This window comes from Chiloscyllium plagiosum, unplaced genomic scaffold (assembly GCF_037043375.1).
Source record: "Chiloscyllium plagiosum isolate Xiang-an unplaced genomic scaffold, Cpla_swu_hap1 HiC_scaffold_53X, whole genome shotgun sequence".
NCBI lineage: Eukaryota > Metazoa > Chordata > Chondrichthyes > Orectolobiformes > Hemiscylliidae > Chiloscyllium > Chiloscyllium plagiosum.
In genome coordinates, this window is record NW_028270191.1 from 12,267,210 (window position 1) to 12,491,429 (window position 224,220).

Consider the following 224,220-nt stretch of genomic DNA (forward strand, 5'->3'; position numbering starts at 1 on the left):
CAGTCTAACTCATTTGTCCACATTTGGGTCTCAGCTTTCTAATGATAGGTCAGGAGACAAGTGGTCCGAGTAGAACCCAGATCGAACGTTGGCAATCTGATTGTTCCTAATCAGTGCCGCCTGATAGTACTGTCAACAACTCCTTCCATAATTTTGCTAAAGAATGAGAGCAGACTTCTAGGCCAGGTTGGATTTGCCTTACATTTTGTGGGTAGGATGTACTGAGGCCATTTTCGGTATTGTTGGGTGCATGCCAGCGAAAAGGTTTGTAGGCTAAATGGTTTCCTTTTGGGCTGTATTGACTGTATGATTATAAAATGTACTTTGAAATTTGACATTTAGCTCTGCCCATGTAAATGTTTACTGTGAGAGATCTGGAAAAAATACGTTAGCAGTTCCACATCACTGCCCAGAATACGTACACTGTTTTCCAGCGTTTTTTTTTAAGTCTCAGCTTAGTTCCAGAAAGACTGCTTTTACGTAAGCACTATTCAATTTTATGGAACATCTTGAAATGTTTCACAACCACCTTTTAAATGTAATCACTGATTCTTTTTTGGGAAACGTGGCAGCCAACCTCATAATAAAGTGGATTTCTTCTCATTCAAATAGTGCTCTTTTATGACCCCTCTAAACAGTCCGACAAGATACTGGGTTCAATGCTTCGTCTGCAAGACAGCATCACTATCAACCTCAATAACCCTCTTTTCCAGCTGTGGTGAATTCCATACTTTGCCAGTCATGTTAAAATGCCTACACAACTATGCTGCAATTTGAAAATTTCTTGCAGACTCCGTATTGATTTTACTGCTAAAAAGAAAGCTACTCAAAATATCGTTTAGTCGGTGCTTCACTGTTTACATCGAGATCAAGTACATTTTTGAACAGAATGTTCCATCAGTCACTAGGGATATTTTTCAACTTCATCTGTCAGCAGTGTGGGTCTTCCTCCATGAGGAGAGTATGTCCTCCCTGATGTTGGGTCGGAAAAAGCAGCAGTTGTGGCGATGTCGTGGTTGTTTAGCCACTGAACACTGACTGAATTGACAGGTGAAACAGTGTAATTAGCGAGGAAAGCATCTTGGGGACAAAAATGGCGCAGACAAGAATCTGAGAGTCTCTTGGGGTTTTTTTTACGTAGTGTGGGTACTCCTCATCATTGAGCCAAATTGTGGAATTTGTAGAAAAAAACAAAATCCTTTTCTTGCTCGTCACGTTACTCAGTTAGGAAGGAGCAAATCCATCCCTCCGGCGGCTTGTGATAGGAAGATTCATTATGACGTCAAGGAGAGCAAACACGCCTGATTCAGATTGGCAGATGCCATTTGATTGACTCGTGCAGCAGCCAATCAGAGTGACGTGCGTCCCGACCGGCTCCCAGCGGCGCCATCTTTGATGGGTCGGACATGGCGCGAGGCGATTGAGTAGAGTGAGTGCGTTCTTCTTTCTGGGTTCGGAAGTTTCGGATTCCCGGGCTTTCACTCAGCCTCTTCCGCACACTGGGGGAAAAAGGGCCGCTGTTCTGAGCGGTTTTACTTCCTCCGGAGCGCAACTTGTTTCCGACTCGCATTACTGGCCTTGATTTGTGTGTCGCCATGGCCTGGGCGCTGAAGATGCCGATGCCGGATGAGGTGATTGAATCTGGGTTGGTGCAAGATTTCGATGCCAGTTTGTCCGGAATCGGTCAAGAATTGGGCGCAGGAGCCTATAGCATGAGGTATATGTTTTATATGTGCATGTAGTTAGTAAGCGGTGTTTAATACAAATGTAGAACCTACTCTCTGGGTATTGTGAGCTGAATTCCATTGATGCAAACCTCGATTTCCACAGGTAGAAGGGTATGCTCGTGTTTACAAGCTCGAAACCCATTGAAGCTTCAAACCCACATTACCAACATACAAGGTATGTCTACTTCAGACGGACCGTACATGTTGGTAATGAACTTTACTTTTAAACATTGACTCCTGTATTGCCTCAGGGTTCAGCTTCCATTTCCTCCCCACCCCCAGCCCCGCATCTATTGTGAAATGATTTGTGCTATTCAGCGTTGAAGTACGACACGATTACCAGCCACCTGGCATCCGATCTCATGTGGGAATGGGTCATACAACCAGGTTCTATAAAAGCAAAATACTGCAGATGCTGGAAATCTAAAACAAATACAAAGTGGTGGAGAAACTCAGATCTGTGCAGAGGGAAGCATACTTAACGTGTCGAGACCAATGTGAGAACTCAACTCTGTCTCTCTACAGATGCTGTTAGATCTGCTGAGTTTCTCCAGTACTTTGCTTTTATTTTAAACCAAGTTAAGTTCCTGGTCTATAACAAGGACAGAACCCCTGGTCCTCGCCTTCCACTCCACCAGCCTCTGCATAAATTGTATCATCCGATGACATTTCTGCCACCTACGAATGGACCCCACCACCAGAGATATATTTTCCTCCCACCCCATCCACTTTCTGCAAAGACCATTCCCCCATGACCACCTGGTCAGGTCCATGCCCCCACCCTCCCAACAAGCCACCCTCCCCTCCTGGCACCTTCCCCTGCCACTGCAGGAATTGTAAAACCTGCGCCTATACCTCTCCCACCTCCATCCAAGGCCTCAAAGGAGCCTTCCACGTCCATCAAAGTTTCACCTGCACTTCCACCAATGTCATTTATTGTATCTGTTGCTCTCGATGCAGCCTCCTGTACATTGGGGACACTGGAGACCTTCTCGCAGAGTGCTTTAGAGAACATCTCTGGGACACCTGCATCAACCAACCATACCACCCTGTGACTGAATGTTTCAACTCCCCCTCCCACTCTGCCGAGGACATGCAGGTCCCCTGGACCGCCTCCATCGCCACTCCCTTGCCACCCGATGCCTGGAGGAAGAGCACCTTATCTTCTGCCTCTGAACCCTTCAACCCCAGGGCATCAATATGGACTTCACCAGTTTCCTCATTTCCCCTCTCCCCCACCTTACCCCATTTCCAACCTTCCAGCTCAGCACTACCCTCATGACCTGTCCTGTCTGTCAATCTTCCTTCCCGGAGAAAGTGAGGTCTGCAGATGCTGGAGATCAAAGTTGAAACTCATTCCTGAAGAAGGGCCTGTGCCCGAAACGTCGAATCTCCTGTTCCCTGGATGCTGCCTGACCTGCTGTGCTGTTCCAGCAATAAAGTTTCAACAACAATCTTCCTTCCCACCTATCTGCTCCACCCTCCTCTCTGACTTATCACCTTTACCCCCACCTCCAACTACCTTCTCCCCAGCCCCACCCCCTCCCATTTATCACTCCACCCCCGAGGCTCCCTGATGAAGGGTTCCTGCCCGAAACGTCGATTTTCCTGCTCCACGGATGCTGCCCGACTTGCTGTGCTTTTCCAGCAACGCACTCTCAACACTGAATTTGTTGATCTTGGCGAGAGTTACGCTAGAGTGTAGTATTCTAATTGGTTTCAGCATACCCTGGGCTTGGGAGGGGTATGATACTCCAGGTCATTATCCATTGACTTTTGCTAAAGAAAACAGATGTTTATGGATTAATTGGTTGCAATTGCAATCTGAAAACATGTGCCTAAAATCATGCTAGCTGTTCCCTCCATTAAGAATTGTTACATGAGGAGATTGTTGGAAATTTAATTTGGTTTGTACTACGCAAACTGTATTTCCTAGTTACTAGGTCCATTCCTCTCCTTGGCAACTTATCTGAAACTAAACCAGTCTATTTGCAACCTTGGTGTTATACTTGACAGATTACAACCACGTAGTCAAGCTGTCACTCGATGCTTACTTTGACCTCTATACTATAAGAATGCACCCCTGCATCAACTCATCTGCTGAAACCATCATCCATGCCTTCATTACCTCCAGATTTGACTATTTCAGTGCACTTCTGGCTGGTCTCACACATTGCCCTTTGTAACTTTTATTGCCACCCAAACCTCTGCTCGTGTCTTAATTTGCAGTGAGTTGTGTTGCATTAACACTCCTGGCAGTCATAGACCCACATTATGTTTCTGGGAAGCAATGTCTTAAGAGTCATAGAGACCCTTCAGTCCAACTCGTCCATGCCAACCAGATATCCCAACCCAATCTAGTCCAACCTGCCAGCACCTGGCCCATATCCCTCCAAACCCTTCCTATTCATATACCCATCCAAATGCCTTTTAAATGTTGCAATTGTACCAGCCTCCACCACTTCCTCTGGCAGTTCATTCCATACACGTACCACCCTCTGAGTGAAAAGGTTGCCCCTTAGGTCCCTTTTAGATCTTTCCCCTCTCACCCTAAATCTATGCCTTCAAGTTCTGGACTCCCCACTCCAGAGAAAAGACTTTTGTCTGTTTACCCTATCCATGCCCCTCATGATTTTGTAAACCTCTATAAGGTCACCCCTCAGCCTCTGACACTCCAGGGAAAACAGCCCCAAACCTGTTCAGCCTCTCCCAATAGCTCAAATCCTCCAACCCTGGCAACATCCTTGTAAATCATTTCTGAACCCTTTCAAGCTTCACAACATCTTTCCGATAGGAAGGAGACCAGAATTGCGCACACTATTCCAACAGTGGCCTAACCAATGTCCTGTACAACCGCAATGTGACCTCCCAACTCCTGTACTCAATACTCTGACCAATAAAGGAAAGCATACCAAACACCGCCTTCACTATCCTATCTACCTGCAACTCCACTTTCAAGGAGCTATGAACCTGCACTTCAAGGTCTCTTTGTTCAGCAACTCTCCCTAGGACCAAATTCTCTTTGATTTCAAAGCATGACCTTGTTCCTATCTCTGTGATTGCCTCCAGCCCCACACCTTTGTTAGATATCTGCCCTCTATCAAATCTGGCATCTGGAGTACCTTTGATTTTCATTGACCATGATTTCAGTTCCCTAATCTCCAATTTCTAGAATTCTTCCCAAAAGCTTCAACTACGTGCTCCTTTTAAAAGCTATTTTTTCTGCCCTAATATCTCGTTTGTGGCTTGATGTCAAATTTTGTTTGACCCTCCAGTTGTGTGAATGTTGCAGAATTTTACTTGCAACTGATTATGTTGCACAGCCAGTAGAATGAATTTGTCTCCTGGATTTAAGTTAACTGCTTCTCCAATGACAATAGTCTTGATATTTTTTTTAAAAACCTGTTTGGATGAGTTGTGACACACCTCTGGAGCAAGTGAGACTTGAACCTTGGCTCTCTGGTTCGGAGATAGGGACACAATTACTGGCTGCAAGAGCCTTGATATGTAGTTATTTTAATAAACATGTTGGACATGTTATGACACTCCCCTGGAGCAGGCAGATCTTGAATCTAGATTGTCTCGTTCACAGGTAGGAACACTTGCAACTGTGCTGCAAGAGCCCATATGACAATATTCTTAGCATATGAATTCATCCAGTCACTTCATTTACTTCCTCATTTCCATTTTTCGAAGTCTGACCTGTCGGCTTACTTTGAATCTAATGCATTCGTTTACACAGCGCTGGTCTCTGAAGTGTGTTACTTGAATATTAGAGACATTATTCTTAGATCTAGTGAAGTACCACTGAGTCTTTACAAGTACATCAACTAACTTTTACTGTTGGTTGCTGCATGATTTATCTTAGATGTAATTAAATAGAATTCTGGGTGTAATCTTCTATTCACCATCTTTAAACTGAGGCATTGTTAATGGCCTTTCTTACCTTAATTTCTTTTCATCACTACAAATGCTTTCTGTAGTTTTTCCCTTGTTTTCTTTTACTGTTCTGTGTTGCAGGTCCTTGAAACATGCTCATTATGTTAAAATTTAATTTGTGTGGAGATTAATTCATGTACTGCAGTTTTAAAATGCCTTATAGTTTGTGTCTGGAGAGCTAATAAGGACAGTGGGTCAAGTGGCCTCCTGTGCTGTAGCAGTTCTATCATTGGTTTATGTACACTCAAATGTCTATTAAATTGAGTTATCTGAATGGGCCTCTGTCTCATTTTCTTATCCTTTTGATGTCACATTGTGTATTTTGGTATGTAAGCAACAGTTGCTTAAGTCTGAGTGGTACTGATGCCGATAATGAATAAATCCATTTTATTTTGAGTTGGCATCTTTTGCATATGTTCCATTACTGTTCCAGTAGTACCTTCCCAACAGGAGTGATTGGGATATTTTGATGGTTGTATTGCTGGAGGGGGTATAATATCATATCCAAGATTAGTTCTTTGCAACAGTGCATGTTTTTTGATTATTGAGAGAACAAGACTAATGTAAAAACCCATTGCAACACTTTTAAGGTATTTAAGTGAGTTGTATAGGATAATTTCTGTTTGAATGGCAAATAGGATGGAGCAAATGCATCTGTTCCGAAATGCACGAACACCCGATTTATTTCATATTGTCAGCAATTCCACAACAAAGAAGGAGCAACTTGCTTTTTCATGATGATATAAAGACCCATTTCAGTAGTTTACATCATTTTAAAATCATTTCACCTATGTGCTTCTATCTGTAATTAGTTTTGTTAATTCCTTTCCCTGTCCAAGATTTACTGCTAAGATCGAATAAATCACATTGATTTATTCATTGCAATCTATATTCATTGCAATCTATGTGGGCGGCACGGTGCTGCCTTTCAGCGCCAGAGACACGGGTTCAATTTCCACCTCGGGCAACTGTCTGTGCGGAGTTTGCACATTCTCTCCGTGTCTGTGTGGGTTTCCTCCAGGTGCTCCGGTTTCCTCCCACAGTCCAAAAATGTGCAGGTTAGGTGAATTGGCCATGCTAAATTGCCCATAGTGTTAGGTGAAGGGGTAAATGTAAGGGGATGGGTCTGGATGGGTTGCTCTTCGAGGGTCGGTGTGGACCTTTTGGGCCAAAGGGCCTGTTTCTACACTGCAAGTAATCTAATATACTGTAGAATACATGCTTCCTGTCTGCAAGCTTTAGTGTCAAAGTTTTGAATTGCTTGTTTGCATATGAATTCACAAGAATAAATGGTGACAATCATGGCTGAACACCTTCCCACCATAAAAGCAAATTACTGCGGATGCTGGAATCTGAAGCCAAAAGAGAGAATGCTGGAAAATCTCAGCAGGTCTGGCAACATCTGTAGGGAGAGAAAAGAGCTGACATTTTGAGTCTAACTGACCCTTTATCAAAGCTGGACTCGAAACGTCAGCTCTTCTCTCTTCTTACAGATGCTGCCAGACCTGCTGAGATTTTCCAGCATTTTCTCTTTTGGTTTCACCTTCCCACCATAGCTAGATCATATGAAATAGGAACAGGAGTAGGCCGTTTCGACCTTTCGAATGGCAAAGCATATTCATAGGGTAGTGGGTGATCCAACATTACTCATGCCTACTTTATTGTCCCCCATAACCTTGACTTTCTGACTGATCAAGAATGTATTTATCTTGCCCTTAAAAAAACACAAGGACTCTGCCCTCACAGCTCTCTGGCAAGGAGTGTCAAAGACTGACAATCTTCTGAGAGAAGAAATTCCTCCTCATCTCAGTCTTAAATTGGTGCCCCTTTATTCTGAGGCTATGCCTTCTGATCCTAGACTCTACCATGAGGGGGCAATCCTCTCAGCATTTACCCTGTCAAGCCACATAAGATTTCTGTATGCTTCAATGAGATCACCTCTCATTTTACTAAACTCCAGTGAGTAGAGTCGCAACCAGTTGCCTTTGCACATTAGACAATTCCTCCATACCAGGGATCATCGTAATAAACCTTCTCTGAACTGTCTCCAATGAAATGATAACTCCCCTTAAATAAAGGGACCAAAACTGCTCAGTGTTCTAGATGTGGTTTCACCAGCACCTTGTACAGTTGCAGTAAAACTTCCGTACTCTTCTACTCCAAACCCCTTGAAATAAGGGCTGACATTCCATTAGCACTGTGAATTATCTACAGCCTTTGTGTGCTAGCTTTGTTTTTTATGTACAAGTCCTTTTCAGCTTTCTACAGTATTTCTCCATTTAAATCATGTTCTGTTCTTTTGTTCTCCCTTCCAAAATAAACTTTGCATTTCATGTATTATACTCTATTTGCTAACTTTTGTCCACTTAGCTTGTCATTGGGTCTCTAAAACTATTTGTGATCCAGTCACAACCTGCCTTTCCACACACAGTTTTGTGTCATCTGCAAATTTAGCTGCTGACTTCCTCCTAGTTTGTTGCTAAACTAATTTAATCATTCCAAATACATTTTGAAAGAAATGCATGCCTACCGTCTACACTTTAATATTCAAAATGAAATCGGAGATTCAAAGTTCCACAATTAATTATCTTTGCATTAACTTTTAAATTAAAAAAAGCCTTCAAGGTCCGAGAGGATCTTGGAAGCTTTTGCTTCCATTGTGTAATATTTTCCCCTCTTATTGAGAGGAAATGGCTAACTGGATCTGCCGAAATTCATCAAAGCTCCTTAGCCAGTCCTCTCCAAAAAATGTGACCACTGTCATCTAAAAGGACACAGTCAGAAGGTACATGGGAACACCACCACAACTTCCCCTCCAAGTCACACTCCATCCTGATTTGGAAATTTATTGCTGTTCCTTCAGTGTTCCAAAGTGAAAATCTGGGACCTCTCTTGCTTTATCGCTCTCTGGCTCTGTGGTCCATTTGTTGTACAGACAGGTTTTTTGCAGCAGTTCTAGAAGGCAGCTCAGTTCAGAGCCAGTCTACAATCTGGTCAGTTGTATGATTTAAAGTCAAAAGGTGCATATCCCTCACTCCATAAGCTTTTGGTTATTCTGCAAGAGTTTGAAAGATTTTTTTAAAAATAAAAACCTCTACCACTTTGAAGCTTCAGGGTATTTTAATAGGTACTTATGAAAAGCTAAAAAATACACAAGTTAACATTCGCGCTAACTCTTTTCCTGGATTATGTTTTATTAAAAACTAAGTTGCTACGGTTGTACAATACAAAATGATTTTCATCAACTAATTTTTTAAGAACCTTGTGTGTCTTAAGATGGAAACCATTTGACAATTTAGAGGGATAAAGTAGGGCTGATTAGTACCTTGGGGCACAGAAGAAGTTATGGGAGGAATCTGACAAACGAAACCGGGTGTGTGTATTTGAAAGCAGTCAAAGACTGACTGTTTTGGGTTCTCCTCTCCTGCTGGGTCCTAGTTGCGCCAAACATTGCTAGCTTCTGTCCTTCCTTGCTTTAGGACACTTTGGTCCCTGTGGGAATGGAAAGCAAATAAATGGTCATGGTTGCTGAACTCATTTTCATTTGCAAATGGATCGAGTCATTGAATGCAGTTCTGAAAACGCACAAATTCTCTTAACTTCTTGAAGTAAAAATAGTCAACTACTGAATAATAGCAGCTCTGCAAATGATGTCTTGGTATATGCAGTGCTACTTAGAGTTGTACCAACTATCTTTGATTCACTACTCCTGGTTGAATATATGCTAATAATGTTTCTGTTTATGTTGCGGCTTTACAGGACATTGGTTAGGCTAGTGTTGGAATATTGTGTGCTATTCTGGTCTCCTTTCTATCAGAAAAATACAAAACTTGAAGGGGTTCAGAAAATATTTACAAGGGTGTTGCCAGGGTTGGAGGATTTGAGCTACAGGGAGAGGCTGAACAGGCTGGGGCTGTTTTCCCTGGAGCGTTGGAGGCTGAGAGGTGGCCTCTCAAGTTGGACCGAAGGGTCTCTTTCCGTGCTGTACATCTCTGACTCTAAGTGTAGCTATGAATGCAACACACATGAAGACTTCCTCATATTGAATTACCTGGTGAATAAAAAATGAGTCATTTGATAATAGTCTCAAACTATCTAAAAATATTTGACCTTGCACACATTATCATTTCCCTAAGTTGCACTTACGTGAAGAATTACGTCTAACCAATGCAGTTGAAATCTTGCAAATTTATCCAAGGAGCAGTTGTATGCCATTCATTCCTTTTGAGCCTGCTTTGCCATTCTAGATCATGGCTGTTCATCTACCTCCATGCCATATTGCCTTATCTCCTCCCATTTGACCTGGGCTGGAGCTACCTCCCTAATCGCATTGTGGGTCTACCTACTGCATGCCTACAGTTCAATAAGGCAGCTCACCCACCACCACCACCTTGCGTAACTATAGACAGCCAGTAAATGTTGACCCACCTAGGGCCACCCAAATCACATGAGTGAATTGAATAAAAATTACATCCCTTTGGCTTTGTGCATGGGAAATCATGCCTCACAAACTTGATTGAGTTTTTTGAGGAAGTAACAAAGAGGATTGATGAGGGCAGAGCGGTAGACGTGATCTATATGGACTTCAGTAAGGCGTTCAACAAGGTTCCCTATGGGAGACTGGTTAGCAAGGTTAGGTTTCATGGAATACAGGGAGAAGTAGCCATTTGGATACAGAACTGGCTCAAAGGTAGAACACAGGGTGGTGGTGAGGGTTGTTTTTCAGACTGGAAGCCTGTGACCAGTGGAGTGCCACAAGGATCAGTGCTGGGTCCTCTACTTTTTCTCATTTACATAAATGATTTGGCTGCGAGCATAAGAGGTACAGTTGGTAAGTTTGCAGATGACACCAAAATTAGAGGTGTAGTTGACAACGAAGAGGGTTACCTCAGATTACAACAGTAGATAGGATAGTGAAGGCGGCTTTCCTTTATTGGTCAGAGTATTGAGTATTGGAGTTGGGAGGTCATGTTGCAGCTGTACAGGACATTGGTTAGGCCACTGTTGGAATATTGCGTGCAATTCTGGTTTCCTTCCTATCAGAAAGATGTTGTGAAACTTTAAAGGGTTCAGAAAAGATTTACAAGGATGTTGCCAGGGTTGGAGGATTTGAGCTAGAGAGAGAGGCTGAACAGGTTTTGGGCTGTTTTCCCTGGAGCGTCAGAGGCTGAGGGGTGACGTTAGAGGTTTACAAAATTGAGGGGCATGGATAGGGTAAATAGACAAAGTCTTTTCCCTGGGGTCGGGGTGTCCAGAACTAGAGGGCATAGGTTTAGGGTGAGAGGGGAAAGATATAAAAGAGACCTACGGAGCAACTTTTTCACACAGAAGGTGGTACATGTATGGAATGAGCTGCCAGAGGCTGTGGTGGAGGCTGGTACAATTGCAACATTTAAGAGACATTTGGATGGGTATATGAATAGGAAGGGTTTGGAGGGGTATGGGCCAGGTGCTGGCAGATGGGACTAGATTGGGTTGGGATATCTGGTCGGCATGGGCAGGTTGGACCAAAGGGTCTGTTTCCATGCTATACATCTCTATGACTCTATGCCGTTACCAGCTAGAAATCTATAAAGCTCTCTCTTGAACTTCCTTAATAACAGAGCTTCCATAGGCCTGTAAGGTAGAGGATTCCAAAGATTTTCCATCCTCTGAGTTCCTCCTCATCTCAGACCTCAAAGTGCTCAGCCTTTTATTCTGAGTGTGTTTCCCCTGGGTGTAGACCCCAGAACCAGGGGGAGCGTCCTTTCTGCATCTACTCTGTCAATTCCATTTAAGAATTTGGTGCATTTCTATGATACCATCCTCATTCTTCTAAACTCCAGAGAATACAGGACCACTTTTCTCAATTGCATCTTATAGAATAGTCCCACCGTTGTCGGAATCAGTCTGGTGAGTCTTCTCTACACTCCCTCCTATGTACTTCAGTTTTGTTTATAAACCTTGTGTGTGGGACCTTTGTCAAAAGCCTTTTGAAAACCCAAAAATGCTGCAACCACTGGTTCCCTCTTATTGAATCTGCCAATAATATCAAACATGATTTCCTCTTCACAAATCCATGTTGACTGCCCAATCAGACAGTGTGGTGAAGAGTGCATTTGGCACGCTTGCCTTCAATAGTCAGAACATTGAGTTCAGGAGTTGAGATGTCATATTGTGGCTGTACAGGACATCAGTTAGGCCATTTCTAGAATACTGCATACAATTCTGGTTGTTATTAAACTTGAAAGGCTGCAGAAAAGATTCACAAGGACCTTGCCGGAATTGGACGGTTTGAGTTATAGGGAGAAGTTTAGTAGGCTGGGGTATTTTTTCTCTGGAGTGTCGGAGGCTGAGGGGTGACCTTAGAGTTTTATAAAATCATGATAGGCATGGATAAGGTGAATAGCTAAGGTCCGTTGCCCAGGGTGGGGGAGTCCAAAACTAGAGGGCGTTGGCTTAAGCTGAGAGGAAAGAGATTTTTATAAAGGACCTGAGGGGTAACTTTTTCACATAGAGGGTGGTGCGTGTATGGAATGAGCTGCCAGAGGAAGTGGTGGAAGCTGGTACCATTACAGCATTTAAAAGGCATCTGGATGGGTTTATGAATGGGAAGGGTTTAGAGGGATATGAGCCAAATGCTGGCAAATGGGACGAGGTCAGTTTGGGATGTCTGGTCAGCATGGTCAAGTTGGAAGAGTTTGTTTCTGTGCTGTGTGAGTCTATGACTCTAATTGGTTTCTAGATGTCTAGTGATCTCATCCTTTTATTATAGATTCTACTATTTCCTACTTCTGACATCAGGATTACAGGGCTGAAGTTTCCAATTTTTTTTCTCTCCAATCTTTCTTATGTGGAGTTTACATTCGCAACCTTCCAGTCTGGAACAATATTTTACAGAATAACTAGAATTTTGAAAGATGATCAGCAATGAATCTACTGTCTTCGTTAGCCATCTCTGAGTGCTCCAGAGTGAAGGTCATCGGGTCTTGGGGATTTGTCAACTTTCAGTCCCATTAATTTCTCCAATACAACATTTTTTTACTCATACTAATTTAGTTTACTTCCACCTTTTTAGGCCGTTGGATTTTTAATTTTGGTGTTACATACTTGCTTTCTCTGCCATTTCTCTCTCCTTTTTATTATGGATTTTCCTGTCCCTGTGATTTAATTTTTTTTAAACTTTAAGATCACCTTTGCCCTCCTTTACTGAATTATGAAATGCTCCCAATCCTCAGGGTCCTAATTTTCTTTTTGGCAACTTTATAAGCCATCTCCTTTGAACGTATAGGAATTTGATGTTCTTTCTTACCCATGTTGGATAATTTTGCAAGGAATATGTTTTCAAAATCAGTTATTAATTCTTTAAATACTAGCTATTGTCCACCCACTTTCAAACTTTTTAACATGTTTTTCCAATCCACCAGACCCAGCTTCCTCTTTATACTTTTGTAATTGCCTTTACCTTTTGGACTTAATGAAGCATCGTATTATAGAACATAGAACAATACAGCACAGAACAGGCCCTTCGGCCCACGATGTTGTGCCGAACATTTGTCCTAGCTTAAGCACCCATCCATGTACCTATCCAATTGCCGCTTAAAGGTCACCAAAGATTCTGACTCTACCACTCCCACAGGCAGCGCATTCCATGCCCCCACCACTCTCTGGGTAAAGAACCCACCCCTGACATCTCCCCTATACCTTCCACCCTTCACCTTAAATTTATGTCCCCTTGTAACACTGTTGTACCCGGGGAAAAAGTTTCTGACTGTCTACTCTATCTATTCCTCTGATCATCTTATAAACCTCTATCAAGTCACCCCTCATCCTTCGCCGTTCCAACGAGAAAAGGCCTAGCACTCTCAACCTATCCTCGTATGACCTATTCTCCATTCCAGGCAACATCCTGGTAAATCTCCTCTGCACCCTCTCCAAAGCTTCCACATCTTTCCTAAAGTGAGGCGACCAGAACTGCACACAGCACTCCAAATGTGGCCTAACCAAAGTCCTGTACAGTTGCAACATCACTTCACGACTCTTGAATTCAATCCCTCTGCTAATGAATGCTAATACACCATAGGCCTTCTTACAAGCTCTATCCACCTGAGTGGCAACTTTCAAAGATCTATGAACATAGACCCCAAGATCCCTCTGCTCCTCCACCTTACTAAGAACCCTACCGTTAACCCTGTATTCCGCATTCTTATTTGTCTTTCCAAAATGGACAACCTCACACTTGACAGGGTTGAACTCCATCTGCCACTGCTCAGCCCAGCTCTGCATCATATCTAAGTCCCTTTGCAGCCGACAACAGCCCTCCTCACTATACACAACTCCACCAATCTTCGTATCGTCTGCAAATTTACTGACCCACCCTTCGACTCCCTTATCCAAGTCATTAATAAAAATTACAAACAGCAGAGGACCCAGAACTGATCCCTGCAGAACTTCACTTGTAACTGGGCTCCAGGCTGAATATTTACCATCTACCACCACTCTCTGACTTCGACAGGTTAGCCAGTTTTCTATCCAATTGGCCAAATTTCCCTCTATCCCATGCCTCCTGACTTTCCTCATAAGCCTACCATGGGGAATCTTATCGAATGCCTTACTAAAATCCATGTCTACTACATCCACTGCTCTACCCTCATCCACATGGTTGGTCACCTCCTCAAAGAATTCAATAAGACTTGTAAGGCAAGACCTACCCTCCACAAATCCGTGCTGGCTGTCCCTAATCAAGCAGTGTCTTTCCAGATACTCATAAATCCTATCCCTTAGTACCCTTTCCATTACTTTGCCTACCACCGAAGTAAGACTAACTGGCCTGTGATTCCCAGGGTTATCCCTATTCCCCTTTTTGAACAGGGGCACAATATTCGCCACTCTCCAGTCCCATGGTACCACCCCCGTTGACAGTGAAGACGAAAAGATCATTGCCAACGGTACTGCAATTTCCTCTCTTGCTTCCCACATAATCCTAGGATATACCCCGTCAGGCCCGGGGGACTTGTCTATCCTCAAGTTGTTCAAAATGTCCAACACATCTTCCTTCCTAACAAGTATCTCCTCTAGCTTACCAGTCCGTTTCACACTCTCCTCTTCAACAATACGGTCCCTCTCGTTCGTAAATACTGAAGAAAAGTACTCATTCAAGACCTCTCCTATCTCTTCTGACTCAATACACAGTCTCCCACTACTGTCCTTGATCGGACCTACCCTCGTTCTCGTCATTCTCATGTTTCTCACATACGCATAAAATGCCTTTGGGTTATCCTTGATCCTATCCGCCAAAGATTTTTCATGCCCTCTCTTAGCTCTCCTAATCCCTTACTTCAGGTCCCTTCTGGCTATCCTGTATCCCTCCACTGCTCTGTCTGAACCCTGTTTCCTCAACCTTATGTAAGCCTCCTCCTTCCTCTTTACAAGACATTCAACCTCCCTTGTCAACCATGATTCCCTCACACGACCATTTCTTTCCTGCCTGACAGGTACATACATATCAAGGACACGTCGTATCTGTTCCTTGAAAAAGTTCCACATTTCCACGACATCCTTCCCTGACACCTGTGCTCCCAATTTATGCTCCTCAGATCCTGTCTTACAGCATCGTAATTACCCTTCCCCCAATTGTAAAACCTATCCTGTTGCATGCACCTATCTCTCTCCATAACCAAGGTGAAAGTCACAGAATTGTGGTCACCATCACCAAAATGTTCACCCACTAACAAGCCCATCACTTGTCCCGGTTCATTAGAGTACAAATCCAATATGGCCTCCCCTCTGGTCGGACAATCTACATACTGAGTTAGAAAAGCTTCCTGGACACACTGCGCAAACACCGCCCCATCCAATCTACTTGATCTAAAGAGCTTCCAGTCAATATTTGGGAAGTTGAAATCGCCCATGACTACTACCCTGTGGCTTCTGCACCTTTCCAAAATCTGTTTCCCAATCTGTTTCTCCACATCTCTGCTGCTATTGGGGGGCCTATAGTAAACACCCAACAAGGTGACTGTACCTTTCCTATTTCTGACTTCAGCCCATACTACCTCCAAAGGCAGATCCCCCTCGAACTGCCTTTCTGCAGCCATTATACCATTTCTAATTAGCAACGCCACCCCCCTCCTTTTTTACCACCCTCCCTAATCTTACTGAAACATCTGTAACCAGGAACCTCCAACAACCATTCCTGTCCCTCTTCTATCCACGTTTCCGTGATGGCCACAACATCGTAGTCCCAGGTACCGATCCACGCCTTAAGTTCACCCACCTTATTTCTGATACTCCTTGCGTTTAAGTATACGCACTTGAACCCATCTCTGTGGGTATTATACTAACATCATTTTTCCCAGGACATTCGTTTACACCAAGATGATTAATGAGCCCTTTTTCATTTCATAATATTTAAAATATCTTCAATAGTCTATGCTTGAGTTGGATCCTCAAGAATTTACTCCAGAATGATGGTAATATTTCTGATGGTAATATTAGACAATTCAGATTCCGGAGTGAAATCTCGCTTAATAGACTGTAAGTTTTATTTTTGAAATGTTTTTGCTGAGGTGGTGGCTCACTAAACCTAGTCACAAGAGGCTGCCAATACACTCTTCGCAAAAGAACATAAGATTATTACACAAAAGAAAAGAGGGAAAACAAAACAAACTGTATAAAAACATCCTGGAAAGATCTTAATAAAATATTCTACCCTTTTATCCAGTAAATCACAATTTACAGACTCTTGACCTCCAAAATATAATTCCTATCCCTATTACATATGGTTAAGATGGCAGTAGAGTAGGACTCTTCACCCAGAGCTTGTCTACTCTGTCTATTTCTTTCTTGTTTTTCTCGTTTTTTTTTTTTCCTCTCCTTTTTCTTGGCAACGTCCAGAACTCCCAGTGTCAGTGCGGACTGGCATTGCTGTCCTTCGGCCTAATCCCTAATGCTGGACTTTTTATTTCATTATTTTTCAATTTTCTTTAAGATCCTGTATTGAAGAATGTGTACTTGGGTACCTCGTACCTAAGATGGTGCTGTAAGTGGTGACTTGTAAGCCTTTCACTGTACTCATTTGGGTACATGCAACAATAAAGCAAATTCAATTCAATTACTCTCCCAGAGACACATGCAGGCTAATTCATTAAACTCTCTTTTTATAAAGAAAAATACTTTTGTTCAGTTATTCTGGCAACTTTTAGGCTGCTAAATAACATATTTGCTGATATGGATTTTTTTTCTGACCTGAATCTACTTCTGGCCTCTCCGTCTGTTTTCCTCTGGATTGTAAAAACTCAAATTAGTAAACACCTCAGTAATTATCTCACCAGGTAGCTTGTCTACTCATTTAGTTGAAGTCTTGGAAATTCTGTTTTGACTTTTTTTTAAGAGATTCAAAACAAAATCAAGCCTGCTTCATGGAAGTAAAAACAAATTGCCCCACATTAGAACCCAAGTTCCCAAATAATAAATTATAAATTTTCATACTATCTTGAATGTATTCTAGGAATTCTTCCTCTGCAACACTAGTTTTCATTAGATTTACGATTCTATATGTAGATTGAACTTACCCAGAAGTCTTGCATTTCCCTTGCGACATACAGTTTTTTTATGATTGAAACTGTGCCCTACATTGCCAGTACTGTTTAGTCTATAAACCATTCCTACCAATGTTTGCTGGTCCTTGCTGTTTCTTATCCAAACAGATTCTACATTCTGTTCTTTCGATATGAGATCTTTTCTCAATAACACGCGGATCCTGTCCCTCCTCAGAGCACTACCCCACCTCCTTTTCCTTCGTCAACCTGCAGAAACATCTCTGTGATGGCAATAAAAGCGTACCTTTTCCTTCTACTGCCCTATCAGTTCAGTTATTTTGTTGAGTGCTGTCCATTCAGTACTTTTAACTCTGCCCCTTTTTAACACCATTGTTTAATTAAATCTTAGTCGAGTTTAGGATTTTTTTCTGCTGCCTTTCACTTCCATTTACAGCTTTTGTACTCCTCCACCTTTTGTTTTTATTCTACCTGAAGTTCCCGTTCCTCTGACAACTGAGTTTAAACATTCCCTACCAGCATTAGTAAATCTCCCTGCAAAGATATTAGTCCTGGACCTGCAAAATTGTAACTTGTCCTCCTTGATCCAAAATATAAATGGGGGCATGCAAATGCTGTGCCTAAATTGTCATCTAACAAGATATTGTACATCTTTGCATTATAAGAGAGCCTCCATAATGAACATGTTATTTACATGACTTAGAGGTGCCAGTGTGGACTGGGATGAACCAATTTAAAAATCATACAACACCAGGTTATAGTCCATCAGGTTTATTTGGAAACACTAGCTTTCGGAGTGCTGCTTCTTCCTCAGCTGCTTGTGGAGAATAAGATCATAAGATACAGAATTTATAGCCAAATGTGCAGTGTCATTGCAGTGTGATGATTAGGATCTAAAAGTGTTTATCACGTCTTTCATCTTTTAGAATGGGATGTGTTGGCTTCTGTTCTTTGATATGTAAATCCCAGAACTACTTTTAAATTACATTCTCAGGGTATCTAGCTTTTCTAACAATGTCTGAGCTGAGATAGCACCTAATGCATTAAGGTGTGAGGTCTGTCTGTGTCCCGATTTGGAGATGCTGGTGTTGGACTGGGGTGTACAAAGTTAAAAATCACACAACACCAGGTTATAGTCCAACAGGTTTAATTGGAAGCACTAGCTTTCGGAGTGCCGCTCCTTCATCAGGTGGTTGTGAAGGACACAATTGTAAGGCAGAATTTAAGACACTGTAAACTTTTGCTATAAATTGTGTCTTACAATTGTGTCCTCTGCAATCACCTGATGAAGGAGGCGCTCCGAAAGCTAGTGCTTCCAATTAGACCTTTTGGACTACAAACTGGTGTTGTGATTTTTAACTTTGTGTCCCGATGTTGAGTTAGGCTGGTTCTATTTCTACAGTGGGGTTTACAGAGTTTTACGTAGATTCATGCAGTTTTTGAGCAAAATAAAATTTAATTCTGCAAAAATAAATTTGCCACAAACTTGTGTGCGCGCATGTAGGAGAGACTGTGTGAGTGCATGTGTAGGCTTGATTGTGTGATGCGGTATATGCCTGTAAAAGGGTGCGTGCGGGGTGTGTGTGTGTTGCAGTGGGGTCACCTGTAGTGTGACGTGACCCCAAGGTCCCAGTTGAGACCATTCCCATGGGTACTGAACGTGGCTATCAGCTTCTGCTCGGCCACTCTACATTGTTGCTTGTTCCGAAGTCTGCCTTGAAGGACATAACCCGATGGTCCGGGCCATTCGACCTCGGAGTGCTGAAGTGTTCCCCTTACCTGGTGATTGTTGCGCAGTGTCCATTCATCCATTGTCGTATCATCTGCGTGGATTTGCCAATGTACCATACCTCAGGGCTTTCTTGCCTGCAGCATCTGAGATAGACAACGTAGGCCCAGTCACATGGGCGCTCGCAGTGTACCTGGAGGAAGGTGTCCCCACATGTAATGGTGGTATCTGTGTCGTCACACTGACACGTCTTGCAGTGGCTGCTGTGACAGGGTTTTAGTGTTGTTGTTCTGAAGGCTGGGCAGTTTTCTGCGAACAGCTATCTGTTTAAGGTTTGGTGGTTGTGTGGAGAAGGTCTTGGCGAGGTGCTTATCCTCATTGATAGTGTATTGCAGGCTGCCAAGAATGTGGCGTAGTCAGTCGGCTCCTGGGAAGTACTGGACAGCAAAGCGTACCCTGTCTGTTGCAGTTCGTGTCTGTCTCCTGAAGAGTCATTATGGATATTTTGCGGCGGCACAACGGAACTGGCGATCAATGAATTGGGCATCATACTGTTATTATGAGGGCATCTTATGAGCACTTCAAGTGTCATATCAAGTTGTCCTCATCCGAATCAATTCTGTGTATGCGTAGGGGATGGCTGTTTTTAATGTGTTTCGGGTGGAAGCTAGAGCAGTGTAGCATTGTGAGGTTATCTGTGGGTTTGTGGTAGGGTGAGGTGCTGAGGTCTCCATTCTTGATGGAGATGAGTTTGTCCAAGAATGTGAGAGATTCTCAAGTGGTCCATGGTAAGTCTGACAGTGGGATGAAACTCGATTGATATTGTTATTTATAGATAGCAACTGTTACTCTGAAAGTGTTCTGTTCTCTCCACTATAATGGCGAGTCCAGTTGACAGGATTTGGATGGGTTTGGTTGATAACTAAACTTGTGTGAAAGTGTGCTCTCAACATGAATAACCTGTCTAAAACTGGAAAAAGTGAGGACTGCAGATGCTGGAGATCAGAGCTGAAAATGTGTTGCTGGAAAAGCGCAGCAGGTCAGGCAGGAAGTCTAAACTGGAAGTATGGAATGTCTTATCTATGCAAGTTAGCTGTTGCTGAATAAGCACTCTGTTATAAACTGGTTTTTTGCACTACTTGTTGAATTAACTCTGAAAGAAGCTGTAATATTTTAACAAAAATGACACGAGGCATATGGTTTTGACTGCTCTTGGTTTACTGTGGAAGGGATAGTGGATGTTTGGAGTGTGGAAAAGTACTTCTGTCAGATAATGTTGATTGAGGAAATTGTAGGACAGTTGTGAATTCCAAAATATTAGTGTAAAACTTGCAAGACAGTTGATTAAAGCCTGATGTTTTGACGTCATTTGCAAGCTTAAGCCTGATGATATTGCTTAGTCAGATTTGGGTTGAGTGGATTAGTTGCCTTAGCCTTAGCTATTTTCCAACCTACTGATCAAGTTACAAATTCTCTAACTGCTTACCATTGGAAGTTTCTTTTTGCTCATTGTGGGGCAAATGAATACAAATTGAGATTGCTATCATTCCGATCTGTCAATCCAGATCCTTGCTGAAAATCCAAGCACAGAAAAGGATATCCAAGCCGTCGCTGTCTAGCAAATATTGTTAAAAACCCAGTCCGACACTGGCATCTCCAAATCGTAGTAAATATTGGTTAGATACATTCAAATTTGTGCACATTTTGCTTTGGCTAGCTCTCTTGGCAGCCTTGTTGACCAACACATCTCCCACTGTGGAGAATGATCCTTTTATACTGAAGATGCCAAATTTAAAACCATTTTTATATGCTGAGTTTTGATTTCACATGATGTAGTTAGTAAAGGTGCCTTACAGTTGGTCTCCATACTCCTGAACAGGAAATAAACAGCCAGAGTTTGTTCTAACTGTACTGAAACTTCTGTATGTGAATGACTTGAGCACATCTCTAATGTCCTGTGTGGTTGCTTAGCTTGCTGGCCTCAGCTGGTTAGGTTCGTGCATGAATTCCAACTTGATTGGGTACCGTTTTTTCTGATGCCTCAAAACTGTTCAGTGCTGCAGTGTGTCTTGAGAATGAAGGAATTAGAAACCTGTCTCATTGTCTATGTATAGTGGATTCATTTGTCCTCTATTTTAGAGTGTAAACATGGTTAGATTTTCTTAACCTGCTTTTGTCTTCCACTAACAAAGTTTTACAGGCAAATGCCAATATTTTATGACCTTGTAGTAATTTATCTTAATTCATTGTTTTGACTGGGGAAGCAAATAGAGGTCTTAGTTTGACGAACTGATTAGAGAACAGGAAAGCATAGTTAAGGGAAGATGGGTAAAAAGCCAGACATATGAACACGCTTTATTTTTGTCAGTTTCCTCCGTGCTCGGAGGATCTGTTTGCAGTGTTGCAAAGATTTGGGAAAAGTCACATGGCAGTGTTAAATGGCTGGAAGTTACTTGGAGTCATGATGTACAGCGTGAAAACAGACACTTAGGTCAGCATGGATGAGTTGGACCAAAGGGGCAACCTTTTCACGCAGAGGGTGGTACGTGTATGGAATGAGCTGCCAGAGGCTGTGGTGGAGGCTGGTACAATTGCAACATTTAAGAGGCATTTGATGGGTATATGAATAGGAAGGGTTTGGAGGGATATGGGCTGGGTGCTGGCAGGTGGGACTAGATTGGGTTGGGATATCTGGTCGGCATGGACGGGTTGGACCGAAGGGTCTGTTTCCATGCTGTACATCCCTATGACTGTATAATAATTGAGGTTTGTTAAATATATCATTTTACTTGTATGACACTAATCTTTTGCTATAGATTCTGTGTCTTATGGTCCTAGTCTTCAACCACCTGAAGAAGGAGCAGTTCCCAAAGCTAGTGCTTCCAAATAAACCTGTTGGAATATAACCTGCTGTTGTGATTTTTAATTAGTTGTGGTCCTGCCTTTCAACCTTGACCTTGCCTGAGGCATGGCGACCCTCCGGTTAAACCACCACCATTCATATCTATCTATCTAGCCTTACGGTCCTCCTGGGATTATGGTGACTTTACCTACGTTGTGACCGCTGGAAGGGGACGTGGTGTCTACCATCTGTCTCCAGTAAAACTACCTAAAATCTAAAGACAGCCAGCTGTTTTCTCCTACTTGTTGCTGTAATCTCGTTGGCATTCAATAAGCAACTAAGAGCCTTTACAGTTCGTGTACAAATTGCCTGTGCCTCCTGTGAGGAAGTAAAAAGGACCGAGAGATATCCTGGTAACATCGCAGTAACTGCTGGGGACTAGTCTATTGTGCTGTAGTTCCAGGTATGTGTTTTTTTACAAATGGTGGAGCAAAGAAAAGTAATGGCTTTCTTTGTCTGAATGTGTGAGAGATGGGTTTTAGAGGTTTAGAGTTTCATCTAGAAGAGTTACATGTCAGTTGACGGTTTAGTTGTGTACTTATGGTTAGAATCGTTTAGTTACTGTTAAGTAAAGAAACCTGGTCTTTTTTTTTTGTTAACCTGGCCTATCCAATAGATAAATTGGGATCCTTGAGGATTTTGAGTACTCTTTGATAAAATGTATTGCTTTTATATTGTCTCTGGGAATACCATGCTTTGATTTCCCTTGTGATGCCTCATGGAACACCATCCTGTGTTAGAAATCCTTTTGGTAGAATGAAACAGCAATGGAGGGGATTTCTGAGAGATGACTCAAATTGTGGGGCTGGAGCTCCCAAGGGAGGTTTCACGATTCTACAGCCAATGTGAAATTCAGTTCGACTGGTTGTAGAATACATATTTGAGCTGCCTTCACATTGCAAGCACCACAGTTTGAAACTTTGTCCATCAACGGACGCATGATGGTGAGTTCTAGTGACATCACCCAGCATGCCCTGGGTCTGGTCACTCCAGTGGCCAAGCTGTACCTGCATCTAACATTTTGTGATTCATGTACAAGAACACCCAGATTCCTCTGTAGTAGAGCATTTTGCAGTCCATGTCCATTTCAAGAATCTCTTTTTCTGTTCTTCCTGTCAAAGTGGGCAACCTTACATTTTACTCCATCTGCTAAATTTTGCCTGCTCCTTTTAACTTTTCTATGACCCTTTGCAGACTCTTTATATCAAGGTCATAAGATGTGGGGGGAGAAGTAGGCCACTCAGCCCATCAAATCTGCTGCACCAGTCAATGAGATCATAGCTAATCTGATAATTTTCAACTCTACATCCCTGTCTTTACCCCATAAACCTTAATTGCCTTCATGATCTATAAAGGTCTATCTCAGCCTTGAATATACTTAATGACCCAGCCTCAACAGTAAAGAATTCCACGGATTAGCTGCTATGTGAGAGAAGGAATTCCTCTTCATCTCTGAATTAAATGGCTGACCCCTTATTCTGAGATTATAACCTTCTGGTCCTAGACACTCCAGAGGGAATCAGCTCTATATCTGCCAGGTCAAGTTTCCTAAGAATCTTGTATGTTTCAATAAGGTTGCCTCTTACTCTCCGAAAATCCAATCCGTACAGGCCCAACCTGCTGAACCTGTCCTCCTAAGCCAGTACCTCAATACCTAGTATCAGCCTGGTAAACATTCACCAGTGCCAGTGCATCCTTCTCTTCGATAAGGGGCCAAAAGTGTTTTCTGTATTCCAGCTGTGGTGTTGACTAGTGACTTGTATAGTTTTAGCAAGACCTTCCTATTTTTATATTTCATTCCTTTGAAATAAAAGACATTTCATTTGTTTTCTCTATTACCTCCTGAACTTGGGTGCTAGCTTTTTGTGGTTTAGGAATAAGGACTCGCACATTGCATTGTGCTTTCTGCACCCTTTCTCTATTTAAATAATATTTACTCTTCTTCCTGCCAAAATGCATAACTTCACATTTTCCCACATTACATTCTGTCTGCCAAGTTCTTTTGCCCACTTACTTAGCTGATCTATAACCCTCTACAGACTCCTTGTCATTCTCATCACTTGCCTTTCAACCTATGTTTGTATCATCTGCAAATTTGGCTACAGTGAATTTACCTCCCTCATACAAATGATTTATATGTTGTAAATAATTATGGCACTCATTACTCTCCCTTATTTCTATCCCTCCTTTCACCCCCCTGTTCATGTGTCTATCAGGATGCTCCTTAAACATTGCTAACGTGTCTGCTTCCACTGGCAGTGTGATCCAGGCACTCACAATCCTCTGAAATATTTTCCCTGCACTTCTCCCCTAAATTTCCCCCCCTCACTTTGAACCTGTGCCCTCTTGTAGTTGACCTTTCCACCCTGGGGAAAAAGCTTCTGACTATCCACCTTATCTGTTCCCCATATAATTGTATACAGGGTAGACCTCTTATTAGGTTGGTTCTCAGCCTTCGTCTTTCCAGTGAAAACAATCAGTTTATCTGACCTCTCATAACTAAAACCCTCAAGACCAGGCAATATCCTGGTAAACCTTCTCTGCACCCTCTCCCAAGCATCCACGTTCTTCTGGTAGTGTGGCTATCAGAACTGCACGCGATATTCCAAATGTGTTTGAGCTAAAGTTTTATTCAGCTGTAACATAACTTGCCGACATTTATATTTGATGCCCCAGCAAATGCAAGGTGATCCATTTTGGAAGATCAAATTCAACAGCGAATTATAGAATGAATGGCAGAACCCTTTGGGGCACTGACAGAGATCTGAGTGTACAGGTCCACAGATCCCTGGAAGTGGGGACACAGGTAGATAAGCTATTCAAAAAGGCACACAGCACGCCTGCCTTCATTGGCTGGGGCATCAAATATAAATGTCGGCAAGTTATGTTACAGCTGAATAAAACTTTAGCTCAAACACATTTGGAATATCGTGTGCAGTTCTGATAGCCATTTTGGGATGAAACTTTGATCACCTGGCTGAGCTCATTTCTCAATACCAGGTCTAGTATGGCCCCCACCCTTGTGCACTATTCACATACTGTTTTTTTTAAAAAAAAAAACCCTCTTGGAAGCACCTAACAAATTCTTTCCCATCCAAACCCCTAGCACTAAGGGAGTCCCAGTCAATATGGAAAAGTTAAAATCACCCACTACATTATTCTCATATTTCCAGAGTCTGACTACAGAGGAACCTCTATTATCCGAAGGACACAGGCAGGGAGTATTTTGTTTGAATAATCAAATGTTGGATAACGCAGTTTAGCCAAGCATTGGGACCTTGCGATCTTGTTCGGATAATCTGAAATTTGGATAATCAAGGTTCCTCTGTACATATCTCCTCTTCTATCTCCCGCTGGCAGCTGGGAGATAGTACGATGCTAGATTGTGATTGCACCCTTCCTATTCCTAAGCTGTACCCATACCCTTTGCTGCAAGATCCCTCCAGGGTGTCCTCCCTCAACACAGCTGTGATCTGCTCCCTAACCTGTAATTCAACTTCCCCACCTTTTACTTCCTCCTCCTCGGTCTTGTCTAAAACATCGCTATCCCAGAACATTAAGCTGCCAATGCTGTCACTCTTTCAACCATGGCTCTATGATAGCAGCAACAATATAATTGCATGCTTTAATCCAGGCTCTGGGTTCATACACCTTGCTTTGAAGCAAATACAGTCCAGGCTTCCAGTTGTGCTCTTCCCCTGTGATGTCAGCAGGATGCTTCCCTGGAATGGGTCACAGTCATCAGTGTTGATGTCAACCATCTTCAAACTCACTTGCAGGTGGGAGAAAGTGAGGACTGCAGATGCTGGAGATCAAAGTCGAGAGTGTGGTGCTGGAAAAGCACAGCAGGTCAGGAATCCTGATGAAGGGCTTGTGCCTGAAACGTCGATTCTCCTGCTGCTTGGATGCTGCCTGGCCTGTGCATTTTCAATACAACACTCACTTGCAGGTGTCCTTGTATTGGAGGTATGAAAGCCAGGAGGCTGTGACCCAATGGTCATTTCACTGTACAGAAGGTTGTTGAGAATACAGCTGTTCTTTAATATATGTGACAAAGCTAGTGCAGATGTTATTGCCTCAGCAAGAGTGAATGTTAATGGAATTAGAATGCTGTATGACCTCTGAGTTGATGATCATCTTCTGCGAAGAGATGCTGAGGACACATCTAAGACAAAGATGAAAGCTGTTCAGCCTTTCCTGCTGTCTAGCATATGTGGTCCAGATCTCACCACTGTAGAAAATGCACTGCAGACCTGAAAGTGTCTTTGAGTTATCCAAACTCTGTTCTGATTGACTTGGTGTTAAAACACATTCGTACTCGTGTTGAATAGTGAGTCATAAGGTGCCCTGTGTGCACTTTCTCACTTTCTCTGGAAGCTGGATGATTGTTCATCTGACTTGCATGTTGAAATTATCCTATGAAGTATTGGTTACTTTACATGTTCGTATGAAACTTCATATCAAACTTCGTATGAGCTGTTTTTTAAAGTAATACAGGGGAATCTCGATTATCCGAACGAGATGGGTGGGTAATATTTCGTTTGGATAATTGATTATTCGTTTAATTGATTCAGTGCCTTTCCTCTGGGGCTCAGAGTTTTCTATTAAGTCATGCTCCCCGTTCAGGAGACTAGCAGCAGCACAGTGCACGCGAGTCCTTGCCTGCCCCAGCCCCCACCCCCTCTCCCCAGGTCAGCCGGACTGGACACCAACAACAAGGCTGCTGCTGCTGCCTTTTGACGGGGTGAGTCTCCAAATAAGTGTGTGTGTATGCATTAAGTTTTTACTGTAACTTTTTGACAGGTTCCACCTCTGCCCTGTACAGGGCAATGTTAGAGAGATTATCTGGAGGAGGGGGATTTAGGGTACACGCCTGAGTAGAACTCCAGGGAAAGTGTGGGAAGAGAGAGCGGGTGGGAGGTCAGTCATTTGGAGACTGTACCTGCACACCCCTCAGTCCAGGACTGTTCTCAGCAACACTTTTAATCACTGTATACAAAAAATGCAATCAGTGTTGAAGACACATTTTTGATGTAATAATTCTGTCGGGACCTTGAGATCGCCTTCGGATAATCCGATTTTTGGATAATTGGTATTCAGATAATCGAGGTTCCCATGTAAATGGGGGAGTTTTAACATTTTGTACTTTGATAAATGTAGGCAGGAAAAGGGCATCAGGCTCCAATCTTCACCCTATCTTTTGAATAATTGTTCATCCCATACACTGACCATCCCATTCTGTCTTATCATTTTAAAACCAAAAGCAAAAAAACCACTAGAGAACTGCAGCTGTTTCAGAAGGTTTCACTCTGGCAAAACAAAATTTGTTGTGATGGCTTATCGATGCTGCAAAGGTCCTGTTTGATGACTTAGTTACAAATAATTTACTTCCATCATTTGTACGCAATGATTACCTAATTTTTCAGGAATTCACTTGGTGTCTTTCTGAAAACATGTTTCCAGGCAAGCCTCCGAATCCTGTTACGCAGGTTTTTCCACTATCCAGAGTCACTCCTCCAGCTTACTAATTTTTACTGGTGACTCTTTCTTCTGCTTGATTCCATCAGCTTCAGTTTTGTGGTGTTTGGGCTTTGTGATTTTGAAATAAAAACTCCATTGTTGAGTTCTTATGGGGGAAGCTGTGGGGTCCTAGATTTGCACCTTCCCATGATGAGCTCCGCTCCAGGTAGTGGTGACATTAAATACTATTCAAGATTAGGGGAGTAATTGTTGTCATTCACTCATTGGCAGTCCCTTGCAGACAAAGATGACTTGCTTCCATTCTCTGGGGGAGTCCATGGATGGTTGTACAGACTGATGTGGCTTCTGCAGGTGCTGTTGCACCTGGGGCAGAAGTGGGAAGGAGTAGGTGGGGTGTTGGTGTGGCAGCAGGCTGTTCTTGCCTGACTTCTGTTTTTTCCTGATGGCAAGTGCTCAGCGCCTTGCCAGGTACTCCTCCTTTACTTTGGGCAGTCTTGGACCAGTGATCCCCAAATGTCTCTGGGAATTTTGCACTTCATCAGTGCAGCCTCGAGGGTATCACTGAAGTGTTTCCTCTGTCCACCTGGGGCATATCTACTGTTTCAAAGGTGGCAATAGAGCACCTACTTGGAGTCTTGTGTCAGTTGTGCAGATGACGTGCCAAGCCTATCATAACCGATCAATGGTGGTCAGTGCCTCTGATGGTGTTGGTCAAGAATGCTGGTGTTGGTGCATCTTTGTTCCCAGCCGAATCTTATGCAGGCAGCATTGGTGGTACTGCTCCAGACATTTGAGGTGTCGGCTGCAGACAGTCCATGTCTCAGCCATATAGGAGGGTGGGAACCATGAGCTACATACCATGAACTTTGTGTCAATTCCGATGATATTCCCAAACACCTTTTCCCTCAAGTACCTGAAGGCTTCACTAGCACAATAGAGGCAGTGCTGGATCTCTTCATCAATAATTGCTTTGGCTGACGGGACATTGCTGAGGTATTGGAGGTGGCCAGTATTCATCAAGGCCTCTCGTGGACTTTGATTATCAGGGGGTTCGCTCTGCAATGCCGTTGGTGGAGAGCCTTCAGGGTGAGACCCATGTTCTCATGTCTTTGTAAAGATGCTGACTATGTTCTGGAGTTTGTTCTCAGATTGCACGTACACAAACATCACCTGCATACTGCCGCTTGATAACACTGGTTGGGGCGACTTTGGTTTTGGCTTGAATGTGGCAGATGTTGAATAATTTCGCACAGATTCTGTAGGTTAGCTCTACTCCAGTGGGGAGCTTGTTAACATTAAGGTGAAGCATTGTAGTAAGGTAGATAGAGAAGAGTGTTGGGGCGATGACATAGCCTAGCTTGACACCAGTCCAAATGGGGAATGGGTCAGTGGTGGAGCCATTTGTCATTTCCACAACTTCCATTTTGTCATGGAACAGGTGAAGGATGGGGACAAACTTTCTGGTGTAGCCAAAACTGAGAAGGGCGCTCCATAATACTTCGTGATCAACAGTGTCAAAGGCCTTTGTGAGGTTGAAGGCAGCCATGTATAGAGGTAGGTTCTTTTCTCTGCATTTCTCCTGCACCTGTCACGTGGTGAAAAGCATGTTGTGCCCCTCCATGGCCAAAAACCACACTGCGATTCCAGAAGGGGTTCTTCAGCTATAGGGAGGAGACTGTTGAGGAGTACCTTGGCGATGACTTTTCCAACGGTTGACAGCAGGGAGATTCCCCTGGAGTTACCACAGGTGGACTTGTTCCCTTTTTTTGAAAATATTCGTGACAGTGGCATCTTGGAGCTCTCCTGGGATGCTCTCCTCCTTTCAGATAAGGCAGACAAAGGCATGTAGCTGCACTGGGAGCTCAGTGCCTCCACACTTCGATGCCTCAGCAGGGACACTGTCTGCTCCAGCAGCCTTGTTGTTCTTGAACTGGCGGACGGCCTTCTCTACTACTTGTGGGGCTGGGGCATTGCTGAGCTCGTGGTGTGTAGTGTGTAGTATGCTGTGGGATACGGTCAAGGACACTCTGATCAACAATACATCCTGGTTATTGAAGTGCCCCCGCACATATCTTGTTTGTGGGCCATTCGTTGGACCTCCAGTGCTTTCTCCACCCATCACTTGTTCTTGCTCGTTTCTGGACCTCTGCCTTCGGCCGCCTGTAGGTCTGCCTTTACTCTTCCGCGTGTACTTGTTGTTTTACACTCTGAAATGCCATGGAGGTTTAACTGTTCATGGATCCCCCGATTTATTCTCATCAAACAGTCTTAATGTTTCCTTGTTGAATGACTGACTGGGTTTTTGCAGGTGTTGATGATGGCAGTCTGAAGAGTGGACCAGAGTCTGTTGAAATCCAGAGTCTGTGTCACCGAGGGTCACTAGGTTTGTGGAGAAGAGTTAGTTGTATGAGGCTATTTATCCTGACTCTTTACCTCTGCGGAGCTTTTTGCAGCGCTGCTTCCGTTTTCTCTGCTGTGGCGAGACTATATTTATGTTTATCCTGGACCTGATCAGGCAGTGGTCTGTCCACCTGTCGTCAGGTCCTGTCATGGCTCTGACGATGTAACCAAGGAGATGCCAGTGTTTTGGAGTTGTCTTGTATTTGTCTCTTTGGTGGAAGTCTGTTGGTGATGAGGTTGTGTTCAAGGTATTTGGTCAGAAGAAGGGTGCTGTTGGAGTTTTGCTTCCTTACTCCCTCTTTCCTGATTTACATTGCCTCAAAGGTCTGCACTTTTGCCAACTATGGCTTTGAAATCACTGAGGAGGCTTAGTTTGTTCACTGCAGGGACCTGAGAGAGATTGGTCAAGGCTGGAGTAGATTTTCTCCTTGTCCTCCACTGCTGCATTGAGCATTAGTGCATATGCACGGAATACAGTGACATACTGGTTCTGAACAAGACCCCAATTTCCCCTCAGACGTGGTTGACGATGCTCTCCACCGCATCTCCTCCACTTCCCGCTCCTCTGCCCTTGAACCCCGCCCCTCCAATCGCCACCAGGACAGAACCCCACTGGTCCTACAGGGGGAGTCTTTGAGTTGGTTGGTTTGTTTTTGATGGCAAAGCAGAGTTCATGAATGTGGCACTTTTCTTTGGCCTTGCCTTTCCAGAGAAAGGTATAGACACCTTGCTCTTTGCACTGTCCTTTCCCTTACCTGCTGGCTTGTACTCAGTTCGGTGATGTCCGTATAGTATTAACTGTTGTACAAGTCATGCGTAAACCATTTTGTTTTATAATAGGCTAAATATGACATGCACCTTGAATAAGAGTTTGTTATTTTTTCCTTTTTAAATGAGGGGTGAATATTCCTTTAGAAGAGTTTACTTTCATATAGGATGTTTTAATTTAGAAAATGTCTCGGGGGTTTTTTTTTCGTTACAAAATAGAATACGAGTAGTTCAATTTTGAGTTAAAAGTGACAAAATGTTTTTAAGTCTTCAAAAGTGGAAAAGCATGGTGGTTTTGGCAGCAAATATCAGAGACTCGGGGCCCATTCTTGTTTTTTTTTAATCCCATGTTTGCCTTAATTGGTTTTGCACAGGGTCAAGCAGAAAAGACAAAGCAAATTGAACTTGCAGTTAAAAACCGAAATATAGATGTAAAATATTGCTATTCCAGTACTCTCACTCAGCCTCTTAAAATGAGTCTCTCATCCTGGAGCATATTAATTTTGCTTACAAAGTAATTCTGAAACTATAAAATATAACCTCGCCAAAACAAAAAGCTTATTAAAACTACAGCATAATTGCAGGTAAGTAGAACTATTCTCCAAAGAATGTACTGCTTTATTGAGATTTCTGTAAACTCCACATTAAAAGCAGCCAGTTGGAAAATATTTGTGTACAGTCCATTGAGTTGCTAAATTATTAAGCCTATTAAAATTACCTGAGTGATTCTTGTTGGCTGCAGCCTGCTGTAGCAGGGTGCTGAGTGTTTGAAATCAAAACATCAGAGACATTTCTTCACTGCAACAGGTTATTCTATGCAATTGTAAGTGACCAACATGGGTGCTATTTACAATCAGTTGAATTTTTAGATCTGAACAATGCTATAGCCTAGAGAAACATTTGATGGTAGTCATTGGAATTTAGAAGGAAGCTATTTTGTCATTATGCCCGTGGCTGCTGCTTGTTTGAAGCTGCCCATTCTTGTTTGTAATCAATTGGATATTCGGAGCAATGTGCAAATTCTCAATTTTGCCACTGAGTACTGTATACTGTACTACATAACTGATGACTAGAAGACCATAAGACATAGGAACAGAGATTAGGCCATTCAGCTCATCGTCTGCTCTGCCATTCAATCATGGCTGATAAGTTTCTCAACTCCATCAATCAAGATAATCAAGAACCTATCTATCTCCATCTTAAATATACTCAATGACCTGTCCTCCACAGCCTTCTGTGGCAATGAATTCACCACTCTGGCTAAAGACATGTCTCCTTCTCTCTGTTCTAAAATGTCTGTAGTGATGTAGACTCAATCCATCAGAATGTTTATGAAATTGGGCATGTTGTTTGGAATTTGAGGTGCCTTGGGTGGGAATGTCATCGAATGACTAAATTGTTATGCCATGTGGTTGAAGGGTTCTCTCTCTCCCTTCTCTTCTCTCTTTCCCCCCCCCCCCCATTCCAGATGCAGCTCTCCATCTCAGTACTGTCCTCATGACCTGTCCTACCTGTTCATCTTCCTCCCCACCTATCTGCTCCACCCTCCCCACTGACCTATCACAATTATCCTTGACCTGCATCTACTTATCACCTTCCCAGCTACCTGCCGCGTCCCCACCCCATATTTATCTTAACCCCCTTTTCCCACCACCTTCCTGATGAAGGGCTTATGCCCGAAACATTGACACTCCTCCTTGATCCTTGAATACCTGTGTTTTTCCAGTGTCACACTTTTGACTCTGACTCTCCAGCATCTGCAGTCCTCACTTTCTCCTGGGTGGGAGGTGTGCTGATAGAAGGATGCTTCAGTGTGATTTGGACAAGTTGAGTAAATGGGCAAATGTATGGCAGATGCAGTATAATGTGGATCAATGAGGTTATCTACTTTAGTAGGTAGGTGGGTGGGGGGGGGGGGGGATGCGGGTGGAATCTTGTAGAAATGTTTAAAATCTTGACAGGACTGGACAGGGTAAACACAGGAAGGATGTTCCTAGTGACCACTGAGTCCAACACCAAGGATCACCGTCTTAAGGATATGGGGTCATTTAAACTGAGATGAGGAGAAATGTCTTTACCCAGAGTTTGGTCAGCTTGTGGAATTCTCTGCTACAGAAAGCAGTTGAAGCTAAAATACTGAATATTTTCAAGAAGGATTTAGATAGAGTCCTTAGGGCTAAAGGGATCAAAGGATATGTGTGAGAAAGTGGGAACGGGGTTCTTATTTTAATGATCACGTGTAATCATTTGAATGGTGGAACAAGCTAGAAGAGCCAAATGGTCAACTCTTATTTTCCGCATTTCTATGGAGAATAATGAGTTCTTATTTACAATGAGAGAATTTTTAGCAAACAATTGTGCATTAGACTCCAGTTCACATGGTCAGGGGCATTTTTTTCCTTTTGATAAGGGAAGATTTTTTGGTTTCAGTTTGAGCAGTTCTACGGTTTTTTTGGCTGAAGCAGAATATGTTGAGAGAGAGATGACAGTTTAAACCTTTTTAAAAATAGATTATTTCAATGTAAGGAGTTTGGTGAAAGTTCCAGAGCAGAAGGGTTTGGTTAAAACCTGAAAGGGTTACTTGAAGCTGAGAAAACTTAATGTCAAGTTTATGAAGGCACTAGAAAGGAACTGAGATTCTCAACACTGGGAGTTGAAGCCATAATTAAATTAAGCTGTATAGGAATAATAGAAAAGGGATTTTTGTCCCAGTAAGCATATTGTCAAGAGTGCTTTTGGGATTAATGGGATTGCATTTTTGCTGTCGTTTTGAAGTCTTTAAAAACTGTTATATGTAAATACTTTGAGTTGTTCTATTTTAATTTTAATTTCTTTTACGTGGACGTCTGTTTTATTATTAAAATTAAATCTGCAACTTTGTGAGAGACCAAATCATCAAGAGCAAATCCACAATATGATCTGTCAAGCCAAGTTTCAGTCTGGGATCTGATTTGTCCAATAATCACATTTGCTGGATCATAACAGCAGAGACTATAATTGAATTTGATTGGATGTATTTATAGAGGAGAAGAAAGAATTGAGGAATGTGGTCAGTAGGTAGCATTGATCTCTCTTCCCATTAATAAAATCTGTTAGCTCTTTTTGACATTTTTTCTTTATGAAATGTGGCATTGCTAGTTAAGTTAGCAATTATTGTCCATTCAGAATTGCTGTGATGAATGTGGTGGTGTGCTGCCGCTTTCAGCCCCTGCAGTCGCAGGTGTTGGTACACATTGCTGCAGAGGCCTGTGAAGGTCAAGTCATTGAGTCTCTTCAAGATTAGTAAGGGGATCAAGGGTTATGGAGGGAAGGCAGAGGAATGGAGTTGAGAAAGATGTCAGCCAGACTCGAAGGGTTGAACAACCTAATTCTGCTCCGATATTTTAGGGTCTCGGGGAACATCCACAGTAACGTTTGGGATTTCCAGAACTTTGACCCAGAGATACTGAGGGAGCTACAATCTATTTTCAAATCAGGATGTTATATGGCTTGTAGGGAGATTTGCAACTGCTTTCTTGCATTTTTATCCCTTGTCCTTCAAGTTTATAGAGGTCACTGGTTTGGAAGGTGGCGGATTGGAAAGTTCCTCTGGTGCATTTTTGTAGATGATACACACTTCTCCAATCTTTCATCGGGCATTTGGGTGTCCCTCAAGCAAGCTGTTTTGTCTTGGATTGTGTTAAGTTTCCCAAGTGGTGTTGGAGCCACACTCAGTTAGTCACAAAGAGAATACGCATTCATGACTTGTGCCTTGTAGATGTTGGATAGGCCTTGGTGGGGGGCACAGATGAATTATTTACCATAGAATGTTATTGTAGCCACAGTATTTATGCAAGTTAATGTAAATGGGCAATGGTTGGCTATTCTCTTATTGGAGATAATCATTGCTCGGCACTTGTGTGGTGCAACCACACTTGTGCCATGCATCAGTCAGAGACTGGATGCTATCTATGTGGTGTTGCATTTTGGATGCAGGTCTGATCTGCTGGAAGAACTTAGCTTACAGCTGACTTCCAGTGCTTTAGAGCTGGATAAGGGAGCAATCTGCCAGTAATTCTGACTTGCTAAGTATATGATGCTTACTAGAAGTAGATATGGAAGGACGAGGTTAGCCTTCGTTCCTGAATTCCCAAGTGGAATAGCTTGCTGGTGTTCACTTATGAAGAATGGCGACTTGTGCTGGAGTCATCTGTGTAATTATAATCTAGAAAATGTTGAAGACCTTCCTTTCGTGAAAGGCAAAGAAATGGGGAGTTGGGGGGAGAAAAAAGACCAGGATGCCATAACCCCCTCAAATTGCATTAAATACTGTAGGAATGATTTTAACAAATGAGATGGGTCGGGGGAAAACAACTCTAGTGGAAGTTGGGATCGCATTTTTAGCCCTTGTGTGAATGCTTTATCTTTGTGCATGAAATTGATAGAATCGTAGAATCCCCAGATTGTCTGAAGAGGCCATTCGGCTCATCAGGTTAACATTGAGCCGACAAAGGGCATCTCTTCCAAGACCCAGCCCCCAACCTATCCCCACTTAACCTGTATATTCCTGCACATTATGGGCAATACAGCATAGCCCCATCCACCTATCCTGCATATCTTTGGACTGTGGGATGAAACCGGAGCACCTGGAGGAAACCCGCGCAGACATGGGGAGAATGTGGAGTTTGTATGCAGAAAGTCACCCGAGGCTGGAATCGAACCCAGCTCACCTAGAGCTGTGAGGCATCAGTGCTAACCATTCTGCCACCTGCAAAATAATAGTTTAATTGAGTTTCAATGAGCACTCCTGGGTCAGGTCGGTGCAAGAGTTCCTACTGTTTTATCTTGCCATATGCCTTATTCCCATCCTCCCAAAAAGCATTCACTACCTGCACCAGTGTAACATTTTGTACACTCGCTATCCTATACACTGAGTAAATCTGCTAATTCAATACTTTGGAAAACGTTTGTCCTGCTATTCCTGGATTCATCCCCAGAATGAAAGACGATAAGTGCACAAAATTCCCCAATTTCTGATTTTCAGACCCAGGTTGGTTGATAGTACGGACTAGGTTTCTGTGTTTAGTTGGAGTTGCTATTTGTTATAAGTAATTAGTCTCTAGCTGCAGGTCAACAGGTATTAAATATTGTCATAACTCTATTTAAAACACACACTTATGCACACGCACTCTTGAGTGGTGCCCGCTGATCGAAATGTTTCTTTGACTCCCCTTTTCTGAATGCTTTCACTGATTTGCAAGAGGTGTCGGGTGGCTAGCTCACTTGTAAAAAGTCTCTGATTTATTATTAAAGATCAGTGTATAGTAACTGCTGAAGGTCAGATTAACTAAATTCTTTCAGGTTTAAAGTGAGTTTCCTTGCAGAGAAGGAGAAGCTGCCTGCGTTGGTGGAACTCAACCCTTCTCTGTGACTTGTTCCCTGCTCCAAACTGTCCAGTCACAGGGGAAACAGTCGTCTCTCAATTGTTGGCAAGCAAAAGACCCTTGTCATCAGTAGCTGTCACCAGACCATAGACCAATCAGCAACTTGATGCCAGCCAGTGCTTTATCTGAATGCAGAAACCCTTAGCACCTGTTTGTCTGTAACCACTTCGATTGTTGTTTATTCAAACTGCTAGTTATGCTTACCATGGGTGTCTAGTAACTTGCTTTCAAACCATGCAGCCATCCTTCTAAAACTAAGGTTTTAAAACAATCATTCATGGATTCATGGTCATCAGTAGACTCTTAATTCCAGATCTTTGTTGAATTCAAATTCCAACATCTGCCGTGGCAGGATTTGCACCCACGTCCCCAGAACATTACCTGGGTCTCTGGATTAACAGTCCAGCGATAATACCACCAGGCCATCTCCTCCCCTAAAATGTTACACCAAATCATTCAGTTGGGTTCCAGTGTACACTGGAATTGTACACTGTGCATTGAATTTAGCACAATATTTATAAATATGTTTCTAACATTAATTTTTTAAAAATGCTAATCTAGCTTGCTGCATTTATCGAGTCAGGTTAATACTCAACTAATGTACATCATTGCATAAACATCTCATTTCATTTTGAGAAGGGTGTCATGGGGAGAGGTTCAGGAGTGGGGAAGGGAATATAAACCTTTCATCAATCTATATTAAAATATGCCAGCAAGAAGGTGTCCACACCAGGCCAGTGTCATGTCCCAATATATGAAGTAATGAAAAGGGAGGCCAGCAATTGTTGTTAAGAGCGAGCCTGGGCATCCATAAGAGAACCTGGCTTCACTTTTCTCTCCACAGATGCTGCCGGATCTGCTGAGCTTTTCTAGAAATTTTTGTTTTTGACTTCACTTGTTTGTTGGCAGACACAATGTACAAGATGGGTGTAAGAAAGTTCCCCATTAAATTGAAACCACCAACTGTAGTTAATGAGAAACTAAGGCGGGGTTTTCTTTAGAGAAGAAAATGTTGGAGAGGAAATTATTTTTAGAGGTCAAGGTAAAATAGATACTTTTTGAAACCAGAACTAGGACACCTTGAAAAGTGCAAAAGACAGAAAAGTTTACTGAGGAGCCACAACCTTTAATTACACTTGACGGTATGCACACAAACACAAAAAGTGGACAACTGTTAATGTTATGTGCTTTGCAATTTGCGTAAGCTGATGGATATAGGTGGGATTTCTATTAAAATCCTGAGGGGATTTGACCAGGTGAATGCTGAAAGATGTTTCTCCTTCTGGGAGAGACTAGAACAGAAGGATATGGTTCAAAATCTGAATTCAATTTTAATACCCAGATCAGGGATTGTATTGTCATACATTTGGAATTCTCTCCCCAGTGTCTGATGGAGGCAGGCTCATTGAATATTTTTAAGGCAGAGGTAGACTGGCTCTCCGGTCAGCCAATTTTGGGGGTAGGCCAGGATATAGAATTGAGGTAAAGGTCAAATCAACCATGATCTTATTGAACAGTGGAGCAGGTTTGAGCATCTAAATGACCTATTCCTGCTGCTTATTTGGACGATGTGGAGGTGCTGGTGTTGGACTGGTGTGGACAAGTTTAAAAATTTCACAACACCAGGTTATAGTCCAACGGGTATATTTGGAAACACTAGCTTTGAGCGCTGCTTCTTCATCAGGTAACTGTGGAGCCGGATCATAAGACACAGAATTTATAGCGAAAGATCACTGTGTCATGCAACTGATATGATATATCGAACAAACCATTTCTGTTGCATGACACAGATTTTTTGCTATAAATTGTCTTGTGATCTGGCTCCACAGCTACCTGACAGTGGAGTAGCACTCCAAAAGCTAGTGCTTCCAAATAAACCAGTTGGACTATAACCTGGTGTTGTGTGATTGTTAACTTATTTGTATTCAAAGCTTGTGAGATTTGTAGCTCGGGTGCTCGTTGTTGTGGTTCTTGTCATCTGAGTGTGTGGCTACTAAGGATAGCTGGTCATGTCGTTTCGTGGCTAGTTGGTGTTCATGGATGCGGACCGTTGGCTGTCTTCCTGTTTGTCCTATGTAGTGTTTTGTGCAGTCCTTGCATAGGATTTTGTACACTACATTGGTTTTGCTCATGCTGGGTATCGGGTCCTTCGTCCTGGTGAGTTGTTGTCGGAGAGTGGCTGTTGGTTTGAGTGCTGTTATGAGTCTAGTGGTCGCTGTAGTCTGGCTGTCAGTTCAGAAATGTTTTTGATATATGGTAGTGTGGCATGTCCTCATTCCGTTGTCTTTCCCTTAGGCATCTGTTGATGAAATTTGGGGGGTGTCCGTTTTTGGCGAATACATTGTATAGGTGTTCTTCTTCCTCCTTTTTGCAGTTCTGGTGTACTGCAGTGTGTTGTGGCCCTTTTGAACAGTGTCTTGATGCAACTTTTGTGTGTGTTGGGGTGGTTACTTTCGTAGTTTAGGACTTGGTCTTTGTGTGTGGCTTTCCTGTATACCTTTGTGACGAAATCTCCGTTCGGTGTTTTCTCTCTACCATCACGCCTAGGAATGGGAGTTGGTTGTCCTTTTCTTCCTCAGTAGCCACACACTCATGACAAGCAACATGAGTTTGACTGGGACAACACTACTATTATAGGGCAAGCCAAACAGAGAACAGCCAGGGAATTCCTAGAGGCATGGCACTCATCCACAGATTCAATCAATAAGCACATCGACCTGGACCCAATATACCGACCACTGCAACGGACAGCTGGAACTGACAACCAGAAGCGGCAGGTACAAATCACTATAAATGCTGGAGGAAACATCACAGAAGCGCTTCACAGGAGGCTCCCAAGCACTGAGGATGTCACCTAGACAGGGGACGAAACGTCTGCAACACAAATTCCCAGCTTGGCGAACAGAACCACAACAACACTTATTTGTATGTTCTCCTTCTCCTCCCGCCCCAATAAAAAGACTTCTTTTTACAGCACACATTCTAATGATCTTTAAACGAAGCAATTGTTTAATTGGACATTTTGGAAACACTTCAAAAGATTTTAATTTTTTTTAATAACTAGAACTTATCCTGTATTTTAAAAAACCCGAAAGAACTGCGGGTGCTGTAAATTATAAACGAACAAATTGCTGGACGAGCTCAGCAGGTCTTGCAGCATCTGTGGAGAGAAATCAGTTAACGTTTTGGATTGAGTGACCCTTCCCCAGAAGGGTTCTGTATGCTTTGTGAAAGCCATTTAAGGTGATTTAAACTGGGTTACTGCTGGATTAGGAACCCTGTCTTTTTTTTTAAAAATGATAAACCCATTTCAAATATGCTCCACATAGTTGCCAATATCAAGGACATAGAGATGTGTACAGCATGGGAACAGACACTTCAGTCCAACTTGTCCATGCCGACCAGACATTCTACATTAACCTAATCTAGTCTCCACAGTAAACACTGGTGCTATCAAAATATTTAAAAATACATTTTTAAGATGCTGGTTTTTTAGATTAGATTACATTACAGTGTGGAAACAGGCCCTTCGGCCCAACAAGTCCACACCGACCTGCCGAAGCGCAACCCACCCATACCCCTACATTTACCCCTTACCTAACACTACGGGCAATTTAGCATGGTCAATTCACCTGGCCTGCACATCTTTGGACTGTGGGAGGAAACCGGAGCACCTGGAGGAAACCCACGCAGGCACGGGGAGAACGTGCAAACTCCACACAGTCAGTCGCCTGAGGCGGGAATTGAACCTGGATCTCTGGCGCTGAGGCAGCAGTGCTAACCACCGTGCCGCCCACTATTGGTTGTGCTAGCTTTCAGAAGATTTGTGTTTAGCAACATGACAATAAACGAGCAGCAACTTCAATCAAATCACTTAAACCGAATGTTTTTCACCCTGAATTTCAAAATCTTGGCTCCATCCATTGTATATGTACTGCTTATTGATCAAATATTGTGTCAAGATTCTGTTGAGGGAAGTAATCAAAATTTGTATATTTAATTTCCTAAATTCTGTTCTAAATTTAGTGATGTCCTTGCGCTGCCAATCTTCAAACAGGAAGAGTCCAACTTGCCACCAGAGAATGAGAATAAACTGCTACCCTTTCAGTATGTCCTGTGTGCTGCTACCTCTCCAGCTGTGAAGCTCCATGATGAAACACTAACATATCTTAACCAAGGTAAGGACGAGGGCTGCACTCTGGCTAAACTTTTATAAGTAATTCCAGTGTTGTTACTTAAACAGCTTGTAAATTAGCTGGTCTGATGCATTCTGGTGAGGGTGTCTGATGGCCTGCAATATATAAATGCAGTTCATTTCAGATTCTTGATTTGGATTCTTGCCCTCTTCTTAAAATTCCATTTTAAACAATTTTTTTGATGTATTGTAAAGATAATTTGGGTTAAGTATTCTGGTTTGTTCTGTTTTTCAGGGCAGTCGTATGAAATTCGGATGCTTGACAATCGGAAAATTGGGGAGTTGCCTGAAATCAATGGCAAATATGTGAAGGTGGGAAAAGTAGAACATTTGTTGCCTGTTTTGCTTGACTATGCCATTTTTATCATATTAGAATAAGTTAGCAATTTGTAATGCATTGTGTTGCCATGTTTCCTAATGGGAGGTGGACTGATTAATGTAGATTTGAAAGCCAATCTGTTAATAAATGTGTAACTGGACATGTATAACTTGTTAGGTGCGAGGAAAGGAAATTAAATCCATATTAATGAGCAATGGGTATTAATGGTTTTTTAAATATAAGTACAAGCTCATTAATTGTAATCCTTTGAATCTTTGAATGTCAGTCGGTTGAATGAGAGGATCAGGTTGCCTGTTGAATTAAAAATTGTACTTGTTAAAAGTGTATTTGTTACGTTAAAGTCCAAGCATCCGCCCACTGAACCAAGTCAAGAGCTTCTGTAAATCCAGCATTGATCAAGTTTTTTATTGTATGACCATGTTTGAATTGCTTCTGATTTTCCATGCCCTTGAACACAGTTTCATTAGGAGGTATAACAACTGAACAACACACAATACATTGCGGGTGATGGGAATTATTAATTGTCAGTGAAATGTGTTTGATTGTTATGTGGGTGTTAGGTTTTAACTGGGACTTCACACTTGCCCTTGAAAACAGACATGGTGCGAGGTTGAGGTCTGGGTTGAAATTTGTATTTCCAGGTCAGGATGGTGAGTGGCTTGAAGGGGAACTTTATGGGGTGGTGTTCCCAAGTTTGTGTTGTCCTCGTCCTTGATGGAGATGGTCATAGATTTGGAAGGATTTTTCCAATTTCTGCAGTGCATCTAGTCAATGAGGCACGCTACTACTGAATGTCAGTAGTGGAAGGAATAGATGTTTTATGGATGTGGTGTCAGTGAAGTGGGCTACTTTGTCCTGGGTGCTGTTGGTGCTGCACTCATTCAGGCAAATTGGGAGCATATTCCATCACATTCCTGACTTGGTGGGCAGGCTTTTCGAAGTCAGGAGGTGAGTTACACACTAGCCTCTGACCAGCTTTTGTCATCACTTTTTATGTGGCGATTCCTGGTGAATAATAGACCCCCAAAATGTTAATAGTGGGGGATTCAGTGGTAATGCTATTGTCATGGGATATTGGTTAGATTGTGTTTCTTATTGGAGATGGTCAGTGCCTGGAATTTGTGTGGTGCGAGTGTCACTTGCCACTTTTCAGCTCAAGCCTGGCTATCGTTCAGGTCATCTTGCATTTGAGCATGGACTGCTTCAGCATCTGAAGAATTGCGAATGGCGCTGAACATTGCGCAGACATCAGTGAACATCCTTACTTCTGACCTTGCAGAGGTCATTGATGATGCAGCTGAAGATGGTTGGGCCTAGGACCAAGTAACTACATTCTCCTGTAACAGAGCCAATTCCTGGAGACTGAAAAAGTTAGGGAAACCAAATGCAACAGAGTACTCCTTTCTCTTTAACTCCAACAAAGCTGTCAGGATCGGAGGGATTGTGCTATAGGGAGAGGCTGACTAGACTGGGAGTTATTTTCCCTGGAGCTTCGGAGGTTGAAGGGTGACCTTATAGAGGTTTATGAAATCATGAGGATTGTGGCTAGAGTAAATAGATAAGGTCTTTTCCCTGGGCTAGGGGAGCTCCAGACTCGAGGGCACAGGTTTAAGGTGAAAGGGCAAGGATTTTAAAGGGACAATGTTTTCATGCAGAGGGTGTGCGTGTAAGGAATGAGCTGCCAGAGGTGGTGGCGTAGGTTGGTACAAATACAACATTTAAAAGGCATCTGGATGGATATATGAATAGCAAGGGTTTAGAGGGATATGGGCTTAGTGCTGGCAAATGGGACTAGGTCAGTTTAGGATATGGTTGGTATGGATGAGTTGGACCAAAGGGTCTCTTTCCATGCTGTATATTTCAGTGACTGTATAGTGTCTGAATCCCTTTCTCTGTCAGGGTCCCATTGTCTAGGTGATAGTTAATGGTTTGTCTCCACCCAATTAAACACCCAAGTGAAAGCCTAGATCCTGCTAATCAGATAAGGGATGCTGTTGAAGTCACTGTCTTTGGTGGGTTTTACATACTAGAGGATTCTGTCTTATTGTTATTGGAATGTAGGAGTTAGTGATGCAAATTGTTTAGCCATCTTTGACTGAGAATTCAAGTCACTGAATTTAATATTGATTCCTTGCAGCTATTGATGTGTCCTCGAGTATGACGACATTGCTGTGAAGTAAACCTTGCACAAATGAAACTTGACACAAAGAATGATAAAGCTTATTTTTGGGAAGAGTACAGAAAAGGTTTACCAGGACATTGCCTGGTATGGGCACGATTGTTAGTTGGCGGTTGGCTAGACTGGGTTTGCGTTCACTGGAATGCAGGAGGTTGAGGGGTGACCTGCTAGAAGTTTATAAGATTGTGAATGGCATGGATAGAGTGGAAAGTATGAGGCTTTTTTCCAGGGTGGAGGGGTCAGTTACTCGAGGACACAGGTGCAAGGTGTGTGTGTGTGTGTGGGGGGGGGGGGGGGGGGGGGAGAGGAGGAGGGGGAGAGAGTTTAAAAGAGCCGTGTGAGGCAAACTTTTCACACAAGGTGGTGAGTGCCTGGAACATGTTGCCAGAGGAGGTGGTTGAAACAGACACAATAGCAGTATTCAAGAAGCATCTGGACCAATACATGAATAGGAAGGGAATAGAGGGATATAATATGGATCCTGTAACTGAAGACAGTTTTAGTATGGAAGAACAAAATGTAGTAGTGGAGACTTGGAGGGCCTGTTCCTGTGCTGTATTGTTCTTTGTTCTTGCACTTTACCCAGTCAGCACATTATTGTAACTTTTTAACAAAGCCTCATGTTTCTCATTGGAATGTTAGGGTGATGAGGGTAATAGGTAATTGACTTAAAATTGCGTGCACAATACTCTCGCCCTACTTATTGAAGGTTAAAACGCTGCTGAGTGATGCAGGCTTGGTTATACAAAGCTAATGGAGATTAGTGGGTAAAGATGTCACCATATTCTATTTAACCAAAAAACTATAAGCATTAGGAGCAGGAGTAGGCCAATCAGCCCCTTGAGCTTGTTCCACCATTCAATAGGATCATGGCTAATTTGACATGTCCTCTTGCCTATCATTTTCCCATACCCCTTGATATCCTGACTGATTGCGAACCTTATCTGTCTCAGCCTTAAATATGCACAAAGACTCTGTCCCTACAGCTCTCTGTGTGGCAAGGAGTTCTAAAAATACTCACCCCTCTGAGAGAAGAAATTCCTCCTCATCTTAGTCTTTAATTACCGCTTTATTCTGAGACTGTACGCCCTCTGGTCCTAGACCCTCCCATGAGGGGAAGCATCCTCTCAGCACTTACCCTGTCAGAGATTATTTCACGTTCTTATAAACTTTCCCAGTGTGGGTATTTATCAGTGAGACTTGCTGAAATAGATTGCGTTCACCCAAAAATAGATTGCACAATGTTGCTTGTCCTCATCCAAGGAAAGTTTTCAGCCACCTTGTTGCAGGTTAATGATTTATTGCAGCAATGTGAAGTTTAAGAAATGTTATTAATAAGATTAGAGTTTAAAATTGGGAGTCAAGCTACTGGGGTCTTTGGTTTAGATATTAAGCAAAGAAGGCCTGGAATAGCACTAAATCAACAACCCTATTGCGACTTCCATTCCAGTTAGTTATGTTAGATCATCCCAAAATCTCTATACGTATTGATGGGAGAGCAGTTGTGCAGCTTGATATCAACGGACAATAATAAGGTGGTTATGCTGGAACTGTGCAAAATGCTAGTTCGGCCACAGTTGGAGCACTGCATGCAGTTCTGGCCACTACACTGTAGGAGCGATGTGATTTGCACCAGAGAGGTGATTTGCCAACCAGAATGCAGCCTGGGCTGGAAGGTCTGAGCTGTGGGGAAAGATCAGTTAGGCTGGGAAAGGTTTTCTTGGAGCAGCAAAGGCCGAGAACTGACCTGATAAAAGGTTGAGGGGCATAGATGAGGAAGGCATCTTTTTCTATTAGTAGAGGGATCAATAATTATACAGTGTAGATTTAAGATAATAGGTAGAAGCAAAGAGGAACATTAAGAATTCTTTTCACTCTGAGGATGGTGGGAGTCTGGAACTCTCTGCCTGAAAAGGTAGTTAAATTAGAAGCAGTTTTTAGATGTATGCTTGTGTTGCATTTAGTCCCTCCAGGCTTTGGACCAAGAGCTGGAAAATGGGATTAGTGTAGTCAGATCTTTGACTGACATGGACAAAATAGTCTGAATGGTTGCCTCCTGTGCTGTGAACATCTGTATCTATAGTTGATTCAGCTGGTTGGCTATTCTGCTTCGACCTAATGCTAGTTTTGATGTGTTGGAGTTAATACTACTATAAAACAGCCTAAAATCATGAGGCAAATAAAACATTCATTTGAAAAATCTGGAAAAATGTACATTAAATTTCCATGTTTAGATGATCTGAAGAACATAGTGATATATTTTTAGTGATGCTTCACATGCTAATCTTACTGATAGATGTTCAAGTGCAGTGGTTTTGTAATATGTCTCATGGGGAAAAATGGGGCCCCTGCCTTTAGCTTAAGAAGCTAAAGAAATAACAGGTGTTAAAAGTATTTTAGCTGCTGAAACAACGGCTCCTGTCAAAGCAATTTCTTACATACTTTGACAAACAGAATCTAAGAATTTTTACAAGATATCCAATGAAGGATGTTTTACCTAATGAAGGTTATGTAGCTAGTCTTTCATTTTGGGATGATGCATACTCAAAAGTGCAAGTGAAAAAGTGATTAACCCTTCTCACTTAAAACAATGCTGGAGACAAAAGGAAGGAGAATTGGTGACTGTAAGTATTCAACTGAATTTTTGCTTTACAAAAGCTCTTTTGGGGGGGGGGGGGGGGGAAGAGAATAAGTATGTTAAAGGTCTGGTAAAATTGGCATGGTCTTGCAGTGTGGTTCTTTGTACAGAATATGAAGGTTTCTGCTAACTTTTTTTGAAATTTGAGTGCTTGTGTGTTTTTTCCTAGAAGTGTTGAGATCTCCGCAGATCCTGTAAGATTAGTGAGGACTGCTGGGATAGTGTTCTACAGAATATGCTGAAGTGCAATAAGCATTTGTGTGTTTTAAGTGTAGGATGAGCGTGGGAAAGGTTTTACTATGTCTTAAAATGTTCTGTTTTAAAACCAGGGTAGTTATTAAAGCAAGTGGATGTGAGGAGTGACTAACCCTGTGAATAGTACCATGGCTGGCAATTTTGGGGAAAAAATTTATCCCCTCATTATTCTCATCTATCTTATCACTTGTGATTCATTGTAATCTTGCTGTTGACTCAACCTACTTATTCATTTTAATTTTGATGTGCAATTATATTGGCATAAGTGTAAGGTAAGCTTGAGCAATTGGGGTAATTCATGAAAACATTGCTTTCCTTTTGTCTCCCCACTAGAGTATTATCCGAGTGGTGTTTCACGACCGGCGTCTACAGTACACTGAGCACCAGCAGTTGGAAGGATGGAGGTGGAACCGGCCAGGAGACAGGATCCTAGATTTAGGTAAATTGGTGCAGTGCAGACTTTCAGGCATGCATGTAAACATTGTTTTTACTGCACTCAAAACAATGACTGCAGATGCTGGAAACCAGATTCTGGATTAGTGGTGCTGGAAGAGCACAGCAGTTCAGGTAGTATCCAAGGAGCTTCGAAATCGACGTTTCGGGCAAAAGCCCTTCATCAGGAATCTTTTTGCCTGAAACATTGTTTTGAGTGCTTCAGGCCAAGGGCATGTTTAATCTAACATTTGACTTGATGTGCAAAAGTTGTTGTATTATGCAAAATCCTGAATGAGCGGATTCCCATCTTGACAAACTGCAGCATGCTCTTGATGCTGAATTAATTTTCTCTTAACCTACGTCAGTGCAGCATTACAAGCTGTCCATATCTGTAGTCTTTCCACATTAGTGGAATATATGTTGAGCAGGTGCTTGCCCCTCCTTGGCAGGGAATGATTTGAAGTTTTATCATCCCAGGCCATGCTCACATGAAGATATGTGAGAAATATTGGAGACTAGGTAATTGCGTACCTCTAGGTTTCTAAATGGCACTTGGCAAGGAATGATAATTCCCTCAGAAGCCAGATGGTGACCTAAGAAGCCAGATACCAGCCTTTCCTTAATAATGGATTTATTCACCAGAATGCAGCATTATGCTACTACCATGTTACAAAAGCCCAATTAATGCATTTTAGCTGTGTATCCATAACCTTGATAACAGTTAACAAAACAGTATTTCAAAATACAGAAAATAAAAAATTTTCCTATCCTGTATAATGCATCATATGCAAGACCCTGTTCTAGAATCTCCACTAAGCATTTTGAGAGAGCATTTGCTTTTGTAAAAGAATCTTAACAATTACCTTGTGTTGACCAAGTTTACATTGGAGATGTATTTTCTATCCAATATTTCTTTGACATTAACAAGATCAATCCTTAACCTTTCTGGAGTTGTACTTTTTTGTCGAATGTACTTTCTCCCTCAGGGAGCAATAAGCTATATGATATTCAATGGGTAAACTCAAATTTTCAGACTCCCCTACCCCAGATACACCCAGTATAAATTTTTCCTAAAATATGCTACAAGGAAAACGCCATATCTATTGCTTTTGAGGGCCAGTGTTCTTGCAGCTGCACTTTTTGCTTCTATTCTCTTAGCTTCCCAGGCCAAAGGAAAATATGTTTTGTTTTCATCCACCAAGGATGCTATAATGCTCACTTGTACTCTAGCACTGATGTTTGGCATGACAATCATCACTGAGAAGGACTAATTTCATAGCTTACCTTTTGGGTTCCTCAAGGCTTGAGTATGCATTGTCCTGTATTTAATTTTTTAAAATGTTTTATGTGACTGTCGATCATCCACAACTGTAGGATGTTTTATCATGCCACTATAACGGTTCAGTTCCTGCAATAACCAAGTGCTGTTTATCTGCACACAAGTAGTATTTTTTCCAGATTGTTGAAGCAAAGTTAAGTCGACCTCTACAGAGGAACCTCAATTATTCGAATTTCGGATTATTTTCCAAGATCGTAAGGTCCAGATGCTTGGCTAAACTGTTATCTGGCATTCGATTATCCAGAATTCGATTAATTGAACGAAATACTTCCCACGTGTGTCCTTCAGATAATCGAGGGTCCTCTGTATATTTAAATGTACCTAAATCCTGACACCCAATTTTAAACTCACTACTATTATTGCTTACAAACAAATTGCTCAAATTACATAGAACCTATCCACAGAGAATCATCATGCATCATAAAAATGTCTGAGACTTTTAGATTGTGGTATGATTAGAACATTGTTAGATCTGGTTTCAGTTGAATATAACCTTTTAGCAAGATAGGCTTAACTAAGGAATATCCATATCCCTAATGATACCATAATCATTCAGTTCATAAATGCATTTGTTTATTCTCAAGTCTTTCATCACTAGCCTCTTTAGAAGGTTTCAAGTACAATCAGTTAGAAATAAGACCATAAGACATAGGAGCAGAAACTAGACTGTTAAGCTTATTGAGTCTGCTCTGCCATTCAATCAGGGCTGATATGTTTCTCAACCCCATTCTCCCGCTTTTCTCCCCGTAACCCTTTTCCTGGTGATTATCCTGCGTTCATTTGAATATGTTGCCAATGAGGAAAATTTCAGGATTACTTTCCGTGCTATGGGGGAGTCCACTCCTAATATCTTGATTTCCGATTTAAAGAAAACACAGAAAATACTGGACAAACTCAGTCGGTCTGGCAGCATCTGTTGAGAGAAACCGTTAACATTTCAAATCCGACATGATTCTTCAGTTGAGTTGCAAGAAAGATTCATAATAGACTCAAAACATCAACACTGAGAGAAAGAGTGTTGATGTTTTGAGTCTATTATGAATCTTTCTTGCAACTCACAACTGAAGAATCATCATGTCGGATTTGAACTGTTAACTGGTTCTCTCACAGATGCTGCCAGACTGGCTAAGGTTCTTGTGCATTTTGAGTTATTTCAGGTTTCCGACGTCTGCCGTACTTTGCTTTTATTTTAATTTCCAAGACTCTTCAAAATGCCAAGCCACTTGTTTCGCTTTCACTTTATATGACCCATCTGGGAGGACGTTTTTCCACAAATATCCATCTAAATGATAAGACTTGCTGGTTCCTACCTGGCACCTCGGTGTAGACACCAAATTCTTTCCAACTATCCAATTTTCTTTTGTCTCCTCTTCATTTATCTTCAGTTTTGTTGGCAACCAGCAGAACCTCTTGGTTATAAGGGCTTTTACTTCAAATGGTGTGCGAGGTTATTCTGTCGTCCTGATTGTTTTGCATATTCTAGTCAAGGTACAGCTTCTACTTGGATTTCTGTGTCTTACTAGACTGCTGCAGGATCTCTCCTTATTATGATCAGAAGTTCTGACACAAGTATGTGATTATTTCCTAGCTCAAGCCACTATCAAATCATGTATGAGAACTAACGCTGCATTTCCTTGTTTTTGCATTTAGAATCATTTTGTCAATCCATTAACCTTGCCTCTTGTCCATCATCTTGAACTTTGAGCTCGTGTTTGAATTTGCCAGTGGCTTTCCCTGCTCTCTCTCAATATTCATATACCTTCACTGGACTTTTCTGCTTTGTACACTATTTGAGTACTCACTCTAGGCATATAGGTATCATTCTGCCTGTCACCAATGTCTTATCTACTGTGTTCTGTTCCTCATAACTGTCAAAACATAAGTGAGAGAGGTATAGGGTGTCTCATCATCTTCAGTTAACTGCTCAGAAGTAATCATCAACTCACCAATTAGCCAAGATAAGTGTACCCTTATTGTTTGACTACCCAATTGGAGAACCACTTTCTATCACGCCCTATCATCTTTGGATTTTTCTTTCACTTTTTCTGACTCTCTCTCTTCTCATCTTCAATGCTTTAGAGTTTTCTCTGAGACTTCTGTCTTGATGAATGTTTTTCTTGGGTGTAAAACATTCAATTGTGCACAAAAAAAACTAATTACAGCCCCATCTAAGGTTAGAGAATTATCATACAGCACAGAAGGTGTTTTGGGATTTCTTCCATTGACCAATTGATCAGAAGTATAGCCCTCTGTCATCTGAAGCAAATTCTTTGGAAACACTCTTGACAGAGCTAACAAAGTGACCTCTCCCACCACTTTGGGAGTAGACTGAGGGTTTTACAGCTGTACTGGAAATGCTTGGCTTGAAGGTGGCTGTCTGGAGCATAGGTCTTCAGTTCTGGTGGTGGAAAGTTGTCGTGGCCCATACCCTTGTTAGTATCCAGTTTTTTTTTAAGCTATTTCTTGACTCCACATGGCTGCAGACTGGCATCTGTGATGCTGGGAATCTCGTGCATAGGCTGAGATAGGTCATCCAGTTGGCACTTCTGGCAGAGGTTGCTGCAAATGCCTTTTAAACGGATGTGCTGTGCTTTCCATCATTAAGGAATATTTTGGAGCTGCCTCCTCCAGGGAGTTTAATTATTCAATGCCATTCATGAGTGACTGGCAGGACTTCAATTGATTTATTGTTTGTGGCACTGCTTGGCTCTGTCTGTCACTTGCTAATTGTGCTGTTTGGCGTGCAAGCTTCACTAGGAAAGCACCTCATTTTTATATCGGCCTAGTGCTGCTCCTGATGTGACCACCCGCACTCTTCATTGAACTAGGGTTGATCCCTTGATTTAATGGTCACGGTGGAGTTGGGGGATATGCCAGGCTATGAGGTTACAGATTGTTGTTGACTACAATTTTGCTGGTGGCTCACCACCATATGAACCATGCCTTTTTATTTTTTGTCTTTAAAAAAGCAGGGCTACAATGAGAGAGAACTATTTTTAAACTGGGGAGTTATTAGGATGGCTCCATAATTTCACAACAAGGAATCTGATACCTATTGTGATTTTTTTTGTGTGACTGTGGGTTCCTGTAATGTGCAGGTGATCAAATATGAGAGTTGTTTATAGGTGAAGCTGGTTGATTCTTGGCTAACTGAGCTGGTTGGAATTGAAAGCAAGTTAAAGATACAGACGCAAAAGCATGTGTTGTTTTCCCCAGACGACACTACCTGTTTTCTGCAGTAAAATAACTTCAGTTTTAAACCTCAAGAAAACCAGTCACAATTCCTACAGTTGCTGTGAGCTGTGACTTTTGAATTAATAAATCAGAGACATTTTATCAAGTGTATCAGTCACTCTGCACTTCCTACAAGCCAGTGGAACTTCTCAAGAAAGTCAACTGAATACCAAGGATCTGGCTGGATTATCTCAACATCCAAATCCGGAAGCAAAAACCACCAAACTGACTTTCCAGTTTTTCTCTTCCTCTGCCAATCGTCTTTCTCCTTCAGGAGAAGGATATAGACCATCTGTTCAGTTGATCTAATCAGTGGCAAATGAAACTCCGTCCGGATAAATGTTAGGTGATGCTGTTGTGTGGGACAAACAAGACAAGGGAATACATGATTGGTCACAGCTGGAGTATTGTGTGCAATTCTGAACCTGCATTATAGAAAGAATGTGACATCACTGGAGAGGGGACAGAGGAGTCTGGATGCTGCCTGGGCTGGAAGATTTCAGTTACGGAGAGAGATTGGGCAGACTGGGGTTGTTTTCCTTTAGAGCAAAGGAGATTGAGAGGGGACACGATTAAGGTATAAAATTGAGGAGCATAGAGTAGACAGGAAAAAAGGTTTCCCCTTGATGAAATAGGTCAATGACATGATTGATGGAAAAAATATTTTCACCCAGAGGAAAGTGAGAATTTGGAATACTGTACCAAAAGGACGATAAAGGCAGGCATTCTCAACGTTGAAGAAGTATTGAGATGTGCACTTTCATTCAGGGCATACAAGGCTATGGACCAAATGCTGGAAATGGAACTAAAATGGTTGGGAGATTTTTGACTGTTGTGGACCCAATCGGCTGAGAGGCCTTTTTCTGTGCTGTAGATCTTTGACTCTGCTTGTCTGTGTGCAATTATAGGGGAATTAGTTTTAGTTAATGTTGTATGTCAATGATTTGTATTTGTTTACTTGTAGCTCTAGTCTAGTTACTTATTAGTAATTTTTGTAATTTGTTAATTTGTATTTTTAAAAATTTTTATTATAAAAATTTTTGTTGTGTACAGAAACTTGGGCTGTGCTTTCCATCAATCGTGGCCTGAATGTCAGGTAAATTGGGGTACTGTTTAGTTTTTCAAAAAAACTTTTATGTTGGTATATGCCATGATTAACTGGGCTTAATATACAGTGCACTATCCCAATGATCCTAACGCTGCATCTCCTGCTTGTCCAGTTTTTAGTTGTTAGATTTATTAAAAATCTGTCCTATTCAGCAAGGTGGCAGTACCGTATGACACAATGTAGGATATCCACGTGGACAGATGCATCAGCAAGTAGATTGGTGAGGATACTGTCGAGTAGAATTCTCCCTCTTGGTACACTCGTCATCTGCTGCACAGAGTCCAGCAACAATGTCCTTTGTGATGCAACATTTGCTTGTTTTTTGACTACATAATATGACCAAATGCAATATTAAAATACTTGGAAGAATAACTCATTGACTAGTTGTTCAATTTGAATTTGTGTTTCTGCAATAATTCCTACCCCTCTCTCTCTTTCAGATATCCCTCTATCAGTAGGAATTGTCGACCCCAGAGCAAATCCAACACAACTAAACACAGTGGAGTTTCTTTGGGACCCTTCAAAGAGAACCTCTGTATTTATCCAGGTATAATGTCTCTTCAGTATTCAGGGTTTTTGCTCATCCTGGTTATTTAGTGGTGAGCATATATTTTTCTCATCCATTTCTATGTACATAGCAATTTTGAGTAGAAATTAAAACATTTTGGGGTGTGATTAAATTTATTTTTATTCCTCTACTTAAAGTCATAGGGATGTACAGCACAGAAACGGACCCTTCGGTCCAACCCATCCATGCTGATCAGGTATCCCAACCCAATCTAGTCCCACCTGCCAGCACCCGCCCCATATCCCTCCAAACCCTTCCTATTCATATACCCATCCAAATGCCTCTTAAATGTTGCAATTGTACCAGCCTCCGCCACTTCCTCTGACAGCTCATTCCATACACGTACCACCCTCTGTGTGAAAAAGCTGCCCTTCGGTCTCTTTTATATCTTTCCCCTCTCACCCTAAACCTATGCCTTCTAGTTCTGAGCTCCCCCACTCCAGGGAAAAGACTTTTTGTCTATTCATTCTATCCATGCCCCTCTTGATTTTGTAAACTTCTATAAGGTCACCCCTCAGCCCCCGACGCTCCAGGGAAAGCAGCCCCAGCCTTAACAGCCTCTCACTATAGCTGAAATCCTCCAACCTTGGCAACATCCTTGTAAATCTTTTCTGAACCATTTTTCAAGTTTCACAACATCTTTCCAATAGGAAGGAGACCAGAATTGCGTGCAGTATTGCAGCCTAGTGGCCTAACCAGTGTCCTGTACAGCCGCAACATGACCTCCCAACTCCTGTACTCCGTACTCTGACCGATAAAGGAAAGCATACCAAATGCCTTTTGTTTTTGTCTTAACATTATGAAATTTTAACCAGTTAATGTCATGTTTCCCATTTTAACCATGCCTTAATCCTCAATTGTTGGGTTATGAGAAACCCAGTTCACACTAGGCATATGAAAAATCAGCCAGGGTTTCTGCTCTTGCATGGATGTGATTGCTCCTGGGAAATGCCGATCTGGAAATCGGGTGAGGACTGAATTTGACTTAGCTGTGGTGTCCTGAAGTCAATTGGCCTGTTGCCAAACGCTATCACTTGTTTGAAGGGTGCCAACTTACAGAAGATTAATGAACTGGATTCCAGCATGAACTTGTGCATAAAGATATGAGTGAAAAATTAACATTTGTAAGATACTTCTGCAAACATTGATGCTTGAAATTTGAGTTTGCAATTCTAGAGTTCAGTACGTGTGTGGCCCAAACAATTGTCTTTTTTTTTTGGAGATAATTCTAATCCTCTCCAATTTCCAGCAAAACAGTACACTGTTTCCTTTCTTGCTGCATTTCAACCTCAAATTAATTGAAGATCACTTCCCAAAATAAGACCAAATCAAAATAGAAGCAATTTATTTTTATCCTTACAAAATGGGGAGGATAAAGAAAATGAGTGCAAATTTAAGTCTAAGTTCTGTTGTCTGAATTTGAATTTTACGAATGGGTTCTCCAGATTTCACATTCATTTCCAAATGTGCATCTATTCATGTAATGGATGGGGGAAGGATTAGCTGATTCGTACTACAACAGAGCCACCTTCCACAGCAACAATGAGTTACTGCATTATTACTGATTTACAATGTTATGCTTATGTGAAACAAAGTAGTACCAATAAAAGTACTCCTTGAGAGTTTGAAAATCCAATCACATTTCTGTGTCACTTTCACAGAAATGAGGCCTCCCTGATTTTTCTCAAATATATCTGAATATGGTTTTAGTTCATGGAATGAGAGTGTTGGTGTCAAGGCCAACATTTGTGGGCGGCACGGTGGCACAGTGGTTAGCACTGCTGCCTCACAGCACCAGAGACCCGGGTTCAATCCCCGCCTCAGGCGACTGACTGTGTGGAGTTTGTACGTCGTGCCTGCGTGGGTTTCCTCCGGGTGCTTCGGTTTCCTCCCACAGTCCAAAGATGTGCACGTCAGGTGAATTGGCCATGCTAAATTGCCTGTAGTGTTAGGTAAGGGGTAAATATAGGGGTATGGGTGGGTTGCGCTTCGGCGGGGCGGTGTGGACTTGTTGGGCCGAAGGGCCTGTTTCCACACTGTAAGTAATCTAATTTGTTGACAGCTCTATTACCCTTTAAGGTAATGGTGACCTGCCATCTCAAATTACTGTAGTCCATGTGATGTCATGATGTGGAGCTGTGTTTGGAAGAGTGTTCCAGAATTTTGACTCTGCCTAAGTGATGACTATATAGTTCCAAGTCATGATGGTATTTGATAGGAGGGGAGCTTATAGATGATGCTGTTTCTATGCATCTGCTTTAATTCACAAAGGGGTCCCTTTGTGGATACATTTCTCCCAAACCAAATTAATTTGTTTTGAGAGGAGCCAATTTAACCATGCTTTCTTAAGCTAACAAAATAGTTTCTTAATTACTGAACACAAGAAGGAATAATGCCGTACACACACATTAGAGATAAGTGAGTCCAAACGAGGATAAAAGTTTTTTTAAAAAATCTACAAATGAGTCTTGATGGGTCACTTAGGAAGAATGAAGTCTAACGTCACAGCCACGACATTGCATCTTACTGGTAACACTGGCGTTGGTATTTAATTTTGAGATTCTTGACATTGCAGGTCAATTGAAATTCCTTTGACCTAATTTCATTTGATGTGGAGGTGCTGGTGCTGGACTGGGTCAAAAATCACATGACAGTAGGTTATAGTTGAACAGGTTTATTTGAGAAAAAAAAACAAGCTTTCGGAATCTCACTCCTCCTCCAGATGCTAGTGTGAAGAGACATCTGGCACAGAATTTTATAAGTGAAAGATCAGCGTGTCATATAGTTGAGATGAATGTATTGGACAAATCTAAGATGGATGTTAAATCTTTAATTGGTTAGAATGAAGATACAGGTTTCGATTTGATTAATATGCTCCAGCAACTCTGGAAGCTTGACATTCAGGACAAAGCAGCCCTTTTGACTGGCACCACATGCACAAACATCCACTCCCTCCATCGCTAACGCACAGTAGTAGCAGTATGTCCCATCTACAAGATGCTTTGGAGAAGTTTACCAAGACTACTTAGGACCTTCCAAACACCAACTGCTTCCATTTAGAAGGGCAAGGGCAGCCGATACAGAGGAATACTTCCACATCCCCAGCCTCCCAACCCCACCACCGAGTCACTCATCCTGGCTTGGAAATGTATCATCAACCCTTCAGTTGTCCTGGGTCAAAATTCTGGTTCTCACTCCCTAACGAAATTGAGAGTCAACTCAAAACACATAGTCTGCAGCGGTTCAAGACAGCAGCTCACCAGCACCTTTTCTAGGGCAGGTAGAGATGGGCAATAAATGCTGGCCAGTCAGTGACAGCCATATCAAAATACTCATTGTACTGATTAATTTACTTGCATGAATCATAAAAAGAAACTCACTTGCACAGAATTTAAATGAGGTGCTCAGACTTCATTAAAAGCTAATTATTACGTTTGAATTTAAGGATAGGTAGCATTGATATATTATTGCCGAACTGGCTAACTTGAGGCCCTATGAATAGGGTTCAACTCTCCCAGAGGATGGGGAATTTAAACTAAACTAATAAATGTGGACTAGATACCTAGTTTTAGTGATAGTGACCATGGGGTGAGGTGTTTGTTTGTGTGTGTTTGTTGAATCCTCCTTCATGAACGTGGTTCAGAGGAGGATGTCTGTTCTTTCTTGGTTTGCCTGATATGAGACACCAGTCCCACAGCAATGTGGCTGGCTCTGTTTTAATTATCCTTTGCGTCAATACGTTTATACTAGAGAGATTCCTAATGAAGGGCTTTTGCCTGAAACTTTGACTCTCCTCCTCTGCTGTCTGACCTGCTGTGCTTTTCCAGCACCACACTCTCAACTCTAATCTCCAGTCCTCACTTTCACCTAATCAATCCGTTATAGACAATTATTAGGTCCATTAATAAAACCGGATAGAAAACTGGCATTGATCTGGGCACAGAAATGACAAAAACCACCCCTGCCTCGTCACCTCTGCAAGGTTGTCCTCCTCCTAACCCCTCTGAGTAACTTTGAAATGATAAGAGTGTATGCTAAATATAAGTCGCTTGAAAATTACCCAAAAGTATGAAACCTGTAGTTAGAGACAACTGAGCAACCCAAATGTTCCTCAACTGCAAAGTGAATTCATCTCTGCATTAGAGGGTACCTCAAACAATGAAATGTTTATCCCGTGTCATGTGGGAATTTGAGTCATAGAGTAATGGAAGCCTACAGTTTGAAAATAGGCCCTTTAGCCCAACTTGGCGATGCTGCCTAGTTTTTGCAATTTAAACTAGTCCCATTTGCCTGCATTTGGTCCATATCCCAGCATAACAGTTCTATCTGTACCTATCTTAAATGTTTTTTAAATAGAGTCGTACAGTACAGAAATTGACCCTTCAGTCCAAATCGTCCATGCCAACCAAATATCCTAAATTAACCTAGTCCCATTTGCCAGCAACCTGCCCCATATTCCTCCAAACCCTTCCTATTCATATACCCATCCAGATGCCTCTTAAATGTTGCAATTGTACCAGCCGTCTCCACTTCCACTGGCAGCTCATTCCATATGTGCACCACCCTCTGCGTGTTAAAGTTGCCTCATAAATCCCTTTTAAATCTCCCCTTGCCCCCCCCCCCCCACCCCTCCTCACCTTAAGCCAATGCCCTCTAGTTTTAGACTCTCTCCCACCCCAGGAGAAAAAACCTTGTCTGTTTACCCTATCCATTTCCCTTATGATTTTCTAAACCTCTATAAGGTCACCCCTCAGCCTCCAACACTCCAGGGAAAATAGCCATAGTCTATTCAGCCTCTGCCTGTAGCACCAGCCGTGGCAACATCCTTGTAAATCTTTTCTGAACCCTTTCAAGTTTCACAACATTGTTCCTATTGCAGGGTGACCAGAATTGCGCACAATATTCCAACAGTGGCCTAACCAATGTCCTGTACAGCCACAACATCACCTCCCAACGCAATGCACTGAAAAATAGCAGCAAGCATATCAAATGCCACCTTTACTATCCTATCTACCTGTGACTCCACTTTCAAGGAGCTATGAACCTGCACTCCAAGGTCTTTGTTTAGCAACACTCCCCAGGACCTTACCATTTAGTGTGTAAGTACTGCCCTGATTTGCTTTTCCAAAGTACAGCACCTGACATTTATCTAAATTAAACTCCATCTGCCACTCAGCTCATCTGATCAAGATCCTGTTGTAATCTGAGGTAACCTTCTTTGCTGTCCACTACACTTCAGATTTTGGTGTCATCTGCAAACTTAATATCTGCCTCCTTTGTTCACATCCAAATCATTTATATAAATGGCAAAATGTAGTGGACCCAGCACAGATCCTTGTGGTCCTCCGCCACCACCCTCTCTCTTCTACCATTGAGCCAGTTCTGTATCCAGTTCTGGAGCCAGTTCTCCCTGTATGTCACGTGATCTAACGTTGCTAAGCAGTGTACCATGGGGAACCTTGTCAAACGCTTTACTAAAGTCCATACAGACCACGTCCACTGCTCTACCATGATCAATCCTCTTTGTTTCTTCAAAAAAAAAACTCTTATCAAATTCATGAGACATGACAAAATTGTACTCCCTGTTGCGACCCCCCCCCCCCCCAAGTCTGTTTCAGAAACTCACCACTGTGTGGTAAAAATTGCCCCTCTGGACCCTTTTGTAATATCTCCCCTCTCACTTTAAATCTATGCCCCCTAGTTTTACATTCCCCTACCATGGGGAAAAGCTGTCAACCATCTACCTTATCCATGCCTTTCGTGATTTTATAGGCTTCTATAAGGTCACCACTCAGTTTCCTCTGCTCTGGTTCACTTATCTGTAGTTCTCAGACGCTTCCCTGCAGCCTTTCTTAACTAAGAAAGCCTTCCTGTGTCCGGACAACAAATGCAGAAAGTGTCCTCAGCTAGGTTAACTGGAGATCTGTGGTTTGGAGTTTGATCCATCAGCCGTTGTCATAATGAAGGGTGATGTTTTGAATGGTGCATTTAAGGAGCTGGTCACCCCATGGTTGTGTATGCAGACATAAGATAGGTGACTGTCAGGCAGATAAAGAACAACCAGTAGGTAGTTCAGACTAGCCCTGAGACGATCTTGCATTCTAACCAGTGTTTAGTTCTGAATATGAATGAGGCTGGGGAACTTCTGGAAAGGGCAGCCAGATCCAAAACTGTAGCTCTCAGGGTGTCTCAGCTGAAAAGGGAGGGAGGAGAAAGTTGAAGAGCACGATGGTTATAGGGGATTCCATAGTTGGGGGGAAGATGTAATAGTAGGATTTTTTATCCCACACTGGGATATCACTGACTACACAACACTCTGAAGAGCCTCTGGTCATGGACAAGGTCTGTACCAAGGGCTTGCATATAAGACCGATTATAATCCTTCAGGTGGGTTTAAAAGATTTAGCAACATAGTTAAGAAGCGCAACCTTGAAGGAAATAAAGGATTACTCCTGGTGCCACCTGGACATCAGTACAAAAACAGGATCGTGCCCATTACTAGAAAGTCGGTACATGAGGGAGAACTTTAGATTTTTGGGGAATCTGCTACCCTGGGGAAGGATGGGAGTGGTTGCTAAACAGGCCTGGTGGTTTGCATCTCAGTAGGACTTGTTGGAGCTTTGCGAGTGCTGTTGGCATTGCATACATCAGCTGTCCCTGGATTCAAAGATGCCATGTGCTTCGTGTTGAGAGTATTTGCCGTGACTCTTTATTTGACTAAACAGACCAATTTTCAACCCTCTTCTTCAGACATGGGGGCATGATGTAGTGGAATTGTAAGTTTTGCTTCCTTTGATTTCCCTGTACTCTGTTATCACTAAAATATGACTTTAAACATGATGCAGCTTGGTTAAACAAGTCGGCGTCATTCTGAAAAATTTATAGCAGTCTTTCTTCTAGTCATTCATGTTGATGCTCCTGCATTTCAAGGTGAGTTTGACTGTCTCTGAAGCATTTTCTTTGTTTTTCCCTGGAACATTAGTCATTTGATGCCCAAGAAAACAGCATCTGTCCAGGGAGACACCCTTTGGCCATCAGAAAAGTGTCCAGTCCATCTTGGTTGGTTTTGCAGGAGGTTTCCCTGAATGCTTGTGCAACTGGCTTCAGGAAGGTCACCTAGCATTTGTTTGATGGACCTCTGACATTGCTGGTAGAATTTTTCAAATGCTTTTGTGTTGATGGTACAAAATCCAAGTCTAAGTTCAATACACAAGTGGGGTGATAACATCTGTTCTGAACTGCAGAGGTCTCTTTCCTCCAATTTTTGCTGCCATGGTTTGTAAAAGGCTGAGTTGCCACAGCTGATCTCGTGTTCGATCTCCTAATTAATAGTGGCTGCCCAGGTATGGGAAGTCCTCAGCATATACCAGCTGTTTTCCTTCAGACGTATTTAGCAGGTGGAATATTTAGCTGACCATGTGTGGGTTGATATGAGTTTTGTTTTGGCAGCATTCAAGGACAGGCCGAATTTCTTGTATGCAGAATTGAAGAGATTGAGAGTGGCTTGCCAATATGCAGAGTGGGCAACGACACTGCAGTCATCCTCCAACTGTAGACCAGGTGTATCTATGGTGGTCAGGTTAGTTTTGGAAGGTTGTTGTACACTAGAAGATAAATGTTTTTGAACTGAGTTCAAATCTGCACTAATAGAGCTTTATTTTAGTTAACTACATTACATGAACCTCTTTTGCCACTTATTACTAGTTTTATACATTTATACAAACCATTCTCACTCAATTAACTCTCAGTAAATATATTAATTAAGAGGGTGTAGGTATTATTGGCTGGGCCAGCATTTATTGCCTATCCCTAATTACCCAGAGATCAGTTGAAGGAGTCAACCACATTGGCTATGGGTCTGGAGTCACATGTAGGCCAGACCAGGAAAGGATGGCAGTTTCTTTCCTTAACAGATATTAGTGAACCAGATGGAGTTTTCTGACCATTTATAAACTGGAATTAAATGTCTAGTGGTATCATTGAATTCAAATTCAAATTCAACCATCTGTCATGGCGAGATTCAAACTCTGGTCTACAGATTAATAGTCTATGGTTATACACCTAGGACATCACCATCTATCACCTGTTCCTTTAATCCATTGGGTCTCTGGCATCCCTTCAGGATTGATAAACGTGACTGATGTTCAAACGTTTTCCATCCAGCCAGTGGTTAATACTGACATTGGAAGGCAATTCATCTTTGAGCTGAATAGCTACTGTCAGGTAGATTGTAATTCTTATAGGGGCTTTCACCTAGCATTTCTTGACCCTCGTTTGGATTTGAAGTCTGTTTTGGGCCTTACTCAAGGCGTTATAGTCATGTCAAATCATGAAGCAGCTGTAGGATTGTAATAGCTTTTTTAGATATCCAAATCTTTTCAAGCATGATCTACTGAGTCAAGTATTTTGATCAGGTTGATGAATGCAGTGAAGAGCTCCGCATGTTGTTTTCAATATTTTCTGTCAACAAAGACCACGTTGAAGGTTGCTCTGGAAAGTGTAAAACAGCACATTCTCTAGGAGATTTATCTGAGCCAAAGGAAGTAGGTGATTTCAGGAGAATGTGTCAGGGGTTTTCCTGCTGTGGACAAGAAAAAAATAATTTCACTGTTTGTTGAAGATAGATTTGAATATCATATTGCTGCATTTGGCATTGGACTGGTGGTGGGTGGAGATCTTTTTGTCTCCTAATCCATGGAATGAGTGCATGGAGGCTTCTGTGATAGAAGCTCATCCCATGGGAACATCATTGGGGCCAAGGTTTTGTCAAGTTTCATGATTACGTGTCACAGCTGTCCCATTTAATGATGCTTTGCCCATAGATTCTACCACAAAATACTGGGGCAGAGCCTGAAGCACATTAGCTGTCACAGTGGCTTCATGGTTGAGGGGTCAATGAAAATGTTCTTTCCAGCATTGACAGATGGCACAGTTATCTTAAGAAAAAAAGCATCATCCTATGAGTGAATGGGCATGTGACCATTTGACCTTGGTCGAAAGATGGCCCTTTAGCTTCAAGGAGATCTCGTGTTTCAGGCGTATTTTGATCAAACCAGTACTGATCACGACGATGCTCAAATCCAGTGATCCGAACACAGCTGTCTTCTGTGTTCTGGAATGGAGTTGAAATGTAGAATCATATAATCCCTACAGTGCAGAATTCAGCCCATTGAGTCTTCACCAACCCTCTGAAAACCATCCCACCCAGATCTAGCCCTGACCCGTTCCCTGTAGTTCTGCATTTCCTATGGCTCACCTATCTAGCCTGCACATCCCTGAAAGCTGGGGCAGTTTAACATGGGGAGAAAGTGAGGGCTGCAGATGCTGGAGATCAGAGCTGAAAATGTGTTGCTGGAAAAGCGCAGCAGGTCAGGCAGCATCCAAGGAACAGGAGAATCGACGTTTCGGGCATAAGCCCTTCTTCAGGAACGTCGATTCTCCTCTTCCTTGGATGCTGCCTGACCTGCTGCACTTTTTCAGCAACACATTTTCAGCAGCAATTTAACATGGCCAATCCACCCTTACCTGTGCATCTTTAGACCATAGGAGGAAATCCGAGCCCCCAGAGGAAGCCCACATGGTCATGGAAAATGTGCAGAGTGTCATAGAGATGTACAGCACGGAAACAGACCCTTCAGTTCAACTAGTCCATGCTGACCAGATATCCCAAACCCAATCTAGTCCCACCTGCCAGCACCTGGCCCATATCCCTCCAAACTCTGCTTATTCATATACCCATCCTGACGCCTTTTTTACATGTTACAATTGTACTAGCTTCCACCACTTCCTCTGGCAGCTCATTCCATACACATACCACCCTTTGCGTGAAAACGTTGCCCATTAGGCCTCTTTTATATCTTTCTCCTCTCACCCTAAACCTATGCCTTCTAGTTCTGGACTTCATGACCCCAGGGAAAAGGCTTTGTCTAACCTATCCATGCCCCTCGTGATTTTATAAACCTCTGTAAGGTCACCCCTCAGCCTCCGATTCTCCAGAGAAAACAACCCTAGCCTATTCAACCTCTCCCTATAGCTCAAATCCTCCAACCCTCGCAACATCCTTGTAAATCTCTTCCGAAGCCTTTCAAGTTTCACAACATCTTTCTGATAGGAAGGAGATTGCAGAATTGCACGCAATGTTCCAAAAGTGGGCTAACCAATGTCCTGTACAGCTGCAACATGACCTCCCAACTCCAATACTCAATACTCGGACCAATAAAGGAAAACATACCAAATGCCTCCTTCACTATCCTATTTATCTGCGACTCCACTTTCAAGGAGCTATAAACCTGCACTCCAAGGTCTCTTTGTTCAGCAACACTCCCTAGGACCTTACCATTAAGTATATAAGTCTTGCTAAGATTTGCTTTCCCAAAATGCAACACCTCACGTTTATTTTTCTCAGCCCATTGACCCATCTGATCAAGATTCTGTTATAATCTGAGGTAACCTTGTTCACTGTCCACTACACCTTCAGTTTTGGTGTCATCTGTAAACGTACTAACTATACCTCTTATGCTCACATCCGAGTCATTTATACAAATGATAAAAAGTAGTGGACTCTGTATCGATCCTTGTGGCACTTCATATGGTCACAGACCTCCAGTCTGAAAAACAACCCTCCACTACCACCATCTGTCTTCTACCTTTGAGCCAGTACTGTATCCAAATGGCTAGTTCTCCCTGTATTCCATGAGATCTAACCTTGCTAACCAGTCCCCCATAGGGAATCTTGTCGAACGCCTTACTGAAGTCCATATAGATCACATCTACTGCCCTGCCCTCATCAATCCTCTTTGTTACTACTTCAAAAAACTCAAGTTTGTGAGACATGATTTCCCACGCACAAAGCCATGTTGACTATCCCTAATCAGTCCTTGCCTTTCCAAATACATGTACATCCTGTCCCTCAGGATTTGTTCCAACAACTTGCCCACCACCAATGTCAGGCTCACTGGTCTGTAGTTCCCTGGCTTGTCCTTACCATCTTTCTTAAATACTGGCACCACGTTAGCCAACCTCCAGTCTTCCAGTACCTCACCTGTGACTATCGATGATACAAATATCTCAGCACAAGGCCCAGCAATCACTTCCCTAGCTTCCCACAGAGGTCTAGGGTACACCTGATCAGGTCCTGGGGATTTATCCACCTTTAACCATTACAGAGCACTTCCTCCTCTGTAATAAGGACATTTTTCAAGATGTCACCATCTATTTCCCTACATTCTATATCTTCCATGTCCTTTTCCATAGTAAATACTGATACAAAATATTCATTTAGTATCCCCCCCCCCCCCATCTCCTGCGGCTCCATACAAAGGCCACCTTGCTGATCTTTGAGGCGTCCTACTCTCTCTCTCCCTAGCTACCCTTTTGTCCTTAATGTATTTGTAAAAGCCCTTTGGATTCTCCTTAACTCTATTTGCCAAAGCTATTTCATGTCCCCTTTTTGCCCTCCTGATTTCCCTCTTAAGTATTCCCTACTGCCTTTATACTCTTCTAAGGATTCACTCGATCTATCCTGTCTATACTTGACATATGCTGCCACCTTTTTCTTAACCAAAACCTCAATTTCTTTAGTCATCCAGCATTCCCTATACCTACCAGCCTTTCCTTTCACCCGAGCAGGCATATATTTTCTCTGGACTCTCGTTATCTCATTTCTGAAAGCTTCCCATTTTCCAGCCGTTCCCTTTACCTGCGAACATCTGCGCCCAATCAGCTTTTGAAAGTTGTTGCCTAATACTGTCAAAATTGGCCTTTCTCACTAGCAATGTTTAAAAGTGGCTGGGCTTTAGAGGGTTAAGCAATCCTAATGCCTGAAACGTCGATTCTCCTCCTTGGATGCTGCCTGACCAGCTGCGCTTTTCCAGCAACACATTTTCAGCTCTGATTTCCAGCATCTGCAGTCCTCACTTCCCCCTTTAGGGGGTTAAGATAAACTAGAGAAAATCTCCACTTTTACTGAACCAGAAATGGTATGAAAGTATACATGCTGTATCCTTTACCAGCATTTCTTATTTTTGAGATGGTGAAAACTGAGTACACCAACCTGCTATCTGTTTGGAGTCATCTATAATCAACAAACAATAAGCAAAGTGAACCGAAAGGTGAGAGATCAGAATGTTAAAACAACAGCAAATGATGCCTCCAAATTAAATATGGAGTGATAATTAAGGTCACAGCCCCAACCCGGCAGGAATACAAACCTATACAATCAACCTTTTCAAAGTAGTTCACGAACCAGGTGACTCAATAACGTTCATGACAAAGTTTGTGCCCACCCTTCCAGAACAAGCTCACATTGGAAGGTAGAGGCCCTGGGGTAATTTACAATTTTGTTTTTAACTATTATTCACACGTGGTACTTGGGCATCACCCACTGGGCCCAGCATTTATTGATCAACTCGTCCATAGTTAAGGCTGGAATCGAACCTGGGTCTCTGATACTGTGAGGCAGCAGTGCTAATTAGAGAGCCACTGTGCTGCCCAAATGTGTGAAGATTTTCTAGTTTAGTCTTGAACTACACTTGGAATTCCTGTCTTCACTTGGGCTGCTTTAAGGCTGAGACATTGATCATCATCCTCTTGGCTGTTTGAGTTTCAGAAATCTTAGTGCTATGAATCATCTATTGAATAGTCAAAGATCTATCGAGGCACTCCACATGAACCAAGGGGTGACACACTCTGTGGAGTTTGCATGTTCTCCCTGTGTCTGTGTGGGTTTCCTCTAGATGCTTTGGTTCCCTTCAACAGTCCAAAGATGTGCAGGTTAGGTGGTTTGGCCATGGGAAACGCAAGGTTACAAGGATAGGGTAGGGGGAATGGGTCTGGGTGGGATGTGCTTTGGAGGGTCAGTGGGACTTGATGGGCTGAAAGGCCTGCTTCCACACTAGGGATTTTATGATTCTAAGGTAATATAAACATAATTTAATCTTTGATTTGAAGAATGACCTAATCCAAAGAGTTAAAAAGGTAAAAACAATGACTGCAGATGCTGGAAACCAGATTCTGGATTAGTGGTGCTGGAAGAGCACAGCAGTTCAGGCAGCATCCGAGGAGCAGCGAAATCGACGTTTCGGGCAAAGTCTCTAATCCAAAGAGTGCCAGTATTTTGAACTAGGGTGCCTCCATGTGGTTTTGTTTGCTGTTCTGTCAGAAGAGGCTTTTATTACAATGATGCCATGGTACACACTTAGTTCCCCAGAGTGGTGATCTTTGCCTCTTTTGGGGAAGATAATAAGGGCTATATTAAGGTCAGAATAAAACCTTCTATAATATCTTTATCGGAAAAAAGGATCGAGCATAAGTGATTTACAGAGGAACCTCAATTATCCGAAGGACACGAGCGGGCAGTATTTCATTCGATTAATCAAATTCCGGATGATCGAATGCCGGATAACATGGTTTAGTCGAGTATCGGGACCTTGCGATCTTGCTGGATAATCCGATATTTGGATAATTGAGGTTCTTCTGTGTACTCTATTCGAGCCTCTTCCCATCATTGTCATCCAAAGTTTCCTTCTCCCCACTGTGGTTATGATGTGGCGGTGCTGGGGTGGACAGTCAGAAGTCACACAACACAAGCTTATAGTCCAACAGGTTTACTTGAAATCAGAAGCTTTCAGACCTCTGCTGCTTCATTAGGTGAAGGGAAGGGAAGCACACACGCACAGAATTTATAGGCAGAGAGATCAAAAGATCATACAAATGGTGTGAGTGGAGTGTCGATGACAGGTTGAATAACAAGTCTGTGTGGGTGCTAAGTGTCAGACGGTGTGAACAAAATGGCGACAGCTGAATAGCGAATGAATAGATGACCTGTGATCCGATTAATTGAGGCAGACATAATTACAAAAAAAAAATTAGAGGTAAGATGGTGCTGGATGCAAACCAAATGGTTGGAATAGCATGATAGGTAATTTTTTCCATTCTCCATCTTGGATTACCCAGAATTGACCACATGTGGCTTTATAAAGAAAGGTTTGAATTTGCTAGGTCGTGTGATAAGAAGCTGAGCATAGATTCAGAAGGGAGAAAAGCAGGAAGGTGAAAACTAGTGAGTGTGTTGGAAAAGCAGAGCAAACTAGCATAGGAAAATAGGCAATAGAGGAGTCTTGTGCTAGATGATAGGTACCTTAAATTTTAAGGTTCTTGAGGCGCAGTGATAGTGCCCCTTCCTGTGGGCTAGAAGGCCTAGCTTCAAGTCTCATCTGATCTAGAGGTGTGTCATAACCCATCTGAACAGATTGATCAGGAAATTACCATCCCCGAATGCAGAGTTCAGTGAATAAAGCAGATGAGCTGGAAAGAGGAGGAATGGCAGTCTAATAATCCCGATTACAGGTTTTTCCAGACAGGATAGGGGAGTGAGGGTTATTGTCAGCAACAGTTTAAGGAAAATCTTTATAACCACTGAATCTGAGGGGAAGTCAGTGATTTTGCAGTAAATTTCTAGAAAATGCAAAAGCAAGGTGAGAGAGTAGGGTTTTCATGACCTTAACTGGAATACGTTTGATGCAAAATGTACAGAAGGCACAGAAGAACTAAATTGTCTTCAGAAGAACTTTGTAGCAAGCCATGCAAAGAGATGGTGGAGGGGAAAGAGGAAGTGTAATTGTTCTGGCTCCATTTTTCAGGCAATCATATTGAGCCATTGAAAGAACTATATCGGCGAGGGCACAAGTGGTGATTATAATTCAGTTTGATCTATCATAGTTCTTTCTAATCAAGGATAAAAAAAGTGGAGGTAGCACAGAATAAAGAGATACTGAGAAATAAAGCTACTGAAGGAGCTTTTGGAGTATGGCCACTGATTCCTAATGCAACATGAAAAGTTGATGAGCGCATACGAAGTACGCCATTCAGCCCATTGAGTCTCCTCCATCATTTAGTGAGATTGTGGCTGATCAGATAATCAACTCCACCTTGCCTTTTCCCCATAACCCTTAATTCTCTTTACTAATTTTAAAAGTCTGCCTATCTCAGCCTGAAATATACCCGACAGTCCTCTGCGGTTTAAAAAAAATCGGCAGATTCGTAACTTCTCGCAGAGAAAAAAATTCCTCCTCGTCTGTTTTAAATGTGCAAACCCTTAAACTTAGATCATGCCCTCTGGTCCTAGACTCTCCCACAAGATCTCTGCATCTACCCTGTCAAGTTCCTTTAGAGTCTTAAAATGTGTTGCTGGACGTTTTCAGCTCTGATCTCCAGCACCTGCAGTCCTCACTTTCTCCTTTAGAGTCTTGTAAGTTTTATTAAGGTTGCCTCTCATTCTTCTAAACTCCAGTGAGTACAGCCTAATATATTCAACCTCTCCTCATTTGGGAAAAAAAAATCCCCCCTCCCCCTCCCAATCCCTGGTATCAGCCTTCTCGAGACAATACCAGATTATTTATCCTTCAATAAGGGGCCTAAACTGATAAGGTGGTTAAGAGGACATATGGCATGTTTTCCTTTAACCAAAGTATAGAATCTGAAAGCAGGAAGGTAATGCTGAAACTAAATACAAAACTAGATCACGCCTACAGTATTGTTTATACTGGTCTAGGCATTCCATGAAACGTGATTGCACTGGAGACAGGCTAGGATTATTTTCCTTGGAATAGAAGAAGCTGAGGATGATCTTGATCATGCTCATAATAATTTAATACTCTATTTAATAAATAGTTATGACTAGTTTATCTAATGTGAGCAAATATTTTGTAGAAGGGAAATGAGGAAATGTTTTTTCACCTGCAGGAAATCATTGCCAGAAAGAGTGGTAGAGGTAGGAAAGTAGCACCACATTTGAACTTTTACTTGGATTTCTACTGAAAGAATTGTGACCTGCAGATCTTTTGACTTGGCACAGGAGGAGAAGATTAATAGCCATGCCTTCATGTTAACGATATCCTCCATAGTGTTGTGGGGCACCATCACTATGCTAAATGGGATGGATTCAGAACTGAATTACCAAATCCAAATCTGGGCATCCATGATGCTGTAGACCATCAGCACCAGAGTTGTGTTCAACCCCAATCTGTAACTTTTTTGGCATATCCCTCACCCTACCACTGCTATCAAGCCAGGGGATCAACTGCCAGAAGCAATGCTAGGCACTTAAACAACGAGTTGTTGGTTGGTTTGCTGAGCCAGTTGACTTTTTTGCAAATGATTTGTACCCCTACTGGGTGACATCTTCAGTGCTGTGTAGCCTCCGGATGAAGCATCATTTGCTAATAATGGGTACCTTAACAGCTTCATCTGCCAATGCCTAGCATACAAACAACAAGACGACACTGTGTGCCCCAACACACTGACCATCCTACCTGATATTAGTAATTTCTCAGAACTGACAACAAGACTGCTTTGTCCTCTGAGAATAATGACAGCACACAAATGAACAGCCACAGTTCACTCTCTGCTATCCAAAACAAAAAACTCTAAACCTACAACATGCAAAACATATACAAAATACAGCAACTGCAAGAAACATCACATGGCAAACAGGCAGGACACTCACCACTAGAATACATGAGCATCAGCTTGCAATAAAATGACATGACCAGCTCTCCCTCATGTCAATACGCACTGATAAAGAAGGAGACCAATTCAACTGGGACAATTATTACTGGGACAGGCAAAACAAAGACAAGCTTGGGAATTCCTGGAGGCCTAGTATTCATTCAACGGTGCCACAAACAACCATGTTTGAAATAGAGCCCATCGACGGACCACTATAGTACGAAACTGAAAATAGAACTGCCCACCATGACTGACTGACAGAACCAGCCTATTCAGCCCCTCCCTATAGCTTCCACCCATCAAACCTGGCAATATCTTTGTAAATATTTTCCGACCTCTTTCTGTTTTCACAATATCCTTCCTATAGCAGAAAGACCAAAATTGCACGCAGTGTTCCACAAGTGGCCTAACCAATGTCCTGTGCAGCTGCAACATGACTTCCCAACTTAATGCACTGGCCAATAAAGGAAATCATACCAAACACCACCTTCACTATCCTATCTACCTGCGATTCCACTTTCAAGGAACTATGAACCTGCACTCCAAGGTCTCTTTGTTCAGCAACACTCCCCAGGACTTTACCATTCAGTGTATTAGTCCTGCCCTGATTTGCCTTTCTAAAATGCAGGACCTCACATTTATCTAAATTAAACTCCATCTGTCACTTGGCCCATTGACCCATGTGATCAAGATCCTGTTGTACTCTGAGGCAACCTTCTTTGCTGTCCACAACACCTCCAATTTTGGTGTCATCTGCAAACTTACTGACTTATACCTCGTATGTTCCCATCCAAATTATTTCTTTAAATGACAAAAATTAGTGAATCCAGCACCGATCCTTGTGGCACACTGCTGGTCACAGGCCTCCAGCCTGAAAAGCAACCCTCCACCACCACTACCCTCTGTCTTCTCCCTTTGAGCCAGTTCTGTTGTATCCAAATGGCTAGTTCTCCCTAAATTCAGTGTGATTTAACCTTGCTAACCGGTACAGTGAGGAGCCTTGTCGAGCACCTAAACTGAAGTCCACATAGACCACATCCACTGCTCTGCCCTCACCAAATCTCGTGGTTACTACTTCAAAAAAATGCAATTAAGTTAGTGAGACACTATTGCCCACGCACAAAACTATTTTGACTATCCTTGATCAGTCCTTGCTTTTCCATGTACGTGCAAATCCCGTCTCAGGGTTCCCTCCAACTTGCGCACCACCGATGTCAGTTCCCTGGCTTTTCCTCACCACCTTTTTATAATAGTGTCACTGCATTAGCCAGCCTCAAGTCTTCTGGCACCTCACCTGCAGCTATCGATGATACAAATATCTCAGCAAGGGGTCCAGCAATCACTTCCCTAACTTTCCACAGGGTTCTCGGGTACACCTGATCAGGTCCTGGGGATTTATCCACCTTTATGCATTTTCACACTTTCAGCACCTCCTCTGTAATTTGGACGTTTTTCAAGATGTTGCTATTTATTTCCCCATGTTCCATATTGTTTGGGTACTTTATTTAAGGGTGGAAGTTCAAGCCTGGAGAGAGTGCAATGGAGATTTACTAAAATGATAATGGAATGAGGGACTTTAGATCCAAGGAAAAATAAGAGAGCTAGGTCTTGTTCTCCTTGGAGCAGTGAAGATTAAGAAGTGACCTTATTGAGGTGTTCAGAATTATGTATAATTTTGACTGGATAAAGAAAGATATTCTGTTTCTACTTATTGGTATGTCAGTAAGTAGGGGTCACAATTTCAAAACTCAGAGCTAGGAGCGAGATGAGAAACCTTTTTACTCTGTTAGGACTTGGAATGTGCTCCCTGGGACAGTGATGGAGACAGATTCTGTATGAGATTTCAAAAGACAGCTGGATATATATTTGGAAGGGATAAAGTTAGAGGGCTGTGGAGATAGAATGGTGCTAACTGGGTAGTTCTTTTAGGAGTTGGTATATGTGTGAATGGCTACTTTCTGAACTGGAAAATTCTATAATTTTATGATTACTCACAGGACAAATTCAATTTGGCTAATTGCCACTCCATCAAAGTGATAGACTGGGTCTTCAACACTAGTATCAAAATAAAACACGACTTAAATAACCTGTTCAGTGCTCAGTTTGGGTTCCACCAGGGTCACTCAGCTCCTCACCTCATTAGAGCTTTGATCCAAACATGGGCAGAACAGCTAAACTCTCCAGGTGAGAGTGACTGCCCTTGACATCAGGGTTGCATTTGACCAAATGTGGCATCAAGGAGATTTAACAAAATGAAAGCTAATGGGAATCATGGGGGAAAATGCTCCACTAGTTATATCTAGCAGAAAAGTTAATGGTTGTGGTAGTTGGAGGGAATCGCCTCAGCCCCAGGATGGCACTGCAGGAGCTCTAGGGTAGGGTCCTAGGCCCAACCAAATTTAGTTGCTGCTTCAATGATCTGAACCACTAACCATCCTGACTGGGAAATATATTACCATTCCCTCACTCTCACTGGGTCAAAATCCTGGAATTCCCTCCCTAATAGCATTTTGGGTCACCGTACAGCACATGGACTACAGTGGTCCAAGGGGCAGCTCACCAAACACCTTTTGTAGGGTGAAAACATAAAACCGATTTTAGATTTATTGTAACTGACTACATCCGTTTTTTTTGCAATAGATATTTGGTAATAATTTGATTGTTCCAATATCTCAGTCAGGCAATAAGTTGATTTGGTTTTCAGAGGAAGTTCCTTTGAAAAAGCTGCGATTGTTTACTGCCTGTTGTCTTTATTTTACTTGTTTATACGCCTGTTTCTTTCCTTAGGTGCACTGCATCAGTACTGAATTCACAACACGGAAACATGGGGGAGAAAAGGGTGTGCCTTTCCGAATTCAAATAGATACATTCAAGGAGAATGAAAATGGTGAATATACAGAGCATCTTCATTCAGCTAGCTGCCAAATCAAAGTGTTCAAGGTATGGAGAAAAAAGGCGGGTTTGCTCTGGTGAATGACCATGACTTCAAATCTTGCTGTTAGAAATGTGATTCTGTTGGTTCCTAGATATTGTCAAAAAGTGTGGTGCTGGAAAAGCACAGCCGGTCAGGCAGCATCCGAGGAGCAGGAGAGTCGATGTTTCAAGCATAAGCTCTTCGTCTGGAATGAGCTCGTATGCTGCCTGACCGTCTGTGCTTTTCCAGCACATTACTTTTTGACTCTGATCTCCAGCATCTGCAGTCCTCACTTCCTCCTCCTCCTGATTCCTAGATATTCTAACGCTAACTCCTGCAAGATTTATACCTCAGTCTTTAATGATTATATTTTGTTCATTTATTATGTAATATAAATTAGCAGCTTAAACACTCATCTGAATGATGCAGGAGTGTAATTGTTTTGAAGTCTCGCCACGCACTTAATTAACAGATGGGTCCTCCAGTTGATCCTGAAGACAATCTCTGGAATTGTGACTGGATTGTAACCATCCATCTTTCCTCTAAGTAAGATTTGCTTGCAAATGGAATCCAGAAAAACTGACCTATTGCTGGAGAACAGATTTCTGTCCTCTTGGCTTCAAATTACTGTGCAGATCAATACCCTAATGACCAGCGGCTGCAGCAGTTTGGCAACTGGCACCTAATACCAAAAACAACAACCCACAGTAACATGTGCTAACCACTTCATATGCAGAATCATGACAGAAACTGCCTCACTCAGATTGGTCTCTTCAGCCATCAGAGAAATTGGAAAGCTACTCCCTTCGCTACAAATTTGAATTGCTGTGTCCATTATTTTCCACATGTGGTCAGAGTATGACATGAATGCTAATAGATGAAGCCTATTTAAAGCAAATTAACCCCCTTTCTGTGCAATATTTCTACTGCTTTTACTCTCACTTCTTTTCAGCTATTTTCAATAAAACTAAAACTAGTGTCGAAAGTCCACGATAGTGAACTTGCTGCAGAAGTATATGGTATCTTTGTATAAAACCAATTTCTTATGTGCCATTCCAAAATGGCAATTCCTGACTCAAAATCTGTATGTTTTAATTGTTGTGTCATGTAACGAGTATGGTGCTAATTGTAGAAGTGCACCCTTTTAAATGATTGCGTCTGTGAAGACAAATCAGAGTTAATTCTTTGGGTCCAAAACATTAGAAATGTGATCCTGTTGGTTGATTCCTAGATATTGTCAAGAACTGATGATAGCTAGGAAAATGTCAGTTTATATGCAGAAGATAGGGTGGGGGGAAGGGGGTAAGGAGTAAATGATGGGTGGGGATAGACCCCAAAGAGAGAGAAGAACAGTTGCACAGACAAAAGAATAGATAGCGATTTGGCTAGAAGGATTGATTAGTAAGTTTACAGATGACCCTAAACTAGACTGTATCGTGGATGGTGAGGTAAGTTATTAGAAATTGCAGTAGGATCTTGACCAGCTGGGGAAGTGGGCTGAGAAATGGCAAATGGCGTTTAATATATGTAAGTGTGAGGTCTTGCATTTTGGAAAATCAAATCAAGGGAGGAGTTTCATGATGAATGGTAAGGCCTTAGAGTGTAGTGGAACAGAGGGACCTTGTAGTTCAGGTGCACACTTCTCTGAAAGTGGAGTCACAGGTAGACAGAACAGTGAAGAAGGCTTTCGGCACACTGGCCTCCAGTCAGGGTATTGGGTATAGAAATTGGAAACTTGCGTTGCAGTTGTACAGGATGTTGTTGAGGCCGCACTTGGGAGTATTATGTTCACTTTTGGTCACCTTGCGTTAGGAAGGATATTATTAAACTGGAAAGTGTGCAGAAGAAATTTACAAGGATGTTGCTGAGACTCAATGGCCTGAGTTATAGGGAGAGGTTTGACAAGCTAGAACATTTATCTTTAGAGCGTAGGAGACTGAGGGTGGACCTTATAGAAGTGTATAAGATCATGAGAGGCATGGATAGGGTGGAAGCACTCAGTCTTTTTCCCAGGGGTGGGGAATCGAGGACTAGAGGGCATCGGTTTAAGGTAAGAGGAGAAAGAATAAAAGGGAACCTGAGGAGTAACTTTTTTTTAAACACAGAGGGTGATATGCATATGGATTGAGCTGCCAGAGGAAGTGGTTGAGGCAGGTATATTAACAACATTTAAAAGGCATTTGGGCAAATACATAGGAAAAGTTTAGAAGGATATGGTTGAGAGTGTATTACTGGAAGAGCACAGCAGGTCAGGCAGCAGCCGAGGAGCAGGAAAATTGACATTTCGGGCCAGAGCCCTACATCCGGAATGGCCCGAAATGTCGACTTTTCTGCTCCACAGACGCTGACTGACCTGCTGTGCTTTTCCAGCAACACATTCTTCAACTCTGATCTCCAGCAAATGCAGACCTTACTGTCTCCTTAGAAAGGTATGGGCCAAACACAGGGAAATAGGTTTGGACATTTTGATCGACTTGAACCAGTTTGGGCTGAAGGGCTTGTCTGCGTGCTGTCGGACTCTGACTCTTAAGTGGTTTCTCTTCATGAAACATACACAATGCAGACTTATTTTTAGCAATAAATATCTTTCTTTAGCAGAAGTAACAAGGATAAATAGGAAAAATCAAACTATCCACTTACAACACCAGTTCAATGATTTTTTTCTTTAAAAATGCGCACAGCAAAAGTATGATCCCATTAATCCCAAAACATTCATTTATAAAAAGTAAGAAAATTTAACTTTATGGTCCACAAAACACGTTCCTGCAAAAGTACTCACACTAGAGTCCCTGTCTCAAGCATCTCAACCGGCTTCAGTCACTTGTGACTTAATTAATTATCTGCAGGTGGCTTCTTCCTAGGCCTACTATGCACCTGACCTTAAATGTACTTAGCTTTAAGTAACTTTCAGGATTTCATGTAAACACTTCTGGTTTGGGGCCATTGCTAACTCTTTAAGGCAATCCAGTTTCACCATTATCATTTCTTCTCAGGAGCACTGCTCTATACAAGCATCTTCATCAAAGGATTTCAGAGGACTACTCAAAAATCAGTCAAACTTTTTAAAACAAAAGTTCTCCAGGTTGTGTGTGTGTTCCTTAACCTTGTAAAAAGATGAATGTTCTAAAGTACATCTTGTTTAACTTGCTTAGCTGTAAAGCCCCACCATATACACAAAACACGTTAATTCTAAAGCCAGATCCCAAAAGCTGTTTTAAAGGATATCCCCATGGGCTACAGAAATACTTAGTTAATAAATTAATTTCACACATGCAATCCACATGTTACTAACTTAGCCAAATTTACAATAAATGTTTTAAATATATATATATATGTATCAATCTGCATCACATCTTCCCTCAAAGAAGGATGAGAATGTATTTTAGAGGGGTGGCCCTATTCTGTCATACTAGTGGTAATGTCATATTAACATTAAATATACAGTGAGCTACACAACAATCTTTGGTCAATACTGTTCTCCCTTTCACCTCACACTTTTTATTCTTTTCATGGGATGTGGGGTCACTGGTATTTGTTGCTAATTCTCTTTGAACTGAGTGACTTCGTTAATCATTTCAGAGGACAATTGGAGTTGATACCTCACTGTGGTTCAGGAGTCATATGTAGGCCAGACCAATTAAGGACAGCGAGGTTCCTTCCCAAAACACATTAGTGTACCAGGTGGCTTTCTACAACCATCAATAACAATTTCATGGTCACACTAATGACACTAGCTTTATTTTAACTGAATTCAAAATCCACCAACTGAAGTGCTGGGCTTTGAACCGGTGTTCAGAGCATTGGCCTGGACCATTAGATTACTAATGCAATGAAGCTGTCATGATGTTGTCATCTTCCCCCTTTGAACCTGATTCAGCACCATCTCTTGTTTGACTTCTCCTGTCTCCTGGACTATGCCAGCTAGATCGATGCACCTGGTTTCTTGCTGCATGCTGATGACAGCTCTGAACACTTTGCAGTCCTCAGGACTGATGGAATAAAATTGAAGTGAGAGATGTGCAACCAAAGAGAGGGAAAATGTAGCTGTCCTGGTCTTCAGTGTTTCTTATTGTACTTCAACCTTGTTGAACTAACAATTGTTATGCATTGGATTTATGTCAGGTATTGAATGCAGAGATAACCACTGAATTATTAATAATTCTTTACAGCACTCTTGTATTTAAGGTTTAAGGCAGGCTGTTGGTAGATTGGTTTTACAGCTTGCAGCCTTATTTGCACTCTATTGAGGTTTAAAATTAGATTAAATGTTTCCCTGATGGAGTAACTGTTTAATCTTGTCAAGACTTTGAAGCTGGTGCTCTGCTCCAAGTGTTCAAAGTATTTTGAGATGTATCCTGTGATATTGCTCACAGCGTAGGAAATGGCATACCACTTGCACCTCATTATTTGCAGATTTGCTACTCATGAGGTTGGGGGTGGTAGATGGGGTCTAACTCTGTGTTTGTTGGTTGGAACCCCAGTTCCGGTTGGAATGCCATGCTTCTAGGAATTCTCGCACGTGTCTCTGTTTGGCTTGTCCGAGGATGGATGTGTTGTCCACGTCAAAGTGGTGTCCTTCCTCGTCTGTATGTGAGGATACAAGTGAGAGAGGGTCATGTCGTTTTGTGGCGAGTTGATGTTCATGTATCCTGGTAGTGAGTTTTCTGCCTGTTTGTCCAATGTAGTGTTTGTTACAGTCCTTGCATGGTATTTTGTAAATGACGTTAGTTTTGCTCATTGTATACAATAATAAACACATTGAGTTTGACCCCATCTACCACCCCCTGAGAAAAGGAGCAGGAAGTGACTTCACCACAGGAAATGACATCACCAACCCAAAGAAACCCAAACATAGAAAGCAGGAGTTTTCAGCATTGCTTCGCATGAGGCCCATGAAGATGTTACCTAGTAAGGTAACGCAACGTTTGGAAATGAACCTTTCAACTCAGCGAGCAAATCTACATCTTTTCTATAACTATTTTAAAATTAATAGAATTATGATTACCTGGCCCCAAAGTGCTCCCCCACTGACATCTCAGTCACCTGCCCTGCCTTACTTCACAAGAGTAGGTCAAGTTTTGCACCTTCTCTAGTAGTACATCCACATCCTGAATCAGAACATTTGTTTGTACACACTTAACAAATTCCTCCCCATCCAAGCTCTTAACACTATGGCAGCCTCAGTCTATGTTTGGAAAGTTAAAATCCCCTACCATTGCAACTGTTATTCCTACATATTGGAGATCTCTTTACAAATTTGCTTCTCATTTTCCCACTGACTATTCGGGGCCTTTAGTATAATCCCAACAAGGTGATCGTCCTTTCCTCTTTCAGTTCCACCCAAATAACATCACTGGGCATACTCCTAGGAGTATCCTCCTAAAGTACAGCCATAATGTTATCCCTAACAAAAAAAAGCCACTCCGCCTCCTCTCTTGTCCCCCTTTCTATCTTTCCTATAGCATCTATACCCAGGAGCATTCATTTCTTTAACGGCCAACATGTCAAATCTAAACAAGGACAATTTATAAGTGGGTATGGGTTCTAAATTAAAGTGAGCATTAAGAATTTAAACTCTGGATATTAAACATCTATATCTTTTCTAAAATAAAGAAAAATGGTAAGCATGAAGCTGTCAGATTGTCGTAAAACCCCAGGATCTGGCGTAATGTCCTTTCAGGGTAGGAGACCTGGCCTTTACTGGAGTTCCACACATTTCAGTGTCCTCTGAAGTAACCTGACATTAAATTCAGGACCCCAAATGATGAGCAATAAATGCTGATCCTATCCGGTACACCCACGTCCTCTGAGAATTAATAGCTTTTAATTACTTTACACAGATTCTGTATACCAGCAAATAATTGTTGTCTGCCTCCCATTTGAGAGAGGCTGAAGATAATAGGACACAAGACATCTTTATTATGTGTCACCATTTTAAATCTGTTATGCTACAAACCTCTCTAACAACAAGCTTTAGTTAGGTTGAATAAGTACAATATTTTTTTCAAAGCAATTTGTGCTGCTTCACTTAAGTTTTTAATTTGGTTTTCATAAAGTAATTGTGTCCTGTTGAGTCATTTGATTTCTTTAACCCAATAGCAAGATAGAAATGCATGGATTTATGAATTTCCTTTATTTCTTACTGTCTGTAATTGAAGCACTGATTTCATGAATGAAGTGTTTGTACCAGATCTTTGCTTACAATATTGACAGAGGGTGAGAGCTGATCCTTATTCAAGAAATTTGGGTCACTCATTAATGATTCCAATTTGTGAAGTAGTTTTTCTTGGTCTGTCTTGAACATTTCTTAACTTTTGAATCTATTTGGTTGGCCTTGTATTCCCAGTGTGGCTGTAATTTATTTTGCACTGCTCTCCATTAGAGAACTGGACATAACAAATGTGTGGTGGTGATGATGGGTTAACTATTGTTTTGTTGGGCAATAAGGGCTGCAGTACTTCCTAGCTCCTAATTTTAAAATAGGAGAATGTATTTTTCTTGATCCCTCAATGTATGATTGATTCATCATACTCTTGGCTGACAGCATTGGGTATGCTATAGTGTGAGGCATTTTCATTTTGTCGCATGTGATTTGTTTGCAGCCAAAGGGTGCTGATAGAAAACAGAAAACAGATAGGGAAAAGATGGAAAAACGAACTCCTCAGGAGAAGGAAAAATATCAGCCTTCTTATGACACAACTATTCTCACAGAGGTAAGACTGCACTAGTTTGTTTGAGATCTGGCACTTGTTTTCTGAAGTCAACTAGATGTGTTTTTTGGTGTGTCATATTTTGATTTAAAACTGTAAAATTGAAGTGTTGAGGAAGAGGGAAGAAGCCCAATTGGCTTATTGTCAATGTTATTTTGATTTCTGTTTTGGTTCATTCTTGGGACAGGGCTCATTTTTTAAAAAAAATTAAATTACTTGAAGTAATTCAGTGTTCATTAACAGTTATGAATCTGCTAAAAGACTAATTAAAAATGTCTAAACATCAATGTACAGTAGACTGTAGGAAAGTTGTGTAGTAACTATAAGGAACCTACCTGTTATTGAAATGAATCTAACAATAGTTGTGCATAATTTTGGGGTAGTTGTCCATCACATTTTGATTTATAAGTGCCTAACTGACATTTTTCCCCCCTCATCCAGTGTTCTCCCTGGCCAGACATTTCCTACGTTAACAATACGGCATCTCCTGGCTTTAGCAGTTCGCAGGGCAGTTATACCATTGCTGAAGGGTGGGTCTCATCATTGCTATTTTATCATTCTCATAATTTGCAGCATTTGAAAAATTTTTTTCATAGAAGCAATTGATCTAATTTCAGAAATGGATCCCCTCATCATCAGCCTGACCCGGTTCCTGCAAGCACTGATGTAAGTGTTCTTGTTTTCCAGCATTATTCATAAATCTATCCTGCTCAATGCAATAACATGAGAATATTGTGTCTGAAAGAATCATAGAAACTTGCATCAAAGGAGGAAGCTCGCTGTGGATTTTCAGCAGATCAGTTATGCTTGTTGACTTATGTTTGTTTTTATCTGAAACCCTCTTAGTTCCTCAGTTCAACTACCTGGGCCATCTCCGTTCTAAAGTAATTTCTGAAATCAGCTTTAAATATCTTTTTCACACAAAGTGCTCCAGATCCTGATGACTCTGGTGGGAGGAATGTAATTCTCATTTCCCTCCAGCTCTTTTTTCCAGTGATTTTGAATCTGTGATCTCCAGTTATTGACTCATTTGCCAGAGCGAATGTAATTTCCTTACTTACTCGATCAAAACAGTTTTTCATCTTAACCTCTCTTAGGTCGCTTCTTGTCCTCCTCTATTCCAAGAAAAAGACTCCTTCCCTTTCTTCCCCCAGCCAGCGTCCTTTGTGCCTGTGGACATCCTGCCAAACCAACTCTGTATTCTTTATGAATGCCTTTACAAAGAAAGGCAGGACTGGTACTAAATATTCCTGGATGGAAGTTGTTCAGGAAGAAAAAGAAACCTAGCAATAATAATTTAAGGAGAATGTTACAGTGATAGAGAGAGGATGCCCTGAAGGGCCATGGCTGAAATCTATTTGGTTAGAGTGAAGAAACAATAGAGGTGCCATTACATTACTCAGTGTATTCTTATAAGTCAACAAGTTATAAAGAGAAATTGCTGGAGAAACTCACCATCTCTGGCAGCATCTGTGGAGAAAAGCAACATTAACATTTCTGGTCTGGTGACATTCCTTCAGAAGTAAATTTTGTAATCCCTATAAATCTCTCTCTGGCAGTGAAGTGTAAATTTCTTGTGCTTTGCCCATGCAGAGTAAGTTGAGAGGTAATGTTCAGTTTTCCTTTGGCTGACTTAGTTATCTGGCTATTTTCTCCAAATGACATAAAAGAATGCCTTCCTATATTATACCGTCCAAAGGATGTGGTCCTCCTTGTATTTCTACTAAATCTAAATGTTCCTGCTGGTATTTCAGCTCTCTCTGCCTTCCTAGATTTAGCAAAGGGTTTCACCACCAGCTTAGTTGTCAATTCAATTAAATTTTGGGAATGTTGACTTGTGGAAATTCATTAAGACGGACCAGGACAATTCTGCTTCCTCATTGTACAGTACAGAAGAGGCTCTTTGGCCCATGGAGTCTGTGCTGATAGAAATTACTCCAAATCTACACTATTTCCACTTCCCAGCATTTGCCCACAGCATTGAACATTGTGACATTTCAAGTGCTCATTTAAGTACTGCTAAAATGAAGCCTCAACTACCCTCCCAGGCAGTACATTGCAGATTTCTACCATTTTCTGGTTGAAAAAGATTTCCTCAAATCCCCTTAAAAACTTCCTGCCTTTCATGTGAAGATTATGCTCCTTTGTTATTAACCCTTCAACAAAGTGGAACTGCTGCTTTCTATCTCTCTACATGTCTTGCATAATTGAATACATCTCAATCAGGCCCCCCTCAGCCTTTTCTGCTCTTTTTTAAAAAAAAAAACAACCTGCGCCTATCCAGTCCCTCTTCATAGCTGAAGTGCTCCATCCCAGGTGACATCCTGGTGAATCCCCTCTGCACCCGCTCCAGTGCTAGCACATCCCTTTTACAGAGCAATGACCAAAAAATACATACAGTACTCCAGATGTGGCCTCACCACAGTTTTGTGCTGCTTTGTACTCCTGTAAGGAAATTGTAAAAGATTCCTGTCACTTCTTATTTGTAGTACAGATTTGGGGTTTTCTTTTATCTTTATCTCCAAGTATTGCCAAACCCAAATTCATGTTGTCACTGTTCCACATTAATGTTAGCCAAGAGCCCCCGGTCTCTTGTTAAGTCTGACTTCTGAAAGTGCGCTGATGTTTCAATCTCCGTTATTCCTGGTGTCTTCACAAAAGTTGAAAATGTAATTAAAGCACGTAAAGTCCCCAATTTATTTATCTGATAGACTAACAAAGCTAATGGGAAACACTGACCAGGTTTTCGTTTATAACGAGAATCGCTATTTATTACAATTCTGTAAATTTTCAATACAGATAAACAAACTCAAGCTATCAACATATGACTTTAGTAGTTGAAACTGTAACTCTTTTTAAAATCTTTTGTGCGTGTGTACACCAACAAAAAGTATTGGCATTATGAGTAGAGGAAAATTACTGGGGAGAAATAAAATCACAGAATCCCTACAGTGTGGGAACAGGCCATTCGGCCCAACAAGTCCACATCGACCCTCTGAAGAATAACCCACCCAGACCCATTCCCCTACCTTATTACTCTACATTTACTCCTGACGAATGCACCTAGCCTACACAATCCTGAACACTGTGGGCAATTTAGCATGGATGATTCACCTAACCTATATATCTTTCGGATTGTGGGCAGAAACCGGAGCACCCAGAGGAAACCCACACAGACTCAGGGAGAATGTGCAAATTCCACACAGATGGGCACCTGAGGCTGCAATCGAACCTGGGTCCCTGGTGCTGTGAGGCAGCAGTGCTAACCACTGAGCTACCTCCAAGCCATGTGCCATCCTGGCTTGGAAATATGTTGCTAGGTCAAAATCCTAGAACTCCTCCCTTACAGCATTGTACATTGGATTGCAGCAGCTAAATAAGAGAGCTCAACACCACCTTCTCTAGGGAAATTAGGGATGTGCAAGAAATGCTGGCTTAGCCAGCAGGTCCCTCAAAAGAACGCTAAGAAAGTGACAATGCTGAATCAGAAAGTCCTGGATACTGGTCTCCTGCACAATGACAGATCAGGGTTGTCAGCTTCGGTTCAAAATCAGAAGCCTTTCCTCTGGTGCAGAGGAGTCCAAGATGAGGAGTAGCGGTGTTAAAGTGAATGTCGCACCATGTAGGGGGGTAATGTCAACAAACACCTTTGCAGACAAAGGTTAGTAGAAATTGAGAATTCTTTTTCCCCCCGATTGGAGGTTTTGAAGACTGACATTTCGGCGTTGTTCTTCAGGGATACAGGACAAAGGTGGGCAAATTTGTGAGGCCCAGATCAGCCACGATTTGATAGAATGCCAGAGAACAGAACAGCCTTGAAGGTTTGAGTTATATAAAGAGGCTGGGGCCTTTTACACTGGAGCATAGGAAATTGAGGGGTGACTTTACAGAAGTTTATAAAATCATGAGGGGCATGGATAAGGTGAAATGTTAAAAAGGGCATGATGGGCAATTTTTACAAATTCTTTAGAGTGGTGTGTATGTGTAGAATGAACTTCCAGAGGAAGTGGTGGATATGGGTACAACATTTAAAATATTTTTGGATAAGTTTGATTAGACTAGATTAGATTCCACACTGTGGAAACAGGCCCTTCGACCCAACAAGTCCACGCCAACGCTCCGAAGAGCACCCCACCCAAGACCATTCCCCTACATTTACCCCTGACTAATGCACCGAACACTACGGGCAATTTAGCACAGCCAATTCACCTAACCTGCACTGGACTGTGGGAGGAAACCGGAGCACCCAGAGGAAACCCACACGGACACGAGTTCATGAGCAAGAAATGTTTGGAGGAATATGAGCCAAGCAAAACAAGTGGGATTAGTTTAGTTTGGGGTTGTGATCAGCATGGATTGGTTGGACCGAAGGGCCTGTTTCCGTGCTGTACGACTGTATGAATGGCTGTTGCCTGGTTTTAACATTTTGATTGTATTAATACAATATTTTGATGGGCAGGACAGCATTCTAACCTGCAACATTATCTAGTCATCTGTGCGTCATTGTGCTCAGATCCTCTTGGCTCCCCATCTCCATCCAGTTGAAGCTGGTGTGGGCGCAGTACATACCATGGCCATGGGGGCTTCTGGTGTGGGTGCAGTACGTACCATGGCCATGGGCGCCTGTGTGCAGTGAAAGGTCCAGTAGAAAGGCATGCAGGATAACACGCTCCTCAAACTGATGCTGAGCAGGTTCCAAGCTCGCTCACAGCTGAAGCCAGGAAGGGGATCCCTGCCTCCACCTCGCAACACAGGGCCCACGTCCTCAAGGAGGTACCAGCAGAACGCTGTTACTGGCGCCTCCAGCCTAGCACCAGTCTAAAGGCTTCAATGAGATGTGTTCCTTTCTCTTCCTAAGACCACCTATTCTCTGCTTTTGTTCATTCCAGACTCTCAGCTCTTTGACAAGGATCCAGGGGATTTATGGACTAATTGTCCAATTTCACATTCACTGTTTAGAGGCAACACCTTCCCACGGGTGGGAGTCATTAACTGACCGCTTTCAAGCTCAAGTTACTTTGCTGCAGACAGAATAAAGACAGACCCTGCTTCTTCCAAACTAACCATTTCTTGCTACCCCCAACATTTATACACACAGCTGTTCAGTTGCCTGCAATCCAATCAGAGAGCTGCTATGAAGGTGATACCTCTGGTGTCCACAAGTGGTCACAGTTGCACCCACCAAACAGTAATCTGTTGCTGGCTGAATCTTTGTTTGTGCATATATCCTGGTGCCATGCCATCTCATCTCATCTCATCTCATCTCTCCTCCCCTTTTGCTTGTGGAACAGCAGTGTAAATATAATTCACAATGAGTCCAGTGACTTGTTTTTAAAGTGCAGCATTTTGTTTCCCAATCCTTGGTTTTGATAGTCCTTTTCCCATTTTAGTCTACAATTAAAAATGTAGAAAAGTAAATAGATGCAATCTTTATGCTGGATAAGGACAGCAGATTTTCTTCACTTTTTTGCTCACTTTTTTAATTTCAAGTTTATTTATTTAATTAGACTTAAATGCTCCTGTGACATACTAGGATTTTAACTTTTTCCTTTTCCTTTCTCATGGGATGAGTATGCCTTGGCAAGCCCAGCATTTGTCCATCTTTAACTGGCCTGGGGAGGTGATAAAGTCCTCTCTTGAGCTGTTGCAGTCCATTTGGTCTTGGTGCACTCACAGTGGTGTTAGGGAGGGAGTTGCAGGATTTTTTTTAAAAAGTGTGCAGTGTAGGTTCTGCTGGCTAGGCCAATGTTTATTTTTAAAGTGCTGTTAAGAGCCAGCGACGTTGCTGTGGGTCTGAAATCACATGTAGGCTAGACAAGGTAAGGATGGCAGTTTCCTTCTTGAAAGGACATGAGTGAACCAGATGGGTTTTTCCAACAATTGACCATGGTTTCATGGTCATCATTGGGCTATTAATTCCAGGTATTCCACCATCTGCCATTGTGGAATTTGAACCCGCGTCCCCAGAACATTAGCTGTATTTTATTTTGATAGCTAGGCCATCAGTAACAATGAGGGTGGTGTGTGGCTTGGAGGAGAACATGGTAGTCTTCCAATGCATCTGTTGCCCAACCCCAATATCCTGTGACTGAGATGACTGACCTCCAAGGACCCACAATTATCTTCAGTTGTACTCTAACCATTTCCCCCAATTCCAGTTCTCTCCAGTTTAGCTAACGCTCCTTGATGCCACGATCAAATTTGACCTTGATGTCAAGAGCAGTAACTCTCACTTCAGTTCTGGAGTTAACTACTTTTGTCCATGTTTTGACTAATGCTGTAATGACATTAGGAGCTGCATGGGCCTGGCAGAACCTAAAATAAGTGGCAGTGAGCAAGTGATTGCCTTGTCGGTTTTGCTTGATTGTACTACCAACAAAACATTCGATTAATTTGCTCATGATTTAGTGTAGACTAACGCAGTAATTTGTCTGAATTGGATTTGACCTACTTTCCCCTAGTAGATGCAAGGGGACAGGCAACTGCATTGCAACTTGGCTAAAGGTGTAGCTAGTTTTGGAGTGCAGGTCTGTTACTGGGATATCGTCAGGGCCTATAGCCTTTGCAGTGTCAAGTGCCTGTAGTGTTTTCTTGATATGTGATGAGTCAAATTGACAGAACCCATCTGTGATGCTGGAGAGCTTAATAGTAGACTAGTACGGGTCATTTACCCGTGATCTTATAGCTGAAGATGGCTTTACAAGCTTTGACCTAGCTTTTCAAGTTTCTCCATAATTTCGATGGACATGTTTGTGGAGCTGCCTCCTCCAGTTTGTTCTGAGGGCTGAACTAGACATATTTTTAATCAATAAGAAAATCAAGGATTACAGGGCTAAGGCAGGACAGTGGAGTTGAGAATTATCAGAGAAGACATGATCCAAATTACCTGCTTCTGCTCCAAATCTTATTGTTTTATTATCCACCTCCATTCATGACTGGGAATGACAGGGTTCTGAGCCATTGTTCCTGATCTCCCTTTGTTCCATCTGTTGTGTGCTGCTTCACTGTTTAACATGTATGCCTCTAGATCATTAAATCTGTAATGTAACCACATCTGTGTCTGTTCATTAAACTTCCAGGGCACCTTTTACTTTAAAAGGAATATACCTAGATTGTGTCTAAATTATTACCATCCTCAATGGGTTGATGGCTCTTTATGCTTTTCCCTAAATCACCTTTCCAACCTCCTTTAAATCATTTCATGGAATTAATTCTAACCCTGTTGACTTTGTTTTGCATGTTGTTTTTTCTGATCTCATTGCCATAATTATTATAAACAAAATTCTGTTCTTGTCCCTGCTATCCAGCTGATCTCCTTTTGGTCTCCGGACCAGATCTAGATCCAATGTTCTTGCTTTTTGGATGGGAGGCATAGTAGTCAAGAAAGTCTTCCGTGTGAATCAAAATTTCTCCCCCTCAATACACTTTACACTATTTTCTTCCACTCCTACTGTTGCTATTTTTGTTTTTTGCTGCATATCATTGACATTTATTCCTCTCTCTCCATGATCTTTGGAACTCCAATTTTTTTTCAAAAATCTACCAATAAAACTGCTCAGCCCCTCTTCTTGTAGTCAAGTCAAACAGGTTCAGTCACGGATCCAACTGTAAATCATTTCTATTCTTCCAGCGGTGTTTGAAAATGTGGAGTAAACAGATTAGCTATGATCTTATTGAATAGGCTTCAAGCAGCTGTAATAGTAGCATCGCCTTTAATCAATAATGCCTTGTCCCCTCCTTATTTTGCTTCTCTATATTGTTGCTGCTCATTGGTGACCAGGCATATTAAATTTCTGCCCGCAGCTAACCAAACTTCTTACTTAAATTACAAGCAAGAATAGCAAAGGAGGTATTAAATTCTATTTCTTCAATCTGGTTCCTGTATATTTTCTGAATATTTTTAACTTTGCTACATTTTTTAACCCTCTGTCCTTTGACCTAATTTCTGCTTTCTGGTTCTCCTTCCCCTGTGAAATTATTTAAACTATTAGTTAACCTCTCAGCGAAAATATTTCAATTGAACAATGCCTGGATCGATCTGCTCATCTTAGACAGTTGCCCTTCTGCCGGACTGGTCTGAAATCCTCCCTCCTGCAGTGCTTGTCCAGCCCCACATTTGCTTGCGTAATCATCTTGTTGGAACAAATTACTGCAGATGCTGGAATCTGCACTAAAAACAAAAAGTGCTGGGGATCATGATTGGTCAGGCAGCATCCATGGAGAGAAAGCAAGCTAATGTTTTGAGTCTAGATCATTCATCAGAGTTGAAGTGAATTGAGCTCTAACGAAGAGTCCTCTACATTCAACATTAGCTTGCTTTCTCTCCATGGGTGCTGCCTGACCCGCTGAGATCTCCAGAATTTTTTGTAATCATCCTGGTTAATGTCCTAGAGCAATTTGAATTTATATGTACTGGATATTTAACCCCTGCCATCTCCCCTCCCTCCCTCCATTCCCCCTTCTCCCCTCCCTCATTTTTCTCTCCCTTGTCCTCCTCCCTCCCCCCCCACCCACTTTGCTTGCGCTCTCTTCTCTCTCTCTTTTCCCCCACCCCAATAGTGCGTTGACAACTCACTTTTGTTTGTAAGATTGTGGTCACGCTTAATTGTTAGAAGATGATTATACTTTAAGTTCTTTACATATGAGCCTAGGTTTGCCCATATCCAATAAGTTTATTCGTGATTAGCCCTAATATGATTCAGATTTTGGGGCCACAGTTGGATCAAAATCTTTAGTTGAGCTTTGATACAGGTGCCCATGCTATTTGGCAGTGATTTTTGGTTTACAGTGGAGATTTCTGTGAAATCAAATCTATTTGCCTGTGTTTGGTTCATATCCCTCCATACTTATATCCCATCCATGTATCTGTCCAAATGTTTCTTAAATGACAAAATTCTACTCCTCTCCACCACCTACCTCTGACAGCCTGTTTCAGACAGACGCCACCCTCAGTGGAAAAGAATGCCCACTGGATCCTTTTGTATCTCTCCCCTCTCAACTTAAACCTATGCCCTCTAGTTTTAGACTCCCCTGCCATGAGGAAAAACTGTTAGCTTATCTATGCCTCTCATGATTTTATAGATGAGTATAAGGTCACCCGTCAGTCCCCGACACTCCAGGGAAAACCGCCCCAGCCTATCTAGCCTCTCCTTATAACTCAAACCTTCTAGTTCAGCAAGTGTCCTAATAAATCTTTTCTGCACTTTTTCTCGTTGAATAATATTCTTTCTGTCGAAAAGCGACCAGAATTACATGTAGAACTCCCTTATCAATGTCTTGTGCAGCTGCAATAAGATGTCCCAACTCAGTGCTCTGACAAATGAAAGCAAGCATGCTGAAAGCTGCTTTCACCACCCTGTTTACCCATCACTCTATTTGCAAGGAGCTATGACCCTGAAACCCCAGATGTCTTCATTCTATAACATTCCATAGGGCCCTACCATTAACTGTGTGAGTCCTGCCCTGGTTTGACCTACCAAAATGCAACACCCTACATTTATCTAAATTAAACTCCATTAACCATTCCTCAGCCCACTGGCCCAGTTGACCAATATCTTGTTGCTTTCCAAGATAACCACCTTCACTGTACACTATACCATCAATCGTGGTGTCATCCACAAACTTACTTACCATACCTCCTGAATTCTCATCCAAACTAGTCATATAAATGACAAATAACAGTAGACCCAGCACTAATTTCTGTGGCATACTACAGGTCACAGGTTTCCTGTCTGAAAAAATACCCTCTATGACCACCCTCTGTCTTCTACATTAAAGACAATTTTATATCCAATTGACTAGCTGTCTCTGGATTCCATGACATTTAACCTTACTCGACAATCTACCATGTTGTACCTTGTCAAAAGCCTTGCTGAAGTCCATGAAGAGAATGTCTACTGCACTGCCCTCATCTATTTTCTTGATCACCCCTTGAAAAAAACTCAGATTCGTGAGACACTATTTTCCACGCACAAAACCATGCTGACTATCCCAAGTGCATCCTTGCTTCTCCAAATACCTGTCGATCCTGTCTCTGAGAATCTCCTCTAAGACGACCACGCAGACATTGGGCTCACCAGTCTGTAGTTCACAGGCCTTTCCCTGCAGCCTTTCCTAAATAATGATACAACATTGGCCACCGTCCAATCTTCAGACACTTCACCTGATCATGGCTGATATTTTCTCAATCCCATTTTCCTGTCTTTACCCCATTACCTTTGATCCTCTTACTCATCACAAACCTGTCTGTCTCTGTCTTAAATATGCTCAATAACTTGACCTCCACAGCCTTCCTCGACAATTACTTCCACAGATTAACCACCTCTGGCTGAAGCAATTTCTCCTCATCTCTAATGGAAACAGCTTCTCCACCTCTGCTCTATCCAAGCCTCTTAGTATTCTGTAAGTTTCAATCAGATCACCAAGTACAAGTGCAGAGTCCTCAACTGCTCCTCATATGACAATTATAAATCAAAGAGCACTTGATGTAATCCCAGTGTGTTATGTAGAAGTTGGTATTGAAATGTTTGCATCTTCCATATTCTATTTTTTTCCAGCTCTGTCCTCTTGGTCCAATTTAACTTGTACGTATGTGCATATGATATATTTCAGTGTTTAATAGGTCTTCAGATGCTGATGGGGTCCTTTTGAGATGGAAAAGTGTGGAAGGAATGTGCATCACACTTGGTCAGTTCCTCAAAGCTAGCAGGTGCAAACATGCAACTGCAGAGTGACCTTTTCCCTCAACTGGAGTTTGCTTCTGTTGGAAAAAAAATGAGAGGCTGAAAGTGAATGTTTTTGAAGAGAGTGAGAGCTGTTACCATCATCTCAAACTTTTCAATTATTTCAGGCAGGAATTTCTCCCCCCTCAGTAAAATAGGGAACAAGAATCCAGAACAAGTTTGAAAATCAAACACCACCACTTAGGTATGAGTCCTGAAGGAGATAGTCTCCATCAGTTTGAGAATGTGGTGCGCTGCTGCAGAAAGCCATAGAAACAAATTAATGGTATTTAAAATAGACTGAGGTACTCATCCATTCATAACAGGTTTAAAGTGATATGCTTCCTACCTCTGCAAATGATTGAGATGTCACACTTGACTCTTAACTAAGCCAGTATTACAAAATGACTTGTCTGACAGTGGAAATTAGCGTTAAGTCACCTTGCTGCAGTCCACTTAATAAATTGATAGCTAAGCAACAGGTCTGTAATACTGCATAGAGTTTATTTTAAATTGACTAATCTGCTTGCTTTCAACACTTTGGATCAGTCTGTTCAGAGATGTTATGACACACCTCTGGAGCAGGTGGGACTTCTTATGCAGCAGTAGAGACACCACCACTTCCACAGAGCACTCCAGCCTAATTTATTATTGGAAATTGGAATGGGAACCTTACCATGGAGTCCAGATAAACCTGAAAACTGCTGTAACCAGGAAAATCCTGGTTAGACAAAAAAATTAGGAAGCAGATTTGGGAAAAGATTTGTTAATCCACGAAAGGCCCACAAAAGCAATATTGGCCAAACTGTACCAGAACACCCAGAATTCCTGAGCAGCTCTCAAACTGAATCAGACAGCACGCAGACAAGGGAATACACCTTCAGCTCCCTTAAGCACCACAGATATCTCCAAAGTCCTAAGGGCAGTTTCACAACCCAGCAATACCAAAACACCACAAAGAGCAGGACAGACAGGCACCAGCAAGGACATGCTCCAGGAACAGGACAATGGAAGCACCTCACCACTTCAGAGGAGACATTAACACCTACCTGTGAAGCTGAATGGAACCATGATACTGTCAGGATGTTGCATTGTGTGAAGGAACAGGACATTCATCTGATAAACTGTTTTACAATTAACATCCTTGCAACTAAATTATTCAATTTCCAGAAACATTGTAGTTTCCCATTTCTTAATCAGTGTCATTGTGCAGCATTACTATAAAACTGGTCTCATCCTTGGCTCTGGGATGAGAAATTCTGATCTACCTGTACAGACTGTCAGTTCTGTGTTAGCCTAGTCAATTTCTCTTCCAGTGATATAGCTTACAATAAACTGTTTGTCAATTTCACTTCCAGCTGTGTTTTGTGATCTCTAACCTATTGGGCAAATTTCTCCGACAGCAGACTAGTGCTATTTGCTCCTAAGCTTAAGGTTTTATTAGCAGTCAACCAATAGCCGTGCAAGTGTTCATTCTTTGGGATTCTTAAGCCTAGGTTTTTGTCCACCCAAGCTTTCTCTCTTAGACCGATATCCCACTTACACAAGTCCAGTGTAGAAAGAAACTACCTATGGCAATTTTTTTAGTGCTTTTGCTTGAAAACTTTAGTCATGTTGATAGTTTGCATGTGCTGAGCATTTGCACTAGCCAAGGAAAACCATCTAATCTGCTTTGTGTTTAGATGATTCCAGTAGCCATGAAATGTTCTGCCAGCACTGTGTGGCAGGATGTTTTTCAGATTTATACTCGAGTCGTGGCCTTGTGTTTTCCTCATTGTGATGAGAAAAGTCTGTCACCTTAAAATAAAGAGTTTGAGGCATAATCGCATTTTAACTCTTAAATCTATTGCAGGTGTTGACCTTGGATTAGGATGTAAGTTTTTAATCTCGCTTGATCTGGGGCAGTACTCAGAGTGCAGTGCAGCACTATTATAAGCTGTTAAAAAGTTAGCCCGTGTCTGCCTTGTTCAGGTGGGTTTGAAACATCTCGGGTACTGCGTGCAGGAGAACATCAGGTTAACCTAGTTATTCTTGCATTTGCGTTTGTGGTCTCCGCGCAAAAACAGCTGTAACTTTCACCTGGAGAATGACCAGTGTGCCTCAAAGTAATTAATTGTATGTAGAGAACTGAGATATAATAAATCTTGAGTATAAAGTGTGCATGTCCGATTGCTTTAATGACTAGTGTAATTCTTTTTTGAAAATGTGCTTGGGAGCAACTGATATAGAACTGCATTCTAGGTATCTGCTCTGTCATAGATGTCTGATTCTTTCAGTGGCAGCGTTCTTGTCTTTGAGCCTGTAGGTTGTGGGTTGAAGCCTCATTCCAGGAGTCAGGAGCACATAACATAGGACGGCACTTCAATTAGTACTGGTGGAGTGAAGCCTTTCAGTCGAACGATTAAACTGAATCCCTGTTTCCCTGTGCAAGTGGGTGCAAATGCTTCCTTGCATATTTGAAGAGCAAAGAGTTCTCCTGGTGTCCTGGTCATCACTTTTCCTCAAACAATACCAGCAAAATAGTTTGAATATTTATTGCATGTGCTGCTTGTGGTTGGTACCTTGCTGAGCGCAAATTGCTGCATTTGCTGATGTACATTTCAGAAGTAATTCAGTGTCTAAGTGCTTTCAAATTTAAAAAGTTGCAAGTTGCCATAAAATGCTATTTTTCTCTCTGCCTCTGACCTAATTGAATACAGTCCTAATCCAAAAATTTATTTTTTGTAAAGATGCCCCCAAGAATTTGTGCTGAGTCAGTAATTACTATTGTCCTGCTAATGGGAGAATTATTGAACTGATTATCCTATTTATTTGTCCACTCTCATTTCATTTCTCACACCAACGATAATTGGGATCTAAATTTGCATCAACTTCTCGATGGCTATTGGACGCTTTCAAAAAAATACCACTTCATGCTCTGTACAATTTCAGCTCAATAATTCTATTGAATTTTCACTAGATTTGGTAAGTGATTTTTTTTTTCTCATAAGATTTTTTGATTTCTTTCAATTTGTATACAAAGAAACTGTACATGCATGTGTACATGCATCCAAAGTGAAAATCACTTTTAGGTTTTTGCAGAAGTTCACAAGTAACTTTTTCTTGTCAGACACTGGGAACCTTTCGCAAGTGGGCTTGTCGGGAACTGTCCGTGTCTCCCGTCTCCGAAAATCAGGTAGGGGCTTTTGTTGCCAAAGTGCAAACAGACTCAATTTTGAGAGTTACGTTTAATGTTGCCCACAAGCACTGCTCTGAAGTTGGAGAGAGACCTTTGACCCCTCAATTTTGAGCAATTTAGCAAATGGTCATGTGACCAGAAAAAAAACTGATTCAAGCTATTGCTATTTAAGTGGGATTCCAATATATTTAATTATGACTTTTTTGATTTATCATTGTGGCAAAGGATTCCAGTTCTTTCACTCGCCAAATGTTGGGGTGAAGTAGCTAGTGTGGTGATATGTTAAATTTTGTATGGAACAATATGGACTGTAGTTTTCCCCTAGTTCGATAGTGCACCAAATGGCTCAGCTTAGCATCAAGGAAAGTCACTGACACCCATTGGTATGTGTGACTGAGTGACTCCAGTGGAGTTTGCACTCATCTTAGCCAGCTCCTAATGTACTCTTGGGTCATTGTATCTGTGTGTACATTTCAGGGCTCATGTCTAAGACTTGCAACTTTATTTTTGCAGAATCTGTTGCCAACAGCCACACCTCAGGACGCTCAGCAGTGGTTGCACAGAAATCGATTTTCTCCATACTGCAGGCTCTTCGCAAACTTCTCTGGTACCTTTTGCTTATTAACTTTTATTTGGGTGAAAATATTTAGCACAACTACCTGGGATGCAGGAATTGGTTGCAACACGTTCCTTTCATCTGGAGGATCTAGGTTTAGATTCAGTTGGGCAAGAAGAAGAAAGTCTTAGATCAAGGATCACCATGCTGCACTATGTTTGCAGCTTCTGCTAAGTTTCAGTAGTAAAATGCCCACAGCACCAACTTACCTTTTCCAATTTAATGTCAAGTTGCAGTGTTCAGTGGGATTTCAAGAGTGGCTTGTGTGGAAAATGGGCATGTTGCATTTCATTGCAGGTAAGCACCCCAATGAAGTCCAGATTATGAGGAGAAAGGACACTTGTTAAAGTGCCTGAGTGCCGCCTAGTAAGATTTTTGTTTAGAAAGGTGTCTAGCCATGGACTGCATAATATTGTCCAAATTGAAAAGAGTAGTGGAGACAAGTAGCTAATACCAAACTCTGCCTCTTCAAACTATAGGTTTTATTTGGAAGAAACAGTGGCTGAAGGGAAGAAAGGAATTTCAGCTTTAAAGTGAACCTCTGAAAGAATGAGTTTAGAGTAGATGTATTAGGTTCTAATTTAAACCTCATGAGTCTGAGAGGGGACAGTATAAGTAGTGCTTGGAGCTGAGAAGAGACTAAACCAATGTTGAGTGAACGGTGACATTAAGTGAGCGACCTGAAAGGTTAAGGTGGGATAGGGAATTAAAAGGCTTGATGTATGCGAAAAGATTTGTTTTCTGCACATTACCAGAAAAGGGGGAATTACATAGCTCTGGTAGCAGACAAGATGAGCTTAATTCGGACTGCAATTATTTCTTTCTAGACAGTGCGGAGACAAATATAGAAATACAAAATATTTTTAAGTGAACAGTTATAAGACGTCATCGACTGGAGAAATGTGATGACAATATTCAAAAAGGGTCAACAAGTCAGCAAAAATATTGAACTTTGGTTAGATCATGTTTGTATTGTTATGCACAGTACATTTTTTTTAATATTGTAAATAAGGTACGGGGCATAGTTTGAAAAAGCACAGAGCTTATGAAATTGATATCCAAAGTGCGGGTATACTGGTCATCAAGAAAACATAAAATGCAGAATAAAGGGGTGACTTAATAAAGATTTTTAAATGAGTGTTTGATAGTAAAGGCATAGAGATGTTTCCATTTAATGGAGTAATCCAAAGCTCGGAGTCTCCAATATATAAAGACAAGATGGTCATTTTGAAACCAAAAGGGAATTTGGGAGAATGAGACTCCATGTTCTTGCAAAGTATGAGATAAAATGATAACTTCTGTCCTACATCCCTCTATGATGCGAGGCGAAACTTCCTTGCCCAGAGAGTGGGCAAAATGTGGAATTTAGTACCAAATGGAGCGGTTGAAGCAAATAGTGCAGACACATTAAAGATGTAGCTGTGGAACACATGAGGGAGACAAGAATAGGTTATGCTGGTAGGGTTGGATTGAAAGGAATGTTGGAGATTTGTATAAAATGTTAACATTACCATTGACTAGTTGGAATGAATGGCTGACATGTGCTGTACATTCTATGTAAAACTATTCTACCTTCAATGGTTCACACAAGATTGTTGCTACAGGTTCTCTGAGCTCATCTAACTGCTAAACCGTCCTATCTACCAGTTTAGTTGAGTTTGTCTTGCTCTTGCCCATGATCCAGAGTGCCTCACATATTTGAGCATAATACTTGATGGTTTTGTAGAGAAAATGTTGTAATCTTTGGAGACACTTTGTCAGAAGAGATGTCAGTCAGGTCTTCTCTGCCTGTTCAGGTGGGTGATACTTGACACTCCAATGGTGTTGGAAGCAGACTACAAAGTAGCCACTATCCTAGCCAAAGTAGTTTCTCCAGCTAACACTACCAAAACATATTTTGTTTATTCATTTTGTCACGTGACACCTTCTGAAGTGAATGTGCGCAATTGCCTACATAACCAACATATTTCGAAAGTACGGAGTTGAATCAGTTGAATGTAATTTAGGTGCTGTATAAACTCAAGTTTTTATCCCATCTGATACAGAGACTCCAAGGTTTCCAATGCTTTGGAAGAGCTCCCTGGTGTTGCCAGAGTTTTGTTGTGGCAGGGGTGGGTAGTTCAGGAAACTGCTTTTGCGTATTCTGCCAAAGAGAACTTTATTTTAAAAAGGTCTCTGTAGAGCTTGTTCGTGCATTTTGTGTCAACTTTGCACTACTATAAGCATCCTTTCCTAAATCAGGAAGTTGTGGGTTGAAGCCCCATTCAAAGTACTCTCGCGCCATATAAAAGCGGTGTGTAATGTGTTGTGCCACCTTTCAGATGTGAGGCTAAGTGGTCCCTTGACTGTCAGCTCACATGGCATATAAGGTTCCATGGCACTATTAAGAAAGTGGAATTCTCCCCTGGTTAATGTTTGACAACTTGCACTACACAAACACTATTTGTTTTACTTCATTTAGTTGCTGTTTTTAAGACTTTACTATGCGCAAATTGGCGGCTGCATTTGCTTGCATAATGATTGCACTTCAAAAATTACCCTTGGTTGCAAAGCACTTTGGGCTATTTTGAGGGTGTTATGAAGCAGTATATTGAATAACATTCACTGTTCTTTCCATCTTATTGGTTAAGGAGCATCTATAGGTTCGCTGCCGTTGACTGAGCACTTGTCTGAACTGATGGAGACTTTGGTTGGTTTGAGAAAGCTGCCATTGACAGTCATCCTTTGTATTCATGTAATGCACCTGATTTCAAAATAAGTTGCTTGTGAAATAAACTGAGCAATCTGGCTCCACTTTTTCCCATTTACGAGCACTGCCCTACTTTGGAGCATAAGCACATAATCTAGGACTTTTTGTCTGGTTATGGGTGATGATTGGATTTTTGGAGTTGCAGCATTACAGCAGCGATGATAGATTCTTGGTCTATCTGTCTAGTTCTATGTGAAATAGACTGCAACACTGTTGGGAGAACAGGGAGATTTCCCTTTGTCCTGACTAGCATTCTTGCTTCAAACCAACACCACTAAAAAGATTCTTTAATTCGCAGTATGACTATGCGCAAATTGACTGCTGCATTTGCTTGCATAGCAACATTGACGGCACTTCAACATTACCTCCTATACAATGAAGCGCAGTGTTTTGCAACATCGTGAGAATGTGATGAGGTGCGATGTAAATGTGTTTTTGCCATCTGGACATACTTTGAAAACTTGAAGTCTTGGATTTTCATCTTTTGCTTTCTCTTTTTTTATTTCCCCTCTTCTCAATCAGACGAGATTAATGTGAACAATTCTTGAGTTTTTGCTGACTGTCTTCTGAGCTGCTCAGTGAGCCTTCATGTAGAATATATCTTTAGAATTTTATTCAAATTGGAAAGGTGGTGGTCACAAAACATGGAGACTTGAGCTTGTTCTTTGAACCTAAAAGTTTTTGGATACAGTTCAAGTGGGATTCATTTTCCATTCCAGCATTAAACTGATTTTTTTTTTAAAAATGTAGCTTTTATTTTCCTGGAGGTTGTTTTTGACCATCTCCAGGGGTTAGAAAGGAATATTTCAGGTTTGGCTACATATTTTTAAATAGCTTCTCAGAGGTTACGTGGTTACAAGGCAAAGTGAAGGTCATTACTATTGGGTTGGCGATCGGTAGACCAACCAGTCTTCTCTATCCACTTTTTTGGATTTTGTGGAAGAGAGTTAATAATGTGTTCAGGGCAGGTATAGCCCCAAACTGGTATTAATGTAACATGGATTTATATAGATCTATTGAGGAACATAATTTGTATAATTAGGTGATATTTTTTAAGATAAAATGTTTAAAGTGCTATTTTTACTTGAGTATTTTTTTTGAAGGAAGATACAGTGGCCTGAACTGGATGAGCAGGAAGTTAACTCTTAAGTATGCTGATCCATGAAGTAACTAACTATGCATACTAATTATGCAACCTGACCAATAATTCTTCCATATTTTCCAGTTAGACAAAATCATGGCAGTGTCTCACTGGAGCTTCATGGGATCAGTAGTACTGTGCAAATTTCTTCCATTTTGCAACACCACCAGAATGTTTTGAATTTATATTGCCTCCATCCACAGGTGGCGATCTGCTAAAGCTGACGAGAGATGACGTTATCCAAATATGTGGCCCTGCAGATGGAATCCGACTCTTCAATGCCCTCAAAGGAAGGTAAGTGTGCCTTGTGTTTCAGCTTCAAATGTATTGTACTAAACATTTTAATGTATAATATAGAACAGTGCAGCACAGGAACAGGCCCTTCGGCCCATCATATCTGCACCAACCAAGACGCCACCCCTCGCCTCCAACTCTTGTGAAAATAATCCAAGTTTGTTCAACCTCTCCTTATAGCCAATGCACTTCAAGCCAGGCAACATCTTGGCAAATCTCTTTTGCATCCTCTTCAAAGCTCCCACATACTTTCTGTAATGTGGTGGTCAGAACTGCGCACACAGCTCCAAGTGTGACCTCACTAAAACTTTATACAGCTACAATATGACTTGCCAACTTCTATACTCAGTGTCCTGCCCAATAAAGGCAAGCATGTCACATGTCTTCTTTACCACAAGCGGGTTATCCACTTTTGTTGCCACTTCCAGGGAGCTATGGACTTACACCCCAAGATCCCTCTGTTTATCAATACTCCTAAGGGTCCTGACATTTACTTTCCTCTTGCATTTGACCTCCCAAAATGCATCACCTCACAGTTGTCTGGATTTAAGCCTATCTGCCATTTCTCTGCCCAACTTTCCAACTAATCTATATCATGCTGTCTTTTGCCAACTTTCATCACTATGCACAGCTCCACCAATTTTCATGTCATCTGCAAACTTACTCATCACATCACCTATATTTTCATCCAAATTGAGAGATCTCACCCCCTGATTCTTGCAGGACACCACTGGTCACAGACCCCAGTCAGAAAACCAGCCCTCCACTTCTTCCCTCTGTTCTCTACGACCAACTCAATTTTGTATCCAACTTACTAGCTCACTGTGAATCCTGTGCAACTTAATCGTCAGGACCTTATCAAATGTTTTAGTAAAGTCCATATAGACAACATCCACTGTCCTACCCATGTCGCCATCTTCCAAAAAAAAACACTTGAGCATGTGAGATGAGACCTCCCTTGCATAAAGCTATGCTGATTATCCCTACTAAGTCCATTCTCTTCTTTTCCAATGCAAGTAAATCCTGTCCTTAATCTTTTTCAATAGATATAACCTTATATCTATTACCCTCTTTAAATTAGGAATCTTAATCTTTATACCTGCACCATTTGAAGTTAATACCACTTATATTCTTGAAACAACTTTCAGCTTCATATAAAAATGCAGGCTGGGAGAGCAGCTAGCTTGCCTTCAGCTGCCAGTTGAGGATGTTCACATATTCAAAGCATGTATGTTGTTTGAGGTAGCTGTTGCAATACTGCAAGAATACAATTGGATTTCCAAAAAGTATTCAATAAAGTGCCACATAAGAAAAGTTTTTGCAGAAGGTCAGAGCTCATGGTGTTGGAAATAATAGCGCAGAAAAAGGATTCGCTAACTACCGGGCAACGAAATTAGGATGATTGAGTCATTTTCATGTTAACAAATGCACTATAGTAGAGTGACTCAGGGATCAGTGTTAGGGCTTCAGATACTTAGAATCGACTAATGACTTGCATGTAGTGACCAACTCTTTTGTAGCCAGGTTTGTTGCTGATACAGAGATAAGTAGGAAAGCAAGTTGCGAAAAGGTAGATTGTTAGAGGTCTGTGTGCCATGGTGATGGTGAGATATGTGGCAGAATTGGACAAGATATCCAGTGATGCTTATCTCTATGTCGGAAGCATCCCACTTCATGTTTTATCTTTTTTGCTGAATGAGGCATTCACCAGGCAGTGGAGGATTATAACTTAATAATCAACTTGTTGACAGCTGAATATGCCTCTCAATATTCAGCTTCCTATCTTACCAAGCGTACCAAACAAGCTAGCCATTGTGAAATCTCTCCATGGATGTCAGAGCAGAAATCGGCCATGGAGTGTGTGACCAGCCTCCATGTTGCTCTTGGGACACAATCCATGGGTACCAGTTAAGTGTACTTCTTGTCCACAGGCACTGCCATCTGATGGGTGCCAAGAGGGCAATTCTCTGATCTACTTGCTGGATACTCTGGGAGCACAGACCTGCATCAGAGTGCTCCACCAACAAACATTGAAAGGCTGTTGCAAGTACACTTTGCACACAGACACAGGCACCCAGCTCACAGATTAGACCAAGCTGCATCTGAAGGCTGCTCATTTACGGTGGCAGTGGGCAGCACGGTGGCACAGTGGTTAGCACTGCTGCCTCACAGCGCCAGAGACCCGGGTTCAATTCCCACCTCAGGCGACTCTCTGTGTGGAGTTTGCACATTCTCCCTGTGTCTGCGTGAGTTTCCTCCAGGTGCTCCGGTTTCCTCCCACAGTCCAAAGATGTGCAGGTTAGGTGAATTGGCCATGCTAAATTGCCCGTAGTGTTAGGTGTAGGGGAATGGGTCTGGGCGGGTTGCTCTTCGGAGGGTCGGTGTGGACTTGTTGGGCTGAAGGGCCTGTTTCCACACTAAGTAATCTAAAAAGTAATCTAATATTAATGCTTGTTCACGTTGCCCCTCCTGGCTTACTGTTAGCATCCCTGCTTTGCCTCAATTAGCACAGTCACCCATCCAGACAGCTTACTTTGCTGGTTCAGTCAAGGGTGCAGACATCTTACACAGCAGAGTGCTGAATCAATCTCCTAGTTACACTATATGCCAGAGCTTAAATGGCAAGCACGTTGCAAGCAAATTGCCATAGCTCAAATTCTTAGCAAAATCCATCCAGGCACCCGTCAGTCACTGCTTCTGGCGAAGCAAATCGAAGGTCACCTCCAATCCCACTACAGGCTGCAGTGATCTCAGTCATTGTCTGTGTTTCTACAGCCCAGGGAGTAGGTCACAGTCAGTCCAACGGCTCCATAGCAATATCTGGGGGCAGGACTAATGTGATCAGGGGTCTGGACACTTCTCATCTGGTCAGGTCACTCAAGGGGATGCAACGCAGTCAGTCCATCGGGTTCATCCACAGGTGTTGAGGGAAAGGGGAGGGTGATGACCAGGGGAATGGCTGCAATGGGAGGAGAACTCACAAACCCATTCTTTGAGATGGGACTGTCGGAAGAGGGTAATCTGGAGGCTGTAAGGCATGGAAGATGACAACTGTGGATTTACAGAATCTGCAAGGGTTGAGCGGTTGACAATATGGTAAAGCATAGATGGGAAGGGGGTAATGTGGGAAGCAGTTGATCCACAGGAGCACCCTGGCTTCGAGGTGGGGAATGGAGAGTTGTGATGTGTGACCATCACTTTGTGGGGGTTGAGGGAGAACGGGCAGGTGAAGGCTCAAGTCAGTGGGTTGGGTGAGAACCTGGGGAGGCCCATGGTGTTCGTGGAAAGGGCGATCAGGAAAGAGATATTGATGTTCAATGCCCCTCAGCATTGTAGAGGTTAGAGGCTGGAAACCACTGGCCAGAGTGCACCCACTGTCGCCTTCCGTTGTACTGGATATCGAACGTGCGTGATGAGGAAAATAATAGCTGTGACCACACTGAGTGAATGGGATAGGTTTCTCAACCTTTTGAGGGATGGGCTGTAGGACCCACTGATTTGAGCTCCTTTAAAGGGAAACAATATTCTATATAGACCCAAACACTAAGTCTGACCCCAACAGGGTACAGACCTGGGACCCCTAATATCTGGTCGTTATAATACATTCCTGAGTTTTGAGAAGATTTGTAGCTCCGGTTGAGGTTCTGATTTTTTCCCCACCCCCTGAGAAAAAGAACAGGAAATGACATCACCACAGGAAATGGTGTCACCAACCCAAGGAAACCTAAACACAAAAAGCAGACCATATCATCAGTGCTGCTTCCAGAGGCTCACTGATGTTACGTCTGAAACCGAACCTTCCGGCTCAGCAAGCAAACCTACGTCCTCATGAAGCTAAGAGGTCTGAGTAGTGTGGCAGTCATTTTCGAGATGTCTTTGATGTAGGGGAGAGTGGCTAGGGTTTCTGGACATGTTTTGTCTGCTTGTTGGGGTTTGTTGCTGAGAAATCGGCAGACTGTGTTCGTTGGGTACCCATTCTTTTTGAATACACTGTATAGGTGATTTTCCTCTGCTTTTCATAGTTTCTCTGTGCTGCAGTGTTGGTGGCTCGTTGAAATACTGTTTGTTCTGCATCTCCCTACTCCAGACATTACTGACCGCCTCATTCATACCAAGGTTTTTGGGTGATTTGGAGGTGCTGGTGTTGGACTGGGCTGTACAAAGTTTAAAAATCACACACCAGGTTATAGTCCAACTGTTTTATTTGGAACCACTAGCTTTCGGAGCGCTGCTTCTTCATCGGGTGGTTGTGCCAAGAGGTACTGAGCCAGGGGAGGAACCAGCCTTCAGTCTTCTCTTGGGACACTCCAGAGGTCGGCAAGCCCTCCACCCTCTGATCTTTGGAGGTTCACACCAAGGAGGGTGAGAGAGAGAGAGAGACAAAGAAGGCAACCACCTGATGAAGGGGCAGTGCTCCGAAAGCTAGTGGGTCCAAATAAAACAGTTGGGCTATAACCTGGTGTGTGATTTTTAAACTTTGTACAGGCCAGTCCAACACCAGCACCTCCAAGGAGAATCTTATTGAAACACAAGATGCTGAGAGGGATCAACAACGCAGATGCTGAAGAGATATTTCCCTTCAGGTGTAATCTAGGACTCAGACTCAGTTTTGAAATAAAGGATTCTTCAGTTAAGATGAAAATGAGTTATTTCTCCCAGGCAAAATTTGTCTCTGCTGTCTTGAGTAAAGAATTCCAAAGCACACGCATGTGCACCCTCATGCTGGCAGTTTCCAATTGTGAACCACTTTTTTTTCCAAATTGTTATTGACTGAAAATATTCCTCTACTAATATAGGAAAGAAATTAGATATGTGCTTAAGTTCAGAAAGCTGCATGACGAGAAACATATGGCAATTCAAAATAATTTAAATTATCTTTCTCCCACTCAAGCTGTAAGAGATGGTCAGGAAGCCTTTTTTCAAAGTGATTTGCTCAACTTTTCACAATTATGAAATCATTTTTCTTCATGTTGGGAAAGACTCCCATTGCCTCCAATCTACTTGTGACCAAGTAAATGTTCACGCTGCTCACCATTTGTGGTGAACACAGCTCAAATTTTACAGCAGTCTTGTACAAGGTACTGGGGTGTATCCTGACCTCCTCAACGGTATGTATGTTGAAAGTTGAACAGTTATACATTACAAAGCTTGGGTTCAGCATTTGTTGTTTCGGGTCAATTCTCTGCATCATTGGCCTTTTGACATAGTGCTAGCATTTCATGAGGACGGGTGTGGAGGGTGGTGAGCATGCCAGTTTCCCGTCACTATTTTGGGAAGAGATAGGTAGGCTCTTAGGTAAATGGCTTTTGGGCTCCTTGTGGCATTGGGAACAAAAATATCTGCTGGGAGGTGTCCTCCCAATGATGGTCTGGGACGGCCAGTGCTCCAGGCTGCTTTGGGGTTCTTCCCATCTGGCTGGCACTGCTGCAGTCGGAGATTGCCCCAACCCCTTCACAACTTTGGCCCAATTGCTAAGGCCATTATGTTTAAGACCAATAAAAGTTGCGAAAAGGGTGCTGCCATTTTGCCACGTCCTCTCCCACAGGCTGAACTTCATTCTGCTGCTTTTACCAAACTGGAAAACCCCTAGCTTTGAGAACCTGCCCAACATCCTTAATTGGACAACAGTTAACATGCTGCAGCTATTATTTAGCCAGTGCATGGAGCATCACTGTTTCCCACACGGCGCAAAGTCAAGATCCTTGTTTGACCATGAGTATCAGGCCAAAATCCTGCTCATGATTTTCAAATTCAGAAAGCTTGATTAAAGTTCAAGGTTCTCCACAGGACAAGGCTGAAATTCTCCAAGTTGTGTTGCAGCTTTCACTATCTGTATGAGTTAATGTTTTCTAATCGGAGGAGTACCCAATTTTGTTTTCAATAGCTTTGCAGACAAAACTGCACATAATACTGAGATGAGTATATTTCCAGGTAGGATTGTGTTTTGACTTGATTTCTCCTTTTGAAACGTTGTGATACTGGAATAGTGTTTTTGAAGTTAATAAAATTAGAAGTATGTGGAATTAGTGGCAACCTTTTGATAGGAATTGGTAAGACTGTCGTACACAACTGGTAGTGAGTATTTCGAGGAGGGAAGCATTTGCATTCAATAGCACTTTACACGACGCAACCACAATGTCCTTATACACTTCCCAGCTAGCGAAGTACTTTTGAGGTATTGTGTGTGGATGGAAGCCATAAATTATACTTAGTGAGTGGTCAAAACTCTGGCAGATTGAGTTCAGTGTGGGGTGTGTAAGGCGAGCCACTTTAGACTAACAAAAGAGTTTTGGTTGTTTAAATGGTGAGCTGTTCAGAATTATGGAGGAGAAGCTGAATATTGGGGCTCGGATGTAAAAGAAAACCACTACAGATCAGTGAACAAGTACAAACAATTTAAAAAGCAAATTGGATGTTGACTGTTATCCAATGAGGGCTACAATACACAGGGAAGAAATGAGAGTTCAGCTGTACAGAATTCTGGTGGCATCCTATCTGGAGTAACCATTTTCTGTTCTGGTACCAGACCTCAAAGTGGGAATAGCAGCCTAGGCGGAGGTGCAGTTAAGTGGGCTACCAAATAAGTTGGAGAAAGTGAGGTCTGCAGATGCTAGAGATCAAAGTTGAAACTTTATTGCTGGAACAGCACAGCAGGTCAGGCAGCATCCAGGGAACAGGAGATTCGACGTTTCGGGCACAGGCCCTTCTTCAGGAATGGCCTGAAGAAGGGCCTGTGCCCGAAACGTCGAATCTCCTGTTCCCTGGATGCTGCCTGACCTGCTGTGCTGTTCCAGCAATAAAGTACCAAATAAGTTGAGTAAGCTCGGTTTGATTTCCTTAAGCTATATTCAAAGGCCAGTAGATATCTAGAACTCACTTTCTCCTCCTTCCTCAGCATGCCCCACACCACGCCGCCTTTAAAAAAAATCTATTGCGACTGGGTCAATTGAAAGTTTGCAAACTAATATTTTAGCCTGAAGATGGTGGGAACCCCACCTGGCTGTAACACCTAATTTAGGTCAGAACATTCTAGTTCTAGAACAAAGGCAGGTAGTATGGTATTAAAGTGCAGACCAGTTGTGATCTAACTGGTGGACTGACTTGAGGCTGCAAGACTAGTTCCTGGTTCTATTTTATATTATTTTGGATTTGGATTTTGTCTTGTGATGAGTAGCTTAGGAACCAGTCATCTCTTTTTATTAATTCTCATGCTAAGCTTTTTTATATTTTTTTATCGTGAACGTTTTTCAGTTCATTACATTCATTCCAGTGTAATAATTCATATTTTTCCCTTCAGGATGGTCAGACCAAGGCTGACGATTTATGTTTGTCAGGAATTACAACAAATTCGAGAGCAGCAGCAACATAAACATGAAAATGGTGATTCTGTAAGCTGTTCTTTCTATGGTAAGTAAATTTGTGTACAGTCAGTTCTTCTATATCCTGCATTACAAAAAAATCACATTTTAGAAACAGCGCTTAGTGTTGGCGATGTAATCACGTTCCAGCCAATGCATGTTTTAAAAGTTTGCACTTTAGAAACTGCATCTCCAATATGTCAATCATGTTACAGCGAATTCACATTAACACAATGCATGTTATAAGCAGAACAACCCGTACCACACTCTAACATACTGAAATCAATTTCATTTGCCATGCTTTGTGCAGGCTTGTCTGGTGGGGGATAAAATGCTCCTCCTTTTGTGTATGCATGTATGACATGCAAACCTCTACTTCAAAAGAGGCTGATAGTTCTTTGAAAATTGCATCACAGGTACATAGGGTGGTTTTAAAAAAGTTTGGCATGCTTGCCTTTGTTGCTCAGACCATTGAGTGTATGAGTTGGGATGTCATGTCGCCGTTGTACAGGATGTTGGTGAAGCCACTTTTGGAGTACTGTTGCAGTTCTGGTTGCCCTGCGAGAAAAGATTTAAGGGCATGTTACCGGTACTTGAGGGTTTGAGTTATGAGAGGCTGGTTACATTGGGACGACTTTTCACTGGGAGCTTAGGAGGTTGCGGGGTGACTTTTTTTTAGAGGCTTATAAAATCATTAGGGGAATAGGGTAAATAACAAAGGCTTTCCCCAAGGGTAGGGGTGATGAAAATTAGGAGACATATTTTTAAGGTGGCTGGAAAAAGATTTAAAAGGGGCCTCAGGGTCAACTTTTTCCACACACAAGGTGGTTGTATGTGGAATGAACTGTCAGAGGAAGTGATCGATGCAGGGGCAGTTGCAACATTTAAAAGACATTTGGACAGGTAAGTTGATAAGTTTAGAGGGATATGGACCAAATGCAGGTAAATGGGACCGGTTCAGCGTGGAAAGTTGGTCAGCTGTATGAGTCTGACTGTAAGAATTGTTTGCTTTTCAACACTCTCCCTTGGAGCAGGCCCATTCTTGGCCACGAGTTTTAAAGTGCGCAGTTGTGAAGAGTTGTGACTCTGCCTTAAAACTATTCATCTGGAACATTCTATTTTGCGTGTGTGTTTACCCTTGTGCTATTGTCTTGTCTGTTTGAATTTGGAAGGCTCATTGATTTCCCATGGCTATTCTTAGCTCAGGTCAGCTCCCTGTTATATTTTGGATTTTTGCCTGACTGTAAGTATGAGTAAACCCAAAAACTCATGATAAAAGCTAACTGAAAAATAACAGACTAGAGGTGAAGAATCCAGGAGGTTCATGTTCTTATCTATTTTATCTTGGGATTATTGTCATTGCTTCCATATCCATCTATAGAGAGTTAATTTGCTGATGTTGGACAAGGCACCTGCACTGCAACACCACACACACCATCTACACAGTGCTTGTGTTTAAAGCATATGTTGTGGGTCTTATTGTTTGACTTGGTAGTAATTTTGATTGAGTCAGAATGCTCTGTTGGAAGCACATTTCAGATCTCAACGCAATTTCAGCTGAGATTTCAACACTGCACTATTTGCTGTATTGCTCATCCTTCCTTCTGATGTGATAAATGGAGGATTCATTGCCTTTGCAGGTTGATGTTAACTATGCTGTGTCACTAGTCAAACAACAAGGAGCTCTTCCCATGTCCTTGCCAACGTTCTTTCCTCAAACAGGGTAAATAATCCTGAGGTGAGGGATTCAAAACCCACAGTGGCAGCTGGTGGAATTTAAATTCACAGAATCAATAAATTTGGAATTAAAAGCTCAATAGATTGACTGACTGAGAAACTAATGGTTTTCATTTAAAAAGAAAACCCATCTTGTTCACAGGCATACCTTAGAGAAGGATATCTGTGTTTTTCCTTGGTTTGCCTGATATGTGACACAGTCCCACAGCGATGTGGCTGGCTCTATTTTAATTGTCCTCTGCATCAATCCGTAATAGCCAATCATGAGGTCCATTAATAAAACCAGACAGGAACCTGGCATCAATCTAGGTACAAAAGTGACAAAGGCTGCCACCTACTTGCGGAACGTTTCAGAGAACACCTCTGGGACACCCGGACCAACCAACCCAACCACCCTGTAGCTCAACATTTCAATTCCCCCTCCCACTCCACCAAGGATATGCAGGTCTTTGGACTCCTCCATCGTCAGACCACAACGAAACGACGGTTGGAGGAAGAACGCCTCATCTTCCGGCTAGGAACCCTCCAACCACAAGGCATGAACTCGGATTTCACCAGTTTCCTCATTTCCCCTCCCCCCACCCTGTCTCAGTCAAATCCATCAAATTCAGCACCGCCTTCCTAACCTGAGATCTTCTTCCCGACCTCTCCGCCCCCACCCCAGTCTGACCTATCACCCTCACCTTGACCTCTTTCCACCTATCACATTTCTGACGCCCCTCTCCCAAGTCCCTCCTCCCTACCTTTTATCTTAGCCTGCTGGACAAACTTTCCCCATTCCTGAAGAAGGGCTTATGCCCGAAACGTCGATTCTCCTGTTCCCTGGATGCTGCCTGACCTGCGCTTTTCCAGCAACACATTTCCAGCTCTGATCTCCAGCATCTGCAGACCTCACTTTCTCCTCAAAGGCTACCACCTACCCAGTCACCTCTGCAAGGTGGTCCTCCTCCTAACCCCTCAGTAACTTGGAGATGATAAAAGTGTATGCCTGATATAAGTAGCTTGAAGATTATTGTAAAAGTAGAAAGCCTGTAGTTAGAGACAACTGAGCAACCCAAATGTTCTTAAGCTACATGGGGTAGTTGTTTAGTAGTTAGCAGTATATCATTGAGTATTTCCATCTGTTAAGTAAGTTTGTCTCTGAAGTAGAGGGCACCTCAAACAATGAAATGTGTCTCCTGACAAGTTGCAAAGAGGGTGAAATGAGGCAAAAAATAACGCGTGTCAGACCCCAAAATTGTGACAGTTACATGCAGTAAATGTAAGGGTAAAATTTCAAGGGGAAAAAAAATTTGAAGAAAATTCTGCCCAGTCAAGTGAAGACAAATCCAAATGTTTTATGTGTGTGCTAAGGGCAGAACAATAAGAAAAGAGTAAGGCCTCAAAGAGCCACAAAAGATGCATGTAAGTAAGGTTCTTTAATGAATGTCTGCAAGGTTACCTTCATGAAATGAGACTGATGATTGCATTGAGGAAGGTGAATCTGAACTACTTGATAGAAAACAAAAACTTTGTATGAGGGTGGATATTACAAACATATGAATTGGAAGCAGGAGGAAGCCATTCAGCCCCTCTAACCAGCACTGCTAATCAATAAGATTAAAGTCACATTCCGATCAGTCTTAATTACATGTCTCTACTTACTCATGATAACCTTTGACTCCCTTGTTAGTCAAGAATGTACCTATTTCTGCCATAAATATATTCAATAACTCCCACCTCCTCCATTCTCTCGGGAAGAAAGTTACAACGTCTCCCATCCTTTGGAGACAGAGAAAATCCTCAACATCTCCCTGTTAAATGTGAGGCACCTTAGTTATAAATTGTGTTGCCTAGTTCTAGTCTCTCAAACATTCTTTTTAGGATCCAGTCTAAGACACCTCAGGATCTTGTGTTTAAATAAGATCCCCTCTCGTTTTTCTAAACTCCTATAGATTCAGGCCCAATCTGGGGGACAGTTGGAGATATGGGTAGCACGCAAGGGGGTGATCTCTGAAAGCAATTCTCTTGCCCTTGATCCCCACTGCGCAAGGAGCGAAAGAAACCTTAATGCTAGATCCTCTGAGGAGTTTGCCTCAACTGGTAGACTTCAGGACCTAGAAGCTGCTGGCTGGCAGCTTCTGTGTCGATTTCTGAATTGGGCAAGATACTCTACCTTCCTTGTTTCTCTGCTTTTGGTGCACTTATTGGATCAGTCTTAGCAGTGGGTGTGGCCAGTTAGCTAGTTTTCACTCTTGGAAAATATATGGGCAAAAGTCTGCTCTGAGTGTTAGGCCACATCTTTATACAACTGCAGCAAAACATACTTATTTTTCTATTCCACTCCACTTGCAATAAATGCTAGTATTCCATTTGCCATCCTTATCACTTGCTGTACCTGCATGTTAGCATTGTGATGAATGTACCAGGATGCACAGATTCCTCTGTCCCTCAGAGTTGTGCAATCCCTCTCCATTAAATAATATGCTCCTTTCTTAATCTTCCTGCCAAAGAGGACCAGCTCACAGTTATCCATAATTTACCCTATCTGCCAAAGTTTTAGTATGTCAAAATCCTCTGGAGACTCCTGATCACAATTTCCCTATTATCCTTTTGTCATCAGCAACTTTAGTAATCATGTATTTGTTCCCTTCATTTAATAAATAATTGATGTAAACTGCAAATAATTGGGGTCTAACAGTGATTCCTGTGGCTCACTACTTGTCACATCCTGCCAACCTGAAAATGACCAATTTATGCCCACACCCTGCTTATTTGCCAACCAGTCCTTAGTGTTAATACTTTACTTGCGTGGTAATTTTTGTGGCATCCTGTCAAATGCCATTTGGAAATCGAAGTGCAGTGCATCCACCGGTTCTCCTTTATCTGGGTAGCCTGTTGCTTCAAAAGACTCCGCGTTTGACTAATTTATTATTCTTTTACAATGGCATGTCAAGTCTGTCAGATTACATTAAGATTTTCTAAGTCTCTCAACAGATTCCAACAATGTTAGGCTAACTGACCTGTAGGTTCCTGAATTTAGTGTCTGACTTTTCTTGAGTAAAGCACATTTGCTATTTTTTTCCAATCTTCTGGGGCCTTTTTACTGAATCTAGGGAGCTTTAGAAATTAAAAACCAATGCACATGCTATCTTAGTAACCACTTTTTCTAAAACTCTAGGATGCAGGCCATCAGGACTAGGGGTCTTGTAAGGATTTGACATCTTTGAAAGTAGATAAATCAATAGACCTGGACAAAATATGACCCAGGTTGTTTGAAGAAACGACGGAGGTAATTACAACAGGTCAGGTCATACGTTTCAATCTTCCTTGAATTCAGGAACCATACCAAAGATTTGAAGGTTTGCCAATATTGTATGGTTCAAAATGGGAGGAAGACATAATCAAAATAATATAAGCCAATTAGCTTAACTTTCTTTATGGGCAAATTATTGGAAATCATTTTGACGGGCAGTCTAAAACCTTTTTTAGAAAAGCTTAACTGAATGAAGATACATCAGCCTGATTTTGATGGAAGATCACTATCTGACCAGCTTAATTGAATATTTTGGTGTGGTGACAAGTAGGTGGTTGAGAGTAATATAGACTTGGACTTGGGCTTCAGTAGTGTTATTGTTAAGGTCCCACATGGTATTGGAGCGATCAAGATCTAAAGCACTGAAAAAGGCCTTTCAGCCCTTCAAGTCTACACTAGTTAAAAACAGCCAACTAACTAGTCTTGTCCCATTTCCAGCACTTGACCTGCAGCCTGAATGCCTTGTGTACAGCTCAATACTCCCTTAATATTATGAAGGTTGCTGCCTCTACCACCCTTAGCTCCAGATTCCATCAACCCTTTGGTTTAGAAACAAGCTTTTCCTCTCATCTCCTGTAAACCTCCTGACCTTTACCTTAAATCTATGTTCCCTGGTCATTGATCCCTCCACCAAGAGGAAAGGTTTCTTCCTGTCTATGGCCCCTATAATATTATACATCTGAATCATGTCTCCTCTCACCCCTTTCTCCCTCCCCCACCCACACACACACACACAGTTTTCTCTCTTCCATAGAAGAAAACCCCAGTCTGTTCAATCTTTCCTCTTCAGAGAAACTCTCCAGTCCAGGCGATATCCTGGTAAGTTTCCATCTGCACCCTCCCCAGTGCTGTCATATCCCTCCTATAATGTGGATTCCGGAACTGTACATTATACTCTGTCTATGGCCTGACCAATGTTTTGTACAGTTCCAGCATAACAACTTTGTTCCAAAATTGTGTCTAGGCTAATAAAAGTTAGCCTTTGTTATGTATGCTGCCTTAACCACTTTATCTACCTGTCCTGCTACCTTAAGGGGCTGGTGTACATATGCACCAAGGTCCTTCTGGTCCTCTCTGCTTCTCAGGATCTTCCCGTTCATCATATATTCTCTGCCTTGTTTGTCCTGCCCAAGTACATCACTTTAAACTTATCCAGATTTCATTCCATTTGGCACTGTCAGTTCCTCTGACCAGCCCATCTACAGCCGCTTGTAATCTAAGGCTATTCTATATTCAAGTCTAAATAGTTTATATAAACCACAAACAACGAGGGTCCCAATACTGATCTCTTTGGGACCCCACAGGACTCAGGATACCAGTCTGAAAAACACCCACTGACCATCACCCGCTGCTTCCTGCCATTCAGCTAATTCTGGATCCAATTTATCAACTTCCCTTGGATCCCATGGGCTCTTAGTTTTGCCGTCGTAGCGCCCTTACCTACACACCTGGTCACATCTTCGAAAAATTCAATCAAATCATTCCCCTTAACAAAACCTGAGTAATCCCTGCCTCTCCAAATATAGATTAATTTTGTCCCCCAGAATTGCCTCCAATAGCTTTCTCACTACTAAAGTTAGATTGACCAGCCTATAGTTTCCTGGTTTATCTCTTGCTCCTTTCTTGAATAATGGCACCACATTAGTTGACCTCCAGTCCTGTGGCACCTATCCTGTGGCCAACGAGGAATTGAAAACTATTGCCAGTATTCCTGCTATTTCCTCCCTTGCCTCACTCAACACCCTGGGATATATGTCACTCAGCCCTAGAGATTTATCTACTTTTAAGCCTGTCTGACCACTCAAACTCCTGTCAATTGTAACTACTTTAATTATATTGCAGTCCTTCTCCCTGACTTCTATACCTATATCATCCCTATCACAAGTGAGCACCAGCACAAAGCATTGATTTGGAACCTTACCTATATCCTCTGGCTCCATGCACACACTACCACTGTGATCCTGAATGGGCCCTACTCTTTCTCTAGTTGTCCTTTTTGTCCTTAATGTACTTGTAATATTTTAAGATTTTCCTTTATTTTACCTACCATTATCCTTTCATATCCCATTTTGGACACCTGATTTCCTTTTTAACTTGTCGCATTCTTTACTCCTCGAGGACTTCTGATTTTGAGCCCTTGGTATCTGCCATCAGCCTCCCTTTTTCTCTTTATCCAATCTTGAATCCCTTTTCATCTATGGTTTTCTGGGCAATGAAGTAAAAGTCCTTTATATTAAGTGGCAAATGTGATGCAAAATTGACTTAGTGGCTGGAACCAGAGGTTATTACACTTATGGCTCTGTTCTCAACTCCTTGTGTTTTGTAGTTTTATTCTGAAAGATTTAAACACCAAAGTAGGGGCCATGACGACCAATTTTTGGAAATCTGTAAATTTCTTTACATGGCTGACTGTCTGTGGGAAAGCTTTAGCCTGTAGAAAGGTAGCGATGGCCTGACCAGTTGGACAGAAAAGTGGAAAATAGGTCTCAATCTTAAAATTGGAGGTGGAAGGAGGCAAGGCAGCGCAGAATAAATGAGAGATAGTAGAGGAACTGAGCAATCTTGGACTGTGTGCCCACTGATTCTTAATTGTAGCAGGAGAGGTTAAGAGCGTATCAATCTTCATAGAGACCAATAAACTAAAAAAACCAAATTTACAGGATATTGGTTAAGCCATTTTTAGAATACTTTGTTCAATTCTGGTGTCCCTGCTATACAAAGGATGTTAAACTTGAAAGGGTTCGTAAAGATTTACAAGACTGTTGCTGGAATTGCAGGGTTTGAGCGAGAGGAAGATGCTGATTGGCTGGAGCTATTTTCCCTCGAGCGTCAAAACACGAGGGGCATGAATAGGGTGAATAGACAAGATCTTTTTTCTGGGGTGGGGGAGCCAAAAACTACAGGGCATCAGTTTAAGGTGAGAGGGGAGAGATTTAAAGGGGCAAGTTTTTCATGCAGAGGGTGGTTTATGTCTGGAACAAGCTGCCAGAGGAAGTGGTGAGGGCTGGTACAATTACAACATTTAAAAAGCATCTGGATGGGTATATGAATATGAAAGGTTTAGAGGGGTATGGGCCAAATACTGGCAAATCGGTCTAGATTAATTTAGGATATCTGGTAAGCATCAACAAGTTGAGAACCAAAGGGTCTGTTTCCGTACTGTACAACTGTGACTCTGTGACCAGACCAATACATGAAACTGAGAAGCAAAATTTAATTTTTAGTTTGACAATCAAACCAAAGTCAGCATAAATGGGGCATGTAGTGACGGGCAAGTTGTGTTCAATGGGAACTAGAATTTGTGTAAAAAGCTGATTTAACAACTCTCGATAACACTGATATACTGTAAGCTCTTCAGCACATGACACCATCTGTAACTCAAGTCCTTCAAATCAGGCTTTCTCAATGGGAGTTAAGCTCCTTTCCCTCAACAGGAATGAGGCTGAGAGCCTCAGAATAAATGGGGGTGTGGGGCGGTAGGGTTGTGGAGAAGGTAGCTGAGAGTGCAATAGGTGGATGGAGGTGGGGGTAAAGGCCCCAAAGGAGCCTTCGTCCATCAAAGTTTCACCTGCACTTTCACACGTCATTTGTTGTATCCGTTGCTCCTGATGCGGTCTAATCCACATTGGGGAGACTGGATGCCCTCTCGCAGAGCGCTTCAGGGCACGTTTCTGGGACACCTGCACCAATCAACCCCACTGCCCCATGGCCAAACATTTCAACTCCCCCTCCCACTCTGCTGATGACATGCAGGTCCTGGGCCACCACCACTCCCTCACCACCCAACGCCTGGAGGAAGAATGCCTCATCTGCCTCTGGACCCTTCAACTCCACGGCATCAATACGGATTTCACCAGTTTCCTCATTTTCCCCCTCCTTCCAACTTATCCGAGTTCCATTCTTCCAGCTCAGCACTGTCCTCATGACCTGTCCCACCTGTCAATCTTCCTTCCCATCTATCCGTTTCGCCCTCCTCTCCGACCTATCACCTTTACCCCCACCTCCATCCACCTATTGCTCGCTCAGCCACATTCTGCCCAGCCCCCCCATCCCTCCCATTTATCTCTCCACCCCCCGAGGCTCCCAGCCTCATTCGTGATGAAGGGCTTTTGCCGTAACGTTGATTTTCCTGCTTTTTTTGCTGCCTGACCTGCTGTGCTTTTCCAGAAAGACATTAATCTTGACTCCAATCTCCAGCATCTGCAGTACCCACCTCAGCCTAGTTAATTTCCCTCAACGCAAGGCTTGCTTATTAAGCCATATCCAACAACAGATTTAATCCATCAAAGTTTCAGGGATTTGATTGTTGTCAAAAAAGCACATTTCTGCAGAACCACCTCTGCTTGATTCACAGATGTCTTCAGGTTTTAATCTTTGGCCAAATAAGTCCTCAGTAGTGAAGCCTGATGACAGTTGGACACTTTTCTGTTCGTCCGCCCCAGTCATCTTTCATGTAGCTCTTCATCAGCCACCCCTCTCAGCTATTCACAGCCTTGAAGCAAGCACTTCATTGAAGGCATTATAAGGCAAGAATCATACAACCATGTAGTAAGACCATAAGACATAGGAGTGGAAGTAAGGCCATTCGGCCCATCGAGTCCACTCCGCCATTCAATCATGGCTGATGTGCATTTCAGCTCCACTTACCAGCGTTCTCCCCGTAGCCCTTAATTCCTCTAGACAACAAGAATCTATCAATCTCGGCCTTGAAGACATTTAGCGTCCCGGCTTCCACTGCACTCCGTGGCAATGAATTCCACAGGCCCACCACTCTCTGGCTGAAGAAATGTCTCCGCATTTCTGTTCTGAAATGACCCCCTCTAATTCTAAGGCTGTGTCCACGGGTCCTAGTCTCCTCGTCTAACGGAAACAATTTCCTAGCATCCACCTTTTCCAAGCCATGTATTATTTTGTACGTCTCTATTAAGTCTCCCCTTAATCTTCTAATCTCCAACGAATACAATCCCAGTATCCTCAGCCGTTCCTCATATGTTAGACCTGTCATTCCAGGGATCATCCGTGTGAATCTCCGCTGGACACGTTCCAGTGCCAGTATGTCCTTCCTGAGGTGTGGGGACCAAAACTGGACACAGTACTCCAAATGGGGCCTAACCAGAGCTTTATAAAGTCTTAGTAGTACATCTCTGCTTTTATATTCCAACCCTCTTGAGATAAGAGACAACATTGCATTCGCTTTCTTAATCACGGACTCAACCTGCATGTTTATCTTTAGAGAATCCTCGACTAGCACTCCCAGATCCCTTTGTGCTTTGGCTTTATTAATTTTCTCACCATTTAGAAAGTAGTCCATGCTTGTATTCTTTTTGCCAAAGTGCAAGACCTCGCACTTGCTCACGTTAAATTCCATCAGCCATTTCCTGGACCACTCTCCCAACCTGTCTAGATCCTTCTGTAGCCTCCCCACTTCCTCAGTACTACCTGCCTGTCCACCTAACTTCGTATCATCGGCAAACTTCGCTAGAATGCCCCCGGTTCCCTCATCCAAATCATTAATATATAATGCGAACAGCTGTGGCCCCAGCACCGAACCCTGCGGGACACCGCTTGTCACCGGCTGCCATTCTGAAAAAGAACCTTTTATCCCAACTCTCTGCCTTCTGTTAGACAGCCAATCCTCAATCCATCCCAGCAGCTCACCTCGAACACCATGGGCCCTCACCTTGCTCAGCAGCCTCCCGTGTGGCACCTTATCAAAGGCCTTTTGAAAGTCTAGATAGACCACATCCACTGGGTTTCCCTGGTCTAACCTACTTGTTACCTCTTCAAAAAATTCCAACAGGTTTGTCAGGCATGACCTCCCTTTACTAAATCCATGTTGACTTGTTCTAATCAGACTCTGCTCTTCCAAGAATTTAGAAACCTCATCCTTAATGATGGATTCTAGAATTTTACCAACAACCGAGGTTAAGCTGATTGGCCTATAATTTTCCATCTTTTGCCTTGATCCTTTCTTGAACAAGGGGGTTACAAAGCCATCTTCCAATCATCCGGGACCTTTCCTGACTCCAGTGACTCTTGAAAGATCTCAACCAATGCCTCTGCTATTTCCTCAGCCACCTCTCTCGGAATTCTAGGATGTATCCCATCGGGGCCAGGAGATTTATCAATTTTAAGACTTTTTAACTTTTCTAGCACTCTCTCTTTCGTAATGGCAACCATACTCAACTCAGCCCCGTGACACCCTTTAATTTTTGGGATATTACTCATGTCTTCCACTGTGAAAACTGACACAAAGTACTTGTTAAGTTCTCAAAGTACAGAAAAACCTTCTTTGCCTCTGAGAAAGCAACCCCAGTTAATCCAGCAGTGCCTTTTTATCGTTGAATCGCTCAATCCCAGACAGCATCCTGGTGAATCTCTTCTGCACCCCCTCCAGTACAGTCTCATCCTTCCCATCGTGTGGGGACCAAAATTGCACACAGTACTCCAGTTGGGGCCTGACCAAAGTTCTGTAGAGCTCCAACATAACCTCCTTGCTGTTATAACCTACGCCATGACTAATAAGAAGGCATACAAGATGCTTGCCTTTAACTACCCTATTACCCTGCCCTCCCACCATCAGGGGTCTGTGGGCAAACACCCCAAGATCCCTCTGTTCCTCAGAGCTTCATAGTGCCTTGCTGTTCATTGAGTAGATCCTTGTCTTGTTCCTTCTTCCAAAGTGTATCACCTCATTTTTCAGGGTCTAATTATATCTGTGTCTGATCTGTCCAATCGTTTATATCCTCCTGTAACCTAATATCATCATCATCCTTACTGTCAACCACCTGGCCAATCTTTGTGTCATCCAAAAACTTGCTATCGTCCCTCACATTTTCATCTCCATCATTAATCAATATCACCAACAATGACAGACCCAACACTAATCCATGGTATGCCACTGTACATTGGGCTCCAGTTGCACAAACTGCCTTCTACCACCACCCACTAAGCAAGTGGAGTTATGCAATATGTTACTCTTTTGGATTATTAAAAATGTTACTTTGGGCATCAGAAATTGAAGTAGGCGGTTAGGGTACATATTCTGGATTGGATGTTTTTATAAATCTGTCATTGTTTTCTTGCAGTTTAGTGGCAGCATCCTGCATTTTGTTTGATATTTTGAGACTTCAATTGTGATAACTGTTAAATGATTGATCTGTCATCAAAGGCTGTAAGCGGATGACTGGAGAAAAGGTTAATTCTCTCTGATTCTATAGGTTGAATGTAAGTAGTGTTCATGGAGGATTAGATATTCTTCTGTAATTTCCATATTTGTATTGTCTGAAGTCTCAAATTAAGTATGGGTTTATTGCAAGAGACCGCTGAGAAACATGAGGAAAAATTTGTAAGTCCCATATACCAAAGACGTATAATCAAAGGGAATGTGGAGCATAGATGAACTGCAATACTGCAGGGCTGATGATGCCCTGTACATCTGGTGACACTTGACAGGAAATTGTCGATATCAGCCTCCATCTTCAGTGTTTATTTCATAATTTTTCCTGTGTATCTTGTGGTTGAATATAAGTGGGAAAAGGCAAATGATGAAGTCTTGTTATTAACAAAAAGATCAATTTAAAGCTACATCACTCCACTTGGTGTGTTCTTCTGTTTCAGTGTACCACGCAATTTATTTTGAAGAATTAACAGCAGTTGAAATGACTGAGAAGATTGCCCAACTTTTCAATATTTCTCCTCGTCAAATCCATCAGATCTACAAGCAGGGACCCACTGGTATTCACGTGCTTGTGAGTGATGAGGTAAATACCTTGTGAATAAAAATAAAATACTGTGGGTGTTTGAAATCAGAAACAGAATGCTGAAGAAATGCAGCAGGCCTGGAGAGAGAAAATGTTGATGTTTTTGAGTCTGTTATAGCTCTTCAGAACAAGGATACTCACTTTGAGACCTGTTGAGATTCACTCTGGCCTATTGCTACCTGAATCATAAGTTAATGCTCAGTACTCTGTTCTTGGTTCAGATAAGCACAAATTGCATGCACTGTCAATAATCTTATGACACCCCCTCGGAAGATGGATGATAAATAATTGAAGATTTATTCAGCATTTGTAGCACCAAGAAATGAACTGTTTTGTCTTTGTAGGTGAGCATCAGTTCACATTCTTGCTCAAAGTTGATAATCTTTCCTGCAAGATCACAAATATGGATTTGCACATTTCTTTGTTTGCTGCAAAATATGCACACTGTGGGAGCAAAACGTATCCTGGTTGACCTACTGTCTGGCTTCACAACGACAGTTCTCTGCCAGGGTCTGTTATAATCCCACGACCTGTCAGGAAGGATTTCCTGATGATCGAGAAGCTTGATAGAACGTAGAACATCACAGCGCAGTACAGACCCTTCAGCCCTCAATGTTGCACTGACCTGTGAAACCAATCTGAAGCCCAGCTATCCTACACTATTCCATTTTCATCCATATGTCTATCCAATGATCATTTAAATGCCCTTAAAAGTTGGTGAGTCTACTACTGTTGCAGGCAGTGCATTCCACGCCCCCAACTACTGAGTAAAGAATCTACCACTGACATCTGTCCGATATCTATCATCCCTCTATTTGAAGCTATGTCCTTCTGTGCTAGCTGTCACCATCTGAGGAAAAAGGCCCTATCTAACCCTCTGATTATCTTTTATGTCTCAAATAAGTCACCTTTTAACCACCTTCTCTCTAATGAAAACAGCCTCAACTCCCTCAGCCTTTCCTCGTAAGACCTTCCCTCCGTACCAGGCAACATCCTAGTAAATCTCCTCTGAACCCTTTCCAAAGCTTCCACATCCTTCCTATAAAGTGGTGACCAGAACTGTATGCAATACTCCAAGTGTGGCTGCACCAGCGATTTGTACAGCTGCAGTATGACCACGTGGCTCCAAAACACAATCCCTCTATCAATAAAGCTAACACACTGTACAACTTCTTGCCATCCAGTTTGATAGGGTTGTTAATGTTCAGGGATCTATGTACATGGACACAGAGATCTCTCTGTTCATTTGCACTACCAAGAATCTTACCATTAGTCCAGTACACTCTATTCCTGTTGTTCCGTTCAAAGTGAATCACCTCACACTTTTCTGCATTAAATGCCATTCGCCACCTCTCAGCCCAGCTCTGCAGCTTATCTATGTCCCCCTGTAACCTGCAATATCTTTCAGCAATATCCACAACTCCACCGACCTTAGTGTCATCCACAAATTTACTAACCCATCCTTCTGCGCCCTCATCCAGGTCATTTGTAAAAATGACAAACAGCAGTGGCCCCAAAACTGATCCTTGCAGTACACCACTAGTTACTGAACACCAGGATGAACATTTCCCATCAACCACCATCCTCTGTCTTTCTTCAGTTAGCCAACTTCTGATCCAAACTGCTAAATCACCCTCAATCCCATGTCTCTGTATTTTATGCAACAGCCTTCTGTGGGGAACTTTATCAAACACCTTACTGAAATCCGTATATACCACGTCAACCGCTTTACCCTCATCCACCTGTTTGGTCAGCATTCAAAGATCTCAGTAAGGTTTGTGAGGCACAACCTACCCTTAACAAAAGCCATGTTGACTATGCCTAATCAACCTATTTACCTCTAGATGATAAATCCAATCTTATAACCTTTTCCAGCACTTTACCCACGAAGTAAGGCTCTCAGGTCTATAATTACCAGGGTTGTCTCTACTCTCCTTGAACAAGGGGACAACATTTGCTATCCTCCAGTCTTCTGGCACTATTCCTGTAGACAATGATGACATAAAGATCAAAGCCAAAGGCTCGGCAATCTCCCTGGCTTCCCAGAGAATCCTAAAATAAATCCCATCCGGCCCAGGGGATTTATCTATTTTCACACTTTCCAGAATTGCTAACACCTTGCAAACGTCAATCCCGTCTAGTTTAGTAGCCTGTATCTCAGTATTTTCTTCGACTACATTGTCTTTATCCAGTGTTAATACTGATGAAAAATATTAATTGAGCGCTTCCCATATCTCCTTGGACTCCACTTACAATTTACTACTACTATCCTTGATTGGCCCTAATCTTTCTCTAGTCATTCTTTTCTTCCTGACATACCTATAGAAAGCTTTCAATCCTATCTGCCAATGACTTCTCATGTCCCCTCCTGGCTCCTTTAGTTCTCTCTTTAGGTCTTTCCTGACTCACTTGTAACTCTCAAGCGCCCTAATTGATCCTTCACCTCTCCTCCTCCTAAAATAAGCCTCCTTCTTCCTCTTGAATTGAATTGAATTTATTGTCATGTGTACCGAGGCACAGTGAAAATCTTTGTCTTGGGAGCAATACAGGCAGATCATGTAGTTAAGTAGCATAGATAAGTAAATAATAGGTAAACAGCGGCAAAAACAAAATCACAGGTACAGGCGAATGCTAAGAGTTTGAGTCCATTCAGTATCCTAACAGGAGGGTCGATACTGGCTGGTGCATGTGTATCTTTTCCCCGACGGGAGAGGTTGTAGAAAAACATTGCCAGGGAGTGTTAGTGAGGATGAAATATTGTCTGCAGTCTTCATTGATTGTGGCCTGTGGGTCAGGAAACTGAGGATCCTGTTGCAGAAAGTGAGGCTTAGTCCAAGATCACTAAGTTTAGTAATCCGTCTCACGGGGATAATATTATTGAAGGCTGAACTGCAGTCAATGAGTAGGATTCTTACGTAGATGTTCTTGTGTCAAGATGTTCTAGGGAGGAGTGAAGGGCAAGTGATATGGCATCTGACGTGGATCTGTTGGTCCAATAGGCAAATTGGAGTGGGTCTAGAGTAGTGGGGAGGCTGGAGTTGATTAATGCCATGACCAGCCTTTCAAAGCACTTCATGACCACCGAGGTTAGGGCCACTGGGCGGTAGTCATTGAGACATGCTGCATGAGCTGCCTTAGGCACAGGGATGATGTTGGCCCTCTGAAACAGGCAGGAGCAGTGGCCTGCTGCAGGGAGAGGTTGCAGATGCCCGAGAAGATCTCTGCCAGTTGATCTGCACATGCTCTGAGTGCATGGACTGGTACTCCATCTGGTCCCATCGCTTTCCTTGGATTCACATGAAGGAAAACTGATCTGACCTCAGCAGTGACTGTTGGGATAGGTTCGTCAGGACTTGTCAGAATAGATGTTACCTCTCGGCCAAAATTCTGCTTTAAGTGAGCATAGAGGCATTGAGATGATCTGGGAAGGATATGTCATCGTCTGCTATCTTGCACTGTCTCCTTTTTAGAACCCGTTATGTCATTCAGTCCTTGCCATAGTTGCCAGGTGTCTGTCTGGGTCTCTAGTTTGGATAGGTATTGGTCCTTGGCTGTCTTGACAGCTCTGCAAAGGTCATACTTGGATTCCTTATATTTGGGTGGGTCTCCTGATCTGAAGGCCTCACACCTGGTTTTTAGCAGGTTCTGAATGACCTGATTCATCCAGGGTTTCCTGTTGGGTAACACTCGGATTGACTTGCTTGACAAGAGCTTCAACTACTTGAGTAAACCAAGGCTTCCTCACTCGACCGCTTCCTCACTCGACCACTTCCTCCCTGCTTGATGGGTACATACATATCAAGGACACACATTAGCTGTTTCTTGAATTAAGGAGACACAGTAGCTGTTGCATTCAAGGCATCCCAGTTGATCTGATTATCTCATGACCATTCTTAACTTCTTGCCCTCCTACAAGATACTTTGATTGGATCTTGCAAGGCATTACAAATTGAATCCACTTCAAGTATTTCATCACCTCAAAAGTGCTTTAAGGCACAGTTTGTCAACTGAGAGTTGATGAGGGGAGCCAGTGTGGTTTATTTGGACTTTGGGAAAGTCTTCAGCCAAGTTCACATGAGATCAGCATGTAATATTAAAGTGCATGGGACGAGGGGCAGTGTATTGAGATGGATAGAAAACTGCTTGGCCAACAGGAAACAAAAAGTAGAGATAACTGGGTCTTTTTCCAAATGGAAAGCAGTGACTACTGGTGTATTGCTCAGTCCCCAGCTGCTACTCAATATTTAGATGACAGAATCAAATATAATACCTCCGAATTTTCAGATGACACCAAAGCTGGATTGGGGGGGGGGGGGGAGCTGAGTGGAAGATGCAGAGGTGGTTCAGAGTAATTTGGAGAAGCTGATTGAGCAAATACATGGCAGATGAAATATAATGTGAATAAATGAGGCCATCCACTTTGGTAGCAAAAGCAGGAAGGGAGATTTTTATCTGAAAGGCAATAAATTGAGGGGAATGGGAAATCTGTAATGAGACTTTGGTGTCTTACACTGGTTGCTTAGTGTAAATATGCAAGCGCAGCAGATGGTGAAGAAAACAAATGTGATGTTTCCCTTCATAGTGAGTGAATTTGAGTACACGAACAGGGATGTCTTGTTGCAGTTGCACAGGGCCTTGGTGAGACCACACCTGGAGTATTGTGTGCTTATCTGAGGAAGGGTGTTCTGGTGATGGAGGGAGTACAGCGAAGGTTTCCCAGACTGATTCCTGGGATGGCGGGACTGATGTATAAAGACAAACTGGATCAGTTAGGATTGTATTCATGAGTTTAGGAGAATGAGGGGAGATTTCATAGAAACGTACAAATTTCGAACAGGACTAGACAAGGTCAGCACCGGAAGGATGTTCCAAATGATCAAGGAGCCCAGAACCAGGCTGTCACAGTCTAAGGGAACAGGGTAGACCATTTAGGACTGAGATGAGGAGAAATGTCCTTAGAGTGTGAGGGAGCCTGTGGAATTATCTGTTGCCACAGTGGTTGAGGCCAAGACATTGAGCATTTTGAAGAAGGAGTTAGACATAGTTCTTGTGGTTGAAGAGGTCAAAGGGTATTCAGCCATGATTCTGATGAATAGTGGAGCATTTTGAATTCTTGTTCAGATTTTGTTCTTGGTGCATCTTCCCTAATTTTCAAAGCCTCTGATCACCACTTATTTCCTTTAATTCTTTCTTGCTTTATTCATTTTCCTTTAAGTTTGTACAAGAATTCAATTTCCACTGTGCTAATGCTTTTAGAACTTTGTCTCAAAGCGCAGTTAATGAAATCTTGACCAGTTACCTGTGCTTCAAAGACCCACCGGGCTGTGGTGACTGAACTACTGATTTCCAACCTAAGAAATTGAGCAAGAGGAGGCCATGCAATCCCTCAAACCCCTCCACCGTTGGATGCAATCAGGACTGATCATCTTCACTTCATTTCAGTTTGTTGTCCATTGTCCCTAAGCTTGACTCGCTGGCGGACCAAAAATCTGTTTATTTCAATAATAGATATTTTTGACAGTCTGGTGCATAGGAATACAAAAGTTTGTAGGCCTTTGCAGGAATATCTCTTTACTCAAAATTGATTGACCGCCCATCGGAGATTTCTTGTTGTTAGTCGGAAAAACATCGTCTGTCTACTGTGTCAAGTCCTTAAGAATCCAAATGAATGTTTAAAGGTAACCTGGTTTCTGCCTCAGCACATAAGAGACTCCGTGCGTGCAATATTTTTTTATGAGCCAATTACAGAATATAAGCATTATTTGCAAGGCCAGCCTTTGTTGTCCGTCGGAGCGACCTGTAATGCCTTTACAATACAAAAATCTAGCAAGAGGTTTTGCAGGAACATTATGAATCCTTTATTGCCACGGAGAGCCTCTTCTGAAGTTCTGCAGTCCGTTTTAGAGTCATAACGATGTCCAGCACAGAAACAGACCCTTCGGTCCAATTCGTCCATGCCAACCAATCATCCTAACCTAATCTAGTCACTTTGCCAGCACTTAGCCCATAGCCCTCTAAACCCTTCCTATTCATGTACCCATCCAGATGCCTCTTAAATGTTGCAATTGTACCAGCCTCCACCACTTCCTCTGGCAGCTCATTCCATACATATACCACCCACTGTGTGAAAAAGCTGCCCCTCAAGTCCCTTTTATATCTTTCCCCTCTCACCCTAAACCTATGCCCTCTAGTTCTGGACTCCCCCACCCCAGGGAAAAGACTTTGTCTATTAACCCTATCCATGCCCTTCATGGTTTTATAAATGTGTGAGGTCACCCCTCAGCCTCCAACGCTCCAGAGAAAACAGCCCCAACCTATTCAACCTCTCCCTATATCTCAAACCCTGGCAACATCCTTGTAAATCTTTCCTGAACCCTTTCAAATTTCACAACATCCTTCCGATAGGAGGGAGACCAGAATCGCACACAATTGTTAGACTACTTTTGGAATAATGTCCTGTATAGCAGCAAAATGACCTCCCAACTCCTGAACTCGATGCTCTGACCAATAAAGGCAACCAGACTAACTTGCGACTCCACTTTCAAGGAACTATGACCGTGCGCTCCAACGTCTTTGTTCTGCAACACTGCCCAGGATTAATGCATGTATCTACAGTGTTGTTAAGGATAGAGCTCCAGCAATGAAGGAATGGCAATGTACCTCAACTGAAATGGTGTCTGGCTTGGAGGAGAACTTGCAGGTGGTGGTGTTCTTCTGTATCTGCTGCTCTTGTCTTTCCAGATGGTAGAGGTTACATGTTTGGAAGGTGTTGTTGATCGAGCCTTGTTAATTTACTGCAATGCATCTTGTAAATGGTATGCACTGCTGTTATTTTGTATCAGTGGTGAAAAGAGAATTGTTGAAGGATGTCAATCAAGTGGGCTGCTTTGTCCTGGATGGTTTCGTGCTTCTTGTGTTGGAGCTGCTCTCATCCAGGCAAGTGGGGAGTATCCCATCGCACTCCTGACTTGTGCCTTGTAGATAGATGGTGGGCTGGCTTTGGGAAGTCAGGAGGCGAATTATTGCTGCAAGGTTCCTAGCCTCTGACCTGCTGTTGTAGCCACTTAATTTATATAGTCACTAGTGATGGTAATGCCAGCGGATGTTGAGTTTGGATTCTCGACTGTTTGAGCTGGTCATTGCCTGACATTTGTGTGTGGTAAATGTTAGTTAACAGCCAGTCTGAGTCTGAATGTTGTCCATTTGGACACAGTGTCTGAGAATTTATGAATGATGCTGAACATTGTTCAAACACTAGCAAACGTCCCCGATTCTGACCTTATGATGGAGGGAAGGTAATTGAAGCAGCTGAAGATGGTTGGGCCTAGGACACTATCTTGAGGAACTGTTTAAAAAAAAATCAAACAACACCAGGTTATAGTCCAACAGGTTTAATTGGAAGCACTAGCTTTTGGAGCGCTGCTCTTTCATCAGGTGGTTGTCCTGATGAAGGAGCAGCGCTTTGAAAGCTAGTGCTTCCAAATAAACCTGTTGGACTAAATCTGGTGTTGTGATTTTTAACTTTGTCCACCCCTGTCCAACACCGGCATCTCCAAATCCTGAGGAACTCCTGCAAAGATGTCCTGGAGCTGAGATGACTGACCTCCAACAACCACAACCATCTTCCTATGTGTCAGGTATGACTCCGACCAGCGGAGAGTTTCCCTTCTGATACCCATTGATTCCAGGTTTGCCAGGGCTGCTCAATGCCACACTTGGTCAAATGCAGCCTTGATGTCAAGGGATGTCCCTCTCCCCTCCCCTCTGGAGTTCAGCTCTTTTGTCCATGTTTGACCCCAGGCTGTAATGAGGTCAGGAGCTGAGTGACCCTGGTGGGACCCAAACTGGGTGTCACTGAGCAGGGTATTGCTGAGCAGGTGCTGCTTGATAGCACTGTTGGTGACACCTTCCATCACTTTCCTGATGATCGAGAGGAGACCGATGGGGCGGTAATTGGCCGGGTTGGATTTGTCCTGCTTTCTGTGGGTAGAATTATTGTATTTGTTCTACCTTTTAAGGTGTTTCCAAGACACATCCCAATGGAGTTCAGAATGGTAACGTGCATGTTGTTGTCACGTTCCTCATGTTACTGTCTATATTTAATCTGCAGTATAACACTACTTTTGCAGATCAACCTGATTAGACTTGAGGTGACTTCAGAGGCCAGCCCCTCCTAAATTAATGCAGTCTGTGGTAGATATCATGTTTTAGGTTTTAAGTGGCATGTGTCCTTCATATGCCATTGTTCCTATTCTCAATGGTTTAATAGTTCTGAGAATTTTGCAAGGGTGAATGGTTATTTTGGGTTCAGCTTTAGGTTGAAATTAATTGCCGTGGTGCTGTTGTTAGGGAAGAATGAAGAGCTCTGTCCATGCTCCTCATGTGGTTTCCAGAACACACCAAACTAGCACTCTGTTTGACAAATGTGTACTGTTAAGGAGTGTGCTTTTCGTATCATGTCAGTAATATCTCATTGTTTGTGATTTTACGAATGGCAAATCTGTGTGGCTTATACAGTTTGAATCCTGTTTGTTTTTCAGATGATCCAGAATTTCCAGGATGAATCTTGTTTCATTTTAGACACATTAAAAGGTAATGTTTTCAGCACTTGCCAGCAAAGCCTAATTTTCTTTTCTAGTCGAGTTTGCAGAACTCTCCTAAGCTTTTTGGGATGGTACAAATGGTTCGAGAAATAGTTAAATCAAAAGCCAACACTCCTAAGCACGTAAACAAAGAAACAAAAGAACTGCAGATGCTGGCGATCTGAAACATAAAACAAATTGCTAGAAAGTTCAGCAGGCCTGGCAGCATCTGTGGAGAGAAAGCTGTTAACGTTTTGGGTTCAGTGACCCTTCCTCAGAACAAACCACAAATCACAAGGAGAAAGTGAGGACTGCAGATGCTGGAGATCAGAGCTGAAACACGTGTTGCTGGAAAAGCGCAGCAGGTCAGGCAGCATCCAAGAAACAGGAGAATCGACAGAGCAGGAAGAAGGGCTTATGCCTGAAATGTCGATTCTCCTGCTCCTGGGATGCTGCCTGACCTGCTGCGCTTTTCCAACAACACATTTTTCAACACAAATAAGAAGGGTCAGTGGGCCCAAAACATTAATTGTTATCTTTCCACAGGTGCTGCCAGACCTGCTGAGTTTTTCCAGCAATTTGTTTTTCTCTCCAAAGCACATGCTGGCTGAAGATCAGTCTGACCTGCTTCAGCCATCTTTGAATGCTTCATGAGATTTCTGTATTTTTCTTAAACAGTTGTACTCAGTCTCTTAAGAGCTTATTTGTAGACAGAATATATTGGTTTTATTCAATCGTGGAGTGTGTATTATCATTTATTGCCCAGTTCTCCTTGTAAAATGATTGTGAGCCATTTTTCTTAAAAATACAACTGAATGGTTGGTTCAGGCAGTTACCAGTCCACTACATTCCTGTAGGTCAGCAGTCACAACAATAGTTCAGCTTGGGTCAGTATGACAAATTTTGTTTTGTTGAAGGTCGTCGGGGAGCTGGTTAGGTTTTATGACCATCCGATAATGAGCATCATTACTGAAGCTTGCCTTTTATTCCACATTTACGGAGTTCCTCAGCTGCTGTGGTGGGGCGTGAACTTGTTTCCAGAGCATTCATCCAGTAAGATGAACATTACACTGTCACACTGGGGTTATTAAAACTATTCAAAAGAAAAGCTAAATTTGTCAGCCATTGTTTAAATTTGTTCAGTAATGTGATCTTTTATCAATCCAAATATGTGAAGAGAAAATTAGTCATTTGTAGGCAGCTTCAACAACTGCAGTTTTTCCTCCATGATTTGTGCTGTTCCTTCATACAGTTCTGTAACTGCCACAGCCCTTCTCTTGGTGATTCCTGTTGTTCCCCTTTTATATCAAATGCTCATTAGTACGAGCGACCATTGTATTATAAGAATGGTGTTCATATGTGCTGATTGTTTATGATTGCATTCCATTTGAGAAGTAAAATTATTTTATGACCCCCAAAGCAACTTTACACTGTTACTACTTAATCTGAAAACTATTTCCCTCCGGAATTATAGGAATTATAAATCCCACTTTTTGAAAAAGAGTGAGCTAATTTTGTTTTAATGTCTTTTTTTTTCCTCCATTTCTTTCCTACAGCTGAGGGCAGTGACAGTTACCATATAATCCTGAAGTGAGTAATTTCCACGGATAGCATCTTCAGTGAATAACTTTACCCCTCGTTTGTGGTTCTCGCTTTTGGACGAAAAATATTTACTGCCCCTTAAAAAGACAAGAGGATATTGCTGCCTATCTTGCTGAGGCAGGAGGGATCATGATGGACTTGCATACACGTTCAGCAGCATGACACAAGTGACTAACATTTGTTGAAGCAAATTCTTGCTGGCAGTTGGAGGCACAGGATTACGTAATGGGGAAAAAAAGACCATATGTGAGCATGTGTTTCTGAAAAATTGGATTTTCCTGTTAAACTATGATGGAAAATTGCTCCTGATCATGTGTGAAAAATGTATTCAACGCTGTCCTTGATTGGAGAAATGAATGGGCTAGGCAGAGCCTATCAAATCTACTGGTTGTTCTTCATGCTTGATTTTACACTTTTTTTTCTCTCTGTGCATGATTAGAGTGCCAAAGGGATGGAAGCTAGTTCAGGCATGCATTTTAAATGGTTCAGCCTGGTCAAGAGTTCCACTTGAGGTGCTTATTTATGCAGTCATCTGCACATTTTGAATCATCTAAATTTCAGTTCAATGTTAGTAACCTGGCCCAAACCTTTTGTGCAACTTAGTATCATTAAACTCTGCTTTGGTGCATTGCTTTGACTGAAATCGCTGACTTGGATCATAACTTATTTATTTACTGGGGCTGTACTTGGAGGTTGAGTATCTCTCCAGCCGGTTGTGGATTTTTGTTATGTATGTGGTTCTGGTTGATCATTTATGAAGCAATATTGTTAACCGCATGCAATGCCAGTGCTCTGTATAGTCCTACCCTGCCAAGTGAAAACTGAAGTTTTTTAGAACAATGATGGCTAGTAGAACAGTTTAAAGTGATTTCTAAAGTGTGTAAATTCAAACTGGTTTTTAATTATGCCAGCAATATTGAAGCTTGAATATCAGCATACTCTTAACTTTTTAATCTGAACACACGAGTTTAATTTGTCTAATACTTAGGACAGTGCATAAATTAGGTGCTCCTATCATAGTTCACTGAAGTGTTCGCCCATATTTTGTCCCATTTATGGCTGTAACAATGTGGGAACTTGTATCGGATACTCTATCCAATGAAGTGTTTATAGTGGAAAAATGCCTGATGGGAAACATTTTTTTAAACTTTGCATTTTCAACTCTACAAAGACTTGCAATTGTTAAGTTTCCACAAAGACACTGAATATTTATCTTGTCTGTGCTTATCTATGATGACTCAGAGGAACCATGGAACCTACAATGGTAAGATTCCACATAGGCTAGTTTCTAATCCACTTGGTCTAAGATGTTATTGCACATCTCTGGAGATCCCAGTATATTAAAAGGAGTGGCGATTAACAATGGAAGCTGCTCCAGCAAAAGAATGTTTCACATTCCTTATCCTGAAGCACAGCTGCACAACTGCTAAATAAGCTCCTTAAGCCTTTTTTTTTAAAAACGTAGATGTTTTTGGAACCTAGCCAGTCGAAGTAGCATCATTTAGGATTGGAGAATGTTGGGTGCAAATATCTAACTACGTACTTTTTAAAAAGTCAGCCGATTGCTTTCCCGGCCAGTGAAATTGCCAATGCCTTGTCAAACTCCAGTTGGCTTTCTTTAAATAAATATAAGGAGATGCATCAAAATGGAAGTGCAGAGAGGGCATACAGGATTGGCCTGAAGTTTCTCATTCGGACACTTCAGTAAAATGAATGCAGGAGTCGCTGAGGGAACCAGTGAAGTTGGACTCTCCATTCTGCACTTAAGTTCATTTGCAAGTATAGTTTTATTTAATCAAACCTTCAGGATTTTTTTTCCTAAAAACAGTAGTTTAACTTTGGCTGTGTATGGTATGACAGACTGTCTCGCAATATTTTTCTTTATATTGTGGACTGAGACTTGAGAAGATCTTGTAGACCAATTGCAGCAATCTAGAATTGATGATTTGAAACCATGCCTTTCAATTGTAGCTACTGTATAGCATGTTTGCAGACCCTGAATGGGCTGGCACATTTAATTGGAGCTCTTCAACGCATAGAATTTCCAGAGGAACTGGGGAAGAAAGCAGTTGGTGATGGTTAATATCCTTTTTATTAAGGTGACATTTCATGTAATGATGTCACATTGAAATATGTTGTAACAATTTTAAAAAATATTTTTCCTATGCAAATGGATTACAAAATGTAACAAAAAAACTGAAAGACAAAATGACAAGCTTGTTTATGCATTGTACAACTTAACGTGATATGGCAAAGTATTGCCATCACTACCTGTAATGTTTTTCTATACATGTATAATCCATAAAATGTACAATTCACAATATGTCAGATTAATAGTAAATTGTGATTTTAATTTTCTAGCTGTCTCTGGTTTATGACTGTTGGGGTTCTGTCTGGAAATTGAGTATTTGAGGACAAACTTTTGATTCCCTTAAAGCTGTTTAATTTGTATTTGTTGTAAAGTTTTGTGTGATCTGTGCCCTGTGGAAATATAATAAAATTCAAGAGTATCCTTTTTATTTGATTTGTAAAAGTGAAACTCTTTTAAAACTGGGAAGAGATATTTGTATCATCGATAGTCACAGGTGAGGTGCCGGAAGATTGGAGGTTGGCTAACGTGGTGCCACTGTTTAAGAAGGGTTGTGACGACTAGCCAGGGAACTATAGACCAGTGAGCCTGACGTTGGTGGTGGACAAGTTGTTGGAGGGAATCCTGAGGGACAGGATGTACATGTATGTGGAAAGGCAAGGACTGATTAGGGATAGTCAGCATGGCTTTGTGCATGGGAAATCATGTCTCAAACTTGACTGAGTTTTTTGAAGAAGTAACAAAGAAGATTAATGAGGGCAGAGCGGTAGATGTGACCTATATGGACTTCAGTAAGGCGTTCGACAAGGTTCCCCATGGGAGACTGATTAGCAAGGTTAGATCTCATGGAATACAGGGAGAACTAGCCATTTGGATACAGAACTGGCTCAAAGGTAAAAGACCAGAGGGTGGTGATGGAGGGTTGTTTTTCAGACTGTGCCATGGGGATCAGTGCTGGGTCCTCTACTTTTCTTCATTTATATAAATGATTTGGATGTGAGCATAAAAGATATAGTTAGTAAGTTTGCAGATGACACCAAAATTGGAGGTGTAGTGGACAGCGAAGAGGGTTACCTCACATTACAACAAGATCTTGATCAAATGGGCTGAGGAGTGGCAGATGGAGTTTAATTTAGATAAATGTGAGGTGCTGCATTTTGGGAAAGCAAATCTTAGCAGGACTTACACACTTAATGGTAAGGTCCGAGGGAGTGTTGCTGAACAAAGAGACCTTGGAGTGCAGGTTCATAGCTCCTTGAAAGTAGAGTTGCAGGTAGATAGGATAGTGAAGGTGTTTGATAAGCTTTCCTTTATTGGTCAGAGTATTGCGTACAGGAGTTGGGAGGTCATGTTGCAGCTGTACAGGGTGCTGCTGGCTGGGCCCAGCATTTATTAGCCAATCCCAGTTGCCCTTGAGAGGGTGATGGTAAGCTGCCTTCTTGAACCGCTGCAATCAGTGTGCTGTGGGTTGGCCAGCAATGTCTTTAGGGAGGGAATTCTAGGGTTTTGACCCAGCAACACTGAAGGAATGGTGATATATTTCTAAGTCAGGATGAGTGGCTTGGTGGGGAACTTGCAGGGGTGGTGTTCCCATGTATCTGCTGCCCCTTGTCCTTCGAGATGGGAGCAGTCGTGGGTTTGGAAGATGCTGTCTGAGGATCTTTGGTGAATGTCTGCAGTGCATCTTGTAGATGGTACACACTGCTGCTACTGACCATTGGCAGTGGAGGGAGTGAATGTAAGGCCAATCAAGTGGACTGTTTTATCTTGGATGGTGTCAGGTTTCTTGAGTGTGGTTGGAGCTGCACCCATCCAGGTAATTGGGGAATATTCCATCACACCTGACTTGTGCCTTATAGATGGTGGACATGCTTCGGGGAGTCAAGAGGGGAGTTACTTGCTGCAGTATTCTTAGCTTCTAGCCTGGCATTTGTGTGGTGTGAATGTTACTTGTCAGCCCAAGCCTGGATATTGTCCAGATCTTGTTGCATTTGAACGCTGACTGTTCAGTATCTGAGTCGTCGCGAATGGTGCTGAACATTGTGCAATCATCAGTGAACTTCTGACCTAATGACAGAGGGAAGGTCATTGATGAAGCAGCTGAAGATGTTGGGCCTAGGACACTACCCTGAGGAAATCCTGCAGAGATGTCCTGGGGCTGAGATAACTGACTTCCAACAACCACAACCATCTTCCTATGTGCCAGGTATGACTCCAACCAGCGGAGAGTTTGCCCCCTGATGCCCAATGGTTCCAGGTTTGCCAGGGCTCCTTGATGCCACACTTGGCCGAATGCAGCCTTGATGTCAAGGGCTGTCCCTCTTCCCTCCCCGCTGGAATTCAGCTCTTTTGTCCATGTTTGAGCCAAGGCTGTAATGAGGTCAGGAGCTGAGTGGCCCTGGTGGGACCCAAACTGGGTGTCACTGAGCAGGTTATTGCTGAGCAGGTGCTGCTTGATAGCACTGTTGGTGACACCTTCCATCACTTTCCTGATGATCGAGAGTAGACCGATGGGGCGGTAATTGGCCGGGTTGGATTTGTCCTGCTTTTTGGGTACAGGACATACCTGGGCAATTTTCCACATTGTCAGGTAGATGCCAGTGTTATAACTGTACTGGTACAGCTTGGCTAGGGGAGCGGCAAGTTCTGGAACACAAGTCTTTAGTATTATTGCTGGAATGTTGTCAGGGCCCATAGCCTTTGCAGTGTCCAGTACCTCCATCCATTTCTTGATATCACATGGAGTGAATCGGATTGGCTGAAGACTGGGATCTGTGACGCTGGGGACCACTGGAGGAGGCTGAGATGGATCATCCACTTAGCACTTCTGGCTGAAGATTGCTGTGAAAGCTTCAGCCTTATCTTTTGCCCTGATGTGCTGGGCTCCTCCATCATTGAGGACGGGGATATTTGTGGGGGCTCCTCCTCCAGTGAGTTGTTTAATCTCCTACCACCATTCATGACTGGATGTGGCAGGACTGCAGAGCTTAGATCTGATCCAGTGATTGTGGGATCATTTAGCTCTGTCTATCACTTGTTGCTTTTGCTGTTTGGTATGCAAGTAGTCCTAGGAGAAAGTGAGGGCTGGAGATCAGAGTCAAAAAATGTGGCGCTGGAAAAGCACAGCCAGTCAGGCAGCGTTTGAGGAGCTGGAGAGTCGACGTTTTGAGCATAAGCTCTTCATCCTGATGAAGGGCTTATGCTCAAAACGTCGACTCTCCTCCTCAGATGCTGCCTGACTGGCTGTGCTTTTCCAGCACCACACTTTTGATGCAAGTAGACCTATTTGGTTTCACCAGGTTGCCACCTCATCTTCACGAATGCCTGGTGCTGCTCCTGCCATGCCCTCCTGCACCCTCCATTGAACCATTGTTGATCCCCTGGCTTGATGGTAATGGTTGAGTGGGGGATATGCCGGGCCATGAGGTTACAGATTGTGCTGGAGTACAGTTCTCCTGCTGCTGATAGTCCACAGTGCCTCCTGAATGCCCATTGTTGAATTGCTAAATCTGTTTAAAGTCTGTCCCGTTTAGCACGGTGATAGTGCCACACAACACGATGGAGGGTATTCTCAGTGTGAAGGTGGGACTTTGTTTCCACAAGGACTGTGTGGTGGTCACTCTTACCGATACTGTCACGGACAGATACATCTACGGCCGACAGATACATCTACAGCCGGCAGATTGGTAAGGATGAGGTTGTTGAGTATGTTTTTCCCTCTTGGTTCCCCCACCACATGCCGCAGACCCAGGGTAGCAGCTATGTCCTTTAGGACCTGACCAGCTCGATCAGTAATGCTGCTGCTGAGCCACTCTTGGTGGTGGACATTGAGATCCCCCACCCAGGGTACATTCTGTGACCTTGCCACCCTCAGTGCTTCCTCTAAGTGTTGTTCAACACAGAGGAGTACCGATTCATCAGCCGAGGGAGGGTGGTACGTGGGAATCAGTAGGAGGGTTCCTTGCCCAGGTTTAACCTGAAGCCATGAGACTTCATGGGGTCCAGAGTCAATGCTGAGGACTCCCAGGGTAACTCTCTCCTGACTGTATCCCATTGTGCCCCCACCTCTGGGTCTGTGGTGCGACAGGATATATCCAGGGATGGTGTTGGTGGTGTCTGAAACATTGTCTGTAAGGTATGATTCTGAGTGTATGACTATGTCTCATTTGGGCTAACTCTCCCAATATTGATCCTAGATCTCAGATATCATGAAAGAGGACTTGATGCCGTTGTCTTTTCCGGTGCTTATTATCGATGCTAGGTGATCCGTCTGGTTTCATTTCTTTTGAGACTTTAGTAATTGATACGACGGGCTTGTTAGGGCAATTGGAGTCAACCACATTGGTTGTGGGTCTGGAGTGGCAGGTGAGGATGGCAATTTCCTTCCCTGAAGGACATTAATGATCCAGGTGGGCAATGGTTTCATGGTCATCGTTTTTTTTTGATGTTGAATTCAAATTCCACCATCTGTTGTGGTGGGATTTGAACCTGTCTCCCCAGAACATGACCTGGGTCTCCTGGATTAATAGCGATAATACCACTTGGCCATCACCTTTCCTGCCCACCAGGATGGTGGGATAATAATGATTTAAAATTAACTTTGAAAGCGAAATAAACCTTCAGGAGTGCGTGTAGAGCAGGGAATTGGGACTGACTGGATTACCGTGCAGAGCTGATATGAGCTCAGTGGCCTTTATCCTGTGCTATAAGGGCTCTAGCTCTCTGCTCCCTTGGACACCTCACCAACTGTATCTTGCCAGCCATTTATTTTAACTTTGTTTTCTGTTAGAGAACTGGCTACCTATCACACAGACTCAGAGTCTGGGTGTAGACTATCACGTTTTATGGGGCAACAATATTGAGTGCCTTAAACTATTTAATTGCTTTATTTTGACAGGAAGAATGGGAGGGAGAGCATAAAATAAAGGGCAGAATTCTAAAGGGGTGCAGCAGCAGTGGGGTACAGTGTATCTGTATAAATCTTTGAAGGTGACTAGGTGAGATTGAGGACTCTGTTGGTAAGACATGCAGGAATCTGGACTCAGTGCATCAGGGCATAGAGGACGTAAAGCAAGGAAGTTATGATGAATATTTTATAAGATATGGGTTTGGGTCAGCCAAATTATTGTCGCACAGTTCTGGGCACTGCTTTTAGGAAGATATCAGTGAGGGTGCAAAAGAGAGTGAAGAGAATATGATTCCAGGGTGTATGTAGATCAGTGACGTTGAGACTGTCCTTCCAGAGAAGGTGGAGAGGAGACTCCATACTGATCCTCAAATCCTGAGCGGTCTGAGCAGGACAGTGAGAAGCCTCTCCCATTGGTGGAAGGATTGAGAACCACAAGTCACAGGTTCAAGGTAATTGGCAACAAAGGTGGTAATAGTGATAGTGGCCTGATTGGTCAAGATCTGGAATGCACTGCCTGGGAGTGTAGTGGAGGCTGATCCAACTGATACAGTAATTGTTTTTTGAGCAGCAAGTGAGCAGGGTTACAGATAGAAGGCCGGGCGTGGTGGTTAGTCAGTTGCACCCTATGGGAGCCATCACAGACGTGATGGACCAGTTAGCAATGGACTGGGTGAATAGGTTCTGTGGTCCCCGTTTGGCAGCAATTAACATTTTAGCTGATTGTAAAAGGAGAGTCATCTGGGATTTGAGGAATGGAAGACACTCACAAAAGTGATCCTGACATCTTGGTGAGAGTAGTGTTTTTAGGGCTTTCTGTGGCAGCTTGTTTCCTCAGGTGGTTACAGTCATTAGAAGCTGTTTGAGGCTCAGCTAATTGAAGGATGGGGATTAGTTCAACTATTCAAACGTATACATATTCCTGCTGAGAGTTGGTAGAGGGACTAGCCATCAATGGTCAAAATGCAGTTTGAAGGTCTGCAAAATTCAGAAATATTAACATTAGGAGATAGAGTCACAAAGAGAGGAAATGTGTCCTGAGAGAAGGGCCAAGCTGAATCCATCAGTCTGCCAGACCAGTTCTGTTTCCCCATGTTTGGGAGGGATGTCGAATGGGGTTGGGAATGAAGCAGAAAGGGGACAAAGCGATCAGACCAGTAGTCTGGTTAACCAATGTGTTCAGCAGCGCTGAAATGACCTCAGGGCTCATTTACAAAGCAAACAGCACCGGCTCATAAGGTTACCTTTCCAAGGAGAGTTAATGGTTTCCGGGGTTGAGAGCAAGTGACTAATCTGTTTTGCATTAAGCCCTTAAGGTTGAAACCTGCTGAACGTTGTTGATGTTGGCAGCGTTCACAAAGGTCACAAACCCCCTCATCTCAAGGTTAAACACATTTCTCACAAATAGGACATGTTTGCAGCTGATCTTATCTGTTCTGCTATGACTGTATGAGGTAGACTGTATGCTTCACTTAATCTAACACCAGCAGTCCCTGCCAGGTCCTGGGACCACAGATGATTGATGTTCAGTGACTGGAACTTCTTGAAAAACACCTTTGACACGTGCAATTTGAATGAAGGCCTTTGTGGTTAGAAAGATATCAAAAGATCTAAATGGAGGTTGATCATTTAGAAAGACTCCACAATTGTAGCTTGATCATTCTTCAGGCGAAATGTGTGTTTTGGGCTATTGTGAATGTTTTTCTTTAATTCTTAATTGAATTGTAAATGTTTGGAATCCTGTATCTGAAACCCAGTCTTGGTGAATTTATTGCCTCTGGTAAGGTGCAAGGAAAGTGACCAATTCATACATTAGCCATTGTTCTAAGAGAATTAAAGCACAGCAGCAAAAAAGACCACATCTGGGGTATTATCTGCAAAAAAGTACACTTGCCATAGACTGTAGTGGAGAATCAGTAGACCAATTCCTGAGAAAGAAAACTGAGCCTCTGTTCTCTGGTGTTTAGAAGAAGAGAGGTAATCTCATAGAAACAGATAAAATTCTTAAAGGGATCAACAGAATAGAATAAATTATAGCCATTCAACCTATCGCATCTGTACTGACCCTGGGAATTCTATACGCTGGAGGCCTGTGGGAGCTCAGTTATTAAATCTGTTCAAATCCGAGTGTGTCAAGATAAGGGGATAATGTGGGAATATCACATTCGGGCAGATGCTCAAATGGTGGAACATGTGTGAGAAACTGAATGGCCTACCGCTCTCCCTGTGTAGTTAAGTTCCCAAGTCAAATCCAGTCCTGCTCAGTCCACCTCCATATTTGAAGTGCTTCAGACTGCTTCACGTAGTTAAAGGTACCACAGCGCAAGGAACTCGACACCATCCAGCACAAAGTAGCCGCTTGATTGGCCCCATATCCACAAACATCCACTCCCTCCCCCACCGACGCTCGGTACACACTGCTGCTACTATCTACAAGATGCCCTGCAGGAATTCACCAAAGATCCTCAGACAGCACCTTCCAAACCCACGGCCACTTCCATCTAGAAGGACAAGGGCAGCAGATACATGGGAAGACCACCCCCTGTAAGTTTCCCTCCGAGCCCCTCACCATCCTGGAAATATATCGCCATTCCATCAGTGTTGCTGGGTCAAAATCCTGGAATTCCCTCTCTAAGGGCATTGTGGCTCAACCCACAGCACATGGTCTGTAGTGGTTCAAGATGGCAGCTCACCCCCAGTTTCTCAAGGGGGCAACAAAAAATGGGGTAATGAATACTGCCTAGCTGGTGATGCCCATATCACCTAATGCATATATTCAAGGGTGATGGGGGTGTGGTGTAAGTTTATCAGGGATAGGTGTGAATATGTTGTTACAATCAGGTCGCCCATGACCTTACAGAATGGTGGAGCAGGGTTGAGGAGCTGACTGGCTGAATCCATTTTTGTTTATTTCAAGGGCTCTTTCATGTATTTGATCCACAAAATAGGAAAGGCCTTCAATTGTGTCCAGAGTGTATGTGTCCACTTTGCTCGGTTGCCTGTGGCAATGCTATTGGCCTGAGCATTTCAGTGGAAAGCAGTCATTCTGGCAGCTCCCGGAGAAGAGGCTGGCGGGATGGGCATTTCAGCCAAGACACCTTTCTACAGTGAGTTTCCCCAGACTCGTTCAGCTATCAATCTTACGTTCGTTCATGCCTCATTTCACATGCTCTGATTCCAAAGTTACATTCACATTCCAGGGTTTGACACTCTGCACTTTTTCAGCTGGTCTTACTCAGCGGGGAGTTTATTCCCATTGAGGAGCTGAAGGTGACTCCTGTTTATGTTTCAGTTGACAGGCTGATTTTGTTTTGTCATGTGAGTTGATTTAAAGGAAATTCAAGTTCATGAGCAACTTAAAATTCTGTGGCTTTTTGCAAATGTTGGAGAGATTTTAAATGAAGGTGTAGGGCCATAAGGATAGTACCAATAAGAGGGGAGAATGTAATTCCAGATCCAGTAGTGAGAAACAGGAGGTAGGGAGTTCCAGAGTTCCAAAGAGCAAGTCTACTGGGTGTACCAGATTTGCCAGCCTCCCACTAAAATGCCAGAAAGCCAGGTCCTGTTGTCTACTTGGCACAGTGCCCACTGGGAAGGACATTTCTCACCAAAAGGCATAGCAGCTGAGCACTAACTGATGGGAGATGACCAGTTTGAGTGCGCACATCGAGGTTGAGAAATTGGGAGGGGCATGGATAGGGTAAATAGATAAGGTCTTTTCCGTGGGGTGGGCGAGTCCAGAGGTAGAGGGATAGTTAAGGGTAAGAACGGGAAAGACATAACAGAGACCGAAGGGGCAACTTTTTCACCCAGAGGTTGGTGCGTGTATGGAATGACCTGCCAGAGGAAATGGTGGAGGCTGGGACAATTGCAACATTTGAATGGGTGGGGCACGTGGATAGGAAAGGTTTCGAGGGATATGGGTCAAGCACTGCAATGGGGCTAGTTCAGTTTAAGAAACCTAGATGAGTTGAGCTAAAAGGTCTGTTTCCATGCTGTACAGCTCTATGACTCTCTTATGTTTCATTTGGTGTCATAGCAGTACCCAGCACACTCACTGCCAATCTCAGTCAGTGCCCACTGCAACTCTCAATACCACTCAGCACTCCCTCATTCAACACAACATACAGCAGCAGCTCAGCTGTCCAGACATATCTCCGTGTCCATTCACTGAGCAGGTGCAGAGTTGCTGGAAATGTTAAAAGGAGGATTGCAGCTCAGAGCAAACGCAGGAGATACCTCCCCAAAATCAAGAAACCACAGAAACCTTCAGGAGATGGGCGAAACAGAAGGAGACTGAACACTGCAGATAAGCAAAGGACCAACCCTGGCAGAATATTGTTCCCTGTCCTGTCCAGGCCTGACAGTGTTTGATGGGGACAGTGTAGAGGGGGTTTTACTCTGTATCTAGCCCTGTGCTGTCCCTGGCCTGGGAGCATTGGAGTAGGGGGGGGGTCAGTGTAGAGGGAGCTCTACTCTGTATCTAACCCCGTGCTGTCCGTGTACGGGATGGGACGAATCTGTCAGTGTATAACACTGGGGTACAGTACTGGTGGGGACGGGTCTGTCACTGTATAACACTGGGGTACAGTACTGGTGGGGACAGGTCTGTCACTGTATAACACTGGGGTACAGTACTGGTGGGGACAGGTCTGTCACTGTATAACACGGGTACAGTACTGGTGGAGACGGAGCTGTCACTATATAACACTGGGGTACAGTACTGGTGGGGACAGGGCAGTCACTGTATAACACTGGGATACAGTACTGGTGCAGACGGAACTGTCACTGTATAACACTGGGGTACAGTACTGGTGGGGACAGGTCTGTCACTGTATAACACTGGGGTACAGTACTGATGGGGACAGGTCTATCACTGTATAACACTGGGGTACAGTACTGGTGGGGACAGGGCAGTCACTGTATAACACTGGGATACAATACTGGTGGAGACAGAGCTGTCACTATAACACTGGGGTACAGTACTGGTGGGGACAGGGCAGTCACTGTATAACACTGGGATACAGTACTGGTGGAGACGGAACTGTCACTGTATAACACTGGGGTACAGTACTGGTGGAGACGGAGCAGTCACTGGAGAACAGTGGGCTACAGTACTGGTGGGGACAGGCAGTCACTGTATAACACTGGGATACAGTACTGGTGGAGACGGAACTGTCACTGTATAACACTGGGGTACAGTACTGGTGGAGACGGAGCAGTCACTGGAGAACAGTGGGCTACAGTACTGGTGGGGACAGGCAGTCACTGTATAACACTGGGATACAGTACTGGTGGAGACGGAGCTGTCACTGTATAACACGGGTACAGTACTGGTGGGGACAGGGCAGTCACTGTATAACACTGGGGTACAGTACTGGTGGAGACAGGTCTGTCACTGTATAACACTGGGGTACAGTACTGGTGGAGACAGGTCTGTCACTGTATAACACTGGGGTACAGTACTGGTGGAGACAGGTCTGTCACTGTATAACACTGGGGTACAGTACTGGTGGGGACAGGTCTGTTACTGTATAACACTGGGGTACAGTACTGGTGGGGACAGGTCTGTCACTGTATAACACTGGGGTACAGTACTGGTGGAGACAGGTCTGTCACTGTATAACACTGGGGTACAGTACTAGTGGAGACAGGTCTGTCACTGTATAACACTGGGTACAGTACTGGTGGGGACAGGGCAGTCACTATAACACTGGGGTACAGTACTGGTGGGGACGGAGCTGTCACTGCACAACACTGGGGTACAGTACTGGTGGGGACGGGTCTGTCACTGTATAACACTGGGGTACAGTACTGGTGGGGACAGGTCTGTCACTGTCTTACACTGGGGTACAGTACGGGTGGTGACGGGTCTGTCACTGTATAACACTGGGGTACAGTACTGGTGGGGACAGGTCTGTCACTGTATAACACTGGGGTACAGTACTGGTGGAGACAGGTCTGTCACTGTATAACACTGGGGTACAGTACTAGTGGAGACAGGTCTGTCACTGTATAACACTGGGTACAGTACTGGTGGGGACAGGTCTGTCCCTGTATAACACTGGGGTACAGTACTGGTGGGGACAGGGCAGTCACTGTATAACACTGGGATACAGTACTGGTGGAGACAGGTCTGTCACTGTATAACACTGGGGTACACTACTAGTGGAGACAGGTCTGTCACTGTATAACACTGGGGTACAGTACTGGTGGAGACAGGTCTGTCACTGTATAACACTGGGGTACAGTACTGGTGGGGACAGGGCAGTCACTATAACACTGGGGTACAGTACTGGTGGGGACAGGTCTGTCCCTGTATAACACTGGGGTACAGTACTGGTGGGGACAGGGCAGTCACTGTATAACACTGGGATACAGTACTGGTGGAGACAGGTCTGTCACTGTATAACACTGGGGTACAGTACTGGTGGGGACAGGGCAGTCACTATAACACTGGGGTACAGTACTGGTGGGGACGGAGCTGTCACTGCACAATACTGGGGTACAGTACTGGTGGGGACGGGTCTGTCACTGTATAACACTGGGGTACAGTACGGGTGGTGACGGGTCTGTCATTGTATAACACTGGGGTACAGTACTGGTGGGGACAGGTCTGTCACTGTATAACACTGGGGTACACTACTGGTGGGGACAGGTCTGTCACTGTATAACACTGGGGTACAGTACTGGTGGAGACAGGTCTGTCACTGTATACACTGGGGTACAGTACTGGGGGGGACGGGTCTGTCACTGTATAACACTGGGGTACAGTACAGGTGGTGACAGGTCTGTCACTGTATAACACTGGGGTACAGTACTGGTGGGGGACAGGTCTGTCACTGTATAACACTGGGGTACAGTACTGGTGGGGATAGGTCTGTCACTGTATACACTGGGGTGCAGCACCGGTGGGGACAGGTCTGTTACTGTATAACACTGGGATACAGTACCGGTGGGGACGAGTATGTCACTGTATAACACTGGGGTACAGTACTGGGGTGGGGACAGGTCTGTCTCTGTATAACACTGGGGTGCAGCACTGGTGGGGACAGGTCTGTTACTGTATAACACTGGGGTACAGTACTGGGGTGGGGACAGGTCTGTCACTGTATAACACTGGGGTACAGTACTGGGGTGGGGACAGGTCTGTCACTGTATAACACTGGGGTACAGTACTGGGGTGGGGACAGGTCTGTCACTGTATAACACTGGGGTACAGTACGGGTGGTGACGGGTCTGTCACTGTATAACACTGGGGTACAGTACTGGTGGGGACTGGTCTGTCACTGTATAACACTGGGGTACAGTACTGGTGGGGACAGGTCTGTCACTGTATAACACTGGGGTACAGTACTGGTGGAGACAGGTCTGCCACTGTATAACACTGGGGTACAGTACTGGTTGGGTCAGGTCTGTCACTGTATACACTGGGGTACAGTACTGGGGGGGACGGGTCTGTCACTGTATAACACTGGGGTACAGTACGGGTGGTGACGGGTCTGTCACTGTATAACACTGGGGTACAGTACTGGTGGGGACAGGTCTGTCACTGTATAACACTGGGGTACAGTACTGGTGGAGACAGGTCTGCCACTGTATAACACTGGGGTACAGTACTGGTTGGGTCAGGTCTGTCACTGTATACACTGGGGTACAGTACTGGGGGGGACGGGTCTGTCACTGTATAACACTGGGGTACAGTACAGGTGGTGACAGGTCTGTCACTGTATAACACTGGGGTACAGTACTGGTGGGGGACAGGTCTGTCACTGTATAACACTGGGGTACAGTACTGGTGGGGATAGGTCTGTCACTGTATACACTGGGGTGCAGCACCGGTGGGGACAGGTCTGTTACTGTATAACACTGGGATACAGTACCGGTGGGGACGAGTATGTCACTGTATAACACTGGGGTACAGTACTGGGGTGGGGACAGGTCTGTCTCTGTATAACACTGGGGTGCAGCACTGGTGGGGACAGGTCTGTTACTGTATAACACTGGGGTACAGTACTGGGGTGGGGACAGGTCTGTCACTGTATAACACTGGGGTACAGTACTGGGGTGGGGACAGGTCTGTCACTGTATAACACTGGGGTACAGTACTGGTGGGGGACAGGTCTGTCACTGTATAACACTGGGGTACAGTACTGGTGGGGACAGATCTGTCCCTGTATAACACTGGGGTGCTGCACTGGTGGGGACAGGTCTGTTACTGTATAACACTGGGGTGCAGTACTGGGATGGGGACAGGTCTGTCACTGTATAACACTGGGGTACAGTACTGTGGGCGGCACGGTGGCACAGTGGTTAGCACTGCTGCCTCGCAGCGCCAGAGACCCGGGTTCAATTCCCGCCTCAGGCGACTGACTGTGTGGACTTTGCACGTTCTCCCCGTGTCTGCGTGGGTTTCCTCCGGGTGCTCCGGTTTCCTCCCACAGTCCAAAGATGTGCAGGGTCAGGTGAATTGGCCATACTAAATTGCCCGTAGTGTTTGATAAGGGGTAAATGTAGGGGTATGGGTGGGTTTCGCTTCGGCGGGTCGGTGTGGACTTGTTGGGCCGAAGGGCCTGTTTCCACACTGTAATCTAATCTAGATCTAATCTACTGGGATGGGGACAGGCCTGTCACTGTATAACACTGGGGCGCAGCATCGGTGGGGACAGGTCTGTTACTGTATAATACTGGGGTACAGTACTGGGGTGGGGACAGGTCTGTCACTGTATAACACTGGGGTACAGTACTGGGATGGGGACAGGTCTGTCACTGTATAACACTGGGGGACAGTACTGGTGGGGGACAGGTCTGTCGCTGTATAACACTGGGGTACCGTACTGGTGGGGGACAGGTCTGTCACTGTATAACACTGGGTACAGTACTGGTGGGGACAGGTCTGTCACTGTGTAATATTGGGGTACAGTACTGGTGGGGACAGGTCTGTCACTGTATAACTGTGGGGTACAGTACTGATGGGGATAGGTCTATCACTGTATAACACTGGGGTAGAGTACTGGTGGGGGCAGGGCAGTCACTATAACACTGGGGTACAGTACTGGTGGGGACGGAGCTGTCACTGCACAACACTGGTGGGGACGGGTCTGTCACTGTTAACACTGGGGTACAGTACTGGTGGGGGACAGGTCTGTCACTGTGTAATACTGGGGTACAGTACTGGTGGGGACAGGTCTGTCACTGTATAACTGTGGGGTACAGTACTGATGGGGATAGGTCTATCACTGTATAACACTGGGGTAGAGTACTGGTGGGGGCAGGGCAGTCACTATAACACTGGCGTACAGTACTGGTGGGGACGGAGCTGTCACTGCACAACACTGGTGGGGACGGGTCTGTCACTGTTAACACTGGGGTACAGTACTGGTGGGGGACAGGTCTGTCACTGTGTAATACTGGGGTACAGTACTGGTGGGGACAGGTCTGTCACTGTGTAATACTGGGGTACAGTACTGGTGGGGACAGGTCTGTCACTGTATAACACTGGGGTGCAGCACTGGTGGGGAAAGGTCTGTCACTGTATAACACTGGGGTACAGTACTGGTGGGGACAGGTCTGTCAGTGTATAACACTGGGGGACAGTACTGGTGGGGGACAGGTCTGTCGCTGTATAACACTGGGGTACAGTACTGGTGGGGGACAGGTCTGTCACTGTATAACACTGGGTACAGTACTGGTGGGGACAGGTCTGTCACTGTGTAATACTGGGGTACAGTACTGGTGGGGACAGGTCTGTCACTGTATAACTCTGGGGTACAGTACTGATGGGGACAGGTCTATCACTGTATAACACTGGGGTAGAGTACTGGTGGGGGCAGGGCAGTCACTATAACACTGGGGTACAGTACTGGTGGGGACGGAGCTGTCACTGCACAACACTGGGGTACAGTACTGGTGGGGACGGGTCTGTCACTGTTAACACTGGGGTACAGTACTGGTGGGGGCAGGGTAGTCACTGTATAACACTGGGGTACAGTACTGGTGGTGACGGGTCTGTCACTGTATAACACTGGAGTACAGTAGTGGTGGGGACGGGTCTGTCACTGTATAACACTGGGGTACAGTAGTGGTGGGGACAGGTCTGTCACTGTATAACACTGGGGTACAGTAGTGGTGGGGACGGGTCTGTTACTGTATAACACTGGGATACAGTACCGGTGGGGACGAGTCTATCACTGTATAACACAGGGGTACAGTACTGGGGTGGGGACAGGTCTTTCACTGTATAACACTGGGGGACAGTACTGGTGGGGGACAGGTCTGTCCCTGTACAACACTGGGATACAGTACTGGTGGGGACAGGGCAGTCACTGTATAACACTGGGTTACAGTACTGGTGGAGACGGAGCTGTCACTGTATAACACTGGGGTACAGTACTGGTGGGGACAGGGCAGTCACTGTATAACACTGGGGTACAGTACTGGTGGGGACAGGTCTGTCACTGTATAACACTGGGGTACAGTACTGGTGGGGACAGGTCTGTCACTGTATAACACTGGGGTACAGTACTGGTGGAGACGGAGCTGTCACTGTATAACACTGGGGTAAAATACTGGTGGGGACAGGGTAGTCACTGTATAACACTGGGCTACAGTACTGGTGGGGACAGGGCAGTCACTGTATAACGCTGGGATACAGTACTGGTGGAGACAGGTCTGTCACTGTATAACACTGGGGTATAGTACTGGTGGGGGCAGGGCAGTCACTGTATAACACTGGAGTGCAGCACCGGTGGGGACAGGTCTATCACTGTATAACACTGGAGTGCAGCACCGGTGGGGATAGGTCTGTCACTGTATACACTGGGGTGCAGCACCGGTGGGGACAGGTCTGTTACTGTATAACACTGGGATACAGTACTGGTGGGGACGAGTCTGTCACTGTATAACACTGGGGTACGGTACTGTGGTGGGGACAGGGCTGTCACTGTATAACACTGGGGTACATTACTGGTGGGGGACAGGTCTGTCCCTGTATAACACTGGGGTACAGTACTGGGGTGGGGACAGGTCTGTCACTGTATAACACTGGGGTACAGTACTGGTGGGGGACAGGTCTGTCCCTGTATAACACTGGGGTACAGTACTGGTGGGGACAGGTCTGTCCCTGTATTACACTGGGGTGCAGCACTGGTGGGGACAGGTCTGTCACTGTATACACTGGGGTGCAGCACCGGTGGGGACAGGTCTGTTATTGTATAACACTGGGGTACAGCACCAGTGGGGACAGGTCTGTTACTGTATAACACTGGGGTACAGTACTGGGGTGGGGACAGGTCTGTCACTGTATAACACTGGGGTACAGTACTGGTGGGGGACAGGTCTGTCACTGTATAACACTGGGGTACAGTACTGGGGTGGGGACAGGTCTGTCACTGTATAACACTGGGGTGCAGCACTGGTGGGGACAGGTCTGTCACTGTATACACTGGGGTGCAGCACCGGTGGGGACAGGTCTGTTATTGTTTTACACTGGGGTGCAGCACCAGTGGGGACAGGTCTGTTACTGTATAACACTGGGGTACAGTACTGGGGTGGGGACAGGTCTGTCACTGTATAACACTGGGGTACAGTACTGGTGGGGGACAGGTCTGTCACTGTATAACACTGGGGTACAGTACTGGGGTGGGGACAGGTCTGTCACTGTATAACACTGGAGTACAGTAGTGGTGGGGACGGGTCTGTCACTGTATAACACTGGGGTACAGTACTGGGGTGGGGACAGGTCTGTCACTGTATAACACTGGGGTGCAGCACTGGGGTGGGGACAGGTCTGTCACTGTATAACACTGGGGTACAGTACTGGTGGGGGACAGGTCTGTCACTGTATAACACTGGGGTACAGTACTGGGGTGGGGACAGGTCTGTCACTGTATAACACTGGAGTACAGTAGTGGTGGGGACGGGTCTGTCACTGTATAACACTGGGGTACAGTAGTGGTGGGGACGGGTCTGTCACTGTATAACACTGGGGTACAGTAGTGGTGGGGACAGGTCTGTCACTGTATAACACTGGGGGACAGTACTGGTGGGGGGCAGGTCTGTCACTGTATAACACTGGGGTACATTACTGGTGGGGGACAGGTCTGTCACTGTATAACACTGGGGTACAGTACTGGTGGGGGACAGGTCTGTCACTGTATACACTGGGGTGCAGCACCGGTGGGGACAGGTCTGTCACTGTATAACACTGGGGTACAGTACTGGGGTGGGGACAGGTCTGTCACTGTATACACTGGGGTACAGTACTGGTGGGGACAGGTCTGTTATTGTATAACACTGGGGTGCAGCACCAGTGGGGACAGGTCTGTTACTGTATAACACTGGGGTACAGTACTGGGGTGGGGACAGGTCTGTCACTGTATAACACTGGGGTACAGTACTGGTGGGAGACAGGTCTGTCACTGTATAACACTGGGGTACAGTACTGGGGTGGGGACAGGTCTGTCACTGTATAACACTGGAGTACAGTAGTGGTGGGGACGGGTCTGTCACTGTATAACACTGGGGTACAGTAGTGGTGGGGACGGGTCTGTCACTGTATAACACTGGGGTACAGTAGTGGTGGGGACAGGTCTGTCACTGTATAACACTGGGGGACAGTACTGGTGGGAGACAGGTCTGTCACTGTATAACACTGGGGTACAGTACTGGGGTGGGGACAGGTCTGTCACTGTATAACACTGGAGTACAGTAGTGGTGGGGACGGGTCTGTCACTGTATAACACTGGGGTACAGTAGTGGTGGGGACAGGTCTGTCACTGTATAACACTGGGGGACAGTACTGGTGGGGGGCAGGTCTGTCACTGTATAACACTGGGGTACATTACTGGTGGGGGACAGGTCTGTCACTGTATAACACTGGGGTACAGTACTGGGGTGGGGACAGGTCTGTCACTGTATACACTGGGGTGCAGCACCGGTGGGGACAGGTCTGTTATTGTATAACACTGGGGTGCAGCACCAGTGGGGACAGGTCTGTTACTGTATAACACTGGGGTACAGTACTGGGGTGGGGACAGGTCTGTCACTGTATAACACTGGGGTACAGTACTGGTGGGGGACAGGTCTGTCACTGTATAACACTGGGGTACAGTACTGGAGTGGGGACAGGTCTGTCACTGTATAACACTGGGGTACAGTACTGGTGGGGACGGAGCTGTCACTGTATAACACTGGGGTACAGTACTGGTGGGGACGGGTCTGTCACTGTATAACACTGGGGTACAGTACTGGTGGGGACAGGTCTGTCACTGTATAACACTGGGGTACAGTACTGGTGGGGGCAGTGTAGTCACTGTATAACACTGGGGTACAGTACTGGTGTTGACGGGTCTGTCACTGTATAACACTGGGGTACAGTACGGGTGGGGACAGGTCTGTCACTGTATAACACTGGGGTACAGTACTGGTGGGGACAGGTCTGTCACTGTATAACATTGGGTACAGTGCTGGTGGGGACTGTTCTGTCACTGTATAACACTGGGGTACAGTAGTGGTGGGGACAGGTCTGTTACTGTATAACACTGGGGTACAGTACTGGGGTGGGGACAGGTCTGTCACTGTATAACACTGGGGTACAGTACTGGTGGGGACAGGTCTGTTACTGTATAGCACTGGGATACAGTACTGATGGGGACAGGTCTGTCACTGTATAACACTGGGGTACAGTACAGGTGGGGACAGGTCTGTCACTGTATAACACTGGGGTACAGTACTGGTGGGGACAGGTCTGTCACTGTATAACACTGGGGTACAGTACAGGTGGGGACAGGTCTGTCACTGTATAACACTGGGGTACAGTACTGGTGGGGACAGGTCTGTCACTGTATAACACTGGGGTGCAGCACCGGTGGGGACAGGTCTGTCACTGTATAACACTGGGGTACAGTACTGGTGGGGACAGGTCTGTCACTGTGTAACACTGGGGTACAGTACTGGTGGGGACAGGTCTGTCACTGTATAACACTGGGGTACAGTACAGGTGGGGACAGGTCTGTCACTGTATAACACTGGGGTACAGTACTGGTGGGGACAGGTCTGTCACTGTATAACACTGGGGTGCAGCGCTGGTGGGGACAGGTCTGTCACTGTATAACACTGGGGTACAGTACTGGTGGGGACAGATCTGTCACTGTATAACACTGGGGTACCGTACTGGTGGGGACAGGTCTGTTACTGTATAACACTGGGGTACAGCACTGGGGTGGGGACAGGTCTGTCACTGTATAACACTGGGGTACAGTACTGGTGGGGACAGGTCTGTCACTGTATAACACTGGGGTGCAGCACCAGTGGGGACAGGTCTGTTACTGTATAACACTGGGGTACAGCACTGGGGTGGGGACAGGTCTGTCACTGTATAACACTGGGGTACAGTACTGGTGGGAGACAGGTCTGTCACTGTATAACACTGGGGTACAGTAGTGGTGGGGACAGGTCTGTCACTGTATAACACTGGGGTACAGTACTGGTGGGGGGCAGGTCTGTCACTGTATAACACTGGGGTACATTACTGGTGGGGGACAGGTCTGTCCCTGTACAACACTGGGATACAGTACTGGTGGGGACAGGTCTGTCCCTGTATAACACTGGGGTGCAGCACTGGTGGGGACAGGTCTGTCACTGTATACACTGGGGTGCAGCACCGGTGGGGACAGGTCTGTCACTGTATAACACTGGGGTGCAGCACCAGTGGGGACAGGTCTGTTACTGTATAACACTGGGGTACAGTACTGGGGTGGGGACAGGTCTGTCACTGTATAACACTGGGGTACAGTACTGGTGGGAGACAGGTCTGTCACTGTATAACACTGGGGTACAGTACTGGGGTGGGGACAGGTCTGTCACTGTATAACACTGGAGTACAGTAGTGGTGGGGACGGGTCTGTCACTGTATAACACTGGGGTACAGTAGTGGTGGGGACAGGTCTGTCACTGTATAACACTGGGGTACAGTAGTGGTGGGGACAGGTCTGTCACTGTATAACACTGGGGTACAGTATTGGTGGGGGGCAGGTCTGTCACTGTATAACACTGGGGTACATTACTGGTGGGGGACAGGTCTGTCCCTGTACAACACTGGGATACAGTACTGGTGGGGACAGGGCAGTCACTGTATAACACTGGGTTACAGTACTGGTGGGGGACAGGTCTGTCATTGTAGAACACTGGGGTACAGTACTGGTGGAGACGGAGCTGTCACTGTATAACACTATGGTACAGTACTGGTGGGGACAGGGCAGTCACTGTATAACACTGGGGTAAAATACTGGTGGGGACAGGGCAGTCACTGTATAACACTGGGCTACAGTACTGGTGGGGACAGGGCAGTCACTGTATAACACTGGGGTACAGTACTGGTGGGGACAGGTCTGTCACTGTATAACACTGGGGTACAGTACTGGTGGAGACAGGTCTGTCACTGTATAACACTGGGGTACAGTACTAGTGGAGAAAGGTCTGTCACTGTATAACACTGGGGTATAGTACTGGTGGGGACAGGTCTGTCACTGTACAACACTGAGTACAGTACTGATGGGGACAGGTCTATCACTGTATAACACTGGGGTAGAGTACTGGTGGGGGCAGGGCAGTCACTATAACACTGGGGTACAGTACTGGTGGGGACGGAGCTGTCACTGCACAACACTGGGGTACAGTACTGGTGGGGACGGGTCTGTCACTGTATAACACTGGGGTACAGTACTGGTGGGGGCAGGGCAGTCACTGTATAACACTGGAGTGCAGCACCGGTGGGGATAGGTCTGTCACTGTATACACTGGGGTGCAGCACCGGTGGGGACAGGTCTGTTACTGTATAACACTGGGATACAGTACTGGTGGGGACGAGTCTGTCACTGTATAACACTGGGGTACGGTACTGTGGTGGGGACAGGGCTGTCACTGTATAACACTGGGGTACATTACTGGTGGGGGACAGGTCTGTCCCTGTATAACACTGGGGTACAGTACTGGGGTGGGGACAGGTCTGTCACTGTATAACACTGGGGTACAGTACTGGTGGGGGACAGGTCTGTCCCTGTATAACACTGGGGTACAGTACTGGTGGGGACAGGTCTGTCCCTGTATAACACTGGGGTGCAGCACTGGTGGGGACAGGTCTGTCACTGTATACACTGGGGTGCAGCACCGGTGGGGACAGGTCTGTTATTGTATAACACTGGGGTGCAGCACCAGTGGGGACAGGTCTGTTACTGTATAACACTGGGGTACAGTACTGGGGTGGGGACAGGTCTGTCACTGTATAACACTGGGGTACAGTACTGGTGGGGGACAGGTCTGTCACTGTATAACACTGGGGTACAGTACTGGAGTGGGGACAGGTCTGTCACTGTATAACACTGGGGTACAGTACTGGTGGGGACGGAGCTGTCACTGTATAACACTGGGGTACAGTACTGGTGGGGACGGGTCTGTCACTGTATAACACTGGGGTACAGTACTGGTGGGGGCAGTGTAGTCACTGTATAACACTGGGGTACAGTACTGGTGTTGACGGGTCTGTCACTGTATAACACTGGGGTACAGTACGGGTGGGGACAGGTCTGTCACTGTATAACACTGGGGTACAGTACTGGTGGGGACAGGTCTGTCACTGTATAACATTGGGTACAGTACTGGTGGGGACTGTTCTGTCACTGTATAACACTGGGGTACAGTAGTGGTGGGGACAGGTCTGTTACTGTATAACACTGGGGTACAGTACTGGGGTGGGGACAGGTCTGTCACTGTATAACACTGGGGTACAGTACTGGTGGGGACAGGTCTGTTACTGTATAGCACTGGGATACAGTACTGATGGGGACAGGTCTGTCACTGTATAACACTGGGGTACAGTACAGGTGGGGACAGGTCTGTCACTGTATAACACTGGGGTACAGTACTGGTGGGGACAGGTCTGTCACTGTATAACACTGGGGTACAGTACAGGTGGGGACAGGTCTGTCACTGTATAACACTGGGGTACAGTACTGGTGGGGACAGGTCTGTCACTGTATAACACTGGGGTGCAGCACCGGTGGGGACAGGTCTGTCACTGTATAACACTGGGGTACAGTACTGGTGGGGACAGGTCTGTCACTGTGTAACACTGGGGTACAGTACTGGTGGGGACAGGTCTGTCACTGTATAACACTGGGGTACAGTACAGGTGGGGACAGGTCTGTCACTGTATAACACTGGGGTACAGTACTGGTGGGGACAGGTCTGTCACTGTATAACACTGGGGTGCAGCGCTGGTGGGGACAGGTCTGTCACTGTATAACACTGGGGTACAGTACTGGTGGGGACAGATCTGTCACTGTAAAGCACTGGGGTACCGTACTGGTGGGGACAGGTCTGTTACTGTATAGCACTGGGATACAGTACTGGTGGGGACAGGTCTGTCACTGTATAACACTGGGGTACAGTACTGGTGGGGACAGGTCTGTCACTGTATAACACTGGGATACAGTACTGGTGGGGACAGGTCTGTCACTGTATAACACTGGGGTACAGTACTGGTGGGGACAGGTCTGTCACTGTATAACACTGGGGTACAGTACTGGTGGGGACAGGTCTGTCACTGTATAACATTGGGTACAGTACTGGTGGGGACTTCTGTCACTGTATAACACTGGGGTACAGTACTGGTGGGGACAGGTCTGTCACTGTATAACACTGGGGTACAGTACTGGGGTGGGGACAGGTCTATCACTGTATAACACTGGGGTACAGTACTGGTGGGGACGGAGCTGTCACTGCATAACACTGGGGTACAGTACTGGTGGGGACGGGTCTGTCACTGTATAACACTGGGGTACAGTACTGGTGGGGGCAGTGTAGTCACTGTATAACACTGGGGTACAGTACTGGTGTTGACGGGTCTGTCACTGTATAACACTGGGGTACAGTACGGGTGGGGACAGGTCTGTTACTGTATAGCACTGGGATACAGTACTGGTGGGGACAGGTCTGTCACTGTATAACACTGGGGTACAGTACTGGTGGGGACAGGTCTGTCACTGTATAACACTGGGGTACAGTACAGGTGGGGACAGGTCTGTCACTGTATAACACAGGGGTACAGTACTGGGGGGGACAGGTCTGTCACTGTATAACACTGGGGTACAGTACAGGTGGGGACAGGTCTGTCACTGTATAACACTGGGGTACAGTACTGGTGGGGACAGGTCTGTCACTGTATAACACTGGGGTGCAGCACCGGTGGGGACAGGTCTGTCACTGTATAACACTGGGGTGCAGTACTGGTGGGGACGGAGCTGTCACTGCATAACACTGGGGTACAGTACTGGTGGGGACGGGTCTGTCACTGTATAACACTGGGGTACAGTACTGGTGGGGGCAGTGTAGTCACTGTATAACACTGGGGTACAGTACTGGTGTTGACGGGTCTGTCACTGTATAACACTGGGGTACAGTACGGGTGGGGACAGGTCTGTTACTGTATAGCACTGGGATACAGTACTGGTGGGGACAGGTCTGTCACTGTATAACACTGGGGTACAGTACTGGTGGGGACAGGTCTGTCACTGTATAACACTGGGGTACAGTACAGGTGGGGACAGGTCTGTCACTGTATAACACAGGGGTACAGTACTGGTGGGGACAGGTCTGTCACTGTATAACACTGGGGTACAGTACAGGTGGGGACAGGTCTGTCACTGTATAACACTGGGGTACAGTACTGGTGGGGACAGGTCTGTCACTGTATAACACTGGGGTGCAGCACCGGTGGGGACAGGTCTGTCACTGTATAACACTGGGGTGCAGCACCGGTGGGGACAGGTCTGTCTCTGTATAACACTGGGGTACAGTACTGGTGGGGACAGGTCTGTCACTGTATAACACTGGGGTACAGTACTGGTGGGGACAGGTCTGTCACTGTATAACACTGGGGTACAGTACTGGTGGGGACAGGTCTGTCACTGTATAACACTGGGGTACAGTACAGGTGGGGACAGGTCTGTCACTGTATAACACTGGGGTACAGTACTGGTGGGGACAGGTCTGTCACTGTATAACATTGGGTACAGTAGTGGTGGGGACAGGTCTGTTCCTGTATAACACTGGGGGACAGTACTGGGGGGGACAGGTCTGTCACTGTATAACACTGGGGTACAGTACTGGTGGGGACAGGTCTGTCACTGTATAACACTGGGGTACAGTACAGGTGGGGACAGGTCTGTCACTGTATAACACTGGGGTACAGTACTGGTGGGGACAGGTCTGTCACTGTATAACACTGGGGTACAGTACTGGTGGGGACAGGTCTGTCACTGTATAACACTGGGGTGCAGCACCGGTGGGGACAGGTCTGTTACTGTATAACACTGGGGTACAGTACTGGTGGAGACAGGTCTGTCACTGTATAACACTGAGGTGCAGCGCCAGTGGGGACAGGTCTGTCACTGTATAACACTGGGGTACAGTACTGGTGGGGACAGGTCTGTCACTGTATAACACTGGGGTACCGTACTGGTGGGGACAGGTCTGTCACTGTATAGCACTGGGATACAGTACTGGTGGGGACAGGTCTGTCACTGTATAACACTGGGGTACAGTACTGGTGGGGACAGGTCTGTCACTGTATAACACTGGGGTACAGTACTGGTGGGGACAGGTCTGTCACTGTATAACACTGGGGTGCAGCGCTGGTGGGGACAGGTCCGACAATAAATGTCCAATCTAAACTCAACAAACTATGAACCTCCAGCGAATCTCAACAGTGACCTCTGCATTTTTAGCTGAAGGGATTTCAGCTCTCCCGCAGTATCCGACTCCTCCTGAGGTGAATTGGCTTATGCTCTGGTGGTGGTATGGAGCGTTTTTTCTGTTGAGAAACTGCAAATGATTTAATGAGTGTTACTGGCAGTAAAAGTTTTGAACCAGGCCTGAAGTATCAGTTTTAAATTGATTTATTTTTGGCAGACAGTTTTAACAAGTCAAATCTAAGCGTGCTGATGAAGTGCTGCCGATCTGCCACTTGATTCAGCTTGTGACTTTGGATTTTACATTGGAACTGAGCGATTGTGTTCTATCAATCTGTAGAAATGGAAAAATATATGCTTTTTAGAAAACTGTGGCAAGACGGAACAGAATGAGTGCTCATTTTTTTGTCTGCTTCATGTTGATCGGATCTGGAAGTCTCTGTCATCCTGGGGTGCTCTCTGGGATATTCCATCCCTCACTTACTCAGCACCAGCGCATGGCTTGGACAGGTGGAAGTGACCAGGGCTTGGGAAATCGCTTCCTGTTTAGTTATGGGGGGTTATGTCTGTGAGGCAAGGAACAGTTTGGACTGGTTTCCGTTTCACCAGCTGGGCAGAGGGTTAAAGTGGGAATGTACAGTTTGTCGGTTTACTCTGTGCTTTCACCAGCCAGGGCTCACTGTTCGGCAGGTCTTCGAATTTGCCTCTCACTCCGAGAGGGTGTTGAGGAACTTGCTTTCTCCTGCCAAGGTTGTCAGCATGGAATTCATGTCAGCGACTGCCATGTTGGACCTTCCTGTTTGCAATGTCAGCGCGTTCCACGGAGCCATAAGACAAGAGGATACTTGAGAGGGGTTGTGGACAATGTTGGGACTTAAAGAGTCTGGTACCAAGGAAGGCTGCTGTCCCTCATCCAAAATTGCTCCAAAATTGATCTGCGTATTCGCCAGGTCCAAAGAGTCGAGGGTACTCGACATCAGGTTGGGCTCCATGCTGGGCATCACCGCCTGAGGCTGGAGAGTACAGTCGCTTGGTGGCAAATGCATTGGCACGGGGTTGCCCATTTGAGACTTCCCGTGTTGCTTGAGGTCAGAGAAGAACAAGTGACCGCCTTGCAACTGGCCTTGGCGACAAGCTCCTGGAGCCAGGCAGCTTGGCTGAGCTGGGTTTGTGGGAGCGGCTGCTTTGTGAGCAGGGTTCGTATGGGTTGGAGCGAGCGGGTACTGGAGCTGCTGTGGGGGCTGAAGGCTGTGCTGTCTGCCTCGGAGCTTCTGTGCTGCAGGAGGGTGAGGCACCATCCTTGGACTGAAACACTGAGCTCCCGCACTGACTGGCATCTTTGCTTGGACTGCAGTTGGAGGACTTAACAAATTCGGCTGGCTTTGGCAATTGGTGTACCTTAAAGCCATGTGTGGTGGACTTTGAGTTTGGCAGCTGTTTGGAGAAGAGCTGTGCATGGTTGGGCATAGACTGATGTCTGACCTGTCCATATTGACGGGCATCGGTGTTTCCGCACTGGCACCCTTTGCCGGTTGGCCCCACATGAGGGCTTGCTGGGATTGGATGTAGTTCCTCACCATCATCTCCTTCACTTGTAGCATTGGTGTGTGGGCCCCAGTCCATCTGTCTTCCTCCAACGGGGGGCAGAGCTGCCTGATGCCCAAGGCTGCAGCAGAGTCTGGATGGCGCAAGTTGGCAGTCTGCTCCTGGCTCACGCCATGTGGACTGGGCAGTGCATGCCTGGACTGGTTGTAATTCACTTGGGCTGCAAACAGCTGCTTTGGGTTTTGGTACGGGTTTAACATTGGCGCTGACTGCTGGAATGGCAAGGTAGGTTTCATTGGCTGCTGATACTCGGTGGGCATCCTCTGGTGTGCGGTCAACACATCCTGGGGATTCAGGGGCATGTCCAAATGATCCTGGCTGAGCATCATGGGGGTTTGGGATGACTGTGGGTTCAGGTGGACCTGCCTCAGGCACGGATTGGGATGGGAAAGGTTTTGCTGGACACTGCGGGCGTTCGGAATCTCAGCAATATCCATACTTCCCGTGCTTACCTCATTCCACTGGATGGGCATGTTGTTTGCCTCCAAACATTCCTGGTTCGGGAATGGTGTGTCGTATTGATTCATTGGACACTGACGGCCATTGTAGGGTTGGAGTGACGTGTTTCTGGCCATTAAGCCCTGGTTGAAAGAGCTCTGTGTGGCTTCCAGATTTCCGTTGGAGTTAGCAGAGAGATTCCGGCTGGGAAAGTCCATGTCGCTGTGAGACCTGGGCGCTTGGTTGGGGTAAAGGTGATTTAAGGGAGCCATGTTTGCCTCTGGATAGTTACTATAGAGTGCCATGTCATCAGGTAACCCCACGCTGGCTGGATGGGATGTATCCATGGCGAAGGTCTCCATGGCGACATTTTCAGTAATGCTGGGTGGCCGAGGCGAATGGATGTGCCCACAGAGGTTGGAGGTGGAACCTGAAGAATGCTGCAGTTGGCAGTGCCGCCTTGCCACTGGATGCATGTGGTGAAGGTTGTGGAGCCGTGGCACTTTGGGCACCAACTGGGTCTCAGCCACGGGTTTACTGATGCCAGGCATCTCAGGGGCTTTCAGCACCCCTGCCCCGTAGCCACAGGAGCCTCCTCCCCCACTGTTCGGGCACTCCAGTCCATCAGGTGGGAACAGGGCAAGGTTGGTGTGATCCCTGGCGTGTGCAGGCCTGGCGTTCATGCCCGCGTGTTCCGCAGTCACTAACGGGGTGGGTGGTGGGCCACCAGTGGCAGCGGCGTACTTGGTTTTGAGGTGGTATAGCTGCGCTGGCGAGAGGTTGGGCAGGGCTGGGCAGGTGGCAGACGGTGCCATCTCGCCATATCTCTGCAAGGCATCAGGAGAGGTGGGAGGGTAGCCCGCGGAGGATGTGCCGTCATTAGCATGGGCCCCGAGCAGGGAGCTATCGCTGGACCGTCGACTCGGCAGGTAAGGAGTTACAACCGATGAGCGGCGGCTGACGGTGTAGGCGGAGCTGATGGTGCTGTTGGTGCTACCTCGCCGCTCCAGCAGGGGGCTCCAGCCTGCTGTGTTCACGATCCGGTGACAAGGCAGAGTGGAGAGCTCACTCACGGAGCTTTGTCCAAGTGAACCTACAAGGCAGAAGGCAGCACAGGTTACAGTACCCCCTTTCCAACAGAGAGGTACACGCACACACTGCCCATGAGACAAAGCGAGAGAGAGAGTGAGAGTGTGGCACTCTCTGACCTGCCCTCTGCCCCTAAACTCAGGCCCCTGACCCTTGACCCCAGTCCCCAGCACCCTGCCCCCACCTCCTCCCCTTGACCCCAACCCCTGATATCAGCCCCCTACTCCTTGACCCCTGACCCCAGCCCTGCCCCTTGACCACAGCACCTGACCCCAACCCGAACCCTGATGCCAGCCCCTGCTCCTTGACCCCAGCCCTGCCCCTTGACCATAGCACCTTGACCCCAGCCCCGACCCCTGACCTCAGCCCCCTGCTCCTTGACCCCAGCACCCTGCCATGAGAACCAGGAGCAGGAGTAGGCCGTTGGGCCCTATTGAACCTGCTCCACCATTCAATACGATCATGGCGGATCTTCTTTGTGGCCTCAGCTCCACTAACCCGCCCACTCACCGTAACCCTCAATCCCTTCACTGCTCAAAAATCTATCTCTTGCCACCTTAAAACCATTCGATGAGGTAACCTCGATCGCTTCACGGGGCAGGGGAATTCCACAGATTCACAGTCCTCCGGGTGAAGAAGTTCCTCCTCAATGCAGTCCGACATCTGCTCCCGCTCATTTTGAGGCTAAGCCCCTTCTAGTTTCACCCACCAGTTGAAACAAACCCCGCCCCCTGCCCCCAGCCCCCTGCTCTCTGAGTCTCGCCCCCTGCACCCCCCGTGTGTACCCTCGTGCCCCCTTTGCTCACCGCTGCCTTGTATGGAGGGGAGCTTCAGCCCTCGCGATGCAGCTGTGCCTTTACGGCTTTGCCTCAGTTTCCCGATTTTCAGGTTGGCCAGTCGCTGGAGTGCCGTGACATTCCTCCTCAGCCTGGCATCAGGCATCCGGGCCGTGGAGTCTACCGAGGCAGCGTCTTCGACGTTGGTCAGATCCTCGGAGCTGCCCCCGCCGTTGGCATTCATCTCCACGCCACTGTCATTGTTGTTGGCACTTCCTGGCAGAGAACTTTCACTGCTGCTGGGCGAGTGGCCTCCAGGGCTGCTCTCGAAGGTCTGAATGGCAAGGAAAGGAGCAGCTGGGTTTCTCTGCATTTCCCAGGAGTCGCCCACTTTGTCCCCGTGCCAGGGCCCTACCCGGCTGCTTTAACCATGGGTAGGGAGGTATGACCTGTGATAGCACAGCTCACCCTCTCCTGTAGGTATGGTGCCCTCCCTCCAACTGCATTACCTGACATCATGACCATCTGCCTGGCACAGTGCTAGGCACCAACTGTTCTGTGGTGCAACAGACTGGAATGCCAATGCATTGCACCAGTTTGAACATAGAAAGAACATCAAACAGTGCAGCACAGGAACAGGCCCTTTCGCCCATGATATTGTGCCAAGCATAATGCCAATGTAAACTAATCCCTTCTGCCTGCCATTGGTCCATATCCCTTTCTTCCTTGCATATTCATGAGCTTATCTAAATGTCCCTTCAATCTCCCTATAGTATCTGCCTCCCTCATCACCCGCGGCAACACGTTCCACGCTCCTACCACACTCTGTGTTAAAAAACATGCCCCTCACAGCTCCTTTCAATTTTCTGAAGGGTCACTGGACTCAAAACATTAGCTCTGCTTTCTCTCCACTAATGCTGCCAAACCTGCTGAGCTTTTCCAGCGATTTCCATTTTTGTCCTTTGAACTTACCCCCTCTCACCTTAAAGGCATGCCCCCTAGTTTTAGACATTTCCATTCTGGAAAACATTTTCTGACCATCAACCCTATCTATGTGTCTCATAATTTTAACAACTTCTATCAAGTCTCTCCTCAGCCTCTGCCACTCCAGAGAAAACTGCCTGAGTTTTTCCAGCCTCTCCTTATAGCTCATGTCCTCTAATCCAAGCAGCATCCTGGTAAATCTCTTCCGCAACCTCTCCAAACCTTCCACGTCCTTCCTGTAATGTGGTGGCCAGAATTGAATGCAATACTCCAACAGTAGCCTAACCAACGTTTTATAAAGCTGCAACGTGACATCTGACTCTTGTATCCAATTCCCCAACCAATAAAGGCAAGTATGCCGTATGCCTCCTTTACTTGGCCACTTTCAGGGAGCTATGGACTTGAACCCCAAGATCCGTCTGTCCATCAATGGTGTTCAGGGTCCTGCCATTAAGCAGACACTTTTCCTGAACATTCCTCCCAAAGTGCGGCACCTCACACTTACCCAGATTAAACTCCATCTGCCATTTCTCCGCCCATATCTGTAACTGATCTCTATCCTGCTGTATCCTTTGACACCTCCTGCACTATCCACAACTCCACCAATCTTTGTGTCATTTGCAAACTTATTAACCCACCCTCTACATTTTCATTCAAGTCATTTATATACATCACTAACAACAGAGGTCCCAGTCCGGATCCCTGCGGGGCATCACTAGTCATGGACCTCCAGCCTGAAAAACACCCTTCTGCCACTACCCTCTGTCTTCTCTGGGCAAGCCAATTCTGAATCCAAATGGCCAAGTCACTGTGGATCCCATGGACCTTAATCTTCTGGATGAGCCTACCATGAGGGACCTTGTTGAAAGCCTTCCTAAACTCCAAGTAGACAACATCCACTGTTCTACCCTTATCAATCACCCTCGTCACCCCCTCGAAAAATTCACTCAAGTTGAAGTGGAGAGGGGCACTACCAATTCTGATGGGAGCCTGGCATGTCGGCAATCTGCTATGATCAATCACCAATGTCACTCCCATTGGCAGCTTCGAGACACCAGTAAGGAAGGGGTGTGGCAGCTGTGGGTGTGCCTGGCCTAGTGGGCGAAACATTCACCTCTGATTGAAAAGGCTCTGGGTTCAAGTCCCACAGCAGGGCATGAGATACCCAGGCTGATCCTCCCATGCAGCTCTGTTGGACTTTCATTACACTGACGGCCATACCTGCCTGCTATTTCAACCCAGTGTTTATCCCTCAATCAGCCAAACCAGTTATGCAGATAATCAAAACTCAGAGTTAGCCATATTCACAAGAAGCATTAGCAGCATACAGACACCAGCCTATGATAAGGCCATTAGATTTAGGAGCAGAAATTAGGCCATTCAGCCCATCGGGTCTGCTCTGCCATTCAATCAGGCTGATAAGATTCTCAACCCCATTCTCCGTCTTTCTCCCCTTTATCCCCAAGAACAATCTCAGTCTTAAATCTACTCAATGACCCGGCCCCCACAGCCTTCTGTGGTTATAAATTCCACAGATTCACCACTCTCTGGCTATAGACGCTTCTCCTTAACTCCGTTCTGAAAGCTCTTCCCTTTACTCTAAGGCTGTGCCCTTGGGCCCTCGTCTCTCCTACCAATGGGACCATCTTCCCAATGTCCGTTCTGTCGACAGGTGGCATCATTCCTGAAAAGTGGCCAACTCAGTCAGATACCAGACACTGTTGGGTATCCCATAGGACCACAGCCCAGAACGAGTCACCAGGATGGGGTAACTTGTCCCGATGTGCAGTCACTTTCTCCTCAACAACAAACTGCCTGTAGTGTGCCTTTGCCAGTAGTGACAAGTGTGGGCACCATCTCCCTTCACTCGCTGCCATTGCACTGAACGCAAACATGCTGCTGATGGAGTGAGAGGAGAGCGTTTACCCTGGCACCAGCTGTACCCAAAACGGAATGCACATGAGCTCACGTTCTTACCATGGTCGTGTCGGGCACCATGAATGTGTGCTGCAGGAAGTCTTTATTGGCAGCGTAGCTGCCTTCATCATGGGGAGCATCTCCATCCTGTCCTGGCAGTGGTCTCGCTCCGTCTTGCGCTGCGGATGGCCTGGCGTTGATGTCCCCACGCTGCTTCTTAGTTATGTGTGCCTCAGGTCCATGTACAGTCTTCACATGCTTCCGGAGTGAGCTGGGGTCAGTGTATCGTTTGGTGCAGTATGGAATCTTACAGATATACGGTTTCTGTTGACCGAATGGACAAAATGATTAGCTCTTGGTCGGCGGGGGTGGGGGGGGGGGGAAGGGGAAGGAGGTGTGAAGGGGTTTCCCAAACCGATGAGGATTTGAAGCGTGAGTCAGCTCTGAGCTGCTTCCTGGCAGAATTCGGGCTAGCTCAGTCAACTGTGTCACACACAGACAGGACCTGACAGCACACTGACACCCGAAGATTTTGCTTCGCTTTGGTTCGATGTTGTGATGCAGGGCTTCAGGAGATCCGGGCATTAGTTGGTGCAGTATGGAATCCACCTCATGGTTAACTGACCAAAGCGGGAGAAACTCAGCAGGTCTGGCAGGATGTGTGGAGAGAGAAACCAAGTTCATGTTTTGACTCCAAATGAGCCTTCTTCAGAATCTGAGGGTGTGGGAAAATAGGTTTTGTTTCCATTTTGTTACCTATTTTCCAGCTCCTTTCAGTTCTGAATAAGAGTCACACTGAACTCGAAACTCTGTCCCTCTGCTCCAGAGGGGATTGTTGGTGTTTGAGTACATTCATGCCAGATATGTTTAGATACAAAAGAGGGCAGTGCAGGAAGTTGAGGTCAAAGGTCAGGCATGATCTTAGATTAGATTACCTGCAGTATGCAGGCAACAAGTCCATGCCGACCCTCTGAAGAGTAACCCAACCAGACCCATTCCCCTACCCAACCAATGCAGCTAACAATTTCGCATGGCCAATTCACCTGGCCTGCACATCTTTGGATTGTGGGAGGAAACCGGAGCACCCGGAGGAAACCCACACAGACACAGGGAGAATGGGCAAACTCCACACAGTCGCGCAAGGTGGGAATCGAACCCAGGTCCCTGGCACTGTAAGGCAGCACTGCTAACCACTGCGCCACCATGCCACCCCATCTTGTGGATTGACAGAGTACATCAAGGGGACATCTTGTCTACTCCTGCTTCTACTTCTTATTTCCTCATCAAAGGTTGACAACGTGTGTGAGTTCATTCATGAATCTTTCGACAACGCTCCCATTAATGGGGAATAAGGTGCACAAAGCCCAGCTCAATGCAGTACTGCTTTGACAGAGTTGCCTAGTTTTGGGGAATTTGGCAGGTGAGGGAAGAGGTACTGTTCTGGTCATTAATGCAGCGATGAACACTGAGGAAGTCAGATACCCGCAGGCTGAAGACCAGAGGCGAAGCAGATAAGTGACTGATCGGGTTTTTTCCTCCAAACTAGCGCAGGGAAGTGTAAGCACGGTCTTAAATGTAAAAGGTTAAATGACTTTAAATACAGAGAATCCTGGATCGGAATTTCTCAAGGACAAACTCTAGTTTTAAACTACAGCAAAACAAAGATGGCGGAGTTGCTGATGTGTTGCAGCCGCGGTGTGTTGGTGTTGCTGGACAGCAGTGTGAACCACAACATCCACATGTGCAGGAAGTCTCTGCAGCTCCAGGAACGTCTGCTCTCAGCTGATAAGCTGGAGTCAATGAGCTTCCAACCCTGCGATACATGACCGAGGGGAAAGTTATCCCGATACTTTGTGCTTGGAGATAGTCATGTGAGCAGGCGTTCTGGTGATGAGGGCAGGATGAGCAGCTTCAATGTTATTGCTTTAGAAGTATCGATAACTAAAAGTTCCAGCTCAGCATTTCTACACCAAGCACTTGCCCAACCCCTGGAGATCACCCATCAGGTCAGATGCTAATTCCTGTCGGGCAGATCTGATCAGAGAGTGAATATGTGGCTCAGATTGGCGTGGGAGAAATGGCTTTTAACTGACGGGGCACTGGCACCAGCACTGCAGCAAGTCGGGACAGGCTTCACCTGAACTCCAATGGGACCAGTGTCCCAGTGAGATGTCTAACTCAGGCCATAGAGAGCACCTTAGCCTGAATAGTGGGGAGTGGGAGGGAAGGACCAAAATTCAAAAAGTTAACAAGAAAGGACGAGAATTAATATCAGGATAGCAATTCAGCTAATGATAACCAGAGTGTGTCCAGAAGGCTTAGAGTGCACAAACACAATAGTGTAGCATGAAATATGGTCAAAGCAGTGACAAACAGACAAAAGCCAGAATACATGCAGCATTCAGAACAAGGTGGTCAAACCGATAACACAAATAATCTGATACTCATTATAGAGACCTGAGGGCAAAGTGATCAGTCTTAAGATTTGAATATTCAAAGGGGTTTTGGAAGGACAGGCAGCTAGGAAATAGAGATGGGGTTAGTTCTGATGATAAAGGGTGAGATCATTAGATCTTGGTTCGAAAGGTCAAGACTAGAATCAGATGTAAATAGTGTAAAATGGCAGCATGCTGCTGTGCAGAGGGACCTGGGTGTCCTTGTGCATGAATCACTGAAGGTTGGTCTGCAGGTGCAACAGGTAATTAGGAAGGCAAATGGAATTTTGTCCTTGATTGCTAAAGGAATTGAGTTTAAAAGCAGGGAGGTTATGTTGCAGCTGTACAGGGTGCTGGGGAGGCCACACCTGGAGTACTGTGTGCAGGTTTGGTCTCCTCATTTGAGAAAGGACGTGTTGGCACTGGAGGGGGTGCAGAAGAGGTTCATGAGGTTGATTCCGGAGTTGAGGGGGTCGGCTTATGAGGAGAGACTGAGTAGACTGGGATTATAGTCATTGGAATTCAGAAGAATGAGGGGGGATCTTAGAGAAACATACACAAATTATGAAGGGAATAAACAGGATAGAAGTGGAGCGGTTGTTTTCACTAGTGGGTGAAACCAGAAGTAGGGGCACAGCCTCAAAATGAGGGGGAGCAGATGTCAGACTGAGTTGAGGAGGAACTTCTTCACCCAAAGGGGGTGTGAATCTGTGGAATTCCCTGCCCAGTTGAGGATACAATGTTTTTAAGGCAACGATAGAGAGACTTTTGAACAGTAAAGAAAGGTTATGGTGAGTGGGCATGTAAGTGGAGTTGCGTCCACGATCTTATTGATTGGCGAGGCAGGCTCGATGGACAAGATGGCCTACTCCTGCTCCTGGTTCTTATGTTTGGATGGAGATAAAAAATAGAAATGGAAGGGAATCACTGTAGGAGTGGTTGATACATCCCAGACTGTATCTACACTCTAGAACAGAGTATACATCAAGGAATAATGGAGGTTTGTAAGAAAGGTCCTGCAGTAATTGTGGGAGTTTTTAATTATAGTTTGTATGTATCAAATTGGTAAAATAGTTTTTAAGATTAGCTCACTATTTGCAATAGTTTCTGGGAACAATACATTCTGGAACCAACCAGGGAATAGGTGGGGATTAATGAATGACCTCATAGCTAAGGATCCTCTAGGTAAGAGTGATCATAACATGAGAGATTTTCACATTCAGTTTGAGGATGAGGAATTTGGGTCTGAAACCTGTGTCTTAAACTTAAATATATTCCACTTTATGAGAAAGACATATCGTCTGGAGCAAACTCAGGAAATTGAGGATGGTGTCGAATTGAAAGATAGGATACGTAACACGGGGGTGGGGTGGGGTGGCATGGTGGCACAGTGGTTAGCACTGCTGCCTCACAGCTCCAGGGACCCGGTTCAATTCCAGCCTTGGGCAGACTGTCTGTGTGGAGTTTGCACATTCTCCCTGTGTCTGCGTGGGGGTGCTCCAGTTTCCTCCCACAGTCCAAATATGTGCAGGTTAAGGTGAATTGGCCATGCTAAATTGCCCACAGTGTTCAGGGATGTGCGGGTTAGGGTGGATTGGTCGGGGTAAGGATAATAGGGTGGGGGAATGGGTCTGGATGGGTTGCTCTTCAGAGGGTTGGTGTGGGCTTGTTGGGCTGGAGGGCCTGTTTCCACACTGTGGGGATTATACGAATTTTAGTGACAGATCAGTCGACTGGGAAAATCTTAGAAACCAGCAAAAGATATCTAAAACAAACAGATTGGGTTTTAATTTAGAAGATGAGCATAAATAACTTGAAAGTGATGTCACATGTAGACAGGGGGGTTAAGAAGGTGTGTAGCACACCTGCCTTCATTGCTTAGTCATTTGAGTGTAGGAGTTGGGACGTCATGTTGAGGTTGTACAGGGCATTGGTGAGGCCTCTTCCGGAGAACTGTGACCAGTTCTGGTCGCCCTGTTATAGGAAGGATATTATTAAACTGGAGAGAGGTCAGAAGAGATTTACAAGGATGTTATTGGAACTGGAGCGTTTGTGTTATAAGGAGGGGCTGGATAGGCTAAGACTTTGGTTCCTTGCATGTAGGAGTGACCTTATAGAGGTTTATAAAATCATGAGGGGCACAGCCAAAGGTCTTTTCCCTCGCGTGGGGGGGGGGGGTTCAAAACTAGAGGGCACAATTTTAAAATGAGAGGGGAAAGGTTGAAAAGAGACCTGAGGGGTAACTTTTTCACGCAGAGGGTGGTGAATGAACTGCCAGAGGAAGGGGTAGATGCAGGTACAGTTACAAAGACTTTTGGACAGGCACACGAACAGGAAAGGTTTGGAGAGAAATGGACCAAATGCAGACATGTGGGACTAGTTTAGTTTGAGGAACCTGGTTGGCTTGGATGAGTTGGACCAAAGGGTCTGTTTCCATGCTGTATGACTCTGTGACTAACCAGAAGTTTAAAACCAGACAGTAAGGACTTCTACAGTTATATCCAGAGGGAAGAGTTGCTAAAGTTACTGCTGACCCCTGAGAGAGTGAGACAAGGGAACCAATAATGAGATACAAGGAAAGGCAGACTTTGAACAAGGATTTTGTATCTGTCTTCATGGATAGTAAACACAAAAGGCATCCCAAGAACAATCGAAAATCAAGAGGGCAAAAGGAAGGGAGGGACTGCAAACAGTTACAGTGACCGAGAAAAACGATTGAGAAAATAAATGGGACTAAGGGCTGGCAATTCTCCTGGACCTGATGACCTGCACCCTCGGCTCTCAACAGAGGTGGTTGCAGAGATAATGGACAGATTTAGTTATCACCTTCCAAAATTTCCTGGATTCTGGAATGGTCCCAGCAGACTGGAAAACTGCGAATGTAACATCTCAAAAAAGGAGGGGGACAGAAAGCAAGAAGGTCGAAGCCAGTTAGTCTGACATCCATCGTTGGGAAAATACTGCAATCAGTTATTATGGAAGTCGTAGAAAGACATTTTGAAAACCATGATGCAATCAGGCAGAGTCAACATGATTTTATAAAAAGGGAATTGTATATGACACCAGTTTGTTAAGGCCAAATCAGGCTTAAAGGACTGACTGGAATTTTGTGACAAGGTAACAGGAAGGTTGATCAGGGTATTCCATTTGATGTGATGTACACGGACTTCCAAATGTCTGTTTGATATAGTGCAGCACAAGAGATTTGTGAGTATAGGTTGAACCCATGGAATAAAAGGGCAGCAGCACTATCATGAGGCGGCTCCTTTAACAAGGTTGGGTGGTTCTTGGTTTTTTAATCAAAAGTATTTAACGACACAGGTTCCGAAATGTCTGAGGGTGGAAGAGGTGACTTTGGGGGTTTTGCGGAAGGTGATTAAGTCCAAGCTGCTGGGATTAGCAGACAAGCTGGAGCTGAATCTGCCTCTGTCCGTGAGGAAAGGAGAGATCATTACAGCAAGAGCTCAGCATTGACATTTGCTGGAAACACCATCTGAATCTTTAGGTGTGGCTCACATTCAATTGAAAATGAAGCAACTTGAGGTAGAGGCAATAGACAAGGGCAACAGAAATGAAACAGTTTGAAATGTGATTAAAAACAGAGGAAAGAGAGAGAGAAAAGGAGAGAGAGGAAATGAAGAAAGAAAGGGAGTTTGAATTTCAGAAATTGGCACTTAGACAGGAAAGTCAGCTTAACAGGGTGGAGGTGAAGGCTGAAGGTAAGCTCCGTGAGGAAGAGAGTGAGGATGAGCAAACCCATGGCAGCCAAAGGCCTGGTGGGGATCTGTTTAAATATATTCAAACATTGCCTCAATTTGATGAGAAGAACGTGGAAGTGTTTTTCATCTCATTTGAAAAGGTGGCTAAACAAATGCAGTGGCCGGTGACCATGTGGGTTTTGTTGATCTAAACAAAACTTGTAGGTAGAGCTAGTGAGGTATTCGCATCCCTATCAGAGGAGGTATCTGGGGAGTATGAGGAAGTGAAGAAAGCCATCTTAAGTACATATGAGTTTGTGCCAGAAGCCGACAGACAATGTTTCAGGAATCTAAGGAGGGACCCTCATCAAACATACATTGAGTTTGGAAGGATCGAACAAAGTAATCTTGATTGGTGGATAAGGGCATGAAGAATAGAGCAAAGCCATGACCCTCTAAGAGAGACAGCTATTTTGGAGGAATTCAAAAATTCACTTTCTGAAGTAGTGAGAACTCATGTATAAGAACAGAGAGTTAAAACAGCAAGATTAGCAGCTGAAATGGTTGATGGTTATGAGTTAGTCTATAATTCAAAGTTTGGCTTCCAAAATCAATTTCAATCCATGGGGTATAGAAATTGGGGAAAAGAGAAATCCTCGTGCAGAGATAGAAAGGTAGATCTTGGTGAAGATCATGAGGATAACTTACCACAGGGTAAAAAAGAAACCCTTGAAAGGGAAAGAGAAGTTAAAAAGCTCCAGTGTTTTCACTGCAATAAAGTAGGTCACATGAAATCACAGTGTTGGTGGGTTAGGAAAAGCACTGGGAAAACGGATGTAGGAAAACAGGATAAGCCAGTGAATTTTGTTGGAGTGGTAACAGAAAGCACAGTGGAGACTAGAAAGCTGCACCAGAATGTACAAGCTGGTCAGAGGTTGTTAAGGAGGAAGTGCCAGATCTTCTTAAACCATTTACCTGTCAAGGTAACGTTTACTCACATAGGCCAGGAGCAGCAGGTAAAGAGGTTATAATATTAAGAGATACAGGATCCTCTCAATCTGTGATGCTGAAAGATGAGGGGATATGTACCTCTGAAGGACTATTGCAACAAAAGGTGCTAGTGACGGGAATTCACAGTGAGTCAAGAATTATGTAAAGTGAGGTTACAGTGTGCAGTGAAGAGTGGAGAAGTCCTGGTAAGTTTACTGAACAAACTCTCAGCTCCAGCAATATAATTTGTCCTTGCTAACGATGTAGCTGGTTCACAGGTAGGAGTGCTGCCTACTGTGGTTGAAAAGCCAGTGGAACCTCAGGCAACGGAACAATTGCAGGACATATATCCTAGGATTTTTCCTGCCTCTGTGGTAATGAGGTCACAAAGTCACCAGCTGAAACAAGAGAGATCAAAGAATACAGATAAGAAAGTTGAAGTGGAATTAGCAGAGACCCTGTTTGATCAGATGGTGGAGACAAACCAGGAGCAGATAGATGACACAGCAGATATCTTTAGCTCAGAGAAATTAACTGATTTACAGCAGAAAGATGAAAATTTAAAGCAATTGTATCAAAAGGCAGAGACAGAAAAATAATCCGAATGTATCCCTGAATATTATTATCTTAAAAATGATGTTTTAATGAGGAAATGGAGACCATCACATATTCAGGCAGATGGGACATGGACAGAAGTTCATTAAATCATGTTGCCAGTGGGTTTGTGAAAAGAGGAGCTGCGAGTGGTGCATGAGCTGCCACTAGGGGTCAGTCAGGAGCGAGAAAAACTCAAGCTCAAATAAAAACATTTTTACTGGCCTGGACTGCACGCGGATGTAGTTGAATTTTGCCAGACGTGTCATACATGTCAGGTAATTGGAAACACACAGGCAGTAATAAAACCCACACCTTTAACACCTATTCCTGCATTTGCGGAACCTTTCACAAGGGTCTTAACTGATTACGTAGGACCCCTACCTCAAACAATCAGTATTTGTTAACAATAATGCATGTGTCCATGAGATTTCCAGAGGCCGCAATATCACAGCTAAAAGGAGTGTAGAGGAATTACTCACATTTTTCACTCGGTACAGACTACCCACAGAAATACAATCAGATCAAGGGTCAAACTTCACATCAAAATTAGTCAAGGAAGTTGGACAGCTTAGGAATAAAACAATTCAAATCTACTGGGTACCATCCAGAGTTGCAGGGAGCATCAGACACTAAAACCATGTTGGGGGCTTATAGTCATGACTATCCAAAAGATTGGGATAAAGGAATTCCGTTTGTATGTTTGTGATCAGCAATGCACCAAATGAATCGATCAAATTTAGTCCAATTAAATTGGTTTTGGGGCATGAAGTGAGATGACCACTTCATGTAAGGGGTGGCACGGTGGGTCAGTGGTTAGCACTGCTGCCTCACAGCGCCAGGGACACGGGTTCGATTCCAGCCTCGGGCGACTGTGTGGAGTTTGCCATATTCTCCACGTGTCTGCATGGGTTTCCTCTGGGTACTCTAGTTTCCTCCCACAGTCCAAAGATCTGCAGGTTAAGTGAATTGGCCATGCTAAATTGCCTGTAGTGTTCAGAGATGTGCAGGTTAGGTGCATTAGTCATAGAGATGTACAGCATGGAAACAGACCCTTCGGTCCAACCCGTCCACGCCGACCAGATATCCCAACCCAATCTAGTCCCACCTGCCAACCCTTGGCCCAATACCTCCAAACCCTTCCTATTCATATACCCATCCAAATGCCTCTTAAATGTTGCAATTATACCAGCCTCCACCACATCCTCTGGCAGCTCATTCCTTACACGTACCACCCTTAGGTCTCTTTTATATCTTTCCCCTCTCACCCTAAACCTATGCCCTCTAGTTCTGGACTCCCTGACCCCAGGGAAAAGACTTTGTCTATTTACCCTATCCATGCCCCTCATAATTTTGTAAACCTCTATAAGGTCACCCCTCAGCCTCCGACGCTCCAGGGAAAACAGCCCCAGCCTGTTCAGCCTCTCCCTGTAGCTCAAATCCTCCAACCCTGGCAACATCCTTGTAAATCTTTTCTGAACCCTTTCAAGTTTCACAACATCTTTCCGATAGGAAGGAGACCAGAATTGCATGCAATATTCCAACAGTGGCCTAACCAATGTCCTGTACAGCTGCAACATGACCTCCCAACTCCTGTACTCAATACTCTGACCAATAACGGAAAGCATACCAAACGCCTTCTTCACTATCCTATCTACCTGAAACTCTACTTTCAAGGAGCTATGAACCTGCACTCCAAGGTCTCTTTGTTCAGCAACACTCCTTAGGACCTTACTATTAAGTGTATTAGTCATGGGAAATATAGAATAATAGGGTAGGTGAATGGATCTGGGTGGGATATTCTTCAGAGGGTCGGGGTGGACTTGTTGGGCCGAATGGCCTGTTTCTACACTGTCGGAATTCTATGATCACTAAAATTGATTAAGGAGAAATTGATAAGATGAAATTCAGAGTCCACATATTTGAACTAATTGTCAGATTTTGGGGAACGATTAAATTGAACAGTGGAGTTGGTTAGACAGCATTTAAAAGTATCACAGCATACAATGAAACAGGAGGCAGACAAGAAATCAAAAACTCACAATTTTTGCTACCGATAAGGTGTTAGTGTTACTTCCAGTGATAGGTGAACCTTTAAAAGCAAGGTTTAGTGGACCTTATCAAGTTGAAAGGAAATTGAGTAAAGTGAACTATTTGATAAGGATTCCAGACAGAAAGAAATATCCTGTGAATATGCTCAAAAGGTATTTTGACAGGGAAGGAAGTCAAAAGGAGATTGTGTTATTGGTTCCCACACAGAGGGAAGCACCAAGTTCAGAGGATTCTGAATTTTTCAACTTAAACTGGACAATGAGGAAGTTGTCAAAAATTTGGATAAATGTTTGAGTTACCTTTCAGAGAAAAATCAAAATGACCTGAAACAATTGTTACTATCACATGGGGAGATATGTGGGAATAAGCTGGGAAGTACTAACCTAATTATAGATGATGTAGATATCAGAGATGCTGTTCTGATTAAGCAACATCCTTATCGGCATAACCCTCTAAAGTTGGCACATGTTCAGAAGGAGATAGAACGCATGCTCCAAGATGACATAATCAAAGTGAGCTACAGTGACTGGAGCTCACCCATAGTCATGGTGTCAAAACCAGATGGCACCCAACCGTTATGTGTGGACTCAATGCAGTTACAAAGACTGATGCATATCTGATTCTATGTTTGGAAGACAGTGTTGAAAACATGGGACAAGCAACTTATATTTCTAAGTTGGACTTGCTCAGAGGATACTGGCAGGTACCTTTGTCTGAAAGAGTGAAGACAATGTCAGCTTTCGTAACGCTGAATGCACTGTATCCATTTACAGTCATGCCATTTGGTATGAAAAATGCTCCAGCCACATTTCAGAGACTAACCAATGAGGTCATTGCCAGATTACCCAATGGTGTTGGGTAATCGCCAGATGACCTGGTGATTTTTAGTCACACATGGAAGGAACATTTGCAACACTTATCAGACTTGCTCAATCGACTTTGGAAGGCAGGCTTGGTGATAAACCTGGCTAAAAGGGAATTTGCCAAAGCCCAAGTCACCTTCCTGGGCCATGTTATTGGACACGGACAAATGGCCCCATGGGATGTAAAAACAAAGGGAATTGGGGAGCTTTCCATCCCAACGACAAAAAGAGCAGTATTACAGATCCTGGGGTTGAGTGTATTTTATCAAAAGTTTGTGCTGAATTCTAACAATGTGGCTGCTTCAATCACTGTATTGCTAAAGAAAGGCAGGAAATTTCAGTGGACAGCAGACTGTCAGAAGGCATTTGACAGCCTGAAAGCTGTGTTAACCACTGCCCCGGTATTAGCCACAACTAATTACACATACCATTCAAGGTGACTATCGACGTGAGCTGTGTGGATATCGGTGCGGTGATTGTGCAAGAAGATGATGAGAAGATAGGAAGACCTATCGGGTAGTTCTCCAGGAAGTTGAATGTTCATCAGCAGAAATATTTGCCAGTTGAGAAGGACATTTTGAGCTTTGTGTTGGTGTTACAACATTTCAATGTTTATGTTACCAGTAATATATCTGAGACAATCATATACACTGACCATAACCCACTGACGTTTGTAGAGAAATTTAAGGGCAAAAATGCCAGCCTGTTTAGATGGAGCTTGTTACAGCCATTCAGTTTGAAAGTTGTGCATGTGGCAGGATGAGAAAACGTGATTGCTGACACATTGTCGAGACTTGAATGAGAAACGGAGGCCTTCGATGGCAGGAGTAAAACAGACTGAAACAGAATGTAGTAGTGCATGTTTGCGTGTTTATTGTCAATGTAATGTATGTGGGTGTCATAGCTTACTAACAATTTAAGATGAAAGTGTTTTAAAATGAAGCCATCTTTGGATATTGACGGTTTGTTTTTTTAAGGAGGGAAGGTGTGATGATGCTGCTCCTTTCACATGGTTATGCTGTCCTTTGTTTCTTTCAAAAGTGTTTTACCACACAGGTTCTGAAATGTCTCGCTTGATTACTTGAAGAAGCTTTTAAGTTTTTAAAGAAAAACACTTGTCCAGTGAAAGGGGAGTGGCCAGTTCTCCCAGCTCAGCTTTTCTCTGGTCTGGTTTGGTTTCAGCAGTCTGGCTGTTCACTGAAAGCAGGCAGTCGGTTTGAGGCTGCTGATCCAAGAAACAGCTACATGGAAGAAGGGGTTCCGTGCTGAGTCCCGCTGCCATCTCTCTCTCTCTCTCTCCTGTAAGACCCTGGGTTTGATTTTACCTTTTTGTGCCAAGGGGTGTTTATGGGGATTGTTGCAAGTATTTGGAACAGCATCATTACGTTGGGATAATCTGTTGGGTTTTCGAAATGGTTAAGTTATTCGGTATTCTGGTCTCTTTTGTTGTGTTTCATTTGGTAATCTTGTAAATAAATTCTGTTTTGTTCGAAACTAAGTGGTTTGACCAGCTGCATCCCTCCTGGAATATCCACTTTACACCTGCTTAAAACAACGAGCAAAGTTAAGGTCTGGGCTACTTTCTTGAAATGTTTTGAGGGGGTCTGGCCTGGTCCATAACAACATGGATCTGAATTTGACTGTGTTAGGAAACAGGAAGCAGTGGTAAAGGGTTAGTTTTCCAGACAGGAGGAAGTTCCCTGGGGATCGGTGTTCGGAGCTCTCCTCTTCCCGATATATACCATTCAGCTGGTGTACAGGGCATAACTGTGAAATTTTCAGATAATATAAAACTTAGAAGCATTGTAAAGTTTGAGGTGGTATGATGGGGATCTTCAAAAGACTGGTGGAATGGGCAGACAAGTGCCAGCCTGTTCCCTGGGTGCGTTACAATAATTGGTGCCCTGTTTGATCCCCTGCCCTACCAAATGCCAATTACGCTACCTCCGCCCCCTCCCCCCCCCCACGTTAACAATTTCCCGACTTGATATTTCTCTTCCCTGTTTTCCGAAAGTTAACCTTTACTCCTGTCATTCTCCTGGTGCCACCCCTGTCACTGACTAACACTTAGTAGAAGATAATAACCAGGTAAACGATACACCGGTGTGTTTCGCAATCATTAACCAGGCCTTTACCTCATTGGAATGGGTCCTGTTTTGGTGCTTGGCACGATCGGAAGCATTCGAGAACGCCTTATTGCAGCCTTCATGCTCACAGATGTACGGTTTCTCTCCAGTGTGAGACCGCAGGTGGGTTTTCAAGTTCTCTAGCCTGGAGTAAGCTTTGCTGCAACTTTCAAACTGGAAGTATACATCAAGGCGAAGAATTGAAATGTTCATTGTGTAAGTGACTTGTTTGTCAGCTGGCAATCAACGTCAGCGATAACTCAATAGAAACTGGGACTTACAGTACATTTATGTGGCTTCTCTCCCGTGTGCCGCCTCATGTGAACCACAAGCATGTACTGGGCCTTAAACGGTCTCTGCTCCCTCGAACACTCTTGCCAATGGCAGACAAACTCCTTCCTCTCTCCATGAATGTGCTCATTGTTGATATGCTGCAAATGATAGACAGAGTCGCTGAGCCCCAGCCTTTGCTGCAGTCACATGACCTCGCCATCCCCAAGAGACCCTCAATCAGAATCTCATTGAACAACACAAGCACTGCACAACTTTAACCCAATCGGTGTGACTTGCTTGGTAGTACAGAACTTACACACCGCTCAAACAAGACCCAAAATCAAACCTTTCTGGCCTGCAGTTCTCAAGGCTGTGATACGAAAGACCAAACCTGGAAAGGGAACACCAATTTATACAGGATGAGAAGAGGCTGCTGATTGGTTGGATCACAGTTGGCAATGGAGGTGTAACAGCAATGGTCCCCTGTCAATCTTAGTTATCTGATTAAACTCAGACCGGGTAGGCTCTGACTGGTCAGGGCATTGCCATGGGGAATGCAGCAGAGATTGGCATAACCCTTTCCTCACCGAAAAAACGCACCAATGCATCATATTCCTTTTGCCCACAGTGCTCTGTGTGTGAGCTTCGTGTGAGCAGCGAGCCGAACTGATAAATTCATTTTCAGTGTCATTTTCAGCGCAATGCAATTCTTAGCACGGGTTATTGAGTACGTGTTGTCCAATTGCACAATCAAAATTGAACGTTGGTTTTGGGGGTCACAGGTTGGTTGGGCACTGCCAGCACTCTGCCCACTGTGGATGGTCAAAGGGACATGTTGCTTGTCAGGCTCTGCCAGTCACAGGGTCATGCGACCTACATACCTGGCACCACATGGGCACTGAAACTCATATACCACATTGCTCCAACCAAAGCAAAAATACTGTGGATGCTGGAAATCTGAAATAAAAACATAATTTGCTGGAGAGGAACAGCAGGTCTGGCAGCATCTGTGCGGAAAGAAACAGAGAGTTATGTTTCCCAGTCCAACGTTCTGCAGAAGAGTCTTTGGATTTGAAGCATTGACTCTGTTTCTCTCTCTTCAGATGCTGCCATGCCTGCTGAGTCTCTCCAGCACTGTTAGCTTATAAACTACATCACTAATTTGTGTGGTCGAACAAATGTCTTTATGGATGATGGCAGCATTGTGTTTATGGATGAAATATCTAAGGATGGAAATATCTGTTTACTGCAAAGCAGAAATAGGAGATAACTAACATTGCCTGTTGCTGTTTGAGATAGCTATCCTCCAGGCAGATCCACAGAGCTCTGAGTGAGCCAGTGTGACCCAGCGACAGTGGAGGAACATTGATAGATTTCCATGTCAGGATGCTGTGTGGCTCAGAAGGGAACCTGCAGTATGTGGTGTTCCCAAGTACCTGCTGTCCTCGTCCTTCTCGGTAAGGAGGTCCTGGGTTTGGAAGGTGCTGCTGAAGGACCCTTGGAGGGGATGCACTGCACCTTGTGGATAAGACCAGAAAGTATAGGAACAGCAAGAGGCAATTCAGCCCATCGAGTCTGCTCCGCCACTCAATCAGGTCACAGCTGATCAGATCATCCCTAACTCCACTTTCCTGCCTTTTCCCCATCACCCCTGGATTCCCTTCCTGAGTAAACATCTCTCTATCCCAGCCTTGAATATACTCACTGACCCAGCCCCGACAGCCCTCTGTGGTAAAGAATTCCACAGACTCACTCCCCTCTGAGAGAAGAAATTCCTCCTCATCTCTGTCTGCAACGGGTGACCCCTTATTCTGGGATTGTACCCTCTGGTCCTCGACTCTCTCCCACAAGGGGAAACAACCTCTCCACATCCCCCCTGTCAAGTCCCCCAGGGAATCTTGGATGTTTCAATAAGGTCACCTCTCCTCCTTCTAAACCCCAATGAGTCCAGGCCCAACCTCCTCAACCTTTCCTCATGGGACAGTCCCTCCATACCCGGGATCAGCCGAGTGGACCTTCTCTGGACTGCCTCCAATGTCAGTCTGTCTTTCCTCAGGTAAGGGGACCCAAACCTGTTCACAGTATCCCAGCTATGGTCTGATCGGTGCCTTGTATAGTTTTAGCAAAACCTCTTTCTGTACGTCATTCTCTTTGAGCGGGGCTGAAGGGAGAGGGACTGGAGGGAAGGAACTGTGGGAGACTGGGGTGAGAAGGAAAATGAGGCTCAGAAGACTGGGACCCAGGGAGTGAGGCTGGGATGCTGGCGGGATGGTTACAAAGCAGGGTGGCACGGTGGCTCAGTGGTTAGCACTGCTGCCTCACAGCACCAGGGTCCCAGGTTCGATTCCAGCCTCGGGCAACTGTCTGTGTGGAGTTTGCACATTCTCCTCGTGTCTGTGTGGGTTTCCTCTGGGTGCTCCAGTTTCCTCCCACAGTCTGAAGATGTGCAGGTCAGGTGAATTGGCCATGCTAAATTACCCATAGTGCATTAGTCAGAGGGGGATGGGTTGCTCTTCGGAGGGTCAGTGAGGACTTGTTGAGCCTGTTTCCACACTGTAGGGAATTGAATCTAATCAGACAGAGCTGGTTTAAGTCTTTCAAGAAGGGAATACTGGATGCTACTGTCATGAACACTGTACCAATTGGATAATTTAATAATGAACAATTCTGTGTGAGGCCGAGATAATGTTGCTATGAGGCTGCATCACCTAATACAGGAGTTAATGACAATGGAAAAGGAGGCCCTGAAAACCAAAGAGTAGGCCTCAAGAAAATCTTAAAAGGAGCGCTCAAAAAGAAACTTTAGCCCTACTTCACACTTTTAAGGTATTCACCTTTGAGGTGATCTTTTGTGAGCAGGATGGTGATAGAAATCAGCCGGAGAAATGCAGTGTGTCAAGTCAAAGAGATCAATCCAAACTCTGGAGCGCCCCCCACCCCCCACCCTAAGCTCAGCTCAGCCTCTCCTCTGCTGCCCTGGCATCAGTCAGCTGGCACATGCCCAGCTTCGAAATGCCCATCCTTCCCACACCAAGTGGAAAGTGAACAACGCACGACAGATAGGGAATCTTTTCCCCTCCCTCCGTCACACATAAAGCAAAAATGCTCACATGAAATGCAATAAAAACAAACACGTCTTCAATGCCCTTGTGATTTACAACAGGGCCCTGAAGGTTCCAGAACATTCCCGGGGACTCGCCCCCTTCACAGATATTAAACACAATGTGTATTGAGTTACTCACGTGCACAAGTTGATCTTGAGCATCGAACTCTTTACTGCACCCGTCCCAGTGACAGTTTGTCTCATAGATGGCTGGCTCTTGTTTCCCATCATCCTTATCTCCATCCTCTCTTCCCAACAAAAGATCCTGTTAGAAATCATCGCTAAATGAGAAAAGGGCGATAGTGGTTTCCATGGTAATTGCAAGGGCACGCCCTCTCCTGCTTATCTCCCATTGTTTCTGCTTCTCTCTCTCTCTCTCTCTCACACACACTATAGCTTTGCTGTTTTCTTTTTCTCCAGTTTCTTTCATTCTCCTTCTCTCTTTTTTCTATCCTCCTCTCTCATTCACCCCTTTCCTCCGGTCTCTGTTCCCTTTGTGTGGTAGTACAGTTAGTGGGCCCTCAAACCACCTCTCAAGCTGTTCCCACTAACCATTGGAATCTGACAGGATTTTAGGGGCTGAAGTGGAGTCAAGCTTTGAGTTGGGTGGAATTGGGAGCTTGTGGTTCTTTATGGGTCTGGGAACGACTGAGGATCGGAAGGATCTTGATGTGCACAAGTCCCTTAAGGCATCAAGACAGATGGACAAAGTGGTTCAGAAGGAATATGGGACACTTGCCTTCACTAGCCGACGCATAGAGTTAAAGAGCAGGGAGGTGATGCTGGAACTGTATAGAACGTTAGTTCGGCCACAGCTATGATACTGTGTGCAGCTCTGGACTCACCATTATAGGAGGGGTGTGATAGCACTGGAGAGGGGGCAGAGGAGATTTACCAGGACGTTGCCTGGGCTGGAGGGCTCAGTGATGAAGAGAGACTGGACAGACTGGGGCTGTTTTCCTTAATAGACAGGCAGGAAGTTGGAAGGACACAGCAAGCCAGGCAGTATCAGGAGGTGGAGAAGTTGACGTTTCGGATGTAACCCTCCTTCAGGACTGGGAGGGTGGGTGTGGGGGCGGAGCTGCAGATAAAGGGGGTGGCGGTGGGTGGGGTGGTGAAGTGGGGATGGGTGAGCTGAGAAGATTGAGGAGGGGGACATGATTGAGATGTATAAAGAATGAGGGGTATAGATAGGATGGGCAGGAAGATACCTCTCCCCTTGATGGAGGGATCAATGACCAGAGGCAGAGATTTAGGTTCAGGGTCAAGAGGTTTAGACGGGCTATGAAGAAAATCCTCTTCACCCAGAGAGGGGGTGGGGAATCTGGAACTCTCTGTCTGTTAAGGGTGGGAGAAGGAATTCGATGTGTCACTTGGGATGCCAAGGCACACAGGGGTACGGATCAAGTACTAGAAAATGGGACTTGAATAGTTAGGGGGTTGTTTAGGGCCAGTGTGCAGACTCAATGGGCTGAAGGGCCTTTTTCTGTGCTGTAGATTATGACTATGAGTCAAATCTGAGGAGCTGAGAGGATTTTGACTGTTAAATGACTGTCACTGTAACTGTCAGAAGGCAGGATTGTTGCTTATTTAACCTCAATGGGGTATCGCCAAGAGGATGTTGCTGATATGATAAGGATGACAGACCAGTAGCATGGAGAGATGGGAGAAGCTGAAATGGTTCTATTTTCAGGCTCTGTGAGAGAGTATGAAGAAATGACTGATTGTTGTCACACGTACCGAGATACAGTGAAAAGTGGTGTTTTGCGTGTTAGATAGGCAGATCGTACCATACAAGGTACATCAGAGTAGCAGTACAGAGTGTGACAGCCTCAGAGAAGCTGCAGAAAGAGAGAGAGATCAGAATTAACATTTCTGAGGTCCGTTCAGATATTAATTCTAGGAATTGTTTCCACAGGCCGGAGACTCAAATGTCCCAGATTTAAGGATTTATACTCAAAAAGGACTACATCTGCAGGGAGAAAAGCAGAGGGGGTGCAATATGTGGGTTAGCTCTGTCAACGATGGAAGGCCTGGAATGTTTTCTCTCTCTCCACCGATGCTGCCAGACCTGCTGAGTGTCTCCTGGAGGCTCTGTTCCCATTTCTGCTAACTCATGTTCCTAACGTCCCAGAGACATTCACTCAGGAGATAGTGGGAGGATAAACACAAACAGACAATGTCGGCAGCTCTGGCAGCATCTGCAGAGAGGGAAAAAAACAAGAGTACATGGTTCGAGTCCAGCAACAGGGCAAGTGGTTTCATACTGTCGAGGGAAAAAAATAGAGGAGAGAGAAGTGGAACAGACGATTTGATAGATTTAGCAGTGAACAGAGGCTGGATAAGCTCGGGTTGTTTAATTTGGAGCAGGGAAGGCTGAGGGGGGGACCTGCTAGAGGTGTGTAAGGTGATGAGGGGCATGAACAGGGGGGAATAGGTGAAGGGTCCATCACAAGGGGATACAATTTTAAGGTGAAAAGCAGGAGTTCTAGAGGAGATTTAAGGTAAGACATTTTCTTCCAGAGGGTGGTGGGGGTCTGCGAGGGGAGCTGAGGTGAGAAACCTTGCAACCTTTAAAATGTACTTGGGTGAACGCTTGAAGTGTCTTAACATGCAAGGCTATGGGTCTTGTGTGGGAAAGTGGGACTAGTGTAGGTAAGTCAGCACAGACTCGATGGGCCTTTTCTGGGCTGTCTGACTTTACGATGATGGTGAACCAGAGCAAAAGGCCTACTGTAAAGTAATAAGGAGGTGATGACATTGATGAGTAGGTCTTGAAGTGAGTGCGAAGAACAGAAAATCAGTCAGCTCTCCTCAGAGCAAATGCAAGACATGGTTGGGGTTTAATCAAAATGGAGGACAGAGTACTGTCCGAGCTTCCTGAGTTTCTCCAGCACTTCCTGTTTGTCACTTTGCTTCACCGGGAGAAACCATGTGCACAGGCAGCATGAGAGGAGTTGCTTTCGGAGGGATCCACTTGAAGGGTTCCTGCCCAGGAAGACAGCTGGCTCAGAGGATAAGTGTTGGTGAGGAAGCCAGGCACAACTTTGATCAGGCTGCCTTTTGAATCAGCCTGGAGCTGGGACAAGTGATGGATTTAAAGTGGTGCGCAAACAAAGCCAGTGTGAAATGACGGGAAACTTTTTTTTTCCCCTCTCGGCGAGGGTCTGGAATGCACAGCCTGGAAATGGCTGGCTCAGTGGACGCATTCACAAGGGCATGGATGGTTATTTGAATAAAAATAGCACACAGGGACATGGGGAAAAGGCAAAAGATTAGATAATGGAACTGGTGCAGGCACAACGGACTTCACTGTAACCACGATTCACTTTTTTTGTGGATAGTAACGATAGAAGGGATACGGGGAGATTGCAGGAGATTGGCACAAGATAGGACAGTCACTGCAGGTCGATAGGCTGAATGGCCTCCTCCTGCACCATAATAATCGTGTGATTCTTTGAAAGTAACATCTTAACCATTAGATCTTTCTCAAGATTGAAGAAATCTCAGATTAAACAGGATCTGGACCAGATGGGCCAATGGGCTGAGAAGTGGCAGATGGAGTTTAATTCAGATAAATGCGAGGTGCTGCATTTTGGGAAAGCAAACCTTAGCAGGATTTATACACTTAATGGTAAGGTCCTAGGGAGTGTTGCTGAACAAAGAGACCTTGGAGTGCAGTTTCATAGCTCCTTGAAAGTGGAGTCGCAGGTAGATGGGATAGTGAAGGAGGTGTTTGGTATGCTTTCCTTTATTGGTCAGAGTATTTAGTACAGGAGTTGGGAGGTCATGTTGCGGCTGTACAGGACATTGGTTATATTGGAATATTTGTGTGTAATTCTGGTCTCCCTCCTATAGGAAGGATGTTGTGAAACTTGAAAGGGTTCAGAAAAGATTTACAAGGATGTTGCTAGGGTTGGAGGGTTTGAGTTACAGGGAGAGGATGAACAGGCTGGGGATGTTTTCCCTGGAGCGTCGGAGGCTGAGGGGTGACCTTATACAGGTTTATAAAATCATGAGGGCCATGGATAGGATAAATAGGCAAAGTCTTTTCCCTGGGGTCGGGGAGTCCAGAACTAGGTTTAGGGTGAGAGGGGAAAGATATAAAGGGGACCTAAGGGGCAACGTTTTCACTCAGAGAGTGGTACGTGTATGGAATGAGCTGCCAGAGGAAGTGGTGGAGGCTGGTACAATTGCAACATTTAAAAGGCATTTGGATGGGTATATGAATAGGAAGGGTTTGGAGGGATATGGGCCGGGTGCTGGCAGGTGGGACTAGACTGGGTTGGGATATCTGGTCGGCATGGACGGGTTGGATCGAAGGGTCTGTTTCCGTGCTGTACATCTCTATGACTCTATGCCTCTAAATGCTTAAGAGAGCCAGGGTGAGCAGCATGACTTCCAGTTCGTGACAAAACGAGGGTCTCACCCATCCAGCCCCAGGCTCTCGTGTGACAATGCTGGGGGCTACAATCCTGGGTTATGAAGCTGAGGAAATGTTCACGACATTTGTGACCCTGAGTGGATAGCAGCTGCGAGCTCAGCAGCTTCTGCAATGCCAGCTCTTCCTGTGAGCCGTGTGTGACAGCATTGTGTTGACACCTCTCTGTCAGCCCAGGAGCTGCAGCACTGTAAGACTGCCATTATATAACCCCTCGTTCAACCTGTGCTCATGTGGCGGTCCAGACTGCAGTGTGAGCGAGATTGTGTTCACCCACAGCATCCAGACCTGGAAACAATCACTTTGGACTCGGCATCTTGAGAGAAGACAGTCGACAGAAGTGTCGAGAGTGTGGCGCTGGAAAAACACAGCAGGTCAGACAGCATCTGAGGAGCAGGAGAGTTGATGTTTCGAACATAAGCCCTTCATCAGGAATGAGGCTTGTGGGCCGGGGGGCTGAGGGATAAATGGGAGAGGGGGTGGGGCTGGGGGGGGGCGGGGAAGGTAGATGGGAAGGTAGATGAAGGTGGGGGTAAAGGTGATAGGTCGGAGGGGAGGGTGGAGCGGATAGGTGGGAAGGATGATGGACAGGTAGGACGTCATGAGGGTGGTGCTGAGCTGGAGGGTTAGGACTGGGGTAAGGTGGGGGGGAGGGGAAATGAGGAAACTGCCGAAATCCACACTGATCCCATGTAGTCGCAGGATCCCAAGGCGGAAGATGAGGCGTTCTTCCTCCAGGCATTGGGTAGTAAGGGTTTGGCGATGGAGGCCCAGGACCTGCATGTCCTTGGGGGAGTGGGAGGGGGAGTTGAAGCGGTGGGGTGGTGGTGGAGTCAACAGAAGTGACAGAAATGAAGCTCCAGGCAGTCATTTACCTGTGTGCCTGTCGAAGCAGGGCTGGACACATCTCCTTCAGATCTCTCTTCCAGATGCCTGGCATTGACGGGGTCCAGTGAGCTGCTGATTGATGGCTCAGCCTTCATTAAGGATTGAGATGAGACATTAGTGCTGACACGTCAACTCAAACTCTGCTGTGTAACTGCCACATTGTACCTTCCATTCGAAGGTGAGGGGCCTCAAGCCAACGTACATCAACAGAGCAACAACTGGTGATAGGCTGTCATCGCGCGGGGAGTGCAAGTGGGTGTAAGGGGTACCTAACTTTCTATCCTGGCATCAGGACAGCTCTCTGTGATTATAATTCCACCCAGGGAGTCCATCTCTCTCACAATTACTTTGACCAATTTTTCCTCATACTACACAACACAGAATCCCTACAATGCAGACAGAGGCCATTTGGCCCATCGCATCTGCACTGACTCTCCAAAGAGCATGGATTAGTGGTGCTGGAAGAGCACAGCAGTTCAGGCAGCATCCAAGGAGCAGCGAAAGCGACGTTTCGGGCAAAACACTTCATCAGGAATAAAGGCAGAGAGCCTGAAGCGTGGAGAGATAGGCTAGAGGAGGGTGGGGGTGGGGAGAAAGTAGCATAGAGTACAATAGGTGAGTGGGGGAGGGGATGAAGGTGATAGGTCAGGGAGGAGAGGGTGGAGTGGATAGGTGGAAAAGGAGCTAGGCAGGTAGGACAAGTCCGGACAAGTCATGGGGACAGTGCTGAGCTGGAAGTTTGGAACTAGGGTGAAGTGGGGGAAGGGGAAATGAGGAAACTGTTGAAGTCCACATTGATGGCCTGGGGTTGAAGTGTTCCGAGGCGGAAGATGAGGCGTTCTTCCTCCAGGCGTCTGGTGGTGAGGGAGAGGCGGTGAAGGAGGCCCAGGACCTCCATGTCCTCGGCAGAGTGGGAGGGGGAGTTGAAATGTTGGGCCACGGGGCGGTTTGGTTGATTGGTGCGGGTGTCCCGGAGATGTTCCCTAAAGCGCTCTGCTAGGAGGCGCCCAGTCTCCCCAATGTAGAGGAGACCGCATCGGGAGCAATGGATACAATAAATGATATTAGTGGATGTGCAGATAAAACTTTGATGGATGTGGAAGGCTCCTTTAGGGCCTTGGATAGAGGTGAGGGAGGAGGTGTGGGCGCAGGTTTTACAGTTCCTGCGGTGGCAGGGGGAAGTGCCAGGATGGGAGGGTGGGTCGGAGGGGGGCGTGGACCTGACCAGGTAGTCACGGACGGAACGGTCTTTGCGGAAGGCGGAGACGGGTGGGGAGGGAAATATATCCCTGGTGGTGGGGTCTGTTTGGAGGTGGCGGAAATGTCGGCGGATGATTTGGTTTATGCGAAGATTGGTAGGGTGGAAGGTGAGCACCAGGGCGTTCTGTCCTTGTTACAGTTGGAGGGGTGGGGTCTGAGGGCGGAGGTGCGGGATGTGGATGAGATGCGTTGGAGGGCATCTTTAACCACGTGGGAAGGGAAATTGCGGTCTCTAAAGAAGGAGGCCATCTGGTGTGTTCTGTGGTGGAACTGGTCCTCTGGGGAGCAGATACGGCGGAGGCGCAGGAATTGGGAATATGGGATGGCATTTTTGCAGGAGGTAGGTTGGGAAGAGGTGTAATCCAGGGAGCTGTGGGAGTCGGTGGGCTTGTAAAAAATGTCAGTGTCAAGTCGGTCATCACTAATGGAGATGGAGAGGTCCAGGAAGGGGAGGGAGGTGTCAGAGATGGTCCAGGTAAATTTAAGGTCAGTGTGGAATGTGTTGGTGAAGTTGATGAATTGCTCAACCTCCTCGCGGGAGCATGAGGTGGCACCAATGCAGTCATCAATGTAGCGGAGGAAGAGGTGGGGAGTGGTGCCGGTATAATTACGGAAGATCAACTGCTCTACGTAGCCAACAAAGAGACAGGCATAGCTGGGGCCCATACGTGTGCCCATGGCTACCCCTTTGGTCTGGAGGAAGTGGGAGGATTTAAAGGAGAAATTGTTAAGGGTGAGGACCAGTTCGGCCAAACAAATGAGAGTGTCGGTGGAATGGTGTTTTTGGGGACGTCAGGAGAGGAAAAACAGAGGGCTTGGAGGCCCTGGTCATGGCGGATGGAGGTGTAGAGGGACTGGATCTCCATGGTGAAGATGAGGCGTTGGGGGCCGGGGAAATGGAAGTCTTGGAGGATGTGGAGGGCGTGGGTGGTGTCTCGAACGTATGTGGGGAGTTCCTGGACTGGGGGGATAGGACAGTGTCGAGGTAGGTAGAGATGAGTTCAGTGGGGCAGGAGCATGCTGAGACAATGGGTTGGCCAGGGTGGTCAGGCTTGTGGATCTTGGGAAGGAGGTCGAACCTTTTACCTCTCCAAAGAGCTTGCTGCCCGGGCCTATAACCCTGTTACCATGGCTAATCCACTGAGCCCACACATCCCTGGTCACTGTGGGTAATTTAACATGGCCATTCCACACTAACCTGCACATCCCTGGGCACTATGGGTAATTTAGCACAGCCAATCCACCCTAACCTGCACATCTTTGGACTGTGGGAGGAAACCGGAGCACCCGGAGGAAACCCACGCAGACACAGGGAGAATGTGCAAATGCCACACAGATAGTGGCCCGAGGGTGGGATCGAACCTGGGTCCCTGGCGCTGTGAGGCAGCAGTGCTAACCACTGGGCCACCGCTGTGCCCGCTATTATCCCACTGCAGTTGGAATGCTGGGTGAAGACGCCGGATTATATGCAGCTTCCTCTCTGCCATACCTGGAAGGGTTTGGAAGGCTGGAGCAGTTGTGAGTGTGTCAGGAGCGTGACTCCACTAGGCTGCTGGGAACTGCAAGGCACGGAAGATTGGCTGCTCCCAAACGTGGTGGCTGGGCCCCTCGGCTGAATGGGGAACTGCTGGTGCTTGGAGCACGGCGTCAGAGGATGAGGAAATCCACACGTCGGGCTATAATTCAAAAACCAGTCAGAACATAGCGTTACAAATGCAGACACCGCATCCGCTCGCAGTCGCCCCTTTTTCAAATGTTCCAAACAGGACCTTGCTTGCTATTTTGATTTAGTCAGACAATGGCTGGCCTGTCATGAACTCAGCTGACCAGCACCATCTCCTCAGCAACGAATGCCCCTCCCTGTGCAAGATCACATCAAGGCGGAATGCGGCCTCTCCCAACCCACACCCTGCTCTGCTTCCCCGTGCACAGCTCATAGCATCAGTTAATTAACCTTCGACAGAGAACGGAACCATTCAAGAATTTGGTGGTAAGGCTTTCCTGTCAGCGTAACGAATCGACAAAGCTGACCCAGGAAAAGCCCTTTGATTTGCTCCAGGGGAGTGGCTTTCATTGAAAGCAGTTCGGGTGAACTAGAATTGACCGACTACAGAAGCTGAGTAAACTAGCTCAAAGGGTGACTTGCTATGTTTCTGGGCAGATGGGGCTGTGGGGTTTAGGTCAGAAGGTAGGGTTAGTATCGACCCCGATGTGTTGGGTGTATCATACTTTCCCCAGCTCTCGCTATTTTCAGGTTCTCCCAGCTAGTAGGCGGAGGAAATGTTTCATGTTTGCGAAAGGCCTCACCTGATGCCTGTGACAGATAAGTGGCCATACGACCCACTGGTTGTTGAGCCGCAGTGAGAGTTATTGATAAAGGCCACTAGAGAGTTAGGCGATGTCCTGATCATGGTGTGAAGATCAATGCTGTTGTCAGAGAGGGGCGAGATGGAAGAGGTCCACTTTCTGTTCACCTTCAGCATGTTCCGGGGGCTTGAGAATCGGGGACCGAACCCTGAGGCACAAATAAAAATCAAACTGAGGCATTTGGAGACTGCCCACCCTGTCCACGTTCTCCTTCCACACTGCCCCTCAATGAAAGAAAAGCGCGGTACTCTGAGAAACTGGTCATATCTTGACAAATTTAGAGAGAGTGAAGATAGTTTCATCAAAGAATGCAGAACAGAAATCAGGAGATTGTATAGGAGACTGCGGCTGGGAGTTTCTTAATCAGTACGCCTCTTTAAGTTATTAAACTGCACTAAACTGCCAAATATAGACAGAGAGACAGTGAGGGGCTGCAGGAGCTGGAAGTCAGAGTCAATAGATGTGGAGCTGGAAGAGCACAGCAGGCAGACAGCATCCGAGGAGCAGGAAAGTCAACGTTTCAGGCCAGAACCCTTTGTCAGGATGAGACAGACTTTGCATTTTGACAGAGATAATTTGGTGGATAAACGCTAACTGCTTGAATCAATATCAGAAGCATGAAAACAATTCCTTGGAAAGCATTCTTTTCCTGCACTCATGGCCTGAATGGGGCAAGCAGAAAAATGCAGGATACAGATCCAAGGAGACAGTACAATCGAATTTATAATGAAGAGAAATGAAAACAGAAATGCTTTTGGCAATCTGAAGACGTGAAGAGAATTTGGGAGTTATAATAAGAGAATGAATCCTTTAAGAACCAATTGATGTTTTTAAGTTTCAAAATGCATCATGCACTGTCCCAAACCATATAAGTGAAGGTTTGCTGAAGACCAGCAGGGCTGCTCTCTCACTAGAGTGGTGGTTTCACCTGAGGGTCACCACACTTCGGGTAAAGGGAGAGGTTGAGAAGGCAACTCTTTCACGGCAACACCAGCTGGTGTGGGAATTGAGCCCATGCTGTTGGCATCGCTCTGCATTTGCAAACCAGTGTTTCAGCCCGAAACAACACAGCATTCCAAACTAAACACAAAATGGAAGATTCAGAAGAAGAAGACAGAGATACGGATCAACATATTTGGTCAGAAGAAATTTCAGTGCAGTGGCAAAGTGATGACAATGAAACTAATTCAATTCAATTCCATGAAGGTGTTGGTGCCAGTATCTGTTAACTGGGCATTGTTAGTCAGTGGATGCACATTGACAGTGTGCGGAATAGACTGGCCAAAACGCTACTTAGACTCCAAGTACTAAGGGTTCGAACAAGGTGAAGGAATTTGTCAATCCCACCAGAATCAGGCTTATAGACGATAACACACTAATATCTTTCAAAAGAGTGGGTCACTCCTTGTGTAAGAGCCAGGATCAATCATTCTATGAGCATGGATGGAGGGAAATAACTTTCTCACGATGTCAGCCATCGATGGAGACAGTGAAGATATGGACATGGAAAATGATAAAGCTACAGGTAGATCTTCGATAACACAATGGTAGTGTTCTTGTGCAACCCCTTGTTATAAAAAAATCAGGCTCTAGAAACAATGCTTGAAGTGTTGGCGATGTCATCACATTATAGCCAACACACGTTGTAAAAGTTCACACTTTAGAAACAACGTCCCCAATTTGTCAATGGCATTACATAGAACATAGAACAATACAGCACAGAACAGGCCATTCGGCCCACGATGTTGTGCCGAACATTTGTCCTAGCTTAAGCACCCATCCATGTACCTATCCAATTGCCGCTTAAAGGTCACCAAAGATTCTGACTCTACCACTCCCACAGGCAGCGCATTCCATGCCCCCACCACTCTCTGGGTAAAGAACCTACCCCTGACATCCCCCCTATACCTTCCACCCTTCACCTTAAATTTATGTCCCCTTGTAACACTCTCTTGTACCTGGGGAAAAAGTCTTTGACTGTCTACTCTATCCATTCCCCTGATCATCTTATAAACCTCTATCGAGTCACCCCTCATCCTTTGCCGTTTCAATGAGAAAAGGCCTAGCATTCTCAACCTATCCTCGTACGATCTATTCTCCATTCCAGACAACATCCTGATAAATCTCCTCTGCACCCTCTCCAAAGCTTCCACATCTTTCCTAAAGTGAGGCGACCAGAACTGCACACAGCACTCCAAATGTGGCCTTACCAAGGTCCTGTACAGTTGCAACATCACCTCACGACTCTTGAATTCAATCCCTCTGCTAATGAACGCTAATACACCAAAGGCCTTCTTACAAGATCTATCCACCTGAGTGGCAACTTTCAAAGATCTATGAACATAGACCCCAAGATCCCTCTGCTCCTCCACCTTACTAAGAACCCTACCGTTAACCCTGTATTCCGCATTCTTATTTGTCCTTCCAAAATGGACAACCTCACACTTGACAGGGTTGAACTCCATCTGCCACTCCTCAGCCCAGCTCTGCATCAAATCTAAGTCCCTTTGCAGCCGACAACAGCCCTCCTCACTATCCACAACTCCACCAATCTTCGTATCATCTGCAAATTTACTGACCCACCCTTCGACTCCCTCTTCCAAGTCATTAATAAAAATTACAAACAGCAGAGGACCCAGAACTGATCCCTGCGGAAGTCCACTTGTAACTGGGCTCCAGGCTGAATATTTACCATCTCCCACCACTCTCTGACTTCGACCGGTTAGCCAGTTCTCTATCCAACTGGCCAAACGTCCCACTATCCCATGCCTCCTGACTTTCCGCATAAGCTTACCATGGGGAACCTTATCAAATGCCTTACTAAAATCCATGTACACTACATCCACTGCTCTACCCTCATCCACATGCTTGGTCACCTCCTCAAAGAATTCAATAAGACAAATCCGTGCTGGCTGTCCCTAATCAAGCAGTGTCTTTCCAGAAACTCATAAATCCCATCCCTCAGTACCCTTTCCATTACTTTACCTACCACCGAAGTAAGACTAACTGGCCTGTAATTCCCGGGGTTATCCCTATTCCCTTTTTTGAACAGGGGCACAACATTCGCCACTCTCCAGTCCCCTGGCACCACCCCCGTTGACTGTGAAGACAAAAAGATCATTGCCAACGGTTCTGCAATTTCCTCTCTTGCTTCCCACATAATCCTAGGATATATCCCATCAGGCCCGGGGGACTTGTCTATCCTCAAGTTTTTCAAAATGCCCAACACATCTTCCTTCCTAACAAGTATCTCCTCTAGCTTACCAGTCCGTTTCACACTCTCCTCTTCAACAATACGGTCCCTCTCATTTGTAAATACTGAAGAAAAGTACTCATTCAAGACCTCTCCTATCTCTTCCGACTCAATACACAGTCTCCCACTACTGTCCTTGATCGGACCTACTCTCGTTCTCGTCATTCTCATGTTTCTCACATACGCATAAAAGGCCTTGGGGTTATCCTTGATCCTACCTGCCAAAGATTTTTCATGCCCTCTCTTGGCTCTCCTAATCCCTTTCTTCAGCTCCCTCCTGGCTATCCTGTATCCCTCCAACGCTCTGTCTGAACCTTGTTTCCTCAACCTTATGTAAGCCTCCTTCTTCCTCTTTACAAGACATTCAACCTCCCACGTCAACCAAGGTTCCCTCACACGACCATTTCTTTCCTGCCTGACAGGTACATACATATCAAGGACACGTCGTATCTGTTCCTTGAAAAAGTTCCACATTTCAACGACATCCTTCCCTGACACCTGTGCTCCCAATTTATGCTCCTCAGATCCTGTCTTGCAGCATCGTATTTACCCTTCCCCCAATTGTAAAACCTACCCTGTTGCACGCACCTATCTCTCTCCATAACCAAGGTGAAAGTCACAGAATTGTGGTCACCATCACCAAAATGCTCACCCACTAACAAGCCCATCACTTGTCTCGGTTCATTACCGAGTACCAAATCCAATATGGCCTCCCCTCTGGTCGGACAATCTACATACTGAGTTAGAAAAGCTTCCTGGACACACTGCACTGTAGAAATGTAGAAGACAAAATGTCAATTGTGTTAGAATTACACAGGCAGTCACTCATCTGTCATCCACAAGGTTAACAGTTTGAGTAAAAAATGTAGTAATAAAGAATAAAGAATATTATAAGAGATCACATATTTTTCCTTTTGGACTATGAAACAGATAATGGAAATTGGACACTGCTAGATAGCTAACAAGGACCAGGAGATCTCTTTCTCCTTCAACCTTCAACAACCCTTTCATTACTCAGTCCTTTGAGTGTAGGAGTTGGGGACGTCATGTTGAGGTTATACAGGACATTGGTGAGACCTCTTCCGGAAAACTGTGTCCAGACATTTGGATAAGTACATGGATAGGAAAGGTTTGGAGGGATATGGGCCAAGCGCAGGCAGGTGGGTCTAGTTTAGTTTGGAGTTATGGTTGGTGTGGACGGGTTGGACCAAAGGGTCTGTTTCCATGCTGTATGACTCTCTGACTCTATAACTTGAAGATCAAGTGGGATTGTGTGGTATGTGGTTTAGCTGTAAAAGAATATGTTCCTCTTCAGCACAGTGAGATGCGTACATGATGAGACACAGTCACATCAGGAATCTCTAAGTGAAGGAACAAATGCCTCTTGATAGCCTTTGGATTGGTCTGGCTGCAGTTTGGTTATAGACCTGAGTACAGAACAACCCGAGACATCCAGAAGCCAGCAAACAGGGGAATGTCTGTCTGTTCTCTCTCTCCCTCTCTCTCTCCCTCTCTCTCTCCCTCCCTCTCTCCCTCTCTCTCTCACTCCCTCTCTCTCTTCTCTGTGTGAGTGAAAAGACAAAGACATCCCAGAGAGTCAAAAGGCAATTATAGTACAAGAAAACTCCTAGGTCCACCCAGTCAACTACTGAATCATTGATCGGCCATCGCTCTGCAGACAATATTGTGCTACAATGTCAAAGGAACAGTGGGAAATAACTCTTCACTTTGTTGTCTGGGCTTTTGGTCAACAGGAATTGTTCTCCCTGCCCATAATATTTGTGTCAAAGTTCAGTTTTTGTCTGTCTTATTTAAAGTGTGTTTGTTTGTCTGCTTGTCTGTCATTTTTTACAGAGTAAGCATCTTTACTCTAAGAGCTATTTTCCTGTTAATGTTGAAACCTGGTGTGAGTTACTCTTGACTTACATATAGTCCATCAGTCAAGAGCAAGTTGACCATCTTGGTGGTTTAATTGGGCTATTTTGTCATTTGTGGAACAGTGGGGTTTGACTATTAGTGCACTCTTGCCAATTGAGTATGATGGACTTTGCGGACAGTAAATTTGCCCTTAGCAAAGGACTTCAACCAGGTCATGGCCAGGATTTCAAGATGATGAAAAAGACACTTGCATTGTGAGCATCTTCATAACAGATAGCAACAAGTGCTTGGCAATGTCGATCAATTGATGTAAAAGCTGCATTTCTACAGGGAGATCAGCTCAAGGAGGAGGTCCTCCAGAGGAGGCACCAAACACAGTGGGATCACTCTGGAAATTAAAGAACTGTGTGTCCAGCCTAAATAATGCCTCCAGAGTTTGGTACTGCTCAGTAAGGGCCTGTCTTATTAAAATTGGGTTATCTTCAGTTAAAAGCAGACCCTGCCGTGTTTTACTAGCACCATAAAAAGCAGCTTTCAAAGTCTCTAGTTTCAGACAGGCTCATACAGCTGTACAGCATGGAAACAGACCCTTCGGTCCATCTCATCCATGCTGACCGGGTATCCTAACCTAATCTAGTCCCCTTTGCCAACACTTGGCCCATATCCCTCCAAACCCTTCCTATTCATGTACCTATCCAGATGCCTTTTAAATGTTCTCATTGTAGAACATCGAACATAGAACAGTGCAGCACAGAAACGGGCCCTTCGGCCCACATTGTTGTGCTGAACATGACGCCCTTCTGCCTGCCCTTGCTCCCTCTCCCTCCATTCCTTGCATATTGGTGTGTTTATCTAAAAGTCCCTTAAATGCCCCTATCTTATTTGCCTCCATCACCATCCCCCTATCTATCTATCTAATTTTATAGACTTGGCCACTCCACAGAAAACAACCTGAGATTTTCTATGATGAGGAGATGCCGGTGTTGGACTGGGGTGGACAAAGTTAAAAATCACATAACACCAGGTTATAATCCAACAGGTTTATTTGGAAACACTAGCTTTTGGAGCACCGCTGGTGGTTGTGCAGCAGGATCATAGGACCCAGAATTTATAGTAAAAGATCATATATTCCCACCCCCTCACCGACTGGATAGGAACGAGACATCGAGAAGCCCCCCAATGTGAAAGGCCGCTTGCTCCTCTGGACTGCCATCTTGGACACCCAGCACCAACATGTCATGGCACACGGTCCCTGGGCAGCGGCTGCATGTATGCCACGTCCACAGATGTTGGCATGCAGCATGTGTCAGCCTCTTTGTGCCAACAGGGCACTGACAGCACCTCTCATTGAAATGCTACTGCAATGACACTGCGCACAGAGACAAGCACGCAGCTTGTGGATAGGGCCAGGCTGCATCGCAGTGTTACTCACGCATCCTCTTAGCGCCTACTTGGATGCTCCCAGGACCTCTGCATTGTCTTGCCTTGCCCATTTGTAACAGACTCAATGCCAGCCAGTCTATCGTGGTTAGGCACCGGTCAGGGGGATGGACATGGCGCTTGATGTCACTATGCTATGCCAGTTTTACACTAACACCATGTGCCAGTGGCTGGCCCAGCAGGCACAATGAGTCAGCTTCAACCAGATGGCCAGCTCTTGAAGTCGGAGGGGTGCAAATTGCTCTGTTAAATCAAGAAAGATGCCCTTCAGTCAGGAGGTCCTGGCACAGTCAGTCAAGAGGAACGTCTGATATCATATAAGATGTAAGAGCAGCAGGAGGCCATTCGGCCCATCAGCTGCTCTCATTGAATGGCTGATCGGATCATCCTCACGTCCACTTTTCTGCTTTGTCCCCATAACCCTCCTTTCCCCTTCCTGATTAAACATCTCTCAGCCTTGAATATACTCAATGACCCAGCCTCGACAGCCCTCTGCGGGAAAGCATTCCACAGATACTCTGCCTTCCGAGAGAAGGAATTCCTCCTCACCTCTGTCTTCACTGGGTGTCTCTGGTCGAGGGGCTTGTTTTTCCATGCAGAGGTCACTGACCTCTCGTTCCACCGTTTGGTGCTCCCTTCAGATGGCTGACACCGCATTGCCCTGGGTGGCAGGCTGCTGGAGGCTGCTGTTGTGTCTTCCCAAGGCCAGTTCAGGGGGAGTGAATGGAGCCCTCTGCAACACTCCCCTAACAGCCTGGACCTCCAGCCCCCTGTCAAACAGAGCAGGGCGGCTCTGGATGGCCAGCGCTTCACCGGGTACACGCCAGCATCGGTGCCAGGAATGGTGGTACGCTCCCTTGGAATCCAGGCAGTGGCGAGTGGGGACAACATGCTAGCATCGGACGAGAGGGGCGCTATAGGCAGGCAGTTGATACAGCATGTTTGCAATGATAGCGCAAGAAAACTCAGTCATGGAGAGCAACCCTCCGTGAAACTCAACAAAAATGACACTTTCACAAAAAGGGCTGACACGGTGGCTCAGTGGTTAGCACTGCTGCCTCATGGGACCCGGGTTCAATTCTAGCCTCGGACGACTGTCTGTGTGGAGTTTGCACATTCTCCCCCGTGTCTGTGTCGGTTTCCTCTGGGTGCTCCGGTTTCCTCCCATGGTCCAAAGGTGTGCAGGTTAGGGTGGATTGGCCATGCTAAATTACCCATAGTGTCCAGGCTAGGTGGGTTAGCCATAGCAAATGCAGGGATGGGGCATTGGGTGTGTATTTGATGGGCCGAGTAGCCAGCATCCACACTGTAGGGATTCTATGAAAAAGACATGGATTCAACTAAGTGTTTTTAGTGAAGATCTGAGTGATGAGTTCTCAAATGCAGGAGGGTTCATCATTTTACTTTGTGGGAGACAGAGGTAAATGATCCGAAGAGCAGTAACAAATACCTTAGCAGCAGACATTTTGAATTGCAAAAATATTGGGAAAATTCCTACAAAAAGGATACAGTGGCAATAGCCGTTGAGCGTCACATCAATAGTAAGGCATCATGGGAAAATCTACAGTAGACAGAACACGGAAATGAGAAAAGACTGAGCACCACTTCAGATGCTGGGAGAGCAGAGAAATCTCCAAATTAAAACGGGTGGGTAAGCAGCAGTCAGCTCCCAGACTGATTTCAAAAGAAAGGAGCGCATGCAAAGAAGCTTCCAGAAATACTGGAAAAGGAAGGCTGGAACTTGAAGGTGCTTTGGAAAAGCCCAGAGGTGGCCATCAGTGCTGCCTCTCAATTGATTTCATCCACACAGGCCTCAAGGTTTCGGGGTGACTTCGGGAAGTAGAGGTGGAATATTGTGGTTCTACACTGGCTGGCCATTGGACAGCACGGGGTTAGATACAGAGTATAGCTCCCTCTACACTGTCCCCATCAAACACTCCCAGGACAGGGACGGCACAGGGTTAGATACAGAGTATATCTCCCTCTACACTGTCCCCATCAAACACTCCCAGGACAGGGACAGCACAGGGTTAGATACAGAGTATATCTCCCTCTACACTGTCCCCCATCAAACACTCTCAGGACAGGGACAGCACAGGGTTAGATACAGAGTAAAGCTCCCTCTACACTGTCCCCATCAAACACTCCCAGGACAGGGACAGCACAGGGTTAGATACAGAGTATATCTCCCTCTACACTGTCCCCATCAAACACTCCCAGGACAGGGACAGCACAGGGTTAGATACAGAGTATATCTCCCTCTACACTGTCCCCCATCAAACACTCTCAGGACAGGGACAGCACAGGGTTAGATACAGAGTAAAGCTCCCTCTACACTGTCCCCATCAAACACTCTCAGGACAGGGACAGCACAGGGGTAGATACAGAGTAAAGGTCCCTCTACACTGTCCCCCATCAAACACTCCCAGCACAGGGACAGCACGGGGTTAGATACAGAGTAAAGGTCCCTCTACACTGTCCTCCATCAAACACTCCCAAGACAGGGACAGCACAGGGTTAGATACAGAGTAAAGCTTTCTCTACACTGGCCCCCGTCAAACACTCCCAGGGACAGAGACAGCACAGGGTTAGATACAGAGTAAAGCTGCCTCTACATCGACCCCATCAAACATTCCCAGCGACAGGGACAGCACAGGGTTAGATACAGAGTAGAGCCCCCTCTACACTGTTCTCATCAAACACTCCCAGGACAGGGACAGCATGGGGTTAGATACAGAGTAAAGCTCCCTCTACACTGTCCCCATCAAACACTCCCAGGACAGAGACAGCACGGGGTTAGATACAGAGTAAAGCTTCCTTTATACTGTCCCCCATCAATCACTCCCAGGACAGTGACAGCACAGGGTTAGATACAGAGTAAGGCTCTCTCTACACCATCCCCCATCAAACACTCCCAGGACAGGGACAGCACAGTGTTAGATACAGAGTAAAGCTCTCTTTACACTGTCTCCCCATCAAACACTCCCAGGACAGGGACAGTACGGGGTTAGGGACAAAGTAAAGCTCCCTCTACACTGTCTCCCCATCAAACACTCCCAGGACAGGGACAGTATGGGGTTAGATACAGAGTAAAGCTTACTCTACACTGTCCCCCATCAAACACTCCCAGGACAGGGACAGCACAGGGTTAGATACAGAGTAAAGCTCCCTCTGCACTGTCCCCCATCAAACACTTTCAGAACAGGGACAGCACGGGGTTAGATACAGAGTAAAGCTCCCTCTACACTGTCCCCATCAAACACTCCCAGGGCAGGGACAGCATGGGGTTAGATACAGAATAAAGCTTCTCTGCACTGTCCCCATTAAACACACCCAGGACAGGAACAGCACGGGGTTAGATACAGAGTAAAGCTCACTCTACACTGTCCCCCATCAAACACACCCTGGACAGGGACAGCACAGGGTTAGATACAGAGTAAAGCTCCCTCTACACTGTCCCCATCAAACACACCCTGGACAGGAACAGCATGGGGTTAGATACAGAGTAAAGCTCACTCTACACTGTCCCCCATCAAACACACCCTGGACAGGAACAGCATGGGGTTAGATACAGAGTAAAGCTCACTCTACACTGTCCCCCGTCAAACACACCCTGGACAGGAACAGCATGGGGTTAGATACAGAGTAAAGTTCCCTCTACACTGTATCTAACCCTGTGCTGTCCCTGTCCTGGGAGTGTTTGATGAGGGACAGTGTAGAGTAAGCTTTACTCTGTATCTAACCCCATGCTGTCCCTGTCCAGGGTGTGTTTGATGGGGGACAGTGTAGAGTGAGCAGTGTAAAGCTCCCTCTGCACTGTTCCCCCATCAAACACTTTCAGAACAGGGACAGCACGGGGTTAGATACAGAGTAAAGCTCCCTCTACACTGTCCCCATCAAACACTCCCAGGGCAGGGACAGCATGGGGTTAGATACAGAATAAAGCTTCTCTGCACTGTCCCCATTAAACACACCCAGGACAGGAACAGCACGGGGTTAGATACAGAGTAAAGCTCACTCTACACTGTCCCCCATCAAACACACCCTGGACAGGAACAGCACAGGGTTAGATACAGAGTAAAGCTCCCTCTACACTGTCTCCATCAAACACACCCTGGACAGGGACAGCACGGGGTTAGATACAGATATAAAGCTCCCTCTACACTGTCCCCCATCAATAATCTAAGGACAGGGACAGCATGGGGTTAGATACAGAGTAAAGTTCCCTCTACACCATCCCCCATCAAACACTCCCAGGACGGGGACAGCATGGGGTTAGATACAGAGTAAAGCTCTCTCTACACCATCCCCCATCAAACACTCCCAGGGACAGGGACAGCACGGGGTTAGATACAGAGTAAAGCTTCCTCTACACTGTACCCCCTTCAAACACTCCCAGGACAGGAACAGTATGGGGTTAGATACAGAGTAAAGCTCCCTCTACACTGTCCCCCCATCAAACACTCCCAGGACAGGGACAGCACGGGGTTAGATACAGAGTAAAGCTCTCTCTACACTGTCCCCCCATCAAACACTCCCAGGACAGGGACAGCACGGGGTTAGATACAGAGTAAAGCTCTCTCTACACTGTCCCCCCATCAAACACTCCCAGGACAGGGACAGCACAGGGTTAGATACAGAGTAAAGTTCCCTCTACACCGTCCACCATCAATCACTCCCAGGACAGGTACAGCTCGGGGTTAGATACAGAGTAAAGCTCCCTCTACACCTTTGACGGTACTCGTAATGAAGATACCTGCCGGACAACGCTTGTGAAAAAATGTTATCATGACAGTCAGCCCTTTCAGTAAAATGAGCTGATAAATGGGCATTGGGAAGGGAAGAGGTATCGGTGAATGAAATGTGTACTGACCCTCTGTTGATGCCAGTCCACGGGGCAGTGTGTTGGAGTGGCACTGGCCTGGGTCTGGGACTTGGCTCTGGAGTTGCTGCACGCCACTGAACCCTGGCTGAGTGCCTCTGGCCTGGTTCGGGGGAGGAGCCATGCTGAGGAGGGAGACATCCGAGAAAACGGGACACTCGGAGCGAGCAGGTCTGAATGAGAAAGAACAGCAGTTATAACCAGCGGCAAACCCATTCACAACGCAAAACCAAAAAGCTGCATGTCCTCGCCGTGTTGGCCATCGCTCGCATATTCTCAGCGTGTTGGCCATCGCTCGCATGTTCTCAGCGTGTTGGCCATCACTCGCATGTTCTCAGCGTGTTGGCCATCGCTCGCATGTTCTCAGCGTGTTGGCCATCGTTCACATGTTGTCGACATGTTGGCCATCGCTCGCATGTTCTCAGTGTGTTGGCCATCGTTCACATGTTCTCAGCATGTTGGCCATCGCTCGCATGTTCTCAGCGTGTTGGCCATCGTTCACATGTTCTCAGCATGTTGGGCATCGCTCGCATGTTCTCAGCATGTTGGCCATTGTTCACATGTTCTCAGCATGTTGGCCATCGCTCGCATGTTCTCAGCGTGTTGGCCATTGCTCGCATGTCCTCGCCGTGTTGGCCATCGCTCACATGTTCTCAGTGTGCTGGCCATTGCTTGCATGTTCTCAACGTGTTGGCCATTGCTCACATGTTATCAGCGTGTTGGCCATCGCTCACATGTTCTCAGCATGTTGACCATCGGTCGCATGTTCTCAGCGTGTTGGCCATCACTTACATGTTCTCAGTGTGTTGGCCATCGTTCCCTCTGAGCAGACACACTTGCGCAGTCAATTTGCGCGCTTTGCAGTCAAGGCCAGCTGCTCTTACGTCTGCATTTCCGTAGCGCCCAAGCTTCCCCTTTTGCTTTGCGGCTGCCTGACATGCACCTTGCGCTAAGTGTCCACAGGCAGAGGAGGTGTGGGTTTGGCAGAATGCCTCTGGAGAGGGGCAGAGGGAAAGAGGGCTGAGGGAGAGGGTGGAGGGAGAGGGACTGAGGGAGAGAGATGGAGGGAGAGGGGGCTGAGGGAGAGGGGGCTGAGGGAGAAGGGACTAAGGGAGAGGGATGGAGGGAGAGGTGGCTGAGGGAGATGAGCGGAGGGAGAGGGACGGAGGGAGAGGGGGCTGAGGGAGAGGGTGGAGGGAGGGGGCTGAGGGAGAGGGTGCAGGGAGATGGGGCTGAGGGAGAGGTGGCTGAGGGAGAGGGGACGGAGGGTGAAGGACGGAGGGAGAGGGGGCTGAGGGAGAGGGGACGGAGGGTGAAGGACGGAGGGAGAGGGTGGAGGGAGAGGGGGCTGAGGGAGAGGGGGCTGAGGGAGAGGGGACGGAGGGTGAGGGACGGAGGACGAAGGGGCTGAGGGAGAGGGGTCTGAGGGAGAGGGGCGGAGGGAGAGGGTGGAGGGAGAGGGTGGAGGGAGAGGGGGCTGAGGGAGAGGGTGGAGGGAGAGGGTGGAGGGAGAGGGGACAGAATGAGGGGGTGGAGGGAGAGGGTGGAGGGAGAGGGTGGAGGGAGAGGGGACAGAGTGAGGGGTTGGAGGGAGTGGGGGCGGAGGGAGAGGGGGCGGAGGGAGAGGGGGCTGAGGGAGCAGGGGCGGAGGGAGAGGGGGCGGAGGGTGAGGGGACAGAGGGTGAGGGGGCTGAGGGAGTGGGGGCGGAGGGAGAGGGCGGAGGGAGAGGGGACAGAGTGAGGGGGTGGAGGGAGAGGGGTTGAGGGAGAGGGCGGAGGGAGAGGGGATAGAGTGAGGGGTTGGAGGGAGTGGGGGCGGAGGGAGAGGGTGGAGGGAGAGGGGGCTGAGGGAGTGGGGGCGGAGCGAGAGGGGGCGGAGGGAGAGGGTGGAGGGAGAGGGGACAGAGTGAGGGGTTGGAGGGAGTGGGGGCGGAGGGAGAGGGCGGAGGGAGAGGGGACAGAGTGAGGGGTTGGAGGGAGTGGGGGCGGAGGGAGAGGGCAGAGGGAGAGGGGGCTGAGGGAGTGGGGGCGGAGCGAGAGGGGGCGGAGGGAGAGGGGTCTGAGGGAGCGGGGGCGGAGCGAGAGGGGGCGGAGGGAGAGGGTGGAGGGAGAGGGGACAGAGGGAGAGGGGACAGAGGGAGAGGGGACGGAGTGAGGGGGTGGAGGGAGTGGGGGCGGAGGGAGAGGGGGCGGAGGGAGAGGGGGCTGAGGGAGCGGGGACGGAGGGAGAGGGGGCGGAGGGTGAGGGGACAGAGGGTGAGGGGGCTGAGAGAGTGGGTCTTGGGAAAGTGGCTGACGTGAGACTGTCCTGAACCCTGCGGCGGTGAGAGGTCGATGCTGACCGATGGGGGGGTGAGACAGGAAGGAATTGGGGGGGGGGGGGTGGAGGAAGAGGGGAATTACTGAGAGGGGCAGCAAGGTCGAGGGGGGGAGGGAGAGGGACTGAGGGAGAGGGCAGAGGACAGAGAGGGGAGGAAAGAGAAGGAAGGGGAAAGCAGGAGATGGGGGCGGTGGGTTGGGGATATTTAGTAATAACACTGAGAGAATGCACTAACATCCTGTTGAGTTGGATGACAGAGATTGGGAGTTGATACAAGAGCCTGTGGGAGCTCCTGAGAGTCAGGCTTGAGTAGTTCTTCAGTAAGGTGGAAATACAGAGTGGGAGCAGTGTAACAGAGCAAGCAGAACATGAGCTTCAGGCACACAGCTGATGGTAGGCATGATCCCTGAGGGTAAAGCAACCTCCAGTTGTAGCCATGGTGTCAAGGAAGCAATCGGGGCACAGCTCAAACCTGAAAGCGGAGGAGGAGAGCTCACCAGAGAGAACAATTCATGGCCACCCGGCCGGATGTGTGTGCACACTTTGGCACGGCATGCGAACAAGCAGCTGGACTCGGAGGGAATGCTGCACTCCCAGGCCAACAGGGAATAACACCATAACTTGATGGCCAGATACATTGTGTGTGTATGAATCTACACTGAGTCTGTGTTTATCTACATGATGGCTCAGTGGTTAGCACTGCTGCCTCACAGCGCCAGGGACACAGGTTCGATTCCAGCGTCAGGTGGCTGTCTGGGTGGGAGTTTACACATTCTCCCCGTGTCTGTGTGGGTTCCCTCTGGGCGCTCCCACAGTCCAAACAGGTGCACATAAAGGAGGATTGGCCATGCTAAATGGTCCCATAGTGCCCAGGCATGTGCGGGTTAGGGTGGATTGGTCGTACTAAATTACCTATAGTGCCCAGGACTGTAGAGGTTAGGGTGGATTGGCCATGCTAACTTACCCTGAGTGTCCAAGGATGGTGCAGGTTAGGGTGGATTGGCCATGCTAAATTGTCCCATAGTGCCCAGGGATTTGCAGGTTAGGGTGGATTGGCCATGCTAACTTACCCTGAGTGTCCAAGGATGGTGCAGGTTAGGGTGGATTGGCCATGCTAAATTGTCCCATAGTGCCCAGGGATGTGCAGGTTAGGGTGGATTGGCCATGCTAAATTGTCCCATAGTGCCCAGGGATATGCAGGTTAGGGTGGATTGGCCGTGCTAAGTTGTCTCATAGCGCCCAGGCATGTGCAGGTTAGGGTGGATTGGCCATGCTAAATTGTCCCATAGTGCCCAGGGATGTGCAGGTTAGGGTGGATTAGCCATGTTAAATTACCCAGAGATGTGAAAGTTAGGGTGGATTGGCCATGCTAAATTACCCCGAGTGTCCAGGGATGGTGCAGGTTAGGGTGGATTGGCCATGCTAAATTGTACCATAGTGCCCAGGGATGTGCAGGTTAGGGTGGATTGGCCATGCTAAATTGTCCCATAGTGACCAGGGATGTGCAGGTTAGGGTGGATTGGCCATGCTAAATTGACCCATGGTGCCCAAAGATGTACAGGTTAGGGTGGATTGGCCATACTAAATTGTCCCATAGTGCCCTGGAATGTGCAGGTTAGGGTGGATTGGCCATGCTAACTTACCCATAGTGCCAAGGAATGCGCAGGTTAGGGTGGACTGGCCATGCTAAATTACCCATAGTGCCCAGAGATGCGCAGGTTAGGGTGGATTGGTCGTACTAACTTACCTATAGTGCCCAGGACTGTATAGGTTAGGGTGGATTGGCCATGCTAAATTACCCATAGTGTCCAGGGGTGTGCAGGTTAGGGTGGATTGGCCATGCTAAATTGTCCCATAGTGCCCTGGAATGTGCAGGTTAGGGTGGATTGGCCATGCTAACTTACCCATAGTGCCAAGGAATGCGCAGGTTAGGGTGGATTGCCCATGCTAAATTGTCCCATAGTGTCCAGGGATGTGCAGGTTAGGGTGGATTGGCCGTGCTAAATTGTCCCATAGTACCCAGGTATGTGCAGGTTAGAGTGGATTGGCCATGCTAAATTACCCATAGTGCCCAGGGATGTGCAGGTTAGGGTGGATTGCCCATGCTAAATTGTCCCATAGTGTCCAGAGATGTGCAGGTTCGGGTGGATTGGCCATGCTAAATTGTCCCATGGTGCCCAGGGATGTATAGGTTAGGGTGGATTGGCCATGCTAAATTGTCCCATAGTGCCCAGGCATGTGCAGGTTAGGGTGGATTGGCCGTACTAAATTACCTATAGTGCCCAGGACAGTATAGGTTAGGGTGGATTGGCCATGCTAACTTGTCCCATGGTGCCCAGGGATTTGTAGCTGAGGGTGGATTGGCCATGTGAAATTGTCCCATACTGTCTAGGGATGTGCAGGTCAGGGTAGATTGGCCATGCTAAATTACCCATAGTTCCCAGGGATGTGCAGGTTCGGGTGGCTTGGCCATGCTAAATTACCTATTGTGTCCAGGGATGGTGCAGGTTAGGGTGGATTGGCCATGCTAAATTGTCCCAAAGTGCCCAGGGATGTGCAGGTTAGGGTGGAATGGCCATGCTAAGTTACCCATAGTGCCCAGGGATGTGCAGGTTAGGGTGGATTGGCCTTGCTAAATTGTCCCATAGTGCCCAGGGATGTGCAGGTTAGGGTGGATTGGCCATGCTAAATTATCCCATAGTGTCCAGGGATGTGCAGGTTAGGGTGGATTGCCCATGCTAAATTGTCCCATAGTGTTCAGGGATGTGTAGGTTAGGGTGGATTGGCCGTGCTAAATTATCCCATAGTGTCCTGGGATGTGCAGGTTAGGGTGGACTGGCTGTGCTAAAATGTCCCATAGTGCCCAGGGATGTGCAGGTGAGAGTGGACTGGCCATGCTAAATTACCCATAGTGTCCAGGGATGTATAGGTGAGAGTGGATTGGCCATGCTAAATTGTCCCATAGTGCGCACGGATGTGCAGGTTAGGGTAGATTGGTCGTACTAAATTACATCATAGTGCCTAGGACTGTATAGGTTAGGGTGGATTGGCCGTGCTAAATTGTCCCATACTGCCCAGGCATGTGCGGGGTAGGGTGGATTGGCCGTGCTAAGTTGTCCCATAGTGTCCAGGGATGTGCAGGTTAGGGTGGATTGGCCATACTAAATTGTCCTATAGTGCCCAGGGATGTGCAGGTTAGGGTGGATTGGCCGTGCTAAATTGTCCCATAGTGCCCAGGGATGTGCAGGTTAGGGTGGATTAGCCGTGCTAAGTTGTCCCATAGTGTCCGGGGATGTGCAGGTTAGGGTGGATTGGCCGTGCTAAATTGTCCCATAGTGTCCAGGGATGTGCAGGTTAGGGTGGATTGGCCGTGCTAAATTGTCCCATAGTGCCCAGGGATGTGCAGATTAGGGTGGATTGGCCATGCTAAATTGTCCCATAGTGTCCAGGGATCTGCAGGTTAGAGTGGATTGGCCATGCTAAATTGTCCCATAGTGACCAGGGATGTGCAGGTTAAGGTGGATTGGCCATGCTAAATTGTCCCATAGTGCCCAGGGATGTATAGGTTAGGGTGGATTGGCCATACTAAATTGTCCCATAGTGCCCAGGGATGTGCAGGTTAGGGCAGATTGGCCATGCTAAATGGTCCCATAGTGCCCAGGCATGTGCAGGTTAGGGTGGATTGGCCGTACTAAATTACCTATAGTGCCCAGGACTGTATAGGTTAGGGTGGATTGGCCATGCTAAATTACCCATAGTGTCCAGGGGTGTGCAGGTTAGGGTGGATTGGCCATACTAAACTGTCCCATAGTGCCCTGGAATGTGCAGGTTAGGGTGGATTGGCCATGCTAACTTACCCATAGTGCCAAGGAATGCGCAGGTTAGGGTGGACTGGCCATGCTAAATTACCCATAGTGCCCAGGGATGTATAGGTTAGGGTGGATTGGCCATACTAAATTGTCCCATAGTGTCCTGGGATGTGCAGGTTAGTGCGGATTGGCCATGCTAAATTGTCCCATGGTGCCCAGGGATTTGTAGCTGAGGGTGGATTGGCCATGTGAAATTGTCCCGTACTGTCTAGGGATGTGCAGGTTAGGGTGGATTGGCCATGCTAAATTACCCATTGTGTCCAGGGATGGTGCAGGTTAGGGTGGATTGACCATGCTCAATTGTCCCATAGTGCCCAGGGATGTGCAGGTTAGGGTGGACTGGCCATGCTATGTTACCCATAGTGCCCAGGGATGTGCAGGTTAGGGTGGATTGCCCATGCTAAATTGTCCCATAGTGTTCAGGGATGTGCAGGTTAGAATGGATTGGGCGTGCTAAATTGTCCCATCGTGCCCACGGATGTGCAACTTAGGGTGGACTTGCTGTGCTAAAATGTCCCATAGTGCCCAGGGATGTGCAGGTTAGGGTGGATTGGCCGTGCTAAATTGTCCCATGGTGCCCAGGGATGTATAGGTTAGGGTGGATTGGCCATGCTAAATTATCCCATAGTGCTCAGGGATGTGCAGGTTAGGGTGGATTGGCCATGCTAAATTGTCCCATGGTGCCCAGGGATGTATAGGTTAGGGTGGATTGGCCATACTAAATTGTCCCATAGTGTCCTGGGATGTGTAGGTTAGGGCGGATTGGCCGTGCTAAATTGTCCCATGGTGCCCAGGGATTTGTAGCTGAGGGTGGATTGGCCATGCTAAATTGTCCCATAGTACCCAGGGATGTGCAGTTTAGGGGTGATTGGCCACACTAAATTGTCCCATCGTGTCCAGGGATGTGTAGGTTAGGGTGGATTGGCCATGCTATATTGTCCCATAGTGCCCAGGGATGTGCAGATTAGGGTGGATTGGCCATGCTAAATTGTCCCATGGTGCCCAGGGATGTATAGGTTAGGGTGGATTGGCCGTGCTATATTGTCCCATAGTGCCCAGGGATGTGCAGTTTAGGGGTGATTGGCCACACTAAATTGTCCCATCGTGTCCAGGGATGTGTAGGTTAGGGTGGATTGGCTATGCTATATTGTCCCATAGTGCCCAGGGATGTGCAGATTAGGGTGGATTGGCCATGCTATATTGTCCCATAGTGCCCAGGGATGCGTAGGTTAGGGTGGATTGGCCGCGCTAAATTGTCCCATAGTGTCCAGGGATGTGCAGGTTAGGGTGCATTGGCCATGCTAAATAGTTCCATAGTGTCCAGGGATGTGCAGGTTATGGTGGATTGGCCATGCTAAATTGTCCCATAGTGCTCAGGGATGTGTAGGTTAGGGTGGATTGGCCGTGCTAAATTGTCCCATAGTGCCCAGGGATGTGCAGGTTAGGGTGGATTGGCCGCGCTAAATTGTCCCATAGTGTCCAGAGATGTGCAGGTTAGGGTGGATTGGCCGTGCTAAATTGTCCCATAGTGCCCAGGGATGTGCAGGTTAGGGTGGATTGGCCATGCTAAATTGTCCCATAGTGCCCAGGGATGTGCAGGTTAGGGTGGATTGGCCATGCTAAATTGTCCCATAGTGCCCAGGGATGTGTAGGTTAGGGTGGATTGGACATGCTAAATTGTCCCATAGTGCCCAGGGATGTGCAGGTTAGGATGGATTGGACATGCTAAATTGTCCCATAGTGTCCAGGGATGTGCAGGTTAGGGTGGGTTAGTGATTGGAAATTTAGTGTTACAGGGGTTGTGTCTGGGCGGATGCTCTGTGGAGAGTCGGTGTGGACCCGATGGGCCAAATGGCCTGTTTCCATCCTGTGGTGATTCTGTGATTCCATGTATGTGCACACAGGTATAATGCCTGTGTACATCTACACTGTGTCTGCACAGTTACCTACATGTGCACACATCCACCAAATCAATTCATGCTCCTGTATTGCATATCATGCCCATACATTGTGTGCACATTCACTGGAGAAACAGGCTTGTTTTCCATGTGTGCATTGACATTGGATGCATGTGTAAGCGGTGTCCACACACTATATACATCACATATGTACATGGGCACATATTAATTCTGTTCATGTGTGCAGACATATTGTGTGTAGGCACTGACATTGTGTGTTGTTTTTATTTCTTCATGGGATGTGTCACTGGCTGGGCCCAGATTTATTGCCCGTCCCTAGTTGCCCCCCTCGAGAAGGTGGGAGTGAGCTGCCATCTTGAACCGCTGCAGTCCATGTGCTGTGGGTTGACCCACAATGCCCTGAGGGAGGGAATTCCAGGATTCTGTCCCAGTGACTCTGAAGGAACGGCGATATATTTCCAAGTCAGGATGGTGAGGGGCTCGGAGGGGAACTTGCAGGGGGTGGTGTTCCCATGTACCTGCTGCCCTTGTCCTTCTAGATGGAAGTGGCCGTGGGTTTGGAAGGTGCTGTCTGAGGATCTTTGGTGAATTCCTGCAGTGCACCTTGTAGATGGTACAATTTAGCATGGCCAATCCACCCTAACCTGCACATCCCTGGACACTATGGGACAAGTTAGCATGGCAAAACCACCCTAACCTGCTGCTACTGAGCGTCGGTGGGGGGAGGGAGTGGATGTTTGTGGATGTGGGGCCAATCAAGCGGCTGCTTTGTCCTGGATGGTGTTGAGCTTCTTGAGTGTTGTTGGAGCTGCCCCCATCCAGGGGCAAGTGGGGAGTATTCCCTCACCCTCCTGACTTGTGCCTTGGAGATGGTGGGACAGGCTTTGGGGAGTCAGGAGGGGAGTTGCTTGACACAATATTCTGAGAGTCTGACCTGTTCCTGTAGCCACTGCATTTATATGGCTCATCCAGTTGAGTTTCTAGTCAATGGTAACCCCCAGATGTTGATAGTGGGGGTTTCAGTGACAGTAACACCATTGAAAGTCAAGGGGTAGTGAGTAAATTGTCTCTTATTGAAGATGGTCATAGCCTGGCATTTGTGTGGCGTGAATGTTACTTGCCACTTGTCAAGCCTGGATATTGTTCAGGTCTTGCTGCATTTGGACCTGAACTGCTTCAGTATCTGAGGAGTCACGAATGGTGCTGGACATTGTGCAATTGTTGGCGAATATCCCCATTCCTGACCTTATGGTGGAGGGAAGGTCATTGATGAAGCAGCTGAAGATGGTTGGGCCCAGGACACTACCCTGAGGAACTCCTGCGGAGATGTCCTGGAGCTGAGAATACTAACAACCAACAACCACAGCATCTTCCTTCGTGTCAGGTATGACTCCAACCAGCGGAGAGTTTGATGCCACACTCGGTTGAATGCAGCCTTGATATCATGGGGAGAGGTACGGGGGGGAGAGGGTCGGGGGGAGAGGGTCATGGGGAGAGGGACATGGGGACAGGGTCGGGAAGAGGGTCAAGAGAGAGGGTCATGGGGAGAGAGTCGGGGGAGAGGGTCATGGGGAGAGGGACTGGGGGAGAGGGTCATGGGGAGAGGGTCGGGGGAGAGGGTCATGGGGAGAGGGTCGTGGAGAGAGGGTCATAGGGAGAGGATCGTGGGGAGAGGGTCAGGGGGAGAGGGTCGGGGGAGAGGGTCTTAGGGAGAGGGTCATGGGGAGAGGGTCGGGGGGAGAGGGTCAAGAGAGAGGGTCATGGAGAGAGAGTCGGGGGAGAGGGTCATGGGGAGAGGGTCATGGGGAGAGGGTCATGGGGAGAGGATCGTGGGTAGAGGGTCATGGGGAGAGGGTCATGGGGAGAGGGTCATGGGGAGAGGGTCGGGGGGAAAGGGTCATAGGGAGAGGGTCATGGGGAGAGGGTCGGGGGGAGAGGGTCAAGAGAGAGGGTCATGGGGAGAGAGTCGGGGGGAGAGGGTCATGGGGAGAGGGTCGTGGGGAGAGGGTGATGGGGAGAGGGTCGGGGAGAGGGTCATGGGGAGAGGGTCGTGGGGAGAGGGTCATGGGGCGAGGGTCATGGGGAGAGGGTCATGGGGAGAGGGTCGGGGGAGAGGGTCATGGGGAAAGGGTCGTGGGGAGAGGGTCATGGGGAGAGAGTCATGAGGAGAGGGTTGGGGAGAGGGTCGGGGGGAGAGAGTCAGGAGAGAGGGTCATGGGGAGAGAGGCATGGGGAGGGGGTCATGGGGAGAGGGTCGGGGGAGAGGGTCATGGGGTGAGAGTCATGGGGAGAGGGTCGTGGGGAGAGGGTCATGGGGAGAGGGTCATGGGGAGAGGGTCGGTGGAGAGGGTCGGGGGAGAGGGTCATGGGCAGAGGGTCGTGGGGAGAGGGTCATGGGGAGAGGGTCATGGGGAGAGGGTTGGGGGAGAGGGTCATGGGGAGATAGTCGGGGGAAAGGGTCATGGGGAGAGGATCGTGGGGAGAGGGTCATGGGGAGAGGGTCATGGGGAGAGGGTCATGGGGAGAGGATCATGGGGAGAGGGTCGGGGGAGAGGGTCATGGGGAGAGGGTCGTGGGGAGAGGGTCGTGGGGAGAGGGTCATGGGGTGAGAGTCATGGGGAGAGGGTCGTGGGGAGAGGGTCATCGGGAGAGAGTCATGAGGAGAGGGTTGGGGAGAGGGTCGTGGGGAGAGGGTCATGGGGAGAGGGTCATGGGGAGAGGGTCGTGGGGAGAGGGTCATGGGGAGAGGGTCGGGGGGAGAGGGCCATAGGGAGAGGGTCATGGGAAGAGGGTCGGGGGGAGAGGGTCATGGGGAGGAGGTCGGGGGGAGAGAGTCGGGGGGGAGAGGGTCATGGGGGGAGGGTCAGAAGGAGAGGGTCATGGGGAGAGGGTTGGGGAGAGGCTCATGGGGAGAGGGTCATGGGGAGAGGGTCATGGGGAGAGGGTCGGGGGGAGAGGGTCATGGGGAGAGGGTCGGGGGAAGAGGGTCGGGGGAGAGGGTCATGGGGAGAGGGTCGTGGGGAGAGGGTCATGGGGAGAGAGTCATGAGGAGAGGGTTGGGGAGAGGGTCGGGGGGAGAGAGTCAGAAGAGAGGGTCATGGGGAGAGAGTCGGGGGAAAGGGTCATGGGGAGAGGGTCGGGGGAGAGGGTCATGGGGGTAGGGTCATAAGGAGAGGGTCATGGGGAGAGGGTCATGGGGAGAGGGTCATGGGGAGAGGGTCGGGGGAGAGGGTCATGGGGAGAGAGTCATAGGGAGAGAGTCATGAGGAGCGGGTTGGGGAGAGGGTCGGGGAGAGAGTCAGGAGAGAGGGTCATGGGGAGAGAGTTGGGGGGAAAGGGTCATGGGGAGAGGGTCGGGGGAGAGGGTCGGGAGGAGAGGGTTGGGGAGAGGGTCGGGGGGAGAGAGTCATGGGGAGAGGGTCGGGGGGAGAGGGTCATGGGGAGAGGGTCATGAGGAGAGGGTTGGGGGTGAGGGTCATGGGGAGAGGGTCATGGAGAGAGGGTCATGGGGAGAGGGTCATGGGGAGAGGGTCATGAGGAGAGGGTCAGGGGAGAGGGTCGGGGGGAGAGGATCATGGGGAGAGGGTCATGGGGAGAGGGTCGGGGGAGAGGGTCATGGGGAGAGGGTCGGGGGCAGAGGGTCATAGGGAGAGGGTCACGGGGAGAGGGTCCTGGGGAGAAGGTCGGGGTGAGAGGATCATAGGGAGAGGGTCATGGGGAGAGGGTCGGGGGGAGAGGGTCGGGGTGAGAGGATCGTAGGGAGAGGGTCATGGGGGGGGAGGGTCATAGGGAGAGGGTCATGGGGAGAGGGTTGGGGAGAGGCTCATGGGGAGAGGGTCGGGGGAGAGGGTCATGGGGAGAGGGTCATGAGGAGAGGGTCAGGGGGAGAGGGTCGTGGGGAGAGGGTCATTGGGAGAGGGTCATGGGGGGCGGGGAGAGGGTGCCAAGGTTGGATTGAGGGTGACACATTGAGACCAGCGAGGCCCCCAGTGGGCCACCTCCAGAACTGCAACTCCTCCAGGACACAGCCTTCAGGAGAGGAGAGTTGAGACAGGCCCCTCCACTGTGGTGAAGCCCCTCCATCTCTCCTCCATTCCAAACGGGCCGGCCTTTGCCAGCCAGTGCTCCTTGGCGACTTACCCGTGCATGGTGTGTGGGACACTGGCACTGTCGAGATGGTGGCTGCTGTGGCACAGCGAGTCCGCGGGCATTAAGGGTCGGGAGGTGGAGCCGTGCTGCTGGGAATCTGAGGAGGAGGCAGAAGAACAGAGAAGACAAGGCTGTTAGGGAGGGATAGGATGGATGGGGCGTTCCCAGACTGAGACCCCGATCCAGCACGACCTTCCTGAGCAGCAGAGCAGGGCCAAATGGCCGACTCCTGCTCAGGCGTCCTCTGTTGCTATGGAAACTGCGCAGCCCAGTGCTGCTGAAGCACAGCTTGACCAAAGGATGGCCTCATCTGCTTTATGCCCCGTCCCTCGTTCACCCCCCCCTCCCCCCTTGAGAAGGGGTCACAGGTTGAAAAGGGACTGAGTTTGTTGAACGTGGAACAGCAGGACGCTGCGAATTGCTGCGTTACCCCCGACCCCTCCTTTCGGATACAGGAAGGGGAAAGATGAAGAGAAATACCAACTCAAGGCCCCCTCGTGAATTGGCGCTGAGTTGCAGAGACCAGGAAGCTTCAGGCTGTCCTTGCTGCTGAGCTAACGTGGCTGTGTGCCCAGTGGGGCCAACAGTTCTGTGGACTTTCCCCACAACTTCAGGGGAGTAAGTGATCCAGGGGGTTACATTTGTGTTTGCGCTTTAATAAAATGCACTTCGCGCCTTTAACGGCCTCAGGATATCCCTCAGGGCTTGACAGCAAATGACTGACCCAGCACTGCAGTAATGTAGGGAACACAGGGGTCCAGTTATGTGCAGTGAGCTCCCACAAACAGCAATGCCATAATGACCAGATCGTGGAAGGTATGTTGTCTGTGCAGCGGACACTGGCTGCAATGTGAAACACAACACAGTGACTTTCACTGCTCTTTGACAGCACACTGCTGTCTTCAATCATGCAGGGTGAGTTTAGCAACCAGCTGACAGACTGACACTCCCTCAGCACTGACCCTCCGACAGTGCGGCACTCCCTCAGCACTGACCCTCCGACAGTGCGGCACTCCCTCAGCACTGACCCTCCGACAGTGCGGCACTCCCTCAGCACTGACCCTCCGACAGTGCGGCACTCCCTCAGCACTGACCCTCCGACAGTGCGACACTCCCTCAGTACTGACCCTCCGACAGTGCGGCACTCCCTCAGTACTGATCCTCCGACACTGCGGCACTCCCTCAGTACTGACCCTCCGACAGTGCGGCACTCCCTCAGCACTGACCCTTCGACAGTGCGGCACTCCATCAGTACTGACCCTCCGACAGTGCCCACTCCCTCAGCACTGACCCTCCGACAGTGCGGCACTCCCTCAGCACTGATCCTCCGACAGTGCGGCACTCCCTCAGCACTGACCCTCCGACAGTGCGGCACTCCATCAGTACTGACCCTCCGACAGTGCCCACTCCCTCAGCACTGACCCTCCGACAGTACGGCACTCCCTCAGCACTGACCCTCCGACAGTGCGGCACTCCCTCAGCACTGACCCTCCAACGGTGCGGCACTCCCTCAGTATTGAGTCTCTGAGAGTGTAGTGCAGATTTGCTTTCCCAAAATGCAGCACCTCGCATTTATCTGAACTAAACTCCATCTGCCACTTCTCAGCCCATTGGCCCATCTGGTCCAGATCCTGTTGTAATCTGAGGTAACCTTCTTTGCTTTCCACTACGCCTCCAGTTTTGGTGTCATCTGCAAACTTACTAACCGTACCTCTTAAGCTCACATCCAAATCATTTATGTAAGTGATGAAACGCAGTGGACCCAGCACCGATCCTTGTGGCACTCCACTGGTCACAGGCCTCCAGTCTGAAAAACAACCCTCCACCACCACCCTCTAATCGTAGGTTTTAGTTAAAATCCTTCAAATAATCAGAGATATAGATTCTGAAGTGGTTGTACATTCACTTACGTATATAGGATAAAACAATCACTAAAAGCATTCGAGGAAAAGATTCCAATAACATTATGAGAACACACCAGTCTCAAACAATAAAAGCAACCCCCATATCATTACAGGAAGAATTGGATCACAAGCAGATAAACTAGCAGATGTTAGAAAGTGAGGTGAATTGGAAGATACCCAAGGAGTAAGATGGGGGTATCTAGTAAACACAGTAAGAAAGAAACTGCTCACAACTCGCTAGCGAAAGAATTCTAACATGAGCTGCAACCATATAACTTTCTTGAAACTGATATTATGAATGTGATGCCAATTAGTAAAAATTAATATCCTTTTAATGTCCTGTAGTGAGGTTGGTAAACTGTATAATGGAATTTAAAAGCTAGTATCTAATGAACTGGCAGTTAAGGCAGTGCAGCTGTCAAATGTCTGGGCAGGAATGTACTTGAAAATGGTATTCATTGTGAAAAGCCTCAGGAAGGGAGGGAAGAGAGACTGGGAAGCATCATGAGACCAATGGAGGATCGGGGGTTGATCACAAACCTTTCCATCCATGGCCATGCAGTCATACCATCGCCTTAATGGGAAATGTAGGTAATTCATTAATAATTCTAGAATCCCTACAGTGTGGAAACAGGCCATTTGGCCCAACAGGTCACACTGACCCTCCAAAGAGTAACCCACCCAGACCCATTCCCCTACCCTATAGTTACCTGATGTACCTACCCTACACACTCTGACAAATTCACCCAGATATGGCCAATTCACCCTAAGCTGCACATCTTTGGACTGTGGGAGGAAACTGGAGCATAACCACGCAGACACGGGGAGAATGTGCAAACTTCACACAGACAGGCACCCGAGGCTGGAATCGAACTCAGGTCCCTGGTGCTGTGAGGCTACAGTGCAAACCACTGAGCCACCGTACTGAGCCAATATGATAGGTTTGTCAATCGTAACAGCAGGATGAAACAAATGCCATAAAAATGTATGCTTCCCTTTGCTCAGGGAAGAGCTCCCTGGATTTTTAGAGGGCTTTTTCCCACCGGTGTAACATCAGTACACCCTTCCACCCCAACAGTGAGGCCAGGCCTGGAGGTTAATTGCAGGCTGCTTCTGGTTCAAAGTACCCTCCAGACATTCCGATTCCAGGGGGACATTACACTCAGACAGATGGCAGATGAGAACGGGGGGGGGGGGGGGGGCCTCACAGTGACGTTGGTGCCAAAACCACATTGAGAAACAAACAGAAAGACAAACCAACTGGTTTTGAACTGTGTGTTTTTGTCGGAATGGTGGCTCGAGGATGAGGTTTGTTTGCTCCCTGATTATTCGCCCATTATCAACATCCTGAAAGTTCAGACAACAGAATCCCTACTGGAAGCCCCCCCACACCCTCCCAACTTCCATAAAGAGCTTCAATAAACTAGTGAAAGATGGTTTCCTCTTTCACAAAACCATGTGAACTCTGCCTGATTCCCTGGAACTTCTCTAACCTATTAGAATGTCTTTAGTAATAGACTTTGCTGATGACAGATATTGAGCTAACCGGCCTGTAGTTTCCTGCTTTCTGTCTTCCTCCCGTTTTGAACAAAGCAGCTATATTCGCCATTTTCCAATCTAACGGGACCTTCCCCGAATTTAAGGAGTTTTGGAAAATCAAAACGAATGCATCATCTCTCTCAGGAGCCAGTACTTTTAGGGGCAGGGTGCTGAAGCGTTGTAAACACCGATTCCTGTTGCTTGACAGGACACTAACATAGATCCTTCCCCAGGCTCAGTCCAGCTTCTGGCAGTCAGGGTACAATGAACCCTTTACAGTACAAAAGCAACAATGTATCCTTGCACAGCACAGGGTGCAATCCAAAGATAAAGACTCTCGATGTCAGCTCCAGCACTGAGAACCAGAAGTCAGGACGCTCAGTCATAAATACCACGCTTTCCAAACTGCCTACTGCAGGACAGTTACAATGCTCGACACATTTGGTGTTTCAATCAACAATTAACAACCAGTATTTATATAGCGCCTTTCATGTTCTAAGCCACCCCAAGGTGCTTCACAGGAGCACTCCCAAAGAAAACAGGGCTCCAAGCCACATAGGGAGGGATGAGGTCAAGGGGAAAGTGAGGACTGCAGATGCTGGAGATCAGAGCTGAAAATGTGTTGCTGGAAAAGCGCAGCAGGTCAAGGTGACCAAACACTTGGTTGAAGATGTCAGTTTGAAGGAGAGGGCAAGAGACAGGGAGATTCAGGAAGGGAATTGCAAAACCCCCTTAAAATAGGGAAGAAACAAATCTCAGACAAACGTAGAAAGAATCATGTCGAGGTTCTTAATCTGAAATATTTTGCTGCTGGAATGTGCTGTGACTGATTAACTCTGGGGAAGTGCCTGACACTGACTGGATTTACCAGCAGGGGGAGCCTGGTGCCCACTGTTGCACAGACCAGGGCACTGTGTGTGTTCAGCTGCTGACACAGAGTTCAACATGTTCTCGAAAACAAATAAGGCGGGCTACAGGATCATTTCATTATGCAAAATATCAACGAGAAAGAGGCTTATCAGCATGGAATGATCAACAGAATGTGATTTCATAGCAGGATACACAAAGAGACAGTGCCATGTGTTCTGCATTTTGTGCCCACGTGAGATACTGATGCCAACCACCAAGGCAGGCCATGTGAAATGGCACAGTCGGTCTGAACAGTATAAACTTCACAACCAAAGTGCAGGCACAGTATCACAGAGCTCTTTCATTGTATTGCCAGTGGTGTTAGCAGGCTGCTGCGGAAAGGTTTTGTCAGAGACTGGCCTTTGAGGAGCACAGCGCTCAAACCAACACAGAATACAGCGGAGGCAGACACACTGCGAGAAACCAGGAAACTCTGGCAACATCTCTGCAGACAGACAGAGTTAGTGTTTCAAATCCGATATGTCTCTTCTTCAAAAATAACCCTCCGATAGTGCAGCACTCCCTCAGCACTGACCCTCTGACAGTGCGGCACTCCCTCAGCACTGACCCTCCGATAGTGCAGCACTCCCTCAACACTGACCCTCCGACAGTGCGGCACTCCCTCAGCACTGACCCTCCGACAGTGCGGCACTCCCTCAGCACTGACCCTCTGACAGTGCGGCACTCCCTCCGCACTGACCCTCCGACAGTGCGGCACTCCCTCAGCCCTGACCCTCCGACAGTGCGGCACTCCCTCAGCCCTGACCCTCCGACAGTGCGGCACTCCCTCAGCACTGACCCTCCGACAGTGCAGCACTCCCTCAGCACTGACCCTCCGACAGTGCGGCACTCCCTCAGCACTGACCCTCTGACAGTGAGGCACTCCCTCAGCACTGACCCTCCGACAGTGCGGCACTCCCTCAGCACTGACCCTCCGACAGTGCGGCACTCCCTCAGCCCTGACCATCCGACAGTGCGGCACTCCCTCAGCCCTGACCCTCCGACAGTGCGGCACTCCCTCAGCACTGACCCTCCGACAGTGAGGCACTCCCTCAGCACTGACCCTTCGACAGTGCGGCACTCCCTCAGCACTGACCCTCCGACAATGCAGCACTCCCTCAGCTCTGACCCTCCGACAGTGCAGCAATCCCTCATCACTGACCCTCCGGCAGTGTGGCAGTCCCTCAGCCCTGACCCTCCGACAGTGAGGCACTCCCTCAGCACTGACCCTCCGACAGTGAGGCACTCCCTCAGCACTGACCCTCCGACAGTGCGGCACTCCCTCAGCACTGACCCTCCGACAATGCAGCACTCCCTCAGAACTGACGCTCCGACAATGCAGCACTCCCTCAGCTCTGACCCTCCGACAGTGCAGCAATCCCTCATCACTGACCCTCCGACAGTGTGGCAGTCCCTCAGCCCTGACCCTCCGACAGTGCGGCAGTCCCTCAGCCCTGACCCTCCGACAGTGCGGCACTCCCTCAACACTGACCCTCCATCAATGCAGCACTCCCTCAGCACTGACCCTCCAACAGTGCGGCCCTCCCTCAGCACTGACCCTCCGACAGTGTGGCACTCCCTCAGCACTGACCCTCCGACAGTGTGGCACTCCCTCAGCACTGACCCTCCGACAATGTGACACTCCCTCAGCCCTGACCCTCCGACAGTGCGGCACTCCCTCAGCACTGACCCTCCGACAGTGCGGCACACCCTCAGCACTGACCCTCTGACAGTGCGGCTTTCCCTCAGCACTGACCCTCCGACAATGCGACACTTCCTCAGTACTGACCCTCCGACAGTGCGGCACTCCCTCAGTAATGACCCTCAGACAGTGCAGCACTCCCTCAGCACTGACCCTCCGACAGTGCGACACTCCCTCTGCACTGACCCTCCGACAGTGCGGCACTCCCTCAGCACTGACCCTCCGACAGTGCGACACTCCCTCAGCACGGACCCTCCGACAGTGCGACACTCCCTCTGCACTGACCCTCCGACAGTGCGGCACACCCTCAGCACTGACCCTCCGACAGTGCGGCACTCCCTCAGTACTGACCCTCCGACAGTGCGGCACACCCTCAGCACTGACCCTCCGACAGTGTGGCACTCCCTCAGCACTGACCCTCTGACAGTGCGGCTTTCCCTCAGCACTGACCCTCCGACAATGCGACACTTCCTCAGTACTGACCCTCCGACAGTGCGGCACTCCCTCAGTAATGACCCTCCGACAGTGCAGCACTCCCTCAGCACTGACCCTCCGACAGTGCGACACTCCCTCTGCACTGACCCTCCGACAGTGCGGCACTCCCTCAGCACTGACCCTCCGACAGTGCGACACTCCCTCAGCACGGACCCTCCGACAGTGCGACACTCCCTCTGCACTGACCCTCCGACAGTGCGGCACACCCTCAGCACTGACCCTCCGACAGTGCGGCACTCCCTCAGTACTGACCCTCTGACAGTGTGGCACTCCCTCAGCACTGACCCTCTGACAGTGCGGCACTCCCTCAGCACTGACCCTCTGACAGTGCGGAACTCCCTCAGCACTGACCCTCCGACAATGCGACACTTCCTCAGTACTGACCCTCCGACAGTGCGGCACTCCCTCAGTAATGACCCTCCGACAGTGCGGCACTCCCTCAGCACTGACCCTCATACAGTGTGGCACTCCCTCAGCACTGCTCCTCCGACAGTGCGACACTCCCTCTGCACTGACCCTCCGACAGTGCGACATTCCCTCTGCACTGACCCTCCGACAGTGCGGCACACCCTCAGCACTGACCGTCCGACAGTGCGGCACTCCCTCAGTACTGACCCTCCGACAGTGTGGCACTCCCTCAGCACTGACCCTCCGACAGCGCGGCACTCCCTCAGCTTAGAAGAATGGGAGGTGACCTTATTGTAACATCCAAGATTCTTAGGAGACTTCACAGGGGGGATGTGGAGAGGTTGTTTCCCCTTGTGGGAGAGAGTCGAGGACCAGAGGGTACAATCCCAGAATAAGTGGTCACCCGTTGCAGACAGAGATGAGGAGGAATTTCGTCTCTCAGAGGGGAGTGAGTCTGTGGAATTCTTTCCCACAGAGGGCTGTCGGGGCTGGGTCAGTGAGTATATTCAAGGCTGGGATAGAGGGATGTTTAATCAGGAAGGGGAATGGAGGGGTGATGGGGAAAAGGCAGGAAAGGGGAGTTGGGGATGAACAGATCAGCCATGACCTCATTAAATGGTGGCACAGGATGGATGGACTGAATGGCCTATTTCTGTTCCTACCTATTCTAAGCATATGGAGACGTGCAGAAAGAGAGAGAGAGAGGAGAGAGAGAGAGACAAAGGTAGACCCAGGCAGAAAAAGAGACAGAGGGAGAGACAGAGACCGAGGGAAGGGCAGAGTGAGAGACAGGGAGAGAGACACACACATAGAGTCTTTGAGAGAGACAGAGAGAGGAGATTGCGGGGAGATGGATAGAGAATAGGGAGAGTTAGTCACAGAAACAGCCAGAGGGAGGGACAGAGAGAGAGAAAAAAAAACACAGGGAGAGTGAGGCAAGATAGGGGCATGGAGAGGGAGAGAGAGGGAGAGACAGAAACAGATGGAGCATCTGGGGCTGAAGGTGAAGGTAGAGACAGAGAGAGAGTCCGACAGAGACAGGGAGAGAGAGAGAGAGAGGAAGGTGGAAAGAGCCCAAAGGCCTGAAGAGGGGCCTGCCTTCCAAATGGAGGCAGATGATTCCTCCAGGCTGTGGACGTGATAGCGTGGAGTCAGAGTTGCAGAGCGCTCTCCAATGTCACCGAAGCAAGAACTGCTGCTCAGCCTCGAAAGGTTGGGCCAAGCAGAATACTGTGAATGCCAGCTCAAAGGTAAACATTTACATGAAAAGCTGCTGTTTAATGTTGAACAGCCCAGCACAAGGACAGCAGCTCGAGCCTTGTTCGAGAGCAGAGTGTCAACGTGGTGCTCGCTGCTCCTGCTCTGAGGCAGGATCTCCTTGCTGGGAACACAGAGTGCACGGGGAAGGCAGGGGCTGCTGCTGGATTGCAGCTCTGGGCCAGACATCTGTGCTCTTTCACTGGCATTCCAACAGCCAGGGCTGGGAGCCATCAGCCACCCACAGAGACAGGAGGTGAGCAGGTTGAGCCGCACAGCTGAGGTTTAGGATGCGCGCAAAGTTTTGGTTCGGTCGTTTTGCGGAAGGATACACAAGCTCAGTAAGAAGCAGGCCCTTCAACACAATGCACACGTGCCAGCTCTTTGACAGAGTTAACACGCTGCAGAGCCCGGGTGTATCTGCAGAAGGAGCACGCGGTGCCCACCAACACCCTGGAGTCGTTCAGGGAGAGGTGGGCGCCGCAAGGAGTGGAGTGCATCATTTCCCCCTCTAACTCTATTTTGATTTAATCCCTGAGGAGAAAGTGAGGGCTGCAGATGCTGGAGATCAGAGCTGAAAATGTGTTGCTGGAAAAGCGCAGCAGGTCAGGCAGCATCCAAGGAACAGGAGAATCGACGTTTCGGGCATAAGCCCTTCTTCAGGAATGAGGAAGCCCTTCCTGAAGAAGGGCTTATGCCCGAAACGTCAATTCTCCTGTTCCCTGGATGCTGCCTGACCTGCTACGCTTTTCCAGCAACACATTTTCAGCTTTGATTTAGTCCCTACCCTCCCCTTCACTGTTTTGATCACACAGCACTGCCCTTTGATGTGAAGGGCAGTGCTTGTCACTGGCCACCCGGGTATTTTCCTATCTTCCTAGTGGTGGGAATTGAATAAAGATTTGTGCACCTTGTGTCTCTCATTGTGTCTCACACCTGCACACACACACCATGGGTGCTGGGGAAAATATAAGCATTAACACAGTTAGGCGGCAGTGTGGGGGTTTAAAAAAGAAAATCAACATGCTGCTTTCCACCTAGGCCCTGCAAAACTGGACCGATTGATCTGACTCCCCTGTTGAAAATCATTCTTCGATAGGCTCCCACCACCCCGTCTCGATCACAATAGGTTGCTCCATATTATTGTTCACCCCTCCCACAACCCAACGTGAGCCTTCCCCAGATTTTGTGTTCACTGCTTTGCCAACTTCCTGGCACTGTCACTTCTTGACTCCTTTAAAGCCAATTCCCAACACAGAGACCATCAGAGCCACTTCCCACCAGCACCGAGACTGGGGGAGGGCCCAGTAGAGAGAGACACTCTCCCCCATGGGTCAAACTGCAGGCCCCAAAATGGCTGCTCACTGGGCAATGTTTGCACTGATGACGCAATCCAGTGCTGCCAGGGTCAATTAGCCCCCGAGAGGGAGAAAAGCCAAGGACAAAATGACCCAAACACAGGAGGATGTTTGCAATGAGCCTACATCCGGGCTTTGCTCAGCAGACAGACACTGGGTATAGGCAGAGAGAGCAAAGCATCTCTAATTCTACACTGTCTTAGACCAGCACCACACATCCCCAGGTGTCTCATTCCCAATCCGGTACAGGTATAGGAAACAGGGCAACCAGGTGACACACAGCAAGATCCCATGCAAGGAGATGTGATCATCACCAAATCATGCATTCATACTGACCGAGCTAACAAGGGAACAGAGAGCTATCCCCTGTTCACACACTGCCCATCACAATGCCCATCTGAGTGCGAGGAGGAGTCACGGACCAATGCTATAACTGACAGATTGACCCTCCGACAGTGCGGCACTCCCTCCACACTGACCCTCTGACAGTGCGGCACTCCCTCAGCACTGACCCTCTGACAGTGAGGCACTCCCTCCGCACTGACCCTCTGACAGTGCGGCACTCCCTCAGCAATGACCCTCCGACAGTGCAGCACTATCTCAGCACTGACCCTCCGACAGTGCGGCACTCCCTCAACACTGACCCTCCGACAGTGCGGCACTCCCTCAGCACTGACCCTCCGACAGTGCGGCACTCCCTCTGTACTGACCCTCCGACAGTGCGGCACTCCCTCAGCACTGACCCTCTGACAGTGCGGCACTCCCTCAGTACTGACCCTCTGACAGTGCGGCACTCCCTCAGCACTGATCCTCTGACAGTGCGGCACTCCCTCAGCACTGACCCTCTGACAGTGCGGCACTCTATTAGCACTGACCCTCCGACAGTGCGGCACTCCCTCACTACTGACCCTCCGACAGTGTGGCACTCCATCAGTACTACCCTCCGACAGTGCAGCACTCCCACAGTAGTGACCCTCCAACAGTGCGGTACTCCCTCAGTACTGACCCTCCGACAGTGCCACACTCCCTCAGCACTGACCCTCCGACAGTGCGGCACTCCCTCAGCACTGACCCTCCGATGGTGCGGCACTCCCTCAGCACTAACCCTCCGACAGTGCGGCACTCCCTCAGCACTGACCCTCCGATGGTGCGGCACTCCCTCAGCACTAACCCTCCGACAGTGCGGCACTCCCTCAGCACTGACCCTCCGATGGTGCGGCACTCCCTCAGCACTGACCCTCCGACAGTGCAGCACTCCCTCAGCACTGACCCTCCGATGGTGCGGCACTCCCTCAGCACTAACCCTCCGACAGTGCGGCACTCCCTCAGTACTGACCCTCCGACAGCGCGGCACTCCCTCAGTACTGACCCTCCGACAGTGCGGCACTCCCTAAATACTGACCCTCCAACAGTGCGGCACTCCATCAGTACTGACCCTCCGACAGTGCAGCACTCCCACAGTACTGACCCTCCAACAGTGCGGCACTCCCTCAGCACTGACCCTCCGACAGTGCGGCACTCCCTCAGTACTGACCCTCCAACAGTGCGGCACTCCCTCAGCACTGACCCTCCAACAGTGCGGCACTCCCTCAGCACTGACCCTCCGACAGTGCGGCACTCCCTCAGCACTGACCCTCTGACAGTGCGGCACTCCCTCAGTACTGACCCTCCGACAGTGCGACACTCCCTCAGCACTGACCCTCCGACAGTGCGGCACTCCCTCAGCACTGACCCTCTGACAGTGCGGCACTCCCTCAGTACTGACCCTCCGACAGTGCGACACTCCCTCAGCACTGACCCTCCGACAGTGCGGCACTCCCTCAGTACTGGCCCTCTGACAGTGCCGCACTCCTTCAGAACTAACCCTCCGACAGTGCGGCACTCCTTAAATACTGACTCTCCGACAGTGCGGCACTCCCTCAGCACTGACTCTCCGACAGTGCGGCACTCCCTCAGTACTGATCCTCTGACAGTGAAGCACTCCCTCAGCACTGACCCTCTGACAGTGCGGCACTCCCTCAGCACTGACCCTCCGACAGTGCGGCACTCTCTCAGCACTGACCCTCCGACAGTGCGGCACTCCCTCAGTACTGACCCTCCGACAGTGCGGCACTCCCTCAGCACTGATCATCTGACAGTGCGGCACTCCCTCAGCACTGATCATCTGACAGTGTGGCACTCCCCCAGTCAAAGTCTCTCCCTGCTAAAGCAAGGTAACTGAAAGGCTGGGGGTTGGGTGCAGGGACAGGTGATGTACTCCTGGAGCAAGTTCGGGGGAAGCTGAGCAGATCAGGGGTGTATTTGGGGCACAGCTGGTAGGATGTGTGTGGAGGCAGGGGCTGGGGGGAGTTGGGGCAGATCAGGGCGTATTTGGGGGTAGGCCAGTGTCAGTGACTGGGCGGTGAGTTGCACAGTTGCTGAGGAGTTATATGTGGCCTAACCTGTCGAACATCTCCCCGTTTCCTATCCCAGTCCCACGATTCAGTTGGAGACATTGATGCTGGGTTCCAGGGAGCATCGTGATCACTCCTGATGAAGTGCTTCTTCCCGAAATGTCGACTTTCCTTCCCCTCGGAAGCTGCCTGACCTGCTGTGCTTTTCCAGCACCACCCTCTCGCCTCTGATCTCCAGCATCTGCAGTGCTCACGTTTGTCCAGGGAGTATGGTGCTGATAGACATGCCAGTTCTCCAGTCCAGTCTGCGGTGATCCGGAGAGCACTGCCCTGCGATAGTATTCTGCCTTCCTCTTCTGCAGAAAAGCTGCAACTCCCCACATCCTCCTCCATCTGCTGAATCCATGTGCACTCACCGCAGCTCCCGAGAACACTTTGTATCCACCTCATAACCTACTTTCCAACCTCTGGATGGGTATATGAATAGGAAGGGTTTGGAGGGATATGGGCCGGGTGCTGGCAGGTGGGACTAGATTGGGTTGGGATACCTGGTTGGCATGGACAGGTTGGACCGAAGGGTCTGTTTACATGATGTACATCTCTATGACTCTATCTTTGTGTTGTATACATGTCTGGCAACACCGTCCTCCTGTTCTGGCACTGCCATGCCAGCCTGGATACCAGCCTGGATACCAGCCAGTCCCATCAGCCCTCTGTTCTCCCCCAGCACAGGATTGATGAGCAGACCAGAGGATCAACAGTCTCTGGTGTTGCAGCTGAGCACAGGTCTGTCTGATGGGCAACTGAGAGCCGCACACTACCCTCGTTAACCTGAAGGGGGGCAGCACGCTCAGGTTTGGAGTGCAGCATTAAGGTGTAACTCTGTTATAGACAGAGTCAGAAAGATGTACAGCACAGAAACGGAGCCTTCGGTCCAACTCGTCCATGCCGACCAGATATCCTAACTTAATCTAGTCCCATTTTTTGGCCCATATCCCTCCAAACCCTTCCTATTCATATACCCATCCAGATGCCTCTTAAATGTTGCAATTGTACCAGCTTCCACCACTTCCTCTGGCAGCTCATTCCATACACGTACCACCCCCTGCGTGAAAAGGTTGCCCCTTAGGTCTCTTTTATATCTTTCCCCTCTCACCCAAAACCTATGCCCTCTAGTTCTGGACTCCCCGACCCCAGGGAAAAGACTTTGTCTATTTATCCTATCCATGTCCCTCATAATTTTATAAACCTCTATAAGTCACCCCTCAGCCTCCGACACTCCAGGGAAAACAGCCCCAGCCTGTTCAGCCTCTCCCTGTAGCTCAAATCCTCCAACCCTGGCAACATCCTGGTAAATCTTTTCTGAACCCTTTCAAGTTTCACAACATCCATCCTATAGCAGGGAGACCAGAATTGCGCGCAATAGACTGTATTCCAGTGATGTGATTGGATAGAATCCCAGCGTTATAGATCACAGCCGGAGACATTAAAACCCTGCTGTTGCTGGCGGAGTGCTCACTGAGCAGAGTGTCTTTGACCCGAGCTGAGATAGGAAGCCTCAGCAGGTCAAAACTATGAGTGACAGGCACAGAAACTAAAGGCATGTTTTGACAGTCCTCAGCATTCCTTGCTGGAGATCATAATCTTGCCCTGTACAGCCAGGAAGTCAGGTCCCTTCATGTTTGAGTACCAGACCCACTAGGGGGAGACTTGGTTGGGGGGAGAGTCACTTGAATACTTGCAATTTGTGTGAGGTGAGACCACTTGGGACAGCTACCCATCGATCTCAATGTTCGCTTCCACTGAAGATAAGCTGTTTAAGGCAGGCAAGATGCAGCAGAAACTCCTTGTGACTGATTATAAATTCTGTGCCTTACACATTGTGTCCTCCACAATCACCTGATGAAGGAGCGTCGCTTCGAAAGCTAGTGTGCTTCCAAATAAACCTGTTGGACTATAACCTGGTGTTGTGTGGTTTTTAACTTTGTACACCCCAGTCCAACACCGGCATCTCCAAATCTTGTGACTGACAGTCTCGTCGCGTCACTGTAAATCCCCCATCGGGGAGCTGGCAGGTCCACTCTGGTACAAAACCTTGCAGCAGTCAGGGGGTTAAATCCCCGTACAGCTGCTGAAAGGCTTCCTTTGCTCTTCACTAGAAGCTGTTCCTTGAGGAACACCCACCAGTCATTGGGTGAGGTCCTGTTCTGGTTTGTTTTGGCTCCTGGGGCAACAGTTGGCCGCGATTGTGGAGCCAGCGATTTGACAAGTTCCACTTGGCTGCCAGCCACTGTGTTTTGATGTGGTGAGTCAGTCAGAGAGAGAAAGGGAAAAAATGAGTTTGAAATTTGGGCCTCGGCTTGGTATCCAGCACCTTCTTTCTCTTTTGTTTTCGGCAGTGACTGACTGTGTGTGTGTGAGGGAGGGAGTGTGTGTGTGTGAGGGAGGGAGGGAGGGAGTGTGTGAGTGTGTGTGTGTGAGTGTGTGTGACAGTGTGTGAGAGTGAGTGTGTGTGAGTGTGTGAGAGTGAGTGTGTGCGA

General features: G+C 45.8%; 2 protein-coding genes across 7 annotated transcripts in view; one reads left to right on the forward strand and one right to left on the reverse strand.

Moving 5' to 3' along the window:
* The first annotated feature begins 1,384 nt into the window (after positions 1 to 1,384).
* On the forward strand, positions 1,385 to 129,882 carry tfcp2 (transcription factor CP2). 3 transcript variants are annotated; one of them, XM_043682045.2, is made up of 18 exons: positions 1,385 to 1,717; positions 1,831 to 1,902; positions 39,933 to 40,084; positions 40,337 to 40,413; positions 45,847 to 45,952; positions 52,070 to 52,176; positions 71,491 to 71,643; positions 78,220 to 78,330; positions 78,769 to 78,857; positions 78,945 to 78,993; positions 91,980 to 92,012; positions 92,158 to 92,223; positions 92,740 to 92,833; positions 96,936 to 97,026; positions 104,324 to 104,433; positions 117,037 to 117,179; positions 125,720 to 125,771; positions 127,318 to 129,882. In XM_043682045.2, exons 2-18 carry the CDS (start codon positions 1,841 to 1,843, stop codon positions 127,353 to 127,355), a joined length of 1,533 nt encoding a protein of 510 aa, XP_043537980.1. In that variant the 5' UTR covers positions 1,385 to 1,717; positions 1,831 to 1,840; the 3' UTR covers positions 127,356 to 129,882. The 3 variants fall into 3 exon arrangements, with proteins under 3 accessions (XP_043537980.1, XP_043537978.1, XP_043537979.1); XM_043682043.2 differs by lacking the exon at positions 1,831 to 1,902 and having other exon boundaries at positions 1,386 to 1,717; XM_043682044.2 differs by lacking the exons at positions 1,831 to 1,902; positions 91,980 to 92,012 and having other exon boundaries at positions 1,387 to 1,717.
* Positions 129,883 to 154,297: 24,415 nt separating this feature from the next.
* Positions 154,298 to 224,220, reverse strand: part of LOC122542458 (transcription activator GLI1.S-like) — a 265,219-nt gene continuing 195,296 nt past the window's right edge. For 3 of the 4 annotated variants that reach the window (XM_087985477.1, XM_087985475.1, XM_087985476.1), the window contains 11 exons: positions 209,707 to 209,812; positions 197,450 to 197,631; positions 185,946 to 186,153; positions 185,128 to 185,314; positions 182,366 to 182,467; positions 177,189 to 177,314; positions 173,955 to 174,104; positions 173,683 to 173,847; positions 160,976 to 161,239; positions 158,045 to 158,348; positions 154,298 to 157,242 (listed from right to left, as the gene is read on the reverse strand). In XM_087985477.1, coding sequence (XP_087841603.1) covers positions 154,814 to 157,242; positions 158,045 to 158,348; positions 160,976 to 161,239; positions 173,683 to 173,847; positions 173,955 to 174,104; positions 177,189 to 177,314; positions 182,366 to 182,467; positions 185,128 to 185,314; positions 185,946 to 186,153; positions 197,450 to 197,631; positions 209,707 to 209,777 — 4,188 coding nt within the window. In that variant the 5' untranslated portion in view covers positions 209,778 to 209,812 and the 3' untranslated portion in view covers positions 154,298 to 154,813. The remainder of the gene's footprint in view (positions 157,243 to 158,044; positions 158,349 to 160,975; positions 161,240 to 173,682; positions 173,848 to 173,954; positions 174,105 to 177,188; positions 177,315 to 182,365; positions 182,468 to 185,127; positions 185,315 to 185,945; positions 186,154 to 197,449; positions 197,632 to 209,706; positions 209,813 to 224,220) is intronic. The other variant, XM_087985478.1, reaches the window with a different exon arrangement.

Excerpts from the sequence above, each read along its gene's own strand:
- tfcp2 (XM_043682043.2), top strand. The coding sequence starts at position 1,596 with ATGGCCTGGGCGCTGAAGATGCCGATGCCGGATGAGGTGATTGAATCT. Across the intron at positions 78,994-91,979 it reads CGGTTCCTGCAAGCACTGAT|CTCAATAATTCTATTGAATT; the intron begins GTAAGTGTTCTT and ends GTACAATTTCAG. Across the intron at positions 104,434-117,036 it reads TGTAAGCTGTTCTTTCTATG|TGTACCACGCAATTTATTTT; the intron begins GTAAGTAAATTT and ends CTTCTGTTTCAG.